The sequence below is a fragment of the Microcaecilia unicolor genome, chromosome 5 (assembly GCF_901765095.1).
Source record: "Microcaecilia unicolor chromosome 5, aMicUni1.1, whole genome shotgun sequence".
NCBI classification, from domain to species: domain Eukaryota; kingdom Metazoa; phylum Chordata; class Amphibia; order Gymnophiona; family Siphonopidae; genus Microcaecilia; species Microcaecilia unicolor.
In genome coordinates this window covers 247513788-247724697 of record NC_044035.1, presented here as the reverse complement: position 1 = coordinate 247724697, position 210910 = coordinate 247513788, and the positions used below count along the sequence as shown (strand labels likewise).

The window sequence follows — 210910 nt, the reverse complement described above, 5'->3', positions numbered from 1 at the left end:
GGGGGGGGGGGGAAGGTATCTCTGTCACACACACACACTCTCTCTCTCACAATGTCTTTCTTTCTCTCTCTCACATTATGTCTCACACTGTATCACATTCACTTTCTATGTGTCACATTGAGGCATATTTTCAAAGCACTTTGGGAGGCTAAGTTCCATAGGTTTCTATGGAACTTTGGGAGGCTAAGTGCTTTGAAAATGAGCCTCATAGTCACTCACACACTCTCTTGGTCTCATACACTCAGTCTCACAGAGAGTCTGTGTCTCACACACACTGTCTCTCGCACACACTGTATCTGAGTGAAACACACACTCTCTCTCTCACACTGTCTCACATACGCACTTGCACACCCTCTCATTCTCACAAACACACTCACACCCAGACTCAATCTCTCTCTCACACACTCGCACATTCACTCTCTCTCTCACACACAGTCACTCTCACATACACTCTCTCAAACATACACACTCCGAGGAAAACCTTACTAGCGCCCATTTCATTTGTGTCAGAAACGGGCCTTTTTTACTAGTATTTATATAAGTGTGTATACACACATGTGGAGAGATGAGACATCAGGCATAATCTGCACTAGAAGAAAGATAAACTGCCACAAAATGAAACATAATTTAAACTATATACACATACCTATATTGCTATCGCTACAAACACAAATATGTCCTTTAAAAAAAGGGGGGGGGGGGGTCTATCAAAGTGGAGTGGTATAAAGCAATAAATGGCTAACCTTGACTGATAAGATCTGAAAAATATTTTTCTACACTGTGAAAATGGAGAAAGCATCTTGCAATGAGAAATTGCTGTTCTACTTTGACAGTTAAAACATGAAGCTTAAATGAACAAGATCAGCATGTATGTAAATCTATATTACTACTACTACTATAAATCACTTCTAAAGCGCTACCAGTCGTACGCAGCGCTTTACAATTGAACATGAAGAAAGACAATCCCTGCTCAAAAGAGCTTACAATCTAAATCAGGACAAACAGACAGGATCAATAAGGATAAGGGAAGGACAGACAGAAGGACACAAGGATAAGATAAAAGTCACAAGTCAGGAGTCGAAAGCAGCATCAAACAGGTAGACCTTTAGCCCGGATTTGAAGGCAGCCAGGGATGGAGCTAGACGTAAATGGAGTGTCTTTAACAGGTTTAAAAAAAAAAAAAAGCACTATGAGATGACCCTTGAGAAGATTATCATCAAGAAATATTGGACAAAAAGTTAAACAAAATGGGATGATGCACAGATATGAAAGTGGAAAAAGCTCTGCCAATAAAGCTACCTCCGATGGATGGGAAATCTACTGTGGCTACATCATAATAAAACAGCTAAAAGGGTGAATGTTGAACATTAAAAAAAGCAGTGTGCAGCCTATGACAAAATGATTTAAAAATGTGTGTGTTACACTTGCCAGTTCAACGCGTATGCAAAAATGGAAAAAGCTCCACCAATACTGCTACCCAACGGTAGAAGGAAAATACACTATGGCTGCATTGTAACAAAACATATAAAAGATACATGTTGAGTAATCAAACAGTAGCATGCTACTTGTTACAACGCGATTTAAAAATGTGTGTGCGAGTTCACTTGCTGGCATAACCATCATGGATGGTATTGAATGTTGTACAGTAATATAACTAATGGTTTCGCAATCAGAGTTCAACAATCGCATCACAGTAGGAACTCAAATATAATACGAACAGAGGGCATAAAAACAAAAGTGAAACTATGAACAACTACGGTAGTCAAACGCAAAACCCAATATAATTACAATGGTAAAATAAAACTGTAAAGGTATCAGAATTATGAAACATCATGATATACTGCACAACTTGAAATGAATTCTCAGGGTTTGCTGACATGGGAAAACCATAAAAAAGATGTATCATACTATAAAATACATTGACAGGGTTAAGAACACTGGAGGAGGCACATCACAAAGTACCACGGCATAATGATAAGTAATTTTGAATAAACATTCACACAAGGCATATGTAAAAGTTATTTGGAATAACATAGCATGCCACTGGAAGAGTATCAAGTCTGTTCAACAACTAACACTGTGTCTAGCAAAAGCACGGAAACAGCAAAAAAAAGTTGTGCATGTGGAATGTGTATGGTAATATAGAGGAAACAAGCCTCGTTCTGATCATTATGAACGTCACTAAGTGTAATGGTCAAATGATTGCATAATGTTTACAAAAATCAAAGTGCAGTTAAAAAATGTAAATCCTAATAAATATACGAGATAAAAATGACTGCCCCACAAAAACGAGATAAAGTGAAATATATGTATACAACTGAAAAATGTGTACTGGTTGCATAATGGTACTGCTGTGCGTTGAGCAGATTAAAATGCGATAAACATGAAAATTACAAAAATACAAAAGAGAAACAAACTGATTTGGAAAAATGTAATGAGTGCAAGCATAACTCAAGAAACAAGATCATCAATATATATAAAAGGCGAGTGTCGTACTCGCAAATGCGCAGTAGAGACCTTCTCTGCCCCGCCCCCGCGTCAATACGTGATGACGGGGGACAGAACAGAGAGGGTCTGTACTGCGCATTTCTGAGGGAGGGACACCACCGTCTAATGCTCCCCCCACCCGAATCGCCACCGCCACCCACCTTCTACGCGGTCGGGCCCTCGCTCCACTATTGAAACAGCGAGGGTCCAGGAACGCAGCACTGAGCTCTGCTGAGCTGCCGACATCGCCCTTCCTTCTTCTTCTCTGCCTCTGTCCCGCCCTTGACGACGTTACGTCACACGAGGGCGGGACAGGCAGAGAAGAAGAACGAAGGCAGACGTCGGCAGCTCAGCAGAGCTCAGTGCTGCGTTCCCGGACCCTCGCTGTTTCAATAGTGGAGCGAGGGCCCGGCCGGGTGGAAGGTGGGTGGTGACAGCTCGGGGGGGGGGGGGGGCGCGAATTCAGAGGGGGAGGGGCAGCGGCGATCTCGGCGGCGGGGACAGGCCTTTCAACCCCCCCTTTCCTATAATAGCCTGTTTTTACGGGCTCAAAGGCTAGTATGTTCAATATTCCACAAGCAGCAGATTTCAATTTCCAGGAGAAGCTGAGATAGGGGGAGAGGCAGGGCGATGAACAGATTAAATCCACAGGTTAACTGGACATCTCCAGAAAGACAGCTGGAGATAAATATTCCTATTTTCAATTTATCAGTCTTCACGCTTACTGATAGACAGAGTACTTCAGAAAGGTCTTTCTTTCATTGCAACTGTCAAGTATAAAGCCTTTCAGACCAGAGTTGATATTTTAAAATTTACATGTAAATTACAGATCATTCACTCTTTTTCAAAAGACTCTTCATCAGAACAGAACACAGGTGATGGATACGTCAGTTGTAAAAAAACCAAAAACCCTGTAAGTGGATTCCTCCAGGTCCAGTAGATCCATTTATATACGCTTTTAAACAATGTGTTGAGAGATATATTCACCAAATTAAGTCCAGGAGGCCACTCTTTTACAATCTCACTAGGGCTGAGTAAGATAGTGAATGATATGGCTTGCAACCATCACAATTGCTCATTGCAGGATGCTTTCTCCATTTTAACAGCGTGGAAGAATATATTTCAGATCTTAGCAGCAAAAGGTTAGCCATTTATTGTTTTGTACCACTCAGCTTTGATACTAGCCCCCCCCCCCCCTCCACACACTGTTTTAAGGACATATTTGTGTTTTTAGTGATAGCAAAACAGGTGTATCTGTATATGGTTTCAATCAATAATGTTTCATATTGTGGCTGTTTTTAAAAATCTTTCTTCTAGTGGCAGATTATGCCTGATGTCTCATCTTGCCACATGTGTGAATACACACATATAAATATGGATATATCTTTCCACATACATTTCACGGATAAACATATGAATGGTCTTTTTATTAAGTCATATTTTTAATTATTTATATATTTTTGTGCATATCATTTGGTTTACATGTTCATTTTAGAGATTTTCATGTTTTTCATATAATTTTATTTATATACTCACCTTTTATGTATACATTTACATATGTTTTTTTTTTTTTAAAAGCCAAAACACGGAACCATGTCAGGTCTTTACAATTCTCCAATAAAACAACACTCTTGAGAAGTCACCAGTTGCATCAGTTTTTAAGTGTTGGAAGATTCATCTGTTGACCTTACTTTTTCACTGTTTAGCGTACTTCAAAAGATTTCTTTGGTTCCTCCACTTCGGTAATTTTCTCCTCTGTTACTGCACACCAGACTGCAAAGCTGGTTGAGCTCTTGTTTTAGTTTTTATTTAAAAGATGTTAGATATTAATCCAAATTATCTATTTTATTCTAGTTTTTGACTCAGTAGGAAATACACAACATTGCTAAATTATAGCATACAAAAACTGTGGTGGGTCTCAGAAGTTCGGAAGTTAGTTTGATAGCAAGGCTGCTCTCCTGACAGCACTTTAAAAGAAAAAAAAATGGGAGTTGGCAACATTTAAATAAAAAATAAAAAGAGAGGTCCAAAGTGCTGCAATCCAATCGTTACAAACACAGAGCAGCATTAGAGAGCCAGTTTTCAATTTTCCAAATACCGTTAATAGTGGGATGTTGTGTTTGTTTCACCCCTCCTTTTTTATTTTTTGTTTATCTTTAGGTGGAGTGTTGATCCATTTTTATTTTTTTAAATTTACCCCTGAAGCAGGCAGTAGCCAAAACATGTTGGGCTAACGGACTAATGAAAAGTGATTTGGATTCAGTATTTCCACAAATAGGGTTGTTTTGAACATCTAAATAAACCTGTTTCCAGTACAGAGCAGGATAATGTGGAAAAAAGTATTTTATGTCTCACTGCAGTACTAAAGTATTTAGAGAGGATCAATGTGACACACCTAACACTGCTTGAGTTTTTATTGTTAAAGCTTTACTATTGTGACCATCTCTAGGGGAAAAAAGTGACTAAAGTCATTAGAAACAAAAAATAAGGTTTTAATGAATTCTTTTTGCTCTAAGAATTTGTAATACAACAGTCCAAACACCATCCTTTTATGTGGAAAAAATTAAAAAAACAACAGGAGTTAAAACACGTAACGTTTTCAGATTGCTTATGGACCCATGACATAAAAAAATGGTCTTTATCAACACTTTGGATCTGTTACTTTAGTCACCTTTTCCCAGTTGGTTGTTTTGATATTTGTTCTGCCTTATGGTTTGTTTCTTAGCTTTTATTATTTTCTGTCCTTTTAAAATTTTGGTGTTCCCTTTCCATCTATCTTGTTAAATTTTATGCTAACCTTTGTTTTTAGATATACATTGTGTTAAAAGCAGTCTATTAAGTGATAAATAATATCTGTTTTGGATTGTTTTAACTTAGCTTGTGAGATTGAAGGTGATGGTTAGAACCATGTTACAGTACCTAAGTTAACACTGCATAACCAGAACATTTGCTGCTAGTTTAAGCCCTGCCTGGAGGAGCTGCAGCCATAGAAAGTATTAAATAGAATAAATTCACTATACTTAACTCAGCAAAGACTGCAGTTATAAGGCACCACACAGATTCCCTGGAGTTTCACGCTATGCTCACAATCAGTGTTTCCTAACCAGTTATGTATTCAGGATATCTATAATGAATAGGCATTTACAAATCTCTCTTATGTGTATGCCCACAGTATGCAAATATCCTTCACATTTATTGTGGCTATCCCGAAAACCCATCTAGTTAGGCGTGCTTCCAGGACAGGATTAGGAAACACTAATGTAGCTTAAATCAGGGTGAAAGCAATTTCAAAAAAGGCAGCAGAACTGAAGAAGAGGGGTTACCTTTGAAAGCTAATGTATTAAGTTAGTCCAATAAAAAAGGTATCATTGTATTTTCTTTTCTCTGTTTTTATTTATATTTATTACCTTTAAAAGTGAACTAACATGGTTACCACACCACTTTACTCTAGAGAAAATTAGAAATTGAAAAAGTGCTCTCACCTTCATCAGATTAAAGTACTTCCACGGTGAAGCAGTTCAGCATTCTTGACTTTTTGTTTGTTTGGGGGGTTTTTTACCTGCCACAATGGGGGTAGGGCGGAGCAGGGCAGAGCCACTCAACAATTATTTCATTTTGAAATCCCCATCTGACATACACACAGTGCAGGCCAGCTCTGAATGTTCAAAAGGAAATTCTGCAGGGAGTTTTCCTTGCAATCACATGCCCATTCCTGAAACTGTCCCCAGTAAAAACAAACCAATTATTTAAATTTTAAAATAAAGTATCTTGGTGGGGGGGGGGGGGGGGGGGGCAGGGTTTGTTCCCTTTACTTCAGAGGTCCTTACATAGGCAAGGATGAAAGTGAACATTTGATAAGGAAGTTAGAGCAGTTGTGTAGATCATTCACTGATGGGTCACACAGTGATCAAAGGAATAAATCACACTGAGGAGCAAACACAAATATGTGTACGAAATCAAAGTTTTTATTGTTGCCCTTTTCTCAGTATTATTAAGCACTGCGATTATTAACACAGGCAGATGGCACCATAACTCCATGAGAATGAGCAAAGTGGCCATGGAGACCAAGCGCACAATCACCATGGCTTCACTTTCATGATATAACTATGTGTGCGTACAGGTGTATACACACATACATAGATATACGCACACATTTAAATGTATATAAAATAACACCTGGTTTATAAACGGAAAGACACTTACAGCCTCCCCCCACCCCACAAAAAAGAATGGTATACAAAATATATCTTAAATATTTATAAACATTGCAAGAAAAAAATAGAACTGTATGAAAATATTTTTCTGACTTTTGTTTTTCAACCCTCCCTTTGACCCATACCTTCCCTCTTGTTGGGCTTGCTGCTGGCTTTAATGGGCCTTGAGTCCATAGCTGTTGATGGGGTAGGAATAAGCCCTACCCAGTACTATCCTGTCCCGCAGAAGCTTGAATAAGACGTAGTAGTTGCAGAAGAGGATCAGAGCCATGGAGAGCGTGTGGTTCCACTTCTCTGAGCGCAGTAGTGAGTACAGCTGGTAGAAGACCAGGCTGCCCTCCATTAGGATGAGTAGGTTTAGCAGCCGTAAGGGCTGGTGGAACAGGAACTACAGGGGGTGGAGAGAAAGCACAAGAATCTTTGTTATGGAAGGCAAAAACACACTGTGTAGCATTTAGATATTCTATGGTTCCCCGATGGATTTCTGCAGGATGGAAGGACTGCTGTAGCCAGTTCCCATAACTCACACTAATGGTCTGTCCACCCCACACGGCAGTAGAACTTCAACACACATTGTACTAATGGGACACCTCCAATACATTTGACCTCACTGCAAATGTCTCTCTATTGACTGACTGACTGACTCACTGGAACAAACCCTACAAACTTTTCAGCTGACTCAGATTCTTTGGCTTTGAAGTGCAAAGTCTAACATTTATGGTCAAGTCAAGGAGCAGTCATGGAAGGGGCTCAAAAACTGCACCCTACTTTCTAATGTTTAAACATTCCTCAATATAATCATTTGAGGAGCTAGAGACAAACAGGCAAAGCTACAGAGCAGAGATGACATGCTCTTCAAAGTTAAAGCAGGATGCATAAGGTGCACTGCATTACTGGGGTGGATGTTTAAAATTAAAGAAGTTAAAAATAGATTACACAAAAGAATGCCTACCATACACAGCTCAGTGCAAATATATTTTTATTACACCCTAGAAAAAGAAAAATGACTTACCTGTAGCAGGTGTTCTCTTAGGACAGCAGGTATATATTCTCACATGTGGGTGACGTCAGCCATGGAGCCCAGTGCAGATACTGCCATATGCACTGTCACTTTAAAACTGAGGCACTGTCCCCACCGCTCATGCACAGGTGATTTCCCATCAGACACTTGAGCAGGGAACCAGCAATGCAATACTAAAGCTAAAACAACAACTCCAAGGAGAAGTGGGAAGGATGTGAGAACATATGCCTGCTGTCCTAAGAGAACACCTGCTACAGGTAAGTAACTGCTTTTTCCGAGGACAAGCAGGCAAAATATTCTCACATGTGGGACTCACTAGCTGCCAGGTTCACAATATAAATATGAAACCTGGCAACTAAGTAGAAAGTGAGCCTGGCAGTAAAAAAAAGGGCCCAAGAGCGGAGTTGACATTTAAGTAGTCAAAAGATTCTGCAGGACTGCTTGTCCAAACCAGCTATCTTGCCTAGAAAGATGCTCTAGACAGTAGTGAACAGTAAAGGAATGAACAGAAACCCACATTGCCACCTTGCAAATTTCTCCAATGGAGGCACAGCGGAAATGGGTTAATGAAGCCACCATAGCCTTTACATTGTGAGCAATGACATGGCTATGAAGGGTCAGCCCAGCATGAGCATATGTGTAGGAAATACAGAGGGGCATTTTCAATATGATGTCTAAGTCCAACTTTGCTAATAAAGTCCAAAATTCAAGTGGGGAATATAGCCATTTTCAAAACAGAAAAGCGTTTAGTTTTTTTTTTTTTAAATAGCTATTTGCTAGATGTTTTTGTACTCTGTACGTTTATCTTTTTGGCCCATTTTTGAAAAAAAAAAAAAAAAAAAAAAAAGTCCAAGTGAAAAATGCACTGGCTGTACTTAAAATGGTAACACTTCTGTGCAAGGTTTCCTAGAGGATAATACTATTCTAGAGACTCACTTCAGGGCTAGAGCGCTGGTGTCTGGATGGAGGGTCTAACCTCAATGGTTCCCTGGACGATAACTTTAGGAGAAGAGGTAAAGCGAATGCTACATACCTGTAGAAGGTATTCTCCGAGGACAGCAGGCTGATTGTTCTCACTGATGGGTTGACGTCCTCGGCAGCCCCCTCCATCGGAAAGTTTACTAGCAAAGGCCTTTGCTAGTCCTCGCGCGCCCATGCGCACCGCGCATGCGCGGCCGTCTTCCCGCCCGAAACCGGCTCCAGTCCAGTATGTAGCAAAACAACACACTTCAAGGGAAGACTCAACTCCAAAGGGGAGGCGGGCGGGTTTGTGAGAACAATCAGCCTGCTGTCCTCGGAGAATACCTTCTACAGGTATGTAGCATTCGCTTTCTCCGAGGACAAGCAGGCTGCTTGTTCTCACTGATGGGGTATCCCTAGCCCCCAGGCTCACTCAAAACAACAACCATGGTCAATTGGGCCTCGCAACGGCGAGGACATAACTGAGATTGACCTAAAAAATTTACCAACTAACTGAGAGTGCAGCCTGGAACAGAACAAACAGGGCCCTCGGGGGGTGGAGTTGGATCCTAAAGCCCAAACAGGTTCTGGAGTACTGACTGCCCGAACCGACTGTCGCGTCGGGTATCCTGCTGCAGGCAGTAATGAGATGTGAATGTGTGGACAGATGACCACGTCGCAGCTTTGCAAATTTCTTCAATAGAGGCTGACTTCAAGTGGGCTACCGATGCAGCCATGGCTCTAACATTATGAGCCGTGACATGACCCTCAAGAGCCAGCCCCGCCTGGGCGTAAGTGAAGGAAATGCAATCTGCTAGCCAATTGGATATGGTGCGTTTCCCTACAGCCACTCCCCTCCTATTGGGATCAAAAGAAACAAACAATTGGGCGGACTGTCTGTGGGGCTGTGTCCGCTCCAGGTAGAAGGCCAATGCTCTCTTGCAGTCCAATGTGTGCAGCTGACGTTCAGCAGGGCAGGAATGAGGACGGGGAAAGAATGTTGGCAAGACAATTGACTGGTTCAGATGGAACTCCGACACGACCTTTGGCAAGAACTTAGGGTGAGTGCGGAGGACTACTCTTTTATGATGAAATTTGGTGTAAGGGGCCTGGGCTACCAGGGCCTGAAGCTCACTGACTCTACGAGCTGAAGTAACTGCCACCAAGAAAAAGACCTTCCAGGTCAAGTACTTCAGATGGCAGGAATTCAGTGGCTCAAAAGGAGGTTTCATCAGCTGGGTGAGAACGACATTGAGATCCCATGACACTGTAGGAGGCTTGACAGGGGGCTTTGACAAAAGCAAACCTCTCATGAAGCGAACAACTAAAGGCTGTCCTGAGATCGGCTTACCTTCCACACGGTAATGGTATGCACTGATTGCACTAAGGTGAACTCTTACAGAGTTGGTCTTGAGGCCAGACTCAGACAAGTGCAGAAGGTATTCAAGCAGGGTCTGTGTAGGACAAGAGCGAGGATCTAGGGCCTTGCTGTCACACCAGACGGCAAACCTCCTCCAATGGAAGAAGTAACTTCTCTTAGTGGAGTCTTTCCTGGAAGCAAGCAAGATGCGGGAGACACCCTCTGACAGACCCAAAGAGGCAAAGTCTACGCCCTCAACATCCAGGCCGTGAGAGCCAGAGACTGGAGGTTGGGATGCAGAAGCGCCCCCTCGTCCTGTGTGATGAGGGTCGGGAAAACACTCCAATCTCCACGGTTCTTCGGAGGATAACTCCAGAAGAAGGGGGAACCAGATCTGACGCGGCCAAAAAGGAGCAATCAGAATCATGGTGCCTCGGTCTTGCTTGAGTTTCAACAAAGTCTTCCCCACCAGAGGGATGGGAGGATAAGCATACAGCAGGCCCTCCCCCCAATCCAGGAGGAAGGCATCCGATGCTAGTCTGCCGGAGGCCTGAAGCCTGGAACAGAACTGAGGGACTTTGTGGTTCGCTCGAGATGCGAAGAAATCCACCAAGGGGGTGCCCCACGCTTGGAAGATCTGTCGCACTACCCTGGAACTGAGCGACCACTCGTGAGGTTGCATAATCCTGCTCAACCTGTCGGCCAGACTGTTGTTTACGCCTGCCAGATATGTGGCTTGGAGCACCATGCCGAGATGGCGAGCCCAGAGCCACATGCTGACGGCTTCCTGACACAGGGGGCGAGATCCGGTGCCCCCCTGCTTGTTGACATAGTACATGGCAACCTGGTTGTCTGTCTGAATTTGGATAATTTGGTGGGACAGCCGATCTCTGAAAGCCTTCAGAGCGTTCCAGATCGCTCGCAACTCCAGAAGATTGATCTGTAGATCGCGTTCTTGGAGGGACCAACTTCCTTGGGTGTGAAGCCCATCGACATGAGCTCCCCATCCCAGGAGAGACGCATCCGTGGTCAGCACTTTTTGCGGCTGAGGAATTTGGAAGGGACGTCCCAGAGTCAAATTGGAGCAACTCGTCCACCAATACAGGGATTTGAGAAAACTCGTGGACAGGTGGATCACGTCCTCTAGTCCCCCAGCGGCCTGATACCACTGGGAGGCTAGGGTCCATTGAGCAGATCTCATGTGAAGGCGGGCCATGGGAGTCACATGAACTGTGGAGGCCATGTGGCCCAGCAATCTCAACATCTGCCGAGCTGTGATCTGCTGGGACGCACGCACCCGCGAGACGAGGGACAACAAGTTGTTGGCTCTCGCCTCTGGGAGATAGGAGCGAGCAGTCCGAGAATCCAGCAGGGCTCCTATGAATTCGAGTTTCTGCCCTGGGAGAAGATGGGACTTTGGGTAATTTATCACAAACCCCAGTAGCTCCAGGAGGCGAATAGTCATCTGCATGGACTGCAGGGCTCCTGCCTCGGATGTGTTCTTCACCAGCCAATCGTCGAGATATGGGAACACGTGCACCCCCAGCCTGCGAAGTGCCGCTGCTACCACAGCTAGGCACTTCGTGAACACCCTGGGAGCAGAGGCGAGCCCAAAGGGTAGCACACAGTACTGGAAGTGGCGTGTGCCCAACTGAAATCGCAGATACTGTCTGTGAGCTGGCAGTATCGGGATGTGTGTGTAGGCATCCTTCAAGTCCAGAGAGCATAGCCAATCGTTTTGCTGAATCATGGGGAGAAGGGTGCCAAGGGAAAGCATCCTGAACTTTTCTTTTACGAGATATTTGTTCAGGGCCCTTAGGTCTAGGATGGGACGCATCCCCCCTGTTTTCTTTTCCACAAGGAAGTACCTGGAATAGAATCCCAGCCCTTCTTGCCCGGATGGCACGGGCTCGACCGCATTGGCGCTGAGAAGGGCGGAGAGTTCCTCTGCAAGTACCTGCTTGTGCTGGAAGCTGTAAGACTGAGCTCCCGGTGGACAATTTGGAGGTTTTGAGGCCAAATTGAGGGTGTATCCTTGCCGGACTATTTGCAGAACCCACTGGTCGGAGGTTATGAGAGGCCACCTTTGGTGAAAAGCTTTCAACCTCCCCCCGACCGGCAGGTCGCCCGGCACTGACACTTGGATGTCGGCTATGCTCTGCTGGAGCCAGTCAAAAGCTCGCCCCTTGCTTTTGCTGGGGAGCCACGGGGCCTTGCTGAGGCGCACGCTGCTGACGAGAGCGAGCGCGCTGGGGCTTAGCCTGGGCCGCAGGCTGTCGGGAAGGAGGATTGTACCTACGCTTACCAGAAGCATAGGGACCAGTCTTCCTTCCCCCGAAAAATCGTCTACCTGTAGAGGTAGAGGCTGAAGGCTGCCGGCGGGAGAACTTGTCGAATGCGGTGTCCCGCTGGTGGAGAGACTCTACCACCTGCTCGACTTTTTCTCCAAAAATGTTGTCCGCACGGCAAGGCGAGTCCGCAATCCGCTGCTGGAGTCTATTCTCCAGGTCGGCGGCACGCAGCCATGAGAGCCTGCGCATCACCACACCTTGAGCAGCGGCCCTGGACGCAACATCAAAAGTGTCATAAACTCCTCTGGCCAGGAATTTTCTGCACGCCTTCAGCTGCCTGACCACCTCCTGAAAAGGCTTGGCTTGCTCAGGGGGAAGAGCATCAACCAAGCCCGCCAGCTGCCGCACATTGTTCCGCATGTGTATGCTCGTGTAGAGCTGGTAAGACTGGATCTTGGCCACGAGCATAGAAGAATGGTAGGCCTTCCTCCCAAAGGAGTCTAAGGTTCTAGGGTCTTTGCCCGGGGGCGCCGAAGCATGCTCCCTAGAACTCTTAGCCTTCTTTAGGGCCAAATCCACAACTCCAGAGTCATGAGGCAACTGGGTGCGCATCAGCTCTGGGTCCCCATGGATCCGGTACTGGGACTCGATCTTCTTGGGAATGTGGGGATTACTTAGTGGCTTGGTCCAGTTCGCAAGCAATGTCTTTTTCAGGACATGGTGCAAGGGAACAGTGGACGCTTCCTTAGGTGGAGAAGGATAGTCCAGGAGCTCAAACATTTCAGCCCTGGGCTCGTCCTCCACAACCACCGGGAAGGGGATGGCCGTAGACATCTCCCGGACAAAGGAAGCAAAAGACAGACTCTCGGGAGGAGAAAGCTGTCTTTCAGGAGAGGGAGTAGGATCAGAAGGAAGACCCTCAGACTCCTCGTCAGAGAAATATCTGGGGTCCTCCTCTTCCTCCCACTAGGCCTCACCCTCGGTGTCAGACACAAGTTCACGGACCTGTGTCTGCAACCTCGCCCTGCTCGACTCGGTGGAACCCCGTACACGGTGGGGGCGTCGAGAGGTAGACTCCCTCGCCCGCATCGGCGAAGCTCCCTCCGCCGACGTAGTCGGGGAGCCTTCCTGGGAGGTGGCCGCGGTCGGCACCGCACGCGGTACCGACGTCGGGGACCTCAACCTGGGCGATGGGCCAGCCGGCGCCACGCTCGACGGTACCGGAGGCGCAAGCACCGCCGGTACCGGAGGGGTAGGGCGCAACAGCTCTCCCAGAATCTCTGGGAGAACGGCCCGGAGGCTCTCGTTTAGAGCGGCTGCAGAGAAAGGCTGAGAGGTCGATGCAGGCGTCGACGCCAGAACCTGTTCCGGGCGAGGAGGCTGTTCCGGGCTGTCCAGAGTGGAGCGCATCGACACCTCCTGAACAGAGGGTGAGCGGTCCTCTCGGTGCCGATGCCTGCTGGGTGCCGAATCCCTCGGCGACCCAGAGCTCTCGGTGCCGACGCGGGGAGGAGACCGGTGTCGATGCTTCTTCGACTTCTTCCGAAGCATGTCACCTGAGCTCCCCGGCACCGACGAGGAGGACGTAGAATCCATCCGTCACTTCCTCGGGGCCGAGACCGAAGAGGGTCGATCCCGGGGGGGCTGTACCGCAGGAGCCCTCAGGGTAGGAGGAGACCCACCCGAAGGCTCACCGCCACCAGCAGGGGAATGGACAGCCCTCACCCGCACTCCTGACGATGCACCTCCGTCCGACGACATCAGCAGACGAAGTCTCGGTACCACCGACGTCGATACAGTCGCCCGATGCCTCGGCGCCGATGCAGAGGTCCGATGCCTCGATGCAGTCGATGGAGCGGCAGCCAAGGAAGATGGTCCGGACGCTGACGACGTCGATGCACTCGATGCCTCCGGTGCCGATGCCGACGAAGAGCCCGAGAACAAAACGTTCCACTGGGCTAATCTCGCTACCTGAGTCCGCCTTTGTAACAGGGAACACAGACTGCAGTTCTGAGGGCGGTGCTGGGCCCCTAGACACTGAAGACACGCAGAGTGCCTATCAGTGAGCGAGATTACCCGGGCGCACTGGGTGCACTTCTTGAAGCCGCTGGAAGGCTTCGATGTCATGGGCGGAAAAATCACGCCGGCGAAATCAAAAGCCGAAATGGCGAAAATTGAAGCACCAAAATTTAGAGGGAGAAAATCTCGACCGAGGCCAAAAGAGGCCTACCCCGGCAACGAAAGAAAACTTACGGGGCAAAAACTAAGAAATACGGGAAGGGCAGAAAACCCGAAAGGGTCTTCCGGAATACTACCGGAGCGCTTCCCGAACTTTTCTCAGGAAAAAAAGGACAAAAACACGTCGAAAAGGACGCGCGAGGTCGACTCTCTGGGGCACGAACGGCGTAACACGACCGTACCGAGTGCGGACGAAAGAAGACTGGCCGGCTCGAGCCGGTTTCGGGCGGGAAGACAGCCGCGCATGGGCGCGCGAGGACTAGCAAAGGCCTTTGCTAGTAAACTTTCCGATGGAGGGGGCTGCCGAGGACGTCAACCCATCAGTGAGAACAAGCAGCCTGCTTGTCCTCGGAGAAGCAAATTTACTACTACTACTACTTATCATTTCTATAGCGCTACTAGACAAACACAGTGCTGTACACTTGAACATGAAGAGACAGTCCCCACTCGACGAGCTTACAGTCTAATCGGCGCAAACAGGACAAATAAGGGAATTACTTAAGGTGGAAATGATAAAACAGACATTGGTACTGAACAAGTGAATAGGGGTTAGGAGTTAAAAACGGCCTCAAAAAGATGGGCTTTTAGCCTAGATTTGAAGATGGCCAGAGATGGAGCTTGACATACTGACTCAGGAAGTCTATTCCAGGTGTATGGTGCAACAAGATAAAAGGAACGGAGTTGGCAGTAGAGGAGAAGGGTACAGATAAGAGATTTACCCAATGAATAGAGTTCCCAGTTGGAGTGTAGGGAGAAATAAGAGTGGAGAGGTACTGAGGACTGCAGAGTGAATGAACTTGTAAAAGTCAATAAGAGGAGTTTGAACTATAAATGGAAACAGATAGGGAGCCAATGAAGTGACTTGAGGAGAGGGCTAATATGAGCATAGCGACAGTGGCAGAATATGAGTCGTGCAGCAGAAGTTTGAACAGATTTAAGGAGAGAAAATGGCATAGTGGGAGACCTGTGAGCAGCAAGTTGCAGTAGTCTTAAGCGAGAGATAAGAATGTGGGGATAAGGATTTTGGTAGTGTGCTCAAAAAGGAAGGGACTAAAATTGGTGATATTATAGAGAAAGAAATGACAGGTTTTAGCAGTATGATGGATATGTGCAGAAAGAGAGAGAGAAATCAAAGACGACCCCAAGGTTACAAGCTGATGAGACTGGGAGGATGAGAGTATTATCCACAGAGACAGAGAATGGGGGAAGAGGAGAGGTGGGTTTAGGGGAAAAGATAAGAAGCTCAGTCTTGGCAATCAAAGAGGCTGGATATAACAAAAGAAAGACCATCTACCTTAAACTCCCAGACAATGACCGTCTTAATCTTGTCAAATACATTCTGGGATATGTTATCTCAGTACCTAGTCATCCAGGAAGCATGTGACCAGCTAAACCAACTTTTTTGTGCTTCCATCTCCAAAACCAGAAAGAACCAGTTTCAACTCTCCCTGAGTTGGGATTGGGTTACTACACATCCCGTGATCAGCTTCTATGGCTCAACAAAAATTATAACAGCTGGCTCTCACTGGACCTTTGCTGGACTCTTCACTTAACCCCTCATCTGCACCCAAGATTAGACTTTCTCCATGTTCCTCTCCCATCCAATCCGCAAATAGAAGACTTCTCTTCAGCAAGGATTGCTATCAAACTACAGACACAAGACCTCCTTCACCACTCCAATCAACAACAGAAACAAGAAAGAACACATCTGGACCTCAATCAGAGTGAGTTCATACCTATCTAACATACATAATAATTCAGGCTTTCTAACTATTTATCTTGTGGCACGTAATATATATATAATTATATCTTGTATAAGATCCATAAACAGAGTGCAAAAATTATGCACTACCTGTACAGTAACTATACATAAACTTGCTCAGTACCTGAGAATAAGAATCTAGTCTTTTCTTAATGTTCTGAGTATATTTCCTTAAACATTGTACAGTGCAGTTAGTGCACTTCCTCAACTTACATATTAAATTCCTCTCGCATAAATAAAAACTATTAAAAACACAAAACATATATCACATTTTTTTATTGGTGGAGATTTGTGGCCAAGAGTAATAGTGCACTAGATAATATTGTCATCCTAAAAGTTAAATTACTACTGAAATTGTACTGTGCTACTTTACAGAAAAATTGAGTGTCTTGTTTCAATATTAAAATCCCTGTTGGTATTGGTGAAACAGCCACCACACATCTTTCCTTGGCAACACAACAAACTTACTGCCACTGTGACTTATTTCTTATTTTCCTGTGAGCATGTATCGTGGTGAAGGCATGCTCAAAGAGTGCTGGAACTCATACCCAGAAACTCTTTAATCTTCTAACAACTCTCTTGCTTACTACCATTCTAAACTTCTACCCTTTTAGAGGTTGGTAACCACTTTTTGTTCAGGCATAGTTTCAAGGCATTGTCTTTATGCCAGTACTCTCTAGTGAAAACCAGGGGCATAGCCACAGGTGTGCCTAGGCCCACCCACTATCACTCAAAGACTCACCCAGAAATGGTGAACCTCAACGACGCAGGATCTGGCATCCCTTGATCGCTCCTGCTCACCTCCCCCCTTCTATAGGTCTGGCAGGGGTGCTCTTCCTTTCCCTCCCTCAACCCCTGCCACGGTGCTTTCAATTTTACAATACCAGTACTGCCTGGTAGTGATTCAAACAGACCTGCAAAGGGTCCTTCCCTCTGCTGCATCCCGCCCTACATAAATAGGAAGTTATATTGCAATGGGCGGAACATAGCAGAGGAAAGGCCCTGGAGGAGGCCTGTTTGAATCGCTGCCAGGCAGCACCGGTATTATAGAATTGAAATCACTGTGGAGGGGGTTGAGGGAGGGAAAGGAAGAGCAAGAGCACTGCTGCTGGATCTGTGTGTGCGCATGTGTGGGGGCTGGAGAAAGGTGCTGGATGTGCGGTGGAGGGGAAGGAGAGAGGTGCTGGACCTGCAAAAGTGGGGGGAGGGGTTTGGAGAAAGGTGCTGGACCTGCAAGCTGTGTTTCAGCTATCCTGCCTTCGTTGGGAGGTCCTTAATAAAATACATAAATAAAATAATCAGTCTACATTTATGTAGGATAAGGACAAAATTTTGAATGTATATACCTTCTCAATGTGACATCGTTTAAAACCATACCTGAACAATCAGAATCTGAAGTTTTAGTGCTGATTGTTCAGATATGGTTTTAAATGATATCCCACTGAGAATGTATGTACATTTAAATGTTATCCTTATCCTACAAAAATGTAGACTGTTTTGTTTATGTATTTTATTAAGGACCCCCAACGAAGGCAGGATAGCTGAAACACAGCCTGAGTTGAGTCAAGCTATCTGCTTCTGTGTATTCGTTTGTGGAATAAACTTTTATTTTATTTAAGTCAAGTGGACAACAGTCTGAAGAATTTTTGTTGTTTTACTCCAGTTTGCATTGGGTTTGTGGCATTGCTGTTCTCCTTGTGGAAGGTTTCTTTCCTTTTTTTGGATTGACTTTAAAATAGGTTGGCCACTTCCTCAACTCTGTCACCAAATAAATTATTTCCACGACAAGGGACATCTGCTAGATGCTCCTGGACAGCAGATTCAAAGTTGGAGACTCTTGAGCCAGTAAAGAAGTCAAATTGCTACTCCTAAGGCAGAAATGTGAGAAGAGGCATCAAGGGCCTGTCTTGCTAGATCAGTTTTGGGGTCTGTGCCTAAAATAGTCCTACTGCATCGAGTAACACCTCTTAAAGCCACTCGGCACCCTTGAGGATATGCAGGGAAAGTGGCTGATGCAAGGACAAAAGGCTCAGTTCCCTACCCAAAAATGGTCGATGTTTCCTGGCCAAAAGAAGGGCTGAGAGGCCCCAAAGGCTGAAAAAGAAAAAAGGGCACTGCCTCAGAGTTTTAAAGTGATAGTGCTCTATAGCATTATCTGCACCGAGCTCCGTGGATGACATCACTCACATGTGAGAATATTATGATTGCTCGTCCTCAGAGAATAAGCTTTATAAGAAATAGCCACCCACCAAAATAATTTACTGGTAGGTGGTAGGCATAGCCAAAGTAACTTTCTTCCCTGTAACCCACCTCCACCAGTTATACTTACATAAAATCTAGCATGTGAAACATCTGAAGGCACTGCAACATTATAAGGCCCTACAGCCTTGTATAAACATCGACTTTGTCGTACCAAAACTCCCTGTGGCCAGATTGTGTTCTCTGACCAGCTGCGAAAAGAAAAAGAAAAAGAAAAAAGAAAAGATGAGCTAAAGGCAAAAAAAAAGTCTCTCACACAGCCAAGCTATCACTGGTCTAATATTTCAAGACAGCTGTCCCATGTCTTTCCAGTGCAGAGGGAGTTATATATTCAGTAACAATGGCATGAAATGAATGATGAGATGCAAACGTTACAGAGGTTGTGTGTGCACCACCACAGAGACAGCACTGTAGCAAACTGTAATTGTGCCCTGTGTGACTTGTGAATGTCGCCCTTCTACCTCCCATTAGTACTTTACTCAGATAGCATTTCCAACTTCACATAGGTCTACCAGTTAATATAACCATATTAAAAAAAAACATTGTTAGCTAGCAGCCTGCAAAGGCCATGTCATCTTAATGCTAATCAGTTAAACTTTGTAGAGTAACGATCCCAGGGTAGTTAGCCCAGAGTAACTATCATTATCCTAGAGTACTTATGAATGTCCCAGGTATCATCAATCTGCCTCAGTGGTATCATCCCAGTTCCATTGAAAAATGTGTCCATTAATCAGCAGGTGAAGATGGAGATAGAGAACTGAAAACTGAGCTGAGTCTTCTCTCTCTCTCTTGGCATCCAGTCCAGCTCCTCAGTATTTTCTATCTCTGGCAGGTGAATGGACACATTTTTCAGCCTCTGGTTCTGAGTGCTTTGCTCCTGGTCTAGTTGGTCAACTGGTCCCCAGTTGAGATTTTTTGGTAGCTTCAGTCTGCAGAGTCATATCTGGAAGTCTTCAGATCCCTGTGTCTCAGGTGCCCCACAAAACTTTACTTCTTCCCTCCCTTCACCTCTCCCGTTTCCTGTGGAGCTCTCCTTTTCCAGCACAACAACCTTAGAACAAAAGGAGAAGGAAAGAGGTTTGCTGGAGAGTGTGGGACAGATTATCCATCCTAAACCTCTCTCATCTGTGGCAAGACTTTGAGGGGAGCAGCTGACAGTGGTAAATCAGACTAAAGTTTGACTCAGAACTGTTTGGAGGGCTACATGTTCTACTTGGTGCAGGGGAGGGATCCTGACTCACCAATTGGGATATGTTGTGCTGCACTTGTGACAGTGTGAATGGTAACTCCCTTGGAGGCAGTTAAGCCATGCTCCTACTGTGGGCCCCGCCAGCTGGCATCAGGGCGTTGCTGTGTGTAAAAGCCAAGAATCCCATGGGATGTGGAGGAAATGATCGGCGGTGGCACATCTTCAAACTTGGCGCAGCATCCGAATACGCCATAGTGTTCGAGCTCTCCGGCAGGGCTGGTATGTAGTTTGATGCAGGAGCGCACGGAAACGGGTGCCGTTTTGTCAAGACCGACTGGCAGTGAGGAGCAGCCTCTGGCTGATCATGCACAAAGCTCAGCCACCATTTTACAGCCTCAGGGCCCAACAGAGCATTCAGCTGCATTGAGCTCTTTGTTTTCTCAGGAGTTTATATTGCTCTTACACCATGTCTACACAGTCAGAGTTGCTGCAAGGTGCTTCAATGTCTCACCCCGCTGCCCCTATAGCTCCTAAGAGATCTCACTTAGCCTCAACTGAAGGTCTATCTCTGCTTCTCCTTCTGTATCTGATGTGGCCTCAGTCTATTCAGAGGAACAATCATTGAAGGAGCAGTTAGAGGATGGAGAGCTCCTTCTTGAGGAGGGGGATGATCCAAAAGTAATGAGGATGTTTCCCTGACCCTGCCTAGATTTGCAATGTTAGATACTGTTCCCTCTGTTTGCTTCTTGTATACTTTCCTAAGTTTCCAACTTTGTAATTTTTACTTAACTTTCTGTAAGCCACATTGTGCCTGCATGAGTGGGAAAATGTGGGATATAAGCGAACCATAAATAAATAAATAAACAGGAGCTCAGTACTCTTTTTTTCTGAGGTACTGGCAGTGCTTCCATTGAAGAGCCTTCTGCTTTGGCATCAGTGCTGAAAGCATTTAGGGCCAAGCTGATCTTTCTTATGCCCTCCCTCACCAAGTAGGGGACCTACCAGTTCTTTATCCTCGTCCCTCGTCCATATTACATTTGCATGCTCAAACATCTGCATATTTCTCTCTCTTACTTCCCTATTCCCTCCCAAACATGAATGTTCTTAATGACTTCCCAGAACCTGAACAAAACATTCATTACTAAAGCATGTTGAAACTGTTAATTCAGGAATCTGGAACTAGGTTAAATGCATCTGTCCTGCTCTGTCTTAAAATTATCTGTTGCACATTTTTAATACTTAACTCTTGATATTCCCTTCTGAGCTGGGGGTGCTATCATTTTCATAGTACATTCTTAATATCATCAGTTTTTTTCATATTTGTTGATTACGAGGGGGCTTAAAGGTCCTTCTAAGGCCTTCCCGATGCATCCAATCATTCAGGACCTGATTACAACAGAATGGGTCTCACCAGACATGGGCTGAAAGTGGGAAGAGCCATGGTTCACCTCTACCACTTTAGTTCCAGAAGAGAAAGATAAATTGCAACTTCCCACCCTGGTCTCCCTGGTTATGACAGTGACATAGACCACCCTGCCGGTGGAACGGGGCAAGTCTTTAAAGCGGCCTCTTTGGACCTTCAAGTGACAGTGTGCAGCTCATTCGTGACAAAAGAATGCCTGTAGTGGCATCAGCAGTCAGCAAGGTAAGATGGACACCATAACGCCCCGGTAGAAGCGGGGTCCACCTACTTAGTGGATGCTATTTATGACCTGTTATGGCTTTCGGCTTTCAGTAAGCATTTGGCTTGTCTTGGCATGTTGGCAACTATGGTTGCAGCATGGGGCAGCAGACGCTAAAGTCTCCAATGACCTGTTCCTACCCAGATCCAAAGGTCTCTATTCTATCCTCATCCTTCTAAATTTATCTAGCTTTTGACACTGTTGATTACCGCCTACTCCTTGATACGCTCTCCTTACATGGATTTCAGGCAGAGCACTGTTCTTTCCTGGTTTTCTTCTCATCTCTCCCATCGCACTTTTAGTGTATACTCTGGTGGATCCTCCTCCACTTCTATACTACCACTATCAGTTGGTGTACATCAGGGCTCTGGTCTTGGGACCTCTTCTTTTCTCTATCTATACTTCTTCCCTTGGTGCTCTGATCTCATTCCATGCTTTTCAGTATCACCTTTATGTTGATGACTCCCTGCTCTACCTCTCTACACCGGAAATTTCAGCAGGAATCCAGACCCAAGTATCAGCCTGCCTGTCTGTCATTGCTGCCTGAATGTCTCACCACCAACTGAAACTAAACATGACTGACTGAGTTTCTTATCTTTCCCCCCTAAACCAACCTCTCCTCTTCCCCCATTCTCTATCTCTGTGGATAACACTTTCATCCTCCCTATTTTATCAGTTCATAACCTTGGGGGTCATAAAAACATAGCTATATGACTGCAGATAAGGGCCAGATGGCCCATCTAGTCTGCCCATCCTCTGTAACCATTAACTCCTCCTGATTCCATTTGATTTGAGAAACCTCACAATCCTCTGCTTTAGAAGCAAATGTTTTTTTTTTTCTACAATAAAGCAGTTTTCCATCCTTGCATTGTAGCTGTATAACTTACTTTGTTCTTTTGGGAATTTTATGGGTTGGGAATATCAGGTACTGATGTGAGAGAGAAGAGGAGGAGGAAATCTTAGGGCAGTAGTTCTTGAACTAGAAAGTTGCACAGGGAAAGAAATTTCACCAATCCCCGTCTGTACCCACTGGAATCTAACCCACCCCCACTGGAAATTCCACCATCCCTGCCTGTCCCCTGTGTTAAAAAAAATCTGAATTATGGTAAAATAGCTCCTTAACAGTAGCCCATGTTGATAACTTTCCCTCTCAGTGCTTATGGGAATTTCAGGAGCTATCAAACATATCCATTAATTTTTTTTAGTACTATTATAATTCCCATGGCACAAAGAAAGGATAGGTAGGACGGCCTGGCACTACATTTCCACAGGATCCCCAAAGGATCTGCGTTCATCCCTGTGAGAATCCCACGGGAACTGCAGGATTCCAGCTATCCCCATGCAGCTCTCTCTCTCAAACCTGCTCAAGGGACCACCAGCCATTCAGGTTTTAAGAATATCCCAAATGTTAAATTTACATAAGGGATTCACAACATTACCCCGGTTCATGTATACGCAGGGTCAAAACTTGGGTGAAAAGCTTTCAATCAACAGGCATATGAATAAAAAGGAAGAAGGGCATCATAAGTGCGAAGGATGTAGGTATTGTCAGCATGCCATAGAAACCCAGTGGATACAAATACTGAACCAACAGAAAGAGAAAAATTTTTATGTGAAATCTAGGACTAATTGTGATTCATCTTACATTATATATGCTATTCAATGTCCTTATGGACAATGATATATATGTCAGACAGTTAAAAAAAAAGTTAAACATCAATTGGCCAAACATTTGAGTAATATTAAGTTATAGAAATTGAAGCTCCTCTAGTGGAACACCGGGTTTTGGCACAGCATGAGATATGTGATTTGAAGTTTGTAGTGTTGATTCATTTTGATTTGCAGGATGGGGGCAATATCATACAGAAGATGTTCCAAAGAGAACAAAGATTGATATTTGAGTGTAAAACTGAGTCCTGAGTGGTTACGGAAGTAGTTGCGTGATGTAATCAACCACTGTTTAAACAGTTGGGAAATCAGTAATGCACATGCACCGGTGTTTTGGAGTGCAGTGGTGCCATTGCTCCTGCTGCCAGATAGAGATCCACTCTGGTTTTGTGGTCAAAACTAAGGTTCAGAAATTTAAGGTATGTGATTGTTAAAGAAAATTAGGTAGGGTTTAGAGGGTATATAAGATATTTAGCTCTCCTTTTATTAATTTGTCATTGTAGTTAAACCCTGAAGACACCTAGAACAAAATACAGAACTGTATTGGATTTGACAAAGTAAGAAGCGGGGTGGATAACCATCAGGTGACCAAGGAGACGGAAATAATTATAGGGAGCTGAACAGTTTGCATATCTGGAGGACTTTGATACTCACATGCTTTTCTACGTGGTTTGAGGACACTCCTCCTTTGAGATGTGAAGAGTATAATCACTGAAAGTTTACAAAAAATATGCTTGACGAGAGAAGACCATTGAAGAAGGTTTAGTTTTATGTCTGACAAAATCTTGTATTGAACACTGAAATATGTAAATTATATGTGATGCAGTTCATTTATGGGATATCTTTTTGTATACATTATACTGAAAAAAATATGTTACTCATGTTATCAGGAAGGTGATGAAGTAAGGTAGGGTGAGTGGTTTGAATAGTGAGTGTGCAAGGTTAATATTAGGTGAGTCATGAAAATTAAAAAAAAGTTTTATAATATTATTGATTAAAGGTGGGATTGTTATTAATATTTTGGTAGTTACTTGGTATTTGGAATATATATTTTGTAACTAGACAAACTGGGATACTCAGTGTAGTGAGATGCATATTCATTAGGGATATCCCAACTGGCTGGTGTTCCCGTAGAACAGGTTTAAGAACCACTGTCTTAGGGAAAATAGAAGAGAGGTGCTGGAAGGATCAGGGATAAAGAACAGGGGGGGGGGGGGATGGGGGGGGGCAAGGGAGATGCCCCTCCCCCAGGTTCAACTCTAGTTCCCCACCCTCCCTTCTCATCAAAGTACTAAGATATACATGCACCCATCCATTCTACCCCATTCCTCTTTCATATGCCACTTATTCCCTAGCATATTCAGCCCCTCTTTCACAACCTCCCCACCTCTTCTTTCACAAATTCCTCTCCATTCCCCAACCCTTCTTTCACAAATCCTCATCCATCTTCTCTTTTGTCTGGCAATCCTACCTCCACTCTCCTCCCTTGCCTGTACCCCCCAGCAACCCACTGCACTGATTAGGCCCACAGGAAGCTGTTAATTCTGTGGCTTTTCCCAGTGGCCCGGTGTAAAACAAAAAATTAAAGCTGGGAAAAGAGGACAGATTGTTTTGTTTCTTCAAGTTACCAGGTCTGTGTCAGTGCAAACCTAACATTTATGAAAGCTTTTTCTCTCCCCCTTCTGAACTCATATCTAAAAACAGCCACCCTCTATCACCTTCCCCAGAGACATCTACTCACATGTGCTGTGGTGCATTACTATAAGACCCGTGTTCTAGCCTCTGCCACTTGCCCAAGTGGGCAGCAGATTTGTGCAGCAGATCGCAGTATTTGGGTGGCAGCAGCTGTGTGGTCAGCATGACAAAAGCATTGATCCACACTATGATGAGGTGCTCGCATGACCAGCGCATGTCATAGTACTGAGTGCTCTGCAAAAGACAAAGCAATATAATTAGATTGGCACTGATTACAGCAACATTCAATGGCTAACGGCGAGGATAAAACCACAAGATATACTACTCTGCAAGCAGATCACAAAGATGACAACCCCAAGAACCTATATTGCGATACCCTTAGAAGAGGTAATGGTGGCCAACACTAACAGAATTTGAACACGCTTAGGACAAATAGAGGGCAGTGGTACAACAAGGGCAAAAGGTTAGGGGTCGGATGTTCTCTAATATCTATAAGTATGGACGTGCAAGTCTGAAGACAAGTCATGGGAAGTGATCTTATACACATAATTCACGCACACAACCATCAGGGAGAGCTAAGGTTTTACAGGCCAGAGGGGGAAGCAAATCTCTTCCCCTTCACCACCCTTAAAGTAATAGCAAAACAGGATGCGCTCAATAACTGTACAAACAAAGAAGGGTAATGATTAAGTTTGTTCCTTTCAACCTATAATGTAAGATGTTTTGATCTAAAAGAGATCACAGAGATTGTTAAGTACAGTAGGCAATGAGAACAGCGACACCATTCAAATCGACTTCTTTGGGTATAGCGGAGTTTAAGGGGTATAAGCCCTGTTATATGCATTAAAGAACAGTTTAGGGGGTGAAGAACTTTTGTGCATGAAAGAGCAGGACTTGGGTGTGATCATATGCAATGATCTTAAGGTGGTCAAATAGGTAGAAAAGGTGACGGTGAAAGCTAGAAGGATGCTTGGGTGCATAGGAAGAGGAATGGCCTGCTAGGGAAAAGGAGGTGGTGAAGACTCTGGTGAGACCTCATTTAGACTACTGTGTAAAATTCTGGAGACTGTACCTTCAAAAAGATATAAACAGAATGGAGTCAGTCCAGTGGGCAGCTACTAAAATGGTCAGTGGTCTTCATCATAAAGCATATGGGGACAAAGATCTCAATATGTATACTTTGGAAGAAAGGCAGGAGAGGGGAGATATCATAAATATCATGGAATCCTGGGCATCAGCCTTCAAGCTGAAATTGAATAGGGGAAAAACACACTGCCTGATACTCTCATTTCCACACAATACCGAACGCTTCACAACTATCAACGCCATGGGATCATCGCTTTCAATAACAGACAAATTGAAAATCCTAGGAATCACCATAGATTGCAACTTATCCCTTGACTACCAAGCAGCAGACACTACAAAGAAAATGTAAAACACTACTTTCCAAGAGATGTAGTCCACAACCTAGTCCAAACCATGGTCCTCACCCATGCTGACTACTGCAATGGAATCTACGCAGATGTAAGGAACAAACCTTAAAGAAATTACAAACAGCACAAAATACAGCAGCAAGACTCATATTCGGGGAAAAAAAAAAAAAAAGATTTGAAGGCGCTAGACCATTACTCCAAAAATTACACTGGCTACCTATCAAAGCACGTATATCCTTCAAAATCTGTTCTCTGGCCTACAGAATAATTTTCGGCCTCTCACCGGGCTACATGACCAGCCTAATAGACCTACCAATTTGTAACGTAACCAGGGGTGCGAGATCCTATCTTAACCTTCATTTCCCTAGATGTCAAGGCCTAAAATACAAATCTACACACACAATCAGCTTCTCATACATCTGCACCAAACTCTGGAACTCACTATCGAGAGACCTAAAATTCATGAACAATTATCTAATACTAGTAAAAAAGCCCCGTTTCTGATGCAAATGAAACGGGGGCTAGCAATGTTTTCTTCTGTGTGCATGTGGGAGTGTGTGTGTCCCTGCCCTCTGGCCTCTCTCCCCTCCCACCTCTGAGTCCTTCACTGTTACAGAGCCAGCGATTTGATTTCGTGCTCTGCTGTTTTCCTTCACTGACTGTGTTACATAGAGGGCGGGGCAGACACTCATAGGGAAACCGGATATCTCGCCCCCTTCACACTTCCGGCTGGAGGCTTCATAGAACGTTGGTTTTGCCTTTTATATATAGAGAGATTCTGAAAACACCTGAAAGCCCACTTGTTCAGAAAATTCCTTTCCGATGACACCACGTAGCCAAGCCAATCTCCAGAAAACACTTCGCAATCATGATGACAGTGGACAGTAACAAACTAAGCTTCAAACGGCTCTACTTCACGTAACCTGTCTACTTAAAGACAACTGTAAACCACATTATAGTCTGTTTACTCTAAGAGAATATGGGGTACAAATGCAGAAATAAATAATATGATAGAGACAAATACCTATGTGCAGGGGCGTAGCTACGGGTGGGCCTGGATGGGCCCAGGCCCACCCAGTTTCGTCTCAGGCCCATCCTCACCTTCTCCCACCCCCGCCGTAGCGCTGCCTGCTCTCCTGCACTTCGCGGTCTCTGTCTCCCACCCTCACGGCAGCGCTTTCAATTTGCTATCAGCGCTGCCTGCCTGACAGCTGACAGACACGGCACGACGTCCTCCTGCTCCGGGGCCTTCCCTCTGCCGCGTTGATTCAACTTCCTGTTTACGCAGGGTGGATTGCACGCGGCAGAGGGAAGGTCTCGGAGCAGGACGTCGTCGCGCCGCGTCTGTCAGCTGTCAGGCAGGCAGCGCCGATAGAGCGCTGCCGCGGGGGTGGGAGACAGAGACCATGAAGTGCAGGAGAGGAGGCAGCGCCACGGTGGGAGGTGTGGAGGCAGCGCCGATAACTTTAAATGTGCTGCGCGCTGCGTGTCTGTGTGGGGGTGGTTGTAGTGCCCACCCATCTAACCCGCTGGCCCCCCCAAAAATTGTCTTCTGGCTACGCCACTGCATATGTGGTATAAATGCACAGAAGGCGAGTCTCTTTCAATTGAAAGGAAGCTCTGGAATGAGGGGGCATAGGATGAAGGTGAAAGGGGATATAGTCGCAAGTAAACTGAGTAAACACTTCTTCACGGAAAGGGTGGTGAATTTGTGGAAAGGCTTCCTGGTGGAGGTGGTGGAGACAAAAACAGTATAAGAATTTAAGAGTGCTTGGGACAAGTAGGATCTCTAGCGAGTTATAGGGAGAGTAGATGGCATGGATGGGCACATTATTCTATGCTATAGCAATATAGTAATGTCAGATAATGACCTGCATAGTCCATCCAGTCTGCCCATCAAGTTGCCAAGGTTGAATCTGGTATGCTGCACAGGTTCTATTTCTTGTACTGCAGGCCTGTGCCATCAAATAGATTTTGTGTGTCAGACTGCTACACCACATTACATCAGACAAGGATAAAAACCGTAACACTGGCTGGTGGACGTGAGGATCGCCTGGTGACTTGCCTGCCTGGTGCGAAGGTGGCGGACCTCACGCGTCACCTAGATAGGATTTTAGATAGTGCTGGGGAGGAGTCTGCTGTCTTGGTACATGTGGGTACCAATGACATAGGAAAATGTGGGAGAGAGGTTCTGGAAGCCAAATTTAGGCTCTTAGGTAGAAAGCTCAAATCCAGATCCTCTAGGGTAGCATTTTCTGAAATGCTACCTGTTCCACGTGCAGGGCCCAAGAGACAGGCAGAGCTCCAGAGTCTCAATGCGTAGATGAGACGATGGTGCAGGGAGGAGGGTTTTAGATTTGTTAGGAACTGGGCAACATTCTGGGGAAGGGGGAGCCTATTCCGAAAGGATGGGCTCCACCTTAACCAGGGTGGGACCAGGCTGCTGGCGTCGGCATTTAAAAAGGAGATAGAGCAGCTTTTAAACTAGAAATGGGGGGAAGGCCGACAGTCGCTCAAAAGCGCATGGTTCGGGAAAAGGTATCTTGCAAAGATACCTCACAAACAGGGAAGATAGGGTTTCTGGATAGTGAGGTTACACAACAGACTGTGGTAGGCCAGGTGCCCTCAAATACAACTAAAGATCAGACAAAAGATGTCAAATCAATAGTGTCAGGTACTAAGCATCATGCAAATAAGAACAACAAACATACTCTGAAATGTCTATATGCAAATGCTAGGAGTCTAAGAAATAAGATGGGAGAGTTGGAATATATTGCACTAAATGAAAAATTGGATATAATAGGCATTACTGAGACCTGGTGGAAGGAGGATAACCAGTGGGACACTGTCATACCGGGGTACAAAGTATATCGTAATGATAGGGTGGACCGGATTGGTGGAGGGGTAGCATTGTATATTAACGAGAGCCTTGACTCAGATAGATTACAAATTCAGCAGGACACAAATCACACCTTTGAATCACTGTGGGTTGAAATTCCATGTATAAAAGGGAAAAAAATGGTGATAGGAGTGTACTACCGTCCGCCTCGCCAGGATGAGCAGGTAGACACAGAAATGATAAAAGAAATCAGAGACGCGAACAAAATGGGCAATGTGATAATAATGGGTGACTTCAATTATCCAAATATAGACTGGGTAAATGTAACATCGGGACACGCTACAGAGATACAATTCCTTGATGAAATCAAGGACAGCTTTATGGAGCAACTGGTGCAGGAGCCGACGAGAGAAGGAAAAATTCTAGACTTGGTCCTTAGTGGCGCGCATGATCTGGTGAGGGACGTTATGGTACTGGGGCCGCTTGATAACAGTGACCATAATATGATCAGTTTTGACATCGACCTTGAAGTAACTGTACACAGAAAGTCAAATACGTTAGCGTTTAACTTTAAAAAAGGAGACTATGATAAAATGAGAAGAACGGTAAAAAAAAAACTTAGGGGGGCAACTGAGAGAGTAAAAACTGTACAACAGGCGTGGACGCTGTTCAAAAATACCATCCTGGAGGCCCAGGCCATACATATTCCGCAAATTAGAAAAGAAAGACGGAAGTCCAAAAGACAGCCGGCCTGGTTGAAAAGTGAGGTGAAGGAAGCTATTAGGGCTAAAAGAAACGCCTTCAGAAAATGGAAGAAGGAACCGTCTGAAAATAACAAGAAACAGCATAAGGAGTGTCAAAGCAAATGCAAGGCGCAGATTAAGAAGGCCAAGAGGGAGTATGAAAAAAAGATAGCATTAGAGGCAAAAAAACATAGTAAAAAATTTTTTCGGTATATTAAAAGCAGGAAGCCGGCAAAAGAATCGGTTGGGCCGCTGGATGACCGAGGGGTAAAAGGGGCGATCAAGGAAGACAAAGACGTAGCGGAGAGACTGAATGAATTCTTTGCTTCGGTCTTCACCGAGGAAGATTTGGGTGGGTTACCGGTGTCGGAAATGGTATTTCAAGCGGACGAGTCGGAGAAACTTACTGACTTCACGGTAAACCTGGAGGACGTAATGGGGCAGTTCGGCAAACTGAAGAGTAGCAAATCTCCTGGACCGGATGGTATTCATCCTAGAGTACTGATAGAACTGAAAAACGAGCTTGCGGAGCTACTGCTAGTGATATGCAACTTATCCTTAAAATCGAGCGTGGTACCGGAAGATTGGAGGGTGGCCAATGTAACGCCCATTTTTAAAAAAGGCTCCAGGGGAGATCCGGGAAATTATAGACCGGTGAGTCTGACGTTGGTGCCTGGGAAAATGGTAGAGGCTATTATTAAAAACAAAATTACAGAGCACATCCAAGGACATGGATTACCGAGACCAAGTCAGCATGGCTTTTGCGTGGGGAAATCTTGCCTGACCAATTTACTTCAATTCTTTGAAGGAGTGAACAAACATGTGGACAAAGGGGAGTCGGTTGATATTGTGTATCTGGATTTTCAAAAGGCGTTTGACAAGGTACCTCATGAAAGGCTACAGAGGAAATTGGAGGGTCATGGGATAGGAGGAAATGTCCTATTGTGGATTAAAAACTGGTTGAAGGTTAGGAAACAGAGAGTGGGGTTAAATGGGCAGTATTCGCAATGGAGAAGGGTAGTTAGTGGGGTTCCTCAGGGGTCCGTGCTAGGACCGCTGCTTTTTAATATATTTATAAATGATTTAGAGATGGGAGTAACTAGCGAGGTAATTAAATTTGCTGATGACACAAAGTTATTCAAAGTCGTTAAATCACGACAGGATTGTGAAAAATTACAAGAGGACCTTACGAGACTGGGAGACTGGGCGGCTAAATGGCAGATGATGTTTAATGTGAGCAAGTGCAAGGTGATGCATGTGGGAAAAAAGAACCCGAATTATAGCTACGTCATGCAAGGTTCCACGTTAGGAGTTACGGACCAAGAAAGGGATCTGGGTGTCGTCGTCGATAACACACTGAAACCTTCTGCTCAGTGTGCTGCTGCGGCTAAGAAAGCGAATAGAATGTTGGGTATTATTAGGAAAGGTATGGAAAACAGGTGTGAGGATGTTATAATGCCGTTGTATCGCTCCATGGTGCGACCGCACCTTGAGTATTGTGTTCAATTCTGGTCGCCGCATCTCAAGAAAGATATAGTAGAATTGGAAAAGGTGCAGCGAAGGGCGACTAAAATGATAGCGGGGATGGGACGACTTCCCTATGAAGAAAGACTAAGGAGGCTAGGGCTATACAGCTTGGAGAAGAGACGGCTGAGGGGAGACATGATAGAGGTATATAAAATAACGAGTGGAGTGGAACAGGTGGACGTGAAGCTTCTGTTCACGCTTTCCAAAAATACTAGGACTAGGGGGCATGCGATGAAACTACAGTGTAGTAAATTTAAAACAAATCGGAGAAAATTTTTCTTCACCCAACGTGTAATTAAACTCTGGAATTCGTTGCCGGAGAAAGTGGTGAAGGCGGTTAGCTTAGCAGAGTTTAAAAAGGGGTTGGACGGTTTCCTAAAGGACAAGTCCATAAACCGCTACTAAACGGACTTGGAAAGATCCAAGATTCCAGGAATAACGTGTGGAATGTTTGTACGTTTGGGAAGCTTGCCAGGTGCCCTTGGCCTGGATTGGCCGCTGTCGTGGACAGGATGCTGGGCTCGATGGACCCTTGGTCTTTTCCCAGTGTGGCATTACTTATGTACTTATGTACTGCTGATCCAAACCAGGAACAGTATATGTCCAGTGACTCAACTAAAATCTAGCCTGGATGATTCAAGACATCCTCAAGGAAGGGATATTGCACCTTATTTCAGGATATTTATTTATTAGAATTTATTAACAGTCTTCATAAGGAGAATCACCCAAGATATTTGAGGCTGATGTGGAAAACACTCATATGATTGGGCTGATACTATCAATAACCCTGGGTAGTCTTATTTTAAACTAGGCCATAGCACCAAGACCATAATTACTTCATTTCTAAGTAAGGTTCATAATGCCTTGGAAAGGGGACTGGTGGACTTAGCTGTGTCCTTAGATCTTTTGGCGGATTTTGATCTTGTGGTCACTTCTCATGTCACGTCTGCTTGAATTAGGGATAGTTGGAATTCTGACATGGTTCATATTTTTATAGAATCTACAGTTTCAGGACTCCATACCATCAAGTACATTTGCTTTTCATCTCTTGACCTGTGGAGTCCCCCAGGGCTCAATTCTTTCTCCTTTTCTGTTTAACATTTTTCTAAGACCTTTAGTGAATGCCATTCAGATCACAATGTTAGTGCTTATATTTAAACAGATGACATTTTGGTAGTTTATTATGTGTCCCCTTATCAAACCTGACTTTACTCCACTGTATCAGTGTTTGGACAGGGTGGTAATGTGGCTTCAATCACATCATTTAGTTCTTAATCCAGAAATAACTATGGTATGTTACATCATGGGAGGTCATGTTAGACCATGGGAGGTTGTGATCACTCATCTATTGATCCAGTTCTGTTCGGTCAACCAATTCAAATTGTGGATTCCTTCAGTTATCTTGGGGGTAATGGTGCCCTATCAACTCTCCTGTGCGACACAGGTTTCCACAGTAGTAAAGACAGTTGATGTAGGACAGCAAAACATTTGGGAAATTCACCCTATTTCAATGACATGTCTATTCACACTTCATTAATATCTCAAATCGATTATTGTAATGTTGTTTACACTGGCACTACACAGACGAACCATAAAAAGCTACAGACTTCAAAAATTCAGCTGTTTCGGGCCAAAAAGTTTAATCATGTCACCCTGCTCTATAATAAAAAACATTGGCTCCACTCAGCTATTGTATTCAGTTTAAAATATTGTATGTGACCTTTAAGGCTTTCCAAAATGGTAGCCCACCTTATCTCGCTTCTCATATGCTCCTTTTCTGTCTTCCAAACCTACTTGATCATTTAACACCTACTGACTGGTTTTCCTGGCACCGGCCTAAGCACATCTTGAATGTACTAGACATTCAGCATTATTCAGCGTGGCCCCTGCATTATGGAATTCGCTGCCCTTGGAGATCGAGCTAAATTATTGTTCGAAGCCTTTAAAGTTGCTTTGAAAACATATTTCTGTCTGATACATAGGGTCTGGGGCTCAGTGGGCATTGGCTGAAGCCCACATCTCAGTTTGCTTCTTGGAGAAACGGATGGCCTTTGTGTGGGTTGCGCTTTTCTATTGATCAATGGAGTTCTTTTCTTTTTCAAACATTTAGCTGTAAACTGCCTTCATCATGCTAGCCAGTTGAAGGCAGTATATCAACTTTCAATCAACAAACAAATCCATGGTTGCTCAGTATTCTCTAAATTCAAGTTTCATGAATTCTGTGGTTAGGTTTTCCCACAGCAAAATAGCACACAAATATTCTATTTTACTCTAAGTTAATAGACAACCTAGATTATACACCATCTTTAAGAAAGGGTACCTGAACTTACCTTCCTCCTTCCACCCTACTCCCCACTACCCTCCTCCCCCCCCCAAAAAAAAAAAACTAGACAAATGAAGGGATCAACACCACACTAATGAACAGTCAGTGTCCATGTCTTATTAGAGAAAGCTATGCAGAAAACAAAATGTCTCAGAGAATAGATGTTTTTGAAGGTGGTATCATCTTTTTAAAATTTTGATTTCCAAGTGTGACTCTCTAATAACAGGCATCCATGTTACCACTGGCATGCACCACAGATTAAATAGCCATGCCTAGAACAATCATGCTAGACTGCACCAAACTGTACTTACTTTTACAAAGCAGAGAGGCAGAAACGCTACATAGTAGGCACTGAAGAGGGAGTTAAAGAGGACTTCCTTGATCCTGCGGTTGAAGTCGGCTTTTAGGCACTCCACCTCATTGCGGATGAGGTCTGGTGACAGCGGGCAGCTGTGGTTGGGGATGGATGTGGGGTTATTGAACTGTTCTTTCAAGGACTCCCGAAGGAGGGAGAGGAAGTCTTTGGGTTTAACAAGGCTGCCAACATCGGTAGCACCATCTTCCACTAGCTGGTCTTGTACCAAATAGCTGCAATATGTCGGAAGAGGTTGAGCTCTACTATCTTGGTGGAAGCAGCAAAGCGGAACGTATACACCAAATCTGGGAGGAGAGGGGAAAAAAAACCCAAAACATACCATGTGAGCACAGAGAGGGAGAGAAAGAAATTACAGATTCAAAATACTAAGGGGGCTTCTCCCATGGTGTATTTAGAAGAAATGCTAAGTACAGAAGGGAGAGAGCTACAGTGGGAAGAAGAAAACAAGATTACGGTACTGTTAGGAAAGAGCACTGCATACACATGTAAAATACATGGAGAGAAAAGGAAGAACACGTCCACATATCAGAAAAAAACAAAAAAGCATAATACACAGGGATAATTTTATATAACAAGACACCTATAAAATTCCCAAAACCATTATATTTAGGCAAGCAACAACTATATGCCTTTTGGATAGATCTGGAACCCTATTTCACATAGTGCATAAATGTTCTTGTACAATTTACACCTGCTCTAAGGTAAATGCATCTACGTACATAAATATAGGCATACATTTTACAAAAGGGTCATGTACCCTACAACTCTGCCCAAACTTCACCCCTCCCCCCTTATTATGCCTACATGCAGCTCTTGTGCACACACCTTGAATGTGCATATTCACCTAAACAATTTTATAAATAGCCACTTCCATGCCCAAAACATACATTACATATGGAAAATGCTTTAATAAAAAATTATCCCAATAATGTACATCGGATAATGGGGAATAAAATTCTAGCATATCCAGACCTAGAACAGAAGTATCATGAGGAAGGAGAAGGAGAGGCAGAATATATAGAGGGGCATAATCGAAAGGGACATCCAAGTTTTGTTGAGGACGTCCTCACAAAACGTCCCGATGGAGGGGCAGGGAAATTCGTATTATCGAAAGAAGATGGACGTCCATCTTTCATTTCGATAATACAGTCGGGGACATCCAAATCTTGAAATTTAGGTCATCCCTAGACTTGGTCGTTTCTGATTTTTGGCGATAATGGAAACCAAGGATGCCCATCTCCGAAACAACCAAATGCAAGCCCTTTGGTCGTGGGAAGAGCCAGCATTAGTAGTGCACTGGTCCCCCTCACATGCCAGGAAACCAACCGGGCACCCTAGGGGGCACTGCAGTGGACTTCATAAATTGCTCCCAGGTACATAGCTCCCTTACCTTGTGTGCTGAGCCCCCCCCCCCCCCCCCAAAAAAAAAACCCACTACCCACAACTGTACACCACTACCATAGCCCTTACGGGTGAAGGGGGGGGGCACCTAGATGTGGGTACAGTGGGTTTCGGAGGGCTCGGTGTTTCCTCCACAAACATAACAGGTGGGGGGATGGGCCTGGGTCCGCCTGCCTGAAGTCGACTGCACCCACTGAAACTGCTCCAGGGACCTGCATACTGCTGTCACGGACCTGAGTATGACATCTGAGGCTGGCATACAGGCTGGCAAAAAATATTTTGAAATATATTTTTTGAGGGTGGAAGGGGGTTAGTGACCACTGGGGGAGTAAGGAGAGGTCATCCCCGATTCTCTCCAGTGGTCATCTGGTCATTTTGGGCACCTTTTTGTGCCTTGGTCGTAAGAAAAACACAACCAGGTAAAGTCATCCAAGTGCTCATCAGGGATGCCCTTTTTTTTTATGGATTGAGGACGTCCATGTGTTAGACATGCCCAAGTCCCGCCTCCGATACGCCCCCTTGAACTTTGGCCGTCCCTGCGACGGAAAGCAGTTAGGGACGTCCAAAATCAGCTTTCGATTATACCGATTTGGACGACCCTGTGAGAAGGATGCCCATCTTCCGATTTATGTCGAAAGATGGGCGTCCTTCTCTTTCGAAAATGAGCCCAATAGTGTTTCCAAGCAGATGAGGCAGGGATGTGCACACTGAAAGAGTTTAGGAAAAGAAATGGTGGGTGGCAGCATGGGGAACTGTCAAAGAGGAAAGGAAGAGAAGGGAACCCAGAGGATACTCACGGGTAGCCAAGGAAGAGCAAGTTGAGGACCGAATGGTTCCTGAAGAGGTTCACCAGGGTCCAACAGAGCACCCAGCCACAGAGTGTCAACAGAACTAGACGTGCTGTAATCAGGGCCGTATAGTGAACCATAGATGTTGTCCCCACCTGAGAAGCCTGAGGGGAGAAGGAAATGTGGTTAAAACTGTAGGCACAGGAACCAGGACCACACTATTTTGCCTTAACATTAGCAGGAAACTGCTAATGTGTCACGAAGCCCATTCTCTCTCAGTGCAGAAGTGCTCTGGAAACAATGCCCTGCTAGAAAACAGCAGGTTTCACAAAATCTGGATTTAAATAGCCAGCTCATTTAAAACAACAGTCCTGAAACATGCTAGAAAGTAAGCTATTAAAAATAAAAATGAGGTTTCAGCCTAAAGATAAACTGGGGACATGGGAGGGATGTTGATTCCAACTATCCATCTCCATGAGAAATCAAAAACACAAAATCAGACTTTATGTATGAATATTAAATTAGACAGAAGCCTAAGATATATATAAGATGACAGAAGGTTGAGGAATACTTTTCATTTGATTTATCTACTTTATATACCACTTAGCACAACAATGATATTAAAGCAGTTTATAGTAATGGCAATTATAGCACACAATACAAAACTCATATTATTTGAGCATAATTATAATAAAACCAAACTCAAGAGATCCCTACTAACTGAGGGCCCTTTTACTAAAGCTTAGCATGCGCTAATGGAATTAGTGTGTGCTAAATGCTAAGAAGCCCATGGGTATAAATTGGTTTCTTAGAATTTAGCATGCACTAATGGAGCAATTTTCTGATTTGACCACTCAGCCCTAGCCCAATCCATACTTAAACTCTGCTGCAAAGGCCAGGTTTTCAAGACTTTCTGAAAAGACAAATAATTAGGACTACTGTGCAGATTGATTGGTAAGGCATCGCAAAAAGAAGGCCCAGTAAAACAAAATGCTTTAAGCTGCGGTTAATCTAACACTAAACAATAGTAACAATCAAAAGTTTTCATAAGGAACACATGGTTCATGAAGGAAAATATTCCATCAATTTGCCTGAAAGATAAATATGAATTATCTTGATCTTCTTTTTTCTATTCTACTTTAATAAGTCACAAGCACGTAATCATTTTATTTTATTAACAAAGTGCTCATATTCCACAATTTCAAAATACATGTGTCCACAGTGGATCACAACTAGTATTTACTTATTTATTTATTTGTTGCATTTGTATCCCACATTTTCCCTCCTCTTTGCAGGCTCAATGTGGCTTACAATACATCATGAATAGTGGAAATGAGAAGAGAATAGGCAATTGGTATTACAGAAGGATTTTGGGTTACGTGATAATGATAAAGCATAATAGTGAAATAAGAAAACATTTTAAGATAATTCTAGGTACATGTGGGGGATTTCACATGTGATGATCTTAGTGATATGTCTTGTTGAAGAAATGAGTCTTCAGTAGTTTGCGGAAGCTGGTTAGTTCGTAGATTGTTTTTAGGTTGCGCGGCAGCACGTTCCAGAATTGTGTGCTCATATAGGGAAAGGTTGATGCATGCATTAGTTTATATTTTAGACCTTTACAGTTGGGGAAATGAAGATTAAGGAACGTGCGAGATGATTTTTTAGCATTTCTGGGTGGTAGGTCTATCAGGTCTGACATGTAGGCTGGGGCATCACCATGGATGATTTTGTGAACTAGGGTGCACACCTTGAACGCGATGCGTTCTTTGAGTGGGAGCCAGTGTAGTTTCTCTCGTAGGGGTTTAGCACTTTCATATTTTGATTTCCCGAATATGAATCTAGCTGCAGTGTTCTGGGCTGTCTGGAGTTTTTTTTTTTTTTTTTTTTGAGTATTTGCTCTTTGCAGCCAGCGTAAAGTGCATTACAATAATCTAGATGACTGAGTACCAATGTTTGAACCAAATTATGGAAGACGGTCCTTGGGAAGAATGGTCTTACTGTTTTTAATTTCCACATGGAGTGGAACATCTTTTTGGTTGTGTTTTTCGCGTGATTTTCTAGTGTTAGGTGCCGATCAATGGTAACTCCAAGAATTTTTAGGGTGTCCGAGATTGGTAGGTTCAGTTTTGGTGTATTGATGTTGGTAAATTTGTTCGAGTTGTGTTGAGAGGTGAGTATTAGACATTGGGTTTTTTCCTGCATTAAGTTTCAGCTGGAATGCATCTGCCCATGAATGCATGATATGTAGACTTTGGTTGATGTCGTTTGAAATTTCCTTTAAGTCTTGTTTAAATGGGATGTAGATCGTTACGTCATCAGCATATATGTATGGGTTGAGGTTTTTGTTTAATAGTAGTTTGGCCAAGGGTATCATCATTAGGTTGAATAAGGTTGGTGAAAGGGGGGATCCCTGTGGAACTCCGCATTCAGGTGTCCATGTGGCTGATGTAATTGAATTTGATGTCACTTGATATGAGCGTGTGGTTAGGAACCCCTTGAACCAATTGAGAACATTACCTCCGATTCCGAAGTATTCGAGGATGTGTAGTAGAATTCCATGATCAACCATGTCAAAGGCGCTAGACATGTCGAATTGTAGAAGTAGTATGTTCTTGCCGGTTGCAATCATTTGTTTGAAATTAGTCATGAGCGTAACTAGTACTGTTTCAGTACTGTGGTTAGAATGAAATCCTGACTGGGAGTCGTGTAGTACTGAGAACTTGTTTAGATAATTAGTGAGTTGTTTGGTCACCATCCCTTCTGTTATTTTGGTTATTAAGGGAATGGATGCTACTGGTCTATAATTGGTTAGTTCACTAGCATTTTTCTTTGCATCTTTGGGTATGGGTGTGAGTAGGATGTTTCCTTTCTCCTTCGGGAAGAGTCCATTTTGTAACAAAGTTCACGTGTTTCGTTAGGTCTGTTATAAATTGTTGAGGGACCGATGTCATAAGGTTGTTTGGGCATATGTCTAGTTTGCAGTGAGATTTGGTGAATCGTTTAAGCGTTTGGAAGATGAGATCTTCCGATAGTATCTCGAATTCGGTCCAAGTTCTATCTGCTGGGTATACTCCAGGGTCTGTGTCAAGGCAGTCTGGGAGTACATCGTATTCAATGGGGCTGACAGGTATTTTAAGTCGCAGTTGTTCGATTTTCTCCTTGAAGTATTTTGTGAGGTTGTCGGCTCCTGGTGTGTCTTTACTGTTTGTGACTGGTGTGGTGTCTAGTAGTTTATTCACAAGTTGGAAGAGTTTGTGTGTGTCCTTGTAGTTTGGTCCAACTTCCGTTTTGTAATATAGTCTTTCGGTTTGTCTTATAGTATATTTATATTTTCTTCAAAGTTGTTTCCAAGCGTTAAGTGTGGGTTCGTCTTTCTTTTTATTCCACGCGCGTTCTAATCTTCTAACTTGTGTTTTGAGTTTTTTTTCAGTTCTTCGTTGAACCATGGTATTGAGTTCTTTCTGTGTGAGGTTCTGGTTTGAATTGGGGCAATATTGTCTAATATTGATTTGCATCTATTGTCCCATTCTAAGAGGAATTGGATTGTGTCTGCTTTTATTGTCCATCCGTTGTGGTAGATCTGTTGCTAGAATGTTACCGGGTCTATTTTTCCTCTCGTGGTGTAGGTTTTCCGTGTTTTGTTTATTAAGTTAGTCTTTCGTTCGCCATTGGAGGGAGATGTATGCATTGTAGTGGTCTGACCACGGTTTAGGTGTCCATTTTGTATCTGTTAGTATAAGGTTTGAGTCGTGATCGAATTTGTATGTGAATGATGTCTAACGTGTGTCCTGTTATGTGGGTTGGTTGCGTGTTTGGTCCGTGAAGATCCCATAGTTGCAGGAACTCTTTGCATTCTTGGGTGCTTGTTGTGGTGAGATCTTCAAGGTGTAGGCTAATATCTCCTACTACGATGAGGTTTGAGGTACAGACACAAGTGTTCGAAATAAAGTCCATGAAGTGTGTTTGGGAATCTTGCCAGTTGCCTGGTGGTCTGTAAAGTATAACTGCGTTGAGGTGGTCCTGCAGATTTGGGTGATCGATTCTTACCGAGGCAATTTCGAGCTGTGGCAGAATGGATTCAGCTGTGGTTGTGATGGTGAATTCTGATTTATATATTATGGCTATTCCTCCTCCTCTTTTTCCGTTTCTTGTCCAGTGGGAAATTTTGTATCCTGGTGGACATAAGTCTAAGATTATTGGGTCTTTAAGGTCATGAATCCAGGTTTCAGTGATGAATAGGAGGTCAAGATTAACTGTAGTAATCCAATCTGTTATGATCTCTGCTTTATTTACTACTGATCTGGCGTTTACATATCCCATTTGGATTTGTCGGTAAAGTTCATTTTGGGACATGGTTGTGTTGATTTTTATTATTTGTCTGTTTTCTTGGTTTCTGGTTCTGGTGTGTCCTTTCTTTCCTTTCTGTTGGTTATTGCCGAATGTGTTTGTTTTTCCTTTTAGTTGGTTGTTGTTCTTTTGGACTAGTGAGTTGTAATTGGGTTGTCTGTGAGGTTTATATGCTGTTGGTAGATTGTTATTTATGTTTGGAGTGGTCCATGCGTAGTGGATTAGGGGGATGAAGTAGATTATCATGAGCAGTTTGTTGATATTCATGTTGGCTGTATTTGGTAGTGGTTGGTAGTTGGCGTTAGTGAATGAATTTTTGTGTGAGCCTCAAGCATTAAGCATATATAGGTACCTATAGGCATATATTAGCAGTTTGTGTGAACATCAAGCAGTATCAATATTAAGCATGTCTGAGCAGTTTTGCGTGAACATCAAGCAGTGTCAATATTAAGCATGTCTGAGCAGTTTTGCGTGAACATCAAGCAGTGTCAATATTAAGCATGTATAAGTATGTGCAAAGAACCCTAATTAATATGTGCATAACATACTATAAGAAAATAAATGATTTGCACAGGAAGAGCACTAACATTGCTGTATCATAAAGACACTGGGATCACAACCCTACAAGAATTGTACACAATTAAAAGGTTATGATCAGCTGGGATCTCCGTTCTGAGCGACAAGAAGTTTGATGATAATACCTACATCCTATGAACTCCAAAAAGAATGTTCTCTTTAGTATAATGCAAGTATTAAGGCTAGCACTAGCAGTCAATTTGAGAAACTGAGAACATACTGTACACATCCTGATTTAGGACTGTGTTTTATTACTATCTTGGGATGAGCAAAATTAACCCATTTGGAGAACCGTCCTGGAGAGGACAAACAGAAAAACTTAGCAGCAAGGTATTTAGAATGTAAAAAAAAAAAAAAAAAAAAAAAAAGCATAAAATCCGTTTTGAGGGGGAAATATACTGTATTAATCAGCAACGTTTTCCTCTTCTGCCCATCAGCGTGCTAGGACCCCAACAGCCATGGAATGGAAAAATTATGTCTTACCTGTTCATTTTCTTTCCTTTAGCCCTATCAGACAAATTCAGAACAAGTGAGTTGTGTCCATCAACCAGAGGATGGAGACAGAGAAAGAAAGTAGTTCTGTGTGATTCGTCCCATAAGGGCACTGTGCAGTGATAGAACTTTCAGTACTTCAAATGACAAAGCAATGGTCCTCAGGCTTACACCTCCAGTCAAATGCTGCCAGGCACTGTTGTACTCAACTGACATACAGTTTATCAACTAGGTCAGGAGCTACCTCAGAATTGAAAGAGGTAAGTTAGATGAATAGGAAGACATAGAGGCATATTTTCAAAGCACTTAGCCTTCCAAAGTTCCATAGGTTTCTATGGAACTTTAGAAGGCTAAGTGCTTTGAAAAGATGCCTGATAAGCTCTTTGTCCTGTGAAATTGTGAGAGATAGGAGAAAAAAACAAAATGGAAGTAGGTACAGTAATAATCAGAGGGAGGGTTTCTGGATTGGTTTGGTAAGATTACGAGAAAGAAAATTATCAGGTAAGACAGTTTTCCCTTCCATAGCATCCACATCAGATCAATCTAGAACAAGCAGAACGTAGCAAAGTAGTTTTCCAAAAAGGGTGGGAGTAGGAGTCCCATGCCATGCAAAGCCCAATACACAGGACACATAGGCCATAGCCTTTACCGAAAGTAAAACATGAATGGTAAGGTGAGAGAAAGATGGCAAAGCCTTTATAATCTTGCATAAGGGCAACAGATTTGCATTTTAGCCTTAAACATTATAAATGGAAGAAGTCAAACAAAATAAAACATGGAAAAGAAAATAAGATGATACCTTTTTTATTGAACATAACTTAATACATTTCTTGATTAGCTTTCGAAGGTTGCCCTTCTTCCTCAGATCGGAAATAAGCTTATTTCCGATCTGAGGAAGAAGGGCAACCTTCGAAAGCTAATCAAGAAATGTATTAAGTTATGTCCAATAAAAAAGGTATCATCTTATTTTCTTTTCCATGTTTTATTTTGTTTGATTTCTATTGATAACCTTTAAGAGTGGACTAACACGGCTACCACACCTACTTAAATGGAAGAAGAAATGGGACTCCCAATGTGTCCTCCCTGAAAAATGAAGGAACCATGGAAGGTGAAAGAAAGAAAATGACCTCAGTGGCCTCTGGACCACGACAGCTAAAGTTCTGAAGCAGCAGATCAACTGCAAAAAGGGCTCTAGATGGCATCTAAAAGAAGAGATTGGAATCAGAACTTATTAATCAATGGAAGCTGAAAAGTTGGGATGTTAACAGAGAACAGTGAAAGAAGCTCAGAACCTTATAACGAACTGCCCTTGGAACATCCCATGTCAACACAATTTGGAGGCCTTGAACATAGCACAAAGACAAGAGGGAGTGCATCCTCCTTTACCATGATAGCTCCTGGAGGAGGGTAACTCACTAGGAGATACAAATAAGTGGTATAACATACCCACAGAGTCAGGTTCTAATTTGGAAGCAAGAAAAGGGAAAAGTGGAATCCTCTAATGGTGTCTAACATGCTGCCTGTTCACAGACCATGACAACTGTGTCTATAGACACGCTGAAGAACCATGGTTATCTTGAAGCGTGTCATTTTGACAGCCACCAAACAGGAAATTGGACGGAAACAGAGTAGGAGAGAATTCCAAAGCTACGTAGGCAGTTTCAACTGAGAGAGTAACCTAGAATCCTGAGGAAATGGTAGTGACATGTTCATCTCTGTCTCTCTTTTTTTTTTTTTTTAATGTAGGCTCCATATTCCACAAGATACAAAGAGAAATGGGAAAGGAAAAGGGAATGAGGAAGGAAGGTGCAGAGGGCAGAATTCCATAACCAGCAAATTGAAGACTCCAGAGTCCTGAACTGGCCACTTTGGCATTCCTTTTCATCACCATCAAGTCCAGTAGAAAACCCTATCAGTCCACTATCAGCTGAAAAAGTCCACCTCCACATTCATGAACCCAGTGAAGTGAGCTGCTGACAAGCAGAGATGATTTTTCTTTTCCCAACTAATGAGGGAGGCGTTCTCCATTGCCCGTTGATCTAGGCTGTTGCGTCATTTTGTCAGAGAAAACTCAGACCGGGGTCCCACCAGAAAGGGAGCAAAGTCGCATAAGGCATTCTGCACTGCCTGAGTGCCAAACGATTTATCAGTTCAGGTGTCCTGAGTGAGATGAACTTGTAATGAGCTCCCCAACATGAATTGCTGGCGTCCGTTGTCACCTCTGCCCACTGTGTTATCGGAAAGGGAGCTCTGACAGTCAAATTCCTGGGCGACAATCACCACTTCATACTCCATCTGGCAACCAGCAACCAAGGAAGATGAAGGCCGTACTTGTAACACCAGTGACCAGCAGCTATGACATTCCTGTAACTGCTTCATTGAGCCCTTGCCCAAGGCACCACTACCATTGCCGCTTTCACTGACCCCAGAATCTGGACATAATCCCAGACCCTGGGCCTATCTTGACTGAAGAGAAGACAAATCTGTTGAACCAGCTTCAACCTCCTGCCTTCCTGAGAAAGAGCCTCTCCTGTGCTGTGACAAATAGAATGCCCAGTTACTTCAGGGTCTGCAATGGAGTTAATATGCTCTTTTCAAAATTGACCACCCAACCCAACAACTGCAGAAGACGGACAACTTTGTTTGTTGCCGCATGCTGTCCAAATAGGACATTGCACAAATAACCATTCATTGAGATATGGGTGAACTCGGATTCCCTGGCACTGAAGAAAGGCTGCGACCACCACCATAACCTTGGTAAACATTCTTGGAGCCATGACAAGATTGAAGGGCAAAGGCCTGAACTGGAAGTGACGGCACAGCACTACAAAATGTAGAAACCTCTGATGCAGCAGCCATATGAGTATATGCAAGTACGGCTCCTTGAGCTTGAGGGCAGTGAGAAATTCTCCCACTTGAACAGAGGATATGACTGCTCTTAGTGTCTCCATGTGAAAGCAGGACACTCAGGAGTAGCTGTTTAGAACTTTGAGATCTAAGACCGGACAAAAGGTGCCTTCCTTCTTTGGGACAAAGAAGTAGCTGGAGTATCTGCCTTGTTCCTGTTCGGCCTGGGGAACTGGAACTATGCCCCGGAGCGCCAGCAAGGAGTCTGCAGTGGCCTGAACCTCAACTGTCTTGGTTCCCCTTTCAACAACGAAACTGCAAGAGGAGGAGTGATTGGGCAGGAGAACTACAACTTGTAACCTTCTGTATGAATATCCAGAACTCACTGGTCTGACGTGATTTGGGCCCACTTTTCCCAAAACTCCTGAAGATGTCCTCCCAACAGAAGAAGAGAAGAGTGGACCAGCCTTGCATCAATGTGAAGCTCTGGAGGCATTGGGTGCTCTAGGTAACTGAGAAGATGGTTTCATGTCTGCATGAAAGGAAGACTGGCACGCCTGAAAGTGGGGCTCCTGAGCATATTGCTGATGACCAGGACTGTACCATCTGCTGTCTTGAAATCAATATTGAGAGCTCCCTGAAGACAGACAACCAGAGGCTTTTGGCTTATCCTCCGGCAACTGCTGTGGTTCAGTTTCTTCCAGTTCTTTCTCCAAGTTACTGAGATCTTCTCCAAATAGTCACTTGCCCCAAAAGGGCAGTTTAACTAGATGTGACTTTGATGCTGCATCCACAGCCCATTGCTGCAACCAGAGTTGCCAACATGCCACAACATTCAAAGACATATTGCAGGTCGTAACCCTTAACATGTCATAAATAGCATCTGTCAAGTAGGTGTACCCCACTTCCAGCTGGGTATTATGGCGCCCATCTTATGTTGGCAGCTGCTGATGCCACATCAGGCATGCTCTTCTCACAAAGAAGCTGCACACTATTGTTTGAATGCCCAAAGAGGCCACTTCAAAGGTTTGTTTCAGCAAGCCTTCTAGCTTTCTATCCTGTAGGTCTTTCAGGGAAATGCCCCCTTCCACCAGCAAGGTGGTGGTGGTCTAAGTCACTGCCGTAACCAGGGGGTCCACCGTGGGAAGCTGCAATTTATCTTTCTCCTCCAGAACCAAGGGGTAGAAGTGAGCCATGGCTCTTTCCACTCTCAGCCCTGTGTCCAATGAGACCCATTCTGCTGTAATCAGGTTCTAATGTCTGGATGCATCGGGAAGGCCTTAGAAGGACTTCTAAGCCCCCTCATGATCACTGAAGATAGAGCTCTTGATGCCAAAGCAGAAGGCTTCTCAATGGAAAGTACTGCAAGTGCCTCAGAAATAAGGGTACTGAGCTCCTCTTTATGAAACAATCTCAGTACTTTCTGATCATACCCCTCCTCAGGAGGGAGCTCTCGGAGCTCTCCTTCTTCTAACGGCTCCTTCAACGATGGCTTCTCTGAACAGACCAAGGCTACATCGGATAAGGCGGGAAATGCAGAGATAGCCTCATCTGCCCACTACTGGAGGTCTAAACGAGATCTCTTAGAAGCCGGAGGGGCAGTGGGGTGAGAAACTGAAGCACATTGCAGCAATTCTGACTGCTCCTGCTTCAGTAAATAGGCCTGGTATAACAGGAATATAAATACCAGAGAAAACAAAGATTCCGATGCAGCTGAATCCTCTGTCAGGTCCCAACGCTGTAAAATGGTGGCTGTGCTCTGTGCGCGACCCAGCTGACCAACTGGACCAGAAGCTGAAAAGTGTGTCCGTCTACCTGCTGGAGATAGAAAATACTGAGGAGCTGAACTGAATGCCAAGAGAGATACGTCTCAGCTCAGTTTTGGAAGTATTTGGTTACAATTATTGCTACTAAAGGAAGTGCAACCAATTATTAAGTTTAGGGGGCAGTTAATTTTCACAGGAGTAACATGGGTGTTAGGATAACTTTGTTCCTTAAATAAAGTAATAGGGGCGGGGCACTAGCAAGCCTGATCGGAATGGCAGTTTGAGAGAGAAGCTCCTCTTAGAACCAGCCCATTTTACTTTATTTAAGGAACAAAGTTATGTCTGAACTTCAATATTCTCCATCAACATTTATCTGATACATTGAAAGCATGCTACAAAATAGCTGGTACGATTAAGGCGGGCTTCGCAGCAAGTAACAGTGCTAAACATCTAAAGCACAATCCTCCTTCCCCGACAAAGTCAGATGCAGAAGGCCTGGAACAAGATAACATGGCGGAGGTCGCTGAACAACTGCATACATATCTCAGCGGTGCTCTCCAAAAGCCAGAACGACATTAAAGATATAACTAACGACTGAATGGATGTCAGCCATCTATACTCGCCTGGGAATGCTGTAGCGCAAGAGTGCACAGATTGAGGAAGTTGCCTCCACCCAAAAAGCAGACCAGAAGGCCCTTTGCAAGCTAGATTTGCAACTTGATGACTTTGGTAATTGCTGCCGCTGAAATAATTTATGCATCATGGGGCTTTCGGAAGCCTCTGAAGGTGGTATCCATCGGTGAACAATCTTTTCTTTCAGCAGCCCCTAAAAACTGAACAAGCGAATCGGGTGCCCGCTCAAGCTCCTCAGGGACACAGCAAGCCACACACCACTGTATTGAAATTGCTCCAGTACCCGCAAGTTGCCTCGTTTATGGACAAAATGAGATCCATTAAGAAAATTCAATGGCAGGGGCAGAATATATTTATCACTGTTGACATTACCAAAACTACTGTGGACAAAAGGTGCAGATTTTTAGCACTTTAGCAGCATCTTCAAGCTATCAAGTCCCGTTATGGCTTGCTTGCTCTGGCCCAAATGAAAATTACTCATCACAATCGTACCAAGACATACGTGGATCCTTTTGAATTGGAGCGATATATTGAAGAACAGGAAGCTTTATTGCATATGTCTTGATTACGCTTGTCCTTCAGTTCCATATGATTCCGTGTCAGTAATGGTCATTTTAAAAGATGAAAAACACTCAAAAACAAAAATGGGAAAATATCAGCAAAAAAGAAAGGAACAAATCCACAAATAAGCTGAAAAAAAATTCAACTAACAGCTAGCGCTCTCTATCTATCTATTCTATATATAATGGTCAGCATAAACACCAATCTGCTCTTTACTGGGAAACAGCAAAGGCTGTGTACGGGGGAGATTATTTCTTATAGAGCCCGAGCTAGGAAAATTAGAGATAAAGAAATACTTAGATTAGAAAAATTGACACGGTGCCATAGAGTTAAATATGGGGGGACCCTCACTGAAACACAGACAACAGCTTTGCTAACATCCCAGAGGTAGCTGAATTTGGATTTACATCAACGGGCAGTCAAATCACAGCTCTATTACAAGTATCAACTAGTCTGATATGGAAATAAAGCTGGAAAATTGCGTGCACATTTGGTTAAGGGAAGGAGGGGGCCATTTCGGATTCTTCAATTGCAGGACCCGGGAGGTAGGATGCTCCTTTCAGATGCAGATATAGTGGATCGTTTCCGAGAGTTCTACGAGTCTCTTTATGCGTCACCTGAGGAGGGAGTCTTGGGTAGCGAGTTATACTTAAATAATTTAGATCTTCCTAAGCTTTCCTTTTTAAATGCACCTTTTACGGAGGGAGATCTAATGTTGAATTTGCAGCAAAGTGCATTGGCCCCAGGCCCCGATGGCTATCGTATGGAATTCTATAAGCAGTTCTACGATAGGGTGACGTTCCCTCTCCTTGATTTGTTTAATTCGATGGTCACCGAAGGGGCCATCCCGGATTCTTTAAATATGGCTTGGATAATTGTGTTACCAAAATTACATAAAAATCCAGAGGGCCCAAGTTCCTATAGACCTATATCTCTTTTAAATGCTGATGTCAAATTATATGCAAAAATGTTAGCTAATAGACTGGCACATGTACTCCCAGACTTGACTGATGTAGTTCAGGTGGTGGTTGTGAAGGGACAAGTGGCGGCTAAGAATGTTTGTTCCATCCTGGCCTTCATGGAGGTAGTGGCTGAGAGGTGGCTACCTTCTCTTCTTGTCAGTTTTGACGCAGAGAAGGCGTTCAATCGGGTGCTTTGGCCTTTCCTGTTTGCGGAAGTATGGAATGGAGGGTTTCTCTGTAGATGTAGTTTGGGTCCTCTATTCTGACCCACAGGCATGTATGTGGGTCAATGGAGTGTGTTCCAGGCAATTTTGCATCCATACAGGCACCTGGCAGGGTTGCCCGCTGTCCCCCCTTTTGTTTGGTTGTCTTTAGATCCCTTTATTCGTGAGGTAACCCAACATCCGGAATCACTGGTGTTCCAACAGGTAACTCCAAGTTCATTCTTTCGGCCTTCGCAGATGATCTGTTGGTCGATCTTACGGAGCCTTTACGATCCTTGCCTGCGTTGTTAGAGCTGTTTCAGGAATTTGGCAACTTTGCTGGATTCAAACTCAACTATTTCAGTCCCTAGCATTAGCATCTACAGAGGAGATGCAAAAACAGCGGGGGTACAACTTCCCACTTTGATGGGCACAAAACTCTTTCCCTTATTTGGGTATACAACTTTCGATGCAGTTGTCTAAATTATACCATTTAAATGTCTCCCGTTTGTTGGAGGCAACAGCTGGGCGGTTGAAGGCATGGTTATCTTTGCCACTCATGCTGCATGGTAGAATTCAGCTGTTCCACATGCTAGATTATCCAAAATGGCTTTATATGATGCAACTCCTGCCTCCGAGTATTCTCAAGAAAGATATGAAACAGCTTTACAAACTGTTGGGGTGCTTGTGCTGGGGAGGTATGAAATCCAAACTTTCACTGCCACTTATGCTGGGTTCTTGGAAGGAGGGAGGTCTGAGGCTGCTTGATCTACGGCGCTATAATCAAGTCTGTGTGCTTCGCCATTTGGGTGACTGGTTTCTGGACAGACAGGTTTATACCCCATGACAGTTAAAACTTGACTACTTTGCTCCATGTCATTTTTATTTTTTGTTACAGGTCCCACAGTCTTTAGTTCCTCTGCCTTTTCAGAATAGTTGTTGTTGAGTCCGCTGTGGGTGCTCTGGAAAGATATGACTAGGTTTCATACATCTGACCAGCTGCCAATTCGCGGTAATTTGATGTTCATGCCTAGCAATGAGAATAGAACATTTCGGACTAGGGAATGTATGGCCATGCCTCACGCGATTGGAGCATGTTTTGTCTGATAGGGGTTCTCTGCTGAGTTTGGGAGCATTGGGTATTGGTATAGAGATCAATAATGCTTACGCATATAACCAAAAGCGAATGCTACATACCTGTAGAAGGTATTCTCCGAGGACAGCAGGCTGATTGTTCTCACTGATGGGTGACGTCCACGGCAGCCCCTCCAATCGGAATCTTCACTAGCAAAGTCCTTTGCTAGCCCTCGCGCGCATGCGCGGCCGTCTTCCCGCCCGAAACCGGCTCGAGCCGGCCAGTCTCATATGTAGCAAGACAAAGACAAGGGAAGACACAACTCCAAAGGGGAGGCGGGCGGGTTTGTGAGAACAATCAGCCTGCTGTCCTCAGAGAATACCTTCTACAGGTATGTAGCATTCGCTTTCTCCGAGGACAAGCAGGCTGCTTGTTCTCACTGATGGGGTATCCCTAGCCCCCAGGCTCACTCAAAACAACAACCATGGTCAATTGGGCCTCGCAATGGCGAGGACATAACTGAGATTGACCTAAAAAATTTACCAACTAACTGAGAGTGCAGCCTGGAACAGAACAAACAGGGCCCTCGGGGGTGGAGTTGGATCCTAAAGCCCAAACAGGTTCTGAAGAACTGACTGCCCGAACCGACTGTCGCGTCGGGTATCCTGCTGCAGGCAGTAATGAGATGTGAATGTGTGGACAGATGACCACGTCGCAGCTTTGCAAATTTCTTCAATGGAGGCTGACTTCAAGTGGGCTACCGACGCAGCCATGGCTCTAACATTATGAGCCGTGACATGACCCTCAAGAGCCAGCTCCGCCTGGGCGTAAGTGAAGGAAATGCAATCTGCTAGCCAATTGGATATGGTGCGTTTCCCCACAGCCACTCCCCTCCTATTGGGATCAAAAGAAACAAACAATTGGGCGGACTGTCTGTTGGGCTGTGTCCGCTCCAGATAGAAGGCCAATGCTCTCTTGCAGTCCAATGTGTGCAGCTGACGTTCAGCAGGGCAGGAATGAGGACGGGGAAAGAATGTTGGCAAGACAATTGACTGGTTCAGATGGAACTCCGACACGACCTTTGGCAAGAACTTAGGGTGAGTGCGGAGGACTACTCTGTTATGATGAAATTTGGTGTAAGGGGCCTGGGCTACCAGGGCCTGAAGCTCACTGACTCTACGAGCTGAAGTAACTGCCACCAAGAAAATGACCTTCCAGGTCAAGTACTTCAGATGGCAGGAGTTCAGTGGCTCAAAAGGAGGTTTCATCAGCTGGGTGAGAACGACATTGAGATCCCATGACACTGTAGGAGGCTTGACAGGGGGCTTTGACAAAAGCAAACCTCTCATGAAGCGAACAACTAAAGGCTGTCCCGAGATCGGCTTACCTTCCACATGGTAATGGTATGCACTGATTGCACTAAGGTGAACCCTTACAGAGTTGGTCTTGAGGCCAGACTCAGACAAGTGCAGAAGGTATTCAAGCAGGGTCTAGGACAAGAGCGAGGATCTAGGGCCTTGCTGTCACACCAGACGGCAAACCTCCTCCATAGAAAGAAGTAACTCCTCTTGGTGGAATCTTTCCTGGAAGCAAGCAAGATGCGGGAGACACCCTCTGACAGACCCAAAGAGGCAAAGTCTACGCTCTCAACATCCAGGCCGTGAGAGCCAGGGACCGGAGGCTGGGATGCAGAAGCGCCCCTTCGTCCTGCGTGATGAGGGTCGGAAAACACTCCAATCTCCACGGTTCTTCGGAGGATAACTCCAGAAGAAGAGGGAACCAGATCTGACGCGGCCAAAAGGGAGCAATCAGAATCATGGTGCCTCGGTCTTGCTTGAGTTTCAACAAAGTCTTCCCCACCAGAGGAATGGGAGGATAAGCATACAGCAGGCCCTCCCCCCAATGCAGGAGGAAGGCATCCGATGCCAGTCTGCCGTGGGCCTGAAGCCTGGAACAGAACTGAGGGACTTTGTGGTTTGCTCGAGATGCGAAGAGATCCACCAAGGGGGTGCCCCACGCTTGGAAGATCTGGCGCACCACTCGGGAATTGAGCGACCACTCATGAGGTTGCATAATCCTGCTCAACCTGTCGGCCAGACTGTTGTTTACGCCTGCCAGATATGTGGCTTGGAGCACCATGCCGTGACGGCGAGCCCAGAGCCACATGCTGACGGCTTCCTGACACAGGGGGCGAGATTCGGTGCCCCCCTGCTTGTTGACGTAGTACATGGCAACCTGGTTGTCTGTCTGAATTTGGATAATTTGGTGGGACAGCCGATCTCTGAAAGCCTTCAGAGCGTTCCAGATCACTCGCAACTCCAGGAGATTGATCTGTAGATCGCGTTCCTGGAGGGACCAGCTTCCTTGGGTGTGAAGCCCATCGACATGAGCTCCCCATCCCAGGAGAGACGCATCCGTGGTCAGCACTTTTTGTGGCTGAGGAATTTGGAAAGGACGTCCCAGAGTCAAATTGGAGCAAATCGTCCATCAATACAGGGATTCGAGAAAACTCGTGGACAGGTGGATCACGTCTTCTAGATCCCCAGCAGCCTGAAACCACTGGGAAGCTAGGGTCCATTGAGCAGGTCTCATGTGAAGGCGGGCCATGGGAGTCACATGAACTGTGGAGGCCATGTGGCCCAGCAATCTCAACATCTGCCGAGCTGTGATCTGCTGGGACGCTCGCACCCGCGAGACGAGGGACAACAAGTTGTTGGCCCTCGCCTCTGGGAGATAGGTGCGAGCCGTCCGAGAATCCAGCAGAGCTCCTATGAATTCGAGTCTCTGCGCCGGGAGAAGATGGGACTTTGGGTAATTTATCACAAACCCCAGTAGCTCCAGGAGGCGAATAGTCATCTGCATGGACTGCAGGGCTCCTGCCTCGGACGTGTTCTTCACCAGCCAATCGTCGAGATATGGGAACACGTGCACCCCCAGCCTGCGAAGTGCTGCTGCTGCTACTACAGCCAAGCACTTTGTGAACACCCTGGGCGCAGAGGCGAGCCCAAAGGGTAGCACACAGTACTGGAAGTGACGTGTGCCCAGCTGAAATCGCAGATACTGTCTGTGAGCTGGCAGTATCGGGATGTGTGTGTAGGCATCCTTCAAGTCCAGAGAGCATAGCCAATCGTTTTCCTGAATCATGGGAAGTAGGGTGCCCAGGGAAAGCATCCTGAACTTTTCTTTGACCAGATATTTGTTCAGGGCCCTTAGGTCTAGGATGGGACGCATCCCCCCTGTTTTCTTTTCCACAAGGAAGTACCTGGAATAGAATCCCAACCCTTCTTGCCCGGATGGCACGGGCTCGACCGCATTGGCGCTGAGAAGGGCGGAGAGTTCCTCTGCAAGTACCTGCTTGTGCTGGAAGCTGTAAGACTGAGCTCCCGGTGGACAATTTGGAGGTTTTGAGGCCAAATTGAGGGTGTATCCTTGCCGGACTATTTGGAGAACCCACTGATCGGAGGTTATGAGAGGCCACCTTTGGTGAAAAGCTTTCAACCTCCCTCCGACTGGCAGGTCGCCCGGCACTGACACTTGGATGGCGGCTATGCTCTGCTGGAGCCAGTCAAAAGCTCGCCCCTTGCTTTTGCTGGGGAGCCGAGGGGCCTTGCTGAGTCGCACGCTGCTGACGAGAGCGAGCGCGCTGGGGCTTAGCCTGGGCCGCAGGCTGTCGAGAAGGAGGATTGTACCTACGCTTGCCAGAAGAGTAGGGAACAGTCTTCCTTCCCCCGAAAAATCGTCTACCTGTAGAGGTAGAAGATGAAGGCTGCCGGCGGGAGAACTTGTCGAATGCGGTGTCCCGCTGGTGGAGCTGCTCTACCACCTGTTCGACTTTCTCTCCAAAAATATTATCCGCACGGCAAGGCGAGTCTGCAATCCGCTGCTGGATTCTATTCTCCAGGTCGGAGGCACGCAGCCATGAGAGCCTGCGCATCACCACACCTTGAGCAGCGGCCCTGGACGCAACATCAAAGGTGTCATACACCCCTCTGGCCAGGAATTTTCTGCACGCCTTCAGCTGCCTGACCACCTCCTGAAAAGGCTTGGCTTGCTCAGGGGGGAGAGCATCAACCAAGCCCGCCAACTGCCGCACATTGTTCCGCATGTGTATGCTCGTGTAGAGCTGGTAAGACTGAATTTTGGCCACGAGCATAGAAGAATGGTAGGCCTTCCTCCCAAAGGAGTCTAAGGTTCTAGAGTCCTTGCCCGGGGGCGCCGAAGCATGCTCCCTAGAACTCTTAGCCTTCTTTAAGGCCAGATCCACAACTCCAGAATCATGAGGCAACTGGGTGCGCATCAGATCTGGGTCCCCATGGATCCGGTACTGGGACTCGATCTTCTTGGGGATGTGGGGATTAGTTAAAGGCTTGGTCCAGTTCGCCAGCAATGTCTTTTTGAGGACATGGTGCAGGGGAACAGTGGACGCTTCCTTAGGTGGAGAAGGATAGTCCAGGAGCTCAAACATTTCAGCCCTGGGCTCGTCCTCCACAACCACCGGGAAGGGGATGGCCGTAGACATCTCCCGGACAAAGGAAGCGAAAGACAGACTCTCAGGAGGGGAAAGCTGTCTTTCAGGAGAGGGAGTGGGATCGGAAGGAAGACCCTCAGACTCCTCGTCAGAGAAATATCTGGGGTCTTCTTCCTCTTCCCACGAGGCCTCACCCTCGGTGTCAGACACAAGTTCACGGACCTGCGTCTGCAACCGCGCCCGACTCGACTCTGTGGAGCCACGTCCACGATGGGGGCGTCGAGAGGTAGACTCCCTCGCCCGCATCGGCGAAGCTCCCTCCGCCGACGTAGTCGGGGAGCCTTCCTGGGAGGCGACGGCAGCCGGCACCGCACGCGGCACCGACGCCGGAGACCTCACCTCGGGCGATGGACCTGCCGGCGCTACGCTCGACGGTACCGGTGGCGCAAGCACCACCGGTACCGGAGGGGTAGGGCGCAACAGCTCTCCCAGAATCTCTGGGAGAACGGCCCGGAGGCTCTCGTTCAGAGCGGCTGCAGAGAAAGGCATGGAAGTCGATGCAGGCGTCGACGTCAGAACCTGTTCCGGGCGTGGAGGCTGTTCCTGGCTGTCCAGAGTGGAGCGCATCGACACCTCCTGAACAGAGGGTGAGCGGTCCTCTCGGTGCCGATGCCTGCTGGGTGCCGACTCCCTCGGCGACCCAGAGCTCTCAGTACCGACACGGGAAGGGGACCGGTGACGATGCTTCTTCGACTTCTTGGAACGAAGCATGTCACCGGAGCTTCCCGGTACCGACGAGGAGGACGTAGAATCCAGCCGTCGCTTCCTCGGGGCCGAGGCCGAAGGAGGTCGGTCTCGGGGGGGCTGTACCGCAGGAGCCCTCAGGGTAGGGGGAGACCCAGCCGAAGGCTCACCGCCACCAGCAGGGGAATGGACAGCCCTCACCTGCACTCCAGACGATGCACCACCGTCCGATGACATCAGCAGACGAGGTCCCGGTACCACCGACGTCGATGCAGCTATCCGATGTCTCGGCGCCGATGCAGAGGTCCGATGCCTCGATGCACTCGATGCACTGGCGGCCGAGGATGAAGCTCTGGACGCTGAAAACGCCGATGCACACGATACCCCCGGTGCCGATGCCGACGAAGAGCCCGAGAACAAAACGTTCCACTGGGCCAATCTCGCTACCTGAGTCCGCCTTTGCAAAAGGGAACACAGACTACAGGCCTGAGGGCGGTGCTCGGCCCCCAGACACTGAAGACACGACGCGTGCCTGTCAGTGAGCGAGATTACCCGGGCGCACTGGGTGCACTTCTTGAAGCCGCTGGAAGGCTTCGATGTCATGGGCGGAAAAATCACGCCGGCGAAATCAAAATCCGAAATGACGAAAGTGAGCACCAAAACTTTGAGGGAGAAAAATCTCGACCGAGGCCGAAAAGAGGCCTACCCCGACTACGAAAGAAAACTTACCGGGGCAAAGTCTGAAAATACGGGAAGGGGCAAAACGAAACCCGAGGGGGCTTCCGGAGCACTTCCTGAACAAATTTTTAAAGATTTTCCGAAGAAAAAAACACGTCGAAGAGAAAAAGGACGCGCGAGGTCGACTTTCCGGGGCTCGACACGGCGAAAACACAACTGTACCGAGTGCGGACGAAAGAAGACTGGCCGGCTCGAGCCGGTTTCGGGCGGGAAGACGGCCGCGCGGGCGCGCGAGGGCTAGCAAAGGACTTTGCTAGTGAAGATTCCGATTGGAGGGGCTACCGTGGACGTCACCCATCAGTGAGAACAAGCAGCCTGCTTGTCCTCGGAGAATATCTCATTACGTTGGCTCTCTGTGTGCTGAAGCTTTGGGATCTCGGCATAGTCATTGTTTGTGACAATTCACGTTGGTGAAGGGCGAGGGGCTGTCGGTCTCAGGTCTTTATAAAGCACTTGCTTCCCCCCCCCCCCCCGAAGGGCAAGGAGCTTATTAGACTATGTTGGGCACGAGATATGGATAGGCCCAACCTTTCTTTGGATTTCAACACACTGACCTCCAGGATTCTCACTTTAGCTGTCAGTGCAGATCTGAGAGAATGCCAGTTTCGAATATTGCACAGGGCATATCTTACCAAAGTTCAAATTTTAAAAATGGGGAGTGCCGACACGCCTTTGTATACAAAATGTCGGCGCAGTTAGGGCTCTTTCTTTCACTCTCTCTGGGATTGTTTTTCAGCACACGTGTTTTGGTCTGCTGTTTTTCAATACTTGGAAACTTTATTAGGCTCGCGCATTCCACTCACCCCCTTGGATAAATATGAACTCTTTGCATTGCAGGGTAGAGATGCTCAGCAATTGATTCATAAAGTCTGTATATTAAACAAGCGTATCATCTTGAGCCTCTGGAAAAGCGATTCACCTCCAGATTATTGGCATTGGTGTAATAAATTTCATGGTCTTATGTTATTCAAGCGCCGGGGAGCAAGTTTGTCTCCCAGATGTTGGAAGCATTTCCTCTCCATTTGGTGGCCTTACATACATTCTTCGCACACATGGGGATGCAGCTTATTGGTTAACTCCCTGTGAGAGTTTGGGGGCCTACGATGTACTATACAGCACAATCTCCTGGTAAATAGATATTCTGTTCTCCTACACACAGTGTTTATCATTTTACAGAGATTGGGTATGGGTGGGATGGGTTGGCTCGGGGTGGTGGGAGGACATGGTATATTATGTCAGCAGTGGTAGTGATGATTAGATGGGAATCTTAGTTGCTCCCAGCTTGATGACTGCGTAAGTCAGTTGAACTGCATGTTTTGAATCGACTGATACTCTGTATCTCTTTATCGTTTGTACAGTTTACTACAGGGGTTAGAGGATAGTTACCACAAGTAATTAGTGAGATGGGGTAGGATACTTGTAAATATTTCATGACGGATTATTTTTCCCCTTTTAATTTCTGCTTTATGTTCCTCACGTATATCTTTGTAAATACATCTGATTGGATGTACTCTTTTATATTTTTGTTTTTGTTGTTGTTACATTTGTACCCTGCGCTTTCCCACTCATGGCAGGCTCAATGTGGCTTACATGGGGCAATGGAGGGTTAAGTAACTTGCCCAGAGTCACAAGGACCTACCTGTGCCTGAAGTGGGAATCGAACTCAGTTCCTCAGGACCAAAGTCCACCACCCTAACCACTAGGCTACTCCTCAATAAAAACTGTTAAAGTAGAATAAAATGGTGTAAGAAACCTTTAGTTTTGGGTGCATGGACAGACTCAGGAAGGACTGAGCACAAGATGTGGGTCAGGATTATGATAGGCCTCAACTTTTAGAGGTATTTGTTAATATACAGTGGGGGAAATAAGTATTTGATCCCTTGCTGATTTTGTAAGTTTGCCCACTGACAAAGACATGAGCAGCCCATAATTGAAGGGTAGGTTATTGGTAACAGTGAGAGATAGCACATCACAAATTAAATCCGGAAAATCACATTGTGGAAAGTGTATGAATTTATTTGCATTCTGCAGAGGGAAATAAGTATTTAATCCCTCTGGCAAACAAGACCTAATACTTGGTGGCAAAACCCTTGTTGGCAAGCACAGCGGTCAGACGTCTTCTGTAGTTGATGATGAGGTTTGCACACATGTCAGGAGGAATTTTGGTCCACTCCTCTTTGCAGATCATCTCTAAATCATTAAGAGTTCTGGGCTGTCGCTTGGCAACTCGCATCTTCAGCTCCCTCCATAAGTTTTCAATGGGATTAAGGTCTGGTGACTGGCTAGGCCACTCCATGACCCTAATGTGCTTCTTCCTGAGCCACTCCTTTGTTGCCTTGGCTGTATGTTTTGGGTCATTGTCGTGCTGGAAGACCCAGCCACGACCCATTTTTAAGGCCCTGGCGGAGGGAAGGAGGTTGTCACTCAGAATTGTACGGTACATGGCCCCATCCATTCTCCCATTGATGCGGTGAAGTAGTCCTGTGCCCTTAGCAGAGAAACACCCCCAAAACATAACATTTCCACCTCCATGCTTGACGGGACGGTGTTCTTTGGGTCATAGGCAGCATTTCTCTTCCTCCAAACACGGCGAGTTGAGTTCATGCCAAAGAGCTCAATTTTTGTCTCATCTGACCACAGCACCTTCTCCCAATCACTCTCGGCATCATCCAGGTGTTCACTGGCAAACTTCAGACGGGCCGTCACATGTGCCTTCCGGAGCAGGGGGACCTTGCGGGCACTGCAGGATTGCAATCCGTTATGTCGTAATGTGTTACCAATGGTTTTCGTGGTGACAGTGGTCCCAGCTGCCTTGAGATCATTGACAAGTTCCCCCCTTGTAGTTGTAGGCTGATTTCTAACCTTCCTCATGATCAAGGATACCCCACGAGGTGAGATTTTGCGTGGAGCCCCAGATCTTTGTCGATTGACAGTCATTTTGTACTTCTTCCATTTTCTTACTATGGCACCAACAGTTGTCTCCTTCTCGCCCAGCGTCTTACTGATGGTTTTGTAGCCCATTCCAGCCTTGTGCAGGTGTATGATCTTGTCCCTGACATCCTTAGACAGCTCCTTGCTCTTGGCCATTTTGTAGAGGTTAGAGTCTGACTGATTCACTGAGTCTGTGGACAGGTGTCTTTCATACAGGTGACCATTGCCGACAGCTGTCTGTCATGCAGGTAACGAGTTGATTTGGAGCATCTACCTGGTCTGTAGGGGCCAGATCTCTTACTGGTTGGTGGGGGATCAAATACTTATTTCCCTCTGCAGAATGCAAATAAATTCATATACTTTCCACAATGTGGTTTTCCGGATTTAATTTGTGATGTGCTATCTCTCACTGTTACCAATAACCTACCCTTCAATTATGGGCTGCTCATGTCTTTGTCAGTGGGCAAACTTACAAAATCAGCAAGGGATCAAATACTTATTTCCCCCACTGTATATGACATGATGAAAATGATTAAGCTGCAGGAAACCCAATATAGGATTCTGCATACAGCATATCCTACAAGTACAAAGGGGGACTCTCATTCATTCCTTTCTAGAATGTTCTAGGTTGAAAATATGGATGGAAGTATTACGTTGAATATCAACTATTGTGAACTGCTCTGTGGATTGGGATTATGGAGGATAGCTGCTATTTAGGGGGGGGGGGAATTTCAGATATAACCATGGCTTGCATTAGCTATATAGGGTTTTCCTTTTCTTTTTTTTTCTTCCTAATTGATTGCCTTTACACTGAATGTATCATGTTATATGGATATACTATAGCTGTATTTGGAAACTCATGATGTTCGGGAACTCATTTTGGTTGCCTATATGAATGCAAACTGTTGCATATGCAAAAATAAAAATAAATAGATTGATGTATATTTAAACATACAAATTTCTGGGACTGCTGTCATCCTTTGAGTATTTTGATTTTTCTAATTAAGTATAGAGAGATTCTGGTACCTCTGAGAACACTGTGCACTCCAGTAATGAGGAGGTGGGTTAAACAAGCAAAGACAAATAGTAAAACTCTTTTTCTTGCATCACAAACTCTATACATTTCCAGATTGCTGTAGCAAGGCTAAATCTTCTGGTAGAACTAGAGGACATGAATTGAGGTTGAAGGGGGGCAGACTTAGGAGTAATGTCAGGAAGTATTTTTTCACAGAGAGGGTGGTGGATATGTGGAATGCCCTCCCGCGGAAGGTGGTGGAGATGAAAACAGTAATGGAATTCAAATGTGCGTGGGATAAACACAAAGGAATTCTGTTTAGAAGGAATGGATTCACGGAATCTTAGCGGAGATTAGATGGCAATGCCGGTAATTGGGAAGAGAAACCGGTGCTGGGTAGACTTCTGCGGTCTACGCCCTGATTGTGACTGAATAGATAGGGATGGGCTGGAGTGTAAATTTTAAGAGGTTTCGACGTTAGCTTCAGAACTTAGTACAAGAACAGTGATGGGAAGACTTCTACGGTCTGTGCCCTGAGAATGGCAAGGACAAATCAAACTAGGGTATAAAGTATCACACACCATGTAAAATGAGTTTATCTTGTTGGGAAGACTGGATGGACCGTACAGGTCTTTAGCTGCCGTCATTTACTATGTTAAAACATGTTAACAATGGATCGAACAATGGTTGCCTGTTAGACCAGGCTACATGCTCACTGAGTTTGTAATACAGACTGCAACAAACAGCATGCCCTCACTTCTGATAGAGATTCAGTCTTAAGCTCATCTGTTGAAACTGAGGATGGGTTATGAAAGTTACATATTTACCTCCAACTGATGTAAGGCTACCTTCAATTAAAGTAACCTGAAATGGCCATCTGGGGAGAGGGCGAGGAATAAAGTACGTGCCCACTACTATTCAAGTTCACTTTTTCTGTTTTGTTCTTTTTTGATCTACTAGTTTCCTTCTACTCTTTTTAGCTTCCAACTCAATAAGAATCAGGGCTAGGATCCTTGTGTCGTAACTGTTCATTCACAATTATCTGGGGATTTTCCCCTATTTTAATATCCCTTCCTAGTGTATCTAGTCCAGTCACTGAAGTGAAGATCCTGGATCACAGCGATGCACCAAGGCTACTTCCAAAACCCTACAATCATGAGCCCTGTACCCTGCCACTAGATGTCACACCCTTGAGCAATTACCACAAAGCCCTCCTCTCAGGGGCTGTGAACACTGTCTCTGTAGCACCCCCAGCTGCCCAGACTTGGGGACCAAACCAAGGGACCTTCAGCATGGCAATGCTACTGTTCCCTGAAGTGGAGAAATGAGAGAACACAGAAAACTTTACCTCTGAAATGAGGGCCCACACCAGCCTCCGTGCCAGCATGACTGTGATGAATGCAGCCAGGTGGTAGTCAATTAAATGAAAATTCTGCAGAGAGAAGAAAGGGAGTTAGAGAACAGCTGAAGATTATTAGACTAGTCACATCATCCCTGCTCAGTACAAAAGCATTTGGGCACTTATTATTTGTGGCAATTCAAAGGCAAACTCTGACCCTCCAAAACTCATACAGCTTTAACTAGTTTATACGGCATGAGTATTGCGACTATTACCCTCCAGGAGCTTGCCAAAATGCATTATTTAGAATAGTTAGGCCAATCTTTCTCACTGCAGAGGGCACTGATATATGTTGGAGTGCTAACTCTGCAGAATGCCCTGAGAGAGGAAACAGAAAAAGGAGATAGCGGCAACACTGACAGGTGAGGGAAATTCAGTCATCTCTTGCTGATGTAAATCATGGTGCTGTAGATGCATCACAACACCAGGTCATGGTTAGCACCCTCCATCATATCCACCTGAACCACAAAAATGAGGATGTGTAATGAGAGCTGTTCATGGGATCCCCAAATACCGGTACTAAGGGGTTATGAACTACAGTGTCACATATCTTATCTATCAATCCCTAACATGAAAGCAAAGTACTCAAATGACAGCACCATACCGATAGACAGGAGAAGGTCTTTTCAATCTCTCGATACACTTCATGAGGGATGAGGCAAAGAAACACTTATAGTTTTGCTGAAAAGAAACATTATTCCCAACCCAGGTCAGAGAGGCACAGGAGGACTCACCAATGAGGTACAGGAGGCAGGGTGGTTATAGGGATACCACCACACAGTCTTGTAGATATTGATATATTGAATGAACAGGGCCACCAACAAGTAGATGAAGAAAAGGAACTCAAAGAGAAGGCTTCCGTCAAGTGGCAGGTCAGGAATGCGGCAGTGGCGCACAGGCTCCGGGGTGATCAGAGCAGTGATGGGAGGGGCCGAGAGGCCAAGAGTACTACCATTCCTGTAGCAGAGGCATAAATACAACACATCTTCACGTTTTTAATCACTGTGTGCATGCACAATATACATTATTAGAGAACTAGCACAAATGTTTTAAATATTGCTATAAATGATCACCAATCATTTCTGGCACTGAATGTTGTGATTTCTTTAAGCTTCCAGCTCTATTGGAACTAGCCTGTGTTGGACTACAGAGCCATTAACCTTTACCTGCATGTACCTGGGGATTATTTTCCTCTGTTTCATATTCTCCTTCCCACTCACCTAGCCCAGACAGCACAGTAGCAGTCCTCGGTGGGGGAACATTTAATGTGAGCCCTAAATCTTGCCAGTAGATGCTGCTGTTGTACAGTGAATAGGATACCTCAAGGGCTGTGAATGCACCCTGCTCAGTTGGCCAAGGGAGCTGCTAAAGCAAAGATACTTACCTGTAGCTGGTGTTCTCCGATGACAGCAGGCCGATTAGTCTTACATCTGGGTGGCATCATCTGATGGAGCCCGGTGCGGACGCTGACTTGTGAGTACAGTAGAAATTTCTAGCAGTGTCCCACAGCGTATGCGCTGGTGTCTTCCCACCCACTATGCATGCGCTGGTGCCTTTACACCTGATGCGCTTCCAGTCAGGAGAAATAAAAAGCCTATAACTAAATTCAACTCCTAGGGAAGGTGGGAGGGTATGTGAGAATAATCAGCCTGCTGTCCTCAAAGAACACCAGCTATAGGCAAGTAACTTTGCTTTCTCTAAGGACAAGCTATCCTTATTCTCACATCTGGGAATCCCTAACTACCAGGCTCACTGAAAACACGAAAGCTAACATCAAGACTACAATCAACCTTAAACTCTATATATACTAGCTGTGTAGGTGCAGCCTGGAACAAAAAAACACAGGACAGGTGGAGTTGGATTCTAGACACTGAACAAATTCTGCATAACTGTCTGTCTGAACCAACTGTTGCATCAGGTGCCTCGATCCAAACAGTAGTGGGAAGCGAATGTGTGGACTGAAGACCATGTTGCAGCCTTGCAAACCTCTTCTATGGAGGCTGATCTCAAGTGGGCTACCGATGCAGCCATGGTTCTTGACATTGTGAGCCATGATATGACCCTCAAGTCAGCCCAGCCTGGGCATAAGCAAAGGCGATGCAATCATTTGGTCTTCCGTCCTCCTTTTTTAACACGCAGAATATATTTGGCCTGGGCTTCAAGGATGGTGTTTTTGAACAGCATCTACGCCTGATATAAATTTTTGACCCTCGCAGTCGCTCCTCTAAGTTTTCTTTTCACCGTTCTGCTCATTTTATCATAGTCTCCTTTTTTAAAGTTAAACGCTAACATATTTGATTTCCTATGTATACTTACTTCAAAGCTAATATCAAATCCGATCATATTATGATCACTGTTATCAAGCGGCCCCAGCACCATTACCTCCTGCACCAGATAGGTAAGTGGCATGTAAGTCCATACCGTGAAGTAGAGCCCACTGCCACATGTCCACAGTTTCCCGACACAAGGGGTAGGATCCAGTACCCCCCCCCCCCCCCCCCCCCCCCACTTCACGACATAGTCTGTCTGAATGAGATTTGGTTCTGGAGTCTATCTCTGAAAGCATTTAGAGCGTTCCAAATGGCCTTGAGATTGATGTGGAACTGAACCTCCTAAGCAGACCACCAGCTCCAAGTGTGAAGCCCACCTACATAAGCTCCCCAAACCAGGTTGGATGCATCTGTTGTTAACAACTTCCAAGGTGGTGGAATTTGGAGTGGAAGTTAAATTGGACCGAATTGTCCACTAGAGAAGGGCGTGGGCCAGTTCTGGTGGAATGTGAATGGCATCCATTAGGTTACCTGTCGCTTGAGACCACTGGGAAACTAAGGTCCACTTGGCCATGGGAGTGATGTGCACAGTGGAGGCCATGGGGTCCATCAGTCTCAACATTTGCCAAGCTGAAACCTGCTCTGCTGACTGCAGCGGACCTGCGACTACCGCAAGACACTTGGTGAAAACTCTGGGTGCAGATGCCAGGCCAAAAGGCAGAACACGATACTGGTAGTGGCATTTCTCCACTCAAAATGTGAGAAACTTCCCGTGACTTAGAAGAAGTATTGAAATGTGGGTATAAGTCATCCTTCAAGTCCAGACAGCAGAGCCAGTCATTTTCCTGAATTAAAGGAAAAAGTGTCCCAGGGAAAGCATCCTGAACTTTTCTTTGACTAGGCATTTATTCAGGGCCCTAAGGTCTAGGATGGGCTGGTATCCCCCCTTTATTTTGGTCACAAGTAATTACCAGGAATAGAATCCCTTCTCTTCTTCCCCTGGTGGTATGGGTTCGACCGCTGGGGCCTGTAGAAGGGTGAAGATTTCTTTTGCTTGTGCTGAGAGCTGATGAAAGACGCTCTTAGTGGGCAATTTGGAGGTCTCTGACGCCAATTCAGAGCATACCCAAGATGGTCAGAGGCTACGAGGGGCTCATCTGTGTTGGTAAAAAAAAATGAGCCTCCCTCCGACCGGAAGATTGTCCGGGACGGATACGTTTTGTGCAGCTATGCTCTGCTGGAGCCAGACAAAAGTCTGTGCCCTGTTTTGACTGGGGAGCCAGCTGGGACTTCTAAGGATGGGGCTGGTGAGGTCTAGGATGCTGGGCCTAAGTGGAATGAGTGAGAGGCAGGAACCTACACCTTTGAGAGTAGTAGGAACACCGCCTAGACTCGGTCGAAAATCTTCTTGCTGAAGAAAATGCAGATGGGAGTATGCCAAGAGAGAGTGCGGATAGTATTCGTATGTTTCTTTATAAGATCAGCGATCTCCTCCACTTTCTCTCCAAACAAGTTGTCCCCTCAGCATGGCACCGCTGGATTCAGGTCAGAGAGACAAAGGCATGAGAGTCTGCACATCACTACACCCATTCCAGAGTTTGGACACAACACGAAATGTATCACAGGCGCACCTGGCCAGATAATGCCTACACTCCATTTGCTTGTTGGACAGCTGGTCAAGCTCTATGGCCTGCTCCAAAGGGAGAGAGTCTGTCAGAGTCAGTGTACTGTTCATCAGAGACTTCGAGTAAAGGCTCATGTTGAGCTGGTAGGACTGGATGCTCGCAACGAGCATCGAGGCCTAAAAAGACTTCCTCCCAAACAAAACCAGGGTTCTGGCCTCCTGCCCCAGGAGTGCCACGAGACCAAAAACGTTTGACCCGTTTAAGAGCAGATTCAACCACCATGGAGTTGTGCAACAACTGTGCCTTCTCGAATTCAAGAGCCTTCTGGATACAATACTGCATATCCACCTTCTTGGGTGAAACCTGCACTATGAGGGGAGATTCCCAATTCTTCAACAGTGCATCCTTAAGGATAGGGTGCAATGGTACAATGACCTCTTCCTTAGCAGGAGACATCTCTGCTCTGGGCTCCTCCGCCTTCTCCAACTTAAATGGGATGGCCACAGCCATCTCTCTCACAAAACTGTTGAGAGTGCCTCAGGTGGAGATTTTTGTCTCACTTGAGGAGGAGAGGGTCAGATGAAATTCCATATGACTCCTCCTCCGAGAAGTAATATGGATCCTCATCTGACTCCAATGAGCGGTTCCAATCTGACTCTTCATCATACTCAGGTGCAAGTGAATGAGTCTGTACTGACTTGGTCTGGTGTCCCTGCTCTGAGGAACTTTGAGGTGCAGCCCTACCCTCAGAGTCTGGGGAAGCTTCCTCCCCTGATGTAGAAGGTAGTACTGCCTGCCCTGACATCGACACCTTACGAGGTGCCAGCATCAAAGATCTGGGCACAGACATCGATGGAGTCTCAGAGAGGGCTTGGGGCTGATACGCTGGTGGTGCAAGCACCCTCGATGCCAAAGCAGGAGCCCCCTTAAGCAACTGCGCCAGATCCTCTTGGAGCAAGCTGCAGAACTGCTCATCAAAGGTTGGCATCGAAATCAGAGCACAGGCAGTCTGAGAAGATGTCGGTGCTGAACTGGAGATGGGGACCGGGCCACTTGATGACTTGCACACCATTACCTCTTCTAAGGAGGGGAAGCGCTCCTCCTGGCGCCGGCGCTTCTCAGGTATCTGAGGATACGATGTCCTGATGCTCCCAGCATCTTGTGTCAAGGAAAACTGATGCTTATGCTGCTTGGGCTTCCCCTGATGATGATAAGGACAACTCTGAATCCTTACACATCCTCGGTCCCGGGGCCTGTTACTAATGCCCGGTGTCAAGGAAGGTGCAGACCCACTCGATGCCAGTGCACTCCCAGTAAATGCTGAAGTCAGAGCAGCCACAGAGGTTGTTACCATTGGTGCCGAAGTCGATGGTCTGGCCATCGAGGAGCCAAAAAGATGCTCCATCTGAGCTAATTGTACCCACTGAGTTCTCACCTGCACTTTTAAACAGAGATCCCAATCAGAGGGGTCATGATCTGGCCCAAGGCACCTGATGCACCAATTGTGCTTGTCCTTGGCAGAAATCATGCATCTACATTTGGCGCACCTCTTAAAGCCACTGAGGGTCTTCTGTGTCATAAAATAAAAAGTATCTCAGCTAAATTATACTCCTCAATCTTGAACTAAGAAAAAAAGGGGCAGTGTTCAAACTGAGAACAGGGCTGAGGTCTAATCACACAGCTACACTTGAAAATAAAGGAAACTTAGAAGAGTCAAAACAAATGTCTAAAAAAAAATAGAGGAGACAGAAAAAAACCCCCGAAACTGAGAAAATATGAAATGAAAAAAATACCCCCACAGGAAGGCACTCACAAGAACGATAAGCATAGTATGAGGGAGAGAATTTGTCCTCTCAGCCCTATGGAAAAACTAAGAATGAAGGACACAAACTCAAGCATCAGGTGGGAAGGCACCAGCACACGCACAGTGGGATGCTGCTAGAAATTTCTACTGTACTCGCTAGCGTCCACACTGGGCTCCGTCGGATGATATCACCCAGATGTGAGACTAAGGTAGCCTGCTTGTCCTCTGAGAAAAATAGTTTTAAAAACGTGTTTTTAAATGTATCTTTTATTTGCTTGTACATTTGTAGAAACACGGCTTCTCTTGTTGAAGTATTCTTGCTGTGCCACTGGCACACTACCATAAATGGAAGTACATTCTTACAGTGGCACCAGCAGAGAGTCGTATCAAAGGAACTGTATTTTTTACTGGCACTAGTGCTGAGTTGCTCCCTATATTTAAGTATACTGTTGCAGGGAAATCAGTACCTCCTGTACAAGACAGTGCACTCCTGTAGGAACACCAGCAGTGCACCATATGCAGAAGGGCACTCCTGAAAGGGACACTTAGCTGTGTGTGGAAGTGCAGTTTTGCATAGGAAACCAGCTGCAGGCACTGAAGGACTGAAATATTCCAAACTGCAAGTTAACATGGCCAGGGTTACCAAATGCTGACCCTCAGAGCAAATCTGCAGTAACCTGTACATTATCTGCAGCAAGCAAACCACAGATTTTGCCACTGAAGTCAGTGGTGACCTGGAGTCTCTGCAGCATGACCATTGGCAGGGTTAAAGATAACATGGGCTGCCAGAAGTCACACTGAGAAAAGTCAAACACATGCTCAAGTTAAGAGTGCAAAGTTGTAACTTCAGATCAACATTTACCCTACTAACAGTATACTCCTGATAAGAACATAATAGCAGCTATACTGGTTCAGACCAATGGTCCATCTAACGCAGTATCCTGCTTCCAACAATAGCCAATCCAGGTCACAAGCACCTGGCAGAAACCTAAATAGTAGCAACATTAAATGCTATTAATCACAAGGCAAGCAGTGGCTTCCCCCATGTCTATCTTAACAGCATCAAGTAATGTCTTTGGAGGTAGAAAAAAAAATCCCTGTAGAACATTCCCTAGCTCTGAAAAATTATTTACTAATATAATACTATAAGTTTAATGTCCTTAAAGTCTCTATGTGACAGTAACTCGCTGTAGAATGAGATCCTGGGATTTCTTAAAAGACCCCAGTCTATGATACAGTTGCTCTCTCATTTTATGGAGCCTTGCTCTTCAGCGACAAGTGACTCTACACCTCATGCTCATGACAAACTTGTCGAGTTATGGGGTCAGTTGCTGAACACGGTGAAGAATCCAATGCCGAGGGGTAAAGAAAAGTCATTCTAACTGTGGACATGACCTGGAAGTCATATGTGATAATGTTGTCATGAGCATGGAAAGTACAGCATGAGCTGTAGAGTCCCTTATCGCTGAACAGCAGGACTCAACAAAATGAGGGAGAATATAACACTGAGAAGAGCTGCCCAGAAATCACAAAATCTCATTTTATAGAAAGTTTAAAGAAATGAAACTTCAGTAATATGTAAGTGTACATTTATGAGAAATTCAGAAGGGCATCACTCAGAAAAGCACTAGCTGTAAAAGTGAAGGCTGTGGCAAGTCATATGACTGCCTCCACCACAGCTCTCTAAGGCTGCTTTCCAGTGCTATAATTGACATTTATGGAGGGCTGAACTGCACAGTTCCCCTTGCTCCACATTGATCCCCACCTGTTCCTCAGCCCTGTGCCATTTCCACAGGTTCCACCAACCAAAGTCTGCAGGGAAGGCAAAGCTGAACGGCTTAGATGCTGCCGACTTGGACCCCTCCTTCCACCGGGCATGACCAGGAACCAATCCCCTTTCAGCGCTTCTGGTAGGCTCCACCCCAGGACAGAGAACACAACCTCCAAACCTTTTCAGCTCTGCAAAAGAGAAAAACATGATACTGTATATATTACTAAACAAAACAGGTAGCAGAAGGATCCTCCCCATGGTGATCCAGCAGCCGAATATGGGAAGAGAAGATAAAGCACGCTACATCTTGACAGCATATATGAGAAACCTTACACACTACACTAATGAAGAGAAGCTTGCTGTAATAAACAGTTTCTACACTCACTGCAATTCCTTCTTTGTCCTGTGACTGGTTTCCCCAGTATACTTCTTTTCCTTGCTATCCTTCAACTAACGAGCAGGTGGCAGTCTAACTCCTGCTGTGCTCATCAGTTTCTGAAAATAAGAATTAAAAGGGTTAACATGATAGAGAGGCTTGTAAACCATTATATACTTTCTCAGAGGGTGATGCAAAAAGAGCACGTCTTCTACCATGAAATAAGCATGTGAATTACTGCTGCGTTAAAATTACAGTAGTAATCTGCAGCTCATTGCTAAATGTCCAGGTTCCTGTCAGTGCATGAGCGGTGACTGGCTCATGCACCAAAAGGAACAAGGACATTTTTGTTTTCAAAAGAAGCTGCTGGAAAAACCCTGTCTAGCAAACCCTGAGTTCAATCTTCTCCCTCCCCATGTCGCTTTCTGTGTTGGCCCCCGGCCTGATTCATCACCCCCCCTCCCAAAGCTCTGGTAGTCTAGTGACTCCCTTCCCTTCTCCAAATCCGGCAGCCCCAAAAAGGAAAATAAACATCCCTGGGGTCTACTGGCTCCCTCCCTCCCCCTGACGCAACCCCCCATCCTCCCAACTTAAAAAAAATGAAATCCCCCACCCCTGGGATGCAGAGTGGGGTCGGACTGACAAATAAGGGAAATTTGCCCTTATTTGTTAGTGTAGGCAGAGACTTACAACTAAGGGGAAAATTCTCTTATATGGCAGGATGAACTGTGCAGGTCAACCATGTAAGTTAACATCTGTGCTGAATCCATATTGGTATTGCTCAGCAGTAACCTGCACATTAATCATGTGGTAACCATGCAGTTTGGCTCACAGTAGCCATCTGAATCAAATTTCAGTCTTTATAAAGAATATTTGATGTTGCCAACATTCTCTAATATGACTGATTGGGAAGCCAGTATCTTGGGCTATGATTTGCTATATACTACCAGCTCTAAAAGGGACTAGCCCAGAACTCACTAGAATTCCCCAGTCTTGGTTGGGAATGCACAGGAAGCAATCTATGCTAAGGCCCTGTCCCATCTCTATATTTTCTAAGGAAGACAGACTATCTTGAGCTTCCCCAGCCAATAGCTAAGAGTAGTGAAATTTGTCTAGGTAGTGATGAACAAGGAATCTTGCAGTTATTTTTTCAATTTATCCTCACCTATTTAAAAAGCATTGAGGTGAGAGTTTACCAACACTAATAAAATTAGAACTTAGAATGGTTACAACTAACAAAGGAAACAGAACAAAACGGTACATCAGACCCACAACCTACATCACTCATGCTACAACCAACCAGTTAAAATTTTTTTTATCAGGCCCTTAATATCCTTATTGTATTGGGGGAAATGTTTGTTTTAAAAAAACAGCCTTTGCATTGTTTACAGCAAGCCTTGACAGATTTTCTTTCAATCTAGGAGACAGGCCAAAAACTTAGGAGCCAGTGGTTGAGGCTTCTCACTCACACCATCTCCCATTATTCCAAGCAAAGTTCAAGAGCAAGAGATGGATATCTATTCAAAATTCTGCTGCACGACTTACATTTCACCAAGTCACTTCATTGGCTCCCTATCAGCTTCTGCATACAGTTCAAACTCCTCTTATTGACTTACAAGTGCATTCACTGTGCAGCTCCTCAGTACCTCTCCACTCTTATCTCTCCCTACACTCCTTCCTGGGAACTCCTTTGCTGGGTAAATCTCTCTTATCTGCACCCTTCTCCACTGCTAACTCCAGACTCCGTTCCTTTTATCTTGTTGCACCATATGCCTGGAATAGACTTCCTGAGCCAGTACATCAAGCTCCATCTCTGGCAGGTCCTCCACTTTGGAATGCATTACCCTCTGATTTATGATCTTTTTAGCAAACAACTAAAGGTTTACTGTGATTAAACAGGTTTGCCTATGAACTGTTTTATTTTACTGATGACATGTAGTTCTCCAAATTAGCCAGCAGATGGCGATTGTCTTTCTTTATTAAAGCTGTACCAGAACTATCAAGTTTCTTCTTCCCACCAAAAGCTGTTAGCTTAAGCTGTGAAGTAATTTTTTTTAGTTTCAGATAAGAAAGAGAAGGTTCTCTTTTCCTGAGACCCTGTGAACAGTTAGATTTCATAAGCTGTGAGCAGCTATAGCTTGTTCCTGAACTCCCCAGGTACTATTTAGCTAGTATATAAATGTTTAGATAACTGAATATGGATCAAATATAAAACTGTTATTGCCTGTTACTTTCCACTTGTTTATATGGTTCACTGTTCTACTCTGACAATGAACCTGATTAGTTTATTGATGCTGCTTGTCTGGACTAAGAATCCTGGTGGTTTGTATGTTGGGTCTGCGAGTGTTTTCTAGGAACTGTGGGACCACTGGGAGTGTGGCCCCAGTAATCTCGAAATCACCAGGGAGAACTTGAAGGCAGGAGACTCACCCAGAGGTGGTTGGGACCCAGTCGATGGGTGCTAGTGTAGAGCACATGCCTAGGTCCAGGCAAACCTGAGCTGTGTTGGGGATAGACCCTCCAAGTAGCCTCAGGGTTAGCCCCAGGTGGTTGGCTAGGCGTTTCATCAGACTTACTTATTTAGGAAAGCCTTTCCACAATCTCTGTTATGATTAAGGAACTAATTAGTATCATGTCCTGAACGGCAGGTAATTTGTTTGACTACTGTATTGATCATCCTTTGAAGTTGAATAGAGATTGTTGGAGGCTTTTGATGGATTTCTTCTTGTTGCTTCATTATACATTAAGTTATGTATATTGTGTGTTTTATCGTCACCCGCCTAGAACAGGAGATGGTATGTAAATATAAAAATAAAATATAAAATCAATTTCCTGGTTCCTGAAATTTAAGGTTAAACCTTAAAAACCTAATCCTATATGTTATTAGGACGCAATGGAAAACATTCCAGATTTGGTGTAATCAGCTCTCCTATACAACAACCTGTCAATAGGGCAGCAGCATTCTGAGTTATCTGCAGGACCCTAACAAGCTCCCTCCCAAGTCCTATACCAGTCCAGGCCTAGTAAAACCAATGGACTAATACATACAGGGATTAAATATTTTAGTCTACAAATTAAATTAAGTTTATAAAAGGCAGTTCTAATTACCATTTGCTATATGAGCTTTCAAAGAGTGTGGTTACCCAAAGTGATCCCCAAGTAGACTTCCTAAGATAGTTTAATGAATGTTCAAGATTACTAAAATTTATATCAATGGATCAACTGAAAGAACTTTTAATAAGATTTAACATTAATCTGTGTTTCTGGATCCAGTCGTATTTCAAGACAAATATAAGGAGAAGAGTGCCAATATTATGTATTTATTCCCAGCGCTTGATATACCTCAAAATATCCATATGACTATGTGGTTTACACTATAAAAGCAATTAGGGTACAGATACAAGAGGGAGGGGGGCCAGTTATGTACAGGATGCAAAAGTTTAATTAAACAAATGTGACTTGAGTAAAACCTTAAATTTGGGGTAGGAGGTGTCAGAGTGGTTGCATGGAGAGAGAGAGAGAGAGAGAGAGAGAGAGAGAGAGAGAGAGAGAGTTCTAGAAAACTGAAACTGGTCTCAAAAGATATTGAAAGGCAGAAGGAAGGGAGAGAAGGGATTGTAAGTTACCAGAAGCAGATCGAAGGGTGCGAGGAGGAACATAAGAGGTTAGAAGAGAGGAAATCTAAGCTGAAGCTGAAGGAAGATGAGATTTTGAGACCAAAGAAGCTTAAACTTCATAAGGGTGGAAACCAGTGCTCGGAACGGAGAAGGGGAGTGACATGATCAAAGCGTCGTGCAGAGTGGGATGAGCGTGGGATGAACACAGAAGATCTCCAATTAGAAAATGAATGGTATAAAAAACAAAACTTAAAAGATTGCATATGTGTTTGCATGTCAAGTGGTGCTTAGATGGCAACTCTGGCAGTATCAACTAAGGCTAGTGCTGGGCTGGCTTGTACGGTCTGAGTCTCGTATACAGCAATCCGGTTTAGGATGGGCTTTAGAGAGCTTCGATGGAAACTCCAGTAATTTGGAATGGGAGGAGAGTGCCAGGCAGACTTTTAAGGTCTGTGTCCCACAAATGGCAAAGATAGATTAGGATAGACTTTGATGGCAACTCCAATAGTTGAAACATAAGGACAGAGCCAGGCGGACTTCTATGGTCTATGTCCCATAAACAAAGAAAGACCATGATGAAGTATATAATATCATGTTCATTGCTGATTTAATCTAGAATTGAGAATGAATGTGACTGTTGGGCAGACTGGATGGACCATTCAGGTCTTTATCTGCCATCACTTACTATGTTACTATGATAACAGTGGTGGACTGAACAAGCTGAAACATTTGATGGATGAAGAGGGAAGAATGGCAAACAAGGAATTACAGTAATCTATATCAAAGATAACCAGAGAGAGAAGAAGAGTATGAAACAAAGGCGGCTCCAGGACAGACCGCAAAGGACGGATACGATGAAAAGTGAAAAAGGAAGAACGAAGTACTGAATCAATATGTGGTTTAAAAGTTAATTGAGAATCAAATGTAACACCAAGGATCTTAATAGTCTCACGGAGAGGAATAGGACTACCATCCAAAGTGAGGAAAGGAAGTAATGGAGAATGAAGCCACGTAAAAGCAATAGCTCCACTACTGAGAAAAAAAAAAAGATGATTGCATTGTCCATATCTTGGGAAAGGTGTTAATGGAGAATGAAGGTATGTGAAAGTCATATGGGTTCATTTTCGAAAGAGAAGGGCGTCCATCTTTCGACACAAATCGGGAGATGGGCGTCTTTCTCCCAGGGTCGCCCAAATCGGCATAATCGAAAGCCGATTTTGGGCGCCCTCAACTGCTTTCAATCGTGGGGACGACCAAAGTTCCCGGGGGTGTGTAGGAAGCATAGCGAAGGTGGGACTGGGGCGTGCTTAACACATGGGCGCCCTCGGCCGATAATGGAAAAAAGAAGGGCATCCCTGACGAACACTTGGCTGACTTTACTTGGTTTTTTTTTATACCAAGCCACAAAAATGTGCCCTAAATGACCAGATGACTCCCCCCTACCCCCCCCCCAGTGGTCACTAACCCCCTCCCACCCTAAAAAAGTTAAAATATTTTTTCCAGCCTCTATGCCAGCCTCAAATATCATACCCAGCTCCATGACAGCAGAGTGGAGGAGTGGCCTAGTGGTTAGGGTGGTGGACTTTGGTTCTGGGGAACTGAGTTCGATTCCCGGCACAGGCAGCTCCTTTTGACTCTGGGCAAGTCACTTAACCCTCCATTGCCCCATATAAGCAGCATTGAGCCTGCCATGAGTGGGAAAGCGCGGGGTACAAATGTAACAATCAGTATGCAGGTCCCTGTAGCAGTTTTAGTGGGCACTGCAGTGCACTTCAGGCGGGCGGACCCAGACCCATCCCCTCCACCTGTTAAACTTGTGGTGGTAAATGTGAGCCCTCCAAAATCCACCACAAACCCACTGTACCCACATCTAGGTGTCCCTCTTCATCCCTAAGGGCTATGGTAGTGGTGTACAGTTGTGGGGAGTGGGCTTTGGGGGGGGGGGGGCTCTGCACACAAGGTAAGGGAGTTATGCACCTGGGAGCTTTTTCTGAAGTCCATTGCAGTGCCCCCTAGGGTGCCCGGTTGGTGTTCTGGCATGTCAGGGGGACCACTGCACTACGAATGCTGGCTCCTCCCATGACCAAAGGGCTTGGATTTGGTCGTTTCTGAGATGGGCGTCCTCAGTTTCCAGTATCGCTGAAAATCAGGGATGACCATCTCTAAGGTCGACCTAAATGTGGAGATTTGGGCGTCCCCGACCGTATTATCAAAATGAAAGATGGACGCCCATCTTGTTTCAATAATAAGGGTTTCCCCACCCCTTCGCGGGGATGTCCTGCGAGGATGCCCTCATGAAAACTTGGGCACCCCTTTCAATTATGCCCCTCATAGCTTCACACATAGAAATATTGAGAAAAAAAAAGACAGTTGTCCATAAGCCACAATGAAACCTTAGACAAAATGTATTAAGAATGGAGCGAGCTAAGGAAAGAGCAGAAGCATGGTAAAGAATCTGAATATCATCTGCGTAATTAAAAGGTGTGCAGACCTGCTCCTTGATAAGGGTTAATAGTGAAGAGGGGAGAAAGGAAAAGATTGAACAGAGAAGGGGCCAGGATAGAAACCTTGCAGTACCCCATAGGACAATGAGTAGACAGAAGAGCGGGAGTATTCATGAAAGACCTGAAACATACGGTCAGAGAGATAATCAGAAAACCAAGAAAGGACAGTCCCAAGAATACCAAGAGATTGAAGATGGGAGAGAAGACAACAATGATCTACAATGTCAAAAGCAGAGGAAAGGTCTAGAGAAACGACGACAACGGAGAGACGCTGATCAAGAGAAACACGCGTGGAATCATTTAAAGCTAACAGAAGGGTCTCAGTGCTATAAGACCAGCGAAAGCTGGCTTGATAGCGATGAAGAATATTAATCTGTTCTAGAAAGTTGTCAAGTTGATACAGTACAGCTTCTCCAGAATCTTAGAGAAGAACAGCAAGTTAAATATACAGCAGTAGTTAGCAGCAGATGTAGGATCAAGATGCAGTTTCTTAAACAGTGGACAAGAGTACATAAGTACTGCCATACTGGGACAGACCAAATGTCCATCAAGCCCTGCATCCTGTTTCCAACAGTGGCCAATCCAGGTCACAAATACCTGGCAAGATCCCAAAAAAGTACAAAACCTTTTATACTGCTTATCCCAGAAATAGTAGATTTTCCCCAAGTCCAATTTAATAATGATCTATGGACTTTTCCTTTAGAAAGCCATCCAAACCTTTTTTAAACTCTGCTAAGCTAACTGCCTTTACCACATTCTCTGGCAATGAATTCCAGAGTTTAATTACACATTGAGTTAAGAAATATTTTCTCCAATTCGTTTTAAATTGCATGTCCCTTAGTCCTTCATCGTATGTCCCTTAGTCCTAGTGTTTTTGGAAAGCGTGAACAGATGCTTCACGCCTACCCATTCAACTCCACTCATTATTTTATAGACTTCTATCATATCTCCCCTCAGTCACCTTTTCTCCAAGCTGAAGAGCCCCAGCCGCTTTAGCCTTTCCTCATAGGGAAGTCGTCCCATCCCCTTTATCATTTTTGTTGCACTTCTCTGCACCTTTTCTAATTCCACCAGAATTGAACACAATATTCGAGGTGCGGTCGCACCATGGAGCGTAACAAAGGCATTATGACGTCCTCATTTTTGTTTTCCATTCCTTTCCTAATAATACCTAACATTCTATTTGCTTTCTTAGCCGCAGCAGCACACTGAGCAGAAGGTTTTAAGGTATCATCATCAATGACACCTAGATCCCTTTCTTGGTCCGTGACACCTAACGTGGAACCTTGCATGACGTAGCTACAATTCGGGTTCCTCTTTCCCACATGCATCACTTTGCACTTGCTCACATTTGCTCCTGTGATTTAATGACTTTGAATAAATTTGTGTCATCAGCAAATTTAATTACCTAATTATTCCCATCTCTAGGTCATGTATAAATATGTTAAAAAGCAGTGGTCCCAGCACAGACCCCTGCGGAACCCCACTAACTACCCTTCTCCATTGAGAATACTGACCATTTAAACCTACTCTCTGTTTTCTATCTTTTAAACAGTTTTTAATCCACAATAGGATAGTACCTCCTATCCCATGCTTTTCCAATTTCCTCTGGAGTCTTTCATGAGGTACTGTGTCAAACGCCTTCTGAAAATTCAGATACACAATATCAACCAGCTCACCTTTATCTACATATTTGTTCACCCATGCTTCTAGACAGAGGGGACAGTGCCATTTTAGAGACTGCTGCAAAGTAGAGGAAGAACGTGAGGAACGAGAGACAAAAAAAGACGAATGACCAGATGAGCAGGCCAGGGATATGCTTGGGAGGAGGTGGGGTTAAGTGTCTGCAGTGTGTGAAATTTTGAAGTTTTGAGATGGATGACTGAATGAATGCCACGAAGCACAGAACACGGGAGGGAGAGGAAGGAACAGACAATGGAGGCACAGGGAGGACAGAAGACAAGGGAGGTAAAACATGAGGAGGGACCAGAAGTGACTGACGGAGGGAAGAAATCTTGGAAAGCCAAAAGTCAGCCAAAGTAGGAAGGGGAAGCAAGGAAGGATCATATGAAGGGGAAACAGAATAAGCAGGGGAGAGTTCCTGAAGAATGCAAAAAGCAGCCTGTGGATGATTACAGAAGCAGAAAACAACTGAGTGAAAAACGCACATTTTGCAAGAAGAAGCTCAGAGCAGAACGAAAAATAGTACGGAAATTATCTTGAGTTCTACTGTACGTTTCCGCCAGAGACGTTTGGCACAGCAAACAGGTAGTTGACGAAGACGGCGTTTAGTAGTGAACCAAGGAGAGTATGGACAAGCAGAAGCTGCAGTAGAAATCAAGGGGGCACGGTTATCAAGGAAACGCTATAACAAAGAATTGAAAGATGTCATCAGAGAGTGAAAGAGGGTGAAGGAGGAAAGAAATGTTTGAGATCATCACACAGATCGCGAACTGAGTTTGCCAGGAGGGCAAAAGTGGAAAGTGCAGGTGGAGGCACAGGGACAGAGAGAGAAAAGAAAATAAACAGGTGATCAGACCAGGGAAAAGAGAGGGCAAAAATGAAGGAGGGGACCAGGGGAAGTAAAAACAAAATCAAGAGTATTGCCAGCAGAGTGGATAGGAAAGGAAACATGCTGAGTAAGGTTAGCAGATGAAGTTAAGCCCAAGAAGGATGATACAGAATCAGACAGGGGCAAGTTAGTGTCACCTAAACGCAATAGGGGGGAGTATAGGGAAGCTCCTTCAGAAACAAAGAGTAAAGATCATGAAAAGCACAGATGATAGGGGCTGGCTGTAAAGAACAGCAAAGTGAAAAGAGGATACAGCTGAAGACAGTTGAAGGACTTCAGCATGAGCAAGAGTTTTGACAGTACAGGGTAAGACACATAATGCAGAAGAATAAAGAAAGGCCCTACAGCTCCCCCCCCCCCCCCGAGCCACGCAGCCTAAGGCACATGATAGGAGAGGACGCCAGAAGGACAAGATTCAAGTAGGGAAGTAGAATCACCAGGGCTAAAAGCCAGGATTCAGGTATGTCTCTCTTTTTTTTCAAAATGTCTCTTTAAGGCTGAACTTATCTAACATCCATAAAATAGGAAAAATGTCATATGATCATATATCTATTCATATTTAGTCCAAGGCGCATTCCTCATGTAGATACAAGGCAGTTTATCTCACAGTAAACAAAATAATAATAAAAAAAATTATATATACATATATATATATATTTACACACATATACATACATACACACACATACACAGTAAATAGCAACATTTTAAGATTAAAAAAACTGTTTTATTTAACATTACAAAAGAAGATTTTTATTTTGCTATAGCAGATTTTTTCTCTAGTTTTTAATCACAGAAACTGAAAGGGTGAGAAGCAATTTGTACCACTCAAAATCACTGTACTGCTGAGATGTTAATAATCTTCCATCCCTACCCTAGGTACCGCCCATCTCATTGTTCATTCACTCTTCCTATTTAGACTGAATCACTGATTAGGGCATTAGATTAGATAAGAGGTTTGGCAAGTAATTACTGTATATACCACAATTTTTTTAATCTTTAAGGTCAAAAGTTAGGGGGTAAACTATATGGGAGTCTACCAACTGCCTTTGCACGTTCCTACTCACCCACACCAATTCCAGTATCTCTTTTTCCCATCCCTATCCCTCCCAGGGCCTTCCCCTGTCCCACCACAGCAGCCACAAACATAGCATCCCCCTTCCTTCCCCATGCCAATGCTTTTATTCATACCTGTTCCCCAGTGCTGTACAATAGTTTCAGAACCAGCATGGGGCTTTCTTCTACAAGCCCCAAGCTCAGGATCAATGCCAGGTTATGCCCTCTGCCCACCAGGAAATATATCAGACCCCAATAACTAAGCTGGAGTATTTAACCTCTAAAGCAAACTCACGGCACCCAAAATTACAGAAAGCAATAAGCAGTTCAACAGGTGATGGGAGTTTGAGGCTGGGGGATAGCACTTGCTGGGATCTGGGAAGGGTGACGATTGCCGGCGTCTAGGGATATTGTAAACTCTTAAATTAATGTGACAGAATTGAAGACTAAATTACTGGTATCTTAATGGGACAGAATCAAAGGCTATCTTACTAGTATTCGTGTTTTTGGAGGGTTTAAGATTTTATTTATATTACTAGTAAAAAAAGGCCCGTTTCTGACACAAATGAAAGGCGCTAGCAAGGTTTTCCTCGGAGTGTGTATGTTTAAGAGAGTGTGTGTGTGTGACAGAGAGAGAGTGAGACTGGGTGTGAGTGCCCTCCGAGTTTCAGGGTCTCCCGTCCTCCCTCCCACCCAGTTCCAGGGTTCCCTCCCCCCACCCTCCCAGTTCCAGGGTCCCCCCTCCCTCCGAATTTTAAAAGTCATCTTGACTTACCTCGTTGGGGTTACGGTGGCCGGCAGCAGCGGTAAAAGGCGTGCAGGCTCGGCCCTTCTCTCACTCTAAGCTCTGGTCCCGCCCTCATTTCCTGTTTCTGCAAGGGTGGGACCAGAGCTCAGAGAGAGAAGGGCCAAGCCTGCACGCCTTTTGCCGCTGCTGGCGGCTGCTGTAACCCCGGCTTGGTAAGTCAAGATGACTTTTAAAATTCGGGGGGGGGGGGGGGGCACCTTAGACATATTAGAGACTCTGTACAAGAACCTAATTATGAAGCATTGGCTGGGGCCTGGAGTGCAGACCTGGCAGTCACAGTCCCTGGGTCTACATTTAAAAGCTTTGTTCTTAATATCAAGAGTTTCTCAAAAATGGTGGCGCAGCAGGAACTGGAATACAAGTTTGAAATGCGAGTGCATATATCACCATGAAGAGCATTCCACATGGGAGTTTCCCCTGATGGAGCATGTCCCAAGTGCATGACCCCAGGCGCAAATTTGGGACACATGTTCTGGTCATGCCCCAAAATCGTTATATTTTGGACTCGTCTATTTAACTATATCTCAGCTATGTGGCATTCCAAATGGAGACTTGACCCACTTCTATTGTTTGGACGCCCATCACTGATTATACCTCCTCCAGTGGGCTTCAAGGGATTTGTACACAGAGCGACCATTATAGCTAAATCATTAATCTTGATTGAGTGGATCTCTCCTAAGAGTCCAAAAATCCAACAAGGGCGCAGCCAAATGATCACATACATGAGGTTCGAGAGGAGAGTAGCAAACTCTGGCTCGCAATTTAAAGATTCAGACTTTTTCGCATATGGACACCACGTTACCCCCAGCAGGGAAGGGGTATCTCATGAATATGTAAATAACTGTGTGTACCTACGAGTATTTGTAAAGTACGTGTGTGTGTTATAATGACCAGTGGGAGGGAGAAAGGGAGGGTACAGGGTGGGGAGGGAGAAGAAGAAATGCATCTAACTTAGGAGGGGGGAAAGGGGAGATTAAAGAAGTTAGGGATGGGGAGAAAACTTGTGAATATATTTTCCTGACACTAGCAGATTTTGCTATAGAGAGACATCCTTGTGTTTGTAATAGTCTAAATCACTAGACGGTATTGTGTTGAGCTTGTGCCAGTTTTACATTGATGTGATTATGTTTGACTTCTCACAATAAACAGAAATTGAAATAAATAAAATTTGGAGAGAGGGGGTGTGGAACTGGAAGGGAGGGAGGGACGACGACACCCTCATGCGTGTGACATCGCGTTCCTTTGCCTGGCAACTCTGCAGCATTCCCTTCCCACTCAATGTTCTGCCCTCGACGTCATCACGTTGTGACACGAGGGCAGGACAGTGAGACTGATGCTTACAGCCAGCACGGATCCTACGAACCCTTCAGTGCCACGGGGAGTCAGCTTCAGAACATTGGAGTTGGAAATTATTATATAGGATGGTGAGAAGATCAACACACTTGTTTGCCTAGGACTCATTGCGTTAGTCCTGCCTTGCTTTTACTTACTAGATAAGATCAAGTAAACCATACTGAAAGATAAATATTCCATAACATATTTTAATACAGTAGAAGTCCAAAAATCCAAACTACTCAGAGATTGGGCCAGTCCGGATTTTCAGATTTTGTGGATTCTCAGGCAGTACTTTTAAAATTCAAATGTAAGGAAGAACAAAGAAGAGATGAACAGGCAAATTTTGTTGATTTATTCACTATCAAATGCAGAATGCTTCATCAAGTGTCTATCTCTCTGCATGTCTCTTCCCTATCCAGCGTGTCTCTCTCTCTACCCCCCTTCCCCCGATCCAACATCACTCCATCTTTGTCTCTGCAGCTTAAGAAAATGCCATAGCCCAAAGGAGGGGGACTGGACCCAAAGAAGGGTATACAGGTCCCCAAGGCCTGTAGCTACACCCTTCCTCCCTCCCCCTCCTCGGACTTCCATGTCTTCTTCCCCTCCCAGTCCTGCCCACGGCTCTCTCACTCCCCATCCATGGGGTACCTTTTCAGACGTAAGCAAGTCTCATGTGTTGCAGCCCCAGCGGCAGACTTACTCATAGGCTGCTTCTTGCCTGCAATGGGCCCTGCCTTTCCCCTCTGACCCAGCCTGCCCTTTCTGATGCAACTTCCTGTTTTCAAAACAATGAGAAAGGTTAGAGGGGAAAGGCCAGATGCAGGCTGAAGGCAGCACATGAGTAAGGCAGCCACAGCAACACAGAAAACTTGCTTATGTCTGAAAAGGTACCCCGGGGTTGAGCAGGGGAGTGACAGGTCGCTGCAGGCAGGGATGAGAGTGGAAGGAGAGATGCAGGACCATGCAGGAGGGGAGAAAGTGTGCCGCACTTAAGAGTCCGGATTCTTGGGAGGCCACAATTTTAAAGCGACTGGATTCTCAAGCAGTCCGGATTTCTGGCATCCGGATTTTTGGACTTGTATGTTTCTTATAGGAATTCAGTGTTTATGATTGCAGGGCCATTATTATGAAATACATTACCATCAAATTTATATTTTAGTGAATCTTTGCTCACCTTTCGAAAGGAGATAAAAACCTGGCTATTTCAACACACGGTGGAATTTAAACCAGAGGACCCAGGTTCAACTCCCATTGAGCCCTCCAGACATATATACCTGCTGCACTCAAATATTTTGCTTATGTTCTTATAAAGAACAAAATTACAGAGCATACTCAAAAGCATAGATTAATGAGACAAAGCCAACATGGATTTAGTGAAGGGAAATCTTGATTCACTAATCTCCTACATTTCTTTGAAGGGGTGAAAATCCAGATACACAATATCAACCGGCTCACCTTTATATGGATAAAGGTGAGCCGGTTGATGGTGAGGCATATTTTCAAAGCACTTTGGGAGGCTAAGTTCCATAGGTTTCTATGGAACTTTGGGAGGCTAAGTGCTTTGAAAATGAGCTTGATTGTGTATCTGGGGTTTTTAAAGGCATTTGATAAAGTACCTCATAAAAGATTCCAGAGGAAATTGGAGTCTCATGGGATAGGTGGTAGTGTTCTATTGTGGATTAAAAACAGTAGGGTTAAATGGTCAGTATTCTCAATGGAGAAGGGTAAATAGTGGGGTTCCACAGGGGACTGTGCTAGGACCGCTGCTTTTTAAACATATTTACAAATGATCTAGAAATGGGAGTAATTAGTGAGGTAATTAAATTTGCTGACAACACTAAGTTATTCAAAGTTGTTAAATCGCAAGAGGATTGTAAAAAATTGCAAGAGGACTTTAAGAGACCGGGTATCCAAATGGCTGATGTTTAATGTGAGTAAGAGCAAAGTGATGCATGTGGGAAAGATGAACTCAAACTATAGCTACGTGATGCAAGGTTCCACATTAGGAGTCACTGACCAGAAAAGGGATCTAGGTGTCATCTTTAAAGATACGCTGAAACCCTCTGCTGTGTGCAGCAGCGGCGGCGAAGAAAGCAAACAGAATGCTAGATATTATTAGGAAAAGAATGTGTTTTTAATTACCTCTTCTTATAGACCTCTTTCTGACTCTGTCATACGGGGGACTAAAGGTACTTATTTCATATAACAGATTCTGTATAGTTTCTCTGACCTCCATTGTCACCCAATCACAAGGTCTATTCTGGGGTGGCATTAGGAGCCGTAATTGAAAACTAATTCCCATAATTACTGCTTTCTGTTTGTTTTCTGGATCTAGATATACTCTGGGCCATTTATGTTCCCACATAAATCTTATTAAACATCTGTCTAAGTTTCTGCAAAGACTGAGTGTCACTTGTATATGATCTACCTGGTAGGCTAAATATAAGGTAAAGAGAAGATAGAATCAATAAAAATAAAGACAGAGATAGGTTTAGATAGATAGATACATTTTATTTCTTACCCAAACACAGGTCTTCAAGTTGATACAAATACAGACATCAGATTCTGGTTTCAGCCGCACAGGGCTTCGCCGTCTGACAGAAGCTTTGGAGAAGACTCTCAAACTAAGCCAAAATCTGCCATCTTTTATACTCTATCCTCTCCATAGAAGTGAATGGTGAGAAACCTTGCTCCTAATCTTTCTCACTTTCTGAGATCATACTTTCCCACGCGATCTGCTGTCGGATGTGCCCACCTCCTTCCGTTCTCAGCTACTGCTAATTATCAACATGTTTTGGGAAGCGTTGAGATAACAGTTTCACATCTTCCGGCTGCAATACTTTTCATACTTTTCTCATGAACTCTGTATTACCTCTGTATCATTGTATACCAAAACTAATAAGCTCCATTTTATTCATCTGATCTTTCATTACAGATGCTATATTTGATTTAAAAATTGTACCAAGTTTGTATCAGGACTCATTGTTCAGACCTGCTTTTTGCAGATTCTCAAATATTAATTCACTTGCTTGTTCTTTGGCCTAGTCAGTATTTTTTCCAGTTGTTCTTGGCTGCATAGCTTTGGCCATCACTATTCCAGTGGTAGCCTTAAAGCTAGGCCATATATTAACATTCCCCTCTTCACCCTATCCCATAGGGTGACACCAGGGTTAACGTACCTTGGTACCATCCATTCCAGAAGGTATTCTATGAGGCCATCAAATTATCTGAGTCTTAAGATCAACTGGTACAATTTGTTTAGTTTTCGGTTGAGACTTACTCAAACCTGTAGCGAGAAATGTTTTTATGAATGGGACTAATCCATGAGCTCATTTACAAAATCCCATGAAATATAGGTATGCGGGTAATAGCAATTTCAGGTGGATCATACTAATAGGCTGTTTAAGGTTGTAGGTATTCAGAATCCTTAAACAGGTCGGGATTTCTGGACCTTACTAGTACTCATCATTGGCATCCAATCATGAGCACTAATAAGTGGATAGCAAGTATGAGGTTGCCTCATACAGCAAAAATGGTCAATCCTAGGAAAATTTATATTAACCAAGGTCATGCATGGATCTTGACATATGCATAATGACCTGGAAGTATGGGAAGCATTGTATATATCCGTTACCCCTCTTGGAGCTTAGTCAAACCTACAGAAAGACATGCAGCTCAAGTAAGCCTGCACCAAAGTCAAACAATTGCATAACAGGTTGATACTAACAGAGTTTACATCTACATTATGATATCTTAGCCAGTATTAGGGTTTGATGTTACCCTTGTATCTGAGCAATATATTAACAAATGGAAAATGAGGCAGTTATAATGACTTTGTATCGCTTCATGATGTGACCACACCTCAAATACTGTGTACAGTTCTGGTCAACGCATCTCAAAAAAAAAAAAGATAGTGGAACTACAAAAATGTACAGAGAAGAGCAACGAAAATGATAAAGGGGATGGAACGACTTCCCTACAAGGAAAGGCTTAAGCGGCTAGGGCTCTTCAGCTTGGAGAAAAGTTGGCTGAGGGGAGATATGACAGATGTCTATAAAATAATGAGTGGAGTACATAAGTACATAAGCATCGCCATGCTGGGACAGACCAAGGGTCCATCGAGCCCAGCACTGTCACTGACAGCAGCCAAAAGAACAAGCAATTTGTCCCGCCCATCCTAAAAATACTGTATTCCCTCGTCCATTCAATAACATTCTATGGCTTTTTCCTCCAGGATGCCATCCAACCCTTTTTTGAAGTCCGCTAAGTTAACCGCCTTAACCACCTTTTCCGGCAGCGAATTCCAGAGTTTAACTACACGTTGAGTGAAGAAAGATTTCCTTCGATTCGTTTTAAATTTACCACACTGCAGCTTCATCGCATGCCCCCTTGTCCTAGTATTTTTGGAAAGCGTAAACAGACGCTCTACATCGACCCGTTCCATTCCACTCTTTATCCTATAGACCTCTATCATATCTCCCCTCAGCTGCCTTTTCTCCAAGCCCCAGCCTCTTCAGCCTATCCTGATAGGGAAGCCGTCCCATCCCCTGTATCATCTTTGTTGCCCTTCTCTGCACCTTTTCCGATTCTACTATGTCTTTTTTGAGGTGCGGCGACCAGAATTGAACACAATACTCAAGGTGCGGTCGCACCATGGAGCAATACAACGGCAGAATAATATCCTTATTTTTGTTTTCCATCCCTTTCCTAATGATACCCAACATTCTATTTGCTTTCCTAGCCGCAGCAGCACATTGAGCAGAAGTTTTCAACGTATCATTGACGACGACGACACCTAGATCCCTCTCTCGGTCCGTGACTCCTAACGCTGAACCTTGCATGACGTAGTTATAGGTTGGGTTCCTCTTTCCAACATGCATCACTTTGCAATTGCTCACATTAAACGTCATCTGCCATTTAGACGCCCAGTCTCCCAGTCTCGTAAGGTCCTCTTGTAGTGTTTCACAATCTTCCTACGATTTGACTACTTTGAATAACTTTGTGTCATCGGCAAATTTGATTACCTCTCTAGTTACCCCATCTCTAGGTCATTTATGAATATGTTAAAAAGCAGAGGTCCCAGCACCGATCCCTGAGGGACCCCGCTAACTACCCTTCTCCATTGCGAATACTGACCTTTTAAATCCTACTCTCCGTTTCCTATCTTTCAACCAGTTTTTAATCCACAGTAAGACACTACCTCCGATCCCATGTCCCTCTAATTTCCTCTGTAGCCTTTCATGAGGGACCTTATCAAACGCCTTCTGAAAATCTAGATACATAATATCAACCGGCTCACCTTTGTCCACATGTTTGTTTACCCCTTCAAAGAAATGCAGCAGATTGGTGAGGCAAGACTTCCCTTCACTAAATCCATGTTGACTTTGTCCCATTAGTCCATGCTTTTGGACTAATGGGACAAAAGCATGGAACGGGTAGCCGTGAATCACTTGTTTACTCTTTCCAAAAAATGGAGGCACGCAATGAAGCTACAAAGTAGTAAAATCAAAACAAGTCAGAGAAATTTTTTCTTCACTCAACATGTAATTAAACTCTGGAATTTGTTGCCAGAGAATGTGATAAAAGCAGTTAGCTTAGCGAGGTTTAAAACAGGTTTGGATAACTTCCTAAAACAAAAGTCCATAAGCCATTATTAAGATGGACTTGGAGAAAATCCATTGCTTATTTCTAGGATAAGCAGTATAAAATGTATTTTACTGTTTTGGGTTCTTGCCAGGTACTTGTAATCTGGATTGGCCACTGTTGGAAACAGGATGCTGGGCTTGATGGACCTTCGGTCTGTCCCAGTATGGCAACGCTTATGTTCTTTGTAAGTTCATTTTATTATGTACGTGACTCTGTAAGCTGTCTAGAGTTATAGATGGGTGGGATACAACACATTAAAATAAATAAACTCAAAAAAATCCATGCCCTTGTTAATTTGGAACTGAATGCGTCTATTCTGGCAGCATACTGCAAAGCTGAAAGGATCCCAAGGGGTCTTAGAATGCTTAAAGAACACCAGGTGTGGAAGGAGGATGCTGATTTTTTGGATACGTAGAACAGAATTCTGAACAGATGTTCATTTGATTTAATGTTGTTGATTACTGATAAAAACAAAACAGTTGTTCATCAAAGTCAGGATAAATCTGATGTAGATTTGAAAAAATTGAAAGATAGTGTGAACAATGATAAATATAAAAAAAACAGTATGCTTTGTCAAGTAAGTGATAACATCAATAAATTTAAAGAACAGCTGAAGAAAAATAAAATGAAAAAGTACAGATATGAACAAGATTACCATAAGGGTAGGATATATCCTTTGCATGTACAAAATTCATGATTCTAAAAGAACAGAGGTATCTATTGAGACATCTATAGATAGTGATGTATTGAGCTCAGGTTGTAGTGATGATAGTGGATCAGGTTCTAAAGGTTTTTTTAGACAAAGTAAAATCGAGGGGGAAGAACACAAGAGGAAGAGGGTTACAAAGATCTAGGGGTTGAGCAAGCACAAGAGGTTCCAGGAACTGGTATAATAAATTTGTCCAAAGAGAATTAAGCACTAATGAATTAAAACTGCTTTCTCTAGGCTTGTCATTTGTTCCTTCCACCCAGTTTAATATGTTTCAGTTTAGGATTGATTTAGAGAGGTATTTTAGAACCCTCTTACTTAAACTGCATTTTTTTGGAAAACCATTCAGTCCTGACAAAACTGTTTTGAAACCTCGTTCTACTTTGGTTCTTTTGGGTTTTATAGCCCAGCAGTTAGAGGTGTTCAATCGGAATGCTTTAAAAGAAGTGGAGACTTTGGCTACACAAAGACAATATGTTTAGAACAATTTAACTAAACAATTAAGAACAGCTATGAAAGGTCTGAAAGATGACTCTTCTATAACTATTAGGAAGGCAGATAAAGGTGGTGCGGTGGTGGTCTTAAACACTACTGACTACCACAATGAAATTATGAGGCAATTAGATGATGGTACGATGTATAATAAACTTGCTGTTGATCCCACGAAAAGGTTACAAAAATTAATATCTACATTAACCAAGGAATGAGTACAGACATGAGTTCTTACTAATAAGGATATTAGACATTTGAAGAATCAACATCCACTTATGCCACTGTTTTATACACTAAGATCCATAAAAGTCTGAAAAATACACCAGGAAAGCCCTTTATGTCTTTCACTGGTTTACTTCTTGAACCATTATCTTGCTTTGTTGAAAGGTAAATCTTATATAAGAGATACCTCTTATTTTTTGAATGTTTTATCTTAAATTTACATCACAGATATACAATATATTATGGTTATGTTTGATGTTAATTCGTTATATACATCTATACCACAGGACGAGGAAATTAAGGTAATACAGGAAATACTTGACAAAAGAACGCCCACACAGTATTCCTACTGAATTTCTATTGAATATTTCACATTTGGCAATGAAAAAAAATTTTTTTTACATACAATGGTCAGTTCTTTGTGCAATTTAAGGGTGTAGCGATGGGAGCAATATTCGCTCCACCTATCGCTAATCTTTATATGTCAAAGTTTGAGGAAAAATGGATAGATCGTTTGCCATTTGCTGAGAGGATAGCTAAATGGGTACGCTTTATAGTATTTTTGTCCTCTGAGAGGATAGCTAAATAGGTATGCTTTATAGACAATATTTTTGTCCTCTGGAATAGCACCCAGGAAGAACTGACCATGTTTACACACTAGTTGGATACATGTTATGAAAATTTACAATGACAGCAGCTATTGATAAAATAACTTTTCTTGATGTGGAAATCGAACAGAGTTTTGTAAAAGGTTTTTCCACTAAGGTGTTTAATAAACCAACTGATAAGAACACCTTTTTCTCATATGAAAGCTGTCATCCAAGATGCCTTAAAATAGCTTGCCTTTGTTGCAGTTTCTGAGGGTTAGAAGGAATTGCTCAGAACTGATAGATTTTAAACAAAGTACAGCATTAGTGATTAAATTAAAGCAGAGAGGTTATCCTGAAAGGTTTTACAATCCTGTAAGAAAGCAAGATTTTATAATAGAGAATTTCTGTTACAGCCAATGATTAAAGATACAAGTAATAATGTTCAAACTTGTGTTTTGAGATTTTCTTCTAATTGTGCTACAAGCAGTAAATATTGTTAGAAGGAACTGGAATATTGTAAAACTTCATCCTGCATTTGAAGATATTAAATTGAGAGTGGCTTTTGCCCGTAGTAAGAACTTGAAGGAGATTGTGTCCTAAAATATTAAGATAGGTAATATCTCAAAAAAGGGAAAATTAGGTTCTTACCTTGGTAATTTTCTTTCCTTTAGTCATAGCAGCTGAAGCCATTACGTATGGGTTGTGTCCATCAACCAGCAGGGGGAGATAGAGAGCACTCAAGTTTTCACAGTGCCTCATAGCCAGCCAGCTCCACTGCCTCTTCAGTATTTGAAGCTTCCAAAGCAGTATGGCAAACCGCAATGGGAATAACATGAACTTTCCTCACAGCGAACGATGGCCCCTTAACAAGGGCATGAACTCAAAAGGAGGGAATGAACACATCCTCCTGGAGGGAATAAATTTGTCCTCCTTATTGTATAACTGGAGGGGATACACGCAACCTCCTGGAGGGAAAGGACTCATCCTCCTATAAGTGAACATGAATCCTGAAGACTGTTTTCCAACTTTCTCCCAAGGAAGGAACTTCAGGAAACAAGAACAGAACCTGAAACAGATTCACAGCATACAGACAATCATACAGGGAGGGTTCATGGCTTCATCTGCTATGACTAAAGGAAAGAAAATTACCAAGGTAAGAACCTAATTTTCCCTTCCTTGTCATCAAGCAGATGAAGCCATTACATATGGGATGTAACAAAGCAATCCCTATATAGGATGGGAACAGGTCACACCACGCACTAGCACTTGTGCTCCAAAACATGCATCCCTCCTAGCAGCCACATCCAGCCTTTAATGTCGGGCAAAAGAGAGCTCAGAAGCTCATGTTGCTGCACTGCATATATCTTGACGAGAGAGTGCTCCAGTTTCAGCCCAAGAGGAAGAAATCGCTCTGGTAGAATGCGCCTTAAAGGCTACAGGCGGAGACCAGCCGGCAAGCAGATAAGCTGAAAAGATAGTTTCTTTGAGCCAGCGGGCAATAGTGGCTTTAGACGCTGGAGACCCTCTGCGAGGACCTGATAGCAAAACAAACAGATGATCATAGATCCTGAAAGAGATAGTAACTCGCAGATACTGCAGCAGAGTCCTGCGCACATCCAACAGGTGCAACTGCCCAAAAGATTCTGGAAACTCCTCCTTATCAAAGGAGGGCAAGAAAATAGGCTGGTTTAGGTGAAACGCTGAAACTACCTTAGGCATGAAGGAAGGCACGGTCCGAACAGTGATCCCGGACTCTGAGAACTGCAGAAATGGGACTCTACAGGACAGCGCCTGGAGCTCTGACACCCGTCTCGCCGAAGTAATGGCCACAAGAAAAACGGCCTTTAGTGTCAAATCTTTCTCCGATGCTCGCCGAAGCGGCTCAAAAGGAGAAGCCTGCAGGGCTTTCAAAACTAGACCCAGGTTCCAAGCTGGACAGGGTGCTCGCACGGAAGGCCGGAGCCAAAGCACCCCACTAAGAAACCGTGCCACATCTGGATGAGCAGCTAAAGACACGCCTTCAACCTTACAATGAAGGGAGGCCAACGCTGCCACTTGCACCCGCAGGGAATTATAGGGAATTATATTATTTGTACACCATCCTGCAAAAAGTCCAGAATCGGCGAGACAGGAGCCCGCATGGGTGTGATCGCTTTTGAAGCACACCAAGACTCAAACTGGCGCCAAATCCTGGCATAAGCCACGGAAGTGGAACGCTTGCGGGCCTGCAGGAGAGTGGAAATGACTGTGTTTGAATAGCCTTTGTCCCTCAATTGCGCCCTCTCAATCGCCATGCCATAAGACCAAAGCGGCAGGCAGCCTCCATGGCTACCGGGCCCTGTGACAACAGGTTCAGTACCAGAGGTAAAGGAAGGGGAGCCTCCACTAGCATCTGTCGGAGGTCTGCATACCAAGGCCTCCTGGGCCAATCCGGGGCGATGAGGACCACTTCTCCTGGGTACAGCCGAATCCGCAGGAGCATGCGCCCTATCAAGGGCCATGTAGGGAACACATATAGTAGGCCCGGAGGCCAGGGCTGAGTCAAGTCATCCAACCCTGCCGAGCGAGGATCTCTCCATCTGCTGAAGAAGCACGGGACTTTGGCATTTGAACTTGTCGCCATAAGATCCATCACGGGCTTGCCCCATTTGGCACATATCTGCAGGAATACTTTGTCTGCTAGTTCCCATTCTGCTGGATCGATCTGATGCCTGCTTAGATAATCGGCTTGCACGTTGCTCTGACCGGCAATGTGAGCTGCCGACAGAAACTGAAGATGCAGCTCGGCCCAGAGGCAAATCTGTTCGGCCTGCGCGGCCAGTGCTCTGCACTGAGTGCCGCCTTGTCGATTTAAGTAGGCCACTGGTGTCGTGTTGTCCGACATCACTCTGACAGCCAATCCTTCCAGGGTCACTTGAAAGGCCAGAAGCGCCTGAAACACCGCTTTCAACTCCAGGCGGTTGATGGACCACTCCGATTCCTCGGGTGTCCATAGACCCTGGGCATGCTTCCCCTTGCAATGTGCGCCCCAGCCCTTCAGGCTGGCATCTGTCACTACTAGACACCAATCGGGGAACGCCAGCAGCATTCCTCGCCGCAGCATGCTGTCTGAGAGCCACCACTCCATGCTGAGTCGGGCCGCAGGGAGCCAAGAAAGTCTGCATTGATAATCCTGAGAAACTGGAGACCATCTTTGAAGTAGGGAATATTGTAGAGGTCTCAGGTGCGCTCTCGCCCAGGGCACCACTTCCAATGTGGCTGTCATCGATCCCAGCAGCTGGACAATGTCCCAAGCTTGCGGGCAGGGCATCCTCAGGAGCAAACGGACCTGATTCTGAAGCTTGCACCGCCTTAGCTCGGGTAGGTATACATAGCCCGAGTCTGTGTCGAACCTGGCCCCCAAATATTCTAGAGATTGCAAGGGGATCAGGTGACTTTTGGCCATATTGACGACCCAGCCTAGAGATTGAAGTACTGAGACCACTCTGGCTGTAGCTTGATAGCTCTCTGTTACAGAGTCTGCTCTGATGAGCCAGTCGTCTAGGTACGGGTGAACCCTGATACCTTCTCGCCTGAGCAAAGCAGCTACTACCACCATTACCTTCGAAAGGGTTTGGGGAGCTGTGGCGAGGCCAAAAGGCAAGGCCTGGAACTGGAAATGTTTTCCCAACACTGCAAACCTGAGAAACTTCTGGTGCAGGGGCCAAATTGGTATGTGCAAGTAAGCTTCTTTCAGGTCTAGAGACGTGAGAAACTCTCCTGGCTATACCGCAGCAATGACGGAGCGCAGGGTTTCCATGTGGAAATGCTGCACTCTCAGGGACTTGTTTAATTCTTTTAAGTCCAGAATAGGGCGAAAAGACCCACCTTTTCTCGGCACCACAAAGTAGATGGAGTATCGGCCGTAGCCGTGTTCGGCGGGAGGTACCGGGGACACGGCCCCTACCTGAATCAGACCTTGCAAAGTCTCCTCTACCGCCGGTCATTTGGCGGCAGAACCGCATCAGGACTCCACAAACACGTCTCTTACTGGGGCGTTGAATTCTATTCTGTAGCCAGCTCTGATCAGATCCAGAACCCACTGATCTGAGGAAATATTGGCCCACTCCTCAGCAAAGAGGGAAAGACGTCCTCCGATGACAGGAAGCGAGGAGGGGGCCGGCGCACCATCATTGAGAGGGTCGCCCCTGAACTCCAGGCCTTGAGCCGGTGGCTGCGGAACGCTTGTCCGAGCGAAAGGAGTTCCTCTGCTGAAAAACGGGCACAAGAAGTGAACCCAGCAGAACACCCCGGGCGGTACCTTCTAGCTTCACGGAAGCGAGGTCTATAAGAGGAGTGGACCGCCTAGCCCTTGGAGGAAGGCCTCGGCCTATCTTCGGGCAAGCACTGGGTTTTAGGATCTCCCAGGCCTTTAACAATTTTTTTTCCAACTCCTCACCAAATAGGAGAAGGCCTTGAAAGGGCAACTTCACCAACCTTTGCTTAGAGGCCATGTCCGCTGCCCAATGTCGTAGCCAAATAAGACGGCGAGCCGCCACTGCTACTGCCATTTGTTTAGCCGAAGCTCTGACAATATCATAAAGGGCATCAGCCAAAAAGGACAAGGCCGACTCCAGCCGCGGAGCCACATCCGAGAAGGGCTCCGCTCCATCTCCGGGCTGTTCCGCTGTCTGTTGCAACCACACCAGGCAGGATCTAGCAGCATAACAACTGCATGCAGACGCCCGAACAGTAAGACCTGCAATTTTCAAAGGACCGTTTAAGTGCTGCTTCCAGCCTACGGTCTTGTATATCCTTCAGGGCAACTCCTCCTTTCACAGGGAGGGTAGTTCTCTTTGTCACCGCAGTGACTAGGGCATCTACTATAGGCATTGCAAAGCGAGCCAAATGCTCCTCACGCAGAGGGTATAATTGCCCCATAGCCCTGGAAACTTTCAAAGGTCCCTCGGGGTCAGCCCACTGAGCGGAAATAAGCTCTTGGATGGAGTCATGCAAAGGAAAGGCTCGAGCAGGATTTTTGGTACTAGCCATCCTAGGATTCACAGAGGAGGCCGTGCTACTGTCAGGCTCTTCAATAGAAAGGACCTGTAGGGCATCTGAAATAAGCGCTGGCAGCTCATCACAGTGGTAATTCTACACCTGACTCTGGCTCCTCAGACCACGAAGGCCTGCCAGAACTCTCCGAATCCTCACAGCCCGACCACGGGCGGGCGGGGGGGGGGGGGGGGGGGGAAGGTGCACCACAATCTGAAGGGGAATTAGCCCTTCTACGCTTTTCTTTATGCCGATTATCAAGGAAAATAGCCTCAGCAGGCAGTCCCAGGCCAGAATCCACCGGGGGGGGGGGGGGGGGGGGACACAATAGAAGGGGCCTCAGACGACCCTTGAGGGAGAGCTCTTTTCAGCATGTATGCTTTGTGCAATAACAACACAAAATCAGAGGAGAAAAACTCGCCCTGGGCACCGAGATCCCGTCCGGGGCTAGCCGCTCCCTGAATAGCCTCAATTCGAGGTCCCCTCCCCCCCCCCCCCCCCCCCCCCCGGGCTCAGGGCTCTCCGTCTCTGAGGGGGAAGAATCATCGCTCGCCATGCTTGGGCCGGCTCTTACACCTGTACAGCACGATTTACAGAGCCCCGCTGCTGATTTGCGCTTGCCACACCGGGAACAGCGCTTTACATTCTCTGCAGCCATCCCCGAAAACGGCAGGAAAATTCAAAATGGCGGTTTTGTGCCAAAAATGCCCCGATCGCGGGTCCACCCCGGAGGAGTTAGAAAACATTCTTACCTCACCTGGACCGAGTATCACAGCTCCGGTCCCATAGAAGAATCAAAGGAAAACCTCTGTTCCATTTTTTTTTTTTTTTAACGCTGTGAGGAAAGCAGAGGTAATAAGAACTCCGGAGGCTCAGATGAGTGGGAAAGGCAGGGGAAGGCGAACCAATGTGCCTGCATCCACTGAGTGCGAAAGGACAGGGAAAAAAGCAAGCTAATATGTCCACATCCACGGGGGCATGGGTAAGGCAGGGAAAGGGCTAACCTATGTGCCTTCAAAGTGAAGCTGCTATAGCCTCTAACACCCCGGCTAACAACTGGCAAGCCAGGAGCCACCCCTAGGCAGATTTTTGATGGAGCTCGAAGAAGCTGCAGCCACCCTGCTTGGGGAGATAGAGAATACTGAAGAGGCAGTGGAGCTGGCTGGCCATGAGGCACTGTGAAAAGTTGAGTGCTCTCTATCTCCCCCTGCTGGTTGATTGGCACAACCCATACGCAATGGCTTCATCTGCTTGATGACAAGGAATTGTGTTTTTGGACACTTTAAGTGTACACAATGTTCATTGTGCAATATGTTGCAAATTAAGGAGTTTAGAAATCCTCATGATGGTAAATTGTATCGTTTTCAGCATTTTTCTACATGTAAGAGTGCATTTGTGATCTATGTGATTGTTTGCCCAAGTAAAAAATTGCATGTGGAAATGACACGTTGCTGTTTGAATTCAAGTTTTGAGCATAAATCTAATTTGAAGATGGGTCATATGAATGCTCCCCTTGTGGATCATTGTACGGATAAAATGCATAACTTTAAAGATTTAAGATGTTTTGTCATCGATAGAGAACAATCATAGTATCGTGGTGGTAATCGTATGCAGAAGTTACAGAGACGTGAGGCACAGTGGATATACAAATTGAACTCTTTACAACCTGTGGGTCTAAATCAAGAAATTGAATGGGCTGCACTTCTCTAATGAATACTGTAATATTCAAGACTGGACACTATGGGGTATCTATGATGATGATGTAGTATGTGATATCAAAGTTCAGTAAGGAATGGTTTTAAAATTTATTTTTTCTATTTTTGGTAATGGTATTTCTGTTAGATTTAATATTTGTAAAATTTTAATTGTACATTTGTTATAAAGTTGTACACTGGTGAATGACGTGTATAGTATCCCTCCTTATTAAAGCATCTGACACTAGCAGCACCTAGCTGAGATGAAAAGCTTGTCTGCTACATACACAGCAACTGCAAAGTAAGCATCATATTTGTGCTTTCAAATGTTTTAAAATATTTTTAAATGTCTGGTTTTTCATATTGAGTTACTTGTTTTGTTTTTTTCAGATTGGTTACCTGTAGATCTCAAGACCCTGATGAAGCCATACTATTTGATGAAATGGGTCCCATTGGTTCAAGCATAGCAGCGTTGAGTACACTGCTTTTGCTTTAAGTTTTGGTAACCACAGGCGCTTTAAAAACCGATGCTTAATTTTGTATTGTGGAAGTGATTTTTACAACTGCATTTCTGATGCATATGTGTGGATTAGTTTCCTTGATTCACTGAATACATTTTGATAGCTTTGCACTCTATTGGAAGACTCTTTTTGTGTGCTTGTCCACCCTTCAACATACTATTTAATAAAATTCCCTTTCTTCCTTTTTTTTTTTTTTTTTTTGGTAAGCAATAGACAATTCTTAGCAGCAACTACAAAATTGGTCAATTTAAATTTCCCAAGTTCTATCAATTTTTTCCTCTGTTATTTATTTATTGACCGCCGTTATAAACATATTCACACCATATAAGACCATTTTGAGACAAACTGATGACTGTCCAAAGTAACTACAACCTAGAACTTGTTCTGGCATTGCCCAATGGTGGCATGCTTTTGTACAGTACTGTGTTGGCATATTTCTGTACTTTGGAGATTCGAGTTCTAAGTTCCTCCTGGTTTATTGTTTGACCACTCTGCTGTCCCCAGGGGTTCAGCCAAAGACACTAGAAGTTTCTTAAACATGCCACTTTGTTGGCAAGAAAGAATATAATATTGAACTGGCTGTTGATCTCTTTGGCACAATGGAAGTTGTTGGTAACTTCCCTACTAAACTACAGAAATAAATTGCTGTAGAAAATCTAGAATCACAAAAAGGTGTACTGTTTCAGAGAACCTGGGAGCCTTTCTAATAGACCTCAATGACTCATGCAGGCATGTAGTAGTATTTTGAAAAATTAAGCAGACCTTTGATATTATGAAGGCAGGAAATAGGAGGGGAGAGGGGGGGTTCTAGTTGGGGGGGGGGGGGTTGTAGGGTTGATGATGTTGACATTTCTCATTTTACTGTTTATATGAATCTGGGCTCTTGAACATACACGATTCAAAAGTTGTAATATAGTTACAGTATACTCTACATCGTTTTTGTTATGTATTTTGGAAATCTTTAACAAAAGATTAACCCACAGCAGTGTACAGTAGGTACAAATTGGCATAAAATAAACTTACCATTTTGTTAACATAGAGGCATATTTTCAAAGCACTTTGGGAGGCTAAGTGCTTTGAAAATGAGCTTGATAATGTCACAATCACAGGAGCGGTGAGCTCTTGGACCGCAGCCGGAGCTGCAGCAGACAAGTCTCCTAGGCTGGCACAAGGCAGGAACAGAGGCAAGACTACAAGAGCAGACAGGACAAGGCAAGGCCAGACGAGAGAGGACAGGGTTAGACTGAGCAAGGCAGGACAAGGCAAGGCTAGGTGAGCCATGATTAGACAAGGCAAGACAAGGAAACAAGGTTAGAACTCGGAGACGGGGCAGGCAGGGCTGGAGCTTGACGGAGACGGGGCAGGCAGGGCTGGAGCTTGCTTGGCAGGAACTCGGAGACGGGGCAGGGCTGGAGCTTGCTTGGCAGGAACTCGGAGACGGGGCAGGGCTGGAGCTTGCTTGGCAGGAACTCGGAGAAGGGGCAGGGCTGGAGCTTGCTTGGCAGGAACTCGGAGACAAGGCAGGGCTGGAGTTTGCTTGGCAGGAACTCAGAGACAAGGCAGGGCTGAAGCTCAGCAGGAACTCACAGGCTGGAAGTGGACACACGAGGCAGGCAAGACAGGAACAAAGACCTCATTGTGAAGGTGTTTGTGGGAAGCAGAAATCACCCTCAAATACCCCAGAGGACGAAGTGAATCTCAGCAGGTATCCCCGGAACTCCCATGCACTGCCCCTTGAAGAACAGGTCTTCAGCGTGCTCGCACCCTAAGAGAGCTGGGTCTGCTGACCCAGAAGCAAGCAGAAGCGTCCTGGAGTGGGATATGCCACAGGGCAGGGCGTTGCACCACTGAAACACCATGGGACCCAAGGAGCAAGGCAAGAGTGACAAAGATTCAGCCCAATGCTCCCAGTGTCGAAAGGTGAGCTGGGGGGCATGTCATTGTAGGAGCCGGAACACATAACAATAGTGAAATGATCAAACGAACATAAATACGATCAATGATGCAAACTTGGAGATGGCAAATTGGATCCTACAAATAGGAGCGATATAGTATGAGAAATATACACAAAACAGACCAGAACAATCATATCTCAAAATATGATAAATGACAGCAGCATACAAATGACACATCATAATGGGTTGCTAGGAAGCACAAAACAGATATGATATTCATTATGTCAGTATAATACAAATGAAATACATTAAAAGGCACACATCAGAACATTCAGTAAGGTATAAGGAACTGATCTTAGTACAGGGTGTGTGGCAAGCTAGTCCAGATATGGGAGAGTGGATAGTCAGTTGCCACATGTATTAAGGGCTTAAGAAAAAAGCCAGGCTTTCACCTGCTTCCTGAAGTAGAGGTAGTCTTGAAGTTGGCATGACCTCTCTAGGAGAGCGTTCTTTGAGGTCTCCATCTTATTCTTTAAGTATTCTGGCCCATCTTCTCAGAGGACCTTAAAAAAAATCAAACAGCGTTTTAAATCTGGCACTATAGGTACTGGTAGCCAGTGCAGTTTTTGCAGGAAGGGTGTGATGTGGCCACAAGGTTTGCAGCATTCTATCTACTGTGCTGTAAAATTCTGGATTATTTGGAGCTGGTGTAAACTATTTAGTATGACCAATGCACAGGGTGTTATAGTAGCATGGATCACTATGGTCACTCTTTTTAATATATGGATGAGATAAATTTTTGCAAATACACATTTAAAGGAAGCCACAGATGAAACTGCTATACCATTCTCTAAGATTTAATTCTGCAGTTTTTCAGTGTCTCATAACTGTATTATTAGGATGTATTTACCGCCTTTTTAAAGTAATTCACTCAAGGCGGTGTACCGTAAGACTAGATCAAACATGAGCAATAGGCAATTACAGCAGCACCACTTTCTCAGATATAGCCATTTATGTGCAGCTTTAAGAGCTACACTTGAAATGACTAAATCTGGGATTCAAGACACTTGACATCAAGTAACTGATAAAACAAATTTTAATAAGTATCCCTTACACAGCTTCTCCACAAATTCTAATGGGTCTCCAAATCCTTTCACCTAGCACCAGTTAATGCTTGAAGCTTGTCAAATTCAGACAAACTCACAATCCAGCGAAACCAGTGAAGAAAAACTGACACAACAAAGGGGGGCGGGAGTGAAAGGGTGCTCTCCATGGCTACAACACCTGGGAATCTCCCAAGCATATAACGCTTAGATAGATTTTATGTTGGCCTTGCACAGTTCCACAAACACTTTGTGCTGTCCTTTCATAAAGCAACTTATCAGACAAGAAAGGTCAATGATCTCCAAGTCATTTGGTAATATTTCTAAAAACAAAGCTCTCTGTTTGGGGAAGGTGGACTGCTCTCAATATCATAAACCCTGAATTGAGAATTGAAGGAACTGAGATTCTGATAAAAGAAGTTAGCGTTTCTGATGGATTCAGGCTGCTCTTTTATATCCTAATTTTCCCTGGCCTCACAAGCAGCTTACAGTTTCATTTGATGATTTTTAGAGCTATCAGTACTTAGTAAGTGGTCGTCATCATCAGTGAACAGGATTATTGAAATATAGGTCTTCAGAAGAAAAATATGAAAAAGCTTCTGGTTATTCATAATGGGGCAGCAAGATTGCTGATGGACCAAAAGGAGCGTGTCCCTGTTCATTAGTAGCAGAGCTTCACTGGCTCCAAATGGTGGTACAAACTCAGTTTAAAATTCTGGTTTTATTATTTTGGAGGGGATAAAATAAAAAAGATGAGGGACTTGAAAGATAGATTGGTAATATGTAGCATATGCAGGAATGAAAAGACTGCCGAATATTATTGTAAGCTATGGAATGGTGTCACATATATCATGTTGCAACATATTTGAGTATATGTCATGACCTTGAGAAATTAAGTTCTGTTTTTAGCCTTCAAGGTCCTCCATATTAATCATCCAGCTTATCTGAAGAATACCCTACAATGGTATCTGCCACAAAGAGCACTGCTATCCAGTCAAGGATGTCCAACTGCCCCATTAGTAGAAGTCAGGAAAGCATGTTAGCAGGCTAAAATCTTTTCTGTAGCAGTTCCAATGCTATAAAATAGCCTGCCCCATGATATCTAAAGTGAACCTTTATTTTAGTCTTTCCAGAAAAGAACAAAAGCTTTTTTATTTACAGGATATAATTAATATCCAGTCAGGAGCAACAAGGTGAAGCAGTTAGAGGTCATTGTAACCTTGTAGTGCCTTAGGGAGTATCAGCTTATTTTTAACATCTAGATATAATTTATGTACAGTTGGGCTGAATATCTAAAAAGGGTTTTTATTTCTGGTGTGATACAAGTCTGATGCTGACTTGTGTTTTCTCTGGTAGCATTTGGATATGATCTTAATTTAATGTTTTGTTTCTGTATCTTTCAATTGTTATTTCTTATAATTTTATTATTGTATACTATTTTTTTATTGTAAACCGCTTGGATTATCAATCAGATAAGGTGAACATAAATTATAAGTAAATGTTTCCCTTTACAGGAACTCAAGTCCAACACTTTTTTCTCTTTAGAAACTGTTGATAAGCATAAAATAGAACAAAAAAAACATATGGTGTTATAAAAGCATTAGAACAAATCTGTTTTAAAAAGCAAATAGAGATTAGCAGAGGAAAAGTCAACAAAGGGAGATGAATAGCTATATGCAATGGCTTAACAGTTTTGGATCATCTAAACTGACGTTCTCAACCCAGTCCTTGGGACACATCCAGCAAGTCAGGTTTTCAGGAGACCCACAATAAATATGCACGAGATAGGATTTGCCTACAATGGAGGTAGTGCATGCAAATTTCTTTCATGCCTATTCACTAGGGGTATCCTGAAAACCTGACTGGCTAGGTGTGTTCTGGGTTGAGAACCCTTGCTCTAAAAATTAAATCTTTGCTTGTTTTTATCCTTTGCTGCAAATGTCACACCAACAGACTTTCAGCAGAGGCTGTCAATGCTAAAAGAGTGGCAGAATTCAAGTACGCATAGGACTAGACTACAAATGTAAAACGGAGAACTTTTGTGAATGAAAATATAGATTAGGAAAAACAGGAGTTTTTATAATGTGTTTAAAACTGTTTTTGTGCTTAAATATCAAAATTTCTCTTCAGTTTCATAAAACAGTAGTACAGCTTCAAAACAACACTACTGGCAGTTCTGATTCAATAATCATCTGGTTTGATTTAAAGATATGTTATATGTTTACAAGAACAGACTACTCCTTAACCAGAGATAAAAGTTCCTTAATCCTCCTTGATGGAAAGTCCAAACTTTGTTCTCTTTAGAAACAGCTTTAATGACGACAAACATATAAGCTCCCACATGTTTAAACAGTTATAACCCATTTTTACATAAGCATTTTATGTATATCATTGCTTTTCATGTAGTATTGTCCCTCAGATTACTTTATAACTGTTCAAGTCAAAATGCATGCACTATATTGCTAGTCTAGTACAATTGCAGAGAAATTAGATCTTACCTGCTAATTTTCTTTTCTTTAGTCCCTCCAGACCAATCCAGATTCTTAGGTATATGCACACCTACCAGCAGGAGGAGATTGAGAACTACTAACTTCAAAGTGTTCTTTATAAATAACCCTGTGCAGCCTACAGCCACCCAGTACTTCGTACTCAAGGCAGATGATAGATTAAACCCAAAACACCGCGAACACCTCAATAACTATGGAACAAATATCAGACAAACTTGGAATACAATAACCAATGAAAATGCTGAAAATTTGCAGCCTCCGCAATAGACGTTTTCTTGATCAACTCAAAGGTGGTGATCCCAGGTGGGTTCTGGACTGGTCTGGAAGAACTAGAGGAAAGAACATTAGCAAGTAAGATCTAATTTCTCCTCCCTTAGCATCCCCCCATGCTGAGATCGCTACCTTCAAGGAGGCTAATGCCAATCCTCTGCTCAACCCATCTTGCAAGAACGCCAAGATTTCCAGCAAGAATGACCTGAGGTATACAGCCCAATAATCCTGACTACACCCCTCAAATATCTGCCAACCTCTGATGCAGACTGAGGTAGTGGACTTCTAGATGGCAAAAAAGTGACTATGACTTTACCAGAATAACCTTTTTCAGAGCTTAGCCCTTTCAAAAGCCAAGCAATAAGACCATATAGACACAGGTCCTGCATCTGCACTGGCTCCTGCCTCAGGAAATCAGGGCAAAGAGTAAGTAAGAGAACTGACATTTTCAATGATGGTCTCAATGTATCAGCCATCTGACTGAGATCAGTGGATGAAAAGACAAATAGGGCTATTTTGTTAGTATCCTTTGTACTCGAACAAAATAAAGAATATTTACTATGTATTGTCTTTATCGTACTGCTTTGTTTCTTGGTCAGAAATTGTAGGTGTTTCCTGATTCATGTAAAGTAACACAAGACAGAAGAAAGAAATTTCTTACTGCAGCCCCGGAGGCTCATAATCTTGGGATGCAGGTTTTTGTTATGTTTCCTTGTAAATGTATTGTGAATCTCCCTCGGGGAACAGGTAGAGGACCAAGAGAACTGGGGATAACGCAATAACATCCGCTTAATCGGGGTGTCCGAGCCGGTGAAGGAAAAAGAACTGTGGGATTTGTGGAGTTTTGGCTGTCCCAGGAACTGGGCTTGGAACTGGATGGGCCACGCTTGAAAGCAGAGCGGGTGCACCACATTGGTGCCTTCAGGGAGGATTGGATTAAGCCCAGGCCAGTTATTGCCTGAATTTTTAACTTTGCGGAGAAGGCCCAGTTAATGACATGCTACAAAGCCAAGTGGGTGGTATCTTACAAAGATTCTCAGCTGCTGATTTTCCAAGACATTTCCACCAAAGTCAGTGAGCAACGTAAGCTGCTGCCCCCTATTGTACACAGTTATTCCAGAGGGGCATACGCTTCGCTCTACAATACCCTGCGAAGGTTCGGATCAATCATGATAATAAATCTCTCATGTTGGAATCCCCAAAGGCCCTAAAAGCTTTTTTGGATGAACACCCTGACTGAGAACTTTGTGTGGTCAAGCTTTTGCCAGAGATTGGGTGGCCTCCTTGGGGGATGGCACTTCACCCTCGCCTGGCTATGGGCAGCCCTCACCAGTATACATCTATGCCTTGCTCCTATGGACGACCTCGGTTTGGACTCTCTGTAGCTTTATGAGGGGGCAGCCTTCATGTTGGGACTTGAGACCAAGTCCCGTTCACCGTAATCTATATTAGTGCCTGTTGAATGTTGTTGTATTGTATTTTTGAGCACTTTTTTTTTTTTTGCAGCAAGGTCCTATGTTTTTCTTTTATATAAACTACTGCTTTTGTGGGTTTGGGGGAGGGGAACAATGTCAATTCTGTGAGGTTTGGGTGTGTATAGAACGAGTTTGGAGTGTGTATGAAGATTGCTTGTTGGTTTCTGGTTGTGCTGGAATGTGCATGATTTGGTTGAGGGGTGGGGGTTTTATTAGGTGGACGGGCTTCACTCATACTCAGGTGTTTATTAAGGGTGGCATACACTTTTCAGCTGGGTTTAGCTGGGAGACCCACTCGATTGCTTGGTCTTTTGATACTGGTGCTTTGATATGGATTTTTTCAGTGTGTGTTACTGGCGTCACTTGAGCTGAAAATTATCACCTTGAATGTGGATGGCATTCATTCCCCTGTAAAGAGAACCTGTATAGTGCAATCCCTTAAGAAAGATCATGTGGATATTGCTTTGCTACAGGAAACACATTTGAATGCCTCAGAACACCTGAAGCTTAAGAGTGATTGGGTGGGCAACAACTATTACTCTGCATTTAATAACAGGCAGAGGGGTACAGCCATTTTGTTCCATAAGAGAACATAAGAACATAAGCGCCACCATGCTGGGAAAAGACCAATGGTCCATCAAGCCCAGCATCCTGTCTCCGACAGTGGCCAATCCAGGCCTCAAGAGGTCCGGCAAAAACCCCAAAACAAAACAAAAATTTAAATTAATAATGTTCAATGGACTTTTCCTTCAGGAATCTGTCCAAACCCCCTTTAAACTCAGCAAGGCCAACTGCTGTCACTACATTTTCCAGCAACGAGTTCCAGAGTCTAACTACGCGCTGAGTAAAGAAAAACTTTATCCTATTTATTTTAAATCTACCACATTCTAGCTTCATCTTATGTCCCCTGGTTCTATTATTGTTAGAAAGTGTAAACAAACGCTTCACTTCTGTCCGCTCCATTCCACTCATTATCTTGTAGACTTCTATCATATCACCCCTCAGCCGCCTCTTCTCCAAGCTGAAGAACCCTAACCGTCTTAGCCTTTCCTCATAGGGAAGTCCTCCCATCCCTTTTACCATTTTCGCCACCCTTCTCTGCACCTTCTCCAATCCTTTGCCCTACATAATCTTTATCAGGACCTGGAGGGCAGATGTGATCTGGTGGCTGGGGAGCTTCAGGGGGTGATAGTAGTTGTCTGCAGTTTATACGCCCCTAACATGTATTCTTATAAATTCTCTGCCCAGTTACTGGCCAGACTTTCCACTTTTGAAGAGTACCAACTAATCATAGGGGGAGACTTTAATTCCACCAGTGACCCTACCACTGACTGTAAACCACCCAAAAAGCCAGCCAAAGATCAGGAGGCCAGAGGGGTTAATTTACTTGTCAACAATCTTGGAGTGCTTGATTTGTGGAGGACCTTACATACAAACGAGCGGGATTATACATTCTATTCTCACCCATGTGGGGTACACAACCAGCTTGACTATATTCTTCTTTTTCAGGTGTTTCTAGGTAGAGTGAACACAGCCTTTATTGAAGCTATAGCCCATTCGGATCACTCTTTGGTGGGAATCACACTTCGAATGGGGCAGGTGCATGGACCCTGTAGATGGCGCATGAATCCCTTTCTGTATCTTCAAGAGGAATCCCACAAGTATTTGCGAAGGGCTTGGAAGAACTATGTAGTGGAAAATACTATAGAGAAAGTGGGCGTTAGAACATACTGGGATCCAGCTAAAGCTGTCCTTAGGGACAAAATTATAGCTTATACTTCTCGACTTCATAAGAACAGGTTGCGTGATATTATAACCTTATCCAACAAGCCTCCGCAACTGCTTCCTCTTATCAGGAATATATGCAAGTGAAAAGCCAATTGCAGGATGCCCTAGATCAACGTGCTAGTTATAGTATACAGCTATATAAGTATCGGCTACACTGCTGGGGCAATAAAATGGGGAAGTTGTTAGCTTCTTTGGTGAAGCAACACACGGGGCAAAACTATATTAGTCGGATAAAAGGGGAGAGAGGGAACATACACTAAACAGGACATAGCTCAGGCCTTTGTTTGGTTTTATGAATCTTTGTACAACTCATGTCATTTTGATGAACAGGCTTGCACTTCCATTTTTCAGTCCTTGGACCTCCTTGCCTTGTCAGATGCCCAGGTGTAGGAGCTTAATGCTTCTTTTTAGGAAAAGAGGTGCAGACCATCATTCGGGGGCTTAAACTGGCTAAGGCTCCAGGACCGGTCAGTCTTGGCTCTGAATTTTACCAAATTCTGCAGGATTTGCTTGTCCAGCCATTTTTGGCTATGTGTGATGACTTGCATACTACCCAGGAACTGGGCTCTACAAAGAATCATGTATTTATTACAGTTTTACCAAAACCAGGGAAGGATGAGGAGCTGGTAGGATCCTAACACCCCATCTCATTACTTAATCAGGACGTTAAAATACTGGCTTCCCTCTTGGCATCCAGGCTGAACAGATTTCTTCCCCAGTTGGCTCACTCAGACCAGGTGGACTTTATTCCTGGCCGTTTTGCATCAGCTAACATTTTGAAGATTCTTTGGATCCTTTATGAGGGGAGGACCATTCCTGGGGATGCAATTCTGGCTAATCTGGATGTGGAAAAGGTTTTTGACAGGGTGATCTGGAAGTATCTGTTCTGGGTCCTGGCAAGATTTGGTATCAGGGGACCTTTATTGGAGTGAGTCCAGGCTCTCTATAAGACTCCCTCTGCCCAAATTATTCTTAAATACTCTTTTTCACTGGTGCTTCCATCTGGGTAGGGGCATGCAACAAGGATGCTCACTCTCTACGCTTCTTTTTGTTCTTTCTTTGGAGCCATGGCAGCAAACGTTTGACAGGATGGAGATTTGTTGGGTGTCCGGCTCAGAGTTTGAGGACTGCATAAATCTATTTGCAGATGACATGCTTCTGATTATAGACTAGGCAACTGTTAATTTGCCCCCGAGTTATGCGGATTATTTGTGAGTTTGGGGCCTTTGCAGGTCTAAAGATTAATTTTGCCAAGTTGGACGCCATGCCTCTCTCTCACCCTTGTTGAAGTGTTCAAATGTTCAATTTTCTCCTGTCCTGCGTGGGGGTGGGGATTAAATAACTTGGTGTTTTTCTAAGTGTAGACCCTACTTGACTGTATAAAAAGAATGTGTGCAATAAGTTGGAAGCCGTTAAACAGATTTGTGTTAGATGGAAGGATCTTCCAGTTAATTTCCTGGGAAGGTGGCCCTGCTTAAGATGGTGCTCCTTCCAAAATTGTTGTATCCTGTCCAGATGCGCCCGTTGTGGGTCACCCCACAAGATGATAGGCTTTACAGGTCTATTGCTGGTTCCTTTATTTGGCAAGGAAGACACCCTCATATTAGTTTTTCTAAGTTAATTTTGGATTGGAGCTTGGGTGGGGTCTGCTTGCCTGATGTTACTAAGTTGATAAGGTGAATCCACGAGCTCCATACCCACCAGGCTTTTGTTTTGCCCCTGGGGACTTTTGGAATGGCTGGTGTGCGCTCTATTTTAATGCAATCAGCAATACTATTTTAAACTAAGGGGATCTCTAAAAGGTAATACATACTTGTGGGCCTTGAGTAGAGCTTGGTCATGGTGGAGGCGTACTATAGGTGGGGCTCAGGGTGTTGATCCCTTTTTGACATTACAGGGGAATGTCAACTTCCCGGCTGAAATGGCCACCACTCCCTTTGGGGTTTGGCGTGGCAGGGATTATACATATTTAAGAGAATTAGAGTCGATTGGGGATGGCCATTTTCCATCCACTGATCAGCTCAGATGGGCATGGGCCCTTCCCAATAAACATTTTTTTGCATTCCTACAGGCCCGCTACTATTACTTATCCATGATATGGCAGCAGGACCATATGGTCTCTTTTACCAAATTGGACAAGGTGTTTCTCCAGTTGCCACCTGCGCTGAATAAGCTCTCTCAGTGGTACCAAATTTGTAGGGGTAATAGGGGAGCTCCCCATTTGGACTTTCTTGCCCAGACTTGGGGATCTGATATGGCCCAGACTGTCTCTATTAAACACCTTATCACTAGACTGAAGTGATATATGACTAGACTGAAGGGGGCTCAGATGGGGCTGTGGAAACCCTACAATGTTCTAGATTCCAGATGGGTGTTGGCACCCTCCTACATTCTTTTTTGGAGTGTCCAGCTCTGCAGGGCTTTTGGTCAGTTGTGGTTGAAGACCTAGAGTGAGTGCTTCAATTGAGTTTTGAATGGTTTTATTGCATGCTGCTGATGGGAAACGATTTGTTTTTGAGGTAACAGGGACTCATGGATTGTCAATGTCAGTTTGTTTTACTGGTTGTACTGTTGGCTAAGAAATGTATCCTACAGGTCTGGGTAACTCAGGAGGCACCCTTGCCTGCTACTAGACTGAACTTGATGAATGAGATGGTGACTTGGGCTGCTTCTCAGTATCGGCCTCCCATTCCTGAAGGCCGCCGACAGTATTGTGAATTGTGGAAAAGGTTCCTGGAACTGCATATGACCTCTTAATCTAATGGAGAACATTTCTTTTTTTCCAGTGCTGTATGGTGAAGCTCATGGGATGTTTTTTTTAGATTAGTACAGGAGGGTGGAGTGTGATTGCTGTATGGGAGTTCTTATTATAAAATACACCAGTGGCCCCTGTTGGGCCCTAAGGACACAGTCTCTATATTGCTGGCTAATGTGATGTTGTCACTTGGTATTGGGTTGCTTTGACAGCATAGCTATTGCTTGCACTAGTATGGTGCTGGTGTCAATAAAGGTATTTAAAAAAAAAAAAAAAAGAGTCTTAACCGTCATAACCTTCAGAGTAGCTCCACAAAGCAGCTCATGAGGAGCCTGCCTGAAGACCTTTCAGGATCAAATTAAGATCCCACTGGGGACAAAAGGGCCCGGGGAGGGGGGGCGGTTGCAAGTGATTAACGCCCTGTAAGAACCAGACCACATCCGAATGAGCAGCTGAGGAATTGTTCACAAGCCCCCTGAAACAGGCCAAAGCCACCGTCTGAACCTTCAACAAGTTCAAGGCCAGACCCTTCTTGAAGAAAAGCCAGAATATGAGGTAGAGAAGCACGAAAGGAAGACAGAGCCCACTCACCACAGCAGAACTCAAAAGTCGCCACACCCTAGCAAAGGCTGCAGAAGTCTAACCCCTTTCTAGCCTGCAAAAGTGTAATGATAATTGCGTCCGGATATCCCTTCCTCCTCGAACCTGACTGCTCAGGAACTAAACTGTAAGATCAAAGAAGGATGGATCATCCATCAGAATGGGCTGCTGAAGAAGGTGGCCCCACACCACAGGAACAGGAAGAAGATCGTCCACCAGACGGCAAGTGAGGTCCACATACCACAGCCACCTAGGCCAGTCCAGCCCGTGCTGCAGTCTGCGCCGCAGCACCCTGCCCACCATGGGCCAGGGAGGAAACACATAGAACAGAGTTGGACAGCCACTGCTGAAGTAGAGCACCAACGCCAAGTTCCCACCAGCAACTGAAGAAGTGAGGGAGTTTGGCATTATCCCTCTTCACCATGAGGTCCAAAGATCGAAGACCCCACCGGGAGGATATGAGAGCAAAGGCTTTGCTGGAAAGCTCTCATTCCACCGGGTCCAACATGTGTCAGCTAAGAAAGTCCACCTGAGTGTTGAGAGACCCTGCAATGTGTGCCACAAAGATGTCCAGAAGGTTCCTCTCAGCCCAGGAGAAGAGGAACTGAGCCTCCAAGGTCAGGGAGGCACTGACTGAGTGCATCTGAACAGACTGACAATGAATCATGGGGGTAAACACCTCCAGGGCTCTCCGAATCACCCGGAGCTCCAGAAGATTGAGGCCATCCTCCGCCAACCACACGCCCTGGGCCACTAGGTGCTGACAGTGAGCACCCCAGTCTGAAAGAACGGCATCTGTGGTGACAACCACCAAATCTGTGACTGCGAGGGAGTTGCCCAGTGAGAGGTTGCCCCGAACAAACCACCATGACACAACACCTCGCAGCACATGTCCAAATCACAGGGACCAGAAGATCCTGCTTGAGCGGAGAGTAATGGCACGGCAAGAAGATCTGAAGTGGCTGCATATAAGCTGTCCAACTTTGCCACCATACAACTCAGTACCTTCATCTAGTCCCAAGGGAAAGGATGGCCCAAAAGAGGAAGATGGCCCAAAAGGATGGCCTCTTCCCAGAGGAAGAGGGTAGGAAAACCTTTCCTGACCAGGTGTCGAAACGGGCTCCCAAGGTGACTCTTGGCAAAATTGACCACCCAGCCCAGGGACTGAAGTGACATCACCTTGGCAGTCCTGATGTCACTGATAAAGCTGTCCTGATAGGAAGAGGCTCTGATCAGCCAGTCATACAGGTAAGGAGGCACCCTGATGCCCTGGCAGCAGAGGAAAGCCACTACCACTACCATCACACCTTGGAAAAGGTCCTGGGAGCTGTGGCAAGGCCGAAAGGCAGGGCCCAGAACTGAAAATGCCTGTCCAAGACCGCAAAGCAAAGAAACCACTGGTAAGGAGGCCAAAGCGGGATCTGAAACTAGGCTTCCTTGAGATCCAGGGAGGTAAGAAACTTGACAAGTTGGACCAAAGCGATCATAGACCAAAGAGTCTCCATTCTGAAATAGGTGACCTTGGGCGCCTTGTGACCCCCTTGAGGTCAAAACCTGGATAAGAAGCACCACCCTACATGGGGACCACAAAGAAAATGGAGTACCTCACCAGATCTACCTTGTCCATGGCACTGGAATCACAGCACCCAAACGGGGGAGCTCCTCTAAGGTGCTCCTTACCGCAGCTCTTTTGGATGGAATCCTGCAGAGATTCCAAGAAAAAAATCTGCAATAGGGGAGGAAAACTTCAGCCTGTATATATCTCTGACTAGCTCCAGGACCCACTGGTCTGAGGTGACACGAGTCCATCCCCTGAAAAAGCTAGACAACCAGCCTCTGATGACAATCGAGGAGGAATCCTGAGCACCTCTCTTGTCCTCCTGAAGACGGCTTGGATGAATATCAAGATCTGGGAAAACAAGAAGTACGTCCCAAACTATAATGCCGATATTCCCGAAAACAAGAGCGAGACTGAAAAGAACGAGACAAAGGCCTCGGCCTATCCTCTGGCAGCTGGTGGACCCTCCCAAGACTTTGACTAGCTTCTCCAGATCCTCAACAAACAAAAGCCATTCCCTGAAAAGGAACTCAGTAAGGGGTGGACTTGGATGCCACATCCACCAATGAGTTTCACAATCACAAATACCCCAGAACCGCCAGAGCCATCTGCTTTGCAGATGCTTGAATAATGTCACAAAGAACATCACCCCAAAAGGCCAAGCCCACCTCTAGGAAGGGAAGATCCATAGATCCTGAAGCCAGGCCCCCAGCTGGATGACACTCAGACAAGCTTGGGCCACACAGGAACAAGCAACCAACACCTGCAAGTAAGGGCCAACACCTCAAAGGAGGACTTCAAAACTGCCTCAATCTTGGAGTCCTACATATCCTTGAGGGAAGTATCCCCCTGAACAGAAACCATGGTTTTCTTAGTTCACTGCATTGACCAAAGAATCCACTGCCAGGAACCTTAAAGATTCCATTTCCACAGAAGTCAGCAGGTAAAGGCAAACCATGGCCCGCACAATCATAAGACCCGCATCGGGCATGTCCCACTGGGCATCAATTAATTTACGCACGGCCTCGTGAATATGAAAGGTCCTGGACGGCTTTCTGGTGCCCAACATGAGGGGATTAGAGGCCACAGGACAAAGCTGGGCGTGATATGAAGAATATTCACAGCCCTCGTTATCAGCTCCTACCTGTGGAATAAACGGACCATGGACGGATCATCTCCATCCTCAGGGGGAGCTCATGGGCAATGGGAACAGCGCTTAGCTGTCTCGGAGAGGGCCGCCATGAGGTACTCACTGCTAAGAAGGCCCCCCCCCCCCCCCACATTACCCAGAGGCTTCCCTGCTCAAAAGCAGACCGGGAGTTGCTCACTGCATGGTAAAATGCTGTCTACTGTCTCTGGCCTTAGTCCAACCCTCTCCCCCTTTTCAGGCTTTTTGTTTTTTAAATTTAAAGAGGAGAGAGACCAGAGGCAGGAGAAAAGCACGAGGTGGGAGGGGGAAGAGACCTAAGTGTTCCCAAGGCTGCACAGATCACCACACACTGACCCCCAGCTTGAATGAGCTCAGAAACTGGGAACAGGAGTCAAGGTCCCAATCCAGGAGAAATTGTCAGATACGTCCACCAGGTATACTAGTACAATAAGCATTGGGGCTTAAGGTACAGTGTAATTCTGTGTCCTGCATTGATCTGTTACCACGCTAAGGAAACAGGTATTTTATATGGGTACTTTGAATTCGACTCCTTATAAAAAATGCAGCAGTACAAACATACCCCTGTTTCGTGTGGCAATCCCAACACAGCCTATTCAAAGTGAATGGGTTATGTTAGCATTACCGCACCAACAGCTCCTAGTGCAGCTTTGTAAATGGAGGGGGGGGGGGGGGAATAGTGTTTCTCCATACTTTGTGGACCCGTCAACTGTCAACCTATCTAACTCTTTTGAAAAACAGTTATTGGTTATTTAACAAAAATTATACCTTTTACACTCATAGGATTTATCCTTGATAAATCTGAAATGTTTCCAATTCAGGGTGTAAGTACAAGACTTTTTGTATGGAAAGCATGTATTGTTGGGAAGAATGTGTTATGCAAAAGTGGGTTCAAAGTGACCCTCCCTGTTTCTGGCAATGGAATATACAGTTGCACAACTTATTGATGCTACAATTGAGAGGAGCAAACTATTTATAAATTTAGGAAGAGGTTTCTAGCCATCTGGCAAGCCCATGTACAAGTTTGGGCACTCAAAAGCACAGAGTTTTATTCTTAACTCCTTACATTATAATTGGAATGGAGAACTATGTTATCAGGAGGTGTAAGAACAAAAACCTCCTGGTATATTTTTTTTCCTTTTAGTATCATAATATGAAGGTGGAATGGATGGGAGGGGAGAAGAGAGGATACTCTTTATAATATTAAAATGTGAAATTGTTCACAAAACGATACTGTTCCGGTTAGTTGTTACATTTCTTGATTTTACTGTCATCTTTTTCTTTATTGAAAAAAAACATATATTGGATATAAAAATAATTGGTACAAACCATGCATTTTATAACCAGATAAGGATTTAGACAAAGACATATGCAATACTATAATTATAATCTTTGCTCTAATATAGATGCCACCCAAAAAATATTTACAGTGGTGGAAATAAGTATTTGATCCCTTGCTGATTTTGTAAGTTTGCCCACTGACAAAGACATGAGCAGCCCATAATTGAAGGGTAGGTTATTGGTAACAGTGAGAGATAGCACATCACAAATTAAATCCGGAAAATCACATTGTGGAAAGTATATGAATTTATTTGCATTCTGTAGAGGGAAATAAGTATTTGATCCCCCACCAACCAGTAAGAGATCTGGCCCCTACAGACCAGGTAGATGCTCCAAATCAACTCGTTACCTGCATGACAGACAGCTGTCGGCAATGGTCACCTGTATGAAAGACACCTGTCCACAGACTCAGTGAATCAGTCAGACTCTAACCTCTACAAAATGGCCAAGAGCAAGGAGCTGTCTAAGGATGTCAGGGACAAGATCATACACCTGCACAAGGCTGGAATGGGCTACAAAACCATCAGTAAGACGCTGGGCGAGAAGGAGACAACTGTTGGTGCCATAGTAAGAAAATGGAAGAAGTACAAAATGACTGTCAATCGACAAAGATCTGGGGCTCCACGCAAAATCTCACCTCGTGGGGTATCCTTGATCATGAGGAAGGTTAGAAATCAGCCTACAACTACAAGGGGGGAACTTGTCAATGATCTCAAGGCAGCTGGGACCACTGTCACCACGAAAACCATTGGTAACACATTACGACATAACGGATTGCAATCCTGCAGTGCCCGCAAGGTCCCCCTGCTCCGGAAGGCACATGTGACGGCCCGTCTGAAGTTTGCCAGTGAACACCTGGATGATGCCGAGAGTGATTGGGAGAAGGTGCTGTGGTCAGATGAGACAAAAATTGAGCTCTTTGGCATGAACTCAACTCGCCGTGTTTGGAGGAAGAGAAATGCTGCCTATGACCCAAAGAACACCGTCCCCACTGTCAAGCATGGAGGTGGAAATGTTATGTTTTGGGGGTGTTTCTCTGCTAAGGGCACAGGACTACTTCACCGCATCAATGGGAGAATGGATGGGGCCATGTACCGTACAATTCTGAGTGACAACCTCCTTCCCTCCGCCAGGGCCTTAAAAATGGGTCGTGGCTGGGTCTTCCAGCACGACAATGACCCAAAACATACAGCCAAGGCAACAAAGGAGTGGCTCAGAAAGAAGCACATTAGGGTCATGGAGTGGCCTAGCCAGTCACCAGACCTTAATCCCATTGAAAACTTATGGAGGGAGCTGAAGCTGCGAGTTGCCAAGCGACAGCCCAGAACTCTTAATGATTTAGAGATGATCTGCAAAGAGGAGTGGACCAAAATTCCTCCTGACATGTGTGCAAACCTCATCATCAACTACAGAAGACGTCTGACCGCTGTGCTTGCCAACAAGGGTTTTGCCACCAAGTATTAGGTCTTGTTTGCCAGAGGGATTAAATACTTATTTCCCTCTGCAGAATGCAAATAAATTCATATACTTTCCACAATGTGATTTTCCGGATTTAATTTGTGATGTGCTATCTCTCACTGTTACCAATAACCTACCCTTCAATTATGGGCTGCTCATGTCTTTGTCAGTGGGCAAACTTACAAAATCAGCAAGGGATCAAATACTTATTTCCACCACTGTACGTATAGATTTCTATCAACGCCATACATCATTTTACGGTGTGGACGTTGTTTTGAACTTTAAATTGTAGCGTTTCTTTATATTGACTTTTATCTCGATTACATGGTCTATGCATCAGCTCGTTCATAATATGTTTTAGATATAAGTATAGACTTTCATCAGCTTTCATTATCAAATTTAGCTGTACCTTGTGTATTGTAAGTTTTTATATATAAGTGTACACCGTTTAACATAATTGTTTAACTAGAAAGTCATCCTTAGAGAACGCACACCTTTCAGTTTTAAACATTCCTTTTTATTTCTATTTCTATTTACCTCTTCATTTATCGGCATTCTCCGACTATCACCATTTGTTCAACAGGCAATTCTGAAACGACCCGAATGTTAATTCTTTCGGATGTCAATTTCTTTTAGCAGTTCTATCTAGTAAATTCTGCATAAAACGTTTGTGACGAAAATTTATTCTGTTTTCCCTCAAGAATATAATATATATTATTTTTGAGTTGATCTGTGTTCATGTACCTGTAGGGCCTATGCCATTCACCATTCCATATGTAAACGCGGTGGTAAATAAAATTTTTTTATATATTGATTTTTCACATATTTGCATATTCATTTATATATATTTTTGTCTAGATTTGTCCGAATTTGAATGTATCTTTGGATGAACATATGAATATTGTATAAGCCAATTTATAGGTATGTTAAAACCTTTTTAAATCACACCGTTGTAAGCCTATTATGTTTGCCACATATATCTTTTGGTCGCATCATTATATTATATATGTCTTTTGGTTGTATTATCATTTTTCCTTTTAATTTTTATTTTTTATAAGATAACACTATATGTCTATTGCTCATACTTCCACCATTGCAATTATATATTGCGGTTTATTGTTGATCTATTATTTTAAATATATATATGTATTTATTAAGTTTTATGATATTTGTGTTGTATGTTTTGTTTTTAGACCCCTGAGGAAGGCCTCTTTGGCCGAAACACGGACCGTGTAGGGTCTTGTGCAATAAATTTGGCTTTTTATATCTTTGAGTCTGGTCCTTTTGGATTCTTCCGTTCTTTTGTTTTTTCTGTTGTTTTTTACGGGAGAATTGGACTCTCTTTGTTGATGCGGTAAGTAAACCACTTGCCACACAGCCACCTATTTATGAGGTGGTAGGGGCTCCCGTGATTACCGCCGGGTAAGCCCATAGTGCTAAAAAAATAAAAAATATTTTTTAAGTGCCGGATATGGCGCATGCTGGGGGCAGGCACTACAGTCAGGCTCCTGCAATAGTGCTGAAATGATGCGTGGCAAAGTGGTGGCACAGGTACCGCCGCTTTGTAAAAGGAGCCCTAAATGAGGAGGAAAAGGACCTCTTAACTGAAGCTCTTATTGATCCAAAAATCTCCTCTTTTTCACATTAATCAAAATTTCTCAAATTTATAAGCAGGAAAGAAAAGTTCTACTTAGTTCTACTCATTCTTAATCTAACAGCTTCTGACAGAGGCCTTCATTTCACTTGGAAAGCTGTTTCAGGGTATTCACAATTGCTACTCATATATGTTTGAACAAACAGTTTTGACTGGTTGCTCCTGCTGCTTATTTATATAAAAACATTGCTGCCATGTAGATCCTGTAAAATGTTGACAAAACAATGGCGCGGAGAGGTAAGAGTGTCCACTGAGTCCTTAAGTTACTGCAATCTTTGGCAGATACACCAAAGTCTTCGACAGTATCAGTTTAGATTATTATGCCAAGGATATTTTATTCAGACGCAACATTTTTAAAAGCATGGTTAGTGGATTCTGAGATATGTAGGAAATTAAATCAGAGAAAGGAATGCTCCTACATGACTCTAGACATGGATCAAAATTAAAGATTACTGGCTGCAAATATTGGGCTATTTAAAGAGAATAGTGGGGCAGGAGGTAAAATCAACTCCAGCAGGGATTACCTTGGCAAGGATAGAGGCATTAGTCTAAAGGAGAACATTTATTGGTGTAGAAGGCCTATTTAGTGGGTAAGAATACGCTTTTGAAAACACCAGGGGGAAAGTTCACCCTCATCACATTGGCAATTGAGGAATAATCTGTATATTTTGATAGGTTGGGAACAGCAATTAGCCAAATCTACCCCTAAAAGGAAAAAAACAATTACTTCTGATCTAGGATCCCCTACATTCAGGATTTATTCTTGAGCGTACACAGTTACATATTGAATATGATGACAGAGAGGACAAAGGTGTCCTCTTAAGAGGGTTAGGAAGGAGATAGAAACACAATAATAATAGAGTGCCCTTGGGAGACCCTTGAAGGAAAGTAGTAACAGGGATTAGGAGAAAGGGCCAGTGGGGGTGGTATATTTGGATTTGAGTATATTCCACAAAGCGAGGAAGGGTTATAAAAGTACAGACCTTCCCCAATGCTCAACTGGTTTACAGAATACAGAGGAGTCACTTTGACTATCTGAGGTAGGAACTAAAAATGAAAGGGGGAGGGAGGGTTATGTTATAAAGGACTAGGAGAGTACTACTGTGTATGTCTTTTATATTTGTGGTGTTGTCACACTGTGTATATCCTTAAGCTGGACACTACTGTACACTATAAGGTGTGGAGGAGTAGCCAAATGGTTAGTGCAGTGGTTTGAGAACCCAGGAAACTGGGTTAGAGTCCCACTGCAGATCCTTGTGACTCTGGGCAAGTCACGTAACCCTCCATGCCCCAGGTACAAAATAAGTACCTGCATATAATATGTAAACCATTTTTGATTGTAACCACAGAAAGGTGGTATAGCAAATCTCATCCCCTTTACCTTGCCACCCTTATTACGCGCTATAATCCCATTCAGACCCTTAGGTTTTCTCTTGGACATCAACTAGCTACACCAGACTCGAAGCCACATGTCATTCAGCCTTCCTTTCTTTGGCCTCTCCACCTTCTGGAACTGCCTCCCTTTGGAGTATCATTCCAAGCTCTCCTACCTTCAGTTTCAAGCACTTTTGAAAGCTCATTTGTTTGGACAAGCATTCCATGGCTACCCTTTTGGCAGTGTGCCGTTCTCAGTCGAGTTCTGACTTTGCAGTAATGTAACTTTTGTGTTTTTTATTTTTTTATTAGTATATTTTTTGTTTGTGTACTTGCTCTACTTCTCCACTGTCCTTTTTGTTATTCTAGTTCCTTTCAACTTCCTTTTCCATTGTGAACTGCTTTGACTCTCAAATGAAAAGCGGTATGTAAGTTTTCAATAAACAAACATTTCTGTGTAATAATTTTTTGTGTACTCATGGAGGATTAGATTTTACTGTTGCCATTTTCCCGGGCCGGGCAACACGGGAATGGCGTCTACCCATCTATGAGAATGAACAAGCCTGCTTGTCCGTGGAGAAATTTAATAAGGTCAAGTTCAACCCCTTGACATAGTTCTCATCCTATTATACAACAGAGTAGATTTCACTTGTTGCATTTGAGGTTCCAAAGTCTCCACCTTCCCTTTCAAGGCAGTAGTACTTTCTTCTAATCCCTGAACCTGTCCAGTATTCTAGTGTAGCTTGAGATATAACTTCACTAGCAGGGACCTCAACCTTTGACCTGCTCACTCCCACTGTAGATGGCGAAACCAATGCTGACCCGGAAGGAGCTCCAATCTGGGACATGGGGAAGTAACAGGGTTGGCGGGGACGAGCAACACTTTGCTCCCAAAGCTCGGGCTCTTCTCTGTGCCACAAACAGCCAGTTCACCCTGGTTAGTGCAGGTGTACACCGTGATCTCAGATTGCCGCACTGGAGGAAAAACCTAACTGCTCAGAAGCTGCGTGGAAGGCTTCCCAAGACGCTTAGGCATGGTAAGGTAGGAAACTGCAGAGAGAGGTCACGCACGTCCTCACACTCTGACAGCCATCTAGGACTCCCCAGAAACCAAATTATTAACCTACTATTGTATTTAAGAAATCTTGTGCTCTGAGGTCCCTTTCCTCCTCATTAAATATACAGCATTGTAAGTAATTAAGGAAGTGATATAATTAAAGTTTTGTTGGTGACATATATAGCACAGCAAAGTTTATAATTGTTTTAGTATTGCAAACACACAAAATCTTAACCTTTTATAAAAGGAGAAATAGTTTAATACCTGCAGGTTTCAATGGATAAGCTACTTCTTAATACTACTACAACAATGAATGAAAATGTCTTACATCTGTGTTATGCACCAATCATTTTCTCACAAGGTAAGAACTCTTTTTAATAGACATTTCTGAGAAGAATATAGCTGTCACTTGGGAGTATATTATTCTAATCAGTTAAGTATCTGGAGATCCCTTACTTTTCAAAACTTGGAAAACAAGGGCTAGAAGTTTGAATTTGGTAGGTATGTGCATTCATTTTTCCCCTTTATGTGTATACTCTTCAATGTATGGAGGAGGAGTGGCCTAGTGGTTAGAGCACTGGTCTTGACATCCCGAGGTGGCTGGTTCAAATCCCACTGCTGCCCCTTGTGACCTTGGGCAAGTCACTTAACCTTCCATTGCCTCAGGTACAAACTTAGATTGTGAGCCCTCCAGGGACAGAGAAACACCCAGTGTACCTGAAAGTAACTCACCTTGAGCTAATACGGAAGAAGGTGTGAGCACATTTAAAATAAATAAATGTATAAATTTGTTTGTTATGCATATAAATAAAATAAATTAAAAAGTAAGAGAATGGAAATGAAATTAAAAAAAGAAAAACTGTGGGGGCTGTATACCACCAGAATTTGGATCTTACAGCTACTGGTAATCAATGTAATCGGCTCAGATATAGAAAGGAATTAGTTTTTTTTTCTCAGCCTGCTACCACACTAGCCCAAGGCCCGCCTTAGCAATTGCAGGGCCCTGTGCAGACCAGTTTGTTTCCCCTCCCCCCCCCCAGGACTTAAGATTTCAAATGAGATGTAAGGGCTGCTTGGCTGGCAGTACAGTGGTAGCAGTATAGTACTGAGGAGCATGATTACCAAGGAGAGGGAGGCAGAGATGGAAAGGGGAAACAAGCTTTAATTTTTAATCAGCAGCCAGTTGCAAAACTGACTCGGTTAAGAATGGAGACCCTAGAAGCGCAGGGCCCTGTGCGACCATCCCCGCCTATGGGCAGCTACTAGCCACTACATTTTGCACAATTTGCAACTTAAGGACAGGCCTGGAAGGTAAGTCAACATACGAAGGAAATGCCTTGTGGTTAGAACAGCTAAGAGCAAGGGAAGCCACAGTTCAAATCCTACTTCTCCCAAAGATGTTCCTTTTTGCCTTGGGCAAAATGACTTCACTCTCCACTACCTCATACAGCTTAAGCAACTGTTAAGTCCACTTTGCACAAGGAAATAACTTGCACACCAACTATAACTTGCCTTGAGCTTGAATTTGGAAAAGGTGATTAATTAAATGTCAAATCCAGATCTATATAAAGCATTATAAAAATTGATTAAATGCACCACAAAATTGTGCATCATTCATCTGAATGGATGCTGATATATAAGCACAGCCTCAGCAGCATAACCAATTGCAGTTTAACATAGGCCCTCTGAACCACCAAGCAAACATGAAGTTCCAAGTCAAGCTGGAATCTAGCTTGATCCCTAGATTACTAATTGAGCTCAATGTTGACACATCCATCTTCCCAAAGCTCATAATATATATTTTGGCTGCTGATTATGACTTACTTCCTCTAATCCAATTTGTCACATAGGACAAATATTTATTTATTTATATATATAAGACAAAAACATATTAGGCTCCTGCAGCCTTCTGCACCTACATGCACTAACCTCCTCTGCTCTGCCATACCCCACACCAGGCCTGAAATTGCTACTGGGGGCTTTCCAGACAGAAGTGTGATCTCAGCTCATTTCCACTTTCCCTGGGACTTTCCTTCATCCCTCTTACACCAGCAGTTACAAGAGTGGTTAGCGTAGAGCCCAAGGGCCATAGGCTATTTAGAGATTTCACTTGCCCTCCTTATTTTTGTAATTATTTAAATATTTATTTTACATTTCTAGTCTGCACTATTGCCAAAAGTTCTAGGCGGATTGCATATCTAACATACATAATTTAAGATATTAAAACATCAACATTACTCATAACAACATACCATAATTTATAACATTACATTTAGAGCCAAACATTTTATTTTTCTATCATTTTCAAATACTTTTCAGGCTCTTCTTTACAGTTGCTACTTCAGAGTCAGAGGTGAAAGTGCTAGAAGTCTTTGAAATGACTGCAGTTGGTTAGTGGAATTATAGTACATTTTTTTGTCTGTTGTAACTAATCCAAAAGAATAACAACAACTCTACAGGGATTCTTCATATTCTCAGGGAATTTATTTATTTATTTTTTTTTTTTTTGGGGGGGGGGGGGGGGGGGGGAATATGAAAGCAAGAAAAGAGAAAATGAATATGAATACAGTAATATAGAACAAAATGTGTCGTCTAGTCATGTCTTCCCACTTATATCCAAGCCTTAGTGTTTAATTGGCTAAATGGTTACAAATATCCATAACATTTTATTCACCAATAAATTTTCCAAATTTCAAGGAGTCAAGGAAAATGTGTCCATTTCCTTGATAACTAACTAGGTATTTGTAAAGGCATTTGCAAATGAAGAATTATAAAACACAACTTTAAAATCTCACTGCACTATCCTTTCTCTAGGATCAAGAATGGTTTTGGAGAACTGGAGATGGGAAAATTAGGTTCTTACCATGATAATTTTCTTTCCTTTAGTCATAGCAGATGAAGCCATTACGTATGGGTTGTGTCCATCAACCAGCAGGGGGAGATAGAGAGCACTCAATTTTTCACAGTGCCTCATGGCCAGCTAGCTCCACTGCCTCTTCAGTATTTGAAGCTTCCAAAGCAGTATGGCAAACCGCAATGGGAATAACATGAACTTTCCTCACAGCGAACAATGGCCCCTTAACAAGGGCATAAACTCAACAAAAGGAGGGAATGAACTCATCCTTCTGAAGGGAATAAACTCGTCCTCCACTTTGTAGAAACGAAGAGAATACTTGCATCCTCCTGGAGGGAATAAACTCATACTCCCAAAGCATGAACTGGAGGGAATGAACTCATCCTCCTATCACTGTAACAAGAATCCTGAAGACTGTTTTCCGACTCCCCAAGGAAGGAATATAACTTCAGGAAACAAGAACAGCACCTAAAATCAGAATCACTGCAATACAGACAATCATACAGGGAGGGCTCGTGGCTTCATCTGCTATGACTTAAGGAAAGAAAATTATCATGGTAAGAACCTAATTTTCCCTTCCTTGTCATCAAGCAGTTGAAGCCATTACGTATGGGATGTAACAAAGCAATCCCTAAATAGGGTGGGAACAAGCCACACCACGCGCTAGCACCTGTGCTCCAAAATGCGCATCCCTCCTGGCAGCCACATCCAGCCTGTAATGTCGGGCAAATGAGAGCTTCAAAGCCCATGTTGCTGCACTGCAAATCTCATGAAGAGAGAGTGCTCCAGTTTCAGCCCAAGAGAAAGAAATCACTCTTGTAGAATTTCTTAAAGGCTACAGGCGGAGGCCGGCCAGCAAGCAGATAAGCTGAAAAGATAGCTTCTTTGAGCCAGCGGGCAATAGTGGCTTTAGACGCTGGAGACCCTCTGCGAGAACCTGATAGTAAAACAAACAAATGATCAGAGGTCCTGAAAGAATTAGTAACTCGCAGATACTGCAAGAGTCCTGCGCACATCCAACAGGTGCAACTGCCCAAAGGATTCTGGAAACTCCTCCTTAACAAAAGAGGGTAGAAAAATAGGCTGGTTTAGGAGAAACGCTGAAACCACCTTAGGCATGAAGGAAGGCACGGTACGAACCCTGACCCCGGGCTCTGAAAATTGCAGAAATGGGTCTCGACAGGACAGCGCCTGGAGTTCTGACACCCGTCTCGCCGAAGTAATGGCCACCAGAAAAACGGCCTTTAGTGTCAAATCTTTCTCTGAAGCTCGCCATAGCGGCTCAAAAGGAGAACCCTGCAGAGCCTTCAAAACTAGCCCCAGGTTCCAAGCTGGACAAGGTGCCCGCACGGGAGGACGGAGCCGAAGCACCCCTCTAAGAAACCGTGCCACTTCTGGATGAGCAGCTAAAGAAACGCCTGCAACCTTACCATGAAGGGAGGCCAATGCTGCCACTTGCACCCGCAGGGAATTATAGGCCAAGCCTTTTTGTACACCATCCTGCAAAAAGTCCAGAATAGGCGAGACAGGAGCCCGCATGGGTGTGATCGCTTTTGAAACACACCAAGCCTCAAACTGGCGCCAGATCCTGGCATAAGCCACGGAACTGGACCGCTTGCGGGCCTGCAGGAGAGTGGAAATAACATTATTGGAATAGCCTTTGCCTCTCAATTGCGCCCTCTCAATAGCCATGCCGTAAAACCAAAACGGAAGGCGTCCTCCATGGCCACCGGTCCCTGCGACAACAGGTTCAGTACCAGAGGTAAAGGAAGGGGAGCCTCCACTAGCATCTGTTGGAGGTCCGCATACCAAGGCTTCCTGGGCCAATCCAGGGCAATGAGAACCACTTCTCCTGGGTGAAGCCGAATCCACAGGAGCACACGCCCTATCAAGGGCCACAGAAGGAACACATACCAGAGGCCCAGAGGCCAGGGTTGAGCCAAGGCATCCAACCCGGCTGAGCGAGGATCTCTCCATCTGCTGAAAAGCACGGGACTTTGGCAGTTGAGCTTGTCGCCATAAGATCCATTACGGGCTTGCCCCATTTGGCACATATCTGCAGGAATACTTTGTCTGCCAGTTCCCATTCTGCTGGATCGATTTGATGCCTGCTTAAATAATCGGCTTGCACATTGCTCTGACCTGCAATGTGAGCTGCCGACAGAAACTGTAGATGCAGCTCGGCCCAGTGGCAAATCTGTTCAGCCTGCGCGGCCAGCGCTCTGCACTGAGTGCCGCCTTGTCGGTTTATGTAGGCCACTGTTGTCGTGTTGTCCGACATCACTCTGACAGCCAATCCTTCCAGGGTCACTTGAAAGGCCAGAAGCGCCTGAAACACCGCTTTCAACTCCAGGCGATTGATGGACCACTTCAACTCGTCGGGTATCCAAAGACCCTGGGCATGCTTCCCCTTGCAATGTGCGCCCCAATCCTTCAGGCTGGCATCTGTCACCACTAGGCACCAATCGGGGAGCGCCAGCGGCATTCCTCGCCGCAGCATGCTGTCTGAGAGCCACCACTGCAAGTTGAGTCGGGCTGCAGGGAGCTAAGAGAGTCTGCACTGATAATCCTGAGATACTGGAGACCATCGTTGAAGCAGGGAATACTGCAGAGGTCTCAGGTGCGCTCTCGCCCAGGGCACCAAATCCAAGGTGGCCATTATCGATCCCAACAGCTGGACAATGTCCCAATCTCGTGGGCGGGGCATCCTCAGGAGCAGACGGGCCTGATTCTGAGGCTTGCACCGCCTTTGCTCGGGTAGGAATACATATCCAGAGTCTGTGTCGAACCGTGCCCTCAAATATTCTAGAGATTGCGAGGGGGTCAGGTGACTTTTGGCTACATTGATGACCCAGCCCAGAGATTGAAATACTGAGACCACTCTGGCTGTAGCTTGATAGCTCTCTGTTGCGGAGTCCGCTCTGATGAGCCAGTCTAGGTACGGGTGAACCCGGATACCTTCTCGCCTGAGAAAAGCAGCTACTACCACCATTACCTTGGAAAAGGTTCGGGGAGCTGTGGCGAGGCCAAAAGGCAAGGCTCGAAACTGGAAATGTTTTCCCATCACCACAAACCGCAGAAACTTCTGGTGCGGGGGCCAAATTGGAATGTGCAAGAAAGCTTCTTTCGGGTCCAGAGACATGAGAAACTCTCCTGGCTGTACCGCCGCATTGACGGAGCGCAGGGTTTCCATGTGAAAATGCCGCACTCTTAGGGACTTGTTTAATTCTTTAAGTCCAGAATAGGGCGAAAAGACCCACCTTTTCGCGGCACAACAAAGTAAATGGAGTAGCGGCCACAGCCGAAATCGGCGGGAGGCACCGGGGGAAACCGCCCCAATGTGATTCAAGCCTTGTAAGGTCTCCTCTACCGCCGCCCGTTTGGCGGCAGAACCGCATCGGGACTCCACCAACACGTCTCTTATCGGGGCATCGAATTCTATTCGATATCCTTCTCTGATCAGGTCCATGACCCACTGATCTGAGGTAATCTTGGCCCACTCCTCGAGAAAGAGGGAAAGACGTCCTCCTATAACAGGAATCGAGGAGGGGGCCGGCACACCATCATTGAGAGGGTCACCCTTGAACTCCAGGTCTTGAGCCTGCTGCTGCGGAACGTTTGTCCGAGCGAAAGGAGTTCCTCTGCTGAAAACCAGCCACGAGAAGTGGACCCAGCAGAATGCCCCGGGCAGTACCTTCTAGCTTCACGGAAGCGAGGTCTATAAGAGGAATGAACCGCCTGACCCTTGGAGGAAGGCCGCGGCCTATCCTCGGGTAAGCGCTGGAGTTTAGCATCTCCCAGGCCTTTCACAATTTTCTCCAACTCCTCACCCAACAGGAGAAGGCCTTGAAAGGGCAACTTCACCAACCTTTGCTTAGAGGCCATGTCCGCCGCCCAATGCCGTAGCCACAGAAGACGGCGAGCCGCCACTGCTACAGCCATCTGTTTAGCCGACGCTCTGACAATATCATAAAGGGCGTCAGCCAAAAAGGACAAGGCCAACTCCATTCGCAGAGCCACTTCAGACAAGGGCTCCGCTCCATCACCGGGCTGTACCACTGCCTGTTGCAACCATGCCAGGCAGGCTCCAGCAGCATAACAACTGCATGCAGACACCCGAATAGTAAGACCAGCAATTTCAAAGGACCGTTTAATTGCTGATTCCAGTCTACGGTCTTGCATGTCCTTCAGGGCAACACCTCCCTCAACCGGGAGGGTAGTTCTCTTTGTCACAGCTGTGACTAGGGCATCCACCTTAGGCATTGCAAAGTGAGCCAAATGCTCCTCAGTCAGAGGGAATAATTGCCCCATAGCCCTGGAAACTTTCAAAGGTCCTTCGGGGTAGCCCATTGAGCTGAAATAAGCTCTTGGATGGAGTCATGCAAAGGAAAGGCTCGAGCAGGCTTTTTGGTACTTGTCATCCTCGGATTTCCAGAGGAGGCCACGCCACTCCCAGGATCTTCAATAGAGAGGACCTGTAAGACAATCTGAACTAAGCGCTGGCAGCTCCTCGCGGTGGAAAATCCTCACCGCGGACGGATCATCTGGATCCAGTGGCCCTTCTGCACCTTCCTCTGGTTCCTCTGGCCGCGAGGGCCTTCCAGACCCCTCAGAGTCACCACATCCCAACCACGGGGGGGAAAAGGGGGGTGCGCTACTCTCTGAAGGGGAATTTACCCTTCTGCACTTCTCTTGCGGCCAGCTATCAGGGAAAAATGCCTCAGAGGGCAATCCCAGGCCTGCATCCACCAGAGGGGCAGTAAGGGGGGGGGGGTGCCGTAGAAAACCCCTGTGGCTGAGCTCTTTTAATCATATATGCATTATGAAGCAATAATACAAAGTCACGGGAGAAAAACTCGCTCTGGGCACCCGGTTCCAGTCCGGGGCTAGTAGCTCTTTGGCCAGCCTCAATTCGAGGGCCCCCCTCCGGTCTCCAGACCCTCCGCCTCAGCGGGGGTTGCGCCATGTGGTGCTTTCAAAATGGTGCCCGCTGCCAGCTCCACCGAGCGGGAAGAATCATCGCTCGCCATGCTCGGGCCGGCTCTTACGCCTGAACAGCACATTTTACAGAGCCCCGCTGCTGATCTGCGCTTGCCACATTGGAACAGCGCTTAACACTCTCTGCAGCCATCGCCGAAAAACGGCAGAAAATTCAAAATGGCGGCTTCGCGCCAAAAACGTCCCGATCGCGGGCCCTGCCCGGAGGAGTCAGAAAACACTCTTACCTCACTGGACCGAGTATACAAGCTCCGGTCACGCTGTAGAAACTGAAGAAAATCTCTTGCTTTTTTTTTTTTTTTAACGCTGTGAGGAAAGTACAGAAAACAGCAAAAGAGGCAATCAAATCAACTCCGGAGGTACAGAACAGTGGGAAAGGCAGGGAAAGGCGAACCAATGTGCCTGCATCCTCTAAGTATAGAGTGGGAAAGAGCAGGGAAAAGTGAAACTAATGTGCTCACATCCACTGGGGGGATGGGTAAGGCAGGGAAAGGGCTAACCTATGTGCCTTTAAAGTGAAGCTGCTATAGCCTCTAACACCCCAGCTAATAACTGGCAAGCCAGGAGCCACCCCCAGGCAGATTTTTTAAGGAGCTTGATCAAGCTGCAACCACCCTGCTTGGGGAGACAGAGAATATTGAAGAGGCAGTGGAGCTAGCTGACCATGTGGCACTGCGAAATTTGAGTGCTCTCTATCTCCCCCTGCTGGTTGATGGACACAACCCATACGTAATGGCTTCATCTGCTTGATGACAAGGAAATTCTATATCTATGCTGATAATGTGAAACTACTCAAGTCCACTGAACCAGATCTACTCACAGCTTTGAATAAACTGACTGCCTAACTACAACTTAGGAATGGGCAAAACACAACAAACGCTGCCTGAACCCAAGCAAAACAGAGATTCTTTGGGTACCTAACACAAGTGAGCAAACAGTTAACATCAAAATATGTTTTGGAAAGTATGAAATCTCCCTAAAATTACAGGTCAGTAATTTTGGAAGACTGCAGGACTCATCACTCACTCTGAATTCAAACAACCTTTAAAAACTGTCTCTATTAACTGTGGCAACTGCAAAATCTCTCTCCATATATTGAAAAGACGAGCCTGACCACATGCCATGATAACGTCACATCTAGACTACTGTAATGTCCTGTACACCAGTCAAACCAAAAAGAGCTTGTATCAGCTCCAACTAATTCAGAACGATGCAGCCTGACTGACAGAAGGCTGCCAGTGGCGTAACCACATCACCCCATTCCTGTAAAAACTACATTGGCTACCAGTACCTTAGAAGGCTAAATTTAAACCTCTGTGTTTGATTTTCAAGGTCCTCAGACAAAATAGGACAGAGTACTTTTTTTTTTTTTTTTTTTTTTAACATTTGTACCCCGCGTTTTCCCACTCATGGCAGGCTCAATGTGGCAATGGAGGGTTAAGTGACTTGCCCAGAGTCACAAGGACCTGCCTGTGCCTGAAGTGGGAATTAAACTCAGTTCCCCAGTTCCCCAGGACCAAAGTCCACCACCCTAACCACTAGGCCACTCCTCCACTCCACTTAAACAATAAATTAGCCCTCTACGGTTCTCTCAAGGAGCATACTATCTATACCCTCCTCAAAAGAAAGTGTACAATGTGATACCCACCAGCGAGCTTTCTCAGTAGCCCCCACACCCTGAACTTACTCCAAGAGGGACTACACCTAACTCGAGACCATCTCTACTTCAGGAAGCAGGTGAAAGACTGGCTCCTCTCACAAGCTTTTAATACATGGGATAACTGACCAGAGGAGTAACCAAACCTTGATTTGGGGGAGGGGCGCACGAGCCCAAAGTGTGGGGGAGGGGCACATTTTGCCCTGCCTACCCGCCACTCTCCACCCCTGCGGCAACCCCAGCCAGTCAGGTTTTCATGATATCCACAATTTGCATACCAAGGAGACAGTGCATGCAAATCTCTCTCATGCATATTCATAGTGGACATCCAGAAAACCTGACTGGATTGCTTCTAGGACCAGGTTTGGGAACCACTGATTTACAGGGAGGACTGTGATAGGAAAGGGGGGGGGGGCTTGTTCATTTACTGGTTGATTAGGGAAGTGGGGGGAATAGACCATAAATAGTTTTATGTTGTAACTGGTGTTTGTTATCCATTATTCTAATTAAAGCTTTTATATACAGTACTAGGAAGAAGGGGATTAGGGGGTCAAGATCTGAAGGATAAAAATGTTTAAACATTTTTGATGACGTTCTCATTTTTCTTTTATAGTTTATGTTTTGATATTTGAACATCTGTACACTTATATGGTTAAGGGTGTTGCCTCTGAATTGTCATCAATAAAAATGCTAAAACTAATAGGTAATCAATGTAACTGCTTTAAAAGTGCGGTAACATGGTCATCTCTCTTAGCATTACATAAAAGACGGATGGCCGAGTTTTGAAGTTTGGAGTGGACGCAGTTGAGAATACCACAGTAGACTGTATTGCAGTAATCAATGCGAGACACAATGAATGTGTGAATCAGAGTGTGTAAAGATGAAAAAAGTACATGAATTTGCTAACAGAACAAAGACACCAAAGCCAGTAGAAACAGACTTGAACAACCTGAGAAATTTGCTTATCAAATGACAGGTGAGAATCAATAAGTACTCCAAGATAGCAGAATAAGAATGTTAAAAAGCATTAAAAAAGGAAATGGGATACGAATCAGTAATCCCACAAACTGTGGTTTTAGACAGATCAAGAACCAATTTATGATTCCGTAGCCAATCAAAAAGAGACAAAAGGCAAGAGTGTAGGGGAGTCAGATCAATGGAAATAGTAGAAACAAGGGAAAAAATCAGTAAGATGTCATCAGCATCAAAAAAAAGTCTTATGTTGAAGTCCTGAATCAATAGGGCTAGGAGGCTCAAAAACATATAGAATAGAAAAGGAGAAAGGATAGAACCCTGCGGAACACTACAAGATAAAGATAACTCAACAGAAGAAGAGGTTAGAAACGCATGAAGAAAACCAATTGAAGATTAAACCAACCTGGACCGCAGCAGGGCTGACATCCCTGCGAGGGAAAACCCGTGCTTCTCTAAGCGCCACCTTTCAATGGCCACCCCATAAGCCAAAAGGCAACCGGATCCTCCATGTCTACTGACCACTGGGCAGAGGAAGAGGGTCGCTTACCAGCAGGCACTGGAGATCCATGTATCATGGTCTGTGGGACCAATCCAGTGCCATCAACACCACCAAATGAGGATGATGTGCAATCCTGTGCATTGGCTTGAGAAGCCATCAAGTCGAACTGAGGAGGCCCCCAGTCATCCACTATGAGCTGAAAGGCCAGCTGCCCCAGCTCCCACTCTCCCAGATTCAGATGAGACTAACTGAGAAAGTCCACTTGCACATTGTCCTTGCCTGAAAGAGCCTGAAGATACACTTCCACCAGTGGAAGAAGCTCACTGCCTGCAGGGCCACCGCCCGATTCCAGGTCCCGCCCTGCCTGTTGATACACAACACTGCTTTTGAGTTGTCCGGCAACTTTAACCACTTTTCCTTCCAGGATTGGCCGAAACTCCAGCAGAGCCAACTGAACTGCCTGGGTCTCTAGGCCGCTGATGGACCTGGATGCCGCCTGGCTGGACCAGGTGCCCTGTGCTACTCACCCCAGACAGTGAGCTCCCCTGCTGAGACTCACATCTGTGGTGACCTGCACCTACTGAAAAGGATCCAGAGGAAAACCCCTCAATAGGTTCACCAGACTGTCCCGCCAGGCCAGACTAAGCCTGGCTTTGGGTATAAGCGCAAGTGGAAGACTGAAGTCCTGAGAGACTGGAGCCCACTGAGATAACAAGGCCCTGCTACAGAGGGAACATATGAACTTCTCGCCCATGGCACCACCTCCAAACATGCTGCAATAGAGCCCAGGAACTGCAAGTAGTCCCAGACCGTGGGCTGCGGAAGCTCACACAACCAACATGTCTGTTCCCACAGCTTCTCCACCTGCTCCTCCAGGAGAAACACCATTCCCTGGCACATATCAAAGTAAAACTCCCAGGTACTCCAGAACTTGAGACAGAAACAGATGGCTCTTGGGACAATTCATGACCCAATCCAGAGACTACAGGAGGCAAATGACCCGATTGGTGACCTGCCTGGGCTCCGCTGCGGAGTCTGCCTACAATAGTCAGTTGACCAGGTACGGGTGAACCTGAACCACCTGGCGCTGAAGATGCACTGCCACCATCACCTTGGAAAATGTGCATGGCACCATAGCCAGACCAAAAGGCAAGACCCAAAATTAAAAATGCTTTCCCAGCACACAGAAGCGCAGATATCTCCCCTGTGATGATCCATGCAATAGGGACATGCATATAAACCTCTGTGACATCCAGAGAAGTCAGAAACTCCCCAGGACGTACCAAGGCTATCACTGAGTGCAACGTCTCTATCCAAACGTATTGGCACCCTGAGACAAGTGTTGACCCCTTTGAGGTCCAACATGGGACAGAAGCCGCCACCTTTTTTCAGGACCACAAAATATATGGAGTACCATCCCAGGCCATGCTCTGCCGGAGGCACAGGCTCCACCGCCCCAAGAGCGCACAGGTGCTGCAGGGTGGAAGCCCCCTGCCACCTCAGTCAAGTTGCCAGTCCTATGTGCGCACAGTGCGATGAGCCGTTTCTGACCATTAATGGCCCCAGGGGTGGGGATGTCTCCAGAGTTGATGTATCCTTCCCCCTTGCCAAGACATCAGAACTCACAGTCCAATTTCGGCAGAAACACTGGCCATTTTGTTTCCCTTGGAGATTTTATCTCCTGCTGCTTCTCAACAACAGGAACCGGTCTCTTCCACATCAGGGCTCAGGAAGTGGGGGGGGGGGGGGGGCACCCTACCTCTTCTACTCTGGAGTTTTTTGGCTCCAGAGCTTAGCACAGTTGGTCTAACAACAGTTGAAAGCGGATGGGAGCATCCCCCTTCTGGTGGGGCTCCGGTTTGGGTTCTAAGCGGCACAGGACCAAAGCGAGGATGCCAGAGGTGCTGATTCCCTTGGAGGAGGAGGGCTCCTAGACTTCCTCAGACTTAGTTCGCAGGGGACTCTAAATCTGAGGCTCCTCTGACTCGAGAAGCTGAGGAACAGAGGTTCAATGTGAACAGTCTCTTTCAGCTAGAGGAGCTATCTTGTTTTATTGATGAAGTTACTAGGGCCCTTTCTATGATTCAGACTCCAGCTGCAGACCCCATTGAGAGGGATCTGCTGCTGGAGGGGCTTGCTGGGCCCCATAATTATTTTCTTCTTCACAATGCTCTTATCTGCATGATGATGGTGGAGTGGGAAAATCCTGATGGTCCGAGGTGTCATGGCTCTGGATTAGCTTTATACTGAGACTGGGAGTGGCCACGCTGTGCAGCCACAGCCAGCAGAGAAGGGAGCTGGGCCTGGGACACAGCACCACAGCATAGCCTACCACATGCTGAAAGGTAGAGTAAAATACTAGATTGTTCCACAGAACACCACAGATTATAACTGGTGATGTCACTGGTGGAATTCAGTTTTCTCCACCTCCATCTGCTGGTGGGAAGGAATAACACCCGCTGGTTCAGAACAGTGTAAGCTGATGCTAAGAATTGACACTCCCATGTTTGGCTTTTAAAAAGTATGTATGGACGAAATGGGGGAACACATTGGAGGACAGGCAGAACAAAACACCGAGATCTCAGGCAGCCAAGCAAGCATTTCAAAAAACACTGCTGTACAGCTCCATATAAAAGAAAAATCCAGTACCAGTTCTGTCCAGACTCTCACTTCTTATCAGCAAAAAACACACTTCAGATCTGTGTTTAAATGATATGGTGCATTTCAGTGACATTCTCTTTCACGTTTCCAGCAAAAGCCCACATTTATGTTAAAACAGGTTTATATCAGGCTTGCCGACTTAAAAGACCCATCCAGGAACTTATGATAAAATCAATTTCATCAGAAGGAGAAATAAGAGGAACTATGTTCAGAATAAAACAAAAAGAGAAGTATGAGTGACAAAGTGAGACGAGCAAAGATATTATGCAGGTTTCAGTGATAAGGGTTACTGAGTGTTGTTAATTCCTTAAGGGTGCATTCTAATGAGCTGATTAACTTCTGCCACAACAGTGCATATTGCCTATTTTCTAGATTTGGGGATTGCTTATACAATAAGTTCTCATACCTTGCCAATTCCAATACCTTAATGAACCAACAGTTATATGGTACAGCCTCTGCACTGGTCCAAAATTGCAAAATAACCTTTTTTGCTGCCAGCGTTGTCATATATAAAAATCTCCTCTGTGGCTGGGAGATAGGAGGGGAGGTAGGATGGGGGGGTAGGACTGTGTAGGGTATGAATGAATGGAAATGATTACTGGGAAACTGAAGAAAGGTTGGGGGGGTTATAGAGAGGGGGGGTATAGGTCACACAAAAAAATATCAGTGCGGTCATATGGGAAGGAGGAAGCTGTGTACAATATGGAATAGAGAGTAATTGTTATATATATGGAGGAGTGGCCTAGTGGACTTTGGTCCTGGGGAACTGAGGAACTGAGTTTGATTCCCGGCACAGGCAGCTCCTTGTGATTCTGGGCAAGTCACTTAAGCCTCCATTGCCCCATGTAAGCCGCATTGAGCCTGCCATGAGTGGGAAAGCGCGGGGTACAAATGTAACAAAAAAAAATATATTGGATTCCTGTCTATAAAAGAACAGATTACTTGTATGTACCGCACTGATGCTAATAAAGATAATTAAAAAAAAAAAAAAAAAGGGCTACTGAGGACACAAGAAGATCAACATAGCAGTCTAAGAGTGTTCCCCAAGTCGGTCCTGGAGTACCCCCTTGCCAGTCAGGTTTTCAGGATTTCCATAATGAATATGAATGATATTGATTTGCATACACTGCCTCTATTATCAGGGGTGTAACCAGACACCCAATTTTGGGTAGGCCTGGGCCCAAGATGGATGGGCAGAAGAACTCCACCCTGTCCCATAAGTGATTTGGTCTCTCCCTCTCTCACCTGCATGCCATATGGTCTCTCAAACATCCCCCTCCCCCCATACCTTTTAAATAGCAGATTTTCACTGGCAGCGAGCAGCAACTAATCCACACTGCTCATGTTGGCCCCACAGCCTTCCCTCTGATTCAGCTTCCTGTTTCCGCATAGGCGGGAATACATTAGAGGGAAGGCTGGTAACAGTTGTTGGGAATTTTTGGCTAGTGGGGCTTGGGGATCCCTGCCAGACACTTCATAGTTGTGCTGCTACTGGGTGGACCTGAGCCTAAAGTCTTGGCTACGCCACTGTTATATATAAATCTCTTTCATGCATATTCATAATGGAGATCCTGAAATCCTGACTGGCAAGGGGGTACTCCAGGACCAACTTAGGAACCACTAGTCTAAGATCTATCAGTCTTATGGAACACTGAGTACTGGGCAGCTGGGACTGCATGGCCAAAAGTGCTAGTAAGTCCAACACGCAGGCTGTTAATTCTAGCTTCGGTTACACACTCATGGCTATACTCTTTTTCAACCTGTTACAGTACTTCTCCCCATGCACTGCTCCCTCTATGTGTCATTCCTTACTTAGGCCTTGAACCATGCAGGACTGAAAACCTAGAAAAAGCAACTAAGAGAAGCCCCTTGGAAAAGACTGCACCATGTATACTGCTCTGATGTAGTATTTCTTACCATAAGCCCAAATGGGTCTGATTTTCTGAGTAACCAAGTTATGAAAATATCTAATGCAAACATTTTCTCCCCACCATTTCTATAGTAGCTGCACAATTTATTGAATTTATTGTTCTAGCGATGGCATACCCACTGGTACAGACCCCCCCCCTCAAATTATGCAACTTCCAACAGCAATGTATAGTCAGCCATACGAAGTCGATTCAGCAGAACCTGCCATTTTACTGCATCATCTGAACTCATAAAAGGGTTTCCTCATCACTCAAATGCTACACAAAACATTAACGCTTGCTTATCTTATTATTATTATTTGTATAGCGCTACCAGACGCACGCAGCGCTGAACACCTGACACAGAGAGACAGTCCCTGCTCAATAGAGCTTACAATCTAAAAATACAGACAGACAAGACAATTAAGGGTGAGGGAAGTACTGGGTGAGAAGGAACAAGGGGAGGGCAATTGAGTAGTGGCTAGGAGCCAAAAGCAGTGGTGAAAAGGTGGGTTTTCAGCATAGATTTGAAAACAGGTAGAGATGGAGCTAGACGTAAAGGCTCAGGAAGTCTATTCCAGGCATAAGGTGCCGCGAGGGAAAAGGAACGAAGTCTGGAGTTAGCAGTGGAGGAGAAGGGGAACGACAAGAGAGATTTGTCCAGTGAGCGGAGTTCACGGGGAGGAATGTTGGGAGAGATGAGATTGGAGAGGTAATGGGGGGCTACAGAATGGATGCATTTAAAGGTGAGTAAGAGAAGTTTGCACTGTATGCGGAAGCGGACAGGGAGCCAGTGAAGTGACTTCAGGAGTGGGCTAGTGTGGGTATAACGATTTTGGCGGAAAATAAGTCGTGCTGCAGAATTCTGGACAGACTGGAGAGGAGAGAGATGGCTGAGTGGAAGACCAGTGAGAAGCAAATTGCAATAATCCAAGCGAGAGGTGACAAGGGTTTGGATAAGGGTTCTAGTAGCGTATTCAGAAAGGAAGGGGCGAATTTTGCTAATGTTGTAGATAAAGAAACGACAGGTTTTGGCGATCTGTTGAATATGCACAGAGAAAAGGAGAGAGGAATCAAAGATGACTTACTTCAAAAATACTTCTACATTTAGATGCCCCCTTTATGTTTTAGTTTCCGCTTAGTGCTATCCTAGTTTGTGCTATGTTGCCTCTACTTCCTACCCTTTGTTTGCTTTTTATTCCCCATGTCCTCGGCAAGTGCTACACTTGACTTTTCTCCCTATTCCTGAAGCATACCATGACACAAGTTACTCTGCACACTTCTGCCGCTGAGGTTCTTTTCTCTGTATTCTTAGAGATAATTTTCTAAAATGAAAAGTCTACCAGGTCTGAGACAACAGCAGCCCCTATCCTTCTACTCTAGCTAAAACAGGGAAAAAAAAGCAAGTTCAAAAAAATAAGGCTGCAAGTCTATAAGCATCATCAAGTCTCCTTCTGATCCATTACGCAGAATACACCGAGGTAATCCAAAGCACAGGATGATATCATTTAATGTTTTACAGGCTTTTTCTTACTCCTTTTGAGGGGAGGAGTAAACATTAAAGAAAACTTCCAAAAATAATTAGATACCAAAACTGAATGTTTCTGAAAATAAACAGATTCAGCTTTAGACCCAGTTCTGGCTAAAATGCCCTTGTCATTTTTTAGTCAGCGTCGCTAACCCAGTCTAAATATTTTTTTGGATCATTGTGCATTATGGACTCCTATCAAATCACTTACATCTGGAATTGCTATCACAAAAAGGTACCCTCACACATAAGTTGTCTGATGGGCTGGCAAACATCTATGCTGGTTGGACGTTTGGAAAAAAATAAAATACATTTTGCACATTGATATTTCATTCAAAATTGTGATTTGGAAATCTTTATTTCAACCTAGTATTATTTATGAAAAAGACTGCTATCTTTTTTACTTTTTCATTTCAGTCACATTGAAATGAATAATTAATCATTGGAAAGATAATTTCTCCCTTTCCATAGTGTTATGATGGAACTGGTTAATCCTATACAAAAAAATACAAATGCATTTTTTAAATAAAATACCATAACCATAGTACTTTTGTAAAAAATGGAAGATGGATGATTATATACTTTCCTGTGCATCATAATTAGTTATTTGTCTCCACATAATGTAACTTTATTCCTATTCATCTTTGATGTTTTTCTATATTGTTGCTCATATTGTTCTTATTCTCAATAAAAAAAAAATATTTGAACTTGAAAATACAGTAGTCTCATAATCTGACCTTCGCTGATCTGACCATCCAGCATATCTGACGGACGCCCGCTGATGTCACCGCATCGCCATTAAGAAGCATGTAACTTCGCTTTCCATTTTCCGGTGTAGCATAGAGGGAAGTTTTGCACCTGACACAACTAGTTTCGAAATCAGGGCCCTACTTTTACTGCAAAACAGCACTATCGTGAGCCAGGACCCTGCTTTTACTTCAAAACAGCACTGTTGTGACCCCGGGTTACCATGTTTCCACATTATCTGGCTTTTCACTTATCTGACGATGGGTTGGTACTGTTTATATCGGATTATTGAGATTTTACTGTAAACAAAAAGATTCTCTTACAATTCTAAGTTTCAAATCATAGGATTTGAATACATCTGGACTTTGTGTATTCACTGTCAAATGACCAGTGGCAATACAATCCTTGGAGGTATTATTGGAATGAATGGATGATCAGTCAAGTCTCACACACACAGAAGTCAGAAATAAAATCAAGCATACAAAGTTGATCTGATGGCTACAGAATGCCACGTAAGATCCACTGAACTCAGATCTTCACTTGTTACAGTGTGTAGTAATGTTGCTCAATGGCTGAATACCCACCATCTCAAACTGAATCCTACAAAACAGGCTATCTGGATAAGCAATTCTGACCAAACTTTTCCTATGCCCCCCCACCAATTCTTAGTTCAAGTGTCAACCCTAGGTTCTACATTGAAGGTATTAGGTATATAGTTTAATTCCAAATTGACCTCCGAGAATCATATATCTTCTTTATTGCACACTTGTTTCTCCTCCTTACATCAGACTAGTTCTTTTAGGCCCATTCTAGATTTAAAAAATATACATTTACATATACACTTGCACATGCTTCGATCATTAGTAAATTAGATTATGCAAACTCACTTTTTAACTGTCTGCCACAATATTTGATTAAGAGACACCAATCCATTCAAAACCTGGCTATAAAAGTGGTCTCAGGAGCCAGACGGTATGATAGAGTTACTTCCCATTTAAAAGGAAGCTCACTGGCTCCCTTGTAAACAGAGGATGAAATTTAAAATCTTAATTTTAACTCAAAATATCTTATTCAGGCCAACCCCAATATTTAGCAAACTTACTTATTCGAGATCTCAACAAAAAAATCGGTTAGTGATCTCTCCACTATCAAGAGCCAGACTAGATGCCACAATGAATTCAGAAGTTTGACCCCTGCCCTCTAAAATTTTCTTCCCAATCATCTCCGCCTAGAAACTAATCTCTCTAACTTTTGGAAAGATTTGAAGACATTTATTCTCCTCTGCCTGACTGACCTCTGTGCTACTAATATTGGAAATCCTTGCCGTCTTGTCCATTTAAGCTTATTTGTTTGAGGTAGTTTGTTTTAAGTTTGAATTGTCTTTTTAGATTTTATCAAATAAACTATTGTAAACAGTTGTGATCGATAAGCATCTGAGTGACGGTATATCAAATACTGTAAATAAATAAATTCCTGTTACTCAAGCCAGCAAGAGCAGAGGATGTTGCAGAGGAGGAGGCAACCACAGCCCCAAAGGAAGGAGAAAATCCCAGTCATCAGGCAACAGTGACAGCTGGCTCTAAAGGAAATTGCAGTTCACGCTTCTTAGTCAGAGTACTATAAGTGCAATGACCGAGTTAGAAAAAGGAGGAATTAAAACATGGAGAGTAATATCCAAGCCATCATGAACAAGGGATGCCTCATTAGCTGGTTAGCTTATTATTATGGAGACCAAGTAGTTCATTGTTGGCCACCAGGCAGATTTTCAGCACCAGTTGCTTGGCTATTCAAAAAAACTGATCATTCTATGCTGCATAATAATACCCTTAAGGGGCGAGTCAGGAGAACTTTCTTCCTATGTCATAGAGGGACACAACCCATTGGTCTGGATTGGTCTGATAGGACTAAAGGAAAGAAAGTTATCAGGTAAGACATAATTTTACCATCTCGCACAGAAAAAAAACAGAAGTATCCCATTCACAACTGTTATATGCTTGCATGTGTAAATGTTTAGAATACTAGCATATACACATGTGCCCGTATGCCACTTAAGTGCCATTCTGTAAATACGCAACTATCTTGCACTGTGTGTACATGCAAAAGGAGAATACACAGGGGCAGAGCATGGATGGGACAATAGGTGAGGCTTCCGATTATACAAGCAGTTTACAAAATACTCTGTTACACTTGTCCCTGCTGCATTTTGGCTCCATAGCGTGTGTTAAGTGCAGGCTGCTAAATGTTACATGTGTCCATACCGGAATATGCTAGTATTCTATGACAGACCACAGGTGCCTAGGTTCCAATATAGAATAGGCTTTTACCGCTCACCCTTGGGACACTGAAATGGAGGCACCAAGTTATAGAATTGCCTCAATACTAAGCTTACAATGATAATTTTTCAGAAAATGTTTTATATATCATAGGTGTGCCTTATAAAAAAAAAAACCCCAAAAAACAATGATATGTCTTTGTAGAAATGAGTGCATTTGTAGTTAAATAAGTATGTAAGTATTGCCATACTGAGACAGACCAGAGTCCATCAAGCCCCGCATCCTGTTTCCAACAGTGGCCAATCCAGGTTACAAGTAACTGGCAAGATCCCAAAACAGTACAATACATTTTATGCTGCTTATCCTAGAAATAAGCAGTGGATTTTCCCCAAGTCCATTTTAATAATGGCTTATGAACTTTTCTTTTAGGAAACCTTCTTTTAGCCAAAACTTTTTTAAACCCTGCTAAGCTAACTGCTTTTACTACATTCTCTGGCAACAAATTCCACAGTTTAATTACATGTTGAGTGAAGAAATTTTTTCTCTGATTTGCTTTAAAATTTACTACTTTGTAGCTTCATTGCATGCTCCCTAGTCCTAGTATTATTGGAAAGAGCAAACAAGTGATTCACGTCCACTCCACTCTTTATTTTATAGACCTCTATCATATCTCCCCTCAGCCATCTTTTCTCCAAGCTGAAGAGCACTAACTGCTTTAGCCTGTCCTCAAAGGGAAGTCGTCCCGACCCATACCCTTTATAATTTTCGTCGCCCTTCTCTGTACTTTTTCTAATTCCATTATATCTTTTTTGAGATGCGATGACCAGAATTGCACACAATATTCGAGGCGCAGTCGCACCATGGAGCAATACAAAGGCATTATAACATCCTCATTTTTGTTTTCCATTCCTTTCATAATAATACCTAACATTCTAATTGCTTTCTTAGCTGCCGCCACAGCCCGCTGAACAGAGGGTTTCAACGTATCATCAATGATGACACCTAGATCCCTTTTCTGGTCAGTGACTCCTTTTATGTGGAACCTTGCAATGTGTAGCTATAGTTCAAGTTCCTCTTTCTCACATGCATCACTTTGCACTTGCTCACAATAAACATCATCTGCCATTTGGATGCCCAGCCTCCCAGTCTCAAAGTCCTCCTATAATTTTTCACAATCCTCTTGCAATTTAACAACTTTGAGTAACTTTGTTGTTGTCAGGAAATTTAACTACCTCACTAGTTACTCCCATCTCTAGATCATTTAAAAATATGTTAAAAAGGAGAGGTCCCAGCACAGACCCCTGCAGAACCCCACTATCTACCCTTCTCCATTAAGAATACTGACCATTTAACCTTACTCTCTGTTTTCTATCTTTTAACCAGTTTTTAAACCACAATAGAACACTACTTCCTATCCCATGACTCTCCAACTTCCTCTGGAGTCTTTCATGAGGTATTTTGTCAAATACCTTTTGAAAATCCAGATACATAATATGAAACAGCTCACCTTTACCCATATATTTGTTCACCCCTTCAAAGAAATGTAACGGATTGGTGAGGCAAGATTTCCCTTCACTAAATCCATGTTGGCTTTTGAATATGTTGTGTAATTTTGTTCTTTATAATAGTCTCTACCATTTTGCCCGGCACTGACGTCAGGCTCACCTGTCTATAATTTTCCGGATCACCTCTGGAACCTTTTTTAAAAATCGGTGTTACACTGGCCACTCTCCAATCTTCTGCTACCATGCTTGATTTTAATGATCAATTATTACATACTACTAACAATAGTTCTGCAATTCTATCCGTATTCTGGGATGAATACCATCCGGTCCACGCAATTTGCTACTGTTCAATTTGTCAAATTGTGCCATTACATCCTTCAGGTTTATAGAGATTTCATTCAGTTTCTCTGACTCGTCAGCTTTGAATACCATTTCTGGCACTGGTATCTCTCCCAAATCTTCCCCAGTGAAGACCAAAACATTCATTTAATCACTCCGCTATGGCTTTGTCTTTCCTGGATAGTATTTTTGAACAGCATCCACGCCTGATGTAAATTTTTGACCTTCGCAACCGCTCCTCTAAATTTCTTTTCACCATTCTTCTCATTTTATCATAGTCTCCTTTTTGAAAGTTAAATGTCAACGCATTGGATTTCCTGTGTGTACTTACTCCAAAGCCAATATCAAATCTGATCATATTATGATCACTGTTATCTAGCAGCCCCAGCACCATTACCTCCTACACCAGATCATGCGCTCCACTAAGGACTAGATCTAGAATTTTTCCTCCTCTTGTTGACTCCTGAACTAGCTGCTCCATAAAGCAGTCCTTGATTTCGTCAAGGAATTTTACCTCCCTAGCATGCACTGATGTTACATTTACCCAGTCAATATCAGGTTAATTGAAATCACCCATTATTTATTTATTTTATTTGTTGCATTTGTATCCCACATTTTCCCACCAATTTGCAGGCTCAATGTGGCTTACATTATGCTGTAATGGTGATCGCCATTTCCGGATAGAGAATTACAAGTGATGTGGCATTAAAGCGCAGAAATGGTACAGTAGAATAACACTGTGGTAATGCATTGAAGTTTCTGATTGGTAGAGTGCATTATAAAATAAGTTAGATAATCAGCTATAGAAAGTTCATATCGGTATGAGAAATGAATGTGCATATTGCGTAACTTTCATTAGTAGCAATGAAGGTTATCAGTCTAGTGTAAGAGAGCTCGGTTTTAACTAGTTCATGGAGGTACTGGTTATCTAGTATTTAGGATGGATTATTGTGGTAAGCCTTCTTGAACAAGTTGGTTTTCAGTAGTTTTCGGAAGATTGTTAGGTCATGCATTGTTTTTATGGCCTTTGGTAGTGCGTTCTATAGTTGCGTGCTTGTATAGGAGAAGCTGGATGCATATGTGGATTTATATTTCAGTCCTTTGCAGCTGGGGTAGTGGAGATTCAAGAATGTGCGTGCTGATCTTTTTGTGTTCCTAGTAGGCAGGTCTATGAGGTCTGACATATAGAGGGCTTCACCTTGAATGATTTTGTGGACCAGGGTGCACACTTTGAACGCAATTTGTTCTTTTAGTGGAAGCCAGTGTAGTGTTTCTCTTAGGGGCTTGGTGCTTTCGTATTTCGTTTTTCCAAATACGAGTCTGGCTGCTGTGTTTTGGGCAGTTTGGGGTTTCTTAATGATTTGTTCTTTGCATCCGGCATAGATGGCATTGCAGTAATCTAAGTGGCTTAACATCAATGATTGTACCAGGCTGCGGAATATTTCCCTTGGGAAGAAAGGTTTTATTCTTTTGAGTTTCCACTGAATTATTATTATTATTGTGTTGCCCACTTTGTTTGCGTCCCTAATTTCCCATAACATTTCTACATCTGCCTGTTCATTCTGGCCAACTGGATGGTAGTACACTCCTATCACTATCCTTTTCCCCTCTACACATGGAATTTCAATCCACAGGGATTCCAAGATGTGTTTTGTTCCCTGCAGAAATTTCAATCTAATTGGTTCAAGGCCCTCCTTAACATACATGTTATCCCTCCACTAATTCGATCCACCCTATCACTATAATATTATTTGTACCCTGGTATGACAGTGTGCCACTGGTTATCCACCTTCCACCAGGTCTCAGAGATGCCTATTATATCTAATTTTTTATTTAGTGCAATATATTCTAACTCTCCCACCTTATTTCTTACGCTTCTGGCATTCACATATAGACATTCCAAACTATGTTTGTTGTTCCTATTTACATCTTGCTCAGCAGTTGACAGTGTTAAGTTTTGTCTGATTTTTATTTAGATACCTGGGTCTACTATGGTCTCTACTGCAACCTCACTATCGGGATACTCTAGCTTCCTGTTTTGGTGATATCTTTGAAAGGTATCGTGTTCTGAAAGATGCTTTTTGAACGACTGTCTGCCATCCCCCAGGAACTAGAAGGTCCGCAGAATTCAGGAGCTTGACAGCCAAGTCGACTGTGAGACGTACTAGATCGGCATACCAAGGTCTGCGAGGCCAACTGGGCGCTACTAGAATTACCAGACCTGCGTGACTCTCAATCCTTTGAATGAGCTGCCCTAAGAGGGTCCACGGAGGAAACACATAAAGGCCTGATGGCCAAATCTGAAGAAGAGCATCTATTCCCTGTGCTCTGAGATCCTTTCGATGACTGAAGAATCGAGGAACCTTGAAGTTGTGCGCTGCAGCCATCAGATCCATGATTTGTAAGCCCCATCGACTGAGAATCATCTGAAAAGCTGTTGCACTGAGCTCCCATTCTCCAGGGTCTACAGTGTAACGACTGAGCAAGTCCGCTTGGACACTCATTGTCCCCGTCACATGAGAGGCCAACAGGTATGAGAGATGGAGCTCCGCCCAAGACATGAAGAGCTGCCTACTGCTCTAGAAGATGACTGACATATGCCACTGCCGTTGCATTGTTTGAGAGAACTCACATAGGCTTGTGTCTGAGTAACATAGTGTCGTTATGCTCATATTAGCCGTCTCCTCAAGTTGCTTCACCAGCTTCCTATCCGTTTCCGCATACAGTTCAAACTCCTCTTATTGACCTATAAGTGCATTCACTCTGCAGCTCCTCAGTACCTCTCCACTCTCATCTTTCCCTACATTCCTCCCCAGGAACTCCGTTCACTGGGTAAATCTCTCTTATCTGCACCCTTCTCCTCCACTGCTAACTCTGTTCCTTTTATCTTGTTGCACCTTATGCCTGGAATAGACTTCCTGAGCCGGTACGTCAAGCTCCATCTCTGGCCGTCTTCAAATCTAAGCTAAAAGCCCACCTTTTTGATGCTGCTTTTAACTCCTAACCCTTGTTCACTTGTTCAGAACCCTTATTTTATCATCCTCACTTTAATATTCCCTTATCTCTTGTTTGTCCTGTTTGTCTGTCCTAATTAGATTGTAAGCTCTGTCGAGCAGGGACTGTCTCTTCATGTTCAAGTGTACAGCGCTGCGTACGTCTAGTAGCGCTATAGAAATGACAAGTAGTAGTAGTAGTAAATGACAGCAGATAAAGACCTGAATGGTCCATCCAGTCTGTCCAAAAAGATAAAGTCATTTTACATGATATGTGATACTTTACAAAAGATTGAGGCACAGCCTCCTCCTGGGACCAAAGACCCTGAGCAACGTGTCCCAGACAGTGAGCTTCCCAGCCCCTGAGACTGGCATCGGTTTGTCACTATAACCCTTAGGAGGGTCTAAAGGAATTCCCTTGGCCAGATTTTGTCTCCAAAGCTACCAATGGAAACTCCCTTGCTGTCGAGTCCTGAGAATCAGTTTGACCATCGAAGAATCTGTCTGCAGAGACCAACGAGATGAGGGACTTCTGGAGAGGCCTCAAATATGCACTGGCTCATGGAACTACCTTGACTGTCGCAGCTATGGATCCTAAGACTTGAAGATAATCTCTTGCACATGGTACCAGCTTGCAAAGAATAGATCGTATCTGATCCTGAAGTTTAACAGTTCTGTTCTGAGGCAAAAATATTCGACCTTGCAGAGTGTCAAAGGAAACTCCTAGAGAAGTAAGAGTCTGAGACAGCATCAGACAACTCTTGAGAGGGTTTACTACCCAACCAAGCCAATGAAGAAATTGAACTACTCGCACCGTGGTTTGTACACTTTCTTGATACAATTTTGCTCTGATCAACCAATCGTCCAGGATAGACCAGAATGCCCTCCTTTCCGAGAGTCACTGCCACCACCACCACCATGACCTTCATAGAGGTATGAGGAGCTGTAACAAGACCGAAAGGAAGAGCTCAAAACTGAAAATGCTGGCCCAAAACTGCAAAACGAAGAAACCTTTGGTGCAAAGGACGAATCGGGATATGCAGATAAGCTTCTGTCAAATCTAGAGCCGTCAGAAACTCTCCTGATCGAACAGTCACAATGACCAAACGCAGAATTTCCATACAAAAACTAGTAACCTTAAGCATCCAGTTGACCACCATGAGATCCAAAATTGGTCAAAAGGACCCATCTTTTTCTGGAACTACAAAGTAAATGAAATAGTGACCTGTCCTTATGTCTGAAGGAGGAACAGGGCAGACTGCCTGTAAAGCGAGAAGCCTTTCCAGAATGACCCTGACCGTTCCTGCCCTTAGATGAGAACGACAAGGAGACTCTAGGAAAGCATCTGGCAGCGGCCACGAAAACTCTAAGGCATACCCGTCGTGAATAACCTTGAGAACCCATTGATCGGAGGTAATTTGGGCCCACCTCCAATAAAACTGCGCTAGCTGAGCTCCCACTGGAAATGGATGGGCCCTGAAACCTTAATTGGGAAGGACTAGCAAGGGTCTGGAAGGAAGTGCCTGCATCTCTACTTCCACATCAGGAACCTCGAAAGGACTGGCATCTCTGAAAATAGCGAGACTTTTGAGCAGTAGCTACTCATCCTGGTCAAAAACGACGAAAATCTCTGCCATATCCTCCATTGGAAAGACCACGACCAACAGACCTAGGATGATCCTCAGGCAACTGAGGAACTTTAGTATCGCCTTGACTTTTAACCAACTTATCTAACTCGTCCCCAAACAGAAAAAAGCCTCGAAAGGGAAACTTACTAAGCTTAGACTTATAAGCCGCATCAGCTGACCAACCTCGAAGCCAAAGTAAACAGGCTGCAATGCTTAAAGCCGTAGATTTGGAAAAGGCCCTCAACAAATCATACAAGGTATCCGCTAAGAAAGCTGTGGCCATCTCTATCTTAGCCACCTCTGTGTCTACTAAGGTGAAATCATCTGAAGACCTATCTAAAACTCTCTCGGACCACAAAAACCACGCTCTAGCTACCAAAGAACCATAGATAGCTGCCTGGAATGCCAGTTCAGAGACAAAGATTTTAAAATAGATTCCATACGCTGATTTTGTACATCTTTCAGAGCTGTGCCTCCATCAACAGGGACTTATTTACTTGGCGGTACAAAACTTGCAAATGCCAGATGCCATAAGCCCCCTGCACTGGCATACTACACATCGCCGCAACTTCTCTGCCATTATTTTAAAGCACGCCTTTTTTTTAACCCAAGAAAGGGAAAAAAAACAGAGAGAGAGAGAAAAAGTTCCGAAAGAGCAGGAGAACTAATTACCGCTGCACTAGAAGACACGGCAAGTCTGAAAACTGAACTGCTTTGCTCTATTGGTGCTTTTGAAATTTATTTATTTTTTACACTACAGCGAAGCAATGTGGCTGTCTCTCCCTGTCCTCAGAACACCCTTCCCTCAAAGGGGCTCAGGTTAGTGCTGACTAGATAAACTTTTTTAGCAAATTGCACTAAGTAAATAAGTCAGGAGGTAGCTGTGGGGGGAGGGACCCAGCCACCTGAGTGTTAACACCCCCGAGGCTATAAGAGAACCCCCCCCCCCCCCAACAGGCCTCAGCCTCAGTTCTCAATAAAGCTTGCCTTAAACAGAAAAAAGGGAAGAAAATACTGAAATATTAAATAAGAATAAAAGACTGAAGAGCTCGCCACCTTCCATCCGCTGCAGACTGAGAATACTGGGTCTTACTATAGTTAGCCAGGGCTCTTATTGGCTCTCACGAGAGTCAGAATTCTCAGTCTCCACCTGCTGGAAGGAGTATCAGAATCTTTCTGGAGGAACACTAAGGGGGAATTTAAGCAAAAAACTTTCTGTGGTCAGGAAAATTGGCAAGATGAGTAATGATAAAATAGGTCATTTTAGAAGTAATAAGTGTACCTATTGTAGGTATGCTTTGGAAACAAATTCTATAACTATTCCAAATTCTTCTGGTAAAGCCTTTTCACTGCATTCTTTTACTGATTGTGATTCGCAAAAAGTCATCTATGGGATACAATGTCCCTGTACTCTTTGGTAAATTGGTCAGACTAGAAGAAAGGTTAAACAGAGTAGCTCAACATTTGAGCAATCTTAGGGTGCAGCGTACGGAAGCCCCCCTATGGAATAAGGCTCAGCATCTGGTTGAGGATTTAAAGTTTGTAGTTTTATATGAATTAAAAAGTGTGCGGGGAGGGGATATTTTGACTTTACTTGAACAAAAAGAGCAGCGATTCAACTTTACTTGGGCCTATATACCCCCAAGATCTGAATAAGGAAATTGACTGGACGGTAATATGAGAGGTGTGACTGTCTGGGCTCCCGGCAGCGTTAGCAATATATACCGCTGCCTTCAAACTGCCCAGTGTCCAAGAAGTCTTCTCTCTGCAGCGTCCCTTGGTCCCTCCTATGTGGGAACAGGAAGTTGAAGAGAAGGCTTCCAGGGCAGACTGAAGGCACGTGTATACATCGCTAACACTGCCAGGAGCCCAGACGGATTGAAGACTGCAGAGCCAGAGGAAGGGGAGAAGATAATTATCCCGTTCCTCGGAGTGTGCTTGCCGATCCTGGACCTCCTGTAGGGGTGCAATCCAGACTGGGAGGAGTGGTGAGCAAAGGGAAGAAGCAGAAGATGGATGGGACTAGGAGAGGTGGGGCAGAGCAGAGGGAAGGATGGGACTGGGAGGGGTGGTGAACACAGGGAAGGAGCAGGAGATGGATGGGACTGGGAGGGGTGGTGAGCAGAAGGAAGGAGCAGGAGATGGATGGGACTGGGAGGGATGGTGAGCAGAGTGAAGAAGCAGGATGTGAAATGAGGGATATGAGAAGAAGGGAAAGAAAAAGGGATGATGTAGGGAAAGGCTGAGACAATGTGAATGACCTGGAATACTGGAGAGAGGATAAGAGGCATTGAAAAGGGACTGGGGTATTGGTGAGGGGTATAGCAGAAGGGGACGAGTCTCTGAAGGGGGTTGAGTTAGGGTAGAAAGGGGTTAAAAAGACGGTGAAAGAGAAGCTATCTGGCATGGAGTATAGGGGCGACAGAAGAGTGGCCTTGGAGGAAAGGGAAGGAAGGAGAGACATGGATGGAGATGGGACTGATAGGGTGATGAGATGCAGTGGAAGGTAGATGAAAGCAAAGAGGTTGAGTACAGAGCATGAGAATGGGGGAACTAATGAAGTGGGTGAAAGATGGGGGAGGAATTTAAGAGACTGGGTAAGGGAGAGACAGAGGGGAGAAGGGGAGTGATGGAGATGGAATGAGAGGGAGATGTTCAAAGCCAGTAGGTAGAGGGATACTAAGGAGTAAAGAGTGAGAGAAAACTAGAGGAAAATAAAACGTAAAATGAAAGATCAGTGCCAGACAGATGCAGAGAAGGACAGGAAGAAGACGAGAAGAGTGAAGAGATGGAAAAGCCAACCTGGAAAAGAATTTAGGAGAAGACTGACACATGGAAAGTGGAAAAGAGACTGGGACCAGCCCAACTAGAAAAATAGAATGCTCAGATAACAAAGGCAAAAAAGAAAACATTCTTTTTATTTAATGCTTTTTAAGGACTAAGATGTACATTTCACAAAGCAGGCACATTTTTTTTCTATTGTTGTATTTTGCAGAGTACAGGAGAAAATACATTTCTGTTTCTTTTTTACCAGTATTTGCACTGCTTAAAGAGTCTGGCTTTCTTGAAGAGATTTGTATTTGTATTTCAGTTTTTGTGGGTATGTTTTTTTGTGGTTCCCTATTTTGTATCACATAAGGGTCTGTCCATGTTCTGAACGTGTGACTGAGGTGATGGATTCTGCTACCATGTAATGTTTGTGTAGGAATGTGTAATAGTCCAGCCTGTTCCATTTTCCAGTAGCAGGTATACTGGTGCTCTAGGGTCCAGTGTAATATTTATAGCACTGACTTTTCATAGGCGAGTTAGGGCTGTTGTGTGTTAAGTTTTCTGTATAGGTTTTGAGTGTCTTTTTGTAGGGTTTTGTGTTATTTCATAAAGTGTCTGGCCCTATTGTTTTTGATATGCTGGCTTCATATGCAGCATTTTAGTCTGGTGCGTGTGTTTTTTAAAAATAGCTATAATGAATATGTATGAGATGTATATATGCAAATGAATATGCAAATGTGCCAAACCAAACCCTTTGTTCCTCCCCCCAAATAAAACAAACTACGCCCATGCTCCCCACCCACCCCAGACTGCACCATCTTTCAGGGTTACAGTGAACATTCACATACTTTCCCCAACAGCATAAAGTACACACACTGTTGTACAGCACATATACTTTTACCCACGTTACTACCTATGTTTCACAGCATGATTTAAACACGCAGGGCTAGATTCTATATATGGTGACTGGAAAATCCGCGCAGAAAACATTTCTAAGTGTACTATAACATTTACGCGTGGTTTATAGAATACACTTATCACCTGTCTGCGCGACTATATTTAGTAACGAGAAATTACACCAGGTTTTAAATACCAGCACCTAAGTTAGGCACAGAGCAGGTATATTCTATAACCCTGCGTGTAAATTTTTGGAACGCCTACAACTCAACCATTCCCCCTTTTTGACAACACGCATTAGAATTTACACGTGCCACGTTACAGAATGAGCTTAGTGAGTACTGCGCGTTAAGTTCTAATTAATGCCAATTAATGCTAATTGCTTCTTAACATCCAATTAATATCGCTGACTGGCTTAACCAATTAGGTTATGTGCACTGTTAGGGAATATGCTTCGAATTCCGCGTGGAAATCTAGACATGATATACTGAACCCGAGGGACAACCACATTCATACCCATGGGAGTGCATCAAAACAAAACTGATTTTAATTGTATTTCTCCTTTAAGGCCTGCCTTATGAAAGCCCTTTCCCCAGTCTTTATCTATGAGGGGAAAAAATTAGCAAACAAGGTTCTTTATAAAAATTTGCATGGGACAATTCTGGAGTGAGGCACCAAGAAGAAAGCCTAAAAAACAGACAAGAAAAGGCAGTGCAAACATGCACTTGACAGTGACCAAAGGTTACTTAAGAAATATAGTGTTAGGTCAATAAAAAGCTATCACTTTAGTCTTTATTTTCCTTTGTGTGCCCAATACACGGTAAAAATTATAGAAAGAAATAACCAGAACTAAATGACCAGCAGACCAATGATCATAGCCACCAACTTTCCTAGATTCTTCTACATCCAAACTGCAATATAGCTACTTGCTGACGACAGATGTCTACTGCCTGTTACTAACCACTGCTATAAGTATTTATACTGAATTCAGGAAACGAACTCACACATACCCTGACCCTTGCTTCATCTCTCCATCTCGTATTATGTAGTGCTCAGCTTTACCAGTGATCTCAAAACAGTTTTCTTTACTGTTAAATCAGGCCCTCCCCAGTCCATCCATTGTAATTTGACCAATAGCAGGTGTGCGGAGAGTTTCAGATCTGCACACACCTAGACTAGAGAATGGCACGGGGATGGGGACCCACAGTAATGGGACAGAGCCAATGGGGATGAGGACAAACTTTGTCCCCATGTCATTTTCTACTTTGAAGCCTGTTAATGAACTGGACTGTTATTTTTGTTTGACTGATGAAGACCACAATATTTTGACTTTTTGGAAAAACAAGTAAACATGCTGGCCACAACTAGCAAAATTTGCATGGGGGATCCTGTACATTCCTGCTTCCAGCGCATCTTAAGAAGACATCTTCTATTGCAGAAAGGACTGTGGAAGACAGGAGAGATAGACTGATTAAAAAATTATAACAGTGCTTCAAAGGGCATATTTCTTCCCCGCTAGGGCAAACAGAATGGGTTGTATTTTGTACCCCTGGACATTTTAACAGGATGGATTGGGATTCCTTGGAGTAGTAGAAGTCAGCTATTGTTGGGGTTGGAAGCTTAGAGGGTGGTGCTGAGGGGGTTATTATAGCTGCTTGTTGTTATTGTCTTCTATTTGTGATTTATACAGTTGCACAGCATATTTTGTTCCTTTTTATACTTTAATAAAAAGAATATAAAATCATAAGTGTTTGAGGCTTAAGCAGAGCTCACATGGAAAGACAGGGACAGAACCAGAACCTGCGAGGCTGGGGTGGGAACGGAGACCGCCAGTTCAAATCCTGCTCAGGCCAGCAATGTAAGCCTTTCAGTCATTTATATGAAATAGACTGCTGGTCTCAATACAGTTTTCAGGGTCCACATCAGGAAAACCTACTATCATGAACCAAAGTCTGAATTTTCCTCTCACCTGAAGACAAAACTTCTTCCTGAATAGAAACAAGGTATACTGGCACTATCATCACTCATGCTATATCTGTTCTGTGGGTAAATACAGGACTCAGCTCCAATCAATCCAGCACTTATGAGGAGCATTGCGTTCAGCAGATACAAAGGAAATTAAAAAGAAGTTTATTATTTTTCAAACATTAATAGAATCAACATTTTGCCAGTAAATTTTATTAACATTTCAGAAATCCATATTTACTACTACTACTACTACTTATTTCTATAGCACTACAAAACATACACAGCGCTGTACACTTGAACATGAAGACAGTCCCTGCTCGACTGAGCTTACAATCTAATTAGCAGACAAATAGGCCAAATAAGAGATAAGGGAATTACTAAGATGGGAATGATTAAAAAAAGGGTTCTGAACAAGTGAATAAGGGTTAGGAGTTAAAAACAGAATCAAAAAGGTGGGCTTTTAGCCTAGATTTGAAGACAGCCAGAGATGGAGCTTGACGTACTGGCTCAGGGAGTCTATTCCAGGCACATTGTATAGCAAGATAAAAGGAATGGAGTCTGGAGTTAGCGGTAGAGGAGAAGGGTGCAGATAAGAGAGATTTACCCAATGAACGGAGTTCCCGGGGAGGAGTGTAGAAGAGGTACTGAGGAGCTGCACAGTGAATGCACTTGTAAGTCAATAAGAGTACATGGAAGCAGATAGGGAGCCAGTGAAGTAACCTGAGGAGAGGGCTAATACGAGCATAGCGACACTGGCAGAATATAAGTCGTGCAGCAGAATTTTGAACAGATTGAAGAGGAGAGAGATGGCCAAGTGGGAGACCTGTGAGAAGCAAGTTGCAATAGTCTAAGCCAGAGGTGATAAGAGTTCTGGTAGTTTGCTCAGTGGATAAGGGTTCTGGTAGTGTGCTCAGAAAGGAAAGGGCAAATTTTGGTGATATTATAGAGAAAGAAACGACAGGTTTTAGCAGTCTGCTGAACGTGTGCAGAGAAGGAGAGAGAAAAGTTGAAGATGGCCCCCCAAGGTTACGAGCTGATGAGACAGGAAGGATGAAAGTGTTATCCACAGAAATAGAGAATGGGGGAAGAGGAGATGTTGGTTTAAGGGGAAAGATACGAAGCTCAGTCTTGGTCATGTTTAGTTTCAGGTGGTGGTGAGACATCCAAGCAGCAATGTCAGACAGGCAGGCTGATATTTTGGCCTGGATTCCTGCCGAGACTTCTGGTGTGGAGAGGTAGATCTGGGCGCTATCAGCATAAAGGTGATACTGAAAACCATGGGATGAGATCAGAGAACCAAGGATGAGATCAGAGTACCGACTAGGAAACTACTGTTATAGTATAGCTATAGTCAATGTTAATAGCTGTCACCAGGGAATCAAGCAGATTATTCACGACATGTCACATTTTGGCATTCAGTTGCAATTATTATTCTGCAGCTTATTTATTATCCCACATCACTTATAAAACCTAACAATGGTATCAGTGCAAGACAAATTATTTGCAGAAATCTTAAAATGCTTTTAGCTTCTCACACAGTACTACAGGCATGCAGTCAAATTCCTAGAAACTAAGGAAGCATTTGTAAAGTTATACACACAAAAGGCCATTTTGAATAGCTCATGTTGCTTGCAATGTATGCAAGCAGTTTTAGTTGAAGTAAATTGCAGCTAGTTTTGAAAAGGAATCAATGCATCTTGCTTTTCTTTTATAATTTGCAGCCATGTACTTAGCGACAGCAATTTGTGGGTAACTGGTGGACAAAAGAGAAAGGAAGAGGTGGAAAACCTACATATACACTTGAAAATTAATACATATGCATACTGTTTTATTTTCTCAACCTAAACATGCCCTCCCTACCCATCATGGAACAGCTCTTAACCCAGTAATCAGCATGTGAGCATGGAAGCCCATGTATATTTTTAGATGGCCAGGACGACAGTTGAGACATACCATTCTACCTGGATAAATGGATTTGAAGACTGTCCTTCCCATGACTACTCTGAACTCTTTCACATTAAGGATTCTTGAAATCTCTGCACCAGTGGTTACTTTCAATCCACTGCTTCCCCATGCTATATGCCATAAAAACCTTTTAGTACTCAAATTTAGGAAACTTTATTGGCATGACTATTTATGTGTTGCCAACATAAAATAATAACAGAGAGCAGTTTCCAAAGTTTTTACACAACAGCTGTTTATATATAAAGCCCCACTGAAAAATGCTCATCTCCTCTATAGGTTAAGAAGTACGCCGTCCTGGTCATAACATGCGCACTCTTACCCACTAGCAAAGGGGTTCTCGACCCAGTCCTTGGGACACAATCAGCCAGTCAGATTTTTGGAATATCCACAATGAACATGCATGAATTAAATTTGCATGCACTACCTCCATTCTATGCAAATCTCTCTCATACATATTATTCATTGAGAGTATCTTGAAAACCTGACTGGCTAGGTGTGTCCCGAGGACTGGGTTGAGAACCCTGCACTAGCAAAATGGGGCAGCAGGAAAGTATGTTTATGTTTATTAAAATTTGCTAAGCCACCTATTCCAAAACATTAGGTCTAGGCAATATACAATTAAAATCATTGACATCAAATAATATGAAAGGAACGTCAGTAGTAATAGCACAGAAGACAAGCATTCATACAAGGAGACATGAGCATAACCAAATACACTATGCATCAGGGACTGGCCCCAGGCTATCAGAAGTCACAGCCAAAAGCTTGCTGAAAATAGACTTTCAACAGAGATTTGAGCTTTCATTCTGAAAGACCCACACATCCTTTCCATGGGTATACTTCTATTTGTGTATGTTTGGGCCTGCTTTGAGTCAGGTACACTGAAAAACCTACTGACTGAAGACAGGATTTAAGTCCTACAGTTAGGAGTGGAGGAGTGGCCTAGTGGTTAGGGTGGTGGACTTTGGTCCTGGGGAACTGAGGAACTGAGTTCGATTCCCACTTCAGGCACAGGCAGCTCCTTGTGACTCTGGGCAAGTCACTTAACCCTCCATTGCCCCATGTAAGCCGCATTGAGCCTGCCATGAGTGGGAAAACGCGGGGTACAAATGTAACAAAAAAATAAAATAAAATAAAACTGTCTCTAAAGGGAGCACTTTTTAACGGATTCTGCCCTGCAAACTAAGGAGTTAGCTAGATATCTCTGCTTAAAAACTGCCCTTCAAAGAAGAGTTAACAACTCTAAGGGGCATTATTATCAACATGGGCTACCATTAAGACGTGTTATTTTACCATTAGCTCATGCTATTTTAGCATAGGTTCTATTTTGTAGTGGGGTTAACAGTAAAACAACACATCTTTATGGTAGCCCACGTTGCTATCTCCCCCCTAAGGGTGAAATTTACTAGGCCATTTCTACCATTTTGCCTCCAAGAGATAAAAACTTTAGTAAGTCAATGGCAAATGTAGGTAGTGTAATTTAGTCAGAGGAAAGTACTACACACATCTCACAAATATTTCAGAAGATGCACAGTTATGCTTCCCAACTACCCCCCCCCCCCCCCCAAAAAAAAAAAAAAAGTGGTTAAAAACCAAATGCCCTGCATCTTTATGTATGAACCAGTCTAATTGGCCCACACTTCAGAAGACATCACTGTTTGCAGCCCTCCATTTTTCTACTTTAACTCTTGGCCTTGTGGTTTATCAGAACAAGGGATTTAGGGTTTTTTTCATTTACTGTCCAATTCATTTAGAGTATATAGATAAGACACTGGAAACTGGAACACTAGAAGATAACTATGCTTAAATGGTTCATCCTATCCAAACCTATCATCATTACAAACTTATTTCATTATCTATCTATACCTGACCCGGAGAACCAACATGTTAATTATCTACCTCTGACTGACCTGAACTAGGCTGGGCGGCTTTCAACTTCTGACATGCTTAAAATATAACAAACTGAATATAGGAAAACAAATAGCTGGAACCTGCTGCTTCATCTGACCAGTACAACAAGAAAAAGAACTTGAGTTTTGCAGCATAGCTGTCATGTGAATTTTGGGCCAGGTTATTTTCTGTACTTGATTTCTGAGTATTTTCTATAGAGCAGCTTCAATGGAAGGGCAAGTAGATTATTATTAGTTGACAGTGAAAAATTAATTTTGTATTTAGTAACAAGAAACATGAAATGAAACACTACATAACACACACAAAGGGCCAGCTACAGAAAAAAAATCTAAAAGGCATGTTGTGTAGGTTGTATGGAGCAGCAATTACAGACCAAATTGTTAAAAAAGCATTCTGTCAGCCTGCATGGAGCAACAGTTACAATCCTAAAAGGCTACATAACGGCTTTGAAAACACTGGGCGAGGGTCAGAGAGGAAGAAAAAGTTAGGGTATGGTTACATATGAAACTCTAGATGCATGTTTACCCAGTGTGGGCAAACTGCAGCCAAGCAGACTTTATGGGCCATTTTCATCTTTATCTGCTGTCATTTACTAAGTTACCATGTCCCCGAAAAAACATAATATAAAGGATTAATTATTTCAAGACTTCTTTTTAAGTTGCCATATGCAAGAGCTAAAAATGCATGTGCTAAAATAAGAGTTAAGTATTGTTTGTTGCTTCAGTTTGTAGCCTGTCATATTTCTCAACAGAGCTTGAGCATGCTGGTACATGTGAGCCTGGAATGCAGAAATATCCTAGAACTGCTTCCATATTACTTTATTTCCCCTGCAGTTGACTCTACCATCAGGTTTTCAGTGATGTCCTTATCCTTACACTACCAGACATTTAAAAGCATATACACACAAAACATGTGGAATTTGGGAACAGCACCAGCAAAGTTCACCACATACTATTAGAATTTTGAGTTGAGAGGTGATCCTCTGAGCTTCAGCTAAGAATTACAAATCGCAAACCTAGTAAACAGTATTCACTATGATTACACAGTTATTCTGCTTACAAAGAAAAAGCACTGGCAAAGTCATCATGCTTTCCAAATGTGGTACAAAATACCTGTGTCTGACAATTTGATTCAAATTTATGTGATCCATGACTAGAATCCAAGAGGCTAGCTCCACTTAGATACCTGCATTTGTCCCCTCTTAAAGACTTTAGGACACCGTTTGCTGTCACAATAAAACTGCTAACACGAATGAATACGAGAAACCCGCAATTCCTTTCGCACGAGGGTATTGTAGCCTTGACGTCTGTTGGATACCTGAAACGTGTAGGCAGCCCCCAGACTCCAGTACTTTCTGAACTACTAATGGGTTTCTTCTTCATCTACCCACTCCATTTAAAAAAAAAAAAAAAAACGATGTAGTTGGGACGAGTGCATGAGCTAAATATTTTATATTCTTCTCCCCCTCCCCCCCAAAAAAGTTAAAATAGTGTGGCATGAAATACTATAAACTTGGTGGCTAGCTTATCAGAGCCAGTGCATATAAATAAATGCCAAAAACCATAAAGTTGAGATAGTCGTTCTGTTAGGGGTAAAGGAAGTCCCTCTGCATGCAAGCATGCATGTGCCCCTGCTCGGACCAACACAGGGAAATGAATTAAAAGTCACACTGAAGGATACTCACACATGAAAGTGGGACGGCTGAAGCTCAGTCATCAGACGGGGTTCTCCTCGGAGCACGACTATAAACGGAAGGGTAACGGGCCCAGGGCCCCCGAGAACACAAGGGCCACAACTCCTCAGCACTGAAAAGTTGCAATTGGCTGCATGTCCGTCCCCGCCCAGGAGGGAGGGGGCAGCCCGGGCACCAAGGGCAGCGGGCACCCGCCTTGGGCAGAGCAGGTCCCGGGAAAGGGTTCCGAGCGACCGAGGAGAGAGTGAGACCCTCCCCCAACACACAAACCACCAGCTCCCCCTACTACCCCTCTCCGTCGCGGCCCAGGAGAGACGTGGCAGTGAGCGGCCTCGACGTCACCGCCGCGCGACGCGACGCCTGCGCGCTGCGTGCCCGCGGGTAAGGCGCTGCGGCTCGCTAGATCGGACATATTGGTGGTGGCGGCGGCGGCTTTGTGGAGAGGAGGATGTTGAACCCTTTCTTTTGCAGGAAATGCTGCTGACCAGGGGATTGGACAAAAAAAAAAAAAAAAAAAGATGATGGGAGACGTAGAGGAGATGAAAGATTGGTGGCGGGGTGATTAGAGAATAGAGAGGGAATTGAAGGAGAAAGTACCTACCTAGCAGTGGAGATCGCTGGGGCTTTTCTCACTGAGGTTTCTTTATAAAGAGAGCTCTAGGGAAAGGTGCCTAAGAGGCTTATTTTCAAAGCACTTAGCCTCCCAAAGTTCCATAGAAACCTATGGAACTTAGCCTCCCAAAGTGCTTTGAAAATATGCCTCTAAGTGTAGTTTATACCTCGAGTGTAGGTGAGACTTATAGTAAGTAGTGCGTCTGCACATAACTGATGTTGCTTCTCCTTGGTTCAGATGGTTAGTTTTGTGTTCATTTTCTTCATCTTTATTTTATGTTTCATACAGAAACATTTTCGGTAGAAAGTGAAAGCTTCCGTTCAGCAATGTTCGATGTGTCAGACTTGTCGTGACATCTTTTCCGAAGGAAAAGGGAAACCGGTCTTACCTCATCTGGTGGAAGAAAGAAAATCTAATCAAATGCAAACTTTTGTTGACTACTTATTCCAAAAGGTCCTATGCGCTATACAAAGAAAGACCAAAGCACGACTTTGGAAGTTACAATGTCTAAAATTAAAACATAATTATAATCATAATTTACACAATCAAGAACTTATTGGAAAAAATATTCAATTAAGAGCTTATTAAAAGGAAACCTCTTCATTTTTTTGCCAAAAGGAAAGTAAAAAAAAATTCCAGCTTAATTTTGAGTGGGAGACTATTCCAAATAGTTGCAGATTGGAAGAGAAAACAACTATTTAAATGTTTCTTTCTTATAAAGAACCCCTTTAATTGAAGGAAAATGAAATACCCGGTAAGTTTTGGTGACTAGATCTAAAAGTATAAACTGATGATGGTCTGTTTTAGCATGGTACACAAATGCTGAGGCGCTTGACCATAAAAAAAGATGTCTTAGTAAAGCAAGAAATTTTATAAATAGTTATTGCATTTACTGGAAACCAGTGAAGTCTGATCAGTAAGGGTGTAACCTTATGTTTTTTACATTTAAAAATCATTCTTGCAGCTGTATTCTGTAGAAGCTGAAATACCAATGTAAATAGAGTTACAATAGTCCAATTGAGAAAGTATCATCAATTGGACCAATAAAGCAAAATGCAAGGAGCAAGTCAATCTCAACTATTTTAGGTAACAAAAATTTTTTTTCCTAGTTATGTTGTTTACTTGGGTTCAAAATAAAGTGTTAAATCAAAAATAACTCCCAGAACAAGGGAGAGGTTCAGAGGGATTGAAGAAGACCGGATACAGTCCCTCTTCACAAAAGTGGTGACACAGAAGAAGCGGGAAACTACAAGCTGGTAAGCCTCACTTCAGTTATTGGTAAAGTAAGCATTGCTGAAGGAAAAAATAGTGAATTTCCTGGAATCCAATGGGTTACAAGATCTGAAGCAATGTAGTTTTACCAAAGGTAAGTCATGCCAAATGAATTTGATTGAATTCTTTGACTGGGTGACCAGAGAATTTGATCGAGGACATGCACTAGATTTAATCTACTTGGATTTCAGCAAAGCCTTTTACACAGTTCCTGCTAGGAGGCTCTTGAATAAACTTGACAGGCTGAAGTTAGGACCCAAAGTAGATTACAAACTGGTTGACAGACACCAGAGGGTGGTGGTCAATGGAATTCACTTGGAGGAAGGAAAGATGAGCAATGGAGTGCCTCAAGGATCGGTGTGGGGCCAATTCTGTTCAGTATATTCGTGAGCGATATTGCCGAAAGGTTAAAAGGTAACGTTTGCCCTTTTGCAGATGATACCAAGATTTGTAATAGAGTGTACACCCTGGAGGGAGTAGAAAATATAAAAAAGGATCTGCAAAATTTAGAAGAATGTTCTAATGTTTGGCAGTTAAAGTTTAATGCAAAGAAGTGCAGAATAATGCATTTGGGTAGTAGAAATCCAAGGGAGCTATATGTCCTAGGAGGTGAGAGGCTGATATGCACAGACAGGGAGAGGGGTGATTGTTTCATCGCCTTCAGATCCTCAGACACTATCCAGCTTATAATCAAAAGTGATCGCCGGCCATCTTCCGACACAAATCGGGAGATTGCCGGCGATTTCTTAAAAGCGGCATTTTTGACAGCATTGCTTGCCGCTTTCCCGTCGCTTCGCTGGCGAAAGTTCAAGGGGGCGTGTCGGTAGATTAGCGAAGGCGGGCATGGGTGTGGCTACCAGATGGCCGGCTTTCGCCGATAATGGAAAAAAAAGCGGCGTTAAGCAGTATTTCGCCGGCTTTACTTGGTCCTTTTATTTTCACGACCAAGCCTCAAAAAGGTGCCCCAACTGACCAGATGACCACTGGAGGGAATGGGGGATGACCTCCCCATACTCCCCCAGTGGTCACCAATCCCCTTCCAAACTAAAAAAAAATAAAACTAAAAATCTTTTTTGCCAGCCTGTATGCCAGCCTCAAATGCTGTACCCACCTCCATGACAGCAGAATGTGTTGTATCCTCCGACAGCCTTTCCCTCCCTGGTTGCGATGTGGCTGTCGGGTGAGTGTGACACCTTTTCTGTTAGGTGCCCTGCAGAGTCACATTAGCAATGCATTGTGGTGGGTGTAGGGTACAGGGCTCTACTCCCATGGTACTTTTCCCCCCTGCTAACTGGGTCAGAGTGTGCCCTGTTTTGTTTCCTGTTGTAGTCCATGCGGTAGTGGCCATTTTTGTTAGAGAATGTAGTTCTTACCTTGAATGGTGCTGAAAGAGGAGGGCATTGTACACCATTGTGCCAGCTCTGACCTACTGCTAATCTTAGTACCAGGGGACTCTTTGCCAGTGGGGTACAACCTCTGATCTGCAGTTAACTGTGAGTAAATGTGGTTATTTCAAGAAAGGACTTTTTCAGAGAGATTAGTCTTCAGGTGTGAACTGGTGTGCCAAAGTTATACAGCAGCAGTAAGTCCTAGAGGCTTGATGGACCTCACTAATTGAGTTCCCAGAGAGAAGATTTAACACCGTCTTTTAGAACACAATAACTACAATTAATTAGAAAGTCCTTAAACCAGTTAACCACAGAACCCAAAATTCCAAGTTCATATGGAGGGACATTGTCGATATGACATCCAAACGGCAAAATATTTAAAAACTGAAGTACATAATGAAAGAAAAACTAAACGTTTTTCAATATTCAAAAATACACTAAAAAAATGTTTTGAAAGAGGAAACATTGAAAATTTCCTAGATATCCAGAAATAAACATTTCCGCCAATCAAAAATACACCATGCAAAACATGCAACAGCAGTACTGGTCCACACGTCCAAAAAATATCTGTTTCAACAACAGGACGTTCCCTCCACGTGCAAAATGTGCACATATACCTCTACACATGGAGGAATGTTCCTCAGAGTACCAGCTATGTCTCTGCAAAGGGAATCAAATTTTTCTGTGGAGGAGACAGAGCTTCTGTCATGGTTCAGGAAAGGTGAGCCCCTTGGGCTGCAGCCGAGTTGGCGCTACCTGGTTAATCCAAAGGTTAGCCGGGCCCTGACTGGCAGCAGACAAGTCACCAGATAAGGCACAGTAGGCAACCAGAGTCTAGACTAACAGAAACAGGAAACAAGGCTGGATCTGGAAGGCAGGGCTGGAACTTAAAGACAGGACTGGAGCTTGGAGGCAGGGTTGGAAATGGAAGGCAGGAAGCACTGCAGGAGCAGGACTGGACACAAGGCAAGAACAAGCTGAGTCAAAGTTGGAGCCAACAGGAACAAACAAAGGCAGGGCTGGAGACAGGGCAAAAACAGGCTGAGGCAGGACTGGAGTGCAATACACAAGCTAGACCCACTAGGAGACCTGTGTTGCAATGGCAAAGCATGAGGGTCCAATGGTTCCTTGTAAGGGCCCTCACTAGTGATGTCACAATCTCTGGTGGCCCAGAACAAGGCTTGGAACCAAGGAGGTTTCAGAACAGGAGACAGCACGACATCAAAAAGCTACTTAGGTTTGTCTATGTTTCCCTTCCCTGCGCAGCTGTCGTTCTGCGTACACATAAAATAAAGCAAACAAACCTATGAGCTGCTGCATCCATGTTGTCGTTCTTTATTGTTGGTAGCATTTTTATTTCTCACTTATATTTTCAAACATGCCAGCTTCTGCAACATACAGCTGTACACAGAGGAAGTATTCTTCGAGAGAAGCTTCATTGGCTCCCCACCAGAGAAAGAATAAACTTCAAAGTCCATACAATGATTCATAAGATCATATACGGAGAATCCCCTAGCTACATGAATGACCTGATCGACCTCCCAATCAGAAACAGATCAATGTCCTCAATTACTTCCCTCAATTTACACCTTCCTAACTGCAAAGGAATTAAATACAAAACCTCCTATGCATCCAGGTTCTCATTTTTGGGCAGCCAGCTTTGGAACACTCTACCAAGATCCATCCGAACAATTAACAACTATCTACCCTTCAGAAAAACGTTGAAGGCACATCTCTTCAAGCAAGCTTACCCTAACGACCCAACTTAACCTTATAAGCCCACCCACACAACTCCTGCTCTGAAGATGATTATACCTTAAACCATGTCTCCCAAACTCCTTATACTCATCCCCCAGTATTTCTTCTCCATCTTCCCTACCCCTCCCAATCTCCTTCCTTTTGCCTATCATACCTTGTTTACCTTTCCATGTTCAATTCACATATTCTTAAAACCTATTACTATGTTTATTACAATTTGTAATGTTCTCCTTACAATGCTTTGTAATTCTATTTACTATGTAAGCCACATTGAACCTGCTGTGTGAGGGAGAGCGTGGGGTACAAATGTAATAAATAATAACGAAATAACTTTTCATAGGTAAAGTAGTAATTTGTTATAAAACGTAAGCAGTGTGTCATTTGTAGGGAACACCCTAGCACAGTGATGGTGAACCTTTCAGAGACCGAGTGCCCAAACAGCAACCCAAAATCTAATTATTGCAAAGTGCCAACAGGGCAATTTAACCTGAATAACAGGTGTCGGTGCTCATTATGGGCGGGGTCATGTTTGACCCCACCCCTATGATAGCCACACCCCTTACACCAGCCATGGCGCATATAAACAGACATCATTGAAAATATACTAGTATAGGAGAAAAAAATAACATGATTTTTTTTCATTATAAATCATTTCTGTAAGCTGTTACAGCTCCAGTATACCCAGTGCAAAATAAGACAGCAGATGTAAATTCTCAAATTGGACATATTCCAAACACTAAAATGAAAATAAAATGATTTTTTCTACCTTTGTTGTCTGGTGATTTTGTTTTTCTATCCATATTGGTCCGAGTCTCTGATTCTGCTGCTCTCTATCTGTTCTCTTAACTCCGTTTCCAGGGCTTCCTTTCCATTTATTTCTTTACTTTCCTCCTTTCTTCTTCATTTCTTGCCCTCCATCCATAAGTAAAAGCTGGGTCCTCCTCTGTGGAATTGATTGGAGGAGGTATAATGTGGATCCAGCTTTTACCGGGGAGATAAGAACCGCTCGAAATCCAGCACTACTGAAATAACGATTTTAGTTCTGGATGCCAATGATAATTTTCCTCAGTTTAGCCAATTAGCGTATAAGGTTGAGTTAAAGTAAAACAGCGTTCAAAATTCCTTGGTCTGCAAAGTTACAGCCACTGATAAGGACCAGGGCTCATATGGAGAAATAACCTATTCTTTCAGTCAGGTATCTGAAAAAGTTACTGAGGTCTTTAAATTAAACCAATCCACTGGTGAGTAGTAGTAGTAGTAGTAGTAAATAACTGTCCAGGGTTCCATTGATTTTGAAGAAACAAGAATGCATGAAATAGACATTCAAGCAACAGATGGGGGCGGATTACCTGCCCATTCTAAAGTTCTTGTTGAGATTCTGCATGTTAATGACAATTCACCTGAGTTGATAATATATAGGAGATACTGGAAAGCAGAAGATGGATGGAGGAGAGATAAAGATGGAGCGAGGGGGAGATGTTGGAATGCATCATGTAAAAAGGACAGAGGGGGCACATACTGGATGGAAGGGGCAGAGAAAGTGGGCAAATGCTGGATGGATGGAAGGGAGGGGGGAGAGAGAGAGGGAGCAGATGCTGGATGGAAGGGAGAGAGTGAAGGGAAGATGAGGAAAGCAGAAACCAGAGACAACAAAGGTAGAAAAAGATTTATTATTTTATTTTTTTGCTTTAGGATAAAGTAATATTGTAGTTGTGATAAATACAAAATGAAAATAAGGTGATCTTTCTATTAGACTAATTTTAATACATTTTTGACTAACTTTCAGAGACCAAAACCCCATCCTCAGGTCAGGACAGGATACCGTAACATACTGGCCTGAGGAAGGAGGTTTTGGCCTCTGAAAGCTATTTGAAAAATGTATTAGTCCAATAAAATGGTATCATCTTATTTTCCATTTTTTGTTTTATTTCTGTTTGTTAATTTGTAAAGCGGTGATTGGTATTTGTCAGTTTTTTCAAATTTACCTCTGCTGTCTTTATATTGCACAATACTAGGGGACATGCATCACTGTTTCTGTGGCGTTGCATTGTATGCAGAATCTGACTTATTGGGGGTTCAGTTTAATTTTTGTCTACACATTTCTATTTTTAGTTTGTGTTTGCTTATTCTATCCTTGGTGAGGATGTATCTGTGTTCTATGTGAAAAAGACATGGTTTTGTGTTGGCAAGATCATTTTTACTAATGTCTTGTGTAGTTTTACAATGGGTGTATTGATGTTCTAGCACTCACTGCAATGTTTAAGATGCTGCCTTTTCCTAGGTACACCCTTGTTGTGTGACTCGTGGATTATTATTAAAAATAATTTTTCATATAGAGGAGGGGGTGTTAAAAAATGATAGGCCCCGGGTGTCAAATACGCTAGGTACGCCACTGGCCCCACCCGCCCTCCGTCGTCGACCGTCTGCCACCGGGCCGGGTCCCCTGCATTGAAATCACAGCGCCTCTCACCTCCGTGTGAAAGCGCTGCAGGCAGCAGCAGATCGCCTCCCTTCAGGCCTCCTTCCCTCCCTGTGTCCCACCCTCGTCTGATGTAACTTCCGCGAGGGTGGGACACAGGGAGGGAAGGAGGCCAGAAGGGAGGTGATCTGCTGCCTGCAGCGCTTTCACATGGAGGTGAGGGGCGCTATGATTTCAATGCAGGGGCCCGGCCCGGTGGCGAATGGAGGGGGTCAGGTGGAGGGGGGAGCGGCGATGACCTCGGGGGGGGGGGGGGGGGGCCCAGGGCCCGGCCTTGTCCCGGGCCCGGCCCAGTCTCTAGACGGCCTTGCTACCTCCCAACTGCCTAAACACACAGTTTAGAACCTTTACCATGTCATAACATGACACGAGCCCCTGCACTAACATAAAGTACACTAAACAACTCCAAAACACAAATTTTACAATAAATTATAACATTTTAACATTATAGAGCATTTAATTAACATTTAAACATTTTTTCATACCTTTTTGAAGTCCTGGAGTGCTTTATTTTTAGTTTTCTTTCCAGCACGTGCTCACTGCACAGCTCTGCCATGAGCCAGCATTACAGAAGGACCTTACGAGACTGGGCGGCTAGATGGCAGATGACGTTTAATGTGAGCAAGTACAAGGTGATGCATGTGGGGAAAAAAGAACCCAAATTATAGCTACGTCATGCAAGGTTCCATGTTAGGAGTTACGGACCAAGAAAGGGATCAGAGTATATTCTCATGGTTCTTCCTCCACCCCCATCCCGCTCTCTGTTGGAGTTCCTCAGGGATCTATCCTTGGTCCCCTTCTTTTTTCAATCTCCACCTGGGCTCCCTGATCTCATCTCACAGTTTCCAATATCATCTTTATGCCGATGACACCCAGCTTTCTCTCTCCACACCAGACATCACTGCAGAAACCCAGGCCAAGGTATCGGCCTGCTTATCCGACATTGCTGCCTGGATGTCCAACCGCCACCTGAAACTGAACATGGCCAAGACCGAGCTTATTGTCTTCCCACCCAAACCCACTTCTCCTCTCCCTCCACTCTCTATCTCAGTTGATAACACCCTCATCCTCCCCGTCTCATCTGCCCGCAACCTCGGAGTCATCTTCGACTCCTCCCTCTCCTTCTCTGCGCATATCCAGCAGATAGCCAAGACCTGTCGCTTCTTCCTCTATAACATTAGCAAAATTCGCCCTTTCATCTCTAAGCACACCACCCGAACTCTCATCCACTCTCTCATTACCTCTCGCCTTGACTACTGCAACCTACTCCTCACTGGCCTACCACTTAGCCATCTATCCCCCCTTCAGTCCATTCAGAACTCTGCTGCACGTCTTATCTTCCGCCTGGACCGATATACTCATATCACCCCTCTCCTCAAGTCACTGCACTGGCTTCCGATTAGGTACCGCATACAGTTCAAGCTTCTCCTACTAACCTACAAATGCACTCAATCTGCAGCCCCTCACTACCTCTCTACCCTCATCTCCCCCTAAGTTCCTACCCATAACCTCCACTCTCAAGACAAATCCCTCCTCTCAGTACCCTTCTCCACCACTGCCAACTCCAGGCTCCGCCCTTTCTGCCTTGCCTCACCCCATGCTTGGAATAAACTCCCTGAGCCCATTCGCCAGGCCTCCTCCCTGCCCATCTTCAAATCCTTGCTCAAAGCCCACCTCTTCAATGTCGCCTTCAGCACCTAACCACCATACCTCTATTCAGGAAATCTAGACTGCCCCAACTTGACATTTCATCCTTTAGATTGTAAGCTCCTTTGAGCAGGGACTGTCCTCCGAGTGGAGGAGTGGCCTAGTGGTTAGGGTGGTGGACTTTGGTCCTGGGGAACTGAGGAACTGAGTTCGATTCCCGGCACAGGCAGCTCCTTGTGACTCTGGGCAAGTCACTTAACCCTCCATTGCCTGCCGCATTGAGCCTGCCATGAGTGGGAAAGCGCGGGGTACAAATGTAACAAAAATAAAAATAAATAAATAAACTGTACAGCGCTGCGTAACCCTAGTAGCGCTCTAGAAATGTTAAGTAGTAGTAGTAGTCGTCAATAATACACTGAAACCTTCTGCTCAGTGTGCTGCTGCGGCTCGGAAAGCTAATAGAATGTTGGGTATTATTAGGAAAGGTATGGAAACAGGTGTGAGGATGTTATAATGCCGTTATATTGCTCCATGGGGTTAGACGGTTTCCTAAAGGACAAGTCCATAAACCGCTACTAAATGGACTTGGGAAAAATCCACAATTCCAGGAATAACATGTATAGAATGTTTGTACATTTAGGAAGCTTGCCAGGTGCCCTTGGCCTGGATTGGCCGCTGTCGTGGACAGGATGCTGGGCTCGATGGACCCTTGGTCTTTTCCCAGTGTGGCATTACTTATGTACTTATTAAATAAAAATAATTTTTTCTACCTTTGTTGTCTGGGAATTTGGCTGGTACCAGTCTTTTTTTCCACATTCCATGAGTCAGCCTTACAAATTTTTTTCCAGGTTGGCCTTTCCATTTCTTATCTTGCCTCTTGTCTTCTTCCTTTCGTTCTCTATATCTATTGGGTACTGATCTTTCGTTTTATGTCCCTACTATCAAATAGCTGTGTATAGAACTGCCAAGTGATCCAGTTCCAGAAGGGAGCAGTGATGTAGCCACAGGTGGGCCTGGGTGGGCCGGGGCCTACCCATTTAGGGGTCAGGCCCACCCATCAATAGCACATGTTTAGCAGTAGCTGGTGGGGATCCCAAGCTCTGCCAGCTGAACACTTCCCCCTGATGGTAACGAAAATGCTACTCTCCATGATACTGGCACCTGCACATGCTCAGTTTTCAGCGTAAGCATGCTGCAGACTGCCAAGGTGGAAAGAAGTGTTTTCCCGCCAGCCGAGATATTTTTTTCGTTTTGGGGGGGTGGGGAGGTGGAGGGAGAACACTTGGTGCCCACCCACTTCTTGCCCAGGCCCACCCAAAATCTGTCATCTAGCTATGCCCCTGGAAGGGAGATTTCTCAACCAGTTCTAGTGTGAACTCACATCCCAAATTCAAGTGGGATTTGCAGTCTCTGGTTCTACCCATCAAAATCTGTGCTGCAGTACATCCAAAATGACTTAATAAAATGCACTCGGACCCCTCTACTGTTGTTTGAACAATTTTCTCATTTGCTTTGGTCCCACTGTCTCTTTTCTGTTTTTCTCTGTTTCTTCTGCCTTTACAGGGTCTCTTGCCCATCTTACATTTCTTCTGTCTCCAAGTGCACCATTCTTTTTTCCTCTGCACCACTATTTGTCCTGTCCAGCATCTCCCTTCTGTGTCCCTTGTCCTTATCCTTATCCTACCCCCAAGTTCAGCATCTGCCCTTTCTGTGTCCCTTCTTCCCCCTTTTTCAGCACAAGCCTACCTGGTCTCCTCATCTCCCACTTTCTAGCATCTGCCGTCCTGGTGTCCCCACCTCTCCCTTTTTCTAACATTGTCCTGTGTCCCCATCTTCTCCCTTTTTCCAGCATTACTCCCGTTACCATCTTCCCCTTTTCCAGCATTACCTCTTTGTCTCCATCTCACCCATTTTTCACCATTGTCCCCATATCCCCATTCCCCCTTCCAGTGGTGCCCCTCTGTGTCTCTATCTTCTCCCCCTCCCATGTGATAATCTTTGAATAACTGTCTATACTGTGAGCTGGTCACCCTTCCAGACTCTAGCCAGGGCTGACCCTGCTTAGCTTCCTCCACACACACGGTCACTGCTGGGCTCTAGGCTTCTCAGTAACTCACAGGATTCTGTCTCAAACACTGGGGAGCTTTCTGCCTCCTCTTCTCCCTTCATAAAAGGCTCATCAACACCAGGCTTCTTATAATTAAGGGTTTTATTAATGGCCATTTAACATGGTATCCTCATCCATTCTCCTCACTTTTTTATTTCTTCTTTAACATCAACATTTCTTCTTCTTTAACATAAACATTTCTTCAAGTCAAACAAAGCAAAAAGGCACTTTACTCAGAGCCTGCTACTTAAACCCTTCTCCAACTTAAGACAGTTCCCCAAAATCAAACAGTCAAGCAAAAGCATTTACTTTCCTTCTCCAGCTATCACCTTTTCCAGAGAGAGCTTCCCCAGTGTTTCCATCTACCTCCTACAGCTTTCTACCACTCTCTTATTAAAGCTGCCTGCAACCCTCTCACACCTGGTTCAATTTCCCAATCAACTGCTGGCTTCTCACTCTCCTGCCTAGAGTCCTCCCCCTGACTCTGATTCCCTTGCTGCTGCAGTGCATTCTGGACCTTGTAGTTCCCTGCCTCTTCACAATACTTACGGCTATGATTTCTAAACATGTGGTATCAATAAAGGACAAACTTTTAAATGCCAGTTGGGTTTATATGCTAATCTCAACTTTGTTAAATGTTTCAGACATATCCATCTATTTATTCCCATGATATAACTAAATTCTATTATTCTGTCTCACTGTGTTTTCAAATGTAAGTCACACTGAATCCGACTTTGCTTGGGATAATGTGTGATAAACATTTTTTTTTAATCCTTTATCCTCCACCTTTGAAGACACTGCCTATCCTGCTGGATAGTGATGGCACAAGGAAATCAAGTTTGGTCCAGTGAAGACTAACTCAAAATAACTTGTTCCTTAGCTGGGCCCTAGTATTACCATATTCTACCAGCAACAATAAATTTTTTTTTTATTTATAGAAGTCTTTATTGAATATTGTTATCCAAACGTAAACAATACACATCTCAGCGTATATCAAATAGGTTACATAGCAAAGACTGTGTACCAAACAATTCAGCCAACCATATAAACAATAGCTTATCGAGGGCTTAGTGTACTTCACACATTTTTAGTTTTACATAATAACAATCCCTTTCTATTATGCCTAAAACCTCCCCCCCCTTCTCAAACTCCTCCGTTCCCTCCCACCCTCCCTTCCGTCCTCCCAGTCTGCAATCCTATACAATCATTTTCTCATTATTCCAAACACTTATTCAAAAAGGGGTCCCAGATTCTCTGCCATTTAGGCAGCGTTTTTCTCTTCAGGGCCGTCAGTCTCTCCATTTCACAAATGTATCTGATCTTAGTTATCCATCTCACCATTGGAGGGACCAATGCGGATTTCCAGCTTTGCGCTAGGTTCACCCGGGCAGCATTCAGAGAGGAGCGCACAAGCAGCCACTGATCTGACGTAAGACCCTCTGGTCGCCCCCCCAAGAGGAATATCGAGGGATGCCACTGCACAGACCTACCAGTCCATACCTGGAGGCGCGCTCGAACCCCCCTCCAATAGGCTTGCGCTTTTGGGCAAGTCCACCAAATGTGACCCGCTGTTCCTACCCCACCACAATTTCACCAGCAGTTTTGGGATATTTGGGCACTCATATGGTGTAGCCTAGCCGGAGTCAAGTACCATCTATAAAACACCTTAACAGCGCTCTCTTGCAGAGCCACCGCCGTTGATGTTTTCCGGATCTGTTTCTCAAGTGCCAACCAACTAGCCTCTGTTAGGGTAAAGTGTAGCTCTTGTTCCCACCTCTGTCTGTGTAATATAGATGTTTTTGCGCGTCTCATTTGATAATCATACAGAAAGGATATCAATCCCCGTGTGCGCCTAGTATCTACACATATCTCCTCCATCGGGTGAGTGTCTCGCTTTAAGCTTCTGCCATATACAGGCCCCTTCAGAAAGTGGTGGAGCTGCGAATAAGCATATCTGTCCCCAGGGCTAATTCCATAGTCCTCCACCAGGGTCCCAAAGGGCAAAATAGTCTCTCCCACGTGCATCTGCCCCAACAGATCCAAACCTGAGGCTGCCCACCTGCAGAAAACACTGTTGCCTATACCTGGCTCGAATAAGGGGTTATCCACTATCGGGGCTAAGCCAGATACAATCGGCTGTCGATCCGGAAACATACAATCCCAGTAGTGGAAGGTGGTCTGGACTGTCGGCGGAAATCTTTCCACCCTTTCTCTATATTTACCAGGCAACCAGATGAGATGTCCGAGTGCACGTGATCCAACCAAGGCTTGTTCAATATCTACCCATCTTTTATGTTCTTCCCTTCGAAACCAATCGACTGCCCCTCTGGCTTGTGCTGCCCAATAGTACCAGGTGAGATTGGGTACTCCCAGACCTCCCTCTCTTCTACTCTTATATAGCACTGCTCGTGGCAGTCGTGGTCTCTTTTGGCACCAAATGAACCGGATCAATGAGTCTTGAATCCCAGACAAGAAGGACCTGGACAGCTTCAGAGGCAGTACCTGGAATAGGTACAGCAATCGGGGCAAGATATTCATTTTAATTGTGGCAATGCGCCCAAACCAGGACAGTCCCCTAGATGACCATCTGTCCAAATCCCTCTGTATCTCCCTTCTAAGGGCCTGGTAGTTATCATCAAACAATGCCGATAAATTGCTCGAAATCTTAACACCCAAGTAACCCAAGGCTCTCTCCTCCCACTTGAAAGTAAAAGACGTCTTCAATGATTCCATTATATTTGGGGGTACCCCCAGCGCCATGCCAATAGATTTACCAGCGTTAAGTTTATATCCGGAGATTGCAGCATATTCATCTATCACCTTCATTAAATTTGGCAGTGAGATTAAAGGGTTAGTCAGGGACAACAAGACGTCATCTGCGAATAAAGCTACTTTGTAGTCTTGTCCACCCACCCTCACCCCAGTAATATCCGGGTGTTCTCTAATAGCCTCTGCCAAGGGTTCCATTGCCAGCGCAAAGAGTAAGGGAGACAGCGGACATCCTTGTCGCGTACCCCGCCCTAACTCAAACGTCTCCGAATGCCCTCCATTCACCCTCACACACGCCCGTGGTGCCGAATACAACGCCCCAATCCAGGCCCTGTACTGAAGTCCTATCCCTACCCTGGCCAGGACTTTATCAAGGAACCCCCAGTGGACCCTATCAAAGGCCTTTTCGGTGTCCAGGCCTAATAACACCACCTGACCGGCCTTTATCTGAGCTGCATATAGAAGATCCACTGTTCTCCGGATGTTATCCATAGCCTGCCTATTAGCTATGAAGCCTACCTGGTCAGGATGGATCAGGCTAGGCAGCAGCCTCGCCAGCCTATTGGCCAAAACTTTAGCCAGAATTTTTACATCGGCGTTAAGTATTGATATTGGCCGGTACGAGGCGCACTCAGTTCTGTCCTTACCCGGCTTGGGAATTACTGCCACCCAAGCCTCCATCATCGTCGTTGGGAGAGAGGCCCCTTCTCTCACCGAATTGGCTATCATAGTTAAATAGGGCGCCAGAAGTGGTCCAAAAATCTTATAAAATTCGTTTGTGAAACCATCTAGACCTGGCACCTTCCCCGCTGGAAGTGCTTTAATAACCTGCAACACCTCATCCACTCTCACCGGCTGATCGAGCTCCCCCCTCTGTGTTTCGGACAGAACCCTCAAACCCGTCAGCCAAGTATTCATCTATTTTATCCGTCTGCACAGAAGCATCCTCCCGATACAAGTTCTCATAATATTGTGCAAAACAATCCCTTATCTTGGTGGCTTTGTGCAAGACCTCTCCTCCAGCTCCCTTCATTTTTAATATGTGCCGATCAGATATTATTTTTCTTAACTTAGTGGCCAATAGTCTACCTGGTTTATTAGTACATTCATAGTATACCTGTTTGGTCCTTGCATGTGCAAACTTCAAACTATCCTCATGCAAGGAGGCTATTTCCAATCTCTTTGCCTGCAGCTTCCGATAGTCCGAACCCGACCCGAACTGCCTATATTTAACCTCCAATACTCCCAATGCACCCATACACTGCGCCAAGCGTTCCCTTTGGGCTCGGGATTTCTGACCAGCTTGTTTAATAAAATACCCTCTCGCTACTGCTTTAAAGGCATCCCATACTATCCCCAGTGTTGGCCCAGAGTCTAGGTTGAGTTCAAAATACTCTTTCAAAACTGAATGAAATCTCGTCACCAGCTCTGGGTCTTGTAGCAACGAGTTGTTAAGCGTCCATCTCTTATCCCGCTTCTCAGCTTGCAAGGATGAAATATTGGCCCAGACTGGGGCATGGTCTGATATAGTAATATGACCTATAGTGGCCCCCCCTACCCCATCAGACAATGTCTTATCCATAAAAATATAGTCAATTCTGGAATAGGAGAGGTGCACCGTTGAATAAAAGGTATACTCCCTCCCCCTAGAGTTGGCCAATCTCCATACATCATATAACCCCATCTCTTCAACCAAACATTTCAAGGCCCGGGAAAGCCTGCAATCAATCGGAGCAGGAGGAACTGACCTGTCCAAACCTGGCTGCATAGTGGCGTTTAAATCACCAGCCACTATTAATTTACCTCTAGCAAAGTTCTGCAGTTCCCTCCTCAAGCGCAGGAAAAAAGTGTCCTGCTTTTCATTTGGGGCATATACACTAGCCAGTGTACATTCCTCCTGCTCCAATAACACATGTAAAAGTAGGAATCTGCCCTCCCTATCCTTTCTAGAATGCAGTATCTGTACCTGGGTATCTTTATGAAACATTATGGCCACCCCCCGTTTCTTTGTTCCCGTGACATCTGAAGCACAGTAAACCTGCCGATATTGTCTAGATAGCAGAAGACCCTCATGCTTTTGCAATAAATGGGTTTCCTGTAAAAAGACTACTCGCGGCTTCATCAAGTGTAGCTCACGTTGCAGTGCATGACGCTTATAAGGCGAATTCAACCCCTTTATATTATATGTACAGATCTTGAAGTCTACCATTCAAGCTTCACTAGAGAAAATAAAAAATAACATGATGACCAGTGAAGACTAAAGCCTAGTACTAAGTTCCCCCCTCCCAAACTATCTCCATCCCCCCATACCCTAGTCTCCCCCAACTCATCCCCCCTATTCCCCTCCCTCCCCCTTACACCCTCCCTACTTCCCCCTAGCCTGAATCCACCAACCAGCACCATTCGGCACTGCCTGGGACTTGAAGGAAGAAACCCCTCTGACCAAACCACCGGCTGTATTAACCAATTTAACAGTCAACTTTAAACAGTTCCCCCCAATCCCCTTACCCCCCACTCATCCCTCCCCCTCCAATCACCCACAACTTCACAATGTCATCCACTACCAGTCGGTACATTATCTAACAAATTACTCTCACTAGAACATGTTCTCAACATTACCCCCTTCAGGGATAATAACTGCACAGCGGAGTTCACCCCAGAGTTTCCAGCTTCTGCGGTTCAGGTCTGCTGTCTGGAGCTCTTTGCCCCCTTCTCAACTCTCTTCCATCTCTGCAGGCGCGCTTTTGTTGAAGGGGCCAGTCCCGTAGGCAAACTTTCCGTGGGGGCTAAACCTGCTTCGTATAAGCTCTTCCACGCCGCTCCCACTGATCTACTGCGAATCTTCTCTCCCTTAAGTTCAAAGCAAATGGCAAATGGAAATGCCCATCGATAAAAAATCTTCTCCTTGGTTAGAATCTCTATTACCGGCTTCATAGATCTCCGTAGGCTCAGCGTGAACAAGGATAAGTCTTGATAAATCGCCACCCGAGCTCCATTAAATTCAAGGTTAGAGGACTGGCGAGCCTTCTGCCATATTTGATCTTTACAAGCATAGGTGGAAAACTTTACCACTATGTCTCTCGGCCTGTTATCTCTCGGAGGGCCCAGTGCTCTGTGCGCTCTGTCCATAGTAATCTTGCTAACATCAAAATCCGGGCCCAGCAGCTGTGCACATATAGCACGCACCACCGTCGGGACGTCCTCTTTATCAGCATTCTCCTGGACACCTCGAAACCGGAGGTTTTGACGTCTCCCCCGGTTCTCAAGATCGTCCAATTTAAACTGCAGGTCCTCCGTCTGTTCTGACAATTTTTGCAGACGCCTTTCTGTTTCTTCGTGTCTCTCACCCAGCTCACCCGCGCGCTCCTCCAGCACTTCTACCCTTCCCCCAAGCTCTCTCAGGTCGACGCTCAGAGCGTCCACGTGCTCCAGAATTTCTTCCTTGGACGCCACAATTTCAGCCCGAAGTTCATCTAGGCTTTTGGTCAAGTCGTGCGCAAGATCCTGGTTGGGGGTGGGTTCACGGTGCTCTTCACGGGCCGGGTTGTGGCCCGATTCCGAGATTCTGCGTACCTTGGGGGAGGCGGGCCGAGCTAGGCCGCGGTCTATCTGTTTTGCCGACAACCGCTCGCTCTCCCGGTGCAGCGCGCCGCTTTTTTTACTCATCCTATTTTAGCCTGGAAAAGTCGGTGACAGTTCGCAGTTATTGCAGACGCTGTGAGAGGCTTCTTTATGGTAAGTGGAGCTTTAAAGCAGGAGGGATGACCGGAGCTTCGGGTTTAGGCGGCCATTCAGTCCCGTGACGTCACTTCCTCCTAGCAACAATAATTTTTGACGCTGTTTTAGTGATACTTAACTGTTATTTCTTTACTCCTCCAGCTTTTAAGGCACTGCCTATCCAACTGAAACAGTTTTAGCATTGTTACAGATTGTCACATCTCAAAGCAGCAACTAGGTTTGTGAGCCCTTGGGCTGCTGCCAAGGAGCGGCAGTGGCAGGCAAAACCACCCCAACCAGCACTAGGCTAACACACACACAAAGCAGGGACTGCAGACAGGGATAAGCAAAGCAGGAACACACTGGACAAGAACACTTGGACTGGAACACAGGACTGGAGCAAGGCTTCACTTGCACTTGACCACCCTTCCCTAGGAGTTGAGCCCCTGGGTGCAGGCGGCCGGCAGGGCTTACCGTACTGGGCAGGAACTGGATACCAGCAGGAAACACACAACAGAGTCAAGACTACAAGCTGCCAGGCAGCCGCTAAGACAGAAACACAGATAGGAGGGAGTCAGGACTAAAAGCTGCCAAGCAGCCACTAATAAAGAACACAGACACAAGACAAGGAAATGCAGACCACAAACAAGACTAGGAACTAAACAATAAAACCAAAGCTAACTACACACAAACAAACAAGAACCAGGCAAGAACTCAGAATAAAACTGGACTAGGCAGACGTGCACAGAGCACACCCACATACCAGGGACCTTAAACGATGCAAAGACAAACACAGAAGTTTCTAGGTGATTAATAAAGCCCATCAGCACCTGAGGCTCCAGCTGCAGCAATCTCAAGGCAACTACGGGTGCTGTTCAGGCACAAACAAGAAAGGCAAGTCTGGCAGCCTGGAAGATCTGGACCGGACTGGGCTGAAGCCTGGAACGGGTAGGGACAGCAAGACAGTCTGTGGCAGCCACCGGTTCTGGCCACCAGAGGGTGAGGGGAGCACAAACCAAGAAGCAGGCAGAAAGCATACTGAACCACAGAGTGGCTCAATATACACAGATGCAGCACAGTGGAGAAATCAGAGCCATGCTGGAAGCAGCCAGCAGACAGAGGCAAAGCTAACTCAGGAAGAACAGACAAAAGCCAGACGTGACACAGATGGACCAATAGTAAAGAACAACAAAGTGTATGCAGCAGATCATAAGTTTGCTTGCTTTGAACTGAACGGCAACGACAGCTGCGCGGGGGGGGGGGGGGGGGGGGAGACAGATTACCTAAATTGGCTCCCTTGTTAGATAGGCTCACTTCTACTCCGGTCAATTAAACCTCCCTGGGCAGCTTTCTCCCTTGTCTAGCCCCCCCCCCCCCCCCGAGCGTTGCACCTTCTCTTCTGCCCGTCTCTCCCTTCCATGTGGTCACTTTTTACTTCCCTGAAGCCTTCTCCCTCCGCAGCACCGCACTGGTGATTCACAGTCAGGCTTCTGCCAGCGTCCCACCTCTGCGGAAAACAGGAAGTTGCAATTGAGTAGGTGGGACGCGCCTGAGGAGAGGCCCCGACGCTGGCAGAAGGCTGACTGTGAATCACCAGTGCGATGCTGCACAGGAGGGAGAAGGCTTCAGGTAAGTAAAAAGTGACCACGCGGACGGGAGAGATGGACAGAAAAGACTAAGACTCAGGAGGGAGGGAGCAGAAAAAAATATTTATTGGCACGAGGCGCATAGGCGCCATTTTTTCAAAACAGCTGTTTGGGGAGCAACCGCTCCCCCTGTGCCCCACCTAGCTACGTCACTGGTCAGCACATGCTAGAATGAAACAAAATTACAAGAAAAATGTTCACTCTGCACAGCCCTAGAATACTAATTTCTATAGCACTACACGCTGTATGCAGCACTGAACTGGTATGAGCAGGAGGAATACGCAGGGCACAGGAAGACGGGATCCGAGAGCAGATTAAGATCACCTGGTCAATCCGGCCTGCCCTCTTTCCATGCCTGTTGCTATGCAATACTCTCTGGGTTTACTTTTTATCTCTGCTTTGCCAAGGATCATCTGTGCTTAACTCATGCATTTTTGGAGTTGTGTTAGTTTTTGCAACATCACTCCCAGAGTCTGAGCTGCAGTGTTGCGCTGCTGCCCTTTGTTCCTCGCCCTCCACCCTCAATCATGGATTGCAATGGAGCCCTTCAAGAGTTTCCCCATAAAGGGCATTCACAGCTCTTCAGGAGGCCTATGGGTACCCAGTAGAGATTCCACCCCCCCCCCCTCGTGTTTTTACAGATTAGACCTTTGTTACCTCACCTGCAGGTTCCCTTGCAAATGCAACAGTGATTCTTTTGTAGACCAGTGGGAATCTTTTCTTGTAAGTAAAAATATTGTTCAAGTAATTGATTTTTTAATAGAAACCCATCTGGTGTGTCAAGAGCTAGAGTAAATACTGTGCCTTGTTTTTGTTTCCTTGAACTTATGCTATATTATTTATTAATTTAATGGATCCTTTATGTGAACTGCAAAGATCTTGTGGCTTGGTTTCCTATAAGGTGTATTTTTCTTCTTGTATGGATTATGATCTTATGCTGTTTGCACGATTTGCTTTTATAAAGTCTTTATTTTTAAATTGCAATTAGAAAAAAAAAGTTGGACCATTTGTGGGAAAACAGTTCCTAAATAGTAGGGCTGGGTCTGTCTGTGCATATGTTATAAAATACACACAAATGAGGATTCATGCACTAGTAGTTGGTTCTGGGTGCCATGTTGCCTTTGTGAAATAGACAAAATAAGTGTCTTTTGGATACAGACTTTTTATAAAATTACCCCACATATGGAGTTTTTCCAAATTTGAACTACCTGTCTTTCCAACACTTTCAATTTTCATATCATAATTGCAAGTTTAATATTGCCCTCTAGTGGTAGGATCATAGAATTACATGTGCTGATGTTTTGACTTCCAGTCTTATTGGCTTTGGTATATCAGGTTATATTACTTACTACAGTGAGCAGTAAATACACCAGAGGATTAAACACTCAAGCAGCAGCTGAAAGACAGAAAATTCTGACCAGTGTATCTGAATAGGGAAAAGATCCCGAGACTCATCTAGTGCAGTGTTCTCAACTCAAACTTCACAATGTTGGCTGGTGTAATATTTAAGTTCTCCATAATGAATATACTTGCAGTATATTTACATCAACCTACCTATTTCTTAGGTTCAATCTTAAGCTCAATTTCTCTAATCAGAGACATGTGTGCTGTATTTTGCATCAACCTGAATCTGGGACATTCAATGCCTGGCATTGGCGCTATGTGTTCCCTTTGAAAATGAAGCCGGGGTGGCTCAGGTGCACTCCCAGTTCAGTCCTCCCATCAGGTCTTCTACTATTGGGTTGGTTGGTCTCAATGTGAAGGCAGCATTCACATACCCGGGGGCAGCATTCACATACCTGGGGATGAGAGGGTAAGGGAGTTGTGGTGATTGCTCAAGGGTGACACCTGGTGACTGGATTCAAGGCAAAATTCCTTTAATCAAACAACTTGATTAAGTGTCTTAAAAAATGACCCAACACGGGCTGTGTTTCGGCACTCAGCGCCTGCGTCAGGGGTCATAAGGGTCATTATAAATATGTACAGTAGCAAGGTTTGCTCCTTTTCACATGTATCGGGATAAAAACGCCTATCCCAATACATGTGCAAAGGAGCAAGCCTTGCTACTGTACACATTTTTTATGACCTTTGTGACCCCTGACGCAGGTGCTGAGCGCCAACACACAGCCCGTGTCGGGTCATTTTTTTGAAGACAGTTTACCAAGTAGTGTGGTTAAAGGAATTTTGTCCAGATTTTGAAGGCTCCTATTGCTTTTTTTGGCTATTTGGACTTTGTCTTGTACTATGTACCCTCTCTTGACTAGGCTGGATTCAAGGCACCACAGAAAAGTGGAATTGATCAACAAATCAGCAAAACAACCAATGCTGCAATAAAGGCTTTATAGACTATCTTAAAAAAAAGACAACATGGGTCGTACTTTGGCAGAATGACGTGCCTGAAGAGTCTAAAACCATGATGAATGAAAAATGATGTAGTAACTCAAATGCTTTGATAAGTCCAACCAACTAGGCACAATTATGGTCATAGAACCAATCAGTATTGATTGTGTCAGTTCACAAAACTATAGTGCTGTGATAGCGGAGACAGCAGGCAACCTGTTCTCATCTCTTGAAAAATTCAAAGGAATTTGAAGATTGAACATTAAACTCTACTTCCACTGATGGCTTATCATATAGTGCTTGAATGCTTAATAAAATGTTCCAGTGATTCCATATGCCCTTAAAACAACAAACATAATTCCAACGCACTTGCTCAAAGGCTTTCTCTGTGTCAAAACGTATAAGTACAGAAGGTGACCCTGTCTTTGAACCTGTTCAACTGAAGTCACCACGGACCAAATTCTAAAAATAGTGCCGAAAAATTGGCGCCACAAAATATTGTGCTATTCTATAAATGGCACTGAAAGCTAGGCGCCATTTATAGAATATGCTTAGCACCTAAATTTAGACAGGATTTTCATCTGGTGTAAATCCTCGCATCTAAATTAGACACAGATTCCCTTATTCTATAATGGAAATGCTGTGGTAGCATTTTTAGCTCACAGTAGAAATCAGCTGGCGATAAACGCCAAGACACCCATAGGAATGTAATGGACGTCTCGGCATTTGTTGCAAGCAAGCTCCCAACAGAGATTCAAAAAGAAGAGAGTGGCACACATCCTTGCAATATATCCAGCTGCAAACTATGCCAGAACATTTCACAGGATCCCACAGTCATTCACAAAGGAAAAATATTCAACATAAAGCAATCCTTCACATGCTTATCTTCCAATGTGGTATATATCATTCAATGTAAAAAGTGTGACGAAGGGTGCTATATTGGAGAAACAAGCCAGATGCTAAAGAAGAGATTTAATTTATATAGACATCATATAAAAAAATGCCAGTGTCAACCAGGATGTCACCTCTGTGGGACAGCACTTTACAAAACCAAAACAGTGTATGAATGATTTTATGGTTCAAATACTGAAAGGAACCTTTAAGACAATACAGGAACGTAAGACCTTTGAAGTCAGAATGATTACATATTTTGACACCCACCAGACAGGACTTAAAGATCTGGGTTTTCTAGCCCATTATAAACCATAAAATTCTACTGCTTTGTCACCCTCTTACCACCATGCATATCTCCCTGTCCCTCATCCACCTAGCTCTCTGTCTCTCACCTAACCCACCCCACCTTGTGTATGTATATATACGGTTATTTATCAATGATCTGATGAAGAAGGGATACCTTTGAAAGCTAATAAAATGTATGAAGTTAGTCCAATAAAAAAAGGTATCATTTTATTTTATTTTCTCTGCCTGGTGCGAAGGTGGCGGACCTCACGCGTCACCTAGATAGGATTTTAGATAGTGCTGGGGAGGAGTCCGCTGTCTTGGTACATGTGGGTACCAATGACATAGGAAAATGTGGGAGAGAGGTTCTGGAAGCCAAATTTAGGCTCTTAGATAGAAAGCTCAAATCCAGATCCTCTAGGGTAGCATTTTCTGAAATGCTACCTGTTCTATGTGCAGGGCCCAAGAGACAGGCAGAGCTCCAGAGTCTCAATGCGTGGATGAGACGATGGTGCAGGGAGGAGGGTTTTAGATTTGTTAGGAACTGGGCAACATTCTGGGGAAGGGGGAGCCTATTCCGAAAGGATGGGCTTCACCTTAACCAGGGTGGGACCAGGCTGCTGGCGTCGGCATTTAAAAAGGAGATAGAGCAGCTTTTAAACTAGAAATGGGGGGAAGGCCGACAGTCGCTCAAAAGCGCATGGTTTGGGAAAAGGTATCTTGCAAAGATACCTCACAAACAGGGAAGGTAGGGTTTCTGGATAGTGAGGTTGCACAACAGACCATGGTAGACCAGATGCCCTTAAATACAACTAAAGATCAGACAAAAGATGTCAAATCAATAGTGTCAGGTACTAAGCATCATGCAAATAAGAACAACAAACATACTCTGAAATGTCTATATGCAAATGCTAGGAGTCTAAGAAATAAGATGGGAGAGTTGGAATATATTGCACTAAACGAAAAATTGGATATAATAGGCATTACTGAGACCTGGTGGAAGGAGGATAACCAGTGGGACACTGTCATACCGGGGTACAAAGTATATCGTAGTGATAGGGTGGACCGGACTGGTGGAGGGGTAGCATTATATATTAACGAGAGCCTTGACTCAGATAGATTACAAATTCAGCAGGACACAAATCACACCTTTGAATCATTGTGGGTTGAAATTCCATGTATAAAAGGGAAAAAAACGGTGATAGGAGTGTACTACCGTCCGCCTCGCCAGGATGAGCAGGTAGACACAGAAATGATAAAAGAAATCAGAGACGCGAACAAAATGGGCAATATGATAATAATGGGTGACTTCAATTATCCAAATATAGACTGGGTAAATGTAACATCGGGACACGCTACAGAGATACAATTCCTTGATGAAATCAAGGACAGCTTTATGGAGCAACTGGTGCAGGAGCCGACGAGAGAAGGAAAAATTCTAGACTTGGTCCTTAGTGGAGCGCATGATCTGGTGAGGGACGTTATGGTACTGGGGCCGCTTGATAACAGTGATCATAATATGATCAGTTTTGATATCGACCTTGAAGTAACTGTACACAGAAAGTCAAATACGTTAGCGTTTAACTTTAAAAAAGGAGACTATGATAAAATGAGAAGAACGGTTAAAAAAAAACTTAGGGGGGCAACTGAGAGAGTAAAAACTGTACAACAGGCGTGGACGCTGTTCAAAAATACCATCCTGGAGGCCCAGGCCATACATATTCCGCGAATTAGAAAAGAAAGACGGAAGTCCAAAAGACAGCTGGCCTGGTTGAAAAGTGAGGTGAAGGAAGCTATTAGGGCTAAAAGAAACGCCTTCAGAAAATGGAAGAAGGAACCGTCTGAAAATAACAAGAAGCAGCATAAGGAGTGTCAAAGCAAATGCAAGGCGCAAATACAGAAGGCCAAGAGGGATTACGAAAAAAAGATAGCATTAGAGGCAAAAAAACATAGTAAAATTTTTTTTTGGTATATTAAAAGCAGGAAGCCGGCAAAAGAATCGGTTGGGCCACTGGATGACCGAGGGGTAAAAGGGGCGATCAAGGAAGACAAAGACGTAGCGGAGAGACTGAATGAATTCTTTGCTTCGGTCTTCACCGAGGAAGATTTGGGTGGGATACTGGTGTCGGAAATGGTATTTCAAGCGGACGAGTCGGAGAAACTTACTGACTTCACGGTAAACCTGGAGGACGTAATGGAGCAGTTCGGCAAACTGAAGAGTAGCAAATGTCCTGGACCGGATGGTATTCATCCTAGAGTACTGATAGAACTGAAAAATGAGCTTGCGGAGCTACTGCTAGTGATATGCAACTTATCCTTAAAATCGAGCGTGGTACCGGAAGATTGGAGGGTGGCCAATGTAACGCCCATTTTTAAAAAAGGCTCCAGGGGAGATCCGGGAAATTATAGACCGGTGAGTCTGACGTCGGTGCCGGGGAAAATGGTAGAGGCTATTATTAAAAACAAAATTACAGAGCACATCCAAGGACATGGATTACTGAGATCGAGTCAGCACGGCTTTTGTGTGGGGAAATCTTGTCTGACCAATTTACTTCAATTCTTTGAAGGAGTAAACAAACATGTGGACAAAGGGGAGCCGGTTGATATTGTGTATCTGGATTTTCAAAAGGCGTTTGACAAGGTACCTCATGAAAGGCTACAGAGGAAATTGGAGGGTCATGGGATAGGAGGAAATGTCCTATTGTGGATTAAAAACTGGTTGAAGGATAGGAAACAGAGAGTGGGGTTAAATGGGCAGTATTCACAATGGAGAAGGGTAGTTAGTGGGGTTCCTCAGGGGTCTGTGCTAGGACCGCTGCTTTTTAATATATTTATAAATGATTTAGAGATGGGAGTAACTAGCGAGGTAATTAAATTTGCTGATGACACAAAGTTATTCAAAGTCGTTAACTCGCGACAGGATTGTGAAAAATTACAAGAGGACCTTACGAGACTGGGAGACTGGGCGGCTAAATGGCAGATGACATTTAATGTGAGCAAGTGCAAGGTGATGCATGTGGGAAAATAGAACCTGAATTATAGCTACTTCATGCAAGGTTCCACGTTAGGAGTTACGGACCAAGAAAGGGATCTGGGTGTCGTCGTCGATAACACACTGAAACCTTCTGCTCAGTGTGCTGCTGCGGCTAGGAAAGCGAATAGAATGTTGGGTATTGTTAGGAAAGGTATGGAAAACAGGTGTGAGGATGTTATAATGCCGTTGTATCGCTCCATGGTGCGACCGCACCTTGAGTATTGTGTTCAATTCTGGTCGCCGCATCTCAAGAAAGATATAGTAGAATTGGAAAAGGTGCAGCGAAGGGCGACTAAAATGATAGCGGGGATGGGACGACTTCCCTATGAAGAAAGACTAAGGAGGCTAGGGCTATTCAGCTTGGAGAAGAGACGGCTGAGGGGAGACATGATAGAGGTATATAAAATAATGAGTGGAGTGGAACAGGTGGATGTGAAGCGTCTGTTCACGCTTTCCAAAAATACTAGGACTAGGGGGCATGCGATTAAACTACAGTGTAGTAAATTTAAAACAAATCGGAGAAACTTTTTCTTCACCCAACGTGTAATTAAACTCTGGAATTCATTGCTGGAAAATGTGGTGAAGGCGGTTAGCTTAGCAAAGTTTAAAAAGGGGTTGGACGTTTTCCTAAAGGACAAGTCCATAAACCGCTACTAAACGGACTTGGAAAAATCCAAAATCCCAGGAATAACATGTATAGAATGTTTGTACGTTTGGGAAGCTTGCCAGGTGCCCTTGGCCTGGATTGGCCGCTGTCGTGGACAAGATGCTGGGCTCGATGGACCCTTGGTCTTTTCCCAGTATGGCATTACTTATGTACTTATATTTTAATTTAGCATTGGAACCACTGCTACTAGCAATTCAACAAGCTTCCAGTATATATGGAATTGGTATTCACTCAAACATTGTTAAATTGGCAGCTTATGCTGACAATATTTTACTGTTTATGTCCAAGCCCCAAGAATCAATTCCAAAGGTAATGTAAATTATTAATACTTTTTCTCAATTTTTATTGTCACCCTTTATTTTAGGTAATTGTTTTATGTAGATTTATATAATGCATAATATGCCGTTTAAATGTTTTGAGCTTTGGATATCATTTTTATGTGTATTTTTCTGTGTTTACTTGTTGTGACTCCTGAAGTAAGCAGGATTTCCACCAAAACATGGCCCCATGTCAGGTCTGTTAACAACTGTGGTGCTCAATAAAGACTGTTTCTCTATCCCACTGGCTGCAGAATTCATTTGGTCTACCAGTATTACTTTATTTTGCTGCTGTTTGTTTATATGTAGGGGCTTTTTCCTTTTTCTTTTGTGCAAAGAATTCCATGAGCCATGGTCTGCATGCTTTCCCTACTTGATTGCCTGTAGTTTAACTATGTTTATAGCTACTCTGAATTTTACTCAGCTACTGAATGTTTAGTGTAGCTTAAAGGGAACACTTTGGAACCTAGAAGGGAAGGACCCCATCACTGTCTACCAGCTGTCTCCCCTGGTACCTCTGTTACTGATGTTTTTATGTATACTGTAACCACTCCATGGAATTATGTACCAACAAAATCAAAATAATGCGTGGCAATACAACACATTAAAAGGAATAATATTTGCATTATTCTGGAAAAGTATACAAGTATTTTAACACGTGGCCTCTCCAATAATGCAAAACACTACAAATGTCACTCAGCAATTCTATCATATTAAATACCATCCACAAATTAATGGTCAAACTGAAAGAAGGAATCAGAGTCTGAAGGTCTGCCTGTGAACCTATGTTTCTGTCCTCCAGGACAACTGGTCTCATCTGTTACCTTGGGCAGAGTTCTGTCATAATCATGTAAGTGCATCCACTGGGGCCTTACATAAGAGTAGCCATACTGGGTCAGACCAATGGTCCATCTAGCCCAGTATCCTGTTTCCAAACAGTGCACAAAACCCAATTAGCAGCAACATTCCATGCTACCAATTCCGGGGCAAGCAGTTACTTCCCCATGTCTATCTCAATAGCAGACTATGGACTCTTCCTCCAGGAATTCGTCCAAACCTTTTTTAAAACCAGATATGCTAAATGCTGTTACTGCATATTCAAAAGCCTGGATTTAGTGAAGGGAAATCTTGCCTCTGTAGGAATATGTGAAAGACAAGTGCTGCATGCATTAACTGTCAACAATTCTATGAGCTATGATGTCATTGGATATAGTGTAATGTCTTGTGGGTGTGTCTGAGTCACTCTAGTTGCTCTGAGAGTGAGTCAGTCTGTGTCAGCATAAGATGGTGTTAGCAATCTCTCTTCAAGCTGTATGATAACCAACTGACAGAATTTTTGTATTCAGTAGTTTTACCATGTCTACTGCAAGTATGATGTAAATAGTTATCTGAAGAAACTGTAAGTAAACATCATTTTTGTTTGGAAGTTAAAGAAGAGAGAGTAATTGAATCTTTTATTCAAGAGTCTGTGTGAAAGAGAGAGAGAGAGAGAGAGAACAAAAAAATGGGAGTTAACACTTCTAAAGCTCTGCTGCGTATGGGCTAAATCTGCTGAAGTAAAAGTCTATTTTTTCATTTCTCCCCATCATATTGGGTTATGGGCCCAGACCACTAAATAAAAAAAAAAAAGAAAACATTAAGAAATTTTTTTTTATCTCTCCACACAAAAGACAAGATGGCAGCTGCACCATTACTATGTTCTCTCAAAGTGCCCCAACTGAATGAATATAACTATATTCAGTGGGAGATGAGATTTAAATGCATTATTGAAGCAAAGAAGCTAAAAATATGTTTGGATCAAGTAAGAAATGCTGACAATTTTGAAGAATGGAATACTGCAGACTGTTATGTCAGAAGTATGCTATATGAAGCTCTGACAGAGAAACAGGCAATATTGATTGATGGAACAGACACCTCAAAAGAAATATTGCAAAAATTGAAAACCATGTATGGTACTTCATATACAAAACAGCAGCCTATATGGTTATCAGAAATAATTCAATTGAAGTTAAATGACAAGAAAAAATGTAATGATCATATAACACATTTAATGTCATTATTTAAGAAGCTAGAATTATCGGGTATACCTATCTGCGATGCTTTAAAGAGAGCTTTTATGTTTACATCTCTGTCTAAAAGTTTTGAAGTATTCAGGACAGTGAATGAAGCAATTGAAGGACAATCTTTTGAACAGGCTGTCTCTAAGCTTAGACAAGAATGTATTATAACAGAGGAGATCTGTTCACCAAGAGAGATTAACCAGAATGAAACATTTTTCTCAGCAATGCATAGTAGGAGGCGGAGCTATAATGAAAAAAGCCTGCCCAGAAACAAGCTGATTTGCTATTCATGTGGTAAAGAGGGACATGTATCAAAATACTGTAACAAGAAAAACCACACCCCTTCTAGCTCATTTAAGCCAATGGAGAATAAGCATGGTCAAAGAAAAAATTATGACCATGACAACAGTAAGAATAAGAGCTGTATAATGACAGAAAAATCTTTTAATATAATGAAGAACATTTCAGATAAAAATAGTTGGATATTAGATTCTGGCAGCACAAAACATATAACCAATAATAAAGAATTTTTCACAGATATGAGACCAGAAGATGGTAGTCTTCACATAGCAAATGCTGGCTCAACAATGATCAAAGGAAAAGGAAATGGACATTTAAAATGCATAGTATCAGATGGAGTCAAAAAAACTCTTGTAAAAGATGTCTTATATGTTCCACGAGCAGTTTGTAATATGCTCAGTGTATCAGCATTAGACAAGAAAGGTTTTTCAATTCATTTTGAAAATAGTAAATGTACAATTTCTGATGGTAATGAAATTTATGCTGAAGGTTATATGAATAACAATGTCTATAAGTTAAACATTACAGGTGAATCATCACATCTTATAAAAACAAAGAAGAATACAGAATGTAATCTTGAGATCTGGCATCGTCGAATGGGACACAGAGATCCAAAGGTGATCTTGGAGCTGCAAAGTAAGCAACTTGCAACAGGCATAAAAATAAGTGCCAGTAATGGTAAGATGGAAAAATGCATAGATTGTATTACTCAAAAAGGGGTAAGACCCTCATTTCCATCATATAAAGGAAAAAGAAGTAGTAAAATACTGGACTTGATACATGGAGGGGCAAAATGGAAAGATCGTCCAAGTACGAATTAGGGCGTTCTTACGAAAACGTCCAAAAATAGACCTGTATAATGGAAAAATAGTGTGGGCGTTTTTCGATAATCGATTATCCCTGTAAGAAAACAATCAAATGACGAGCGCATAAGCGTGACTAAATTGGGCGCCCTAACACGGTCGATTATTGCAGGTGCAAACGACCAAATCACGTGGTGTGTAAAATAATGTACATAGGTGTATCGCAAGTACAGTACATGTTGTTCAGGCCATCCAGGTACGGAAATATATGAGGAACGCATATATGTGTCAACTACAGACATATCATGCTGCTCCACCCATACTTTCATCATATGTGCCCATCTGAATGTACGGATCTGCATGCACTGTACACCTACTGAACATGCAGTAAATGCATATTGTGTATATGTGAAAAGGGTCGGGTGGGGTGCGTCATACTCATCTATAGAAGCCACGTTTCACACTCCTGCAGGCATGTGCACGTCAAAGACGTCTATGCTTACGAGGGCGTCCACGTGCTGATAGGGGCCATATATGGAATGGTCATCCATATATGGAGCTGTGCATGAAACGACGTCCCTCACGCAAGGTCGTCTATATAAGGCACTTCTTTTCCAACACGTGGAAAAATGGCACAACGAAGAGAACCCAACTTCGGCCAGGAGGAGAGCCTGATGCTGGTGCGGCTGTGCGTAAGGCACCGGCACAGGCTCTTCATCCAGCACCATCACCTGCCCCCCAGGCTGCAGGCCATGCGAGCCTGGTCCCGAATCCGGGAAAGGTTAGAGAGGTAAGGTTATGGCCCAACCCCCCTCCCCTCCTGTACCTACACATATAACAGCTCCGTCATCAATGTTACCAGCAGTAACTGGAGTGTCCATGCAAGGATCATGAGTAATATAGGAACATGCACAATCACTAATAATTTGTATGTTATTGAAACGACCACCATTCCCACATCCCTACAAGAATGTATTTCGTTAGGTTAGGTATGTGACATTTGCTATTAGTGTTATGTGACAATTTCGTTAGTTATGTGAAAGCCACATTTTCCAACCCCTCTTTGGAGCCTCCGAATAGTGGAAGCATGAGACCAATGAAACCTATACCATACTTTATAACATGGTCATGATAACACATATAAAGTAGTTTAACAAGCATACATTATAATGTATACAAACGGTACTGTCTGGCCTCATGGCCACCTCTCTGGCATCATCTGCATAGGAACCAACTCGGTGGCTGCTGTGGGTGCTTCACCACCCCACCCCCAATATCAAATATGTATGGAGGGAGGGGTCATCTCCACTGGGGGTTCCACCCCCCAAAATGGAAAAAAGGTGGCTCCTATGATTCACTACCAATGGAGGTGCCCCCCCCCCCCCCAACACTGTAGACCCTCTCTCTCTGGTATGTGAATAGCAAATGAATGTGTGCAGAGGACAAAAAGGACCAACACCCCCGACCCCTGCTCTCCAAACTTATATCTTACAGACGCTTTGGAGTCCACCGGGACCTCGAGTCCCTCCGGAGGCGGTTCCGGCGGGTGAGGCGGGAGAGGCCCGACCTCATCCGGGCGGTGCGAAGGCACCTCAGGGCTCGCCGTAAGTATTCAAAAACAGGACACCTGTACAGATTACTACATACATTTCATGAATAAAGCAAATGTGTTGTACAATATCACTTCCCATGTGCCTAATAGCCACCTAGTAATACCAATCTGTCCCAGATCAAGGATGCAGGTTGCAGGGGTTCTCCCATGAGCGTGCCTGCAACGTCCGACCATCCCCCCGAGATGAATGAGATGATATGCCACACTTTACTATTCCCCTTATTGTGGTGGCTGATTACTGTGTCCTGGTACAGCTGCCTGAGGCCCTACTTGTACTGCATGTTATGGCCTAAATCACATAAAAGAATTGTGCTCAACACCCTTCCCACTGCCCCCCCCCCCAATAACTCCTACAACAACTGCCCATCAACCCCTCGTTGCATCTCACAATGCAAACATGCTGGTCAGCAATGAATTTGGTATGGCAACATGTCCTGCGTGGTGTGTGTCAGAGGAGGGTCCAGGGTTCTGTTTCATGTCATCTGATGCAGCTCATTCCCCATGGGCATAGGCTACGCCTTACCACACCCTGCCCCATCCCCTGCCTCACGCCACCCAGCTACTGCACTATGCAAGCCATGGTGTATGCACTGATCTCAATCACACTCCTTTTTACATACACAGGGCTCCACCAGCAGGAAGCTGAGCGGCAGGATGAGGAGGGCCACCACCTCCAGGAGGAGGAGGAGGAGGAGGAGCAGGAGGAGGAGGAGGAGCAGGAGGAGCAGGAGCACATGGATGAGGAGGAGGAGGAGCAGCAGCCAGGCCAGGAGGCGGCCCACCAGGAGGACTCGGAGGAGGGAGTCCTCATCATAGATGAGGAGGACAATCATGAGGACCCCTCCCCACCTGCAGCTCCGTGTGAGGCCTCTCCCTCCCCTCAGGCAGCGCCATCGCCTGGCCCACCTCCATCCCCTGGGCCAGCGTCCGTGTCCCCTGGCCCACCTCCATCCCCTGGGCCAGCTTCCGTGTCCCCTGGGCCATCTTCCGTGTTCCCTGGCCCACCTCCAGCCTGGCCCAGCTACTGTGGTCCGCCTCCTGCAGCAGCTGGTAGATGGCCAGCAGCAGCTTATAGTTGGCCAGCACCAGCTGCTGCAGGAGGTGAGAGCCCTACGGCAGGGCAATGAGCAGCTCCAGGGCCCACTAAGGGTTCTGCTGGGGCTGCTCATTGCCCTGCTACAGAGGGCCTTGCTAAGAGGGCGTGGCCGCCCTTAATTGAAATAGGGGGGGCCTGTTGGGGGTGTGGGGAGTGGGTGGGGGAGGGAATTGTTGGGGTTGTGTGTGTGGGGGGAGGGAATTGTTGGGGGTTCTGTGGGGGGTGGGGGAGGGAATTGTTGGGCTTGTGTGTGGGGGGGAGGGAATTGTTGGGGGTTCTGTGGGGGGTGGGGGAGGGAAATGTTGGGGTTGTGTGTGTGGGGGGAGGGAAATGTTGGGGTTGTGTGTGTGGGGGGAGGGAATTGTTGGGGGGTCTGTGGGGGGTGGGGGAGGGAATTGTTGGGCTTGTGTGTGTGGGGGGAGGGAATTGTTGGGGGTTCTGTGGGGGGTGGGGGAGGGAATTGTTGGGGTTGTGTGTGTGGGGGGAGGGAAATGTTGGGGTTGTGTGTGTGGGGGGAGGGAAATGTTGGGGGTTCTGTGGGGGGTGGGGGAGGGAATTGTTGGGGTTGTGTGGGGAGTTGTCGGGGGGAGGAGGGCATTGTTGGGGCTTATTTTGTAGGGGTGGGGGTGGGGGGAAATAAATGTTTTGTTACAATATAACTATCAGTGTGTGTGTGTGTGTTTGTCTCCCTTGTGCATTACATATCACCAAATGGTGCTGTTGAGTTGAGAGGAAGGAGGCAGCAATATTGTAACCCAAGGGGTTAAATAATCTCAACTGGGCTGAATAAAGGTTCTATTCAGTGACATCATTCTCAGACATCACTCAGCTGAGCAATTGGTTGTCTGGGAAACGGCTTGCTGGGCAGTTGGGAGGTAAGGTTGAAGCTAGTAGGATTGTTAACTGAGTACAGCTGTGTGTTACAGAAAGTTTATTTTTAAAGAAAATATGTTCTGTGTAGGTGACTGATTTAGGAAAGAGGTGATTGCTGATAACTACAGTGTTTCAGCAGTCTGTCACATTTGTAATATGATGAAAGTGTGGTGACTGATGATACTGAGAGCTGTGTGTGACCAGGCTGGGCAGTAAGTAGCACAGCTCCTGACTAATTCTGCCATGGGGAAAATCTGGATTTAGAATAAATCTGAAACTGCTGTAAAAGCTGTTATTTAGAGTCCTGGCAGATAAGAGGGAATAAAAAAAAACCCACTTCTTTTAAGTGTTTGATTAGGGATCACCTAGTTGGGCTAAGTATGCAGTGAGCCCTGTTGATTTTAAGAACTGAGTATCTTATTAATTCTGGTGATGGAATATGTTAATACTGGAAGAGGATAGGGGTTATTGAATTGATTTCTGATGGGATAACTGTGGGAGGGAACAGAATAGGGAAAAATAATTATCTGTTTTTTTAATTGGGCTAGCTAGTTAGGGAAAACATTTAAGTGTGCCTACAGAAAACATGTTAAGTGGTTTAGTTAAGTTTAGGGTTTTTAATTGTTGATTTTTAGAAGCTTAGGTTAGTAGGTGCGTCAGTTCCTGAAACCTGCGCTCTGGCCAGAGATCATCACTGCAGTGAGTCATATGGTACCCAACGTGTAAAAGAGGAAAGGAAAGAAGAAGAAGGCGGGAATTGAAGTATCCTTTCACATCTGTGATCCGCTGGACTGGAATCATCAAAACAAAACCAGTAAAGTCAAGAGAGTAAAATAATAAACTTTTATACTTACCTTGTGTAGTTTGGAGAACCTGCAGGAGAGAGGAGAGAGAAAAAAACAAAGGATCAGTTCTTAATATTTGACATAGGCAGTTTAGAGTTGTTATATGTGCACATATAAATAGATACTTATCTGATACTGTTTAATTGCTGAAGGTGGTGTCTGGGAGAGAAGCTGGGGAAAGAAACAGAATTAAACATAGAATCAAATGATAGAGGTAAAGGTTATCCAAATTTGTAAAAGTCCATGATGTTAAGTTGTAACTGTATGCTGAATGTTACTAAGTTGATGTGAATAGCAACCGAGTGATTGCAGTAGGAGTTGCAAAACTTGTGTTCACTGAAGTTAAAACTTTAATACAATAAATTTGTTTTTTTTCTGAAAAATTCATTCCATCTGAATTAATATTTTTTTTTGTATCCTTCCCTTTCTCCTGAGTCAGGCATTTATGGTACTCGGCCCTGACTGTTTAAGAAAGAATTTTAGAAAGTTATTTAGATTTTGGGAGTTCACTCAGGAGAGGGGCGGGGTTACAAAATGGCGTCACGGACAGGATCCGACCTCACCTTATTCATCACAATGGGGTGAACGCGGATCCCTTTTATATAATTTTGTGAAAATATCTGTTCTGAAAACCTTGTGGTGTGTATTTACTATTGTAAAGATAATTGTTCAGTGGGCATTAATACAGTTTTGAGCAGGGAATTGACCTTAAAAAGGGGAGGGGAGGTTTTGCTTTCTGATTGGTCCCCTCTCAACAGGCAACAGAGGAAGATGGAGGAGTTGCAGAGGCAAATCACCGAGCTGAGGAATTCCATGGAAGGCTGGAGACAGAGTGGGGCAAGTCAGCAACCCACTACTGTAGTGATCCAAAAGGAGAAGAATATCCCTGATTTCTACAGGTTTCCTACCCGTCCCGGTGACTTGACAGTGGAGGAGTGGGTGGAGACGGCCAGGTCTGCCCTGAAGATTCTCTGTGTTCCTTTAGAAGATCAGTTAGAGATCCTGAAGGATCATATCAAGGGACAAGCGAAGGACACGGTGAAGTATATGGCTCGAGAAAGAGGACGCACAGTAGATGCAGTGTTCGAGTTACTGCTGCAAGTTTATGGGGACAAAGTCCCATTGGGGTTGAGGATTCGGGAATTTTACGAAAGGAGGCAACAGGACAGGGAGACTATCTGAGCTTTTGCATACCAGCTTCAGGAGAAGTTAGATGCCATTCGTGCACGAGATGTCACCCGAGTAGGGTGTCCAGAAAGTGCCTTGAGGGAGCAATTTTTGCTAGGCCTGAGGGATGATACCCTGCGAAGGGAGATGACCAGACGCTGGGAGGAGAACCCTGAAATTAGATTCACAGACTTAATGCAGGCTGCCATCAGGTGGTCAGAAGAGGAGAGAATGCCGGAAATGGGATCTACAGGCGTGAGAATTTTACAGAGAGGACGTGGTGAAACACAGTCGACCCCATCAGAGACGGGGGTATTGGTTTCAGCACTGATGGAAATCACCAGATTATTGGGTCAGATGGGGAAGAAGCAAGATGAGTTACTGGAACACCAACGAAAAGAGACCCTATACCGGTCGGAGGATGGGAGAAAAGAAAGCGCAGAGGCATACAGGAATACAAGACAGAGAGTCCCTGTGCGTAATGATAGAGGGATGCTAATTTGTTACAGATGCCAGGAACCGGGGCATATAGCCAGGTTCTGTCAAAGTGAGCGAAGGGTGACTTCAGGGATATCACAAGCTAGAAGCATAGGGGAAGATGACCAGCCATCTACGAGTGCAAGCGCTACCAATCTGGAGAGAACAGGAAAGGCTCTGGTGAAATCTGCTACTCCAGAAGAAAAACAGAAAATGACTGTAAGAACACAGAACGCACAGGGGAACCCTGAATCACACTGGGAGAGTTTCAAGGAGAAAGCAATTGGGACCAGCCCAGGGGTGACAGTGTCTCTTGGAGGGATTGATACCCAATGCATAATAGATACTGGGTCAGATGTAACCACGATAGTGGCAAGCCACTTTTACAAATATTTTAATGATGTCAGCAAATTGCAAGATGCCAGCTGGGTGACTTTAACAGCAGCTAATGGTACTGACTTGCCGGTTTTGGGATGCATTGAAGCAGATGTAGAGTGTTTAGGTCAGAGAGCTCCATCCTGCTGCATCTTCATTGTGAGGGATAATTTAAAGGTTAACAAGTCAGAAGAGAATGGTATCCCTGGAATTTTGGGAATGAATGTGCTGCAGTCACTGGAGGGGCTATTCAAAGATTTGTCATTGCTGTCCCCAGGCTCGAAAAATGCTGGAGTTACACGAATCTGGCACGACATAATACAGAGAAGAAAGTTTAAAGAACATGATTCAACTAAACGATCAGATTTTATTAAGATGACGGGGAACAAAAAACATACCATACCACCATTATCCGAGAAACATTTCAAGGGTAAATGCCATAGTGTGAAGGGAAGGACCGCATGTATTATGATGGTGACTGCTGGCAATGAGAAGGATGGGGCAGAGACCCCCAGTAGTAAGAACAAGGAAGAAGGACACCTCAGCACTGAGCATGGTGGGGGGAGGACCCCAAACAGTGTTGGGAAGGATGGTGAAAAGGGGACAGCAGAAAGGTCACCTAGTGCCTACAAGAAAGGGGAATCTGGGGTAGAAACTGAAGAAAAAGAAGCAAAGGAGAAAGAAGAAGAGAAGGAGTCAAGCAGCGAGAGCAGTGAAGGCGAATTCAGCAGCGATGAGGAGGAAGACGAAGTAAAAGCTGATGAAAAGGGGGCTGAAAACTCGGAAGGGAGCACAGAAGGCAGTCCAGGAACAGCTGCAGCAGCAGGGGATAAAGTGAAGCTAGAGACCCCAGGGGCCGGGACAGAGGTGGAAGAAACCACCACGGAACCAGCTACAGTGGAAGAAAACATTAAAGAAGATGAGGGGAAATTACAAGTTGCTCATGACCTGGCTAAAGAGTTTTCAGAGCAAAGCGGTTTGGAAGTAAAAAGAGCATACGATCAGCATGCCTGCGGACAGATACTGGAACCTAGAGCGTGGGTTCTAATAAGAAAGCAAAATTTCGGGGGACGCCATAAGCTGCAAAATATTTGGGAGAAGGAACCATATAAAGTGGTGGAAAGATTGGGAGTTGGCAATAACGTATATAGAGTTCAGACATGTTGTGGGAAAGAGAAAGTATTACATAGAAATCAATTAAAACGAATTGATTGGGTTGTTGATGAAAGTATCCCTTGTACAAATATTGATATGACAATACCAGAGGATGTTGAATCCTTAGAAAGTGAACAATTGTCTAAGGAGCTGGATAAGACCAAGATGGAACAGCCTGAGACATCTTGGCTTATCATTACTAATCGGGCTCCTTATGAGTTGGAACAAAACAAAGTCTGTGATTCTGTTACCGGGGTGGAGCTGGGTAAACGAATATCTGAGAGAACCACAAAGGGAAAAGTTTCTAAATTCTTGCAAGAGCATTTTATCATGTAGTACAGTAGAGTTCAAATAACATAAAAGTTTGATGTAAAGGGAGAATGTTTTAATATCAAGATGGGAGGATATGAGGTGGGTGAAATGAAAAAAAAAATGTTTATTGCATACATTTTTTTTATTTGGCTAGGCCGAATGTAACCCAAGGGGTTAAATAATCTCAACTGGGCTGAATAAAGGTTCTATTCAGTGACATCATTCTCAGACATCACTCAGCTGAGCAATTGGTTGTCTGGGAAACGGCTTGCTGGGCAGTTGGGAGGTAAGGTTGAAGCTAGTAGGATTGTTAACTGAGTACAGCTGTGTGTTACAGAAAGTTTATTTTTAAAGAAAATATGTTCTGTGTAGGTGACTGATTTAGGAAAGAGGTGATTGCTGATAACTACAGTGTTTCAGCAGTCTGTCACATTTGTAATATGATGAAAGTGTGGTGACTGATGATACTGAGAGCTGTGTGTGACCAGGCTGGGCAGTAAGTAGCACAGCTCCTGACTAATTCTGCCATGGGGAAAATCTGGATTTAGAATAAATCTGAAACTGCTGTAAAAGCTGTTATTTAGAGTCCTGGCAGATAAGAGGGAATAAAAAAAAACCACTTCTTTAAGTGTTTGATTAGGGATCACCTAGTTGGGCTAAGTATGCAGTGAGCCCTGTTGATTTTAAGAACTGAGTATCTTATTAATTCTGGTGATGGAATATGTTAATACTGGAAGAGGATAGGGGTTATTGAATTGATTTCTGATGGGATAACTGTGGGAGGGAACAGAATAGGGAAAAATAATTATCTGTTTTTTTAATTGGGCTAGCTAGTTAGGGAAAACATTTAAGTGTGCCTACAGAAACATGTTAAGTGGTTTAGTTAAGTTTAGGGTTTTTAATTGTTGATTTTTAGAAGCTTAGGTTAGTAGGTGCGTCAGTTCCTGAAACCTGCGCTCTGGCCAGAGATCATCACTGCAGTGAGTCATATGGTACCCAACGTGTAAAAGAGGAAAGGAAAGAAGAAGAAGGCGGGAATTGAAGTATCCTTTCACATCTGTGATCCGCTGGACTGGAATCATCAAAACAAAACCAGTAAAGTCAAGAGAGTAAAATAATAAACTTTTATACTTACCTTGTGTAGTTTGGAGAACCTGCAGGAGAGAGGAGAGAGAAAAAAACAAAGGATCAGTTCTTAATATTTGACATAGGCAGTTTAGAGTTGTTATATGTGCACATATAAATAGATACTTATCTGATACTGTTTAATTGCTGAAGGTGGTGTCTGGGAGAGAAGCTGGGGAAAGAAACAGAATTAAACATAGAATCAAATGACAGAGGTAAAGGTTATCCAAATTTGTAAAAGTCCATGATGTTAAGTTGTAACTGTATGCTGAATGTTACTAAGTTGATGTGAATAGCAACCGAGTGATTGCAGTAGGAGTTGCAAAACTTGTGTTCACTGAAGTTAAAACTTTAATACAATAAATTTGTTTTTTTTCTGAAAAATTCATTCCATCTGAATTAATATTTTTTTTTGTATCCTTCCCTTTCTCCTGAGTCAGGCATTTATGGTACTCGGCCCTGACTGTTTAAGAAAAGAATTTTAGAAAGTTATTTAGATTTTGGGAGTTCACTCAGGAGAGGGGCGGGGTTACAATATGCATAGCATTAAATGTGCTGTGTGAATGAGAAGGTGATGTATGTCTGAGAATGTTGGCCATACAGAACGCCACCTGTTCATTCCAACCTGCATGCCCATATGTGCAGGGGGGTTGGGCCAGGGAGGCTGGATGGATATTTGTGTCCATTAATAAAAATAGCCAGCCAGCATCTCTCTCTCCCTCCCACCCCTCCACCATACTGACCCACAATACAGAGTGCCATCAATAAGAGATTAATAGTGTACCACGTGTGATCTGCCAGGTACACACTTCCACATAACTCCAGGTACCACATACACAGTGTTTGCTGTCTGATGGACACATATCCTTACCCACAATCCACATTGGTGGGGGGGGGGGGGGGGGGGGGGGCCAAGAAGGACCTACAAACAGCTGGCTCATATTTTCACATTGAATACATCAGCTATGGTATATAATGCTGAGGAGCAAAAGGGAAACAATGGGAAACCCAATAGATGGATGGTTACTTCATCACAGTTGCAATGTAATACTTGTGTTAGGGAAGGGCACAAATAAAAATGGTGCTCATTATTTGCAGGTGTGATCACACTTTCTCCAGTAGTCGATCAAGGTGTGTTACATTCAAGTATTCTGGGTTTGTGTCAAACTTTGTGCCTGAAGTGACTTGCCTTAGGTGGGATTTGAACCAGCAACCTTATGATTATAAGGCTGGTGCTCTAACCACTAGACCACAGCAGCCACCAGGCTTTAGCCACCACCAGTTACTTTGGGTTGGTACCTGTACACACACCCCTCTCCCTCACCACCACGTCATAGGCCTCAGTGGGACTACCTGTAGCCACCTCGATCATTTTGTCCAGGCTACCGATTAAAAACAATGTAATGTGCATGTTCCCTACCCTACTACCTATGGAGCAATTTAGGAAGGTGTTCCATAATGTGCTATACACATCCATTGCATTAATCATTCTCCCCTCCCCCGCCTATGGACCTTGAGAATGGGTGGCCACTTCATAAATGGGGACTGGGGTACACCACATAAACAAGGAAGATGGAAGCTACCGGGAACCAATACAGCACCTCGAACAGCTGGCCCACACCACTGAGGACCTGCCAACCCCACAGTACAGTGCACAGGAACCTGGTGAAAAGAGAGCTACCTAACATCTGACTCCAGACTACATACATACAGTGAATGCACACTCCTTGACTAACAAGCTCATTTTCAAAGCACTTAGCCTCCCAAAGTTCCATAGAAACCTATGGGACTTAGCCTCCCAAAGTGCTTTGAAAATATGCCTCTATGAGCACAAAGAGAAGAGGTGGCAGACAAATGAGAGCTTACCATGAACGTCTGTTTCAAGACTGTGTAGTGCGCCTTTTATCTTCTGGAACATTAGCTGCACATCTCCTTGATTGAAATGACCCTTACCGAGGGGTGCTTGATGTGGGCCGACTGTACTAAATTCTTGGCCCCCACACACTGCCTGCTACAACCAGGCAGAGAGAATGGGAGAAAGGAAGGGAGCATCAGGGGATGTGGAAGACAGGAAACGGAAGGCGTGGTGGCTGAGGGCCAACAATTATTCCTCCCCCCCTAAATACACAGGTGTACCCAAGCATACTTAGCTAAACACATACCTTCATATAAGTGAGGGTAAAACCCTGTAAATGATTATTACGAACAACGGGCAAGGTCTAAGTGCAGGAAATGGCAGGTAAAATGGCAATGAAGAAAGGGAAGGCAGGTGGAGACGCCCATACTTATCTACTCATAATCGAAACCATGTGTTCCTAATCGCTATCTGAGCTGGGCACGCTTAGGAATTATGTGTATAATTGAAAAAGAAACGCCCATATCAGAAACGCCTATTCCCCCGTCTCAATGGGCGTTCTTGGCGCCTATATAAACGCCCACTCCGTATTTTCGAAAACCCCATTGGTACAATGCCACCACACATGCCGCCGACCCAGAAGGGTAATTTTGTCGAGGCAGAGGTGGAGCTCCTGGTCCAAGAAATTGTACAGCGCCACCGGAGTCTGTTTGCTCCCACAGGGCAGAGGCTGGCAGCAACAGTAAAGCAGCGCGAATGGGAGGCAGTACGGGACAGCCTGAATGCTGTCTTCCATGCTGGGAGAGACGTGGAGGACTGCAAGAGGAAGTGGCGGAAGCTGAGGAGGGATGTTCGCAGGAAGGCGGGGGCCAATCCCCCAGGCAATGACACTGCCAACCTTACACCCATGGAGCTGATGGTGTACTCCCTCCTACCCCAGGAGGGCATCCACGGGATTGGCTCCCTGGACACCTCGGGCCAGGCTGAGGACTCAGGTAGGTGTTTCATTATGCAGTTGGGGTATCTGTTGTGCTGCACTACACTTGTGTTGGGGTCAGGGGGAGGGAGGTGAGGAGTGGGGGGCAGGAGGAGGGAGGTAGGTGGGGGGGGGGAGTATTTCTGGCTGTCTTTATGTATATTAACAGGCCACCTTTATGATGCTGTTGTGACCTGGTAACCCCTACTCCCTAGCTCTCTACCCTTACTCCCTATCCCTACCGTTGTCATTGGGTTTCCTCTTACCTGTCCTGTGTGCCCATATTTATTGAATTAATTGTAAGCTCTATTTGAGTAGTGGTAGTGGTCATGTGTGTTATAGGAGCAAGCAGACAGGGTGGGTGCTGTGTGTGAGCACCCCCAATATTGAGAAAAGATCATGTAGCTGTGCAGGGAGGAGGGTTGGTCACTGGGCTTAGCACCCCCAATACTACTTTCCAGTTGGCTCCTATGGGTGTGTGTAGGTTACTACTGTGGCAGAACTTTGGGGGCCGTCCTTCCCTACTACTCCTCTATTTTCCCATTACCAAACTGTGCCTAGTTCCTCCTGTGACCTCTGTGCTCTACTGAGTGTGGGCCACATGCATTCAACTGAAGGAGCCTGTAATGGGGGTCATAAAGCAGTTCTATGCAGTTTAGCAAGTCAGTAGTAACACAACACATGCTGCAATGTTGTTCAATTTAACATTTATACAACTAACAGCTTGAGCACAACGTTGTGAGTGGTGTCCTTCTCTTGGCTGCTCATCCACCACCTCTACCCAGCTGCCTGCGGGGCTCTCTCTTTCGTACCCGTGTCAATTCCATTCCTCCTCACCATCTCTTTGCTGGGTCATCAGGTTGGGGGACATACCAATGTATATGAATGCTGAAAGACAAAAGTGGGTTATTTGCACCAACACTATTCCTCACTCTTGTGCTATACAGGTGAAGACTCGGAGGAGGCTGGCCCTAGTGGCCTGCAAGGCCAACGCCCTACACCATCCATCCAGCCTCAACCTCCACAGCCTGCAGCACCAGCAGTCCAGCCTCCACCACCTGCACCAGCTATGCATCCTCTGCGTCCACCACCACCTGCACCAGCTGTCCAGCCTCTGCCACCACCACCACCACCTGCACCAGCTGTCCAGCCTCTGCCACCACCACCACCACCACCTGCACCAGCTGTTCAGCCTCTGCCACCACCACCACCACCTGCACCAGCTGTCCAGCCTCTGCCACCACCACCACCACCACCTGCACCAGCAGAGGCCGCACCTCCAGCACCGGAGGACTTTGTTGAGGAGGAGGAGGGCCCAGCTCCCCGCCAAAGGCCATCCGGCCAAAGGAGGCAACTCCTGCGGCTGGCCACCGAACTACTCCGCCACAACGTGCGCTTGGAGGAGTACCGCCAGCAGAAACTGGAGCTGCAGCGCCAAGCACTGGAGGCACAGCAGCGAACATACCAGGAACTCCTCCAGGCGCAACGTGAAGGCCACCAGGAGGTGCTCCAGCAACTGAGACGGCTGGAGCAGAGCATCCAACACCTGTGCCCTCAGGGCACCGCGCCTACTCCAGCCCCCGTGCTGCTGGAGCAGCCCCTGCCATCAACATCCTCCTCCACTGACCACCAGCAACCACCAGCTAAGAGGTGGGCATTGCGATCCTCAGCCTCCGCACCCACTCCTGCAGCACCCACCAAATCTGCTCCCATTCTGGGTCCTGTGGCCAGACCACTAGAACCAAGAAGGTGGCCCGATTTCCACGGTGCAGCCGAAGCCGCAGGCTGCCGTGGGGATAGGGAGCAGGACACTGGGAGCAGCAGCTCAGAAGAGGGTGAAGAGACTTCCCATGCAGCACCAGCTGCAAAGGAAGGGCGTGGGAGGGGTAGGAGGGGACGGGGGAAGGGAAGGGGAAAATGATGGGACATGCTGTAGGGTGAGGGTTGGTGGGAGGGGGGTGGGTGTGGGAGGGGGGTGGTGGTGGTGGTGGTGGTGGGGTTGAACACACACATATGCACTGAATGTCAAAAATAAATGTTCACTTACTTTCACCTAAAACTTGTTTCAATGAGTCTTTGTCTTGCTCTTACGCCAAGCTGGTAGGCATTGAGCTCTGCTCTGTGGGCTGGGGGTGGAGGGGGCTCCTCTTCCAGCTCATCTGGGGCCTCTTCTGGTGGTGGCTGTGGCTCCTCTGGGAGAGGCTGTCCTCTGCGCTGGGCCAAATTGTGTAACATGCAGCACGCCACAAAGATCTTGGCCACCTTTTCTGGACTGTAGAGCAGCTCTCCTCCAGACCGGTCCAGACAGCGGAAGCGGTTTTTCAATAAACCAAAGGTGCGCTCAATGATCCCCCGGGTGCTGCGATGTTTCCTGTTGTAGGTTTCTTCTGGCCCTGGTTGTGGGTGGATCAGGGGGGTCATAAGCCATGTCCTCTGCGGGTAGCCTCGGTCACCTTTGCAGAAAAGCAGAATGAGATAGATGAGTGTGTATCGCTTGGAGCAGGTACAGGGGGGGTGGGGGGATTTGGATAGTGGGTTGTGGTGGAGGAAGCCAGGGCGGAGGGTTGCCCAGTGGAGGAGGTCTAGTATGGGTGGTACATGCATGTTGCACTTACCTAGTAGCCATCCACCAATGAACTCCCCTCGCTCGAACCTGCGGAAGATGCCCGAGTGCTGTAGGATGTAGGCATCATAGCTGGAGCCGGGGTACCTGGCACACACGTCTAATATCTCCCCCTGGGCATCACATACAACTTGCATGTTCATAGAATGAAATGCCTTCCTATTTCTGTAGGTGGCTTCGTGTGCCCGGGGGGGTCTGAGGGCTACGTGTGTGCAGTCTATCACACCGATGACCGAGGGGAATCTAGCAACAGCATAGAAGGCGGCCATGTTGTTGTGCAGGGCCTGGGGGGTGGTGGGGAAAGTGATGTAGTGTGAGGTGTGAGTTATGAAGGCATCCAGGAACTGGGTGAGACAGTGTGAAATAGAAGCCTGGGTGAGGCCTGTGTTAGCAGCTAATACGGATTGAAAACTGCCAGTGGCCAGGACAGAGAGAGCGGAAGTGATTTTGAGGTGGGCAGGGATGGGGTTATTCCTACGTGTCTGGGGCTGAAGGAGGGGTGTCAGCTGCTCGCACAGCTGACGAATAGTGGCCCTATCAAACCTGAACCTTGTTAGACACTGCTGGTCAGTGAGTTGTAGGAAGGTGGTGCGGGGCCTAAACACTCGGGGCCGTGAATACCTCCTGCGGTGGGTGGCCTCTTCGTGTAGCATGAATGCCACAAGTGCATTAAGTGCATCCATATCCCCACCACCAGTGCAAGTATTAGGACTAGTAGTCAAACAAACAGCAACACACACAGATCTTTCACTTCCAGCCACCACGCCCTCTGGCCACTCACTCGCCAAACAGTACAGGAACACAGAGACAAACGGAGGTCAGGGAATAGAGTACACACGTGGGAAGAGTGAATGGGGAGGGATAGGGGGAGGGGAAGGGGGCGATGGAGCAAAGGAGTAGGAGTAAGGAACGGTCAAAGGGTAAGACACAAAAAGAGGCAGGGCACACAGACGACGGTCACAGGTACTCAACACGCTCGGCTTTCTCTCTGCAACCACCACTTCCGCTCTTCCACCAACAATATCACCACTCTCCAACTACACACAATCGCTAATGGGTCTAAAGACGATTTCCCCCTTGCTCTGGTCGCTTTTATTTCGGGTCCATCATATTACGCCCATCTTCCCGCTCAACCAGAGCCCTTTCGCTATTCGTTATACGTTGTACCCGTCCACGTCGTATCACCGCCCCTAACACGCCCCCGACACGCCTCTTATTTGGACGTTTTTACGTCCACGTACGAGCGACACGGGCGCACTGAAACATTGCTTTCAATTATATGGATTTACTCGTTTTTGTGAGATTAACGTCCATCTCCCGATTTAGGTCGGAACTTGGGCGTTTGTCTCGTTCGATTATAAGCAGGATTGTGACTTATGTGGACCATTTAATATTCCATCACTAGGGAATAACAAATATGCATTAATATTTGTGGATGATTTCTCTAGATACTGTATGGCCTATCTATTAAAAGAAAAGAATCAAGTTGCTGATATGTTAAAGAAGTTTGTAGCCTTGGTAAGCAATAAATTTGATAAAAAACCAAAGATTCTACAGACTGACAACGGTGGTGAGTTTACTTCACATACCATACAAACATTTCTAGAACAAGAAGGTATTCAGCACATAAAGACAGTTGCATATACACCAGAACAAAATTCTGTAGCTGAAAGAAAGTTCAGATCGCTTGTAGAAATGACAAGATGTATGCTATCTGATAGTAATCTTCCAAAGAGATTATGGGGAGAAGCAATTCTCACAGCAGTATACCTACAGAACAGACTACCTACAAAAGGGACTGATCGCACCCCACATGAAATTTGGCATAGTAAAAAGCCAAATTTGTCACATATAAGAATATTTGGAAGTACAGCATATGCTCATGTGCCGAAACAGAAGAGACATAAGCTGGATTCCACAACAGAAAAAGGAATTCTAGTGGGCTATGATTCAGGTCACAAAGGTTATAGAATTCTGAATCTAAACACTGGATTTGTTGGTGTAAAACACATCACATATTTTGATGAAAATAAAAAAATTGATAAAGACTGGAAAATTCCAAATGAACCTTATCATCCAGAATATGAAAAGAAACCAATAATCAATATCCCGGTGATTATAAACACTAACATACCAGAATTGTCTGATAATAATTTTTCTGATTCTAATGAGGAACAGGAAAATGAAATAGATACAGAAAGTGTTTATACTGAAGACAGTACCACTGATGAAGGGGAAATGATTGGCGATAGAATCTCGATCTCAGATGACACGGAGAGGTCAGACCAACAAAATGTCAGACGCTCATCCAGAGAAAATCGAGGTAATCCACCCCAAAGATTATCTTATTTAACAACTTCTGATGATGCACAAGAACCTTTAACTTGGGATGAAATTGATCAAATGTCTGAAAAAGAAGCAGAAGAATGGAAAAAAGCTGCACAAGATGAAATCGACGCGTTGCATAAAAACAAAACATGGAACTTAACTGAATTACCCCATGGCAAAAAGGCCATAGGATGCAAGTGGGTATTTAAGTTGAAAAGAAATGCACAAGGACAAGTAGAAAGATATAAAGCCAGACTGGTAGCAAAAGGTTATCTTCAAAAATATGGTGAAGATTATGATGAAGTATTTGCACCAGTAGTGAAACACACAACAATCAGAACTCTCCTAAGCATAGCTGCATCAAAGAAAATGCAAGTGAAACACATAGATGTTAAAACAGCATTTCTTTATGGAGATATATCTGAAGACTTGTATATGAAACAACCAGAAGGTTTCATAGATACAAATAACAGTCATTTAGTGTGTAAACTGAACAAAGGTACAGGTATATATGGTTTAAAGCAAAGTGCAAAATGCTGGAATGAGAAAATGCATGAAATGTTAACTGATTTAGATTTTAAGCAAGGAGAAGCAGATAAATGCTTGTATACTAGACAAAAGGAAGGTCATTGTGTGTACATTTTAGCATTTGTAGATGATTTGCTCAGGGCCGTGCCGATGCGGTAAGCGAGGTAAGCGCCGCAGGGGGGCGCCCACCTCTGGAGGGCGCCGCCGCGGAACTTACCCTCGCCCCGGCTCCCCAGCCCAATCATGGACTTCGGACTTCCCTGCTGCCCTCACAAGCGTAGCGCTTTTGCGAGGCAGCTCTGGCTCTCCCTCCTTCCTTCCTTGGTTCCCGCTCTGGCTCCCCGATCAGCAGCCCCCCCCCCGCGTGTTTTAACCTTTACTCTCCGACGTGGCAGCGATGTCAATCAATGAAGAACGCACAACAGACTCGTTTCCAGCTTCTCTCTTCACACAGTGTCCTGCCTTCAGCGTCAGCGATGATGCATTTCCTGTTCCCGCGAGGGCGGGACACTGTGTGAAGAGAGAAGCTGGAAATGAGTCTGTTGTGCGTTCTTCATTGATTGACATCGCTGCCACGTCGGAGAGTAAAGGTTAAAACACGCGGGGGGGGGGGGGCTGCTGATCGGGGAGCCAGAGCGGGAACCAAGGAAGGAAGGAGGGAGAGCCAGAGCTGCCTCGCAAAAACGCTGCAGCCTGCCACATGTAGGGGGGAGGGCAGGGGAGAGGAGAATTGTTGGCCATGTATGGATGCAGGGCAGGGAGAGAGAAGAAATCAATGGACAGGAGGGGAGAGGGCAGAGCAGGGGAGAGAATTGCTGACATGGATGGAGGGGAGGGCAGGGAAGAGAGGAGAATTGCTGGGCATAGATCGAGGGGACAGGGGAGAGAGCAAATTATCTGGCAATAGATGGAGGAGAGGGCAGGGGAGAAAGGAGAGTTCCTGGACATGGATGGATGGATGGATGGAGGGGAGGGCAAGGGAGAGAGGAGAATTCTGGACATGGATGATGGGAGATGGGAAGATGGGATCCGGAGATGGGAAGGCAGTAGAACAAGAGGACATGAAATGAGATTGAAGGGGGGCAGACTCAAAAAAGATGTCAGGAAGTATTTTTTCACGGAGAGGGTGGTGGATGCTTGGAATGCCCTCCCGCGGGAGGTGGTGGAGATGAAAATGGTAACGGAATTCAAACATGCGTGGGATATGCATAAAGGAATCCTGTGCAGCAGGAATGGATCCTCAGAAGCTTAGCTGAAATTGGGTGGCAGAGCAGGTGGGGGGAAGAGGGGTTGGTGGTTGGGAGGCTAGGATAGGGGAGGGCAGACTTATACGGTCTGTACCAGAGCCGGTGATGGGAGACGGGACTGGTGGTTGGGAGGCGGGAAATACTGCTGGGCAGACTTATATGGTCTGTGCCCTGAAAAAGACAGGTACAAATTCAAGATAAACTCATATCTTGGGCAGACTAGATGGACCATGCAGGTCTTTTTCTGCCATCATCTACTATGTTACTATGGATGGATGAATGGGGACAGGGGAGAGAGGAAATTTTCTGGAGATGGATGGAGGAGAGGGCAGGGGAGAACGGAGAGTTCCTGGACATGGATGGATGGATGGATGGAGGGGAGGGCAAGGGAGAGAGGAGAATTCTGGACATGGATGGATGAATGGGGACAGGGGAGAGAGGAAATTTGCAGGATATGGGTGGATGGATGGAGGAGAGGGAAGGGGAGAATGGAGAGTTGTTGGACATGGATGGATGGAGGGGAGGGGCGTCAGGAAGGAGATGCACATGGATGGAGGGGAGGGAAGAGAGGAGAAATGCTGGACATGGATGGAGTGGAGGGCAGGGAAGAGAGAAATGTTGGACAAGGATGGGGGGGAAGGAAAGATAAAGGAAGGAGATGCACACGGATGGAGTGGAAGGGAGAGAGGAGAAATGCTGGACATGGATGGAGGGGAGAGAAGACAAAGGTTGTAGATGCACATGGATGGAGGGGAGGGGAGTGAGGAGAAATGCTTTATATGGATGGAGGGGAAATTGCTGAATTTAAAGGCTGGATTGGAACACTTTGAGGGCAGATGTTGAAACTGGAGAAAGGATAGGGTGGTAGACAGGACGCATAAGGACACAGAAAGATGGTGGACATGGTGAGAGAAAAAAATATCAAATGGAAAGAAGACACTGGGACCAAAGCTAATAGAAAAACTAAATGCTCTGACAGCAAAGGTAGAAAACATTTTTTATTCAAAATTTATTAATTGGAATATGTCAGCTTTTGGAAATGTACATCTGTGATATTTTGCATGTAAGTTTCAATGTTTCTAGTATTGCTGCATGCTGAGTCTGACTTCTTGTATTTTGCCTTCTTATCTGTTAAGCCATGTGTTTTTCATGTGTGATCAAGATGCAGTATTCTGCTAGCGTGAAGTATTTGCAGCCCTTTTTGTTTTATTTTGGTTTCACTAGGTTGTGTACTGGTGTTTTAGAGCCCGGTGTAATTATAGTGCTGCCTTTCCACACATAAAGGTTGTAGCTCGTCCTGTCCTTGGAATTAGTGCTGTTATGGTTTGGTAAAGCTATGAGTGTGTTTTGCACAAGTTTGTATATAGTGTTTTGCAGTGGAGAGATTGTGTGTCGGCCTTACTGAGGTGGCACCAAAACACCAGAAAGGGTGTACAGCTTAAATCATGACACACTACCTCTTGAAGTTTCTACATATGGTCGTTAATAAAAGGAGCTCATTGTGAACACTAGCCACCCTAAAAGGGTGTTTTTTGGCTCTACACGTATCATGATATTATGATCCCTTGTTTCATATTGTTGACGGTCTGCATGTTCCGTATGGTGGTATATTGGTGTATTAGGGTCTTCCCAGTGTAATATTTATGGTACAGTAAGGTTCTGAGTGTGTTTTTGCACAAAGTTGTGCATAGTGTTTTGCAGTTGAGCGATTGTGTTTAGTATATGCTTTGAGCAACCACTTTATTCTTTGACATATGATACATATCTAATATCTAAATTTAATAAAAGGTATTAACTGTGACTTTTATTTTTACTTATTTTTTTCCTGTGTGTTGTCAAACACTTATGGAGGTAAGCTCCGCCCCTGGCCCACCCCTAACCCGCCCCCTTTAGCCTCCCCAAACAGTTGGGCCACCGACCGCCTATGGCAGGCATGGATGGGAGGGCAGAGAGACAGGCATGGATGGGAGGGCATGGATGGGAGGGCAGAGAGGCATGGATGGGAGGGCAGCAGCAGGGCCCAGGGAGAGGACAAATTGCTGGAAGGGGAGGGGAGAGAGGAGGATTGCTAGCTATGGATGCAGCAGGGAAGGGCAGAGAGGGACAAGGATGGACATGGGGGCCCAGGGAGAGGACAATTTGCTGGAAATGGAGGGGAGGGGAGAGAGGAGGATTGCTGGCTATGGATGGAGGAGGGAAGGGCAGAGAGGGACAAGGATGGACATGGGGGCCCAGGGAGAGGACAAATTGCTGGAAATGGAGGGGAGGGGAGAGAGGAGGATTGCTGTATAGAAAAAGAATGGAAAACTACAGGAGGCTTGTAAAAAGCTGAGAGAATGACCTTACAAAGGAATGTGCTGATCAGTGGAAGGCTGAACAGTGCAGAAACAGGAGAAAAAAACAAACCTTGCCTTAAGAACAGATAATGTCTGGGGTCTGCTGATTTGTGGTTAGAGCAAAGGGCAAGGGAAAGATAAGGGAAAAATAGCTGAGAATAGCTTAAGTTACAGACATGCTGTGTATATAAGGAAGATAGGAAACACTGTCAGTAAGCAACTTCATCTCTGTATAACTTGCTTCCTATGTAAAGTTATTACATAGCTCTGTCATGGCATTGACAGTTGATTAAAAAATTATAATAAAATTATTATCTTACTATATGTACTACATCATTTTCTGCATTATTGGCAAGGAAATTTAACAATTGGCGTCCCTGGGTGGGCAAGATAAACTGCATGTCTGACAGACTAAATCGATAACCAGTATAGTTATTGATACCGAAGGACGACCATCTGATCGTTGATCTTATGATACTGGCCAGCTCATGAGAAACGTTCAGCGTTCATCGGGAAGTGAAGGACCAGAAGGGTCATTGATATTGAGTTGTGAGTACTAGTACACGGTTTTTTTTTTTCCATATCATTTTATTGATAACACTGGACATATCATATCAAATAATGCAAACAGTACATATAATAATGTCATCAGTTTTGTACATTTTTCCCCCCCTCCCCTCCCCCCCTCAACTATTCCGCTACAAGTTCTGTTAACAGTTCAATATCCTACTTCTCACAACGGGTGTCAGGGTATCCCAAAACGGGAGCCAGGTTTTACAGAACTGGTCTCCCTTCTTTGAGGCCAAATCTCCCACTTTTTTTTTTTTCCAACATGCAACATTGCATCATAGCACCGCGCCATTGCGGTGTTTCAGGTGAGTCTGATTGTAACCATAGTTGCAATATGGTACGTTTTCCCATCAAAATTACTCTTTTCAAAAACTCTTTGAGTCTCTCTGGTGACTTGCCACAAATTTTAAAGACATCAAATAATTGTCCCGGTGTTGGCTGCCAGTGTATGTTCCACATTTGTGATACGTGATGTCCAAGCTTTATCCAGAAGGGCTTTACCCTTGGGCAGTGCCAAAACATATGTCCCAGAGATGCCCCCCTTGTTCCACATTTTGGGCAGTCGTCTGTTGCTCTCAAAGTCGCCTTGTAGGCCCTGTGTGGTGATATATACAGTCTCATGAGGAATTTGTAATGCATTTCCTGCCAGGTTACATTCTCCGTCACACTGTACACACCCTTTAAGCTCAGTTTTATCTGTTCTGGATCCAGTTTCCATCGGAGCTCCTGCTGCCATTGTTGTGACACCTGCACGTAATCAAGTGCTTCCTGTAAGTCTCTTAAATGATGGTGAAAGTATTTTAGTGGCACTTTTAGTTGTGCTTCTAGGCCCATCATCTCGCTCATTGATTCCCATATTTGTTGGGTAAGAGCCATGGCCGGCAACGTGCGTATATAGTGTTTAAGTTGTAAATATTGAAAATAGTCTTTTTGCTCAAGTCCAAATTCTGTACACAGGGCCTGAAATGTTTTAATAATCCCTGTCTCCGACACTACTTGAAATAGATATTTAATGCCACATATTTCCCATTTCTTAAACAACACAGATTGTCCTCCCTCCGGGAATGCTAAGTTACCTTTAATGGGTAGTAGTGGGGACACCCCACTATTCCATTTGTGTTTTTTACTCAACCATTTCCATGTTTTCCGCAAGGGGTTCAATAGAAACCTGTATGAGCCTAGGTTTGGGAGTTCCTCTGGAGGGGCTTGTAGCCAATAAGCAAATCCCATTGGGGCCATCAGCCTGGTCTCCACTTTCGTACAGGAGAAAAACTCTCTGGAACGAAACCAATCTGATAAGTGTCTCAGGTTACAAGCAATTGAAATAAGTTTTAGATCAAGCAGCCCCAGCCCCCCTTTTAGGCATGGTCTCATAAGTTTATGTAAGCCAATACGTGCGCGCTTTCCTTGCCACAGAAATGTTGTAAGGGTTTTTTTTAGCCACCTCTCCTCCTTATATCCCAGTACAGCAGGAATCATCTGGAAGGTATATGTCCATTTGGGAAATATAAACATGTTATACATAGCAATTCTTCCCCTCAAAGACAAAGGCAAACCCTGCCACCCCTGCAGAACCTCCCCTGTATGCCTCATTAAGGGGTCCATATTTTCCTTATATAGCTTTGTTAGAGTTTTCGGTACCTTGACCCCTAGGTACTTGAGTGAATCCTGTGCCCATTGAAAGGGAAAGGGGCCCTCCCACTCCTCCTGCACCGCGTCCTGTACTGAAAGGGCCAGTGATTTTTGCAAGTTTAATTGCAATCCTGAGTAGAACCCAAATTCGTCTATGACTTCTAATAGTCGTGGAACTGAAGTTTTTGGTTGGGTGAGTGTGAGAAGCATATCATCGGCAAAAGCCAGGGTTTTAATTAGTGTCCCATGAAGCGTAACTCCCTGTATATCTGGGTCCAAAAGCATGGTACGCAATAGCGGTTCTAAATATATGAGAAATAGCAAAGGGGAAAGCGGGCACCCCTGTCTAGTACCGCGTTCTACTCCAAATGGCTTAGATCTGGTACCATTTATTAGTAATTGTGCTGTGGTATTTTTGTACAGTGTTTTTGTAGCTTTTAAAAACCAGCCGTCTAAGCCCGTATATTCAAGTACTTGGAACATATAGTCCCAGTTAACTTTGTCGAATGCTTTGGCTGCATCTAGACTAACCAATATGAGAGGATCCCCTGTAGCCTGCCCATATGCCACTGCCAATAGTGCTTTCCGTACCTGCTGAACTGCTTGACGGCCCTTTACAAACCCCACCTGGTGTTCTCCAATTAATACTGGCAAATAATGCATCAGTCTATTTGCTAGAATTCGGGATAGAATCTTTACATCGACATTAATGAGGGAGATAGGCCTATAGGATTCTACTTGATCTTTGGGTTTGCCTGGTTTAGGTATTAAGGTGATCAACGCCTCATTTTCTCTGGGTGAAAAAGCTCCCCTGGCAACCACTGCTTCTAAGTAGTCGGTTAATGCTCCACATAGTTGTGGCGTTAGCATTTTATAGTACTCATGGGAGAAGCCGTCCAATCCCGGTGCCGACCCTATTTGTAAATTTTTAATTACTTTGAATACTTCTTGTGTTTGTAAAGGGTTAGATAATATTTGGCGGGCTTCCTCTGGCAATCGTGGCATTTTTGCATCCTCTAAGTAATCTTTAGTCAGGGGGCCTTGGACCCTATTTTGTGAAGTATACATCTGTGAAAAGTGCTCATGGAATGCGTTCACTATGTCCTGTAACTGAGTAAACTTGTCTCCCTTAGCATTTTCAATCGAGGGGATAAATCGCTGTGTGGTAGTTGCTTTTGCCACCCTTGTCAATAGTTTCCCAGACTTGTTCCCAAATCTTTGAAAATTCAAACGTCGCGCTATTAATTGTTTCTTTGTTTGCTCATGTATCAGGGAATTCAATGCGACTAAAGCTGCAGACATTAAGTCTCTATTAATTGTTGTAGGGTTACTTAAGTATTTCCTCTTGGCCTTTATATAAGTTGATTCTAGTTGTAGTATGCCGGCTGCCAGGCGTTTTTTTCCTAGCACACTGGAATGCTATTATTTCTCCCCTCATGACCGCCTTAGAGGCTTCCCAATATATTGTAGGGGAATCACATGAGATCAAGTTTGTATCTTCATACAATTGCCATTTTACTTGCATGTGTTCTAACAATTGTTTATCTTGGTATAAGTATGCAGGAAATCTCCATTTATTGCTTCCTCCACTACCGCCACCCATATTGATCTCCACCCATATCATGCTATGGTCCGATATTTCCATCGGGCCAATAGTAGCTTGCTGGACTTTAAAGAACCAGGATTGTGATATTAGTATGTAGTCAATTCTGGACCAGGAGAAATGTACTTTAGACTGATGTGTGTAGTCTTTTGTTGTGGGATGAAGGGTGCGCCACGGATCAATTAGTTGGAGGTGCTTGCAGAGCATTGGTATCCCCTTTCCCTTACCTGACCCGGGAATGGCGGTTGATGAGGATCTATCTAGATTGGGGTCTAGCACTTGGTTAAAATCTCCCGCCCATATCCAGGGGGCATCGCTGTGTTGTAATCCCAGGGATTGGAAAAAACCTGGGCTATATGTATTTGGGGCATATATTGCACAAATGTAAAACTTTTGCCCTTGGTAATTTATTTGTAGAAGCACAAGACGTCCCTCATTGTCTCTATGGATTAATTTTGTTGTGCAGGGTAATCCCTTACGAATAAGTATTGCTACCCCGCTCCTCCTATTACCCGAAGAGGAGAAGTGGCTTTCCCCCACCCATCGCTGACATAATTTTTTGTGCTCTGAGTCAGATAATTTTGTTTCCTGTAAGCATGCAATGTCTATACCTTGTCTCTTTATCTGAGTCAGAATTTTATATCGTT

At 44.6% G+C, this 210910-nt stretch overlaps 1 protein-coding gene across 2 annotated transcripts; it reads right to left on the bottom strand.

Annotated features, from left to right (window-relative positions):
• Nucleotides 1-6441: 6441 nt before the first annotated feature.
• TMEM39A (transmembrane protein 39A) lies at nt 6442-155746 on the bottom strand. 2 transcript variants are annotated; one of them, XM_030203931.1, is made up of 10 exons: nt 155424-155746; nt 68872-68981; nt 68481-68674; nt 61751-61973; nt 60966-61049; nt 36266-36420; nt 34003-34351; nt 24873-25060; nt 18663-18783; nt 6442-7089 (listed from the first exon to the last, which is right to left on the bottom strand). In XM_030203931.1, exons 3-10 carry the CDS (start codon nt 68591-68593, stop codon nt 6856-6858), a joined length of 1467 nt encoding a protein of 488 aa, XP_030059791.1. In that variant the 5' UTR covers nt 68594-68674; nt 68872-68981; nt 155424-155746; the 3' UTR covers nt 6442-6855. The 2 variants fall into 2 exon arrangements, with proteins under 2 accessions (XP_030059791.1, XP_030059790.1); XM_030203930.1 differs by lacking the exon at nt 68872-68981.
• Between the last annotated feature and the right edge of the window lie 55164 nt (nt 155747-210910).

Coding starts and splice junctions, on each gene's coding strand:
- TMEM39A (XM_030203931.1), bottom strand. CDS start 68,593: ATGCCCGGTGGAAGGAGGGGTCCAAGTCGGCAGCATCTAAGCCGTTCA. Junction 61,974..68,480: donor GGCACAGGGCTGAGGAACAG/GTGGGGATCAAT, acceptor CCTCTGCTACAG/GAATGGTAGTACTCTTGGCC. Junction 61,050..61,750: donor CTGCCTCCTGTACCTCATTG/GTGAGTCCTCCT, acceptor TTCTCTCTGCAG/AATTTTCATTTAATTGACTA.